At 42.5% G+C, this 205,798-nt stretch overlaps 4 protein-coding genes and 1 non-coding gene across 15 annotated transcripts; 3 read left to right on the top strand and 2 right to left on the bottom strand.

The window, feature by feature from the left end:
* Positions 1–1,332: 1,332 nt before the first annotated feature.
* Positions 1,333–1,552, top strand: LOC144990754 (small nucleolar RNA U3). The gene has a single exon (XR_013654709.1). It is a non-coding gene; the product is annotated as a small nucleolar RNA U3 (small nucleolar RNA).
* Positions 1,553–32,056: 30,504 nt separating this feature from the next.
* On the top strand, positions 32,057–168,212 carry LOC144989167 (uncharacterized). 2 transcript variants are annotated; one of them, XM_078941319.1, is made up of 4 exons: positions 32,057–32,411; positions 43,264–43,722; positions 52,062–52,556; positions 166,026–168,212. In XM_078941319.1, exons 1-4 carry the CDS (start codon positions 32,240–32,242, stop codon positions 166,352–166,354), a joined length of 1,455 nt encoding a protein of 484 aa, XP_078797445.1. In that variant the 5' UTR covers positions 32,057–32,239; the 3' UTR covers positions 166,355–168,212. The 2 variants fall into 2 exon arrangements, with proteins under 2 accessions (XP_078797445.1, XP_078797447.1); XM_078941321.1 differs by lacking the exon at positions 166,026–168,212 and adding an exon at positions 64,145–65,736.
* On the bottom strand, positions 72,411–187,232 carry LOC144989099 (uncharacterized). Of its 4 annotated transcripts, XM_078941081.1 has the most exons (7): positions 103,397–103,558; positions 103,050–103,298; positions 102,247–102,726; positions 99,154–99,309; positions 78,302–78,478; positions 73,583–73,756; positions 72,411–73,266 (listed from the first exon to the last, which is right to left on the bottom strand). In XM_078941081.1, the coding sequence occupies exons 2-5, from the start codon at positions 103,219–103,221 to the stop codon at positions 78,474–78,476; spliced, it is 813 nt and encodes a 270-aa protein (XP_078797207.1). In that variant the 5' UTR covers positions 103,222–103,298; positions 103,397–103,558; the 3' UTR covers positions 72,411–73,266; positions 73,583–73,756; positions 78,302–78,473. The 4 variants fall into 4 exon arrangements, with proteins under 4 accessions (XP_078797207.1, XP_078797202.1, XP_078797211.1 ...); XM_078941076.1 differs by having other exon boundaries at positions 73,583–78,478; XM_078941085.1 differs by lacking the exons at positions 102,247–102,726; positions 103,050–103,298; positions 103,397–103,558 and adding an exon at positions 186,641–187,232 and having other exon boundaries at positions 73,583–78,478.
* Positions 89,340–99,140, bottom strand: LOC144989393 (uncharacterized). Of its 2 annotated transcripts, XM_078941782.1 has the most exons (6): positions 98,380–99,140; positions 97,307–97,389; positions 92,478–92,554; positions 90,441–90,468; positions 90,205–90,324; positions 89,340–89,776 (listed from the first exon to the last, which is right to left on the bottom strand). In XM_078941782.1, the coding sequence occupies exons 3-6, from the start codon at positions 92,552–92,554 to the stop codon at positions 89,657–89,659; spliced, it is 345 nt and encodes a 114-aa protein (XP_078797908.1). In that variant the 5' UTR covers positions 97,307–97,389; positions 98,380–99,140; the 3' UTR covers positions 89,340–89,656. The 2 variants fall into 2 exon arrangements, with proteins under 2 accessions (XP_078797908.1, XP_078797904.1); XM_078941778.1 differs by having other exon boundaries at positions 97,307–99,140.
* On the top strand, positions 112,968–147,262 carry LOC144988969 (NLR family CARD domain-containing protein 3-like). 6 transcript variants are annotated; one of them, XM_078940470.1, is made up of 14 exons: positions 112,974–113,146; positions 122,134–122,274; positions 123,200–123,337; positions 123,420–123,551; positions 124,073–124,192; positions 125,118–125,231; positions 125,403–125,481; positions 125,643–125,841; positions 125,965–127,780; positions 127,876–128,049; positions 134,651–134,827; positions 143,711–143,887; positions 145,478–145,651; positions 145,968–147,262. In XM_078940470.1, the coding sequence occupies exons 3-14, from the start codon at positions 123,252–123,254 to the stop codon at positions 145,984–145,986; spliced, it is 3,267 nt and encodes a 1,088-aa protein (XP_078796596.1). In that variant the 5' UTR covers positions 112,974–113,146; positions 122,134–122,274; positions 123,200–123,251; the 3' UTR covers positions 145,987–147,262. The 6 variants fall into 6 exon arrangements, with proteins under 6 accessions (XP_078796605.1, XP_078796604.1, XP_078796596.1 ...); XM_078940473.1 differs by lacking the exon at positions 112,974–113,146 and adding an exon at positions 115,765–116,256; XM_078940463.1 differs by lacking the exon at positions 122,134–122,274.
* Positions 187,233–205,798: the final 18,566 nt, after the last annotated feature.

The following is a 205,798-nucleotide window of genomic DNA, read 5'->3' as shown; positions in this document are numbered from 1 at the left end:
CTTTCTGTTTCATCTTTGAGGATTTGGACTTTTGAAAGACTTTTAGCTGCAGTTTCATCCTTTGAACCAGATGGATCTGAATCTAGAGTCAAAGATTCTAAGGAAATCCTGGATTCACAGACATTTGATTGAATTTCTGTCTGGATCAGAAACCAACAGCAGACATTTCAAGCCGTCATCTGTTCCTAATCTTCATTCCCCGCCATCATTGAAAGCTTTTGGAATAGTCCCTAAAGCCAGCGATGGGGCCGCTTTGGAGCCTGAACTCATCACTCGGTGTCACGGTGGCAGAGAGATGACAGATCCCAAATCTGAGGCTGAAATGATCACGTCCTACCAGCTCCACTCTGGATTTGGGACCAGAAACCTTTGAAGATGTTGGAGCATTGTTGGAGAACAGACTGACAACATTGACCTTTGACCCCTCCCTGATGTGTTCCACATCCAGCTGCAGACACACCACTACAGCTCCCATTCCACTTCTGATCCAGCAGTTAGAACCAGAGCCTGCATTTGCAGCAGGTTCCAACCCACTGACCACTGATCCACACAGGGGGACGTCCTAAGGGGCGGAGTCAGCCACTGGAGAAATGGGGGTCACTCTGGGCCTCTCTGTGTTCAATCAGTTTGAATCTCATGAAGAACATTTCAAAACTCCACATTTGGATCAGGCGTCTTCATCAGAGCACAACTCATGTTTCCAGGACTGTGACTCACCAATAGATCCTCATTTCCTTTTTTCTTCTTTTTTTAACTTGTCCTGTCCAACAGCTGGGTAGGCATATGAGAGCTGAGGGCCTCTTGTGTTGGACATATTTTACTTTAACAAGAGGGGTTATTAATCTTCAGACAAACCAGAGGTATGTCTGAATAAACCCCTTTCCTGCAGATCACAGACTGCTAAGTTAACTGTTTGGTCTCTCAATTCCTGCTGCAGTCACTTCATGGAGAGTAAAGATGAACATAGGATGTGGCTCAGTGAAGGTTCCTGATACGTCTGATAAGGTTCCAGAAGGACCAATCCATCTGTGATCAGATAGATGAAGGCTTGAGGATGACTACTAATCTCTGAGACAGCTGAACCCAACAGAGAAGAAGATAGTTTGACACAACTGGACACAGATGTTGGGGAATACTTGGTGGAGTTGAAGCTATTTCAACATTTCATTGATAGATTACTTTAATGATTGAAAAGAATTAAAATGCTTTTTTATTCAGAAACAAGCTGCAGTCTGATTGGAGGAGGTGTGAGTCTGTGATCTGCAGGAGGAGACCAGGAGCAGGAGTTCCTGTCTGCAGACAGAAGAGTACAAACAACATCCAGAACTCACTAAGACTCTACTTTCAGGGATCATTTCTTTAGTCTGGAACTAGAGGATTGTGTTTCTACAGAGGTTGGTCTGGCTGTCCATGATGATGATGATGATGATGATGATGAAGATGTTTCCTTCAGAGCAGGAAGCTGGTGAGAGGATGAGAGTCTTCTTCACTGATGAAGACTGTTCAGTGTTTCTGGATGTGACACTGAAGGAGGAAACATTGTCTGAGTGGACTGTTGGTTTGTATTAAGATTAAATATTTTTTGTTTCTTTTCATGAAAGCAGAAAACAACCAAGTAGAAATGTGTGCTGCAGATGCCATGTCTGCCACTAGAGGGCAGCACAGCAGCTTCAGTCTTTGTCATTGTTGCTGCAGAGAAACTCCGCAGAGACTCACAGAGAGAGGATGGAGGCAGCAGATGAAGCTGCTGCAGACTGACAGCTGATGGAACTGAAGCACTTTCTACATTCTAGTTCCAAATGTTCTACAGAATCCATCAGAGATGGAAAGTCTTCCTCAGTACTCGAGTACTTTAGTTCAGCAGCTCCTCTTTTCCTCTAAGGTGAAGCTTCATGTGGACGACTTCTTCTTCTTCTCTCCTCTTTTCTGGAGCTTGGGCTCCATGCAGTCTGATCAGCTCTGATTTGGGCTTCAGTTGATGTTTGTGATCAGGAACTCTGGATTCTTCTTAGAAGGAGACGTTCTGCCTCTTTAGCAGAGAGCAGAACGTTGATCTGATCTGTTGGAAGCCACTCCATCCTGAAGCTGCACTGCTGAGTTCCTGTCCACCAGGGGGCAGTGTTACGGCTTTGCCTGCCTTATTATTCTGCTCATCTGTCAGGTTGGGACTTCCAACACACAAACATTTGACCTATTCACTTTAGAAAAAAGTTTGTTAAACACTTTGGTGACTTTCAGATTTATAAAAACATTTTTTATCTTTTATTTCTGTAATTATTGGTCTAAACTTTTCTCCCTGAAGGCTGAACTGCAGCTTTCCTCAGTCTTTCATTTTCTCCATTTTTCACTCCTTTTCTTGGCTTCCAGCTCACCAAGCATGACCTAGACGGCGCCCTCATGTGGACGGATGAACACATGACAGAGGGGAAGGACAGAGCTGCACAGCAGGGACGAGCAGAGACCTTTGGGTCACGTGGAGCAACAATAAAAACAGTAGAAACTCCAATAAAACCAGTAGAACCAGACTGGAAAAGCTCCAAAAGTTCAGAAAACCTCTTGAAAAATGCAAAACTATATGAACTCTGAACACTAATGACAAATAAATGGTAATTAAAAACCTTTCTGGATCAGAACCAACAGAAATAACAGGTTGATGCTGGTCAGACGTGCACACACAGGACCCTAGGGGGGTTTGAACACCTGCCCTTTCTGCCTCCTATTCAAAAGTGTCCTCTTTGTTTTGAATGAACATGAATACATTTCTGTTCAGCTGCGTCCACACTGACCGCCTCTCTTTCACCGTGCGGATAATTCTCTGCTCGCCGTCTGTCCACAAATGTGTTCCTGAGCTGGACGCCGCCTGTGGGCGGAGCTTCCAGCTAATGTTTTCAGCCTGATGGCCACATGGAGCGGTGTCTGTGTTTCTGTCATTTCCACTGCATGAAGACACGGATGATGCTGAGAGGTCAGGTTTCTGGATGATGAAGAGTTCTCCAGAATCATGGGGAATCACGTCTCCATGTCTGGATCCTTCAGATTCTCTCCGTTCAGTCATCTTCTCTCCTGATGAGTCTGAAAGACGGACGCTTCCGCCGTCTCTCCGTCTCTCTGACCGACTTTGAAGGCTTGCTGTCCCATGTTAACCCCAGAGGAAAACTACAAACCAGAATCAAATCAGGGACCTTTTTCTGATGGTCTCCATGGAAACCAGAAAGCTAAAGTTCAGGAGATGATCTGGCTGTCTTTCCATCAGCAGCAGCTCTCTGTCTGGCCGCCAGCTCTCCTCCTGGAGCCGCATAGCCAGATCAATGCTCCAGCTCCATGGGCCCTGCAGCAGACTGAAGGGTGAAGCCGCCTTTGGCCACCAGCAGGCAGGACGCTTCCTGAAACCCCGCTGCCCCCAAAGGGAACCAGCAGGTGAAGAGAATGAATGGAAGTTCAGGAGAACCATGGATCCATTCACTAGATCAGGGGTGGGGAACACGCGGCCAATAAGCGTGCGGCTCTTAGCATCTCATCATATTGTAGTGATCCAGCCGGACCGTCACTTTCATGGAGTAGGTAATACCAACTGCTAATTTAGAAGGCTTCGTTGGAGAGCTGTCCGTGCCCGGTACAACGCACGACCCCGGACAGTTTCAAGCAGAATAAACAGAAGGAGTGACAATGTTTCCAATTGAGCATCTAGTCCATTTATTCCAAGTACACATACAGCCCAAACAGCATGGAGTGTCACTTCAGCTTTCAGCCCTCTGACTCAAGGTTTCACCCTAAAGCTCCCCACTTCCCATGAGCCTTAGCGGCCAAAGGCGGGGCTAACCCCCAGGTCGCTACAATATTTTCTATATACTGTGCCTCATTTCATAATTTTTTCCCTCTTAAACCACAATCAAACCACCAGAGGGTATTACAAATAAATAATAATTATTGATAAAATAATAAAAAAATTTGGCGGTGTGTGTGTGTGTTTGATGCTGCTCCCAACACATACGTGTCCGCCAATCATTTGCGCGGGTTACGCCCACTGCCGGAACACATAGATATAGATTTGATGTGCGTGCAGACTGTTACCCTCATGGTTAAAATTGGGAAATTTAGAGTCTAAGATAAACACAGGACGTTTCTGGAAGAACGGGAAGATTCTTACTTTTTACTGAACGGAATGGAAAGTCACTGTGTTTATTATTATGAGCTTCTGGAAGCAGTAACATAGATCATGCCAGAAAAGAACAAAACGGATCCCGGAAAATATTAAAAACTCTTCCTGATCTGAAACTAAGTGTCTCCTTTATTAACAAGTTGAAGCTTTTCAAAGTGCACATTCAAAACAAAAATCATCCCACTTTCCTTCTTTGTGGAGCTCACAGCAGAAAGCTGCAATACAAACGAATAAAGCGCAGAACGTGACGCTGCTGCTGAACAAAAACGACCGCAGATCACTTTTCTCATGCATCCTTTAATGCAGAGACTGACTGACGAGATCCCCGCTGGTCACTGATGAGGCAGCGAGAGAACCAGAGATAAATGAGCAGAAATCTATGAGGTTCCATTTGTGCCAAAGATATCAAAATGTGTTTTTGCGTCCACTGTCTATGCTTTGGGCTCATTGTCTATGTCTATTGAACGAGTTCATTTTACATTGGTTCATGTCTATGTACTACTAAGCAATATCTTCTGCATGCCCATGATTCTTTGATTATTACTTTGTATTAACTTTGTGATGTATATGCTTGCTTTATCCTTAAACTTTATCTTTGTCATTGTCCTTATCCCATGTCGTCTAACTACGGCGTCAGGAAGATCCTTAGCAACTGTTGCTAGTGTCGTTTGCTATGTCGTCTCACCATGTCGTCAGGAAAATCCTTAGCAACCGTTGCTAGTGTCGTTTGCCAAGTCGTTTCACGTGTCGTCAGGAAGATCCTTAGCAACCGTTGCTAGTGTCGTATGCTACGTTCTCTCACCATGTCGTGTCCTTAGATCTTGTTGTATTTCAAATTTTGCAAAGGTCGTCAGAGAAGTCTTTTGTACGGTCGATAAATTGTTCCCGTATTATCACGGAACAAAACACTTAAAAAAAAAAAACTTTTATTGACAATCCTGCAAACGCGCACTCCCACAAAGGGGGGGGGGGGGTGCATGCGTACAACGGAGGGGGGTGCATCACGTTCCCGTTTAAAGTTATTTAGAGTATGGCTTTAATTTAATCTTGTGATGAAACTATTATTTCAAATTATTTTGAAAAATGACTGATCTTTATAAAATATGTTGTTACAAATCTGATGGATAAACGAGGATCAGACGGGCTAATAGGAGCCTTATACTGGTCCCGAGTGTGCCATCTCATGGTCACATAAATAGATTAAAAAGAAAAGCTCAAAAAACAGTCAGTTTTCGACTGTTATATTCATAATTAGTGACTCGACCCACTAAAATTTGAGAAGGTAACTCAAGATATTTTAAAGGCCTCCTTGCAAGGCCCCCGTAAATCGTTCAGCGGCAAAAAAATAAATATTGCCATGGACTAATGACTTGAGGGTTTATTTCTGAACAAATACATTAAATCAACACCAATTTGTTTGTAATTTTATTATTAATAAATCAGCCACGTTTTTCATGATCAGAACACAGCACATTCATAAATAGTCTTCGTAAAATGTTCATATTTATTATGTGTCATTTTCCGCGTTAAATAGAAGTAGTTCGCCTCCAGATCAGGTGGTGGCGGTAATGCGCCACTTTGTTTTCGTGTCAAGCGTTGTATGCATGCCCCCCACCCCCCACCCTTTCTGGCAATACGCGTTTGAGGGAATATCAAAATAAAGTTCATCTTAAAAACGTGTTGTCATGGTTAACCCTGACGTCTGCTTTGATAAACATTTCTTTTTCGTTCCGTGGTAGTACAGGAAAAAATTTACCGGTCTTTTTTTTTTTTTTTCTGACGACTTTGGCAAAATTTGAAAAACGAGAACATCTAAAGACAAAACACGGGGAAACGTCGTAGCTAACGACAGTAGCAAACACCGTAGCTAACGACAGTAGCTATCGACAGTAGCTAACGACAGTAGCTATCGACAGTAGCTAACGACAGTAGCAAACACCGTAGCTATCGACAGTAGCTATCGACAGTAGCTAACGACCGGAGCTAGACAGTAGCAACGGTTGCTAAGTCCTGACGACAAAGTGAGACGACCAAAGACATAGACAGTGGACACAAAAACAGATTTTTGGCACAAATGGAACCTCATAGAAATCTCTTTGAAAGACGGCCCTGTTATAATTTGGAGAACGGAGAATTCCCCGTGTGTAAAAGAGCTGCTCTCAATCTGCTGTCCACGTTCTCCTCAATATGTGTCCTCCAGTCCCTGTTTATTGAAACACGTGAAATCAAGGCATCAGTCCGTTCTGACTGACACTCACGTAAAGGAACTGATCAGAGAGGCTACCGGGAGTTAGCCCCGCCTTCAGCCCCTAAGACTCATGGGAAGGGGGGAAATCTCATTTGTAAAACCATAAGTCAGGGACCTGTTTGCAGAAGTGACTTGAATACCGTTAAGCTGTATATGTGTGTATTCAAGTTAATGGGCTCTTATTGTGTACGGGGGGAGGGAATAACGCAGCCAGTTTAATGGTAATTCAGATGATTACTAATCTAAAGTATGAACTTAACTGTTGCAATGTAATTACATTTAATATATTATTTGCTTTTGATGCAAAAAGTCAGTGATTCAATTTTATTTAAAAACATGTAAAGGCAAAAAATAGTAATGAAGTTAAAATTAATTTAAGTTGCACACAACTGAAATGTAATGTATTTAATGTGTTCATTGTGAATATGAATCACTCAGACACCAGAAGGATGCTCTGTCCAGATGTTTGTGTATTTGTTGGTGTAAGGGTCATTAAAAGAGGAATGTTGAGTTACAAAGAATTACCAGTTAAATGCTGTTGGATGAACGGTGAAAATATTCTGTTTTTAACATCATAAATCTGACTTCAGAGGAGTCAGTGCCTCACCAGCATCAACCTCACTGCACGTCACTGAGTAGTTTTGTGTGTTAGAGAGAGGCAGAGAAAAGAGTGAAATAGAGAGAGTGTGTGTGTGAGAGATGAGAGAGAGGTGCCTGTGTGTGTGGAGGGGGTGTCTGACCTCTAGAGTAGTCTCTGTGTTCACTCTGGCTAAGCTGCATTGATGTGTGTATTGAGGGTGGACATTTTCCCTGAAATAAACACAAGTACAGTACTAGTTGTTGTGTTGTAGGGAGAGGAGTGTGTTATGGAAAGTAATACGGGTTTAATTGCGTGTTTGTGTGTGTACGTTTTGGCAGGTCAGTGTGTGGTGTGGCTCTTTGACTCTCACATTTAAAAAATTCGGCTCTTGGTGTCAAACTTGTTCGCCACCCCTGCACTAGATTGATGTGTTTTCTACCCGCTGTCACTCAAACCGTCACGCTGCTGCCAGACCTTCACGCCGCCCACCACTCAAATGGCGCCGCAGGACCCCAGATAGCATCTGGACCAGTATTTGTGGTGAGGTCACAGCTTCCTCATTCCGGGTCTGACACTAAATGTTTCTGTTGAACAGAATGTTTTCTGATTTGTTTAGCCTTCTTTCCACTCTGGATCCTTCAGGTTCTCCATCTTTCTGGATCCAAATCCTTCCAGTCACAACAACTTCCTATTTAGAGGATCAGATGCAGAAGAGAATCCAACATAGAACCGGAGTCACACTGGATCCAGCTGTCAGGAAGGGAAAGAGCCAAAATGCAGAAACCCTTTTAACTGGACAGTTTGATGTCATTTCAGTGTTTTTTATTTTTATTTCCAGAGTTCAATAAAAATGGTCATTAAATGATTTCAGAATTATCTTATGGATTCAGCTCGAAGCCTCCAAAGTGCTGGGGGCCCCAAGTCCCCCTCCCCCCCTCAGTGGTGGATAATCATAACCAGCAGAGAGGAGAGGCGGAGCCTAAGTGCTGAATTTGCTGAAATCATTGATTTGATGTCATTCCTGTTTCAGCAAAGTCCTAAAGTCCATTTTTAGCAATTATTCATGACAGGAAATGAAACCACGTGGTAGAGCCTTTCCCCGGGGAGTCTGATTCCTGGATGGCCCCGCCCTCTGACCCCAGGCCTGTCCTGCCCCCTCCTAGTCATCCACCTCCTGTTGGAACAGTAACATCTGTCCACCACTAGATGGCCTCAGTGCTGATCTGTTCACTCAGCTGATGATAAAAGGAAATTCACCTGTTTCCTGTGACGTCATTTCCGGGTGAGCTATTCCCAGTGCTAGTGCTAGTCGTGTGTGACTGCTGTCCTCTTGTTTGGCATTAGCCTTACTACTATTGCTTATTCTAAGGGTTATCTGGGTTAATATTCACATCTAGTACCTTTTATTAGCGAATTCACCACTGTTAAACCGCTTGCTGTTCACTTTCTCTTATTGCTAAATAGACCACTTCTCTTTACCTAAACACCGCTAGCCTTAGCTTAGAACCTAGCATGGCCACCGCTCTTTCTGCCTCTCCTCCTTTCTCCTGCCCCATGTGCCATATGTTTAGTGATGATCCTGCCTCCTTTAGTGAAGATAGCGGTAGGTGTGTTAAGTGTAGTCTTGTGTTAGACTTGGAGGCCAGGCTGGAGCAGTTAGAAGCGCGGCTCCGCACAGTGGAAGCTAAGCCGGCTAGCCAGGTCGTTACTCGTAGCGCGGGCCGCGCTGCCAGGGCTAACCCAGTTAGCACCCCAGCGCCCTCCCAACAGCCGGGAGACAGTCAGGGGTTTGTACTGGTTGGGAGGAAACATAGTGCTAAACGCAAAGACTTAAGGCCCGTACACACCGGGACGAATATTCGCCAGGCGTTATTCGCCAGCGTTTTTCGCCACGTTTTTTGTGTTCACACCCAGGCGATTTTCGCTGACGATGAGTGGAGTGAACATGCAATTTCATTCCCTGACATTAGATGGCGCTTAATGTAAAACAGAAATACTCCTGTACACAAGGTGGCGCTGCGCAACTTTACGCTTCTTAAAGTCGCTTTTCACTCAGAAGAAGAGAGCAAGTATTTACACGCTTGTCAGAATCAAACAAAGAAAACATGAATATTTCAAGCACCAGTAGCTCCAACTGGTGCTTGGTTCGGGGATATTTTAGAATGTCCGTCATTATTGCTTCGCGGCAGTGTAGACGCTACTTGGCGTCTATCTTCTTCGCTGGTATGTGTGCTCAGCAAGGCAGTTTTGTGTTTGAGCGCCCCCAAGTTGTGTTTTACTGTAACTTCAGAAGCTCCAGACACGTGAGCAAAAGCGCCATTCTCATTGGTCGAGTAGATTTCGACGCGACGCGTCGAAAAAAAAAAACGAACCCGAGGCGTTTTTTTTTTTTGACGCTTTAACGCTTGGCGTTTTTTCGCCTCGGTGTGCACACTCTCGTTGGTGCCCTTTGTTTAGTCACGAGGCGTTAAACGTCGGCGAAAATCGCCGGCGAAATTCGTCCCGGTGTGAACAGGCCTTTAGAGCACCCGAGACTCCACGTTAGTAATAGGTTCTCCCCCCTCAGCGACACACCCGCTGAACACTCAACTCTGGTTATAGGCTCTTCTGAAGTTAGAAACGTGGAGCTCCCAGCGGCTACAGTCAGGTGTTATCCGGGGGCCAGAGTTGGTGACATCGAGGGGAACCTTAGGATGTTAGCTCAGAGTAAGTCCAGGTTCCGTCGAGTCGTGATTCACGCAGGCAGTAATGATCCCGACGGAGACAATCAGTGGTGGTTAAGGTAAACGTAGCTTCGGTGTGTAAACTGGCTAAGACGATGTCCGACACTGTAATTTTCTCTGGTCCCCTGCCGAACTTAGTCAATGATGAAATGTACAGCCGCTTTTCATCATTTAACCGCTGGCTTTCTAGATGGTGCCCAGAAAACGGCGTTGGTTTTGTGGATAACTGGAGTGCGTTTTGGGGGAAGCCCGGTCTCATGCGGAGAGACGGCGTCCATCCCACCCGGGACGGTGCCGCTCTTCTTTCTAGAAACATTTCTGCTAGCCTTAGTCTGTTAACCTGACAATCCAGAGACGAGACCCGGGCGCAGAGCAGCAGTGTAAAACGCTCCTCTGAGCCTCCCTTAGGGTTAGTGCCGGTGCAAAACCCATGCAGGGAAAGTCAAGCAGGTTCAAGCGTTAGCTTATGTGCTGAAAGACAAATGAAAGGAGCGCGTCATAGAAACCTTAAAGTGACAGACGGCAGTTCTCACAAGCAGAATTATGATGTAATTAAATGCGGTTTATTAAACATTCGATCCATTTCCTCCAAGTCCCTCTTAGTCAATGAGTTAATCATTGATAACAACCTTAGTCTTTTAGCCTTAACAGAAACTTGGCTCCATCAGGATGACTATGTTAGATTGAATGAAGCAACCCCCCCCACTTATGCTAACTATCAGAAATCCAGGATTTCAGGGAAAGGAGGTGGTTTGGCAGTAATATCACAGTCTAGCTTACTTCTCAGCCCTAAAGTTAAAAATGCTTATAATTCATTTGAAAACATCATATTGTCTATAAATCACCCAAACAGGAAAACTGGAAAACCTGTTTTACTCATAATTATTTATCGCCCCCCCGGCCCATATTCAGAATTTTTAACTGAGTTTTCCGACTTCCTATCGACTATTGTCTTAGATTCTGATCAAATTATAATATTAGGGGATTTTAATATTCATGTTGATGACCCCAGTGACTGCCTAGGAACGGCTTTTGCAGCTTTATTAGATGATGTTGGTTTCACCCAAAGTGTGAATGAACCCACTCACTGTCATAAGCACACCCTGGATCTTGTTCTAACCCATGGGATAGAGATCAGCCAGCTGAGTGTCCTTCCTCTTAACCCCATCATTTCTGATCACTTTCTGATTACCTTCCAGCTTACACTGGAACATCCTTCTGCCCCAGTGAATAAGAAACAGCTTAGAAGAACCTTAACTGACCGTTCTGTGTCTGAGTTTAAACACACAGTTCAGCCAGTACTTAGTGATATTCTGAGAAAATACTCTGAGTCCAGCTCCCATAGCATCAGTCCTAGTATAAATGACCACTTTGTTAATGATGCCTTACAAGCCCTCAGGAGTACACTCCATGTTGTTGCCCCCTTGAAACCTAAGTTCGTCAGACAAAACCGAGTAGCACCGTGGTTTAACGCTGAAACTCGTTCTCTTAAACAAGAAACCCGTAAGTTGGAAAGAGAATGGCGCCGTTCCGGTTCAGAGCAGTCTCTGGATATCTGGAAACGTAGCCTATTAAATTATAAAAAAGCTCTGCGTAGAGCTAGAAGCGAGTACTATTCAACCTTAATATCAGAGAATGGAAACAATCCAAGATTTCTTTTTAGCACTATTGCTAAATTAACTCGCAGTCAGAGCTCAGTAGAACCACATGTTCCTGTTTCTCTCAGCTCTGATGATTTTCTTACATTTTTCGATAGTAAAATCTCAAATATTAGACATAAGTTAAATCAAGTTATTCCTACAATCAGCCCAGAACAGGCTGAAGTGGTAGAAATGGAGGCATCCATAGAAACTTCTGTAACATTGGACTGCTTTACTGCTGTGGATCAAGCGGAAATAACATCAATTATTACGTCCTCCAAATCCTCAACGTGTCTGTTAGACCCAATTCCCACTAGACTTTTTAAAGAAACTTTTCCCCTAATCAATGATCCCATATTAACAATGATAAATGCCTCTCTGGAAACGGGTTACTTGCCACAGTCTTTTAAATATGCAGTTGTTAAACCTCTTCTGAAAAAGCCCAGTTTGGATCCTAGCATGTTGGCCAACTATAGACCGATATCAAACCTGCCCTTTATTTCTAAAATCCTAGAAAGAGTTGTAGTTAAGCAGCTTTACTGCCACCTACAGGACAACAGCCACTTTGAAGACTTTCAGTCGGGGTTTAGACCTCACCACAGTATGGAAACTGCACTAGTTAGAGTCTCTAATGACTTGTTATTGGCCTCAGAAAAGGGACTACTTTCTATTCTGGTCCTGTTGGACCTCAGTGCAGCCTTTGACACTATCGACCACGGTATTTTACTCCATAGACTAGAGCAGGACATAGGGATCAGAGGATCTGCTCTCCAGTGGTTTAAATCCTATCTGTCCCATAGGTATCAGTTCGTTAATGTAAATGGCCATTCCTCTCAGTGCACTCGAGTCAACTATGGAGTCCCACAGGGCTCAGTCTTGGGACCGATCCTGTTTACGCTTTATATGCTACCCCTAGGAAACATAATCAGGAAACACAGCATTAATTTTCATTGTTATGCCGATGATACGCAGTTGTATTTATCCATGAAGCCTGACCAGAATGACCAGATAGAGAAACTGAACGCTTGCATGAGTGACATCAAGACCTGGATGACAATTAATTACCTCCTCTTGAACCCAGAAAAAACTGAGGTCATTATACTTGGTCATAAAAACCTCAGAGATGCTCTGTCTGCTCAGATAGTCTCCCTGGATGGCATAAGTATAGCCCCCAATTCCACAGTTAGAAACCTTGGGGTTTTATTTGACCAGGATTTATCATTTAAGGCTCATATATCTCAGGCGTGTAGAACTGCCTTTTTCACCTGCGGAACATTGCTAAGATCAGAAATCTACTTTCTAAGAGTGATGCTGAAAAACTCATCCATGCATTTGTTACGTCGAGGCTGGATTACTGTAACTCCTTGTTAGCAGCGTGTCCTAAGAGTTCCTTAAGAAGTCTCCAGCTTGTTCAGAACGCAGCAGCTAGATTGTTAGCTGGAACTAGCAGAAGAGATCACATCACTCCTGTGTTAGTTTCGCTCCATTGGCTCCCAGTTGATTCCAGAATCAAGTTCAAGATCCTCCTGCTAACCTATAAGGCCTTACATGGAATGGCCCCGTCCTATATTAAGGACCTCATAGTCCCTTACCACCCAATGAGAACACTTCACTCACTAAATGCAGGACTGCTTGTGGTTCCTAGAATTAGTAAAAGTACGGTTGGAGGTAGAGCGTTTAGCCACCAAGCCCCTGTCTTATGGAATAAACTCCCAGCTCATGTAAGAGAGGCCGACTCAGTTTCCACATTTAAAGTTAGACTGAAAACATTCCTCTTTGGACAGGCTTATTGTCAGACTAGTTAGTATTGAGAGATTATTTAACTTAATGTTAAGTTGTTTAAATTAAACTTAACTATTTCTTTTAAAAGGCTGCTAGAAGTTGAAGCTGGGGTAACTATGGTGCACTGGGGTTCTGTCTTCTTTTCTTTTCTACTTCTACCCTTCCTCTCCTCCATTCCTGATCATAATTTATCATTTAGTTCTCCATGCCTCTGTTTGGTGCAGTGTGATTCATGTATTGTCCCTCTTTTCCTCTCCCCTCCTGGGGAGTGGGAGTGCTTCCAGACTCCAGTTGGCTCATCCGTGCTCCTGTTCCTGACCGTTTACCTCGCCTTTGCTCCCGCTCCTTCACCTGGCTGTGGTTCCTGCCTCCGGCTCATCTCTGGCTCGTCTCTGCTCTGTACCTGACCGAGTACCTCGTCTCTGCTCCTGGCTGTGGTTCCTGTCTCCAGCTCGACTCGCGCCTTTGACTGTCCCCACAACCACGACTGGATGAAGCTCGTCTGCTGGACTTTAAATGTGTAGTTGTAGATTTAGATAAGTTAATTCTTCTCTAAGAGTTCTGGTAAATCGCCTGTCCGTCCTGGGGGAGGATCCCTCCTTCATGTGGGCACCCCTGAGGTTTCTTCGTTTTTTCCGGAATCCGGTTTTTTGGGAGTTTTTCCTTACCGCGAAGGGGGGTCTAAGGGCAGGGATGCCAGTATAGCTTAGTCAGTTTGTTAGTTCATTTTAGTATTTTTCTATTGAACTCTTTGTATTCATGATCCTTTTGAGTTCATGTTTTACTTCGAAGCCCATCGAGACGACTGTTGTTGTGATTTTGGGCTATACAAATAAAATTGAAATTGAAATTGAAATACAGTGTTTTTATTCTTGAGGTTCACATTTTGTTTAGAGCCAACGACCGGAGAAAGGTAGTCTGTCATCTCTCGGTAGGTGGAGTGTCCCTGCCCCAGGTAGAGGAGTTTAAATACCTTGGGGTCTTGTTCACGAGTGAGGGAAAACCGGAGCGTGAGATTGACAGGCGGATCAGAGTGGCGTCCGTAGTTGCAGCGCCTTTCTGTCTGTGGCCCAGCATCCTGCACACCAGGCTGTGATGCAATACGTCAGGATGCTCTCTATGGTGGCTCTGTAGAAGGTCACCAGCAGCTTTTTGTCCAGGCGTTTCTTCCTAAGTATTATCAGGAACTGGAGACGCTGATGTGCCTTCCCCACTGCCGCAGTGGTGTTTGCAGCCCAGGAGAGGTCCTCAGTGATAAGCACACCCAGTTGCGGACAGAGCTGACCCTGTCTACGCTGACCCCATTTATGTTCAGCAGGGGCGTGTCCAATCAACCCTTCCTTAAGTCCAAGATGATTTATTCTGTCTTTGTGATGTCCAGGTGAAGGTTGTTTCCTAAACACCACTTTGCCAATCTGCTTACCTTATCCCTGTAGTGGGACTCATCCTACCCTGACATGAGCCCGACCACAGCAGTGTCATCAACAAATTTGATGATGGAGTTGCTCGGGTAGGTCGAGGTGTGGTCAGATGTGAGCACAGTACACATCCTTGTGGTAATCCGGTGCTGAGGGTTATTATAGAGGAGAGGTGGGGTACGGGTCTGACAGACTGTGGGCGTTCTGACAGAAACCCTTCAATCCATGTGCAGATGGGGGAAGGGAGGCCCAGGTGTGGCAGTTTCTCTGTCAGGATGTCTGGGATGATGTTGAAGGCTGAGCTGAAATACAAAAAAAGCAGTATCTGCTGCAGGCTGTGTGGAATGTTGTAAGAATTTGTCATCCTGGTTATAAATTTGTTGGATTTTTTAAAAACACATTAAGTCCCTGAAAGAACATCCACGTATCAAACTGACTCAGAGTTCCTGGAAGAAGTCACCATGTTGTGAGGAATCTCTGTTGTGTTTGTCTGCTGCTCTTTTCCTCACAGATCAAACACAACAGCTTCATGATGAGAACAGAAAACAACTTTAACACAAAGACTCACCAAAGAAGAAGAAAACAGTGGAAACTCCAACGTCTGTCTGCTGGAAAAACTCTGCTGACTGACAGAGAGCAGAACTCCTCCCTCTGTGTGAGGGTGTGTGACTGATTCATCTCTGCATTTACAGGAAATAACGTGACTGCAGATGCAGCAGTCAACAAGCTACTGGGTCCTAAAGAGAACCAGATTATATGATTCTAGTTCAGCTCTGAGAGCTGAACTCAACTCCCAAATTAAATCCGCAAGCGGCATTGGATGGCCCGCAGGCGCTACAGTTCCTCACCACCTGCCTCCACGCACCACCTGCTCTCGCGTCTAGCGTTGCGGCTGCATGAGGCCTTCTCAGGTTTGGTAACGGATATCAAAAGTCAGTGCAAATGGGAAAAAGGAAAATTCACACGAGTCTAAATGATATTCCAGTTAGTTAAGAGACTAGCTGTTCCTCCCCTTGGTGGGGAGGGTGATGGGACATCACTGCGAGTAATCAGCAGATGTCCTCTCAATACCCTACCCTCCAATTTTAACTGCACCCCCTTAGAACACACACCATTTACCCCTCAAAATATACACTCCAATACAAACACGCATATATGCGCACACACACATGTATTTTGCAAGGAAGGTGGGACCTCTTACCATCTGTCCCCTACCCCATCCCTGGTAGGGGGTATTGGGACCTTGGCAACGGAGGCCGTGTTCCCTGGGTGCTGGTTTCCTGGGCCCGGCAGCCCTCTCTCCATGCAGGGAGAGGGATCCCTGAGCATTCTGGCTAGACCAAGAGCCGGGGATCACATCACATCTCAGCCAGGGGGTGTCCGTGTGCCTGTGGTGTGGGTTCTGGTCCTTGCCCCTGAGCGCTGGGCCTTGCCAAATTTCCAACTGTGGGTGAGCCACATTGGCGATAGAGACTGGTCCTGGAGCTCCTTAAGAAGGTCTGGCAGGGTGATGAGTTGAGTGGACGCAGCTGGGATGAATCAGAGGCCAAGCAGAGAGGGGAGGGGGAGGAGAGCTGACAGAGGCACCATTACACCTCCAACAGTGAAAGTTTTCAATTATTTGATAACTGAGACAAAGATCATTGTCCTGGAATCTGCCTTTTCGTTTTTTTCTGTTGTAGTCACAGTTTTATGATTCTTGTATTTTTATTTTAATGCATTCTTGTTGTCAAGCTAATTTGTCTGTGCTTGAAGGGGAAAGCATCCACTGGAGGTCCTCTAGCAGGTTTTCACTCCCACATCACATAACACATGGGACATGATATCCAGCCACACTACCATCTTTTAGCCCAGCAGCAACTGGGCAAAGAAGGAGCAGCCGAGAGGGGAAGCTGTGTAGAGTGTTCTGTTCTCTCCCAGCCTAGACCATCAGCAGCTCACATTGGTCCTGCCTCTACAATAACCATCATTTCAAACTATTATCCTCAGGTTGACACAATAGGCCTGACAGCAAACAGAAATATTTTAATAATAATAGACAAAAGGTTCTTTGTCTTTCCTCCCGTCTTAACAGTCAGAACAGCCAACAACTAAAGAGGCACTCTGTCATAATGCATCATATCTCAGCAGCTGAAACAAGATGGTCATCAGCTCAGTCCTCTGTTTGCCTGTGTGCAGTGTTGAATTATTGATCTCTTTTATGGAATATCTGAGTGTGTGTTTCTGCACTAAATAATTTATCAAGGAAGGACCGCCTTTACTTTCTCAAGAATTCTGCTCTGTTCGTCATTTTTGAACATCAGGAAAAAGCAGTTTGAGAGTAAACATCATGTGCTGTGGAACAGTGGGTAAACTCTCGTCTTGTAGGGTTAATTTCTCTCCATATATCCACCATTCCAAATTCTTTCATGACTTTATTTATCTTTCTGCCTATGTTTTGGTGTCTGATCGACCAACTTTGGGATGTAATCTGATGTTGAAATCACAATTTCTGTGTACCTTGGAATTTAGTTTTGAATAAGGAAAGGAAAGGAAACAAACCAATCTAAGTCTGCATTCATGCCACTTCAGAACCAACAAAGCATGTTTCCAGGACGCTGACTTACCAATAGAACTTGGGATTTCCTTTGCAGAATCCTTCTCCGTGTGTTTTCCTTTGTTTTTCTCCCCAAAACCTAAAGCAGAGATTTTTGCTGAGCTGCAGAACAAACGTCTGACTGCTTTAACCGCCGTTGATGGTTTGTTGGGTTTCCCTCTATAGCTGCTATGGTCTTGCTATGGTTGCTAGGTAACGCTGTCTTTGATGATGATGACGTCAGAGTGGCCTCTAGAATGGACTTTTTTCTTGTGGAACCAGGAGCTGTAACCTTTAGGGCACTAGGACCCAGAAAGAGGTCCAGGCAGTGGCGGTGATGTGATGCTATTTTCATTAAACAAATCACAGAAACGTTCAAAAACTAAAACGCCTAAGGTATTTCTATGTAAAATAGTGTTGTGAAAATATGTTGTCAAAAATTAAATGTTGTCTCCTGTTTGGAGGTATTTCAGTTCATTATAAACTGACATAAATGAGTAACGTTCACTGCAAACTGTGCAGAAGGCATGTTCTTTCTAAAACTGGAAATAGCACCAACCTTTTTTATCACCTGAAGCTGAGTCTCCATTTGATAATTCAATCAAAATAACATTTCATTTCCTCATTAGAAAGCAACTTTATTGGAGTTTCATTTGTCATTGGTCTTTTTGAGCCAAAATCCTGAAGAAATCAAAACAAAAGGCTTTTCCAACAGAATCTGAACGTTAGCACGTGACCTAAGTTTGTTCACTTTGTGCTAAATGTTGATTTCTTTGACTGTTGTGTTAATAATCTCAACAGTTCTCTGTCGCCCTCTGGTGGTTCATCAGAGAAGCCAAACTTCCACAGAAAGTGAATCAATAAACATGAGCTAATTCTTGATGCAGGTTTGAAAACACAGATGGAAAACAGCATCAATCCAAATATTAGTCAATGTTTCCTTGAATGGAACAATTTCAGGATTTGTTGTCATAAAGTTGTGAGAAACTGTCTTGTAAAGTGTGTGGTGACGGTCCACTGTGGAAAATGACTGTTTGTGGAACATTGAGATGTGCTCAGTGATTTTGCTTTAGGACACTTTGGTTTCATTTCAAACGTTGGTTTCTCCTAAATCTACAAACTCTCTCCACAAACTGTCTCCTAACTCTCAGGGATTCCTGCTGCTGGCAAAACTCACGGCTCAAGGAACCACTTCATGAATCAGTCACGCTTTGGAATGAACTGTATTGAACAACATGTCATGGTCTGGAAGAAGCCCCAGTTCCAGCTGACACAAGTCTGCTTCTGATCCATCATAGGTGGTTCTTTCAGAGCTGTTCCTGTCTCCAACAGTCTAGAACAGTTTATCCTGCAGGAAGTTCCTGATGTTTACTTCTCTGCTGGATTTCCATTTACCAGTGTTTCCACAACTGATGATGTCATCAATCTGACCTTTCAAAACACTTTACTTCCTGGTTTGATTGACAGCAAATGTTCCTAAAGATCTGACCCCCTAAAAGCTCCAATAGCAGCTCAGCAGAAACTCTGATCTTTCTTGTTGTGGAGGGGCGGAGCCTGAAGAGGAAGCATCTTTCTGCAGGTGGTGCTGCAGCTTTGGGCATGTTTTCCAACTCTTTAGCTTCTGCTGTTCATGGAGTCGTGTCCCTCTGTTCTTGGAAAGGAGAAACCTGCAGAGAACTTTTCCCATTTCCACTCCCTCCTTTCAGCTGCTGCCCACTGTTCCCCTCTGAATCAGGAGGGAGGGGCTCTCATCTGTTCTGCCCACCCCCATCTAGAAAGACATCAGCACCACCTGAACATTCCAAAGCTCTTTTCCAACCCATTTCTACTGAGAAGGAACCAAACACATGAAGATTAGAACAGCTGGAACAGGATGAGGGGGAAGGCTAAAGATTCAAGTCTGTTTGTGAGTCAAAGACAGAATGAAGACAGAAATCAATAGAAAACACAGAGTTGATTCAAAAGAGCATTTATTAGATCCAAACAGGCTGCAGGAATTTTACAGCTTTCAGTTTGAAGATGCAGTTCTGCAAACAGCCAGCAGGTGTCTCCCTTCTCCCTCCTGCTTCAATGCAGTTGGTGTTGTTGCAGCAGCTGCATCAAAGTGATTCTCTGCATCCAGAGGCTGTCATTCCTCACTAAGATCCACTCTGTTCATTCATGTCCTCTGGAGAAAACAGGCTTTATGCTCAGAAAGTTTCTACTAGTTTAGACATTCTAGAAAATGAGGAGATTCTACTGGATTTAGATGAAACTTCTTTAAAACTGCAGCTAAAAATGCTGACAGAATGAAAAAGAACAGAGTTTTACCCACAAAACACCAAAGAAAAAGGAAGTTCAGTCAGAAAACTGTGGAAAAACATCAAAGCAAAACTCTGAGTCTTTCAAACTGCATGAGTCAATATTTGATCATCAACAGAACAGAGATGATAGAAAATGATTCAACTGAGAGACTTTTGTTCACTAACTGAGATCAGACGGGATTTCTGCTCCAAAACTGACTTCAAAGGACTTGAATCCAGACCAGTGAGTCATGTGACCACAGCGTTTGTCCGTGTCTCCACTATGAACATTCTGGTCACATGACCATGTTGGAGGTTTCTGAATGAAACTCTGTGTTTGTTTGTCAGTGAGAGTTTCTGGAGAACAGAAATCAAGTGTGAAACATCTGGAACCAGAATCTAGTGATCCAGAGTTCTGGTTCTGTCCCTGTTCCAGAGACAGAACCAGGATCCAACGGCTGACCCACACATAGATCTATGTCATCCAGAAATGTTCTGTCTGATCCATGATTCCCTCAATCCTTGATTGGTCCATCCCAAACTCACATCTGTCCATCAAATGGAGATCAAAGAAGAAAGTGATGATCTAGAAAAGAATCTGTTTGTCTGCAGGTCTGTTTTTCTCCAGATCCTGGAGCTGCTGAACATCTGAATCCAACCCATGTTTCAGATGAACACTCCAAGTTAGAATGAGAAGAGCAAGTGCAGTTCTCCATCAGTCCACCGGGGGAGCTGCAGCACAATAACTGTCCACTTGATGCTGAGAGAGACAGTGGAGCTGATCTCAGATCAGTTCCTGCTGCAGCTCTGACACTCATCTCCACTTCCTCTGATTCCTCCATCACTCTGCTCTTCACCTCCCAGGAGCCACAGCCACAGCATATCTCTGTAGACAAGCTACTGTTGCTGCTGAGGCTGCTTTTACAGGTGGAACATTCGATTGACCATCGGTCAAACCTGCAGAGAGAAAGTGTAGAGGCAGAGATGAAGGAGTGTCTCCTGATCCTGGTCTGTCAGTCAGTGATGCAGCACAGCAGCAGAAAGAGCAGCAGGAGCTTCAGTCCTGTTCAGAGCAGCAGCTTCCTGTCATCTTCACCTGTTGGAGCTTCTGCTGCTCTGATTGGCTGACTGTTGTCCTGAAGCCTGTCATCATTCTCCTCAGAGCTTCGCTGAGAAGCTGCAGCTTCACAGGAAACTCTGCATCTTTGCTCTCAGACTAACTTTAGGACCAAACATCTGGAAGCAGCTGGACTGACTCCAACCCTCTACTGACCTCAGAGTCTGCAGTTTGGAGTTTGGACTCTCCACCAGATCCTGGAGCTGCTGAACATCTGACGACTGAAGGCTGTTGTTCCACAGGTCCAGTTCTGTCAGGTGGGACGGGTTAGACTTCAGAGCTGAGACCAGAGCAGCACAGCTGGTCTTTGACAAACTGCAGAACCTCAACCTGAATCCAGAACAAAGAGTTGAGTTTAAAGACAAAGTTCATGTTTTTCATCCTTCACTTCTTCTAAAGAGTTCAGAGCTGAAGAAGATCAGAAAGTTTAGAAAAAGTCCAAAGATGTGAAGCAACAGCAGCAGATCAGAAGAGTCCAGCAGAAGCAGAGAAGAAGAACATTCAGGAACATTCAGGACAACATGCAGCTGCTTCAGGAAAGAAGTCCAGATGTGTGAAAGTCAAACATCAGCCTGTGGCTGCATCCAAACCAACTGATGTTTCTGGAGCAACAGCAGAAAAAGTCCACTTCCTCTTTCTGCTCAGCTCTTCTCCAAACAGCACTGAATCATGGGAGAATTTCAGCAGCAGGATGCTGGAAAGTCTTCCTCCCAGTTTTCAGGAGATGATCTTCCAGTCCTTCTCTGCTGCAGCCCTTCAAGCAGAGACTTTCAGCTCCAACAGATCAAAGCAGAGAGAAGAAGGAAGTGATGAGGAAGAGTCAGCAGCAAATGTTGGACATTGATCCCTGATCAAGCATGACTTCAGCTCTGAATGAAGAGTCAGAAGCTGCTGGGAGCTTTGATGGATGATGTGATGATGTTTGTGGATGAAAAGGTGAGGATGTTTGTGGAGGATGTGTCTGTCAGAGCAGCATCCAGCTGCAGCAGGACTCTGTCACTGTCTGCTCACAAACATCAGCTGCTGGACTCTCAGCTGCATCTGCTGAAACACAGCAACAGGACTCAGAGTGCATGTGAGCGTGCACGGCTGCTTCTTCTGCACACGCTTTAAAGGAGTCTGTTGGAGCAAAGACACAAAGAAGAGCTGATGGCTGCAAGCAGAACTTTGAGGAGCACAAATGTCAGCAGACAGCTTTGAAACAAGCAGCTGCAGGAAGAAAAGAAGAAGTTCTTTGAACCCTGAACGGTTAAAAACAATAAAAGCAAAGCAGCAGCTTTAATCCCCTATTTGTGGGGAGAGAAGGGCGTGCAGCCAAGACACAATCCTGAAGAAAAAGGAAACAAATAGTTTGCAGGAGCCTTAACTGTACATGACGGAGGAAGGCAGCTTAACAATCCTGTCACTGAGAGGAGGCAGATCTAGGTGAAAAAAAGTCACATCACTCTTGCAGACTACTGCCGCCACGCCACACATGTCCCAAAGCCTGGCCGATTGCTTGTTTACAGGGAACTTTGAACGAGTCTCCTCCTAAGTTCCCATTCCCTGTTTCAGATCGGAGAACTAAGTCTGGCTTACCTTACCTACCTGCTTCCACTTCCTGATGCCTTGATTTATGGTAACAACAAGAGTTCATGTCCGAACAGGGAGGAGGAGGGCTTTTAAAGCACAGCCACCAAATTAACATGTGTGTTGCCTGTAGCCTCATGATTAGTAGGTGTGTCCTACTTGCCACACAAACATTTGGCTATTTTCCTAACCTTGAATGAAGAGAAGCTTCAAATCCTTAAAAGTACATTTGTTTTGTGCTAAAATAGTCCATTTCTGAAATCTGTAGCATTATTATTTGTGTCCTTACAAGTCTACCTTTTAGTCTCTTCCTCAAGTTTTATTTAGGAACTACTTAGGACTTCATTTCATCTTTAGTACCATTTATTGCCGTTTAAGCAGTTAGAATAGCAAAAGTCATTTTAGTTTAAGGAAGTTAGCTGAGTTTTAGCAAATATTTCAACTTCTTGACATTTCTTCACTGTGTTAACATTCATCACCATCTTCGCAGCTTCAGCTGTCAACTCTCAAATATGCATTTAGCACTAAATAGAACGTTTAAAACAGAATTTTGTATTTGTTTTTATAGAAAAATCTGTTTACAAAACTTTTTTTTTAAACAAAGAAAATAAAAATAAAAAATTGTGTTACCAGTCGGGTCCAGACCAAATAAAGTCTGATCGTTATTCCAGTTAAGTTGATCCGCAGCTATCTCTGTTATTAGCATGGCTAATGTTGTTTGCATGAATGTATTTTATTTTTCTAGCTTGTTCTGTCCAACAACTGAGCAAACAGATTAGAGCTGAAGGTCTTTTGTGTTGGACAGGTTTTACTATCACAAAAAGAGGTTATAGAACTCCAGAAAAACAAGAGTGCAATTTTTTTATTATCTATTTCTTACATTTAGTCTGTGTGGGGAGGGAGAGGGGAAGAATATGAGAGGGGGGGTGGAAAAGGATAAAAGGGAGAGAGGGGGATACAAGGTTATTATTTTAATCTGCAACAATTATACCAGATCTGCTGAAAAGACAAATCTTACATCAAAGGTGAAAATCTGACACTAAGATGAGTGGAAAACATGTGTCCATCAATTTACTGTGGGTTAGGGGGAGGGATGAAGCAGACAGGGAGCAGTGTGCACGTGGGGGTGGAGATCCATGCATGCTGCCGACGTGAACCGTGTGTTCATAAGGGGAACCAGATCCTCCTCAGCCCGGCAGACGAATTTTCAAAGGAATTAAATCAATGCTGCTGCATTAGTATATAATAACATTGTAATTGTTGTAATGTAGGTCACAGATTCACCATTTTCTGCAAACAATGTAATTCTGAGTCAGTGCTTAAAACTTTGTTAATAATAAAGTATGATTTTCTAGTGGTAAACATCCTCAAAATGGTTTCTCCCATTTTCTATGGTATGTCCAATCAGGTCGAAAAATCTGGGTGTGACTGTTTGTGATTGGTCCATAGCCGTTGAACTTTCTGGAACCGGGTAGATTTCATTCCCTTTCACACGGGATTTCTGACCGAATGGACGGTTTTGTCAGACTTCTTTGAGAAAAGAAGCTTTAACCTCAAAGGATTGCCGTTTTTTCTGACGTTAGCTAGTCCGCCTATGGAAGAACATAAACTTGGGGGTATTTAGTAAAATGCTTGTGCTGTATAATTCTGTTGTGTAAATGAGTGTTGCATTTGTGTAATTTATTCCTGACTTAGCTTTGTGTTGTAGTTAGCTTTAACATCAAAGGATGGTCATTTTTTTTCTGATGCTAGCTACCAAACGCAGCTGTTTTAATCGTTGCATGAAGAGAAGCAGAAGGTGAACAGAAGGTGAGGCAGCAGCAGAAAGTGTGATTACTCAAGCAGACTCTGGTTTGTTCGTTTGTGGGATTATTTTGCCAGCTCTTCGTCCCTGACTTCCCGCCTCGTCTCACTGTGACCTGCAGACATTTCTTCAACAAGACTTCAACAGGATGGCGGCGGATGTAGATTATCGTCTGTGGGAACAGTTCACTAACTTCCATTCCTGTGCAGGTATTAAGTACCTGTCTGTTGCTGAGCACTTCAACTTTGACGACTTGGCACTGTGGGCCCGCGATGGGGTTGGTTGATGGTTCTGGTTGTTTTGATGCAGACAGCCTTTCTCAGTACGATAAGTACAACCATATCTATATAAGCAAATCTGGGGGGGGGGGGGGGGGGGGTGTCTTTCAAGTCCACCTGAGTGACGATGGAGGGATGGTCCTTCTGGCTTCCCCGCTGTGGAACTACTCTGCTCTGCAGCTGGTGGAGCCAGAGGTCCAGGCGCCTCCTCCTGCGTCGCCCCGGCCTGCCGTGCGGCGAGTCGCTCCTAAGGTGGTTGTGAGGGAGCACCCTGTGTCCTCTCCTCCAACCAACCCTTTTGAGTGGGCTTGCAAGGTAGGGAAGGCAAAGGTAAGCGTCAGCTTATTTCATACAAATGAAATGAATTTTCCTGTTTTAAACTTGTCCATGTGTTCAAGGTGAAGCCAGACCAGAAGTGGCGTGTGCAGAGCAGGTCTGTGGGACAAGGAAGGGACTAGAGTCTACATAGTTCTCAAGTGTCTACATAGTTCTCTTTTTTTCTTCTTATCCATAGAAAGCAGGTCTGTTTTAGGAAAAATAAAACTGCAGTGTGTTTGTTGTGTCCACATGATAACATTTCTGTGTTTTCTATTCCACAGGCTGCTCCTCTCCCGGTGTCGCCCGTGCGCTTCAGCCCTGCTATTCTGGATCTGATGGACAAATTCTACCCGTCAGATCTGGACTGTGCTGGAGTCAAAATGCTGCGGCTCATCCTGTTCCAGCTGTTCTAATCTTCATGTGTTTGGTTCCTTCTCAGTAGAAATGGGTTGGAAAAGAGCTTTGGAATGTTCAGGTGGTGCTGATGTCTTTCTAGATGGGGGTGGGCAGAACAGATGAGAGCCCCTCCCTCCTGATTCAGAGGGGAACAGTGGGCAGCAGCTGAAAGGAGGGAGTGGAAATGGGAAAAGTTCTCTGCAGGTTTCTCCTTTCCAAGAACAGAGGGACACGACTCCATGAACAGCAGAAGCTAAAGAGTTGGAAAACATGCCCAAAGCTGCAGCACCACCTGCAGAAAGATGCTTCCTCTTCAGGCTCCGCCCCTCCACAACAAGAAAGATCAGAGTTTCTGCTGAGCTGCTATTGGAGCTTTTAGGGGGTCAGATCTTTAGGAACATTTGCTGTCAATCAAACCAGGAAGTAAAGTGTTTTGAAAGATCAGGGGCCTCATTTCTAAACGTTGCGTACGCACAAAAGAAGGCGTACGCCACTCTCTACGCAATAGTTGAGATTTATAAAAAGCAAACTTGAGGGGAAAATGTGCGGTCCTTCACGCTCTGACCCAGGCGTACGCACAAAAACGGGTGAAATGAGAAACTGCGACACTGTCGGCAGATGGAAGAAACACATGAAAGTGAAAATGACAATCCTGCCTCTCAGAAATAACATGAAGACTTCACAAAGCAAGTCTGACAATTAACAGCCTACATGAACACCCGTTTGATCGATCAGCAGTGAAACAAACAAAAAAAATCAAACCAAAATTACAACAGAAATTCAAATGAACACATATTTGGAAAAAGAAAAGTGAAATATGTTCTGCAATATTGTCATGTTGTGCAATTCATCCTCATAAATACACTTTTTCTCCATTGGTTTGGCTCATTTCTTGAAACATAAATTACATTCTCAAAACAACATAAACCTCCAAACCACTCTGCAGTTGTTCACAACAGAATGGCATTTCTCATTAACTTCATCAGATTTCAAATGTCTCAGTACATCTTTCAATTAATTAAAGTACAGGTAGCCTTCATTTAGCACAGATTCCAAGTGAATAGATTTTGTTGATCTGAACTGATTGTTGATTCTCAGTCTAATGGTTGTTCTCTCCAAAATGAGTCAGCATCATTTCATTGTGTGAGTCATCACCCGCACAATAGTCTGTTCAATTGTCAAAATCAGTCAAGAACATAATACATGAATATGATAAATGAATCCACTGGAACATTTGATGCATTTATTACAGCAAATGACAGTCAGGTGAAACTAGGAGTTGACTAACGAAGGAAGAGTTTCAAACATCGCAGATGACCAACCAAGCAGTGTGTTGAGGAACCTGACAGGTGCTGTCCATGACTGGGAGTGCTGCCAAAAAATGTATGTAAAGAGCTTGACCATGCAGGACCAGTACAATGTCTGAACATGGAGGCACCTGGCCAGGTAAAGGAACAAGGGCAACTGCCTGCTCAAGGAGGAGGAGGAGGAGGAGGAGGAAGAGGAAGAGGAGGAGGAGGAAGAAGACGAGGAAGAGTAAGGGTGCGTGGCGGTGGAATAGGGGGTAGAGGCCGAGGAGCAGGAAGACACCATGCTGTCCTGGATGACATTCCAGCCACAATTATAGACCATGTCATCAACCATGGCCTCACAATGGAGGAAGCAGGTCGCAGAGTGCAGCATAATGTGCCTCGCTCTAGTCTACAGTCTCCTCCATCATCCAAATCTTTCGCAGAGAAAACAGGTATGTTGTCAGTCAATGATGGAACTATATGTTGTATTGACAGGACACTGGACATAGAGCAAGAAATATATTTATTTTCATATTAACCTATGCATTTAGTGTGACTGTGATAGGCCTAAGATGTTATGATACTAAAAATAACAGGAAAAACATTGGAGTAAATAAATAATGCAACTATACCATAATCTATGGAATAGTTTATTTTCTACAGTATTGATGATGACACAGTTTACAACCACCATGCCGCTAATCCAGTCTGTGCTTCGCTCTACAGGCGAGATCAATTCTCTGTGCACTAAATCTTGTAGTTCATCTTTCAGCGGTTTCATCATTGCTACAGGAACACGTCTTTTTGGTAACTGCACAGGTTTGATGGACTCATCTATTTCAACTTTATAAACTCCGTCCAGACATCCATCTCCAGTGAACACGTCTGCATATTCCGTCTTTATCTGTTCTAATGTCCACTGCTCCTGTGAGGGAGTCTGTGAGGTGACGATGCTGTCTGTTGCCATGATGTTCTCATATTGGACTTTGATTAGTTTCATGGCCTCACTCGCTCTTTTACCCAACAGCGGCACAGAGCAGTCTTTATTCACCACTTGGAACTCCAGCTGGTAAAGCTTCTGGTTCAGAGGGTTTCTCAGCTTCAGTTTGCATTTTCCAAGTGGTCTTAGCTTGCTTTTGTTGTACATGACTAGAAGTGTCTATGTGTCTTCCAGTCTGGTATAACTGGGATAACATTGCAAGTAGCACCACAATCTATTTGGAATTTTACAATGTCTTTGCCTAAGAGCATGCCAGCAAAAAGCTTAGTTTCTGTTTCCTTTTTACTGTCTGTTGCCTGCTCTGCCTCTGATCCTGTCACACATAGGATGTCTTCATATTCATCACTGTCGCATTCCGCCACATTATGCACTGATCTCTTTTTACAAATGTTTTGCTCGCATTTTACACTTAACTACAAATGGTTCTCTTTGCCACATGTTTTGCGTTTCTTGCCATAAGCTGGGCACTTCTCCTTATTTCTGTCATGTGATTTTCCACAGACTTGCAGTCTGTGACACGGTACTGTTTCTGATATCCTGCTCTTTGCACTGCATGCACCTCCTCCATCATTAGTCCAGAAATTGATTTGCTGTTCTCTCGCGACAGTTCAGTGGCTCTGCACAGCTGCACACATGTGTCCAGAGTCATGTTTTTCTCACGCAGCAGTCTTTCTCTCATTGTTAATTCCACACACGATACGATCTCTGATCAGAGAGTCTCTTAAAGTCCTGAAATTGCAGGATTTGGTCAGCAGCTTCAACTCCGTGACGTAGCTGTCGATTGACTCACCCCCACCTTAGTTCCTCCAAAAGAACTTGTAGGGTTCCACCGTCTCGTTAGTTCCTGGGCTGCAGTGATCGTCTTAATTCTGTCTGCAATCTTCCATGCATCCCGGGCCGATTCCCCCATCAGTTTCTCTAGGAGCTCTCTACCACTTTCACCGATAAAATAGCGTAAGAGCTTACCTTTCGTCTTTTCCTCGTCGGTGGGAACCGTTAAATTCACATAGAGGATGAATTCATCTCTCCAGGTCTTCCAAATCCGTGAAAGGTTACCGGACTCAAAACAGAGCGGCTGTGGAGGTTTCAGACCTTCCATGGCTTCATGTAATCAATGCCAGTCTCTGATTTTCCCGCCACTCCAGGCGCGCTGCAAAACTCCGTAGCTTATTTTTAAAAAAAAAATCTCCACCGCTGCCACCATGTTATATTCTGGTTTTCCTCCAAGAAACGTAACACAGAATGTTTCAATTCCCCCCAACAGGGCAGTACTTTTAATGAACTCAGGCAGGGTAAACTCTTACAGTGCAGCTCAGGTGCATGCTCTCATTCATTCAGACTGAGCAACGTCCGACTAGCAACCAAACACACAACAATACTTTCTATTGTTACAGTCAGGAGCTGTGACCATGGCGGCGGCCACCAGCAGAGGCCCCAGCAGAGGCCCCCGCGCAGGCCCTGAGGGAGCCCAGCAGCCTGTCCCCGTGCTGGAGGAGGGCCCCCGCGGCCCCCAGGTGGTAGACCCCCATGAAGCCGCAGGCGGCGAAGGACAGGTTGAGGAGAGTCATGACCTTCACCTGTAGACCCACGTCAGCAGGCTTCCATTCCCTCAGAGGATCAGCAAAGCCTGAAACTACAAACTTCTACTTCCTGACCCACTTTGGCCAGAGCGGGTCAGTCACGTGGTACGTTCATGCCGCGTGCGTCACTGTCGCCCCAAAAAACCCAAACACTAGCGTTCTTCTCCCACGGAGCTGCGGCTGTCTGCAGACATGCGCAGTGAGCCCGCAGACACAGCTGGGAGCTGCACGCGGCTCAGCACGACCACATTCCACGCTAGAGTTCCAGCTGGGATGGCGGACTGAGCGGACGTCTCTCGCTAAGCTCTCGCCTTTTGCCCCGATCTGCACGGTAAATGTTAGAATTTGAAAACTGAGAGAGAACGGTTTGACTGGAGAGCAGTTGCGCGTTAACTTTATCTTCGTTTTGGAAAACACATCTTGGTGAGTTCTCCTTTTTTCTGCTTAAATGGCGACGAAGAAAACAAGTCTGAAGCAAGCTCCAACTTTGCAGCCGTCGGCCATGATGAGCGAGCATGACTATTCCCAGATGGACGTCGCTTCTAGTGTGAAAAGGAAACCACCACCTACTCCCACAAAGTCCACGGGACCACCTTTGAAGGTGAAAACGGGACAGGAGTCTACTTCCAGATCTGAAGATGCTGTTTTGGCTGCAATTGAAAGGCTAACGTCCAAAATAGAAGATTTTGGAAGTCAGCTGCGTGAAAACACCGTAATGGTGGCAAACATCTCCCGGCTCGTTGAGATGAATGCGGCTGAAATAAAAGACTGCAAAACGAAGATCGCAACGTTGGAAAGAGAAATCCCAAGGAAAGTGAAAGAGAACCTAGAACTGAAGGAAAAAGTTGCAGATCTGGAAAGATACAAACGAAGATGGAACTTGAAAATTCATGGACTGAAAGAAAAAGATGAGGAGAACATCAGGGAACATGTGGTCGGAATCCTGTCCAAAATAGCACCACAGTGGACAGACGTGATGGACACGACGGTGGACATCACATTTGAGTCATTTTGTTTACATAATAGAGCAAATCTAAGTTAAGTATTTTATCCTTTATTTTTACATTTGACCTTTTTCTTAAAAGTATTTTTTCTAAGATGCGAAAGATTTTAATTAATATGGTTATATAATTTGTTATAACAATTTATATTGTTTTCCAGTGAAACATTTTCATGAAAATCATCATATAATGGTAAAATTCTCAGTTTCATATTTAGTAAAGTTAGGGGCACAGCTAACCCTTAATTTAAGACACCAGCTTCTTTTATCTTAAATTTTCTCTTTTTTTGTTGTGTACATCCTTCTGTGTTTTATTTTATGTCTTTAAGTTCTGTGTGGTCTTTCATTTCGCTAAATACTAGGGGTATTAGGGATTCTGTTAATAGAAAATCACTTTTTTTATTTTGCAAAAACCAAAAAGTTCAATGTTGTTGTTTACAGAAACTCACTCCAACGAGACTGATGAAAAGTTTTGGGCCAATCAGTGGGGAGATCAAATCCTTTTCTCTCATGGCACCAATCGGTCAGCAGGGGTCGCTATATTACTGAATAGTTTTTCTGGCAAGCTTTTAGTTACAAAAAGAGATTGTTCTGGTCACTGGTTGATTTGTGTTTTTATGAAAGATGATAAATTTGTTATTCTGGGAAATGTATATGGATATAACTTTGCAGTGCAAAACAAAATGATGTTTTCAGATTTTACAAACTCTGTTAAAGAGCTAAACCAAAGATATCCTAGCAGTAATTTAATCATTGGAGGTGATTTTAATATGGTAGAAGATGAATACCTTGACAGATTTCCCTCAGCATTTCAAAATCATCATTATAATCCAGTTCTTCTTCATTTATGTAGAGATTTAAATGCTTCTGATGTCTGGCGCCGTGATAATCCTGATGTTCCAGCGTTCACCTGGTTTAAACCGGACGGATCTGCTAAATCTAGGTTGGATTTTTGGTTAACAAATGAAAATCAACAGAATTTTACATCAATAGCCAATATTTCTGCTGCACCATTAACAGATCATTCTATGATTAAACTTATTATTCAACCTCGCAATAATCCTAAAAACAAAGGTTACTGGAAGTTCAACTCTAGTCTATTGGAGGATGAAGTTTATTCTCAGGTGATTATAAAGATCGGCGCATTTGGTCATTACTACATATTATGAATGACAATGGAAACATTATCTCATTTGAAACTTTTTCCAGTAAGTTTAAATTAAATGATAGAAAACAATATAACAGTGTGATCAAAGCCTCAGACTTTGATCCAAATGTCCTCCAGTTTGGTTCAAAATGTTCAAGTTCAGCTTCCCTCTCTGTTGTTTGATGGTCGACCGGTTAATTCAAAACTTCCAAACTCATTTATACGATCCTTATTTGTTAGAGAACTGTTTCCAACATCTGACAAAAATCATTCTATGTCACAGCATTACACAAGAGAGGAAATAAGCAAGTTGAGGTCTCAGTTCATTAAATATCCAATTTTCCCAAAATACAAAGAAATTCATTTTAAAATAATGAACGCAATCTATCCATGCAAAGAACTGTTACACAGACGTTTTGGTTTTCCAGAGAATAACTGTTCTTTTTGTGATACAAATATTGAAACAATTGATCATTTGTTTTTTGAATGTATGTATGTTTACAGTTTTTGGGAGGATTTCTTTTTTTGGTGCTCTTCAAAGTTTCCCTTCCCTATTTCTATTCACTTACAAAAGCACATTATATTATTTGGAGTAGTTTCTGGTGATAATCTATTTGATTTGACATTCAATACCTTGTTAATATCTGGTAAATTTTTCATTCACAAGTGCAGATTCTTAAAAAACAAACCGTTATTCAATACATTTTTTAAAGAAATCAGTTTATATTTTAAATCTCTGACATTGATGAAAAACAAAAATGCAATAAAACTGTGTATTTTCATTGAAGATCACAAGCTGTATCACAATCCCTAGTATTGTAAACTACAATTCTATATATTTTGTTTTAGTTATTTCTTTTCTTTTCTTTTTCTTTCTCTTCTTTGTGTGTAGTTATAATGTGTATGTTTAAAGTTCAAATAAAAATAATAAAAAAAAAAGATTATAAAGATCGGCGGAAAAAAAATTCTTGTGACGTCATATCCGCTTACCAAGCATTCTTGACAAATATTTTTGTTTTTTAGACTTTTTATTAAAATATATTTCGTGACTTAAAAATGTTGTAAATTATTTTCGTAAAAAAATTAATATTCGGATTATAAAAATGTAAAAAGCTTTTTCAGAATGAATTTATCAGCGTGACCCGGAAGTAAACAGCAGCGTGGCGCTAGCAGCTTGTAGCTAGCTTGTGTTCAGAGACCGGCGGCGGTTTTGTCCGGACGTTCGTGACGTTTTTGGACCGAAAGGAGGATACGAACTGTCAGCATCGAGTGAAAAAGCAGCGTAGAGAAGGTGTTTGTGGGAGTTGGAGCTGAAGATCGGAGCAGGAACCATGTCTTCCCTTCAGTCTCTGAGAGAGTTGATCAGCGAGCGACTAGCTGCTGCTGCTGAAGAAATCTGCAGACTCTGTGAAGGAACCATCGTCCAGTACGAGGAGGAGCTCTGTCGTCAGCGCAGACTGCTGGATGTCATCTGGAAACCACAGCTGCAGCTCCACCACATAGGTATGTCACCTTCATCAGAGAAGAACACAATTGAACAACACACGCACGCGACAATATGAAATGTGGCCAAAATGTGCAAGAAATTTAAGCAAATCAGAGTCATTTAGCATAAATCTTCTTTAACTTCAGGACAATATCAGAATAGTTTCAGTGGAATTATGCCGCAAAAACTACAGAGTAGTTGACAGCATGATAGCATCGGATACAGATAATTGTAGGCAGATATTGGACAGAACAACGTCCTGCTGATGATTCCCATAAGGAAAGAAATCCCTGATTAAATTGACAGATGACTTAAAGCTTAACCTGTTGTCGCTTTCTATGGAAGCGATTCTGTAGCTTAATTAAAAATAAAAGTCAAAACCAGAAATGCTTTTTCATTTTCAAAATGAAGCTGCATTTTTGACTCAAAATTTAAAAGAGAAAACAACCCACCAAAATGCTTTTTCATTTTCTACTTCAACATTGATTATTCTGTCACTGAACTAAAATGATAAAGAAAATGGTATTTGAGATCTCTCAGCGTCTGCCCTAAAGACCTCCGTCTGCAACATGTGGGCTTATTTTACCGTGTCTGAGACCAACGAGTCACTCGCTGTTTGCAAAACGTCTTTGACAGAAGTGTCACAAAGAGGGTCAAAGGTCAAGCTTTAACACCACAATCTCACAAGCTATTTGAAAATTCACCACCACCATGTGTGGAAAGAATATGAAGCTGCTGTCATTGCTGGTGCTTACCACAGTTTTAGGGGCCACCAAAAAAAAAAAAAATTACAAGATTTAAAGTTGTTGATTTACGAGAAAAAAAACTCATAAACTTAAGAAATGAAAGTGGAGGTGAACATACAGAGCAGCTAATCACGTCAGGTGACTAGGGGGTTTCTGGGTATGTGAATGAAAGAAAATAAAGCTGTGGTCCTCTACACCCAAATGTGTCTTTGAGCTCCTTATTTTACATTTGAAACTCTGCTTTACCAACACTGACGATAATTTGATTTTGAGTCGCCAAAAGGTTCTGAATTTCTTTGTTTTTCAAACCTATCTGGAAATAAAGCTTCACAAAAGGATCCACATATTTCCTCTTTAAGCTAGGCTCCAATAAACAGAAAACTTTGGGTTTTTTTCCTCGTTAATCTATGGCTTTGTTCTTGTAAATTTGACTCAGAAGTCGTGATTAAAAAAAAAGTCTATCAACTGCCCTAAAACTCCATTTGAAGCGTTAGCACTCATTCAAAGAAAGAAAAAAGGAAAGTTTCTGGGCATTTGAGAAGTATTTTAAAAATATCAGTTGACTATTGGTATCAGTATCGGTTGTAGAAAGTCATAATGTTGCATCACTACTACAGAGTGTATCAATGTTTAATGTAAATCTAATTTGAATAAAAGTTTTAGCTTGGTACATTATGTGGATAATCTTAAAAGGAACTTTTTACTCTATTGATTATCAAGAATTTATTACAGATTATGAATTAGCCAAACCTCCTTCCATGCAATATCTTCAACAAACATGTTCCAATAAGACACTCCTTCTCAATCATTTTTTGCCAGGCCCCCCCTACAAAAAAGAAAATGTCCCCCCGCCCCCCACACATAGCCATGCGGTGACAGTATATAAGGTTAGTATCTATAATAAGTTAAGTAAGTTTACTTAAACCTTTAACAATAAAAAATTAAAAAAATCAATATAAATCCACTTTCAACAAATATTAACTTTATTTAGCCACAGAAACCCTGTTCTAGTCTAAAACAGAAAAGAAGCTTAAAGTACCTGAAATAAAATAATCTGTCATTATTTAAACTGGAAACATTTTGATCAACTGAACCATTTGATGTAAATTGATCTGAAAAATTAACACAGCAGCACCAATATATTTAATGTTTTAGTCTGAAGAAACAGATAAAAAACATTGGGTTGATTTATTTTCTACATGATGATTGTTTATCAATGATGTCATTAAGTGCAGCTGTTTTCCTGCATTACTGCTGTCTTTATGTCAAATACTGACACCAACTAAACCACAGACAGACAAAGAATATGGAAAATAAAGACACGTCATCAAAATGTCTACATTAATTAATAAGAATAACATTATTAGCATGAGCTGAGGAATCTGAATGCACACGATGATCCTGGTGTTGCACAATCCAGGCAGCGCTTGCAGCTTGCCACGCCCCCCGTTCTACCTCGCAGCCTGAGCCCACTGCCCCTCCCCTTTTATTCTCACATGTGGGACAGGAGACGGGAGCAGCTGCAGGGACGGCAAATCACAGATTTCATTCTGTTACAAACTCTGTGACATAATGGATAATAGTAAACCAATAGAGGTGCAGATGTTTTTCCAAGCACTGAGCCTCTGTCACCCCCCCCCCCCCCCCCCCCCGTTAAATAGCCAGTATCAGCTGTGCCCAAAGCCACTACAACACTGCGCGCCCCCCCTTGGCATCGCATCGGGCGCGCCCCACTATTTGAGAAGCACTGAAATAAGACCTGCTCAGAGGTAGTGAGACAATGTTGATTTGAAAGAATGTCCTTATGGGTTTATTGTTTTTCCAGGGAGAACTGGACAGACATATTTCCCCCTCAGGAGTATTTATGGGAGAGAGCAGAAAAGGCTCCTCATCAGGAACTCTCTGCTGAAACTGAAACAGCTTTTACAGTCCCTGACAAAAGTCTTGTCGCTTATCCATTTTGTAGAAACAAAAGCGTATAACCTCACTTTTAATGAATCCGTTGGTTTTAGAAATGTCTCATATGAAAGCTAAAACCCTCCCAAATTATGTTCAATATACTAAAATGAAATTGCTTCACTGAAGAAAGATTGATCATTTAATGAACACAGAAAAGTCACATTTTGGCAAGACAAAAGTTTTGTCGCCTACAGAGAGTAATGTGAAAATTTAACAAATAATTTACTTCAAACACAAAAATATGTAGCATAACATCAGTGAATGAAGTAGTGCTACTGTGAGATCCATATTTAATATCTTGTATGACTTCCATGAGCTTGAAGGACAGCATCCATGCGGTTTGACAATGATTCCTACAATTTATGGATGAAGTCATCAGGAATAGCAAAGAAAGCAGTCTTCCATGCCTCCCAGAGTTCATCAAGGTTCTTTGGTTTGGTCTTCCATGCTTCCTCTTTCATTCTACCCCAGACATGCTCAATGATGTTCATGTCTGCTGACTGGGCTGGCCAGTCCTGGAGCACCTTGATCTTCTTGGCCGTGAGGCACTTTGATGTAGAGATGGAAGTATGCCATGGAGCCCCATCCTGCTGCAGAATTGGACCCCTTTTATGGTTGGGAATGGAAGAGGTAGCTAATACTTCTTGATATTTTAGGCTATTGATATTGCCTTCCACCCTGCAAATGTTTTGCACACCCCCATACTGGATGGAACCCCAGACCACCAAACGTAACTGTTTTCTGGGTGAATCTTGGGTCCATGCGGGCTCCAGTTGGTCTCCTGTGTTGTAATTCACCTGAAGACTCATCTGAGAAATCCACCTTCTGCCACTTTTCCAGCGTCCATCCTTTAGCAGGCTGTGGGCCTTGGCAAATGCCACATGTTTGTTCAATTGCCTTTTGTTTAGTGCTGGTTTCTGGGCACTGATTGGACCATGGAGGCCATTTGGAGACAGAGTTCTACAAACTGTTCTGGTTGACACAGGGACTTGAGGTGACCAGGCCTGGTGGAGCTCTGCTGCAGTGGAAAAGGGGCTGGCCTTGGATTTTCCAACCAACAAACGGTCCTCCCCAGCAGTTGTCTTGGGGGGTCTGCCGGACCTGGGCTTGTCAAAAACATCTCCAGTCTCTTCAAATATTTTTCCTATTTGTACTTGACGCTGAGACACATTGAAGGTGTCAGCCACCTCAGCAGTGGATCTGGTCTTCAGCCTCTTGATAATAAACGCTTTGGTCTCAGGATGAATCTTAGGCATGTTGTCAGAGGTCAAGTCGGGCCTCCTCATTCACAGACAGAGTGTATCATGTAAACCTTACAAAATGCTACTTTTTTCAAAGGTGATGCTAAACTTTCACTGGATTATGGTTGGTATTGATGTTCATGATCATCAATATTTCAATGTTAAATCTCACTTTGAGAATCTGTCTGATTGATTATATTTCAGACAAAACATGTTATTTCTGGTAGTTTATTATGGAATGAACAGACATGTAATCTAAATGAATACATCTGTACATCAAATAACAATATAGGACTTGAAATAACTCTCATTTATTTCAGAGCACAGTCCATGTTATTTGATGATGGGTAACAGTGATATGGGTTATATTAGTGCTTCATCCCATCTTTCCAGCTCGCTGGGCGTGTGTACCGTAAACTATGATGTAAACGCGCATGCTAAAAGTCAGTGACGGCTAGCGAGACCGCACTTCCACAGATGTCGGCTCACTTGACCGCGGTCTTACTCCCCGGGAGATAAACCAATCATTTACCTGTTTTACTTTGTGTACTAATTGTGCTATACAAATGAAATTGCCATGCCTTACTCTCACAAGTACAATTCACCAGAAAGTTACTAAAGTAAATGTAACGCATAACTACCCACCTCTGCATATATATTTATTTCAATTAGTCTCTTGTGGTCCTCCAGACTCCTCAGACATTTTTCTCCAATGATCACAGAGTTTATTGATGCTTGACAAAATCCAAAAGTTGTTCTTTTTAAGTTCAGCATATAGTGTGTGATTGGAGCTATAATAAACACATTAAACACATTCATCTTTGCTGATAATTTACTGTTTCTGCTAGTCCTGTGTTTAGACTCGTTCTCCTTCACCTGACCTTTTGAGCTGCCCAGGCTCTCTCTGCCTCTGCGCTGCACGTGGCGTGCGCCCTCGACTCACACACATGCAGTTTCAGCAGCACACAACCTCATTCTACAACAGAAGTTTCTGTCTTGTGAGGAAATACGACAAATTTACTGAGTTCTAATTATTGATTTCCATTGTATTTATTTCCACTACCAGCTGCGTGCGTTGACACAGCCTCCCGCCAGAGGATTTTGTGTTGGGGGGGGGGGGGGGGGGGGTTATTACTGTTTTCTTTCACTCCGTAACACCAAACATGAACACACACTATTAGGGTTCAATGGAATTCATTACGTTTTGTTTGGGAACTATTTTGTACTGCGCAAAGTTGCGTATGGTGTCAATTCAGCGCCTAAAGAATTGTGCATCTAAACAGTAAAACTGTGCATCAAAACACCAAATCTGAGAATCAAAATGCTATAATTTGCAACCAAAAGCTATAACCCAAAGCACAATCATATTTCTCAGTTCCCGATTTGTTTTCTTGACATTCTGAAATCCTGTTTTTGAGTTACAGTTTTATTTTGAAATCCTCTTTTTGAGTTGTGCTTTTATTTTTTTGCAGTCTTGATTCTAAAACCTTTCTACATGTTAAAACACCGGCACCTGTGTACGAAGCGTAGCTGCTCTGATGCTTGGTCTCATAGTGCCGACGGACATTTTACTCTTTCATCACGGCAACATCTTCAGTGTAAATCAAACAGACTCACTTTCCGTTGATTTCCTTAAAGAAATATTCATTTTCCCACCGTGTTTGAAATCTTCCAAACTCACTTGCTATCTTGCATTTCTTCTGTGCTGCCATTTCTGGTGACTCGTGGTAAATATTCTTCTTTGCTTAATTTTGTTTGGTGGAGAAACACCTTTCTGTGACCGACTCCATCTAGTGTTGAAACTGAGAAGTGCATGTGCGGGCCATATTCAATTATTTTTTCAAAATTTGCTGCTGGCCAATAAAAACAGACCCGCGGGCCGCAGTTTGGACACCCCTGCATTAAAGTCATGAAAAGAGCTGAAAACCCTGCTAGCATTGAGCTAGCTAGCATGCTAACACAGGAGAACAATGGTGATAGTTTGTCAAGCAACATCTTAATTTCTAACATCTTTTTTCACTAGCAGCTACTGGTGGAGCTCCTCATCTGACTGTGCTGGCGTCCTGCATAAAGTACACGTTTGATCATTTAGTATAGCAAAATATTTGAAAAACATGAGAGACTCACCCTTTGAAAGTGGTCTGTTGACGTAAGACTCGGTGTTGTTCGGTAGCCAATGAGCTTCTGGATGTCGGGGCTGTACCGCCTCTCCTCCCCTTGACTGACATGTCGCTGTTTTTTCACGTAGAAAGGTTTTAGAATCAAAACCGCAAAAAATGAAGGTGCAACTCAAAAAGACGATTTCAAAATAAACTGCAACTCAAAAACAGGATTTCAGAATAGCCAGAAAACAAATCGCCAACTGAGAAATATGATTGTACTTTGGGTTATAGCTTTTGGTGGCAAATTATAGCTTTTGGTTCTCAATTTATGCATTTATAGCCTTGGCTGAGGCCCTGCTGTGGAGGTGCCCACACTGGACTGTGCAGCTGACCCTGGTGCAGTGTGGTGTGGTTTAGACCTGGGGCCTGTTGCACAAAAGTAGGATAAGGGATTAAGCCAGGATATCTTGGTGATCCTGGCTCAATTGATCCCCAATCCGGTTGCACTAAAGCTGGATAGGGGGCAGGAGGATATGTTATGGTATAAATTACCATGGAGATTTATTCTGTGGAGCTAGCCTGCTCCAGACCAGGCTAAATTCCAGGATCTATTTCATCTCATCCCTAATGTCAGTCAGCAGTCGCCACAAATGGAAACCAATAGTTATTTCACTGCTCACTATACATTGTTATCACATATAACTAGACCCGCTGTCATTATTTAAACGTTTGTGATCATTAATGTCAATCATTTTGGATAAATAATGAGTTTTAGATGATGTTGCTATCATTAGATAATTTACAGTTTCCCATAGACTTTAAGGCTATATATAAAATGATAGAATATTAGGGCCACAGAGGGAAAAAAAGACAAGTCATAATATTGTAACCAGTTGTTTTAAAGGAGGACAGTTGTTAAAATGACAGATGTGGGGCATTTCGTGAAATTGTCCTTCAGTATGGTTTCATAAACGAAGACATGGTGATGTGCCAGAATATGAAGTATCACATTGTCATAACTATCAGAACTGTAAAAAGAATATGTTGCTTTTCTGCAGAAAGAACCAGCCTCATAAATTTATGACTTTATCCTTTTTCCTCAGTGGGCCCTAGAACCAGGGCTCCAGACTAACTTTTCTCACTAGGAGCACTGTGGCCCCTAACTGGAAATTTTAGGGGCACAACCAGAAAATTTAGGAGCGCATACCGTAAATCAACATGCTAACCAGGTCTACTCATTTCCACTGTATTACTAATTAATACTTTAATAATAGATGCAGAAATTACAATGTGCTGTTTCTAATTCAGTGTCACATTTTATTCTGCACTTTTGAAGATGCAACAACAAGTTAAACTGACATCACCATAGCTGTCATGACAAAAAAAATAAGTAAAGAAAACTGATTGAAATTCATGTTGGCGACACCAAATATGTGCAGCCAAGATGGACAATAAGTGTGTTTGAGATCACCCAGGTGGACGCAACGCTGCGCAGATCACCTGGTGAGACATATATTTTTGGTTTTGCTCCAACATCAACTGTCAATCATCACATTAAAAAAAAGGCTACATACATCACAAGACATTAAAATAATCAAAAAATATATAATAACACAGATCATACTAAGGGGGAGAGGAAGATTAAAACTAAATTGAATGTTAAGAACAACTCCAACTTCCTGTTCTCCTTCAGTCTTGCTGCAGGTTCGCCTCCCCCCCGGTCTCCCCGACGATCCAGGCGAGGTGCTGGTTCATCTCAAACACGTCTATCGTTGCATTTTCCCCACGTATTTTCAGTGTGTCTAAAACTAATGTTGTTGTTGCTCGCACGTGTTTAAAGTTCAAGCCCCGTTAGCTGTCACGCATGTAGGTGTGGGACATTTATTCTCCTCAGCTGACCCGACTCCCGCGGGAGCGGTGTGCTGCCGTATAATCAGCCGTGGATGAGAACAGTTTGGTTGGGGTTGATGCGCCGCCGTAACCGTAACCAAAACCTAAACCTTCCTCCGGTTCTGTGTGACCCAGAGAAAAGTTCAGCACGGACTGCATGTATTTAGAAAATTACGAGCGAATAAATACGTTCTTAAAAAGAAAGTAAGGAACTCCTTCATGTGGTCCGGGGAGGGGGCTGTCAGGTTTACTGCTGTCAAGCCCTGTCATTGTCACGCCCCCAAGAGTCATATACCCCACTGTGATTGGTTGGTCAGCTCAGCGCACGACAATGTAAAATTGTCATTCATACAAACTTTCATATTAAGCCGGGGGCTGCAAAATATCATCTTGGGGGGCCGCAAATAGCCCACGTGCCGCGAGTTTGAGACCCCCGCTGTAGACTCTGGCACTGGTACACTAGCCGCAGGTCGGAAGAACGAATCAATAGTTCGCTTACTCATAGCTCATACGCACATATCAGTTTGTCATGATATTTGTCTCCGTTTCCTTCCCACAGATGTTTACGCACGCTCGATTATCTCTAGGCCCCTCCCCCTCCACGCATTTTAGCCACAAACAGCGGCTTTCCCTATTCTTCACACACGCAGTGGGCGCCTCACAGACATGCATCACGCGAGTGTGTGCTCGCTTTTCATGAGTGTGTGTGGGTGTGTTTGCGTGCGTGTGTGCTCGCGTCTCAGATTATTTCATTGCTCATTGACGTGCCCCTTTCACGTTTAATGTGTAAAAAATACGTAGGGTGGGGGAGGCAAATTTACTGGTCGCACATGTGCGACTGGATGAAAAATTCAGTCGCACACTCTCAAATTTTGGTCGCAAAATGCGACCAGTTGGTCGCAGTCTGGAGCCCTGCCTAGAACTCTGTCATATAAACAAATACACATTCAATATGAATATAAAAACACAATGTGTAACATTATGTTCCTTTATTGAATAAGGACAAAACAAAGCAGGTAAACTACACTCAAAAAACGTTCACTTTGAATGAACATAAAAAAATTATGGAAATGATTTCCACATGATTAGATAGCATTACTTGAGCAAAAATGAATCATATTGGTCCTATATGTACTTAGGTTCAAACTAATAAATTTAAGTTGATTCAATCTAAATACTGCAGTTGGACCCAACTTTAAATTAATATTGTTGCTCACTCTCAAAAGATAAAAGTTGATCCAACTTAGTTGAATCACTTCAATTGGTCACAACTCATTAATTTAAGTTTATTCAACTTAAATTTGTATGACTACCCAACACAATTTATGTTGATATAACTTGATTTTTTGCTTTTTATTTTATATATACATCTGACATTGATAATGTTTTCGAAAGTTACAGCCTATAACTTTCACATCAAAGACATGAAATACGCAGCAAAGTCCCACATCACAAGACAGGAGTTCCAATACCACGATTTCTTCCTTAAGCATAGTAACTTTAATATTGTACCGCACAAGGGGGTTGGTCATCATCCTCTCCCACACTCTAACTCATGGTGCAGAAAAATAAATAAACATATCAGTTTAAATCACTAGTTAAAACAGAGTAAAACAGCTAGACAATAAAACCCATGGACAAAAACTCACACTTAGACCCCAATCTGCCTAGATAGACAAAGAAAATGGAATCCCACAATTCCTTGCGATTACTAATGTATCCAATTTAACGGTATCATGTTGGATCAACATGATTGAAATTAGTAACTTTTAAATGGATTATTTTTATGTATGATCGACATGATTCATTCACGTAAGATTTACAAACAAAACATTTTCTGGTTGAAATGACAAATTACATTTTCATAAAATTAATTGGCCGGTAATTTAATTTAAAAAGATTTTGAGTGTGCTTTATCACTGTGGCGGTGTTGCCTTTCTTCTTAATTATATCTTTTACCTCCTCGTATGCCTCCATGAGAATTTGAGCTTCCGACGGGGAAAGGTACGCGGCTCTAGTTGCCATGGTAAATCAGTTCATCTGTGATCTGTGGCGGGGTCTAGTTGAGTGAGCCGTGAGCGCGCACCTATCCAGGATTGGTTACACCTGGCTTGATGCATCCGTGTCTGCTCATCCTGGCTTGGTCTTTGTGCAACCAATTAAGCCAGGACGCACATGTTTCGGATTCATTGAGCTCAGCTCAGTCATTTATCCCGGATGTCTTAATTCTACTTTTGTGCAACAGGCCCCAGGCCTTAGAACAGTTACACACACACCAGACACACATACACACACACTGAAGGAGGAGGGTTTGGGGGAAGAGAAGGAGGGAGGTAAGAATGTGTGCCCTGTGTAGGCTACCGCACTTTGGTGGGACACAGCCTGGGTATATATATGTATATATAGGCAGGCAGGCAAAGGTGGAGCCTTCTGCCCACTTTCTTCATGGGTGTGAGGCTCATGGCTACCAGAAAGGTGACAAAGTGTCTGCAGTCTGTTTATTACTGGGCAATATAGAATATTCTGAAAAGCCTCACGCGCAGCTACAGAGTGGTCCACTGCAAAGGAATCAACACCCCCCCCCCCCAACACACGTGTGTGCGCTCCTTCCTCCTACACACGCAGCGCACGGACACACACACACACACACGCATAGTCATTCTACAACACCTATATAGTTAGTTCATTATGTAGATAGTTAGTAGTTACTGTTATCTGTTAATAAAAGATACTTTGTTTTAATTGTATTCATGTGTAAAGCGGCCACCAGGGGATTTTGTTTTCTTTTGAGGGGGGCCTGCGGTTAACCGTGACACCGCGCCCCCTGCTGGTTCATCACTGTGGTGATAAAAAATCCCACACCATCACAGCTCTATCCAAAAGCCCTGTAAACTAATAAAATTCTCCTTGTTGTGTTTGTGTTCCCTGCAGTTCTCCCCCAGCATTGGATGACTGAAGAGGAAGATCAATGCAACCAGCAGAGGAACTTCAGAGTGGAACAGGAGGAACCAGAACATCCACAGATTAAAGAGGAACAGGAGGAACCAGAACCTCCACAGATGAAAGAGGAACAGGAGGAACCAGAACCTCCACAGATTAAAGAGGAACCAGGGGAACTCTGCATCAGTCAGGATGAAGATCAGCTTGATCTGAAGCAGGAGACTGATACCTTGATGGAGATTCCTACTTATGAGGAAGATGAGAAAAGTGAAGCAGATCTAAACAATCAGCAGAGCTTTAATGTAACTGATAGTCAGGATGAAGAAGGAAACCAACATGAAGAATCAACATCAACTACAGCCGAAGAGACAGACCAACAGAACAGAGATCAGAGGAAGAGGAGGGACAGAAGTCATGTCCAAAGTGTGGACAGCTCTCACATGTCAGCAGGTCAGTGTGACTCTGATCTTCATCTCCACACTATCGGTATGTTCACTTCAACAACGGTTCTATCTTGAGCTTCAAGCTCTCCAAACATGCAGTCCATCAACAGCGTGTCCTGGAAGAGTCTCTTCTGTCCCTTCCAGTTGAAAAGACAGTAGACATTGTTGGTCAGTGCAGCCCACAACATTCTTCAAATCAGATGATCTTAGTTAGTCCCTCCAGCTAACGACAAACAGGAAACCTTAACAGATCAAAGAGAAAATTGTTAGCAGATAAAAAAGTCCAATCTGTTTTGTCGTCTGTGGTTCTAAGTTTGTAGTTCAGTTCTTTTCAGCAGATTTCTCTGTCAAACCCAAAATCCATCTAAACCTCTTTGATGTCTCCATGTCTCCAATTCCAGACATTCAGACAGATTCTATTTCCAAAACTACATTTCAAGCTAAAACCCAAAGACAGGGTCCTGCTCATGGATCTGCAGACAGAAAAGATTCAAACCTGAACACATCAGTGAAAAACTGCTTAGTGTCAGAATTGTTCTCCATCTTTTCTGGACTGATTCTTCCTCCAGTGCAGCTTCATCTTCAAATCAATTCAATTCAATTGTTTATTTCAAATCAAAACAAAAATTACATGAAATAAAATAAGTCAATACAAGACTGAAAATTTGATTTGAAAGGGGATTGTGCCAAAAACAGTGCAAACTGAGGATGATCAAGGTGCAGGTAGTGGGCTGGTGACTGACTAGACATCGAAGTGTAGTTTAAGGGGGGGAGAAGTTAAAGGGTGTTCAAGAGTCTGACTGCAGAGGGAAAGAAACTGTTCTTGTGTCTTGAGGTTCTGGTCCTGATGGTCCTTAGCCTCCTGCCTGAAGGGAGTAGTTCCAGTAGGTCATGTCCAGGGTGAGAAGGGGCGGCAGCTATCCGGCCTGCACGTCCCCGGGTTCTGGAGACATATAGTTCCTGGACAGATGGGAGGCTGCAGCCGATCACCTTCTCTGCTCAGCGCACAATACGCTGTAGCCTGTTAATGTCCCTGTTTGTGGTTCCAGCGTACCACACAGTGATAGAGGAGGTGAGGATGGACTCTTCTATGATGGTCATGTAGCACTGCACCATCATCTGGGCCGGCAGCCGGGCCTTCTTCAACTGCCGCAGGAAGTTCATTCTCTGCTGGGCCTTTTTGAGCAGGGAGCTGATGGATGGCTCCCACTTGAGGTCCTGCGTGATGGTGGTGCCGAGGAAACAGACAGAGTCCACTATGGTGATGGGAGAGTCTGTCAGAGTGAGAGGGGATGAGGAGGCTGTGACTTTCCTGAAGTCCCCTATCTTCTTGGTGTTCAGCTCCAGGTTGTTGATGCGGCACCACGACCCCAGCCGGTCCACCTCCCTCCTGTAGGCAGACTCATCATCATTAGAGATGAGCCCGATGAGGGTGGTGTCATCTGCAAACTTGATCAGTTTAACAGAGTCATGGCTGGAGGTGCAGCAGTTGGTATACAGGGAGAAGAGCAGAGGGGAAAGTACACAGCCCTGTGGAGTTCCTATGCTTGAGGTGAGGGAGGACCAGACGCTCGAATGACTTCATGAATACAGACGTGAGTGCCACAGGCCTGTAGTCATTGAGACCAGTTATGCAGGGCTTCTTGGGGACGGGGACGATGGTGGACAGTTTGAAGCAGGCCAGGACGTGGCAGGACTCCAGGGAGGTGTTGAAGATGTCTGTGCAGACCACTACCAGTTCACCTGCTCAGGGTAGCAGGGGAGATGCCATCCGGGCCAGGAGCCTTCCGTGAGTTTTGCTTCCAGAAAAAGCTTGAGCATCTCCTCTTCTGTCACTGAGAGGACAGTGGTGGGGGAGAGGTTGTCCGGGGGGGGGGGTCATATTGTCCTTAGTGATAGTGGTGGGGGAGGAATGTGGCTCCAAAGTTTCTGAGGAAACCTGTTCAGTGAGGGGGGTGGAGGAGGGTTGTGGGACTTCAAACCTGGCATAAAAGGTGTTAAGCCTCTCAGGCAGTTGTAGGTCGTCAGCAGCATGTTGGGCTCTGGGCTTGTAGTTGGTGATTTGCCTGAGCCCTCTCCAAACAGAGGTGACGTCGTTGACAGAGAATTGGTCTTCCAGGTGTTTATTGTACCGAGTTCTTGCCTGTTCCACCTCTTTAGAGAACTGGTACTTAGCAGCCTTATAGCTCTCTTTGTCTTTTGCTCTGTAGGCTGCTTCTTTCTCCTTCCTCAGTGTCTCAGTCTGGGTGTTGAAGGAAAGAGAATCGTCCGTTTTTGGGTTCTTTCCATCCATGCGTGTTCGATAGTCGAGAGTGGTAAAACAAACAAGGATTCAACCGGTTTAAAAATACACGGAGTTTATTTCCCTGACAATAGTTCTAAAGCACAGATTAAAACATTAATGCAGATATATCTGGATTCTCAAGTAAAGATCTACTGACGCACAAGTTACATGCAAATTACTCGTAGATTTTCCTAAGAACAATGGGAAACTTTAAAACCAGTCTTTTTAAGATGTGTTTGAATCTCCGCCTTCCGGAAAGATCATGGCCGCTGGTCCTCCGCCCCGGAACACTCTGATTCGTCAGCCGGTATCCCTCGTGCTTCCACCGGCCAATAGCTGAAGGTTGCAAAGTCCAGATCCGCTCCGCCTTTCCAGGGGTAGGGGCCATTCACCGGCGCACACAATCCATGATCAAAAGGAGTCCTCCTCTGGTCCAAAGTAAATCATACCAGCCAAACGAATACTCCATCGCCGGCACGAGATCAGAGGTCAGCTTCATCCTCCACGTGAGAACACGAACCTGAACACTTTCCCAAGGATAAGGTGTTCAACCCAGATAGTAGAAATGTAGTCCATGACATATTTATTGCGTCTCTGGAAACTCCTAGATTTGCACAAAGAAGTCCTAGTTGCTGCTGCAACTACAAAGCACAAGTGAAGGTCACTGGAGAATAAGTCCTGTTGAGTTCAAAATGAGTTCACTTCACACTAAAGATAAAGCTATAACATAATGAAGAATAAGATATTAAAACATACATTTTCTACAGTGTGAACCAGGGTTTATCATTGTTATAAGTAACCCTGGTTTTTGTTGGGATGATGCTGTCCTCACAAAACTGAATGTATGAAGTCACAGTGTCTGTCTAATCATCCAAACTGTCTGTGGCAGCTCTAAAAAGAAAAGAAGCACTTGATCTGTTGTCCGTTTGTATTTTTAGACTTGGAAAAGAAAATGATCATTTCTTCTCACAATGACTTTTTCCCCCCTATGGGGTCATAAGGGGTCCATTCACTCAGTGTTGTTACTACCCACCTATATAAATGCTGCCACTTATTTTCAATCAAACTTTATCATTATATACATTACTTGTGTAATGTACGACAGCAGCTACTTCCCGTTCCAAATAGCTGCTGTCGCCAAACTCCAATAGACCTCTATAGAAAAATAGGCAGCTGTTACTCAGTCATTCTAAATAGACAGAATTACCATTCTTGCTGTGAAACATTTTTCCTAATATCTTGTTGCTAATCTTAGTTTTTTTTTAATTGCTAGTTATTCAAGTTATAAACTGACCAATCAGATGCCTCAGTAAAAGGTGTGGTGCCCGCTGGCCCCACCTCTAATGTTTGATTGACAGCTTCTTCCGAGCAGCTTTCAGTGATGGGGGAGCGTGGACTTTGAACTAGCTTATCATGATTGGCAACTGGTTGTTCTAAAAATGTGACTCAGACCGCCTGACTAATCACTGTTGCCTGGCTCAAAATGGTGATTTGATCTGTTGTTGTTATTACCTGCGTTTAGACCAGGGGTCGGGAACCTATGGCTCGCGAGCCATATATGGCTCTTTTGATGGTCACATGTGGCTCGCAGACAAATCTTTAATTATACTTTTTTTTTTCATTAGACCAGTCCTTCTCGGGCGCGATGCGATGCCAGAGGCGCGCAGTAGTAGCGGTGCTTGGAGAAAAAAATCTGCGCCAGCATTATCACTATACTATTATCTATTATTTCACAGAGTTTGTACCACCCGGAAACCTATGAATTGCCGTGCCCAAAACTGCGCGCTCCCGTCTCTGAAAAAGAGCGCGCAGTTGCGGGGACGGGATGTGTGAGGAAGAAAGCTTTGGGTGGGGGTGGGGGGACCGGCAGCAGGTGAATCGCGCAGGGATTGTAAAAACGTAAAACCCGCTGCCCGTCACTCACTGCGGCGTGTGAGTGTGTGTTTGTCTCCGCGTCTGCATGTGAGCCGTCTTTGTCACAACTAAAGAACATTCATACTAATCTAAGATCACGTTTAAAGTCTCAACGCCTGCGTGAAGCAGAAACTCACCACCTATCAATCAACCAGACTAGACCATCAGCAAAACTACCACGAGAAATACTCACCATTTATTAGCAACAGCATAACAATGTTATTCAAAAGAATCCACAGACTTCTTGTACTTTAAAAGTGTTGAAATTTCATCAAATGCACACGTTCACTTGTATATTTAGTGATACACATATTGTCGCGGACTGAGTTTAACTTGGCTGTTGGGCCGCGTTAAAAGTTCTGGAGTTCATTGACCGCATCAAGCAGAGATCTGATTGGCTCCCAGTTCTGTCGCTCAGCCTGTTGTTAGGTAATTTGGACCAATGGGGTTCATCTATGGGCCGAATAAGGGAAATGGGAGGGCTGGAGCGGGAGCAGGGGAATATAAAGTTGGTAGAAGCGCTCTCGTCTCGTCTCGGCGGGAGAGATTCAGGAGTTGCTGAATTAATTGTTCGGCGTTTGTTGCAGTCTGCAGTAACCAGAATAAAGAACCTTAAAAGAGGTTAAGTCTCCGTGCCTCAGTGTGGGAAAGAGACGCTACATTAATGTATGGCTCTTTCGAAATTACATTTAAAAATATGTGGCGTTTATGGCTCTCTCGGCAAAAAAGGTTCCCGACCCCTGGTTTAGACGGACAAAAGTAATCGGTAAGAATGCCTGATCGGAAGAAAAACACGTCATGTAAACACGCCGTTCAGAATATTCTGCCCAGATCCGATTCGTTCGGATCAAAATTTCTTTCCGATGGAGATAGGTTGGTTATGCTGATTGTTGATCGATCGTGTTGCATGTAAACAGTTTATTTGGATCCTGTGTCACTACTGCTGTGGTTTACGTCATGCATAGACGGTGCGGTGCTCCAGCTTTGGAGCACATACAGGACCGACCGGCTGCTCTGCGGCACCAAACTGTGTCTCTGAGCAGAGCAGCCGGAGTGATAGCTCTGTGTTCGAGGACAGGCTGCTGTTATTCCCACGTATTTACGTGCAGCCAAGATGCAGATTGCAGGATTTACCGCATGGATTTTATGTTTTTTAAACAAGGCTAATGTTGTTAGCGCATGTTAGCCCACTCATAACCCTGACTTCTTCCGACTCTGTTCCACTACAAAAAAATTACTGAACACACGGATTAAAAATAAAATGATGATCTAACAGGTGCTTCATTATAACCATAACAATAATAAAGGACGTTTGGAAGATTGTTTACACCGGGACTCATTTCCTCTTCTGGTATTTTCAACACTTCTGCGCATGCCCAAATGATTTATTCTGACCAAAAGTGTGACCATGTGAACGTTTGTTCTTCTCAATAAAAGTCAGAGGAAAGAAACATCTTTTTAATTTTGAAATGTATTTGTAGTTCACTCAGTTGTAGCGTGCTGTGATTCACAGCAGCAGATTCAAGCAGCTGAAATCACTGATTTGAGATTGGAACTCTAGGACAGGGGTCGGCAACCCAAAATGTTGAAAGAGCCAAATTGGACAAAAAAAACAAAACCCAAATATCTCTAGAGCTGCAAAATATGAAAAGCCCTATTTAAGTCTTATAATGAAGGCAACACATGCAATATGTATCTATATTAGCTTTATTATCCTACTATTAAAATGACTAAGTTGCTACAAATACATAATGAGCATTAACGATTAAATGTTTATATGCCCTGCAGTGCATTCTGGGAGAACGACTCGTCACGTGACTGCTCTGTTGTGCAAGTTTAACTAAATTACAATATCAATAAATTATGTTTCATTGCTTTGATAAAATTAAAGAAATGTAATTAAGAAATCCGATTTTTGATGTCATTTTTATTTTGAGGATTCGAACAAAAAACAATAAAATGGAACGTGCAAGACGAGCCCCCTCTGGGAATTAAACAGAGTGCAATAAAACGCAACCTGCGTTTATAAAAGAGAAAAGAACAGCCTTTTGAAAAGGTAAAATATATAAAATCAAATGAATACAGCAAATGCCAAGCAAGTCAGTGTAAGGGTGTAAACGCAGCAGCATCGTCTTCTCTTCTTTTGCTGTACATTTCTGCAAAGACAGTCAGCTGCGCTCGAATGACAGAACAGCTTCAAGCATTTGCGGTGCCTGCAGATTTTCATTCGGCTGGTTTTGGTTGCTTGTCAAAGTCATGTGATCCACCAAAACGTGCAGCTTTTCCAGCCACTCAGCATTTTCCAGTTGCGGGTAGTCCAGGTCTTTGCTTTTCAGGAATGTTTTCACGTGTTCTAAACAGACGACAAAGTGACGCAAAACCTCACCCCTGGACAGCCACTGGACTGTGTTGTGTAGCAGGAGATCAGAATATTCGCTTTCAACTTCATCAAGCAATGCACAGAACTGACGGTGCTTCATTTACATCAGCCACCTGCCTAGCGGTCGGCTAAAAGTAAAAAAAAATAAGTAAAAAAAAAAGCCCTGCTGGTAGAAACGTGTATTGCAGGCTATGTCGCAAATCTTCGTTGACAGAAATGTTGAAATTTAATATTGTAGTGGCAGTCATGTGCATTTTAGGTCTGTTAGCAGCAGGGGATTGTGGGATGCGGTGTCCTGACCTAATTAGGGATCAGCAGGAGCGTTTCTGTTTGCCCATATTTTTTCTCATATGGCAGTTTTGTTGTTCCATCTTAGTTTATTCTTCCTGTTATGTTGTTTCTTTATGTTGCACCATAAGTGTGGGAGGGGGAGAGGTTGATGACACATGTGCAATGTTCAATGTGGTGCGTGTTCAAAATAAGTGGGCTCGTTATGCCGGAAAGAAGACTGTGCTTTCAGCTTCTCCTTCTGCCTCCTCCTCTCCTGAGACTGTTCCGAATCATGCGGTGTACGGGACACGGACAGTTCTCCAGTGCAGCCAGTTGATTGACAGTTCAACTAATTGACAGCTTGGTTCCCGTTTCTCCCGCTGCAAGTGACGTATCTGTTGGACGTTACAATATTTATTTTACTCATTTTCACAGCACTGGAAAACCGTAAAAATGTTTGTGTCTTGTTTTTCCTCCTAAAGAAACTGCATCTCCTGAGCCACGGGTTGCCGACCACTGCTCTAAATGAACACATGCAAATGGTAATTAATCAGTTGGGATTTTATTGTCAAACTTTACAGCAGAGGATTTTTACACACAGATGCAGACTTTTGGTTTGCCACATTCTATTTTACAATTTCTCGCATCAAATCTTCAAGCTCATCCATGTTGACACAGTTTTACCATCCACGCACCCACCAACACCACCACAGACAAGTTTCTGACCCCGATTGATGGGGCCCCAGACCTCGGTGCTGGAGGTGATTTCTAAATAAAATAAATACAATAACAGACATGTGAATGTAACTTTATTAGCAGAATATTCCGGAACAAAAAAATTTGAATGATTAACCCTGGCCTGAAAAATTAACTGCACATTTATTTTTTTGTAGACTGTTCCAGTCGGGTCATGCCGTTTTAAGAGCATTAACAGATCTATTCTGTGGCATACACTATCTTTGAGTAACGATGTCAACACAACAGAGCATTCCCCACACAGGAGAGCGTAAGCTAAGCATTAGCCATGCTGATCCTGTGGACATGCGCACTGTCACCTCCATCACCTGATAGCTGTTGAAGCTGAAGTGCAATGACGTTTCTGACCATGGAAGGCGGATCTTCCTTCGGGGTTCACCTCCCCGTATGGACTTATTGCCGTTCTCCATAACTGAGCTACACAAACTGAACGCGCGCTCACACACTGTCTTACTGCACGCGACACGCTCTGCCCCCCCCCCCCCCCCCTCCTACAGGCAAGCGATTGCAGAAACCAGTGAGAGTCTCGGCGGAATACCACGAGTAGCATTAATTCCACCTCAACGCAAAGTTGATACACTTGCGGGGAAAAAATAAACAAACCGAAAAACCAAAACGGTACGAACGTGAACCGAACCCAAAGTGCCGTACCGAAACGGTTCGGTCCAACTACGTGTACCGTTACACCCCTAGCATACAGTCACTATAACATATAAAATGGCCTCTACTTGTGTTTCTGCAGAACTCCCCCAGTGTTTGATGACTGAAGAGGAAGATCTCTGCATCCAGCAGAGGAACTTCAGAGTGGAACAGGAAGAACCGGAACGTCCACAGACCAAAGAGGAGCAGGAGGAACCAGAACCTCCACAGACCAAAGAGGAGCAGGAGGAACCAGAACCTCCACAGACCAAAGAGGACCAGGAGGAACCAGAATCTCCACAGATGAAAGAGGAACCAGGGGAACTCTGCATCAGTCAGGATGAAGATCAGCTTGATCTGAAGCTGGAGACTGATACCTTGATGGAGATTCCTACCTATGAGGAAGATGAGAACAGTGAAGCAGATCTAAACAATCAGCAGAGCTTTAATATAACTGATAGTCAGGATGAAGAAGGAAACCAACATGAAGAATCAACATCAACTACAGATGAAGAGACAGACCCACAGAACAGAGATCAGAGGAAGAGGAGGGACAGAAGTCATGTCCAAAGTGTGGCCAGCTCTCACATGTCAGCAGGTCAGTGTGACTCTGATGTTAGAGAAAATCCCAAGAAGACAAATGTTGGTAAGAAACACAAACAATCTCAAAAAGAAGAGAAACTTTCCTCTATCAGGTCTGGTAAAAACTCAACAATAATTACTAACCCGTCTGACTACATGGAAACTGGGTCTGATGAAAGATGTTATATCTGTAAAGAATGTGGTAAAAGCTTTTGTAACATATCTCTGTTCAGAATTCACACAAGAATCCATGCTAAAGATAAGCGATTTTCTTGTAAAGAATGTGAGAAAAGATTTAGTCGCAGATGTCATCTCAAAATACACATGAGAATTCACACAGGAGAAAAGCCTTTTTCTTGTAAAGAATGTAAAAAAAGTTTTAATCAAATATCTACTTTCAAACAACACATGAGAACTCACACAGGAGAAAAGCCTTTTTCTTGTAAAGAATGTAAAAAAAGTTTTAGTCGAATACATAGTCTCAAAACACACATGAGAACTCACACAGGAGAAAAGCCTTTTTCTTGTGAAGAATGTAAAAAACGTTTTAATTCCACATCTAATCTCAAAAGACACATGAGAACTCACACAGGAGAAAAGCCTTTTTCTTGTAAAGAATGTGATTCAAGTTTTAGTTGCAGATCTAGTCTTCAGACACACATGAGAACTCACAAGACTTTCTCTTTACAAACAATGTAATAAAGGAATTAGTGTAAACTCTAAATTCTAAACTTTTCTGATAAGAAGTCGACACCTCCACCTCTGCACCACAGTCAAAGACTTTATTTTGCAGGAGGGAAAAATCTGATGGCCTCCATACCATATTGATAAAGTAACTTCATTAGAGGAAGGCACAAGTGAGTATTTAATGTGTCGAAATGATTTTTTCTACAAATGTATTGCAATAATATGATACTCTTACTTTCTATTAGTTTTTTTAGGTTTTCATTTTCTCTTCATAAAAAAGCAAAAAATAATGGATCAATACATTTGAATATTTGTGTAATGATATCAAAGAGTTTTACTGCTGACAAAATATGTACAACCTTTTTATAAAATGAATTGTTTTAGATGTACCTACAAATAGAAATGAGTTGTTTGTTTTGAGTCATTAGAGCTAATTCTTGAATGTCTTCATTATGGTTGAAATGTTTTTTATACATCTTTAATTTTAGGCAAGGCAAGGCAAGTTTATTTGTATAGCACAATTCGTACACAAAGTAATTCAAGGAGCTCCACAAAACAGAAAAATGCATTCAAATCACAATACATCATAGAAATAATCAACATAAAATTTTCTTCAAAAGAAAAGATAAAATTAGAAAATTGATTTAAAAATAAAGGAAGGAAAGGAAAGAAAAGTGCAGATGGGACCTTTCAGTCATATACACGGCTAAAAAGAAATGTTTTAAGTCTAGATTTGAACATGAACACAGAAGAGGCCTGTCTTACGACTTCAGGGAGGCTGTTCCAGATTTTAGCTGCAGAATATTGAAACGCTGATTCCCCTTGTTTAGTTCTGACTCTGGGTATCAACAGGAGGCCGGTCCCTGAGGTCCTCAGAGTACGAGATGGTTCATATGGCACTAACATGTCAGAGATGTACTTTGGTGAGCGGCCATGGAGAGACTTGTACACAAGCAGAGCTGCTTTGAAGTCTATTCTTTGAGGTACAGGGAGCCAGTGCAGAGACCTAAGCACAGGACTAATGTGATCATACTTCCTGGTTCTGGTCACGACTCGAGCAGCAGCATTCTGGGTGCACTGAAGCTGTTTTACAGCTGGTTTGGAGAGGCCGGTGAGCAGGCCGTTACAGTAGTCTAACCTACTGGAGACAAATGCATGAATAAGTATCTCCAGGTCTGGCTTTGACACTATGTTTTTGATTTTGGCAATGTTTTTCAGATGGTAAAATGCCGCTGAAGTTACTGACTTGATATGGCTGTTAAAGTTCAGGTCAGAGTCCATGATTACCCCTAGATTTCTGACTTGATTTGAGGGTTTAAGAGACAGAGAATGAAGGTAGCTACTGACTCTTTCTCTTTGTTTCAGTGGGCCAAAAACAATAATTTCGGTCTTGTCTGAGTTTAGCTGGAGAAAGTTGTTCTGCATCCACGCACTGATCTGTTTGAGGCAGTGGTTGAGTGAATCCACTGGCCCATATTCACCTGTTGTCAGTGACACATAGATCTGAGTATCATCTGCATAGTTGTGATAAGAAATGTTATTACTGCGCATTAACTATCCTAGTGGCAGCATGTAGAGGTTGAACAGAAGGGGTCCCAGGATCGATCCCTGGGGCACACCACAAGTCAAGGCCATGTAGTCTGAGAAGCAACTCCCAATTTCAACAAAGTATTTCCTGTCTTCTAGATAAGACTTGAGCCAATTTAGGGCAGATCCAGAGATGCCAACCCAGTCTTGGAGTCTGTGCAAAAGGATCCCATGATCAACAGTATCAAAGGCAGCGCTCAGGTCTAGCAGGATTAAGACAGAGACTTTGCCATCATCAGTGTTCAGGCAGATGTAGTTGGTTACCTTGATAAGAGCAGTTTCTGTGCTATGATGGGGTCTAAAGCCTGACTGGCAAACATCAAATGAATTGTTTAATAAGTAGGGATGGGTATCGTTAAGGTTTTAACGATACTACTTCTCTTATCGATACTGCTTATCGATCCGGTACTCTTATCGATACTTTTGAGGACGAAAAAAATAAAATAAATAACAAATTAAGAACATAAAGTGTTTTATTTCCTCACTATGCAACAACATTGTCTTTTTAACAAAACATTTTACTTTTTACATGAGAATGTTCCAGACAGGATATTTATTTAATTATTTAATCTAATTGTTTTTATTATTTATGAGTGTTTCATTTGATCTTTTGTCCATTTTCCACAACCTTGAATAGACTTTTCTGTCTGTCAAACACCAGAGTTAAGTTAAGTTAAATGATGGAAACAAATTCACTTTGATGCAGACTCCTTTCTATTTTGCCAACTCCATTTATTTTTCTTTAAATCCAGTAAACCCAATAAATGATATTAATTTTACGGATGACAACTATCATTAGTTATTAATTATTATTAAGTATTAGGAAGCAGCTGATAGTTTTTCGCGGGTCTGGAATCATAAGCGGTGAGTCTAAGCCCCGCCTCTCTACCTGTTTGTTGTATGCTCCGCGTGCAACGCCCCCCAGCACCCCCCCTCCCGCTGCCCCAGCCTGTTCTGCACAAACAGCGCAACATACGGTCATCGTAGTAGCAAGGTGACAGCATGGTCGGCAAACTTAATAATTTTTTTTTTTTTTTTTTTTTTCAACTTGTCCTGTCCAACAGCTAGGCAGACAGATGAGAGCTGAGGGCCTCTTGGGTTGGACATATTTTACTTTAACAAGAGGGGTTATTAATCTTCAGACAAACCAAAGGTATGTCTGAATAAACCCCTTTTGTAATTGAGGCTAAACTTTATTAATTTCAAACATGTCTGAAAATCTTTGGTGTTGGACCGGACGGAAAAGGAAAGAGGGGAAGAAGAGAGAGGGACGTTAGAGAGAGGGGGGGTAGGGGGTGATAATAGGAGGGGAAGGGGGATAAGACCATGAAGCAGCATAAAGCAACAAGTTTACTGGTTGTTAATCATTATGGTAAGGTTCAAATGTAAAAAAAAAAAAAAAAAAAAGGGCGGAGCCTGTCCACACACACACTCAAATGTTATAAACACACCTGTTAGTTGCAAAAATGTCCACCTGTCGACATGTACACAAAACAGATAGTGTTCACACGCATACTTATGCCTTAAAACCAACTAGTGTGAAATATTTCAGTCATTCAGTCTGTTGAGCTAACACCTGTGCTCAGGTGAGTGTTTATGTTCTTCTAAAATGGATGGTGGAACGTGAAAAGAAGGAGGGAGAGTGCCCAGCCATCCCCACCCAAAGACCCCCACCGCACCAGCAGCGGCAGCCGGAATCCCCCCAACGCCACACGGGAACCGGCAGGGAACAACCGCCGCCCGGGCGACCAAGCCCGCCACCCAGGCCAGGGCCAGCAGGGCCGCCGCAAGGCCCCCAGAGCCAGAGAGCAGGGAGGCACGGAGGGAAAGAGGGCGCCGCCCCAGCCCAACCAGGAGAGCAGCCCCCCCGCCGCGCCGGGAGAACCCAACGCAGGGCCCCACCGGAGAAGGACGCCCACAGCCCCAGACGAGCACCCCACCACCACCCAGGAGTTCCGGGCATCCCCCCGCCCCAACCCCAGGTACGAGCCAGGACCCCCCAAGGGAGACCCACTCCGCACTCCAGGCAGCCATCCGCCCGGCCCACGGTTGGTCCAGGGAGGAGCGAGGCAGGGGCCCGCCGCCCCCGCCCAGAAGGGGGGAACCCCGGGGAAAAAAGAGGGCCCACAAGGGGTGTTGTAAATATGGCCCGACCAGGCTCGGCCACAGTTGGAAATTTGGCGGGGCCCAGCACTCAGGAGCAAGGACCAGAACCCACCCCCCAGGGACACGAACACCCCCGGCTCAGATGTAATGTGAACCCCCCCACCGAGCGGAGAGAGCACCGCCGGGCCCAGGAAGCCGGCACCCCGGGGACACAGCTAAAAAGCATGGTCGGCAAACTTAATAATTTTTACGCAGAAACGTTAGTTCTTAGTCTAGGGCGCTCACGTGTCCCCTACAAGATCACCACTGACTGTGTGCGCTGCCTTGTCTTGTGCGGCGCGCACGCACACAAGACAACAGCCCCGGCCCCCGTGCACACAAATAGACAGACAGAGCTCTCCGCTTCAACGAGAATACCAAAATTAATATCATCATTAATTAACGGAAAATTGACTGAATTGGTGATTTAAATATGGCAGATAACGCTTATATTTTGTGGGACACAAAAAAAAGAAAAGAAAAAGTAACTTCTCCAGTACTGATAGCAGAACCGTTCAGGTCAGATCTTTTTTTTTTTTTTTTTTTTTTTTTTTTTTTTTTTTAACTTGTCCTGTCCAACAGCTAGGCAAACAGATGAGAGCTGAGGGCCTCTTGTGTTGGACATATTTTATTCTAACAAGAGGGGTTATTCATCTTCAGACAAACCAAAGGTATGTCTGAATAAACCCCTTTTGTAATTGAGGCCAAACTTTATTAATTTCAATCATGTTTGAAAATCTTTGGTGTTGGACCGGACGGAAAAGGAAAGAGGGGAACAAGAGAGAGGGACGTTAGAGAGAGGGGGGGGGTAGGAGGGTGATAATAGGAGGGGAAGGGGGGTAAGACCATGAAGCAGCATAGAGCAGACAGGTTTACTGGTTGTTTATCGTTACGGTACGGTTCAAATGTAGTACAAAAAGGGCGGGGCCTGTTCACACACACTCAAATATTATCAACACACCTGCTAGCCGCAGAAATGTCCACATGTCAACATGCACACAAAACAGATAGTGTTCACGAACGCATACCTATGCCTTTAAACCAACTAGTGTGAAATCTTTCATTCATTCAATCATGCAAACTATTAGTGCAAAGGTGAGCTAACACCTGTGCTCAGGTGAGTGTTTATGTTCTTCTAAAATGGATGGTGGAATGTGAAAAGAAGGAGGAGGAGCGCCCAGCCACCCCCACACCCATACCCCCGCCGCAGCAGCAGCGGCAGCCGGAATTCCCCCAGCGCCACACGGGAACAGGCAGGGAACAACCGCCCCCCGGGCGACCAAGACCGCCACCCAGGCCAGGGCCAGCAGGACCGCCGCGAGGCCCCCAGAGCCAGAGAGCAGGGAGGCGCAGAGGGAAAGAGAGCGCCGCCCCAGCCCAGCCAGGAAAGCAGCCCCCTGCCGCGCCGGAAGAGCCCAACGCAGGGCCCCACCGGAGAGGGACGCCCACAGCCCCAGACGAGCACCCCACCACCACCCAGGAGTTCCGGGCATCCCCCCGCCCCGACCCCAGGTACGAGCCAGGACCCCCCAAGGGAGACCCGCCCCGCACTCCAGGCAGCCACCCACCCGGCCCACGGTTGGTCCAGGTAGGAGCAAGGCAGGGGCCCGCCGCCCCCGCCCAGGAGGGGGGAACCCCGGGGAAAAAAGGGCGGCCCATAAGGGATGTTATAAATATGGCCCGACCAGGCTCGGCCATGTTGGAAGTTTGGCGGGGCCCAGCGCCCAGGGGCAAGGACCAGGACCCACCCCCCAGGGACACGAACACCCCCGGCTCAGGTGTAATATGAACCCCCCCACCGCGCGGAGAGAGCACCGCCGGGCCCAGGGAGCCGGCACCCAAGGGACACGGCCGCCATCGCCAAGAGGCCCGCACCCCCCACCAGGGACGGGGTAGGGGACAGATGGACCCAGGTCCCACCTTCCTTGTAAAATGTGTGTGCGTGTATGGGTGTTTGAGAGGGTGTTTGTGTGCATGTGTGTGTGTTTATGTTTGAATGTATATATTGAAGGGGGAGGGGTGTGTGTACTAAGGGGGGTGCAGTTAAAATTGGCGAGTAGGGCACTAAGGGGACATCTCCTGATTACTCACAGTGATGTCCCCTCACCCTCCACACCAAGGGGCCCTAAATGTCTAAGGTGCGGTTAAAATTGGCGGGTAGGGTGCCAGGAGGACATCTGCTGCTTGCTTGCAGTGATGTCCAAGCACCCCCCCTACCAAGGACCCTACGTGTCTAAGGTGCAAATAAAACCGAAAGAGGGGGGGCCCACTCCATACGGCAACCATAGGAGGGGGGCCACTCCCAAGTAGCCCCCCCCCAAGGCGCATCGCAGGCTAAACCCCCCACCCCCTCACCCTAATATGAGGTTATATAAGGAAGGGGGTAAGTTGGGGACAGCTGGTAGACTGTCCCCCGGTGGTCAAACAGCCGTCCCCCAGCCCACCCCCAGCAAAGGGGCCAGGGCCACCCAGCCCAGGGGCCCACCCCCGGAGGCGCCGACACCCCAGGCCCGGCACCACCCACCCCACACAGAGAGAGAGGAGCCAGAAAGCGTCGCCCCCCCCCGGAGCAAGCCCAGGCCCCCACCCCCAGACGCCGGCCCTAGAAGAGCTCTGGTCAGGCCTCGACGGGACCGAGGAGGCCAACCGGCCGAGGCAACCACTGATTGCCTCAGCGGAGACCCCGACCCGCTAGCCCCCCCGACCCGTACTAATAATGGGCCCCCCCTCCCCCCCAGAACGCCCCCCCACAGGACAGGGCCGACAAGCCCCCCACCCCACCCCACCCCAGACCCCGCAGCCGAAGCGGGTGACACCCAGAGCGACCGGGGGCCCCGAGAGGGTTGTCCCGTCCCGTCCCAGAGCCAGGGAAGGGCCGATCCCAGCCCCAGGTGCAGATGGGCAGCCCATCCGGCGCCGCTGGGCCCCCCCCACCCGAGCAGGGCCCCCCGCCAACCCCCCCCAGCACAGGCAAAGGGACCACCCCCCCAAGCCAAGCCAGACCACCACCCCACCCCCCCACCACGCACCCCCACACCCAAGCCCAGAGGACCACGCAGCGCCCCAGCCCGCCCCACCCAGGCACCGGACCCGACCCCCCGACCAACGGAGCCCCCCACCGCCCCCGCCAGGCACCGGAAGCCCCGACCCCCACCCCAAACCACGGCAGAAGGGCAAGGAGCAGCGACGACCAAGCCCTCCACCCCCTAAGTCATGGAGTCAACCACAGGAGACCAGAGAGACTGAATTCTTTCAAAGTTACTTGAGCTTTGGGCTGACATTTTTTCCAAGCTGATATGATCAAACAGCAGATTTCTGTGTTGACTTATGTTTATATTTTTCTTGTTTTTCCAATTTATTAAAATAGTTTTTTTGGCAATACAAAGAGTTATGAAAATGATAGATGCTAATCCTTCTTCTATATCGATGGCACTCATGTCACCAAGCACACAAAGTGACGGTGAGGCAGTGATTGAAACCTTAAGCCAGACTGATAAATCGGCACATACCTGCTGCCAGAGAGCCCTGACAGGAGTGCAGAACCACAGTGCGTGCATGTAGCTGTCGGGTAGATTATTATCACAGTGCTCGCAAATGTCTGAGTTACTGAGACCCATCTTGAACATCCTCTGTCCAGTGTAGTAAATTCTGTGAAGAGTTTTGAGATGGATTAGCTGCAGATTTGAACTTTTTGTCAGTTTAAAGGTGTTTAGACAAAGTTCTGACCAGAAGCTTTCATCTGTGCTGATGCTCAAATCTGCATCCCATTTTTTTGTTGGAAGGGCAATATTGTTATCTAAATTGCATAAAAGTTTGTATATTTTGGAGAGAGTTCTATTCATTGAAAAATTAATCAGAGTGGTAACTACATCTGGTAGCTTTAAATCGTCGTCTTTAATTTTATACTTTTTAGTAATACTTGATTTAAGTTGCTGATATTCCAAGAAGTTATTTATTCCATGTTTGTCTTGAAGTTCCTGGGGGGTTATGAATCTTCTATCAATAATTACGTGCTCTAGTTGTTTTATGCCCCCTGCTTGCCAAGCTGGGAAGTGAATCATTTTTTTGTTAATAAGGATGTCCGGGTTGTTCCAGATGGGTGTCATTTTGCACGGTTGAATTGATGATTTTGATATTTTGAGAAATTCCCACCAGGCTGTTAAGGTGGCATTTATATTAATGCTTTTGAAACAATCCTGTTTTTTAACTATTTGGCTAATAAATGGTAGCTGTGACAGGTTGATCTTTCCACATAACACCTGTTCCAAGTCTAACCATGAGTTGGTTTCTGGATTATTTTTTAACCATTTTAAGATATATTGTAATCTATTTGCAAGAAAGTATTTGTGGAAATTAGGTAGTTCTAATCCTCCACAGCTTTTTGCAGATTTTAAAGTTTTTAGACTAATTCTTGCAGGTTTGTTGTTCCATAGAAAGCTTGATATGGATGAGTCTAATGTTTTGAACCATTTTAATGGCGGTTGTGTGGGAATCATTGAGAAGAGATAATTAACTTTGGGTAAGATTTTCATTTTAACCGTGGCTACCTTGCCCATAAGGGACAGAGGCAGGTTGGTCCAGCGTGTTAGATCGTCCTGTATGCTTTTCAGTATTGGGGTGTGGTTTAGCTGCACCAGTTCTGATAGTTTGGGGGAAAAGTAGATACCCAGATATTTGATATTTCCTGTTTTAACTGGAATTGTGAGTCTTTGTTCCATATTCCTGTTGAGTGGTAATAAAACAGACTTATTCCAATTAATGGAATAGTCTGATATGGAGGAGAATTCATTTATGATCATTGCTGTTTCATTTACAGAATGTAAATTCCTTAAAAACAGTAATATGTCATCCGCATAAAGACTAATTTTATGATGGCTGTGTTTGGTTTTTATTCCTATAATGCTCTCATTCTGTCTTATTGCTGCAGCTAAAGGCTCAATGAATATAGCAAAAAGAGAAGGAGAGAGTGGGCAGCCCTGTCTGGTTCCTCTTCCAAGAAAAAACCTGTTTGAAGTCTGTTTGTTAGTTCTAACTGATGCATTGGGGTTGTGATATAATATTTTGATCCAATTGATGAATGCTTCTCCAAAACCAAACTTATGGAGGGCAGCAATAAGGACAGGTTCAGGTCAGATCTTAACGAAACTGCGGTCTTGAAGAATGCGGCCCCGGGGCTGGTTCAATACCGGGGCACGGTACCCATCCCTATTAATAAGAGAAAGTCAGTGAGCTGTTGGTAGACAACTTTTTCAAGGACTTTTCCTAAAAATGGCAGATTAGAGATAGGTCTGTAATTATTCGGTACAGTGGGATCAAGACTGCCCTTCTTCAGGAGAGGTTTAATGACTGCAGTTTTTAAGGCCTCGGGAAATATTTCAGATTGAAGAGACACGTTAACTACTTGAGTAATTGGTGGCAACACACTGTTCAGGAGAGACTTTAGAAATCTAGTGGGTAACACATCAAGGCAGCATGTAGACAAGCTCAGACGGGTGATGGTCTCTTGTAGGCCTGCACAATATACCGCAAATTTATCGTTATCGCAATATCCAGCTCTGCAATATGCATATTGCAAAAGACAGCAAAAATCGCAATAAATCGTAAATACAACCTTAATACAACCTTATGGCAGGTTGAAGCATTTAACGAATAAAATAGATCTCTTTATGCATTTGACCAATCGCATTATGTTAGACTGTCACCTATCTCGACGAGGGTCATTTGGAGTATAATTTTTGAACTGTTGCAATGAAATGGGAATGATGTTTTGGTTTATTTTTTCATTTGTTTGTATACCGCAAATTATACCGTTATTGCAATATTAATCCCTAATATCGCATATCGCGAGTTTTCCTCATATCGTGCAGCCCTAGTCTCTTGGACAGTTTGGTCAGTGACAGGTACAAAGTGAGTCAGCTTAGAGTGAGTAGGTGGCCGTTGGATAGTTATAAGTGTTGTGGAGTTGATGGCCTTTTTAATGCCTTGAACCTTGTCATTAAAAAATACAGCAAACTTGAACACTTTTAATCTGATCATTGAACATTGAATAAACATTTAAACAAAAATAATGACTGCAGTATATACTTTGTTAGGTCAAGTAATAGGGGTGTAACAGTACACGTAGTTGTACCAGAACGTTTCGGTATGGCACTTTTGGTTCGGTTCACCTTTGTACCGTTTTGGTTTTTAAATTTTATACATTTTTTTGTTTTTGTTCCCCCCAATGTATTAACTTTGCGCCGAGACGGAACTAATGTTAACTGCGAGTTTTCGCCAAGACGCCATTAGGTGACGGACAGTTAGCATGTCAACTATAGCACTATGGCTAATGCAGACGCAATACCAGAACTTGAGGACCCACCCATCTCCTTACGCTCTCCTGTGTGGGAACACTTTTGATTTGTTGTATTCATCCATGAAGGGAAAATACTGTTGGATAAGTCGAACACCGTGTGCCGACATTGTTTCACGGAGATCGCGTATGCCGCGGTAAAACATCTAATCTGCTAATCCATTTAAAATGGCATCACCGGATTGTCTGTAATTAGTAATGACTGAACTGTTTGGCAAAGTCTTTCAGTTGCCGGTGGAAAATAAGTCTGCTATTTTGGAGGAGATAAAGGTAAAGATTACCAAATACAGAGCAACAGGATGTATCCCTCTTGAATTGGGAAGAACCAATGGGACCAGCTATAAGCACATTGCAAAATTGGCAAAGACGTATCTCTCCATTTCTGCAACCTCTGTCCTGAGTGAGAGAGTTTTTGTCTAATGTGGGGACATCGTTACCGCTAAAAGATCTCTCCTCGTTCCTGAAAATGTTTACAAACTAATCTGAAAACTGAATACTACACTGAAACTTAACTCAGCAAAATCAAAGATAGAAAAAGTGAGATGACACACAACGCAAGCGAAAACTTTTTTGGCGCTGGCAGTGGCTGTCATATAACGCTAAGTCGTGCTCAAAGTGGTCAGCAAAATCAAAGATAGGACAAAAGCAAGATTTGACACAATGCATGCAAAAACATGCATTTTGCAAACGCAAAAAAAAAAAAACTTTTGAAAGCAAAAAAAGTAAAGCACAATAAAAAATTATTAAAAAGCAAATATTTAATATTTTCTCTTGCAACTTAGAAAGTTTTGTGTGCAACGTGGTGGCAGAAATATCACTCCATATTTCTCAAGGTTTTTTCCATCTGTGACGACACGGTGAGATGAGAGGACATCAGTGTGCTTCTGGAAAACATACAGAAATAGTAACTTGGCACGAATCGACACTGAAGGAGTATTCTAAAGATCTTCAAACAGAGTTGTGTTTAAAGAGATATCCTGGTGAGTTGAAGATTGTTTTTCAGTTTTTTTAATAAGCTAACCACAAGTTGGACGAGTTAGCAAGCTAACGAGCTAGCATGCTAGCGCATGATGAAGTCAAGAGGAGAAAGGTTGCTTATATGTTTCTGTAATTACTTTAACTTGTTTCTGTATTTATTTTGAGGAAAATTTCAATTTGATAATTATAATTAATAATAATTATAATAATTATAATAATTTACTCCAATGCAATAACTTAGATAATCAGTGCAGTAAAGAACCAAATATATCATATGGCCTTCTCACTGCAAATAACAAGAACAGTGGAAATAAAAATGCACAATGTTGTATTTTAATGAATTTTACACTTTGTGTTGTGTAATTTATTATTGAGGCGAAATATGATCTTTCAGTCTATTGATATGATATGATCATTGGGTTTTACAGTGCTGGTAGTCCTGTTCATTTTCTCTCCTTTTTTATTTGCAACGTCTAAGATGGCTGACTCACAATCTTTATAAATATAGCAGAGTGTGTTAAAAATGCACTTGGGAGCAATGTTGTGTTGCTCTGAAATGCAGAATAATGTTGGATTTTAAGTTTTCTAACCAAAATAAAGTCTAAAGCTTACTGACATAAGTTCTGAAAAAAACACATGTGCTTTGACACAGGGGCTTTATCTCCAGTGTTTACGTTCTTTTTGTTCCAGTAACTATTCAAGAGTTGACACAATCCCAGTGGATTCTTATGTGGAGAAAGCAGCCTCACACTGAGATGCAGCGCTGCACAGTAGGGACGTGATTACGCAATCACCTTGAATCAGCTGATTCTGCAGCGCAGAAAAGAGGCTTTGTTACGGTATATCAGGATGACCCAAATGCAGGACCAGACTCCAACGCTGAGGGAAGATCCAAGACATTCTCAATGGATCGCCGATTTCCTGAGTCACCATGGAAACGAGAAAAAAAGAGAGAAGGCGCTGCACTTCAGTAAGACGGAGTCTGAGATTTTAATGACGGCGTATGAAGATTATAAGACCATAAAAAGTTCTGATGGATTCTGATTCTGATGGACCTCATAAAGATGACTCCTCCCACTTTGGTTTCTGTCAAATGTAGAAAAACTCAAAGAACCAAAATCAATCCAGTTTGGATCAATTCTGTCTTTCAGATCTTTGGAAAAACTGAAGGAATCTCTGCATCCCAGATTTCTTCGTGGGTTTTGGTTTCTGCAGGTTTTCAATCTCCTCTTTGATCTGATTGAATGTGTCCATCAAGGTCTTTGAAAGCATCCTTTTCTCCTCCTCCTCCTCCTTCTTGAGGGTCTCTTTGAGTGAGGAGATCTCCCCCAAAAGGGAGGACTGTTCTTGCTGCCGTTCACTGCTGCCGTTCTCCTTCCAGGTTCTTGTGGTTCTCCATCAGAGCTGGTCTCCATGGGACTGTTGCCTCCCTCTGTGGTGTCAGTCAGTCAGGAGGAGGGAGGGAGGGAGGGAGAGAGGGAGGGAGGGAGGGAGGAGTCTTTGTCCTTCTGGACATGTTCTTGGATTGGAAGCAGATCAGCTTGGAGTCCAGAGGATTCCTTCAGCTGTTGGGCTGAGAGTCTGGGAGCTTCAGCTGTCCTGCTTTTCTCTGCACTGACAGCAGCTTCCAGCTCTCTCTCTCTCTCTCTCTCTCTCTCTCTCTCTCTCTCTCTCTGTCTCTCTCTCTGTCTCTCTCTCTGTCTCTCTCTCTCTCTGCAGGAGTGTTGACTTGGTCTCAGCCACAGACTGCTGACATGTTAGCTGAGTCAGCTCTTCTTTCCAAGCTGATGTTTCCTGCAGAGATTCCTGCAGGAGTTCCTCCTGCTCCTTCTTTCCCAGAGTTCCTGCAACCAGACGGAGTCTTTGTGCTTTGGAGCTGCTTCTCTTGGATGAAGCGCTTGGTTAGCTTATTTGGAGAGAAATCTGCTTTGTTTCTTGTTGCTATGAGGTTGTTGAACAAATGTGGTCACTTTCACAGCTTCACTTCAAATGACTTCCAATAGACAGAAATGATACATTTTCAGTTTATTTAAATAAGTTTGTGAAACATTTTTGATGTTTTTTCTGTAATTCTAGGTCTGATGTCTTCATACATGATGGCTAAAAGAACAAAAACCAAACCAAATCAGTCAGGTCTGTAGTTTGAAGTTGGATTAGAAATGAGAAGGGCGACACCTTCTGGCTGTATCCAGAACTGCACCTTCTGCTCAGAAAAGTGTTGAAAAACCTCAATTGTGTCTGTAAAATGTCTGCAGCTTTTTTGTCTGCAGACATGAATAAAGTCTGGATTTGATCCTGAATGAATCTTCATATTTCTTTGTCCTTCAGTCTTTCTTTCAGTCTCAAACACACTGGTTCATTTGATCCTAATGAGAACATGTGTGAGGCTCCAACATGGCTGCCTTCACTGCAGCTTCCTCTTCACAGCATGTGTTTGTGGATCAACACACAAACAACAACAGCTGCAGGTGAGGAAGTGTTGCTGTTGTTGCCTTTGCCTGCTTCCAGCCTACAGGCACAGTTTTCTGCTCCATATGAGCTGGAAAAGAAAATGAATGACACCAATTTTAGGATCCCAACTCCTGACAAAGAGAAGAAATGTGGAGTTTGTCACGTCAACATGCTCCAGCCTTCTTTCTCCAGAGGGGAGTCCAACTGTCCTTCTAGTGATGCTCCGGTAGTCTCAGTCTCCATGTGTTCTCGTCCCTCAGAAGATCAGATTTCAGAGGATGGGCTTGGAGAGAAAAGTGGAGTTGTGCTACTGCTTGTTTGGGAAACTCTGAAATCTGAAGCCAACTAGAGAATTTCTGCTCATATCTGTCTCCACCTGCTGGTGGTGACATCATGGTTTGATGGAGGAGAAGTTGTTGCTGTTTTCTGATCCTCCTGGTCAGGCTGGAAACAGCCTGGAGATGTTGTTCATCCATCACAGGGTTTGGTCCAAAGCTCCAGTGCAGCCTCTCACCTCCTCCACCTTCCTCTTTGAGGGAGGCAGCAGAAGCTCCTCCTCTTCTTCAGCTGGATGATGCTGTCCTCCACCTGCAGCTGGACCTGGATGTTCTCTCAGACCATGTGGCCTCATGGATCAGAAGGTTGAGGGTTCAAGTCCCTTCATGGTTGAAGTCAGACAGAAGAAGAGTTTGGTTTGGATCCTTTCTTGTCTTTCTGTTCTCATTGAGTCTCTTCTAGTTCCAGGTCTGGTTCAAATAGTGGAATCATCCAAAAGGATGAAAACAGTCCTCCAAGCAGACGTCAGATTGAAAAGCTCATCAAAGAACACATCCAACTAGCCAATCAGCAAAGCACTGACAAGCTGGACTAGTGCTCTCCTTCAGTGAAGAACCTCCTCCTGCTGCTCCTCCATCTTTAGCTCCTCCTCCTCACCATCACTGTGACTGTTGACGTCTTCCAACTCCTCCAGAAAGCTGTTTTCTGATGAACATCTCCTCCCTGTTGCTGCTTTCAGTCCAAACTCACTCTGTTCATGTCAATTCACTCCAGAGAAAATCCTTTTTCTGGGAAGAATTTGCTCCAAGTTTTCCTCCAACTAAGAATCTGCAAACCCAGATGAGAACTCCCAGCAGGAAAAGAATTCATCTGCAGGAAACTAGAAAAAGGCCTTTTTGTGGGAGGAAACCATTCCAGATCTTTACAAACACCACAAATCCCAACTTTTCCTCCACTTAGCCTGAGTTTGGGTTCCAGGAAGCGGTGTGTGTTCAAGCTCCGCCCCCATCTCATGAAGCCCCTCCTCCAACATGAGGCCACTGGGGAATTCTGAATGAACCTTTACATTTCAACAGAAATTTCAAGCTAAAAACAGGAAAAAAAACTCTCTTCATGTTTGAAAACAATCAAACATTCAAACAGGAAGAGAAAACAAGGTTTGTCAGGAAATCAACAGATTTGATTGATTGTAAATCTTCTTCCTGTTGGAGTTTGATGAATGGAAGTAGAATGTGTAGAAAGTCAGTTGATGTTTTCCATTTCAGTAAATGAAGGTTTGATCTGCAGATTTCCTGATCCCTTTCTGACTGGGATCCAGACCTGATCTAGACGGGACTCATGAGGAAGCAAACAGCACAGAAACTGCTCTGAATGTTCCCTCTTCTTCACTTTCTGTCTGACTTCAACCATGAAGGGACTTGAACCCTCAACCTTCTGATCCATGAGGCCACATGGTCTGAGAGAACATCCAGGTCCAGCTGCAGGTGGAGGACAGCATCATCCAGCCGTCACAGACTGGGGGCGGAGCCTGGAGATGACTGCTGAAGGTCAGAGGGCGGAGCTTCATCAGGATGAAGGTGCTGCTTGGATTCTGCTTTGATGTCCGTCTGTTCTCAGTCCCTTCATGGCTTTGTTTGGAAGAAAGACTGACCTTTGACCCCTCCCTGATGTGTTCCACATCCAGCTGCAGACACACCACTACAGCTCCCATTCCACTTCTGATCCAGCAGTTAGAACCAGAGCCGGCATTTGCAGCAGGTTCCAACCCACTGACCACTGATCCACACAGGGGGACGTCCTAAGGGGCGGAGTCAGCCACTGGAGAAATGGGGGTCACTCTGGGCCTCTCTGTGTCTGGACCTTCAGAGGAGCCCCAGCGCTGGTCTTTGCTTGGATTTGGTTTAGACTTGTTCAGAGTCAAATGCATGTTTTAAGGGGAGGAGGATTATTTTGTTGTTGCTGTTTTTGTTCCTATTCTTACAATCCACTATATGTCCCGTGTTGAATTCTACTATTAAAATGTGGGAAACAAATGTTTATCAAATCCAAATCAATCCAAAAGCCTGGAGACTGGATGGCCGTGGTCCTCCCTTTGACCTGGACAGTGGTTGCCATGGCGACCTGCACACTCACCAAGCTGGAAGTTAGAAGAAGAAAAAGAGACCAAAATGATTGATAAAGCAGGTTTTCCAGGGAAATCCCACAAAGTGCTTTCCAAGCTAGAACTAAGAATACCCAGCATGCATTTGGAAAAACTCCTTAGCTTCTTGTGGAAAATGATGAGTCATTGTAAAAGCATTCTCTGAATGCTCAGAAAACTTCCTCTAAGGTTGTGGTTGTTTGGAGAAGTCCTCCTCTTCCCAGAATTCCTGAAAAAAGCCCTCATTTCTCCTGACCATCTTCAAAGCCACTTTCTGCTTTAGTTTAGTCCAAACTTGCTTTATGCTGACAACATTTCCAGCTTGAATCCATCTGAAGAATCCAAGGAAACAAACCAATCTAAGTCTGCATTCATGCCACTTCAGAACCAACAAAGCATGTTTCCAGGACGCTGACTTACCAATATATCTTGGGATTTCCTTTGCAGAATCCTTCTCCGTGTGTTTTCCTTTGTTTTTCTCCCCAAAACCTAAAGCAGAGATTTTTGCTGAGCTGCAGAACAAACGTCTGACTGCTTTAACCGCCGTTGATGGTTTGTTGGGTTTCCCTCTATAGCTGCTATGGTCTTGGTATGGTTTCTAGGTAACGCTGTCTTTGATGACGATAACGTCAGAGTGGCCTCTAGAATGGACTTTCTTCTTGTGGAAACAGGAGCTGTAACCTTTAGGGCACTAGGACCCAGAAAGAGGTCCAGGCAGTGGCGGTGATGTGATGCTATTTTCATTAAACAAATCACAGAAAAGTTCAAAAACTAAAACGTCTAAGGTATTTCTGTGTAAAATAGTGTTATCATTTGTCAGTCTTCTCCTGTGTGGAGGTATTTCAGTTCATTACAAACTGACATAAATGAGTAACGTTCACTGCAAACTGTGCAGAAGGCATGTTCTTTCTAAAACTGGAAATAGCACCAACCTTTTTTATCACCTGAAGCTGAGTCTCCATTTGATAATTCAATAAAAATAACATTTCATTTCCTCATTAGAAAGCAACTTTATTGGAGTTTCATTTGTCATTGGTCTTTTTGAGCCAAAATCCTGAAGAAATCAAAACAAAAGGCTTTTCCAACAGAATCAGAACGTTAGCACGTGACCTAAGTTTGTTCACTTTGTGCTAAATGTTGATTTCTTTGACTGTTGTGTTCATAATCTCAACAGTTCTCTGTCGCCCTCTGGTGGTTCATCAGAGAAGCCAAACTTCCACAGAAAGTCAATCAATAAACATGAGCTAATTCTTGATGCAGGTTTGAAAACACAGATGGAAAACAGCATCAATCCAAATATTAGTCAATGTTTCCTTGAATGGAACAATTTCAGGATTTGTTGTCATAAAGTTGTGAGAAACTGTCTTGTAAAGTGTGTGGTGACGGTCCACTGTGGAAAATGACTGTTTGTGGAACATTGAGATGTGCTCAGTGATTTTGCTTTAGGACACTTTGGTTTCATTTCAAACGTTGGTTTCTCCTAAATCTACAAACTCTCTACTAATTTCAGCGGCATGATGTCTCCTAATGTTCTTAATGATTTCATCTGAGAATACGGACAACTCCCAGACCAAAGCTGTTCCTGTCTCCAACAGTCTAGAACAATTTGTCCTGCAGGAAGTTCCTGATGTTTACTTCTCTGCTGGATTTCCACTTTCCAGTGTTTCCACAACTGATGATGTCATCAATCTGATCTTTCAAAACACTTTACTTCCTGGTTTCATTGACAGCAAATGTTCCTAAAGATCTGAGCTCACGTCTCTGTGACAAACATGATGCTGCTTCTGTCTGGATCCACCACTAAAAGGACTGTCCAGAGTCGGTCCTGATCCGGTTCCAGTCTTTCTGGCTCCAACTTCTCTTTGCTGTCAGGAAGCCTTCATGTTCTCTGCCTTCCTCACATTTCTGTCTTCTCTCTGGGCTTGAAGCCCAAAAGGAGCTGAAAGCTGCTGACTTCAGTCTGATCCCATGTTCTGGATCATCCGTGTTCCTGAAACACGCTGCTGGAGCCGTGATCAGAGGAACCGGAGAACTTCCCAGAACATGCACACACATGTGGAACTGTTCTGATCATCTGTGTGTGTTGACAGTGAAGGAGAGCTTTGTCTTTGAAAAACCTTTATTGACTCTGACAGAGTTTCAGCTTGAATCCATGTGGTTTTCATTCTTCCATTGAAGTGGTCTCCAGAAACTAAAGATCTGCTGAATCAATGCTCCTCTGAGAACTTTGGAGCTTTTCTCTGCATCTGTTCCACACTTGAATGTGCAGAAGATCAAAGCGCCGGACGCTCTGAGCTTCAGCGTTCCAGTCAGCAGCTGCTGAACCAAAGCCAGCAGCAGGTGAGGATCTGGGCCTCAAAGCAAACGGACAGAAAGATGAATGGAAGAAGGGATGGAGTCCCAGTGTTGAAGACATCAGCTGGAGAAGCTCTGAGGCTCTTTCAGCGCTGCTGCTTTCCAGCAAACCAAGGAAACTGCAGCATCTGTGATCTGAGAGGCTGTTGGTGAAGAAGAGCATCATCAGCATAGAACTGTGGGCCCTTTGGGTTCAGAAGAACAGCTTCATGATGTGGAAAGAATCTGTGTCCTTCAACAGCTCCAGAAGATCCCAAACATGGAAACTGGAAGCAGTTTGGATTCCGGTTTCTTCCTGAACTTTGAGGATCCAAATGCTGAAAATGGAAGCTGACAGATAATGCAGCAGACTTTACCAATGTGCTGAGAACACTAGAACATCCACAGAAGAAGAGAACACTGTTCTAGTGGAGCATCTACAACTACTGTCCATGAATCAGAGGAACTGCAGGAAGATGACTATTTCTTCTCCTTGCAGCTCTTGATGTGGAGGGGCGGAGCCTGAAGAGGAAGCATCTTTCTGCAGGTGGTGCTGCAGCTTTGGGCATGTTTTCCAACTCTTTAGCTTCTGCTGTTCATGGAGTCGTGTCCCTCTGTTCTTGGAAAGGAGAAACCTGCAGAGAACTTTTCCCATTTCCACTCCCTCCTTTCAGCTGCTGCCCACTGTTCCCCTCTGAATCAGGAGGGAGGGGCTCTCATCTGTTCTGCCCACCCCCATCTAGAAAGACATCAGCACCACCTGAACATTCCAAAGCTCTTTTCCAACCCATTTCTACTGAGAAGGAACCAAACACATGAAGATTAGAACAGCTGGAACAGGATGAGGGGGAAGGCTAAAGATTCAAGTCTGTTTGTGAGTCAAAGATAAATGAAGACAGAAATCAATAGAAAACACAGAGTTGATTCAAAAGAGCATTTATTAGATCCAAACAGGCTGCAGGAATTTGACAGACAGCTTTCAGTTTGAAGATGCAGTTCTGCAAACAGCCAGCAGGTGTCTCCCTTCTCCCTCCTGCTTCAATGCAGTTGGTGTTGTTGCAGCAGCTGCATCAAAGTGATTCTCTGCATCCAGAGGCTGTCATTCCTCACTAAGATCCACTCTGTTCATTCATGTCCTCTGGAGAAAACAGGCTTTATGCTCAGAAAGTTTCTACTAGTTTAGACATTCTAGAAAGTGAGGAGATTCTACTGGATTTAGATGAAACTTCTTTCAAACTGCAGCTAAAAATGCTGTCAGCATGAAAAAGAACAGAGTTTTACCCACAAAACACCAAAGAAAAAGGAAGTTCAGTCAGAAAACTGTGGAAAACATTAATCAAAGAAAAATTCTGAGTCTTTCAAACTCACATCTGTCTATCAAATGTAGATCAAAGAAAGTGATGATCTAGAAAAGAATCTGTTTGTCTGCAGGTCTGTTTTTCTCCAGATCCTGGAGCTGCTGAACATCTGAATCCAATCCATGTTTCAGATCAACACTCCAAGTTAGAATGAGAAGAGGAAGTGCAGTTCTCCATCAGTCCACCGGGGGAGCTGCAGCACAATAACTGTCCACTTGATGCTGAGAGAGACAGTGGAGCTGATCTCAGATCAGTTCCTGCTGCAGCTCTGACACTCATCTCCACTTCCTCTGATTCCTCCATCACTCTGCTCTCCACCTCCCAGGAACACCGTCCAGTCACAACATCTCTGCAGACCAGCTGCTGCTGCTGCTCCTCTCTGCTCCTCCAGGAGGAACATCACTGCCACCTCTTCCACCTGCAGAGAGAAAGTGTAGAGCCAGAGATGAAGGAGTGTCTCCTGATCCTGGTCTGTCAGTCAGTGATGCAGCACAGCAGCAGAAAGAGCAGCAGGAGCTTCAGTCCTGTTCAGAGCAGCAGCTTCCTGTCATCTTCACCTGTTGGAGCTTCTGCTGCTCTGATTGGCTGACTGTTGTCCTGAAGCCTGTCATCATTCTCCTCAGAGCTTCACTGAGAAGCTGCAGCTTCACAGGAAACTCTGCATCTTTGCTCTCAGACTAACTTTAGGACCAAACATCTGGAAGCAGCTGGACTGACTCCAACCCTCTACTGACCTCAGAGTCTGCAGTTTGGACTTTGGACTCTCCACCAGATCCTGGAGCTGCTCAACATCTGAAGACTGAAGGTTGTTGAAGCTCAGATGCAGTTCTGTCAGGTGGGACGGGTTGGACTTCAGAGCTGAGACCAGAGCATCACAGCTGGTCTTTGACAAACTGCAGTCCTTCAACCTGAATCCAGAAAAAGGGTTGAGTTTAAAGACAAAGTTCATGTTTTTCATCCTTCACTTCTTCTAAAGAGTTCAGAGCTGAAGAAGATCAGAAAGTTTAGAAAAAGTCCAAAGATGTGAAGCAACAGCAGCAGATCAGAAGAGTCCAGCAGAAGCAGAGAAGAAGAACATTCAGGAACATTCAGGACAACATGCAGCTGCTTCAGGAAAGGAGTCCAGATGTGTGAAAGTCAAACATCAGCCTGTGGCTGCATCCAAACCAACTGATGTTTCTGCAGCAACAGCAGAAAAAGTCCACTTCCTCTTTCTGCTCAGCTCTTCTCCAAACAGCACTGAATCATGGGAGAATTTCAGCAGCAGGATGCTGGAAAGTCTTCCTCCCAGTTTTCAGGAGATGATCTTCCAGTCCTTCTCTGCTGCAGCCCTTCAAGCAGAGACTTTCAGCTCCAACAGATCAAAGCAGAGAGAAGAAGGAAGTGATGAGGAAGAGTCAGCAGCAAATGTTGGACATTGATCCCTGATCAAGCATGACTTCAGCTCTGAATGAAGAGTCAGAAGCTGCTGGGAGCTTTGATGTGAGCAGAGAACAAGCAGCTGCAGGAAGAAAAGAAGAAGAAGTTCTGACATAGATTAGAAATGAAGTTCAAACAGACGAGGAATTGAAATGTCATTGATCATCAGGAATTATTCAGGACTACAGATTTACAATCCAATAGATTTAAAGCTTCCATTTCAAAAATGTCTGATTAAATTGTATTTCTTCATCTTGAATCCTAAATTGTAAAATGCATTTTTAAATGATCACATTGCAGAAAAACAGCTGAAAAAGTCTTTAGTTCTCCTCTGAAAGCATTTGCTGACATCTCTAAACTGTAGAGGGGCCTTGAAAAACATGAGGATCCACGGGGCCCAAAGTGTCTGAATGCGGCCCTGAAGAGGAGCTGCTGATGGTTCTGCTGGTAGTCTAAACCAGGGGTCACCAACATGGTGTCTGTGGGCACCAGGTGGCCCCCAAGGGCCACATAGGTGGCCCCCCAGGGCCCCCCAGGGCCACATCAGTGGCCTGCAGGCCTGTTCTAAAAATAGCTCCATTTAAAGTTTACTTTCATTGTGTTGCTGTTCTGTTTGAATCAAACTTGTATTTATATCAATTTCAAAATGACCATCTCTTCAAATATGGTCATTCTACAGTGTATCCATCATCTGAGTTTACAGTTATACAGTCATCTTCCTGGTTTCACATAAACTGATTGAGATTCTGTGTTCATTTCTAAGGAAGGAGGTTGGAGATGAAAAACATTCCGGTCTGTCAGCTTCCAACAGCTGCTTCCAGCTGTTCCTGAATCTTTAACAGAAGTTTGTGTCTGCATGGAGAAATGACAACAGCTGACTCAGAAACGGCTGGAAAACATCCTGAAACGCTGAAGAAGATCATAAAGAACTCCGGACTGAGGCGCTGAGCTGGACGCATAAATCACTGCAGCATCTGTGGTTCTGACTGAAGGAGGAACCATGGACTCCTGGTTTCTCTGAACTGAAGGAGGAACCATGGACTCCTGGTTTCTCTGAACTGAAGGAGGAACCATGGACTCCTGGTTTCTCTGAACTGAAGGAGGAACCATGGACTCCTGGTTTGTCTGAACTGAAGGAGGAACCATGGACTCCTGGTTTGTCTGAACTGAAGGAGGAACCATGGACTCCTGGTTTGTCTGAACTGAAGGAGGAACCATGGACTCCTGGTTTGTCTGAACTGAAGGAGGAACCATGGACTCCTGGTTTGTCTGAACTGAAGGAGGAACCATGGACTCCTGGTTTGTCTGAACTGAAGGAGGAACCATGGACTCCTGGTTTCTCTGAACTGAAGGAGGAACCATGGACTCCTGGTTTCTCTGAACTGAAGGAGGAACCATGGACTCCTGGTTTCTCTGAACTGAAGGAGGAACCATGGACTCCTGGTTTCTCTGAACTGAAGGAGGAACCATGGACTCCTGGTTTCTCTGAACTGAAGGAGGAACCATGGACTCCTGGTTTCTCTGAACTGAAGGAGGAACCATGGACTCCTGGTTTCAGACACAGAGACACAGAGAGACTCTCCTACTACGATTCAGTCAGTTTCTCTGAATAAATAAATCAAACTCTTTATGCTGATCAATCAAATGTTCTTTACATGTTCATAAATGTTTCTCAGAGCATCAGAAATGAAGGTTTTGGATGAGGAAGGATCAATGATGGACATTCTTCATTCAACCATCACTAAAGCTGAGCCAGACATCCCATAATGCATCATTCATCCCAGCGTTCTGTGCTAAAGTGATGGCTTTGAGCACGTGATGACTCCCACTGTGGAACCATCAGCGACATTTTCTCTGGATCTACAGAGACTTTCCCTCTGAGAGTCGCTGCTGAAAGACATTGTTTCAGCATCTGAGACAAAGTGGAAGAAAAGTGACGTCACAGACAGACTTGGACTAAAACTAACAAAAGATCCCAGACGCTGTCAGAGAAACATGGCAGAGTCATGGAAAAGAGGAATTCAAATGTGTTCAATCAAACATGATTTTAGTTAAAACGCTGCAGATTTAGTCCAAATTTAAATCTATGTACGTTGATTTTTATTGATCATGACATCATTGATAATCATGGTGCAACATAATGACAATGAGACATTTCTGTATGAGATGTAGAGATGAGAGGATCATCTGATAATGGAACCATTACTGAGATTAATAAAGGAGGAATATTAATGTCTGGTTGGTCTGATTGGTCAAATGCATAAAGGGATTTATTTGATTCGTTAAAAGCTTCAAGCTGCCATCAGATTGTTTTAACACATTTAAGGTTTACCATTTATTGTGATTTTCACCGTCTTTAGCGATCTGCGTATTGCAGAGCTGGATATTCAATAACGATACATTTGTGGTATTTTGTGCAGGAATAACATAAAGAGTTTGATTTCCTCATTATGCAACAATGTTTTTTAACTAAACATTTGACTTTAAACATTTATTCCAACTTGAAAAGTAAAATACATGAAGAAATAAGTTATTTAAAGGAAAATAAACATCAATGTTTTGACATATTTCTGTCATGATGTCAATATAAAACACATTAAATAAATGTTTGAGTTCATCAAATCATCCCAGAGAGTCTCTGCTTCAACAGTGAAAGCTGCGTCTGAATCTGACGCCGTGTTTCCATCGAAGCCCCTCCCCCTTTTCCTCTCTACCTGCTTTTCCTCTGTTCACCTGCTCATCTGTTTACCTGTTCACCTGTCCACCTGTCCACCTGTCCACCTGTTCACCCGTTTACCCGTTTACCCGTTCACCTGTTCATGTCCTCTGCAGCTGAGACCCCCCTCCCCCCCGCTCTCCTCAGAGTGTTTCACACACAGAGTGAAAAATACGGTCACCATAGCAACAGGTTGAGACGATAGTCGTGGTGCTCTAGTGCAGATTTCATTCATTTTACGTGCGCTGCGTACCGTCTAACAATAGCCCCCCCCCCACAAATATCCAGACAGACCTCTCCTCTTCAGTGAGAATAGAGACATTAAAATCATCATTAATTCATGGAAATTGACTGACTTGGTGAGTTAAATATGGCAGATTATAACGTTCATATCTGTGGGACACAAAAAGAGTGACTTCTCCAGAACCGATAGCAGAACCGTGGAGACAGAACTTAACCATACTGCGGTCTGGAAGAATGTGGACCCGGGGCTCGTTCAATACCAGGGATCGGTACCCATCCCTAGTTCCAGCTAGTTCTGCTGCTCCCAAAGTTCCTTTTCTCCTCCCAGAAAAAAGCTTCATAATATTAATAACATTAATAAAAGCATGTTTGGAAGATCATCTCATAGATTACTGAGCTGCTGCACAAATGTATATTCTGGTATTTTCCACACTACTGTGAAAGTGAGACCATGTGAACGTTTGTTCTAATGGGAAAAGGTTTTCTGATCCCATGAACACGGTTGGATTGGAATCCCACCATTGATCCATCCTGATATTTATCACATGCTGGATTCAACACAGTTGTGTGTTTAGTTGAATGGAAACGTCTAACATTCAGTCAGTGAACTTTCAATGACACTTCTATTTGGTTCATGTCCATCAGTTGTTTGCAGCTTTTCATTGTGTTCATGAAGTGTTGAACTCTGTTCTAAATGTCCGTTTGTTGTCTTTGGCTCTGAGTTGAACTTTTTAGCTTTCAGCATTTTTTAGTCTCCAGAAAACTTTTCTGAATCCAAAGTTCCAAAAATAAAGAGTCATTTTTTAGTGACAGTTTTTCATTTCTAGTGGTAAATGAATCTGCAGTCATTTCTGGTTTCAGTGACTGAATGATGCTCTGACCAAAGAACACTTTGTGTTATTTTGTTGTTCTAGTGACATTCAGAGGAAGTGTCTGTTCTAGATTCAATAGTTAAAGATCTGTTCTAACTATATTCTTCACGGCTGCAGACAGAAAATCTTCCAGTGAAACATCAGAAAGTTCTTCACCTGATCCGTTCTTCTCATCCTTCAGGGAGTTCAGCTTCTTTACTGACCTCAGAGTCTGCAGTCTGCAGTCTGGACTCTCCAGAAAACCACACAGATGAACAACTCCTGAATCCTGCAGGTTCTGGTTGTAGCTCAGGTCCAGTTCTGTCAGATTAGACGGGTTTTTCTTCAGAGCTGAGACCAGAACTTCACAGCTGATCTCTGACAATCTGCAGCTCCTCAACCTGCAATGAGACAGAAAAGTGTGTTCAGGAGCAGTGATGCAGCTGGAGGGCCAGGAACTTGGTCCATTCAGTCAGGTGGGACCCGCCCTGATGACAGACTGACAGATGTCATTTTCACTGTTTGCTCATTTCTTTTGGATTTGGACCCAAAAACATGATCAGGAATGAAAATGACATAGATTAGAAATGACTTGAAATGAAGTTCAAACAGACGAGGAATTGAAATGTCATTGATCATCAGGAATTATTCAGGACTACAGATTTACAATCCAATAGATTCAGTTTATTAAGGACACCTATTATAAAGCACTACCCTTTTTATGGAGGACTGTGTCACTGATTCTGGGAGGAGTTTAACATCAAACAGGATGGGGGGGTCAATCAGGACACAGGGAGGAGGAGACAGAGATGTGATCCCCTTGGCAGATGTTCCACATTTATTCTGTTACTGATTCATATTCCAAGTCAGTCTGTAAACAACTGAAGATCCTCTCATCACTACACAAACAGCACAAACTGACCTGCTGTCAATCAAATAAAGTCCATAAACAATAAAACTGAGTTTGTCATCATGAACATAAACTCCTATAATATGATCAATAGAATTCAATCAGCTTTAGTGCAGGAATATCTAGTGTCCTGGATTTTAGAAGTAATTCTAACATCATGATCACTACTTTTATTTAAACAGTGAATATGACGTCATTGATTTCACAAAGTGATAATCTAATTGATATGAGTGTTTAGTGATGATCATTTATGAATCACTGAGTTCAGATGATAAATACCTGGATGATTTATGTAAAAATACATTTAAATACTTATTTTTTAAAACAAAAATGTGAATAATTCCCCAACCTAAACTATAAAACCCTCCAATTCAGTGTAAATGTTTCAAATAAAAATGTCAGCAGTTCTCCTAAAACATAAATGTCTCCTTTTAGTCTCTATCTAAACTAAAGAAAACTCTGGTTTCCATCCAAATAACAAATCAATACCTCCATCAAAGTTTCCCACATATTACCACCTTTAGTTTCTAACAAAGTAAAGCACAGAAGTCCAAACCGTAGAACATGAAACCGTTTCAGAGCTTTTCTCACACAGTCCAGTTTAGTCCCTGTACCGGCACCTTAAAGCCAAGAAAAAGCCTTGCAGGCCTGTTGTTGCTCTTGGAAAACATGGAGTTTGTTGCAATCATCCAGTCAGATCCAGAGAGAACAGAAAGACCACGACTCTGCTAAGTTCCATGTGACCAGCGTGATGCACGTTACACCACAGCCTCCACTCCGACTCCTATCCAGAAAACTGCTATTCACCCACAGTTCCTCCACTCACCAATCCCAGCTCGTGTTCTGATCCAAATGTCTCTACAAACACTCTGGAGGGAAAAGTCTCCATGTGCTCTGTCTCCAACTTCCTGTCTGTCTCTCCTTTCTTCCTCACCTGTTCCCGCCCTCTATGGATCAGGAACCAATCACAATTGACTAGATAGAGGGATTTACAAATGAACCAATGAACAGAATCAGAGAAAAGAATTACTAATATATGGAGTCCCAAACTGTTCATTAATAATTCAATAAATAAATATGACCTTGAACAATCACACAATCAACCAATAAATCTCTCATAAATATATCAAAAGATCATGAAATTGTGAAAAACCTGCACATTGATTTTAAATTAGCCATTATATTATTCAATATATATTTAATTTTGATTTAAAAACCTGTTCATTATTTTAAAACAGCCTTTTTAAATATTCATTTTAATCATGTTGAATATTATTATTATTCTATTGTTTTTTCCCCTCACACACCATCACTCTGGCGGCCAGAGAGACCCGTTGCAGAAAGCAGAACCAGCCTGCTAGGGACTCCTGAACCTGATGAGAGGTTTGATCTTGATGGAGACAAGTTCTCTGGTTTTATTTGTCCCTAACGTATTAACGCAGGACAGCAAGCATTAACCTGACGCTACAGCGACTGTCATCCAGGGAGCTGAAGCTGGGATGATGTCATGAACTCAAACATGGAAACATTGTTACCATGTAGAACTACTCTAATTAAAGAAACCTGCTCTCTCAACTTTCTCCGTGTCTACCATGTAAATGACATGATCACAGACACCGTTCTATGTGGCTATTAGGCTAAAAACTTTAGCTGGTAGCTCCTCCCACACGCGGCCTGGTGCGTTCATGGAGCTCCAGTTCATAGAAGATTAGCAGAACTCCAACAGCCACCCATCCTAACTTACACCATGAGAACAAAACCTGAACTGACTTTAAAACCAGCAAATTATGCATACCTGCTCAAAGCCATTTCTACCCGCTAATTTAGAACAATATTGCCCAATTTCTGGCAACACTGTGGATGTGTTGAGGTGTATACTCCCCCTAGTGTTGAGAGGTGGCATTGCACCATCACGTTCACTGATGGATGTAGTCAGGATGCTGCTGCTCATGTCTGAGTAAAGGAGGAGCCAATCACAAAAGAGTCTCTGCCTTTTTTGATTGACAGACAGACTGATTCTGCTGAAAAGCTCTTCATGAAATAAATAAATCAGTCATTGTGAAAAACAGCAACATGAAATAAAAACAAAGATACTTTGGAAAGTATTGATTTAGAAATCTGAGATTCTGAAAAAAAATAGAATTATGATAATATTCAACATGATTAAAATGAATATATTAAAATGCTGTTTTAAAAAAATGAACAGGTTTTTAAAGCAAAATGAAATATATTGAATAATATAATGGCTAATTTAAAATCTGTGTGCAGATTTTCACCATTTCATGATCTTTTTACATATTTATGAGAGATTTATTGGTTGATTGTGTGATTGCATGAGGTCATATTTATTTATTTAATCATTAACAAAATAGGACTACATAGTTTCCATTGTTCTAACAGTTTTTTTGTTAGTGCAGGATTTAATACTATTTACATACAGAATCATTTCTTTCTGAAAAACGTCAAAAACTGTTTTTTTGTTCGCATTTTTACAGTTATAAATGAAATATTTAGCCATAATTATTATTGATTTAACAACATAAATGTTCTCTGCATTAACCCTTGATCTATCCTAGGCACTGTAACATTGGGAGTGGGGTCATCTAGACCAGGGGTGTCAAACATATGGCCCCCTGGTCTGATGGTTCAATCCGGCCCAGTCATGAAGAGTAAAAATTACAAGAATGTTTAAAAAACCAAGCACGTTTCTAGTCCATTCCTGTGGCGAGTTATGATTTTTTAAAGAAATGACTGAAATGCGCAATTCCGCCACTAGGGGGAGCAAAGGATAAGCAAAACAGGTGAAAATGCAAATCTTTGCAAGTGCCAAAAGTGAAACCTAACAGGTATTTGTCTGAATAAGATGTAGTTTGGTTCCCCGCAAGCCCCACTGCTGTTACATTGTTATAAAGATGATCAGTAGTGACACCCTAATGACCAAGATGTTGTCAAAAAGAAAAAAAGGGTTGAAGTGAAGTGCTGAGGTTTCCAGTTTTATTTGTTTAAAGGGGTTGAATGCAAAACCTGCGTGCTTGTTCTGTCATCAACAGGTGGCAGTGCTCAAAGAATAGAACATTTAGCTCCACTGTGAGACAATGAGGAAGGTTTCACCATTTTTCAGTGTGTGAATGTGTGTGTGAATGTGTGTGTGAATCTGTGTGTGTGTGTGTGAATGTGTGTGTGCATGGGTGAATGGGACTGTGACTGTAAAGCGCTTTGGGGCTTCAAAAGAAGGTAGAAAGCGCTATGTAAGTATACGCCATTTACCATTTACCATCACCATTTGCAGTTAAGAATAGAGAGGATTTACCAACTAAAAGCTGGCCTGAAAAAACAACCGTCTGCATTTACTGCAGCGTGACGTCAGTGATGGAGCAGTGACAGACACCTGATTGCAGACAAGTTGAAGCAAACATCCAAACCATTTTCAGATGCTGAACTTATTGAAAAATACTGAAGGCTGCAGAAGTCTTGTTCCCAAAAAGAAGTCTGTCAAGGATTATGATTACAGATCCAACATTTCTGAGGAGACTTGGGCGCCAAATGAAGGAATCCAGTCATTTATTGTATTTTTGGTCACTATTAATGAAAGCACAGATACAGATACAGAAATACAGAAATAATTATTTCTTCTACGTAAATGTGGTTTCTTTTTGTACGTTTAACAAACAAACCTTAAACAAAATAAAAATAAAACTCAACTTTTTTGAGCATGACTCTGAAAAAAAAAAAAAATAAATAAAAAAAATAATGTGCTGTTCAGTTTCCAGTAAGAGATATTTTATTCTCACCAGGAAATAATCCTGTGTTGATAGTTAAAGCTTTGTGTTCAGTTAGTGTGTTGTTCAAATGTCTGCACAAACATTCTCTTTGTCTACATCCTTTGAAAGAAGACTAAAGTCTGAACTGGATTGTCTTGATCTGCTTTCATTCCTCCATGTAAACTCCCTTTATCAGGAAATGTAGTCCTCCAGATTTCAGATCAATCCAACTTTTCTACCAACACCTTCAGCTTTGATGTAGACTTTGGAGGCTGACCTGGAGGCCGTCTATCAGCGTTTTGGTCCATTACCACATTCAAGTCACCTCCAATCAGCACATGTGTGCGTGGAAATGTGGCTAACCAGAACATTATTTCATCTTCTAGGGCAGGGGTCCCCAAACTGAGGCTCAGGGGCCCGCCCACCCATTTGACCCGGCCCCCTGAAAGATACCAGACAGACACCCCTTTTTTTGCATGATCACAGAGCCTGGCCACGTGATTGAGACTCATGGAAGCCTGGAAAACATGGGTGAAGTGGACCTGCCCAACGGAAAGAACAGGAAAACCTAAAGAGACTGCTCCATGAGTCATTTAAGAGATTCTGCTTTAACAACTGAAGTTGAGATTGTGATGGACAACAAAAGCTTTATTTCTGTCAACAACCCACAGAGAGTTATTTGGTGATTTTCTCAAATCTAAAATTCTGTTACTAGAGATTTCCTGACATTTTATGTAAAGAACCCAGACAGAGTTTCATTGTTTTGATTGATTTCATACAGAATGTCATTATATATTTGCTGATGGTTTCTTTCTTTAGAACAGCCATCTTGGTGCTAACAGCTGTAACATGGTTAGCCACAGCTTCCACCTTGTTGTTCAGACCAGCTATTTTGTCCTCTATAGTATCAACCACATATGAATTAGTTCTGTTATACGTCAAGCTGGGTGTAAATGTCATCTTTGGACGATGATGTGGCCTGCTTTGGAGCCTTTGTCTTTGTTACATGTGGCTTACTTGGAGTTAGCAGCAGAAACTCTTCCTCTGTGACGTGGGTCACCATTCCTTCAGTGTTCTTTGAATAGTCGTGGTCACTGCTAGCAGGCGCCCAAGCTTCAGCATAGTTGGAGCTCCACAGCCCAATATTCAGGCTTTTTCACCATGGCCATTGGAAAAATGTGAAAATAATCCAGATTCAACTTTGGAAAGCAAGGTAGGTCGCCATCTTGGAACACCCTCTGTCTCAAACTTCCTGTCTGTCTCTCCTTTCTTCCTCACCTGTTCCCGCCCTCTATGGATCAGGAACCAATCACAATTGACTAGATAGAGGGATTTACAAATGAACCAATGAACAGAATCAGAGAAAAGAATGAACTAAGAGAAAAGAATGAGCCCCCCCATGAGAGAGCTGCATCTTTCCTGTCAATGACATCATGACAAGAATCCAAACCATTATCATGTTTTAGGCTGTTTTTGTTCTGATTTCATATAGAAAAGAATCACCTGGAGGCAGAATCAGGAAGAAAGTGTTTTTCTGTCGGCCCCCCCTCCTCTAGTAAATCTGCCTTTGTTTTCTCAGCAGGTCTTCAGTTTAGTCTTAGTTTAGTTCAGTTTACGGTCAGATGACATTAAAGACGTCTTCGTTTATCAATGACTTTACTGTTATTTCATTTTCTTTCTACATTTCAGAAAAAAACTGCTGGTTCAGACTTCAGATGACTGACAGCCGTCTCCTCATGGGGGGGGGGGCATGGGGGCTTTTTAGCTGTGCTTTGACTCATTTGTGAAGATTGTTGAATTGTTGTCATGTTGTTGTTGTCATGTTGTCCTTGTCAGTGTCTCCATGGTCATTCTGGTTTATTTTTTGCTCATATCGTCCAGCCCCATCTGGTCTGTGAGATTGTTTTAGATTATTATTACCATTTCTTTATTTATTATTTTTTAAATATTTTTCAGATTGTTATTAATGGAGAGGCAAAATGAGTGCTGATAACACTAGAAACTACAGATCCCATGATGCAGTGCTTCAGCTGCCTTGCTGAACTGTTCAATTCAATTCAATGTTATTTGTATAGATCAAAATCACAACAACAGTCGTCTCGATGGGCTTTGAAGTGAAACATGAACTCAAAAGGATCATGAATACAAAGAGTCAATAGAAAAATACTAAAATGAACTAACAAACTGACTAAGCTAAACTGGCATCCCTGCCCTTAGACCCCCCTTCACAGTAACCTTTGAGCTGTGCAGCTTCCCTGGAACTCAGAGGAAAATGTGACGGAGGCGATGATCATCTTTAGCCGCTCTGGCAGAGCCATTCAGAATACTAAACTGGAGGGAAAACGGTAAATTCCCATTTCTATATGTTCTTAGCGTGATGACGTCATCTGCATCTCTGCTGTACGACTAGCGCCCCTTAGTGGTGGAAATCAGAACCACATTTCTCTCTGACAGATCAAAGAACTGGAGAACATTTGACATTTGTGGGGGCGGCCGTGGTGTAGCGGTAAGGCGGTCGACTCATGATCGTAAGATTGCAGGTTCGATTCCCGCCTTGCACGCCCATGTGTCGAAGTGTTCTTGGGCAAGACACTGAACCCCACCTTGCCTCTGGTGGGAGGTTGGCGCCAGTGTTCGGCAGCGGAGCCGCCACCAGTGTGTGAATGTGTGTGTGCGTGGGTGAATGGGACTGTGACTGTAAAGCGCCTTGGGCCTTCGTAAGAAGGTAGAAAGCGCTATATAAGTATACGCCATTTACCATTTACACAGTAATCCAACATGAACTCTGACCTCGTCAATCCAAATTAGCTGATGATGCTGCTAGTTATGGTGAAGCTAGCCCTCACCATGCTGAAGACTACAGTGGATTCTGAACACAGACAGCTGCTTCCATATGGAGGCCTGTATGGATCTGATTTCTATCAATATACAACTATTTCCTTTTATTTCTACAAGGCAGAGCCCACCATCAGCTTGGAGGACTGGCCCCTTCAGTGGGGGTCAAACATCAAGTACCTGGAGACAGCAGCACCATCAGTGCCTTGAGAGATGATTGTCCCTCTCTGGACATGTGGTTCAGAAACGGAGAGCTTCTCTCTCCTCTGAACAGATCAGGAGGCTTGTGTGTTTGAGGAAGTGGCTCAGTGCAAAGAGCCAGAAATCTGGGGGCAGCCGTCCATTTGTTCCTGCAGTTCAGCAGAAAAGCAGAAAGCTAGAGCAGAACATGAAAGTCTTCTTTCACTTCCATTCTGGATGCTCTACACAGACAATTGTTCTTTATGTGGATTTGGACTTCATCTTTGGAGAATCCTGAAACTCTTCTGTAGATCTCCTTGGATTTCCTTCACTGCTGGATTTAACACAGTTGTGTCTTTAGTTGGATGGAAACGTCTAACATTCAGTCAGTGAACTTTCAATGGCAATTCTTTTTGGTTCATGTCCATCAGTTGTTTGCAGCTTTTCATTGTGTTTATGAAGTGTTGAACTCTGTTCTAAATGTCCTTTGGTTGTCTTTGGCTCTGAGTTGAACTTTTTAGCTTTCAGCATTTTTTATGGAGTTAATTCAGTCTCAATAATCAGAAATGCACACAACCTGTTTTACAAATGCACACGCTCCGATTCACAAATGTCATTTTATGCAAACGTGAAAAATAAATTCGGAAATACACACCCTGTGTTTCACAAACACACACATTGTGTTTCACAAATGCACACTAAATGTTTTACAAATGCACAATAAGTGTTTCTCACAAATGTGCACACTGTTTTTCACAAAAACATTTTAGAAATTCACAATAAATATATCAGAAATGCACAGTAAGTGCTTCACAAACGTGATTTTTAGTTACACATGTGATGTGAACTCACAGATCATTCGAATTGCAGACTGTGCATTCAAAATCCCGTTCTCGTTTGTGAATCTCCCCGTGTGTGTGAGAGATTTTTCTACGGTGAATATTGAGACTCATCTGACGGAGCGGGTCAACTAATCTCACCATTGGCTAGTGAATCTGTCAATCAAACCCATCGGCAAAGCAGGCGGGTTCGCTTTTAGCCAATCGTATGGCCCCTTACACTTTCTCTACGCTTTCTGCGGGTGGCAAAAGCCCCGCCCATATTTGATTCTGTACCAGTCGGTAGTTAGCGTGTTAGCCTTAGCATGGCTTGTCGGTTTGTTGCCTTCGGTTGTCAAAAATTACTGGCTTGCGCAACTTTTCAGTGGACCTGGAAGCAAGGCAACAGTGGTCGAATGCAGTTGACATAGAATCCATCGAACTCTGTACTGGTCATGAGATTTAAAATGAATGTTTCACTCGGGATCGTTTGTACGTTATTCTCTTAGCTTTCATGCTAGCGTCATTTCAACACTCAGACACGGTTCCCTTCGGTCTTGATCATCTGAAGGTGGAGGAGAAAAATCTTCAACTTCCACAGTAGGTTTTGTGGAGAAACTGGCATCACTTTGCTCCGTACCACGCAGTGGGACTACATTACCTCAAGTTCATCTCACTGTCAATCACAGACGCCCAATACACCTCCCCTGCTCAGCCCGAAGTCACTTTGCTGGACCTTAATTTTATTTTTTTAATAACTCAAATGTCATTGATTTTATATTGTAACCCAGTAGCGGTTCTAGGCACGGGCCGTCCGGGCGGTGGCCTGGGGCGGAAAACTGAAGGGGGGCGGCACCAGCGGCTCAGCCCTTGTAAAATATTATATGCACCACTATTGGTTTACTTTTGTCACAGTTTGTGAGTTTGTAACAGCCTGAACCTGGCCGCGCCGCCGCCCTCGCCCCGCAGCTGCGCTCTCCTGTCTTTGAGAAGTAGACACAAATGTGTGTGAAGAAGGAGAAGGGAGGGGGCGCGGGGTGAGCACGGAGCGCCGCCGCGTTTGCGCATGCGCAAAACCTGGCTGGCTCATCTTTCAGGGGAGGCGACGGTCGCGGGCTTGATGAAAAAAATAAAAGTAAAAACTGCGACTGCGCCGTCATGTAGCGAATCAGCGCCCCTGGCTGTAGCTGCAAGCGCTCCTGCTGGGAATGTGTGAAGAAGGGGGGGGGGGGGGGGGGGCTGCGGGGAATCAGTTCAATTGTGGGACGCTTCCAAATTAAGTGGCTAGGTGGGGACAAGGGCGGGGGTTTGAATCTACTTTATAAAATCCTTTTAATAAGTCAGTCATAAGGTGACATTCTATAACCTACATTTTAATAAAGGTATAGAAAATATATTCTGCTTTTTGGGTTAATTTTGTGTGAAATGCCCAAATAAAAAAAATGGCAACACAAAACAATGCTGTCACTAAGGTGACAGTTGGTTCAGTCGACGGACTTGATGCCTTCTTCGTGACGTGAGGACATTTATGCCAAACAAACGCCAATAAACATCTAAAATATGGAGAAGAAAAGGTCAAAGCCATCTGGTGCCCAATTTAGAAAGAAAAGAAAAGAAGAAGAGGAGAAAAGAGATAAAGAAAAGGGTAAGTCCTCACAGCTTGATGCATGTTTTCTCTAAATTCTAATGCTACCTGCCCTACAACAACGTTGCCGATGAAAACTTTATTTTGGTCGATGACCAACACTGAAGTAGGCCCAAATGTTGCAAATAGCGTCATTTTTAATTTTTTTTAGATTTTATTCTTAAAAATTTGCTCTGCCTTAACTTGTAACAGTTATGATTCATGTGTCTGTCTGCTCTGCTGTAACACAAAGGTTGTGTTGTGTTTTGCTGTTGTATACTAGTTCATAATGTTAAAAAAGCTGTGATGGTTACACAGCATGCTGGTGCTGCCATAAGATGCTAATGGGGCAAATAATTTGAGATTGGTCATTAATTTAATAATCATTTGTGGCAGCCTAAACGTTTTCACAATGTTTTTTTGACATTTAACTGGGGATTTAGGGGTTAATTTTGAGCCTGCATATGAAGTTTATTTTTTATTTGTTTTACAAATGTGGGATTATATTTTTAGCCAATAGAATTTCCATAAATCTGTAGGTAGTTTTAAAAATGAATATTTACCATTTACTGCAACTCTATGGGGACAAAACATAATGTAACAGGTCATAACTAAAAATGTGCCAATCAAAGGATTGAAGACGGAAAACATGAGCTAATTTTTCTTCTCTGAAGTAGAGATCGATATAGAACATGACAATTTAAATTTCCAATTCATAAATGTTTTTAAAATATTTATTTTATATTATTTATTTAACATTGAGTTTGATTCAATATTTTCTTAGCTAACTGTATTTTTGCCATGCTTATGGTCTTTTATTTTTTGTGTTCTGATAGCTTTTATAATGCTGTTCAGAATTCTGACATCTTTTGTATCCACTTCTTAATTTCAATGACAATAAAACATTTCAGTTGACGAAGACAAAGTTCTGTTGTGACTATGGGGGGGGGGGGGGGGGGGGGGGGCTGGGGAGGGTCTCGCCCGGGGAGTAATTCAGGGTAGAACCGCCACTGTTGTAACCATATACATATACACCTCTTGGCCAGGTCACTCTTGCAAAAAAGATCCTCATCTCTCTGGGTTTTATAGCTGGTTAAATACTAAACAACAAAAGATGGTCATAGAACAACAAAGTGCAAACATTCACCCTTTATTGCAGAGTAAAATTCAGAGAAAACATGGACAGATTAAAACATCAAAATTTAAGCAGATGCGGGATCTCTACTGATTTGAATTTTATTTAAACTGGAACTAATTTTCATAACTTCCTTACATACAATGAAGTCCCTTGAACAATACAGCAGTATTGATTTGAACTCTGTCTTCCTCCCCTCAGTCTCTCTTCTTCTGTATGTAATTATGTCGCCTAAATTAAGTTCTAAACAAACGGGACAGTAAAGATATATGTCCACTCCCAAACGGTCTGAATTAAACAATGGATTGATGTCGTTTTACAGTTCCAACATTTGTGGACCCAAAAGAGGACTGTCCCATACCGGGACATTGATCCCAAGATGAGGTTCAGCCATGGATCCACTCTCCTCCCATTCAATCTCTGGAACCAGCATACCCTGACAAAAAAAAAAAAAAGATACCGTTTATGAACAGCACTGTTTTTTTTGTGTTTTAGATTTTGTAGGAACAGTGACCCACTAATAATAACTTATATTGTTTCTGGCAGGCAGACCTCATTTCTCCATAACTGTTTATAATTTGCAAATAAGTGAACCTTAACAAAGTAGTGACATTAGTACATCTGATGGCTCATAATGCCATGCATTGTGATGCATTTTGAACTTGCAGATGTGCTATTCTTCCTACAAACAAACAATTTAGGGAAATTGTTTGCACCACACAACAATAATCCTTTTCATTCATTTTCGATGAAAATTCCTTGTAGTCATTATGATTTCATGATACTCTTCTTGATAATTTCCACTTTAGTCAAACTGCACACAAATCAGTTGTCCAGTACAGTGAGATTAAATAAAGCATTTACCCGGGGATCAGAAACAGGGTTCTGGGTCAAGCCCAACTGCCACAGCTGATTTGGTGTCATGCTTTGCTCCGTCCTGATTGGATGGCTGTCCCACGCGTCACTAAAGACATCCAAACTGGCCTGAATGCGTGGTAGAAAAATGTAATGGCAGCAGAATACGTGATGTGACTGATATTGAGCAAGTCTTGGTCCTCAGGAGAGTGCAGGATGTTGTAATATAAACCAGTAACACTCACGAAGACATCACACCAGAGGAGCTCAATCCTGTATTTGGAAAAAAGCAAAAAGAAATATTATATTGTCAGATTTATTTTTAATACATCATTCACTTATGTATCAGGGCTCCAGACTAACTTTTTTCACTAGGAGCACTGTGGCCCCCAACTGAAAATTTCAGGGGCACAACCAGAAAATTTAGGGGCGCATATCGTAAATCAACATTCTAACCAAATCTACTAATTTCCACTGTATTACTAATAAATACTTTAATAATAGATGCAGAAATTACAATGTGCTGTTTCTAATTCAGTGTCATATTTTATTCTGCACTTTTGAAGATGCAACATGAAGGTAAACTGACAAAAGCATCGCTGTCATGACAGTACAACTAAGTAAAAATAGTAAAAAAAATACCATACATTTAGAATAAAAAAAAGTTTTTAGTAACAAGTGATTACCGTAGTAACCTTTCGTCATTTCACAGTTTCAAACAATACTTAAATGTATGTAAACATTAGGGGATGGAAATTCATCTTGGTGACACCAAATATGTGCAGCCAAGATGCACAATAAGCGTGTTTGAGATCACCCAGATGGACGCAACACTGCACAGATCACCTGGTGTGAGACGTATATTTTTGTTTTTGCTCCAACATCACCTGTCAATCAAAACAAAAATATCACGAGAAAGGGGAGAGAGCAAGACACCAATCAGAGCGAACGCAGCTGGAAATTTAGTATTGAACTGACTAAAAGCTGCCCTACAGACTACAAAACAATGCATTATGGGACATGCGTCCTGATGGGTTTTTTGTAGTTCACTGATCAATTAAAATAATTTAAAATACCAACTGATTAAAAAAGGCTACATCCATTACAAAACATTAAAATAATTATAAAAGATGGAATATCACAGATCATACTTAGGGGGAGAGGCATATTAAAACGAAATTGAATGTTAAGGACAACTCCTAATTCCTGGTCTCTTTCAGTCTCGCTGCAGCTTCGATTTCATGCGAGTTTGAGACCCCTGCTGTACACTCTGGCACTGGTACACTAGCTGCAGGTCGGAAGAACGAATCAATAGTTCACTTCCTCATAGCTCAGACGCACATATCAGGTTGTGATATTTGTCTCCGTTTCCTTCCCACGGATGTTTACGCGTGCTCGATTATCTCTAGGCCCCGCCCCTCCACACATTTTAGCCACTTGCAGTGACTTTCCCTATTCTTCTCACACGCATTGGCCGCCTCAGGCATCACTCAATGAAACGCGAGTGTGCGCTCGCGTGTGCTCCAGTCTCATGAGTATTCGCGCGAGTGTGTGTGTCTGCCTGCGTGCGTGTGCGCTCGCGTCTCATTGATGATTTCATCTCTCATTTCATCGATCATTGACGTGCTCCTTTCATGTTTAATGTATAAAAAATACGGAGGGTGGAGGAGGCAAATTTACTGGTAGCACATGTGCGACTGGATGTAAAATTCAGTTGCACACTCTCAAATTTTGGTCGCAAAATGCGACCAAATGGACGCAGTCTGGAGCCCTGTGTATATATTAAAGCTTCTAAAACTAGGTTCAACTCACCGTTGATTGTGTGTACACTTTTCCCACAATGAAGCCGTTTGTGTCAGTTGTACGTACTGTGAGCATTAACTCGGCTATGCCCACATTTTCTCCTCCGTGATCTCCTCTCACCCTGACAATAACATGAAAATCATGTCTCAAACACATAATTACAAATGCATCGCCAATACGGTACACATCAGTTTAAAATGTAATGTTCTTATGTATGATGCCAATAAGTAGAATTTCTAGGTTAAATAAATTGCAGGAGTGGGTTACATGTATCACTGGGGAAAAAAATGAGGTGAGAGAGACTGTTAAGGGGGGGGGGGGGGGGGGTAAAATGTTATTCATGAGGGGAAAGAGTTTTAGAGTTGCCTTTGTTTTCAGAGAGGAGTCTAAAAAAAGTAATTTTATTTTTGTACAAATAACCAAGTACTTATACTGCCTGATATGTGAATAAAATATTTCTTTATGAATAACATGAATACCTCAGAGGAAAGCCATAAACGTTCACAGCGTCACTGAAGAAGGCCAAGTGGGTGTCTGCACAGTTGTTGTCTGCCATCTTCAGGTACAGGATACATGGAATACAAGTACAAATACTTTCAACTGAGAGATATTTACAGGGGCAAAAATGCTAAATTACCAATTGACAGGTAAAACAGTAATACAACAGGATGATAAAATATGAAATAGAATAGAATAGAAGGGTATTTAATAATCCCTGAGGAAATTTTTTAAAAATGGCCATCTTAAAAAATCTAGCCACAGGGGTGGAATCTAGCCACAGGGGTTGCAAGCCAGTTGCCTCTGTGCCAGTCCCAAGCCCGGAAAAATAGAGAGGGTTGCGTCAGGAAGGGCATCCGGCGTAAAAATTGCCAAAATAACCATGCGAATCATCCACAACACTTTAGACATACCGGATCGGTCGAGGCCCGGGTTAACAACGACCGCCACCGATGCTGTTAACCTACAGGGTGTCGGTGGAAATTTGACTACTGTTGGTCGAAGAAAGAGGGGAGGCAGAAGGGTCCGTGGCCAGAGAGAGAAGGGAAAAGGCAGGAACATAGGTTTGAGAATAGGGACTCTTAACGTTGGCACAATGACAGGGAAAGGCAGAGAGCTGGCAGACATGATGGAGAGAAGGAAGGTAGATGTACTGTGTGTGCAGGAGACAAGGTGGAAGGGCAGCAAGGCACGTAGTATTGGAGGAGGATACAAACTGTTCTATCATGGTGTTGATAGGAAGAGAAACGGGGTAGGAGTGATTCTGAAGGGGGAGTTTGTAAACAGTGTTCTAGAGGTGAAAAGAGTCTCAGACAAGATGATGAGCCTAAAGTTAGAAATTGAAGGGGTGATGGTGAATGTAGTCAGTGGGTATGCGCCACAGGTTGGCTGTGAGTTAGAAGTGAAGGAGAGATTCTGGAGTGAGTTGGATGAGGTCATCGAGAGTATCCCCAGAGGAGAGAGAGTTGTTATTGGAGCAGACTTTAATGGGCATGTTGGTGAGGGCAACAGAGGTGATGAGGAGGTGATGGGCAGGTTTGGTGTGAAGGAAAGGAATCTGGAGGGACAGATGGTGGTGGACTTTGCGAAGAGGATGGAAATGGCTGTAGTCAACACTTACTTCCAGAAGAGAGAGGAACATAGAGTGACATACAGAAGTGGAGGTAGGAGTACTCAGGTGGACTACATCCTATGTAGACGAGGTCATTTGAGAGAGGTTAATGACTGCAAAGTGGTGGTAGGAGAGAGTGTAGCCAGACAGCACCGCATGGTGGTGTGTAAGATGACTCTGGAGGTCAGGAAGAAGAAGAGAGGGAAAACAGTGATGAAAGTCAGGTAAGGAAAAAATCCCTGAACTTTTCTTTGAGCGATATGGCGGGCACAGAGCGAAATTTTGGAGAAATACGTGGTCTTAGATGCATTCTGGTGCATTCTGGCAGCTAGTTATTCACTTCTTTATCAAGAAACTAAGACTAATTGGAGCATCATGATTTGTCATTCAAACCCCTAGTTTGACTCTCCATTAAGGACTTATTGGTCCCAAAAAAGAATTTGGAAAATTGCCCAAAATAACACAATCCTACAATCTACGCTTTTCCTCAAAGCTGCAAAACATACAATTGCTAAAATATAGTAACATCAAAGCCTCAAATGGCAAAAAGAACACCAGTAACTATGATATTCTATGAAAATACCTCAGTTATTTATACATTATTTCTGCTTTAGAAATGACTGATGTACAACATCCACTTGCACTGTTTTCTCAAACTATAATTACATCAAAATATGGGATCTGCTTTAAACTATAATTCTATAACATAATACATCAATTCTTTAACACCAATACTAAGTAATCTGGGAAATATCAAAACAAACATACAAACTAAACTAAACATTGTAAACATTATTTTTTAAGGGAGTGCGGGTCCAAACCATCAAATACTTGTAATTAATGTCAACTATACTGAACTAAATCATGGTAATTAGGAAATACAAATAAATTAGATAAAGAAATGTATTCAAAATAAAAACTGAAACTCAAAACTAAAATTGAAATTATTTCAAAATGTGGTTTTGAGATTATTTTACACAAAAAAGTATTTGACCTACACTACCTTAAAAATCTTTTTTTTCCAGCCAAGACCACTTCAATTTGTTTTTTATCGTCTTCTCACAACTGAGGTCGTGACCACGCTCAATAATGACGATGCCTGCCATTATTTTAACACAAATTTGATCGCAAACTCTTCAGATGTGTTTGTGAAAGCGTGGGTCCGCCAGTTTTGGTCTCTAGGGAAGCAAGTCACGCTGACCACGTGGTGCAGACAGAGCCAATCAGACCCGTCGACGCATCCGAAAGCAACTAAAACGTCCCGTCATTGGTCAATTAGGCCGGGAAGACGAGAGATGGCCACGACCATAGAGGAAGCGATCTGCGGAGAAATATAGAAACTAAAGCTAAAATTAGCTGATTTCAGACCATTTTTTAATCCGGAAAGCGATTTGTCCGTAGAGATCAGGTCTTTATTTCCCGGAAAGTACGTTCGGTTTGCTCAAAAACCCGGATTTCCGGGAATTCCCGGAAGACTTTCATCACTGGAAAACAGAAAAGAAGACCAAGTGGTGGAAGCTACAGAATGAAGAAACTTGTGAGGAATTTAGGCAGAAGTTGAGACAGGTCCTGGGTGGTCAGGATGAGCTTCCAGAGGACTGGGAAACTACAGCAGAGATTATCAGGGAAACAGGTAGGAAGGTGCTAGGTGTGTCATCTGGAAAGAGGAAAGACGGTAAAGAAACTTGGTGGTGGAATGAGGAAGTACAGGAATGCGTCCAGAGGAAGAGGTTGGCTAAAAGGAAGTGGGATGTAGAAAGGACTGAGGAAGGTAGACAGGAGTACAAGGAAGTGCAGCGTAGAGTGAAAAGAGAGGTGGCAAAGGCCAAACAGTAGGCTTACGATGAGCTATATGACAGGCTAGACACAAAGGAAGGAGAGAAGGACTTGTACAGGCTAGCCAGACAGAGAGACAGAGATGAGAAGGACGTGCAACAGATAAGGGTGATTAAGGACAGAGATGGAAAGGTGCTAACAACCCAGGAGAGTGTACAGAAAAGATGGAAGGAGTATTTTGAGGAGCTGATGAACGAGGAAAATGACAGGGAAAGAAGGGAGGAAGATGTGGTTGTTGTGGAGCAGGAAGTAGCAGAGATTGGAAAGGATGAGGTTAGGAAGGCTCTGAAAAGGATGAAGAGCGGAAAGGCCGTTGGTCCTGATGACGTACCTGTGGAGGTATGGAAGTGCTTAGGAGAGACAGCAGTGGAATTTCTAACGAGTTTGTTCAATAGGATTCTAGAGAGTGAGAAGATGCCTGAGGAATGGAGGAGAAGCTTTCTGGTCCCAATCTTTAAGAACAAGGGTGACACGCAGAACTGCAGCAACTATAGAGGAATAAAGTTGATGAGCCACACAATGAAGCTGTGGGAAAGAGTAGTGGAAGCCAGGCTTAGGAAGAAGGTGGAGATCTGTGAGCAGCAGTATGGTTTCATGCCCCGTAAGAGCACCACTGATGCCATTTTTGCTTTGAGAATGTTGATGGAAAAGTACAGAGAAGGTCAGAAGGAGCTGCATTGTGTGTTCGTAGATTTAGAGAAGGCGTATGACAGGGTGCCGAGGGAGGAGCTGTGGTACTGTATGAGGTCGTCTGGAGTGGCAGAGAAGTATGTCAGAGTAGTTCAGGACATGTATGAGAGAAGTATGACGGTGGTGAGATGTGCTGTAGGTCAGACAGAGGAGTTCAAGGTGGAGGTGGGACTACACCAAGGATCAGCTTTGAGTCCTTTTGTGTTTGCTATGCTGATGGACAGGCTGACAGACGATATAAGACTGGAATCTCCCTGGACAATGATGTTTGCGGATGACATTGTAATTTGCAGTGAGAGTAGAGAGCAGGTGGAGGAACAGCTAGAGAGGTGGAGGTTTGCTCTGGAAAGAAGAGGCATGAAGGTCAGTCGTAGTAAGACAGAATACATGTGTCTGAACGAGAGGGATCAAGGTAGAAGCGTTAGGTTACAGGGGGCTGAGGTGAAGAAGGTGCAGGAGTTTAAGTACTTGGGGTCAACAGTTCAGTGTGATGGGGATTGTGGAAAAGAGGTGAAGAGGCGAGTGCAGGCAGGTTGGAGCGGTTGGAGGAAAGTGTCAGGAGTGTTGTGTGACAGAAGAGTGTCAGCAAGACTCAAAGGAAAGGTGTACAAGACAGTGGTGAGACCAGCTCTGCTCTATGGGTTAGAGACGGTAGCAATGAGACAGAAACAAGAGGCTGAGATGGAGGTAGCGGAGATGAAGATGTTGAGGTTCTCCTTAGGAGTGACCAGGTTAGACAGGATAAGGAACGAGTACATCAGAGGGACGGCTCATGTTGCCTGTGTTAGGGACAAAGTCAGAGAAGCCAGACTGAGATGGTTTGGACATGTTCAGAGGAGGGATAGTGGATATATTGGTAGAAGGATGTTGGAGATGGAGCTGCCTGGCAGGAGGGCAAGAGGACGGCCAAAGAGGAGATACATGGATGTCTTAACAGAGGACATGAAGTTGGCTAATGTTAGGGTAGAAGATGTCCATGACAGAGTGAGGTGGAAAAGGATGATTCGCTGTGGCGACCCCTGATGGGAAAAGCCGAAAGAGAAAGAAGAGGCCATCTTAAAAAAAACACATAAACACACATGCATTACAAATAGAAATATCACAAAATAAAAAGATTGATTAAAAAAAAGGTAAATAATTGGAAAATCAGTGGGTAAAATTAAAAGAAATTACTTGTAAGATGCCCTGCCAGAGAGTTGTATTGCCTGATGGCACGAGGAACAAAAGATTGGCACTCTGTCACGCTTCAGTAATTCCTAGAGAATAAATAAAAACACAACAAACATGGATTAGATAATTTAGCTGTCTGATCTTAAATTACATAATTTTCAAATATATGAAAGGGGAATTTTTTTAAAACACTCTTGCTATGATTACTTAATTAGTAAAGAACACCTTTAAAAAAAATCAGAGACAAGACACTGATCACAGGAAGCCTGTGTGTAATACTTACAGTAACTTCTACTCTAATCACTGTTGACAGCTGATTTCTCCCATCCACCCTTTCTGTGACTACTTATCGACTACAAAACAGCCTAAAAACATAATGTTTGGGATTCTTGTCATTACGTCATTGAAGTAAAGATACGGGGATTTTAGTGGCTGTCACTCTGACACAATCTCACAGGGCTGGTCATCACAATGAATACGGGTTCTAACGTTAGAAACTTAATGAGGCTTCTTTCATTCAACAGTGGATTCACGTCTGTTATATTTAAAAAATGCCGTTTTCATGAATGTCATATGAATTAACTTTTTTGCACAGTCCACCCCATCTTAAAGTCTGGATTGAGAAAATGCTCTGTCTAACTTTAACCCGGATCGCGTTTACATAAAGGCAGCACACGGAACAACTAGCTAGTTAGCATAGCATAGCATCAGTGTTTAAACAAATCGCCGTCTCCAAATCAATACTTTTTATTAAACTTTCTTTGCTGCTGTAAATCCGGCATGCTTTTCCCCTTAGTTCTATCTGAATCATGTTAAGAACCTACAGATCATTGGCTATAGACGCTAGCTTGAACCGACACCGGCTTGAACTTCACTCAAAGGCAGACACAACTTGCACAGGCTAAGCAAAACAAAGCTAAGCTAATTTGTGGTGGGGGTACTCTGCAAACGACTCTGCTGCAGTGTTCATAAAGCATTCACACATGTCACTTGGCTAAGGAGACCGCTTCAACTTAGTATTCAATAACATTACAGGACGTACAACGAGGGAATGATCAAATAAATGCATTACTTACGGGCTGAGACTGATCCCGTTCAGAAGACCTCTCCGCCACGTTTGCCGCCCGCGTCCTTTCAACTGCTGTGCTGAACAGCTCCCTCCCTCGTCACTTTGAAAGTGAGGAGTGTAAGGGGCCATTCGATTGGTTAAAAGCGAACCCGCCTGCTTTGCCGATGAGTTTGATTGACAGATTCACTAGCCAATGGTGACATTAGTTGACCCGCTCCGTCAGATGAGTCTCAATATTCACCGTAGAAAATTCTCTCACACACACGGGGAGATTCACAAACGAGAACGGGATTTTGAATGCACAGTCTGCAGTTCGAATGATCTGTGAGTTCACATCACATGTGTACCTAAAAATCATGTTTGTGAAGCACTTACTGTGCATTTCTGATACATTTATTGTGAATTTCTAAAATGTTTTTTGTGAAACACAGTGTGCACATTTGTGAGAAACACTTATTGTGCATTTGTAAAACATTTAGTGTGCATTTGTGAAACACAATCTGTGTGTTTGTGAAACACAGGGTGTGTATTTCCGAATTTATTTTTCACGTTTGCATAAAATGACATTTGTGAATCGGAGCATGTGCATTTGTAAAACCGGTTGTGTGCATTTCTGATTATTGAGACTGAATTAACTCCATAGCCTGCGGGCTGCGGTGAACCAGGCAGAGTTGCGTGTGACCCATACGCGGACTCAGCTGACTGCCGTCTGTCCGTCCGCGCAATGGCGTGGACCTGAAGCTCAAAGGGCTTCTCTGTTTCTTTGATGAAGCTAACATACCTATGCGATGGAGCAGAAGCTGTGGTTTCCAGATGACATCCAGCAGTCTGCGCTGACGACAGAGCTCCTCCTCGTACTGGACGATGGTTCCTTCACTGAGTCTGCATACTTCTTCAGCAGCAGCAGCAGCAGCAGCTAGCCTGCTAGTCGGATTAGCTGAAGCAGAAGGAGCAGAGATGTTCAGAAACAGAGTGGGAGCCGGAGCCATGCTTCAATGAGGTGGTAAGATTACAAAAGGGGGTGTCACCAGGAAAACCATAGAGATATCCAGTTGAACCAGCAACAGGGCGAGAGATCATAATTGATATTACAGACATGGTGACCTCCATCAGAGGTTAGTTTTGTGTTGGTGTGCTTGGATGCATTTACTGGGTGGGCAGAGGCTTGGCCCACCAAGAAGAGAGACAGCAAATCAGTAATAGAATGTCTAAAATCAGTAATAAAATGTCTATTAACCATTACATTCAACGCCATGATTTTCCCATAAAAGACAGGTCCGACAGTGGAATCCACTTCAGAAACCAGGACCTGCAGAAGGTTGGAGCCCTGTTAGGCCTGAAACATTCACTTGAAACGGTAAAACACCCACAGTCACAAGGAAAGGTGGAGAGAATAAATCAAACATTCAGACGAAATTGGGCAAGATCTGTGCACAGACCAAATCAAATGGGATTGGCGTTCTAACATATACTCTGATGTCAATCAGATGCTCAGAGAGTGAGTTTGACCCACATGAGTAGCAGATAGTTTTGGACTTTTGGTCTCCGTTTTCTTTCTGTACTGGAGTTTTTATGGAGCCACGACACCTGCAATGCAGACTAGACAAAAACACACCATTCTAATGACGTATCTAGTATGTTTATATCTTCCCTTACTGAATAATAAAAAAGCCTTTTTGCCTTGAGGACAGAGAGAGAGGACAGCCACAGAGCCTAACAGGTCGTGTTTCTCCACCTCTCCCCTTTTGGAAAAGGTTGGAAAATTCATGCAGACTCTTGTGTGTCTTTTCATTTCCCAACTGCTCATTTCATTTTTGGACGTCCTGAACCATCTGAATCTCCAAAGGCCTGACGGGAGGCCAACAACAACCAGAAAAACAGAAATAAAAAGTATTTTGTTAAACAGTGAGGTGGAACTTTGTGGCTCTTGTTGGGTTTTGGTCTGGAAGAAACTGGATCAAATGGTTCTTTTAGTGTTAAAGGTTCCAGACTCTTGATCTCCACTGAAGCTATGAGTATGAAATGTCATTCCACAGACAAACCATCAACAAAATGATCCTGATGCTGCTGAGGTTCTTCTGGAAGTGAAGCAAATCTCAGCAGAACTGAAATCACTGACATTAAACAGCCTGAACATTCATGGAGCTGAACTGGACACAGAAAAACCTCCCTGTTGTGTTTCCACCCACCAATGAGGAGCAGTTTGATGAAGATGAAGCTGCACTGGAGGAAGAATCAGTCCAGAAAAGATGGAGAACAATTCTGACACTAAGCAGTTTTTCACTGATGTGTTCAGGTTTGAATCTTTTCTGTCTGCAGATCCATGAGCAGGACCCTGTCTTTGGGTTTTAGCTTGAAATGTAGTTTTGGAAATAGAATCTGTCTGAATGTCTGGAATTGGAGACATGGGCCGCATTTACACTGCAGGTCTTGATGCTCATATCCGATTTTCTGACAATATCCGATTTCTTTGACGACCCGCTTATATCATCTTTTAAAAGTGACCCGTATCTGATTTTTGCATTTACACTATACAATGCTGAAACTATCAAACGTAGACATTCTGAGGACTACGTAGCAGTATTTCCGCCCTCCGCGGACCTTTGTGATTGCGGTTGTCATGGAGGCAAGGCGGCGACGGAAGGAGGCGTTGGCTTGGGCGCTCCAGAGGGGATGCACGGGGGAGTAAAAAAAGGGGGGGGGGGGCGCTGCTCGGCCGTTTTATGTGCTCTCTCTGAGTTTTGAATGAGGAAGTGTTTGCAGACGTTGTGCTGTCCGAACAGTTTGATCCAAGTGTTGAACCTTTCCTGCGCGATGACTTCTCTTTTCCGACCGTGGTCAGAAACGCACGGGAGATTTCCTCGGGGTTCACTTTTCCGTTCTGAACCCTCAGCCTGCAGAGTGGGTTAAGTCAGAAAGACTGCAAAACTTTTGGGCGAGATACCTTATTTTTAATTTACGGTTCTTCGAGAGTCCCCCGCTCTGCGCTCACACCCCCCTCTCTCCTTACACAATCACGCAAGCACGCGTGCGCGCGCTCACATACACACATGGTCCCCATCATACACGCCCCCCAAAGAAATAAACAGCTTCTAGCCTGTTCCAGAGCAACGGTGTCCCGCTTGATTAGTTACCGTTTGCGTCCCGACCGGGACCGGACCGGACATAACAGCGGTTTCCAACTACGGTCTGAAGCCTGAGGCTGAAAGGCAACACGCTGACAGCAAAATCAGCACAAAAGCACCTTAATAAGTCATGTGATCTCAGTTGGTGGTGTCCTGAATTGACGTCACTGACGTATGACACGCATTTACTGGGGAATATCCGATTTGTCTGCTTACATGGCACACGCAAATACACGTATGTGATTTGTTTCCGATTTATTTCCACATATGAGAGAGGCCTGTATCCGATCTGAGAAAAACAGAATCCATGCGCTTTTGTCCTGCTTACACGTTCACCGATCATATCCGATCTTTGCCACGTGAGAGGAAAAAATCGGAATTGGGTCACACAGATGGATTTTGGGTTTGACAGAGAAATCTGCTGAAAAGAACTGAACTACAAACTTAGAACCACAGACGACAAAACAGATTGGACTTTTTTATCTGCTAACAATTTTCTCTTTGATCTGTTAAGGTTTCCTGTTTGTCGTTAGCTGGAGGGACTAACTAAGATCATCTGATTTGAAGAATGTTGTGGGCTGCACTGACCAACAATGTCTACTGTCTTTTCAACTGGAAGGGACAAAAGAGACTCTTCCAGGACACGCTGTTGATGGACTGCATGTTTGGAGAGCTTGAAGCTCAAGATAGAACCGTTGTTGAAGTGAACATACCGATAGTGTGGAGATGAAGATCAGAGTCACACTGACCTGCTGACATGTGAGAGCTGGCCACACTTTGGACATGACTTCTGTCCCTCCTCTTCCTCTGATCTCTGTTCTGTGGGTCTGTCTCTTCATCTGTATTTGATGTTGATTCTGTCTCTTCATCTGTAGTCGATGTTGATTCTTCATGTTGGTTTCCTTCTTCATCCTGACTATCAGTTACATTAAAGCTCTGCTGATTGTTTAGATCTGCTTCACTGTTCTCATCTTCCTCATAAGTAGGAATCTCCATCAAGGTATCAGTCTCCTGCTTCAGATCAAGCTGATCTTCATCCTGACTAATGCAGAGTTCCCCTGGTTCCTCTTTCATCTGTGGAGGTTCTGGTTCCTCTTTAAAGTGTGGAGGTTCTGGTTCCTCCTGTTCCTCTTGAATCTGTGGAGGTTCTGGTTCCTCCTGTTCCACTCTGAAGTTCCTCTGCTGGTTGCAGATATCTTCCTCTTCAGTCATCCAATGCTGGGGGAGGCCTGCAGGGACACAAACCCAACAAGGAGCCTTTTATACGTTTCCAGGACTTTTGTTGTTTTTTTAAGCATCAATAAACTCTGTGATCATTGGAGAAAATGTCTGAGGAGTCTGGAGGACCACAAGAGCCTCATTGAAACAAATATAAATGCAGAGGTGGTTAGTAACGCGTTACATTTACTTAACTTTTTAGTGACTTGTACTTGTGAGAGTAAGACAAGACAATTTTATTTGTATAGCAGAATTAGTACACAAGTGAAACAGAAAAAAAAAAAAAAGCATGAAGCTCAAAGGCTTCTCTGTTTCTCTGATGAAGGTGACATACCTATGTGGTGGAGCTGCAGCTGTGGTTTCCAGATAACATCCAGCAGTCTGCGCTGACGACAGAGCTCCTCCTCGTACTGGACGATGGTTCCTTCACAGAGTCTGCAGATTTCTTCAGCAGCAGCAGCTAGTCGCTCGCTGATCAACTCTCTCAGAGACTGAAGGGAAGACATGGTTCCTGCTCCGATCTTCAGCTCCAACTCCCACAAACACCGCCGTCCTCTTCACTGCAGCTCCGATCGATCATCTGCTAGTCTCACAATCACAGCAATCCACGTTGTCTTTCTGTTCAACACTTCTTCACTCATTTACGACACTTTGGAAAATGCTGAGAGTTCCCACACGAACCACGTATCGTCCTTTCTGTCCAAAAACCTCACAAACGTCCCAACAAAACACCACCGACCTCTCAACACAAGCTAACGCTGCTAGCCTGCTAACAAGCTAACGCTGCTAGCGCCTCGTGCTGTTCTTCTTCTTTGTTTGGCTAACAGCGTCATGTTGCTTTAGCGCCACCAGCTGGTCTGGAGTGTTGCCTGTCGCTCATATTATCATGTCAATGGCGGGGGACAAAACAACGATTTTTTTAACTTTACTGTACTGGCAAATAAAGGTATACACGATTTTTTTTAAATCAACGATAGTTCGGTGTGACTTGTTTATTTCGACAAAAATGTATTTTTCGACCAAAATGGAGAAGGGAGAACAGGACACGAACTTCCGGTTCCGGCTAATGATTCATTAGCCGGAATTTTGTCGTCTGCAGCAGGTTTTCTTGTGTATATTTAACCGAACGAAGAAGAGTTACATATTTTCTGGACAATTCCAGTTCTCATAAACTGAAATATGAAATGATATGAAAATGATGACATAAACCAGTGGTAGGAAACGTGACGTCATGTCCTTTCACGTTTTTGGAAAAAAATATTGAAACGACCCAGCCGGAACATCACAAGTGGGGAAGCAAAAGGCAAACTGCTAATAAAGCTGCTTCATTGGAGAGCTGCCCGTGGTCCACACACTGCACGACCTGGACAGTCTCAAGGAGAAATAATAGGAAGACAAACAAGTTTACTTTTCAGCATCAAAGCCTCTCTACTTTAATACACAAACAGCATGGACGTCACTTTAACTCACAACCCTCTCTCTCAAGGTTTACACCCAGGATTCCTCACTTCCCGTCAATCTTAGGGGCTGAAGGTGGGGCTAACCCCCAGGTAGTTACAATATTATCCACTTTTAGTCACAATTACAGTCAGCAGTCGGCCACGGGTGCTGTCAATGTTTTCATTTTATTTATTTATATGAAAAAGTTAAATTGAATGAAAAGCAGAAAATAAAAATAGAGGAACCGTTCATAAAATTATTAAATATTTCTGTTTCGATGTAAAACAGATGATATTATTTTTTTAAATTCCAAATGATGCAAATCCGATGACACAACCGGTCTTGGCACTCAGCATGAAGGGGCTGGATGGGTTTCGTAAACCACCAAATGGGCGTGGCTGTGTCTGCAGCTCACCACTCCCCAGGGGAGGGGTCAAAGGCAGAGATTTCACATAGCTAGTAGGTGCATAACAGCCAACGGCACCTTGGAACAGGAAAACCTGTTTCCCCCAAACCTCCTGACTTACAGGAAACCAGCAGACAAGGGTAGTTCTGCAGTGTCTGTAGAATTTCTGCCTCTACATGGATTATCACGGCTCAGAAGAACAGACATGATTAAACGTTGAATAAACGGAAAGTTTCTCTGACTCTGAAGTCCTAATAAAATACTGTAAGTTATGGTTATAATATCAGACAAGAGCTCTGGGTCCTCATTTATAAAACTTTGCGTAGAATTTGCGTCAGAAGTGGCGTACGGATGAAACATAAGACGTGCGTACGCACAGAAATATTTGGATTTATAAAACCGTGCGCACGCACATCCTACGCATCGTTCCCTTAATAAATCACAACCAATTCTAAATGCAGCGCAGCTTTTGCGGCTTCATGACACGCCCATATTTGCCCATAAATAGTCTGTGAAACGCCCACAAATGAACATTCATTGATTGCGAAACCATGGCAAACACAGAGAGGAAATCAAAAAAACGTAACTTCACTCAATGTGAAGTAGAAGTTATCGTTGGCAAGGTGGAAAAGAAAAGAAGAATGTTGTTTGGAGGGCACAGTGTGGGCATCACTAATGCCAAAATGGCACGTGAGTGGCAAACGGGGGCAGACGCCGTAATGCTGTAGCCTCACAACCTCGGACCGTGGGCCGAAATAAAAAAGAAATGGTCGGACATCAAAGTCGAGGCATAAAAAACGTCTAGCGCTCCATGGGGGGGGGGGGGGGGGGGGGGGGGGACACAAGAGCGCCAGATGCATGCACCGGATGACACGCGTGGTTCCTCCGAGTGAAAACCCGCAGAGGTCCAACAGGACGGCTCGAAGAAGTGGGAACCGGCTCATAAGCCACTCATCCTCGTTTGCCAGCAAGTCTTCTTGCTATTTAAAGATGCGTTCACTCCAAATTCTATGTTCTTCTAAAATGGATGTTGGAATGTGAAAAGAAGGAAGAGGAGCGCCCAGCCACCCCCACACCCAGACCCCCGCCGCAGCAGCAGCGGCAGCCGGAACCCCCCCAACGCCACACGGGAACGGGCAGGGAACAACCGCCCCCCGGGCGACCAAGACCGCCACCCAGGCCAGGGCCAGCAGGACCGCCGCAAGGCCCCCAGAGCCAGAGAGCAGGGAGGCGCGGAGGGAAAGAGAGCGCCGCCCCAGCCCAACCAGGAGAGCAGCCCCCCCGCCGCGCCGGGAGAGCCCAATGCAGGGCCCCACAGGAGAAGGACGCCCACAGCCCCAGACGAGCACCCCATCACCACCCAGGAGTTCCGGGCATCCCCCCGCCCCAACCCCAGGTACGAGCCAGGACCCCCCAAGGGAGACCCGCTCCGCACTCCAGGCAGCCACCCACCCGGCCCACGGTTGGTCCAGGGAGGAGCAAGGCAGGGGCCCGCCGCCCCCGCCCAGGAGGGGGGAACCCCGGGGAAAAAAGGGGGCCCACAAGGGGTGTTGTAAATATGGCCCGACCAGGCTCGGCCACAGTTGGAAATTTGGCGGGGCCCAGCGCTCAGGGGCAAGGACCAGGACCCATCCCCCAGGGACACGAACACCCCCGGCCCAGGTGTAATGTGAACCCCCCCACCGCGCGGAGAGAGCACCGCCGGGCCCAGGAAGCCGGCACCCAGGGGACACGGCAGCCGTCGCCAAGGGGCCCGCACCCCCCACCAGGGAAGGGGTAGGGGACAGATGGTCCTAGGTCCCACCTTCCTTGCAAAATGTGTGTGTGTGTATGTGTGTTTGAGAGGGTGTGTGTGTGCATGTGTGTGTGTTTATGTTGGAATGTATATATTGAAGGGGGAGGGGTGTGTGTACTAAGGGGGGTGCAGTTAAAATTGGCGGGTAGGGCACTAAGGGGACATCTCCTGATTACTCACAGTGATATCCCCTCACCCTCCCCACCAAGGGGCCCTAAATATCTAAGGTGCGGTTAAAATTGGCGGGTAGGGTGCCAGGAGGACATCTGCTGCTTGCTGGCAGTGATGTCCAAGCACCCCCCCTATCAAGGACCCTACATGTCTAAGGTGCAAATAAAACCGAAAGAGCCAAGTAGCCCCCCCCCCCCCCCCCCCCCCCCCAAGGCGAATCGCAGGCTAAACCCCCCACCCCCTCACCCTAATATGAGGTTATATGAGGAAGGGGGTAAGTTGGGGACAGCTGGTAGACTCTCCCCCGGTGGTCAAACAGCTGTCCCAAGAGTTGTCCCTTCCCGTCCCATAGCCAGGGAAGGGACGATCCCAGCCCCAGGTGCAGATGGGCAGCCCATCCAGCGCCGCTGGGCCTGCCCCCCCCCCCCCCCCCCCAGCAGGGCCCCCCGCCAACCCCCCCCAGCACAGGCAAAGGGACCACCCCCCAAGCCAAGCCAGACCATCACCCCACCCCCCCACCACGCACCCCCACACCCAAGCCCAGAGGACCATGCAGCGCCCCCGCCCGCCCCACCCAGGCACCGGGCCCCACCCCCCGACCAACGGAGCCCCCACCACCCCCCGCCAGGCACCGGTGGCCCCGACCCCCACCCCGAACCACGGCAGAAAGTCAAGGCCCCCCACCCCCTAAGTCATCGAGTTAGCTATGGGAGACCAGAGAGACCGAATTCTTTCAAAGTTACTTGAACTTTGGGCTGACATTTTTTCCAAGCTGATATGATCAAACACTCCGAATTCTTCCATTTGCCACATCTTCTAAGTGCACAAGATCAGCCATTGTGCGTCATTACGCATGTGATGGGGCATTCTATTTCCATCCATTTATTGCATCTGACAAGCTACAAATGTCGGTAATAATCGACGTGGAAATGGGAAATTGTTCAGCGCAAATGTAATTTCTTGTTGCTTTCTGAATGGTTGAGACATACGCCATACATTGTTTTATCAAAAATAAAACAAACTAAAGGCATATGCATGAATACCATAATTCCATAGCTTATGAAGAAATGTTTTACTATGAAAACAACTTTCCCCAGTGGACAATTAGTACGTATGTCCGTCCGTCCGCACGCCCGCACCTATTTCTACTCCGCCAGACGGAAACATTGAGGAGAATATCAGTTTTGTACATAATTTCGTTCTGTTAACTACATTATCTATGAGGATGAATTGCACAACATGCCAATATTACAGAACATGTTTCACTTTTCCTTTTGCAAATATGTGTTCATTTGAATTTCTGTTGTAATTTTCGTTTGATTTTTTTTGTTTGTTTCACTGCTGATCGATCAAACGGGTGTTCGTGTAGGCTGTTAATTGTAAGACTTACTTTGCAATGTGAAGCTCGTTGAGACAACTGAGTTGTGATATTGGAGTATATCAAGTGAATTGAACTGAAGCAGAGTGATGTTTCCTGTGAGTTTGGCTCAGGACTAGATGATGCTCTACATGACTGGAACAGGGAACGATGCCAGAGAAAGATGCTGTCCCAGGATGGGCTGACATTTACCAGACTGTTGGAATCAAAATCAAAACTTTATTTCTAAAGCACTTTTACAACACAAGCTACTCAAAGTGCTTTACAAACCAACAAAACATCATCACATTTAAAAACAAAAGGACAAGACACACAAAGACATTGTTTAACCCTTGTGCTATCCTAGGCACTTTAATGTTGGGAGTTTGGTCATCTAGACCCACTAGAACAGGGGTCACCAACCCTGTGCCTGCGGGCGCATGAGCACCCAATTTGTTTTTTTATTTGAAGCAAATATTCACCAAAAAACCACAGCATGTCTGTCAATGACAACAATATCAATTCTGAGATAAAAGTAGACAAAAAAAATATGAAAGCAAATATAACTTAAAAAATAATCCATAAAAAGAAGTGTCTATTACAAAAGTTTAAATAGATCAAATAAATTACACAATGTCTGGACATTCTTATGATTAATGTAATGTAAAGATTTAGAGAATAGGTTGTCAAGGTTGAGTAATCCATTAATGTGAGGTTTCACCTTTAAGAATTCACAAGTATGAATAAAATGTTTTGAAATTATAAGCAGTACATTAATCAGAAATTCCAAATTTTTGTCAATTAATTGTAATCGAATTTTAATTTTATTTCAATTTAAAGGGTTAATGCAGATATTTTTGGATTTGAGCTAATTATGAAAAGAAGACCAAAACTATTTTACATGAAAACATTCAAAGAAAAGATGTTTCACAATTTCTACATCATTTTCACAAAAGACACAAAGATTACTGTCCCATTTATAGCAAGAATGTAAAAAAAAATTTGAAGGGTAAATATCATTTAACGGGAATGCTCAGAAAATAGCATTGATCATAACCAGTAGTAAATCAATATAATGTGGCGATCTGGGGGTTAGCCCCGCCTTCAGCTTCTAAAACTCATGGGAAGTGGGAATCTTGGGTGTGTTAAATGCTCACCATAAGTGAGGGAGCTGTGAGCAGAATTGAAGGTAATGCTGTTTGGCTGGTGGTGGGTGTGTTCAAAACAGATGGACAAATATGATTATCCGCTAAATCAGTGGTCCCCAACCACCGGTACCGGTCCGCGGGAAATTTTGGCACCGGGACGCATAAAAAAATAAAAAATAATTTCCATTTTATTGTTTTTTTTTCTCAAAAAAAACGTTTTATTTTGAAAAGAGACCGGATTCTTTCTGTTACATCCGTCACACTTAACACACGTCAAAGTCGCGACACCAAACATCACGTGATACATGATGAGCAAAAACAAACTTCTTTAGAAAGTTGCTTTGACAAGGGGAAACAGTCCAATGATGGGACAGAAGAGGAACCTGCACCCGCTAAAAAAGGGAAATCTGCCTTTAATAGGCAGCGGTAAACGTGCCTTGCGTTGCACCTCAAATCCCCCCCCCCCCACCGGTCCGCGGTAAACGTGTCTTGCGTTGTACCGGTCCGCGGTGACAAAAAGGTTGGGGACAACTGCGCTAATTAATGTGGGTGTCCTTCTCAACAAACCGGGGTTGTGCTTTGCATGGGGCACAGGTAGCAGATTGGGAGATGTCCAATGTGGTTGCTACTAAGTAAGAGGATAGTAAATGAAGACTCTGGCGTAACGGTTCTTGCCTCGATAGTAGAGGATGGTGATTCAGTGCTAGCTATAAGTAATTAATGCACTTTAGTTCTGCTATCATGAAATATATGGCAGAGTATGGAACAGCCTGAAACTTGTGAATCGGCGCTTCTGCTGCCCGCAACCTAAAGTGTGTTTTGGATTTAGGCCTCCTCTGCAACTGAGTTTGACCCCCTCTGTAGTACGAGTCTAAAGTATTCATGCATGTGGGCATGCAAATGTGTGTGTGTGTGTGGGGGGGGGGGGGGGGGCAAGGAGGTTTTTAGCAAACAGGTCCTGTTGCGCCCTTAATACCACTTAATGCACATGAATTAGCCCTCAGTCTCAAAAAAGTTGGTGACCCCTTTGTCATGGTTTGAGTTTGTTTTGTCTTGGTTTTTGCTTTAGTTCTTGTTTTGTCTTGTTTGGTTCTGTTTCCTGTTTTGTTTTGAAAGGGTTCCTGTCTTGTCATGTCTTGAGTCTTACTTCCTTTGGTCCCCATCTGCCCTGATCGTGTTCACCTGTGTCTTGTCTTCCCTGTCTGTATATAAGTCTTGTCTCTGCCTTCCTCTTGTGCTGGTCCATTAACTTCTGGTCGTGTGTTTTACGTCATTCCTGTCTAGCGTCCTCGTTTCATGTCCCTCGCCACGCCACAGTGAGTTTTTTTTTTTTTTGTCATCCTGCTCTGCAGCGCCTTTTGTTTGTTGGTCATTAAACCCTTTAGTCCTGAACCCGTTGGCTCCCGTCTCTGCATTTGGGTCCTACCGGCTCTCGAGCCACCCGCACATGACACCCTTATCTAAAGTGATCAGGAATGTCAAACATCTGCATCAAACACCACTGGAGGTTGACTTTGACATCCCAGAGTCTTCATCAGCTGTAGGGATCCAAACCATCATGAGACAGAGGAAGTGTGGACTGCAGAGACGCTCCACCAGAACGTGACCCCTCTGAATGTGATGTCATCACTACCAGGAAAACTGACGTCCATCTGTTCATTATCCCCAGGTGATAAAAACATAAAATGGTTGCTATGGAGATAGAAATCAACAGAAAGCTGCCAATTTGAAGAAAAAAAAGTGGATTTTCCATCAATTTATCACTTGTGGTTCTTACCGACACGATCATCTTAATCAATGTGTTTTTCTGAGTCAGTTGATGATGCTGATCGTACTGGTCACATAGATCTCACACAGGCCTGTTGATTTAATGTCAGTTGATAAACTTTAGTTTCAGGAGACCCTCAGCCATAAATTCACAAATCTGACTAAATAAAATTGAATCCATTCAAAAAAAAAAAAAAAAAAAGTATGAATTATTAAAATGATTTAAAAAAAATGAAAATGTCTTCATCCAAAATTGAGGGTAAAAAGATCTGGTTTGGTTTCTGAGCCTCCGTATTCAGCAAAATCAAAGATAGCTGGAAAAAAGCAAGATTTGACGCATCCAAAAACACGTGGTTTGCAAACGCAAAAAAAGTTTTTGAAAGCAAAACAAAAAAAATAAGAAATTGAAAGCACAACAAAAACTATTTGAATAGCGAATATTTAATATTTTCATTTGCAACTTAGAAAGTTTTGTGTGCCACGTAGTGGCATGAACATCACTCCTTAGGGGAGAGTCAGACCCAAATAGTTCTATCACTAGAGGAGACATCACGTGATTCCTGGGAGGAGAGCACCGCCATCTTGGTGAGGTCAAGTCACTGCTGGAGTGAATGCATGTGAACACATTTTCTGCAAAATGCCAGTTCATTGTTTGGGTTTCAACAGCCAAAATCAGAGAAATTAGTCCACGAAGGAGGAAGGTATATCATTTCACAGGTAAGTACTATAATTATTTTCTTTTAATGCTGCAGGGGCTTCATTAATAGAACACATGTTGACATGTATGATGCTGCAGGGGCTTTATTAATAGAACACACGTTTTCATGCATGATGCTGCAGGGCTATTACCAACATGCTGGATGATGTACGGATAATTTGCTGTTGACATAAATGTCAACTTTATTGTGTTAAACCTATATGAAGTAGACTAGGACTACACTATTATAGTAATATAGATTTATACATTTTTGACTCAGTCATCATCAGTCAGACATCAGTCAGACGACATTAGACACACCTCTTTGTTTTGTAATCAAAGATGTGAAATATTTTATATGAATTTTAAATCAAAATGTCATTGGTTCGCATGTGTACATCAGACACACCTCTTTGTTTTGTTATCAAATATGTTGTATATTCTATTTATAACCTATGGAATTTCCATATAATAATTCATATAAAATATTGCAGATCTTTGAACAAAAATCAAAGAGGTTTGTCTGAAGTTGGGATGTCCGTACAACAATTTGGCATAGGGTTCATATCTTTGCTTCGCACGCTTTCGGAGCTATTGAAAAAATTGACCAACTTTCATAAGCAAACCTCTGCATTTTTGATATAATAATTCATTTAAAATATTTCACATCTTTGATTACAAAACACAGAGGTGTGTCTGATGTTAGGGTGTCAGCACCACAATTTGGCATATGTTTCATATCTTTGGGTCTCACAGTGTGGGAGCTATTGAAAAAAATGACTAACTCTTATGCGAACCTATGGAATGTCCATATATTAATTCATATAAAAAATATAACATCTTTGATTACAAAACATAGAGGTGTGTCTGATGTTGCGATGTCACTTCAACAATTCGGCATAGGTTTTACATTTTTGGGTCAGGCGGTTTGGGAGCTATTGAAGAAACGATTAAATTTAATATGTGAACAGCTGTAATATTAATACAAAAAGTAACGTAAGATTTGTATAATCTTTAAGTCTTAAACAAATTGATGTTTCTGATGTAGGTTTGTCAGAAGAACAATTTGGCATAGGTTTCATGTTTTTGGGTCATGTGGTTTGGAAGTTATTGAAAGAACTGAACAGAATTAATTTGCTAATTGCACGTTTTTTTTATAAAAATATAACATAATTTCTTTATAAAATGTGTGTATGTTGCGTAGTGGAGCCATATTTTTTTTATATATTTGCAATCATAACATCACATGATTAGGAAGCTATTAAAAAAACAAAATCTTTCCTTGAAACAGTTTTCTTATAAAATATTTAGCATCTATGATTGCACAACCTTTCCTATTAAAACGTTGCAAAAGAAATAGATTGTTAAAACACAAAATGAGTAAATGCTTTATAGTAATTTATTTATTTTTGCAAAGTTAAAATCTTCTCCATCTCATGCAATCGTTAATTTGTTGACGGTCCCTAAGAGACCTCAGTGGAGATCCGCGCTGAATGTCTGTTGAATATCAAACCTCATACCCATACATGCACACACATCCACACACACACACACACACACACACAGAGGGAGGAGTTCTGCTCTCGATCAGTCAGCTGAGTTTATCCAGCAGACACAGATGTTGGAGTTTCTCCATTTTCTTCTTCTTTGGTGAGTCTTTGTGTAAAAGTTGTGTTCTGTTCTCATCATGAAGCTGTTGTGTTGATCTGTGAGGAAAAGAGCAGAAGACAAACTCATCAGGGCTTCCTGGAAACATGGCGACTTCTCCTAGAATCTGCTGCCCGATTCCATGTTCTTTCAGGCTCCAGATGTGTTTTTAGAATGAGGGGGGGGGGGGGGGGGGCTGTTAGACACCATGATGGCGGCGTGGAGACGTGTTTCCCCGCAGAGCAGCAGCATATGAGGCAATTCCACAAAAATGGAACAATTGATATATATATGCCGCTCCTCCCTCCCTCCCTCGGGTCTTTACAGAGAGGACATTCCAGCGCGTTTCTCGCGGAGACGCGCGCGCGGGAGCGCGCTGTTAAATATGTTCCGTTGAATCGTGTCGTCATCTGATGAGAGCGCGCTAGAGATGGGAAGGAAAAAGAAAAAACAATCTAGGGCTCAAAACAGAAAATGCCAGAGATGTAGAAGGACTGAAGAAAAGTTCCTGTAATGGTTCCCGGTCTGCAGCTCACTGCTCCCCCAGGGGAGGGGTCAAATGTGGAGAACCTATTTCCCCATTGTCGGATAAATAGAGTCAACTTTTTTATGGTTGTGAGACAGCAGCTATGTTATAGCAGTGACGAAACAGGCTTGGAAAGATTCAGGCTAAAACTACCAGTAAAATAATCACAAAAGTGTTTTGCAGCTGGACTGAGCAGAATTTACAGAATCACTGATCCAGAAGTAAATAAAGAGGATTCTTTGTACTGAATTTGTTTTAAATCCTTTCTTGAACTAGATGTACCAAAACCCTGAAAAAGTTTTTATCCTTTGACTGAAACACTAAATGATGATCAAAGCTGCTCCTAGAAGGTAGAAGTGTGTGTGATGGTGATTAGATGGAGTTTTAGTTTCTTTCTATGTTAAAAGTTTGGATGATTATTGTTTTTTGAGGGACTGTTTAGTTTACAGCCTTTTGCTTAGTTTGGATTTTAGTTTAGTCTGTATTCTTTTAAAATCTTCCTAACACAAAGTTTCTGTCAAACAGCTGTGAGGATGGAGAGAAAGACAAGAAAAGAGAATCAGGACAGATGGAGGACAGAAACAGGCTGGTCTGATGGTGACGTTCAGGACAAAGACAGTTCAGACCAAGTCTGTCATTTTAAATAGTATTCTTCATTTTAGAAAATGTTTAGATGTTTAATTAATTTAAAACATGAAACAATTGTTGCCTCACCGTATGATTTAGTGGAGAAGAACACAGACTAGAGGTGAAGCAGACAGACATGAGGTTGGTGATGCATCTGATATCAAAGAGAGCAGAGATGACTTCAGGGAGGAATCATCAACTAATAAAGTCACAAAAACCTAGATGCTCATTCTGGTTTAAACTTGATGATGATGATGATGATGATAGAGAGAAAGAGAGACGATCAGCTGATGATGAAGAGGGAGAAGAACAGAGAGGAACAGAGGAGAAGGCTGGGACATTTCTTCCTTTCTTCTGCTACCAAGAGAAAAGTAACTTAGGAACTTCCTGGTTTTGTTCAGGAACCGCTGCACATGTTCAATATGGCTTCTGTAGGAACCAAAACCGTTCAGCCTGGAAATTCCGTTCGGGGTTCTGGGACTAAAGCTGACATCAAGTTATGTGATTGGTTGTACGTTGGTCCGATGTCAGATAGTGATTGGTCTGGACAAATTATGATACTACCATAGAATAAAACATTATGAAGTCTGTTGTAAAAACACACAGAGCTCTGACAAAATGTCTTGAACTCTTGATTTGACGTCCTCTGGATTTCCTTCAGGGACAGCAGACAGACGTAGATTCTTCTTCTGCATCGTTATTTTTGGTCTCCATCTTTCCAACCTTCTCCAACTCTTTACGTTGCTTTTTCAGGCTCTCAGTTAGTTTTTTTTTAAGTCCATGACCTCCTGAATGCAAAACTCAAGCAACTTCTTCAGATTGTTCATTTGGACAGTATTGTAATCCCAGCTTCATCAGTTTTGTCTGCTGGTTCATTCATTTGTCAGTAACTGCTGTGATGATGGTGGACTGAAGCTCAGACAAAGTCGGCTCAGCTGCAGAGCTGTTATCAGGATTGTTTAGCTTTTCTTCTCCTCTCACCTTCTTGGGGATGTTTAGGTGTATTTGGCATTGAAGAACATTCTTCATCATCTGTCATGTGACAGCCATAGGAATGGGTTTCTCTGATGTGTCGTTTCTCCTTAGAAGCATCCACTTCCATATTTTCCAAAGAGCTGCTGCGGTTGAGAGAGCCGCGGTTTTCTTTTATTTCTTCCTCATTGTTAGTTTAGATTTTAAAAAATTAATTTTGAAGAAATTAATATTTCACAACACATCCTGTGTTTTTGATTCAAGGCAAAGGGTCAAATTCCAAATTCCAAGTTTTGAGAGCTCACAGAAGTTTCTTACATGCGGTCGCCGTCGCCATCTTGGCCCCCCTCCTCTAGCGATATTAGATTAGATTTGCTTTATGGTCATTGTGAATTGTACTATGAGATTGAAGCATCGCCATCAGTGCAAGAACAGCAAGAAAGGAACATCGTAAGACAATAAGTCAAACAGACAAACAGTATGTACAAGTCTGCAAATGTAAACTGTAATGAAGAGAGCAAAATTGGGTACGAGAACTGTGTGTAAACATGTCAGAAGTGCAAAAGCTAGTATGGATGTTATCTGTCATTTGGGAATTGAGGATGGTTATTGCTTTTGGAAAGAAGCTGTTGTTGAGTCTGTTGGTTTTGCTTGTGGTGCCTCTGTAGCGCCTCCCAGAGGGCACCAGGTGGAACAGGCCTGAGCCGGGGTGTGAACTGTCCTTGATGATGTTATGAGCCCTAGTGATGCAGCGGGTGGAGTAGATGTCTGTCAGGGTCACTCATTGGTCACATCCATACACACACACACACACACACACACACACACACACACACACACACACACACACACACACACACACACACACACACACACACACACACACACACACACACACACATAGAGGGAGGAGTTCTCCTCTCACAGTCAGTCAGCTGAGTTTGTCCAGCAGACACAGATGTTGGAGTTTCCTTCATTTTCTTCTTTGGTGAGTCTTTGTGTTAAAGTTGTTTTCTGTTCTCATCATGAAGCTGTTGTGTTGATCTGTGAGGAAAAGAGCAGCAGACAAACACATCAGGGCTTCCTGGAAACATGATCTCTGAAAGTTTCCATGTATTCGTGCTGAGACGGTTCAGAGAAACTCTGATCCTTCTTCCAGAAACTCTGATCCACTCTGATCTGTGGCTGTTGAATCAGGTTCTTCATGTGTTTTTTTTAAATCCAGCACATGAGGCTTCAGGGGCGCAAAAAGTGAGAATGCAGCAAATGCGTCGCATGGGGCGTTGGCCAGACCGAAGTTGGGAAAGTTATTTAATAGTTCGTATTTTTTATTTTCACAGCTGTTTGTTAACATAGATTTGCATGAAATGATCGGTAACAGAAGCACATTGTAACCGATTGAGCACCGCAGCCGCTCCTCCCTCCCTCCCTCCCTCGGGTCTTTACAGAGAGGACATTCCAGCACGTCTCTCGCGGAGACGCGCGCGCGGGAGCGCACTGTTGATTACTGTCAGTTGAATCGTGTCGTCATCTGATGAGAGCGCTAAAGACGGGGAGGCCAGAGAAAAACAATTGAGGGCTCAAAACAGAAAATGCAAAATGTAGAAGGAATGAAGGAAAGTTCCTGTAATGGCTGAGAGACAGCAGGAAGGTTCTAGCAGTGATAGAAACAGAGGTGGAAACATTCAGGCTAAAGCAGTGGCGGTTCTACACTGACTTACTCCCTGGGCGAGTAACCCCACAGGCGCCCCCCCCTCCCCCCCGCACACCTACAAAATTTGACAACATCCTGTTGTGTTCCCTATCTTCTATTTAGCTATTTTACACAAAAAAATGCATGAATGTTCTAGACTCATATTACAGGGGGGTCAAACTCAGTCACACAGGGGCCTGAGTTAAAAACACGCTTAAGGTTTTGGGCCGAAGAAGATAAACATTTAATGAACACACTAAAGCTAAACTTTTAAACCTTTTAAACTGAACTTTTTGAACATAAATATGAATAAAAACAGGAACACAAGTTAAACCTTAAATAATATGTTGCTCCCCATAGAAATATATTCTGTCAAAATTATACAAATATGAACATGCTGCAGAACAAAACAAAGAAAGCCTGGAAATATTAATAAGAAATTATATCAAATAATTCCATTTTTTTTGCTCTTTTATCATTTTTTAGAGCATTTTTTTTAGAGCCGGACTCCTGCTTCATTTTTAACAATAATTTCTTAATGTGTGACGCCCTGTGTGTGTCTTTGTGAAACATATCAGAGGGATTAGATCTAAAAAAAAACTTATTGTGATTAATATGTTTAGGTCTTATAAAACATTAAAGACTAAATCTTAGAACTCATCAGTGGGATTACTCCAAAAATATTTGGCATTTCCCTAAATTTGTGCAACACCAACAGCAGAAATCCTCCAAAAAACCTCAATCCATAAAAAAATGGTCTGCTCTCATCCCCCCTCCCCCTCCCCTTCCCTCTGACACACCCGGCTCCGTCTCTATGACGGGAGGCGCAGCTGCTGCCCAGAGTTGATTGTCAAATAGAAAAAGACTCCCCTCACGCCTGTTAGTGTGATTCAGCCAGCCACCGGCGAGTTGCGCCCCCCTCTCGAGTTTTTTGACTTATGTTCCAAAGACTACAGCAAAGAGGTGTGGCCGCAAGCATCTTGCAGCAGAGGGCGGTGGTCACGTGCGTGTCGGGTCTGCCGTGTCAGAGCAAAGTATTGTGGGAAATAATCCCCATTGCCTGCTTTTGTCGAAATTGAGTTGAGCATGGGTGTTTGTTCTGCCCAATTCCTTTTCATGTGCCTGTTTTACGTTTTTTCACTCTGAGTTATTTCATCTTTTATTTTTTTATTTTTTTTTATTTATTTTTTTGCACCATAACTGTGAAGAGCAAAGAGGATGAAGACATTCTTAACAGTCTGATGTGTCAAAGTAAAAGTGTTAAGTGTCGGCAGCTGAAGCAATTTCAAATTAAAAGCTGCCAGCTTCCTCTTTGAATATCGTAGCACAATATGAGTAACGCATATGAGTAACGCACGCATCGGGCACGGCAAATGCCGCCCCCTATGAAGTGCCGCCCTGGGCGACTGCCCACATCGCCCATATCTAAAACCGCCACTGGGCTAAAGCTACCAGCAGTGGTGGTTCCACACTAACTTACTCACCGGGCAAGTAACCCTACCAAACCTCCACCCCCCCACCCACATACACCTCCCCTGCACACATACACACTTGACAACAGCCTTTTGTGTTCTCTATCTACTATTTGTCCATTTTACACAAAAAATGCATGAATGTTCTAGACTCGTATTCCAGGGGGGTCAAACTCAGTCACACGTAGACCTAAATTAAAAACACGCTTTAGGTTTTAGGCAGAACAAGATAAACATTTACTGAAAACACTAAAGCTAAACTTTTAGATATTTAAAACTGAACGTTTTGAACATAAATATGAATGAAAACAGGAACATTAATTCAATTTTACTCTCCATAAAATATATTCTGTCAAAATTGTACAAATATGAAGATGCTGCAGAACAAAAGTCTGGAAATATTAATAATTAGAAATAACAAAACATGTCTTTCTGTTTTCTTAGCTCTTTTGTCATTTAGAGCTGGACTCCTGCATCATTTTTAGAAATAACTTTGTTTCTGTTTTGTGTGTCTTTGTGAAACAGATCAGAGGATTTGATTATTTTAAAACCTGTCATTTTTAGGTCTATAATACATTTCAAACTAAATCATAGAACTCATCAGTTGGATTACTCTAAAAAATATTTGGCATTTTTCTATTTAGTGCAACACCAACCGTAGAAATCCTCTAAAAACCTCAATCCATTCATAAAATTCCTCTATAGTTTATCTATGATGTCATAAAGTGCAGCTGTTTTCCTGCATTTCCTGCTGCCTTTATGTCAAATACTGACACCAACTAAATAATAAAAACATCTACAATAGTTGGTAAATAATGACATTATTAACATGAACTGCCGAGTGATCCAACAGCAGTGATGATCCAGGTGTTGCATAATCGAGGCTGCTCTCCTCTCTGCTGCCCCCATTTCCCTTTTTTCTTCTCTCACATTTGCGTCTAATAGACAGGAGTGCAGCTGCAGGACGTTAATTCACAGGTTTTAGGCCGTTCCAAAGTTTGTGAAATAATAGATAAGAGAAAACCAAAAGTGCTGCGGGGGGGGGGGGGCTGCGCCCGGGCCTAAAACCACTGGCTACCAATAAAATGGTCACAAGTGTCTTCCAGCTGTACTGAGCAGGATTTACAGAATCAATAATCATGGAGAAAATAAAGGAGATTGTTTTTACTGATTTTATTTTAAATAATTTCTTGAACTCAGTGGCGGTTTTTTTATATGGGCGATGTGGGCGGTCGCCCAGGGCGGCACTTCATAGGGGGCGGCATTTGCCGGTACCCGATGCATTACAATGTACTACCATATTCAAAGAGGCGGCTTTGCGCTTTTAATTTGAAATTGCTTCAGCTGCCGACACTTAACACTTTAAATTTGACACATCAGACTCCTAAGAATGTCTTGATCCTGTTTCCTCTTCACACTTATAGTGCAAAAAAAATAAATAAATAAAAAAAAGATGAAATAACTCAGAGTGAAACAACGTAAAACAGGCACATGAAAAAGAATTAGGCAGAACAAACACCTGTGCTCAACCCAATTTCGACAAAAACAGGCAATGGGGATTATTTCCCACAATAACTTGATCCGACACAGCAGACCCGACACGCACGTGACCACTGCCCTCTGCTACAAAACGCTTGCGGCCACACCTCTTTGCGGTAGTCTTTGGAACATAAGTCAAAAAACTCGAGAGGGGAGCGCAACTCTCCGGTGGCTGGCTGAATCACACTAACAGGTGATTGGGAGTCTTTTTCTATCTGACAATCAACTCTGGGCCGCAGCTGCGCCTCCCCTCGTAGAGACGGAGCCGCGTGTGTCAGAGGGAATGGGAGGGGGAGGGGTTGTTACGGGGGGAGAAGGGAGGAAGCACCCAGGCGCAGAGAGCGAGAGGAGGCAGGAGGTTGCAGGGGAACGGGGGCTTTAATAAACAAAACTAAGGACGCAAAACCAAAACCACTGCAGAGGGCAGGCTAGAAACTCGAAACACTCGAAACGGGGAGAGCAGACTTACATACTAACTAACATACTATGGACCAGCCCAGGAGGAAGGGAATGACAAGACTTAAATACATACAGACAACCGAGACACAGGTGAACACAATCAGGAAGGATGGGGAACCAAAGTAAAACTCACAACAAAAAACTAAACAGGAAACCCTACAAAATAAGACAGGAAGTTAAACTCAAAACATGCCAGAACAAAAAGGAAACAAAGAATAAAGTTTGAAAAAAAAAAAAAAAAAAAAAAAAAAAAGGAAACAAAGAAACAGAAACCGTAACAGGGGTGGTGGGCGCAGACCATTTTTTTATGGATTGAGGTTTTTTGGAGGATTTCTGCTGTTGGTGTTGCACAAATTAAGGGAAATGCCAAATATTTTGATGAACTCTATGATTTAGTCTTTAATGTTTTATAAGACATAAAAATATTAATCACAGTAAGTTTTTTTTTAACCCTAATCCCTCTGATATGTTTCACAAAGACACACACAGGACGTCACGCATTAAGAAATTATTGCTAAAAATGAAGCAGGAGTCCAGCTCTAAAAAAAATGCTCTAAAAATGATAAAAGAGCAAAAAAAAAACGGAATTATTTGATTTGTAATTTCTTATTAATATTTCCAGGCTTTCTTTGTTTTGTCCTGCAGCATGTTCATATTAGTATAATTTTGACAGAATATATTTATATGGAGAGCAAAATATTACAAGTTATTTAAGGTTTAACTTGAGTTATTCTGGATTAATGTTCCTGTTTTTATTCATATTTATGTTGAAAAAGTTCAGTTTAAAAGGTTTAAAAGTTTAGCTTTAGTGTGTTCAGTAAATGTTTATCTTCTTCGGCCCAAAACCTTAAGCGAGTTTTTAACTTAGGCCCCTGTGTGACTGAGTTTGACCCCCCTGTAATACGAGTCTAGAAAATTACTGCAGTTTTTATGTAAAATGGCTAAATAGAAGATACGGAACACAACAGGATGTTGTCAAATTTTGTATGTGTGCGGGGGGGGGGGGGGGGGGGGGGTAACTCGCCCAGGGAGTGAGTTAGTGTAGAACCGCCACTGCTTGAACTAGATGTTCCAAAACACTGAAAAAGTTTTTTCTTTTGTCTGATGCAGCAATAAATGATGATAAAGCTGCTCCTAGAAGGTAGAAGTATGTGTGATGGTGGTTAGATGGTGTTTTTGTTTCTTTCTATGTTAAAAGTTTGGATGATTATTATTTTTGTGAGTGACTATTACGTTTACAGCCTTTTAATTTCAAGATCACTTTGGCTGAACGACATTTTGGATTTTAGTTGAACATTTAGTGATGTTTGACAACAATGAATAAAATATGCTTAAAAGTAAAAAGTGTTTCTATTTTTACAAATAGTTTAGACCTTTGTTTTCTTTGAAAATCTTCCTAATACAAAGTTTATGTCAAATAAACATGCATTAGCAAGATGTTAAATTAATTCAAACAGTTAATAATCCTTGCTTGGCCGTAGGATTTAATATGATATTTAATATTTATCATATTTGCCATATGATTTAGTGGAGAAGAACACAGACTAGAGGTGAACCAGACAGACATGAGGTTGATGATGCATCTGATATTAAAGAGAGCAGAGATGACTTCAAGAAGGAATAATTCAACTATTAAAGTCACAAAAACCTAGATGCTCATTCTGGTTTAAACTTCTGCTGAACATCTGTTCACTTATTTTAGGAAAACAAGAGCAGACATACATGACAAGTCAGTCCCAACAGAGAAGAACGAGGAGAGAGGTTCAGATGATGATGATGATGATGATGATGATGATGAAAGAGAGAAGATCAGCTGATGATGAAGAGGGAAAAGAACAGAGAGGTACAGAGGAGAAGGCTGGGGTATTGGATGTGGTCAAATGCAGCGACTCAACACTATGACTTGCTAGAAAGGTTTTCTGTTATTTAAATAATCAAGTCAATTCTGAATTTCATAAATGTTATGTTCCATCTTCTTGGTGCTTAGCATATGAAACAGCGGCCATTTTGATCCAAATCTTTAATCCCGTCACACTCCAACTCCGTAACATGTTTTAATGTTACGAGATTTTAATATTTGTGTTGTTAGAAATATACAGTTATTTCAATAATAACCATATAATTCAATCAAAAATGTCATACTGCTAGCTGAATAGATTTCAGTTCCATGTAAAAGTTTTGAATACGATGGAACCAGCAGCAGGGAGAAATACCTTCAGAGAGAGCGGGAAAGATGGAAGACGAATGTAGACTTCTGGTTTGATTGACAGACAGACTCATTCTGCTGGAAAGCTCTTTATGAAATCAATAAGTCTTTCTGAAAAACAGCTATGTGAAATGAAAACAAAGATATTTTGGAAAATATGGATTTTGGAACCCGAGCTTCTGAAAAGAAGACAGTATTATAATAATATTCACCATGATTAAAATGCTGTTTTAAAACAATGAACAGATTTTTAAAGCAAAATGAAATATATTTAGTAATAAAATGGCTAATTTAAAATTTGTGTGCAGGTTTTTCACAATTACGTGATATTTTTTATATATTTATAAGAGATTTATTGGTTGATTGTGTAAATATGAGGTCATATTTATTTATTTAATAATGAACAGTATAGCACTCCATACCACACAGCCTGATCAGTCAGAAAATCAGCTTTGTTGACAAAAAAACGAAATATTTTGGTACCAGAGAACAGAACTCAGAACCTCATCTGGTAACAACCAGGATGTCTGTCAGAGATGAAGAAGACATGTTTCCTCTGCAGGTGAAGGAGGAAGGTGTGTGTGAGCTGATGTGGATCCAGTGAATCCAGCAGCATGGATCAGTGGGAGGAGCCACAGGAGGGAGCCCCTCCCTCTAGAAGCAGAGATGGTAACCATGACAACCAAAGCAAAGCTCAGAGGTGAGATGAACATCCCCAACTGTCCATCATCTTCTCCATGTCAGAGCTCAGGACTCACACCAGCAACCTTCATTCTCCACAGGAACCAACCTGGACCTGGATCTGGACCTGAACCTGGATCTGGACCTGGATCCAGCTGTGGATCTTTCAGGAGTGACACTTCAAATGGTTTTCTTCCTCCTAACTTCAAGGACATCCATTCAGGAGTGGAACGGTGAGTGTTTGTCAGAGTTTTTGGAGGCTGCATTCTAGTTCAGATGATCAACAGTTTTCAGATGAAGGACTTGAGGTCTGGTTCCGTTCTGGATCTCTCTGATCAGACTCACTTGGAGCATCATGTGTGTGATGAGATCTTTTCAGTTGAGTCTTCTGAGAGTCTCTGAGAGACATCAGAGATGTTGGAGAAGAAAACATGTTGACTGCTGACTCTGACTGACAGCAGCTCCAGTCTAATGAGAAGAATCACTGCAGACTCCTAGGATTCAGATTTTCATGCTTTCCAAACATCACATTGTTCTAGTTGGACTTTCTCCATTTCTACATGGAGAATTGGAATCAGCTTTTCTAGAAAAAAGTCTGGATTGACTGACAGAAAATGCTGAAAGCTGGAAACTGTTGATCCAAACATGTCATGTTATTCCAGACTAAACAGCTCAGTCTGTGTTCATGTCAAAGTCCATCAGCTGTTCATGAAGAAGCAGATCCTCCAACACTCTGATGCTTTGGTGTTTGCAGAGGTCAACAGGTCACACAGAGAGTCCAGTTTGCAGCCTCCAGCTGTGGCTCCATGAAGAGTGACCGGTCCAAAGGTCCTCCTCCAGACTTCAGAACTGAACCAGGACCTTCAGACTCACAGTAAGAAGCAGTTTCTAGTGAACAGAGATCTGTTGATTAATCTTTTTTCAAAGACAGTGTTTAGATTTAAGGATTGAAGGAGTTTTTATTGCCATTGTCTGTGAACAAAACAATTTCACAGAATAGGAATTTGCTGCGGTGCCTATGTGCCACAAACAACATTTTCAAATAAAAATTAGCAAAGAAAAAAAAATTAACACAATGTTCAGAACAATGAATAGAAGTACAATAGTGCTAACAGTGCAAACTGTGGATGAAGAAGGTGCAGGTACTGGATTGGTACTTGGACATTTAAGTGAAATGTTTAAGGGGGGAGGAGTTAAAAAGTTTTCATGAGTCTGACTGCAGAAGGAAAGAAACTGTTCTCATGTCGTGAGGTTCTGGTCCGGATGGACCTTAGCCTCCTGCCTGAAGGGAGTGGTTCAAGTAATCCATGTCCAGGGTGAGAAGATGGGATTTGATTGTTGGAGAGAAACCCAAACAGTAGCTTCAGCTCCAAATCCCAAACAGCCATCATATTTTCTGATTTGAACAAATGTTTGATTTAAAAAAAGAAACAGTTTAGTCAAATATTTTATTAAAAGTCTTTCATGAAGTTAATGTTATAATTAACCACAGAAAATCTAAAATATAATGATGATAATGGTTGGTCTCCATTAAAATGATAACTTTTTCTTTGAATCTCATCCACAAACTGAAACATTCAATTCTTCATTTTCTTCTGGTCTAAATGAGAATCAATGATCCAGTTTTCTGTGACTCTGATTCATCTGTGAGTCAGAATGAATGTTGGAATCATTGCTGTTCTGAAAACAACAGCATTCATGATGCATTTATGATCTGAGATGATCCAAATCCAAAAGAACTCATCAAACACCATCATGACAGAAACTCACTTCTAACTAAACAAATGTTTTTCTATCAGGATCCATCAGAGACTCAGAACTGGATCTGGATCTGAACCCAGCTGTGTTTCCTTCAGGAGTGACCGGTCAATGGATCATCCTATCAACCTTACATCATCTTCTAGTACAGAGAAGTGAGCTGCATGTTGTAAACATTCTTTCTCACAGACATTTCTATCTTCATGTGTGCAGCAGTGAGTGTTGGAGCTTCTCCACAAACACAGAATAGATCTAGTAGATTCTCCTGAGTGTCTGCAGGACACCAGTGGGTCCAGTAGGATCTGATTGTTGCTGATTGTCCACAGACTGGACCAGCAGAGCTCAGAGACTCCCAGTGGTCCGTCTGTCCAGCAGCATCAAACACAGCTGGACTCCATCTTTCTGGTCTGTACATGAACAACAACTACTTTCCCATCATTCTGTCCACAGTCGTCTCCATGCTGCACTTTGGACACCAGTGGACTGTCAGTGTGTCCAACATGGAGCTGATGTTTGGCTCCATGACTTCACTCTGATTGGCTCATTCATCTGGAATTCTGTTGCAGCTGCTGGAGGACAACATTGTCACTTTTGTCAAGAAGGAGCTGAAGAAGATCCAGAAGCTTCTGAGTCACAGGGAGGAAGAGGAGGAGCTGGAGGCTGAAGATGAAGAGCAGAGGAGCAGCAGAGAGTCACTGATGAAGATCACAGTGAACTTCCTGAGGAGAATGAAGCAGGAGGAGCTGGCTGATGGACTGCAGAGCAGTAAGAGGATTTCTCTGAAGGTTTCAGATTTCCTGATGTCTGAACACATGGAACCACAGGGATTCAAACCCTCATCATTCAGGGCTGCAGAGACTTGATTTACTGTTTGTTGTCTTCATTCAGGATCTGCTGCTGTTTGTCGACATGAAGTCCAATCTGGTCTGAAGAAGAAGTTCCAGTGTGTGTTTGAGGGGATGGCTAAAGCAGGAAGCCCAACCCTTCTGAATGAGATCTACACAGAGCTCTTCATCACAGAGGGAGGAAGAGGAGAGCTGAATGAAGAACATGAGGTCAGACAGATTGAAGCAGCATCCAGGAAAGCAGACAGAGCAGAAACAAGCATCAGACAAGAAGAGCTCTTCCAACTCCCAGCTGGAAGACCAGAACCAATCAGAACCGTGATGACTAAGGGAGTGGCTGGCATCGGGAAAACAGTCTTAACACAGAAGTTCACTCTGGACTGGGCTGAAGGCAAAGCCCACCAGAATTTCCACTTCACATTTCCATTCACTTTCAGAGAGCTGAATGTGCTGAAAGAGGAGAAGTTCAGCTTGGTGGAACTTGTTCATCACTTCTTCCCTGAAACCAAACAAGCAGGAATCTGCAGCTTTGAAGACCTCCAGCTCCTCTTCATCTTTGATGGTCTGGATGAGAGTCGACTTCCTCTGGACTTCCACAAGACTCGGATCCTGAAGGACCCTAGAAAGTCCACCTCAGTGGCTGATCTGCTGACAAACCTCATCAGGGGGAACCTGCTTCCCTCTGCTCGCCTCTGGATAACCACACGACCTGCAGCAGCCAATCAGATCCCTGCTGAGTGTGTTGACATGGTGACAGAGGTCAGAGGGTTCAATGATCCACAGAAGGAGGAGTACTTCAGGAAGAGGTTCAGAGATGAAGAGCAGGCCAGCAGGATCATCTCCCACATCCAGAGTTCCAGAAGCCTCCACATCATGTGCCACATCCCAGTCTTCTGCTGGATCACTGCTACAGTTCTGGAGGATCTGCTGAAGAGCAGAGAGGGAGGAGAGCTGCCCAAGAGCCTGACTGAGATGTACATCCACTTCCTGGTGGTTCAGGCCAAAGTCCAGAAGGTCAAGTATGATGGAGGAGCTGAGACAGATCCTCACTGGAGTCCAGAGAGCAGGAAGATGATAGAGTCTCTGGGAAAACTGGCTTTTGAGCAGCTGCAGAAAGGAAACCTGATCTTCTATGAATCCGACCTGACAGAGTGTGGCATCGATATCAGAGCAGCCTCAGTGTACTCAGGAGTGTTCACACAGGTCTTTAGAGAGGAGAGAGGCCTGTACCAGGACAAGGTCTTCTGCTTCATCCATCTGAGTGTTCAGGAGTTTCTGGCTGCTCTTCATGTCCACCGGACCTTCATCACCTCTGAACTCAACCTCATGGAGGAAGAACAACAGAAAAAGTCTTGGTTATTTAAACTGGTTATGTTTATCACATCCTGGGGTACTCATTTTCAGGACTTCTACCAGAGTGCTGTGGAGAAGGCCTTACAGAGTCCAAACGGACACCTGGACTTGTTCCTCCGCTTCCTCCTGGGTCTTTCACTGCAAACCAATCAGAGTCTCCTACGAGGTCTGCTGACTCAGACAGGAAGTAGCTCACAGACCAATCGGGAAACAGTCCAGTTCATCAAGGAGAAGATCAGTGAGGATCTGTCTGCAGAGAGAAGCATCAACCTGTTCCACTGTCTGAATGAACTGAATGATGGTTCTCTAGTGGAGGAGATCCAACAGTTCCTGAGGTCAGGACGTCTCTCCACAGAGAAACTGTCTCCTGCTCAGTTGTCTGCTCTGGTCTTCATCTTACTGTCATCAGAAGAAGATCTGGAAGAGTTTGACCTGCAGAAATACTCTGGTTCAGAGGAGGCTCTTCTGAGGCTGCTGCCAGTGATCAAAGCCTCCAACAAAGCTCTGTAAGAACTCTCAGGAAAATCACCTTCAGTCAACAAATGAATCTGATGGAAACATGAAAGATTCAATAACTGCTGTCTGTCTTTGTTTTCTTCAGACTGAGAGACTGTAATCTGTCAGAGAGAAGCTGTGCAGCTCTGTCCTCAGTTCTCAGCTCTCAGTCCTCCGGACTCAGAGTTCTGGATCTGAGTGTCAACAACCTGCAGGATTCAGGAGTGAAGCTGCTGTCTGCTGGACTGGAGAGTCCAGACTGTAAACTGGAGACTCTCAGGTCAGGTTTCATTTGTTTGTTGTCAAATGTTTGTTCTCTACAAGAAGTTCTGTCTTTTGTTTCTCTGATTTAGGAGAAATTGTCAGATAGACGTCAGTGCAGAGGAAACAGCAGAGGACTGTTGGATAGAAGTAAAAAGAAAAAGAATATTCTGCTTGAGTTAAAAGTCCTGGTTTTCCTTATCTAATGGTTACAGATGTCGTCATGTTTTTTTTTGCACCAGACTAAACAGGAGAACCTAAGTTCATCCAGGTGTTGATATCTGGGAGAAGTTCATGTTCTGTGTTCTTTGAAAAAAAACATGAATCAATCCCAGAACTACAGATTTCAATGGACAAACAGCTGCAGCAGATTTCTGACCCACAGAGCAGCAGCTCCTTATGAAGAGATAAGAGGAGGTCAAACTGCAGCAGACTGAAAGGTCTTTACCACAGATCTGGTTTTGGTGATTATTCAGAACCGAGTTTGGATCAGAACCAGGTCATCTATTTCATATAGCCTTTAGGTTAGCTTCTGGTTCTCAGTCTTGGTGCTTAAACAGACACTAAATCTATGCTGTTTTAGAGTGAAGAGCCTCTGCTGGTAGTTTATGTTCAAGGCTGGGGGCGGAGCTACCTGGCAAAGGAATAGATCGGCTGACAAAGAAACTTGATGTGGCAGCACGAGTATAAGGAAAGATTAAAAGAAAATCTACAGGGAGCCTTGGCTCCCGCCCAAACATGAGGAAAAAGGGGGACTCCCCTGTTGACCGATGCAGGGTTGTATTATAATAATACCATACCTGAGGCAAACACACATGCCAATCCCTCTTCCTAGACACAGGCAGAGTACGCAGCAAGTTGTGCAGAGTCCCGTTAAAGCGTTCCACCTGGGCATTCCCCACTGGATGATACAGGATTGTGGGACTTTAGTATCCCGTAAAGACTACAGAGCTAAAAACATTAAGGTTTCCACATAAAATCACTTTAAAAACACACCAGCCTCTGCCTATAATGTTTAAAAGATCCTGCCGACAACGCCAGAATGTGGCAGCACCAGAAAACGGGTCAACAACGCCTCCTGGGGGCTGCTGAGCCCCAGGAAAAGATTAAAAACTAAAGCAAACACCCTTTTGTGAATCACTGCACACGTGAGGGAAACCACACAGCACACTGGGACCCCCCCACCACACACAGCAGTCCACCACCTCGGCCTCCCCCTCCTGAAAAAAAAAAAAAATTCATCAATAAAGCCACATAATTAAAAATAAAGATAAAAAGGTGATTAATGTTCAGGGGCGCTGGTAAGCTGCCCAACCACTGCTTATCAGCTGGGGGGAGCCGACCACAGTCCGGTGAGATGCCACAGCAACGAGGGGTCCCGGTGAGCTGAGCGTATCGCTCCAGCCGGTTCCGTTGTGGCGAGGGTGGGACCCGGACAGAAATCAAGGTTTTTGATTTGATTTTTGATTTGAAATGGTTTATTTCAAGCAATCAAATAGAAATAGAAATGCAATACAATCATCAGTTATACATTCATACAGTAACTAATCAAACTTAGTATAATTAGGCATATTAATAAATATTGCTTGAAAGGGAGTGGAAGGAAGCAAACTTATATAATCCCACCCCATTATACTATAACCATTTTATTACATGATTTATCATCATTATCCGGTTCCTAACTTTTATCAGACAGAATTAAAAGTCATTTAAAGATAGTTGTATAGCCGCTGTGAGCTGCCACGCGTCCGCCCTGTAACCCGGAACCGGAAGCTAGGTTAAAAACAATAAAGGCAAAGCAGCAGCTGTAATCCCCTGTTTGGGGGAGATGAGAAGGGCGTGCAGCCAAAACATGTTCCTGAAGAGAAAGGAAATAAATAGTTTGCAGGAGCCTTAACTGTACGTGCAGGAGGAAGGCCAGCTTAACATATCGGTCACTGAGAGGAGGGCGGATCTAGGTGAACAAAGTCACGTCACGCTTGCAGACTACTGCCGCCACGCCACAGGTGCGCCAAAGCCTGGGCAATTGCTCGTGTACAGGGAGCTGTGAACGAGTCTGCTCGTCAGCTCCCACTCCCTGTTCAGTTCAGAGAACTCCAAACCTGGCTTACCTGCCTGCCAACCCCCCGTTCCACTTCCTGGTGCCTTGATGCACGAGTTCATGTCCAAACGGGGAGGAGGAGGGCTTTTAAAGCACCGCCACCAAATTAACTCGAGGGTGTTGACTACCGCCTCATAATTAGTGGGCGTGTCCTACTTGCCACACCCGCGTGGATTTTATGTTCATCAAAGGCTAAATGTTGTTAGCGCTGGTTAGCCTCTCCTAGTCCTGGCTTCTTCCAGCTCCGTTCTTCAACAGAAAAAGCTCTGACCACACGGATTAAAACTAAAATGATGAGCGAACAGGCGCTTCATAATAACCGTAACATTAATAAAAGCCTGTTTAGAAGATCATCTGGTATATTACCGAGCTGCCAGATATCTATGTATGTCGCAGCTCAGTGGAACTCAGTTCCTCTTCCAATATTTTCAACACTACTGCGCATGTGGGAATGATTTATTCTGAAAAAAAATTGACCCATGTGAATGTTTATTGTAAATGTTGTAATGATCATTACTTTAAAAAATATGATGTTAGAATTAATTCTAAAATCCAGGACACTAGATATTCCTGCACTAAAGCAGATTGAATTCTATTTAGCATATGTGTGTGTGTGTGAGTTTATATCTGCTCACAGAGAGCTGGCTGACTGACGTGATCCCCGACTCAGCTGTTAGCATCCCCGGCTACGCACTCGTCAGAGTGGACAGAGAGGTGGAACTATGCGGAAAAACGAAGGGCGGTGGACTTTTTGTGCTGGTCAGCAACAAGTGGTGCCATCCCGGTCACATTACGGTCAAAAGTAAGATCTGCACTCGTGATGTGGAGCTCTTGGTGATCGGTATAAGACCATACTATCTTCCACGAGAGTTTTCCAACGTAGTCGCCATCGTTGTTTCGTCAGCGTGTGACGTCATCCAGGAAGTGGCTGCGAGGGCTCAGTCTGCACACCCAGAGTCGCTCATCATAATATCGGGGGACTTCAATCATGTTGATGTGAGCTCTCACTTAGGGGTTTTCACATAATATGTGAACTGTCCAACTAGACACAAAAACACTCTGGACCTGTGTTATGTGAATTTAAGATCTGCCTACACTGCAGTGGCTCTACCCCCCCTTGGTAGGTCTGATCATAACCTCATTCAGCTCAGACCATCATATAAGCCATCTGTGATGAGGCTGCCTAAAGCTACCAGATCCTTTAGGCAGTGGACTCCTGAGACAGCAGCCATGCTAAGGGACTGTTTTGAATCCACTGACTGGGACTTGCTGGTGGGAGACAGTGACAGTGACATCGATCAGGCTGTGGTGTGTGTCACTGATTACATCCACTTCTGTACAGATGTGGCAGTGCCTCTGAAAAAAGTACGCTGCTTTCCCAATAACAAGCCGTGGATTAAAAGCAGTATGAAGCACCTGTTAAACCTGAAGAAGCAGGCCTTTAAGACTGGTGATCGGCACAAAGCAAGGGTGGCTCAACATGATCTAAGAAGAGCCATAAGGCGCGCCAGGAGGGATTACAAATCTGGGCTTGAGATGAAGCTGCAGAATAAGAACACTAGGGAGGTATGGAGCGGCATGAGAACCATTACTGGCTTTAAGGAGAGGGGATGGACTGTGCCTGGTGATGTGGCCAAGGCGGATGAGTTCAACCATTTTTATAATAGGTTTGACTCAGTACACGCTCACCCATGCCCAACCATCAGTGACTCTTCCACCTCTGCTGCTGTGAGTGTGACCGGCTCCCCTTTTCCACCCAGTGACAGATCCTTGACTTCTGCTGCTTTGACTGGTTCCTCTACTCCACCAAGTGGCGGCTCCTACACCTCTGCGGCTGTGACCTGCTCTTCTCCTCCACCCAGCAGCGCCTGCTCCAGCTCCAGCCCTGATGCTGTAACACCTATAAGAATAGAGGAAGTGTGCATAGAGCTCAGGAGGCTCAATGGTTGGAAATCTGCTGGTCCTGATGGAATATCACCACGGTTGCTAAAGGACTGTGCGTCAGAGCTGGCGGTGCCTCTTCAAACCATCTTTAACAGGAGTCTTCAGACAGGATGTGTCCCTGGTTTGTGGAAGACCTCATGCCTTGTCCCAGTGCCCAAGGTGACAAGGCCTGCAGGGATGAAGGACTATAGACCAGTTGCCCTAACATCTGTCATAATGAAGACTTTTGAGAGGCTACTACTCCGGAGGCTCAAACCCCAGGTGGAGGGGGCGCTGGACCCCCTTCAGTTTGCCTATCAGGACAGTATGGGAGTGGAGGATGCAGTCCTTTATATGGTCCATAGGGTGCTCTCCTTTCTGGAAGGGACTGGCAGATATGTGAGGGTGATGTTTTTCGATTTCACAAGTGCCTTTGATACAGTCCAGCCTCAGCTGCTGAAGGGGAAGCTCGAGAGGATGGGAGTTGATCCAGGTTTTGCTCGCTGGATCCACAACTATCTGACTCTTAGGTCACAGTTTGTCCGACTAGGAGACTGTGTATCTGGGACATTGAGGAGCAACACCGGAGCACCACAGGGAACTGTACTATCGCCTTTTCTCTTCACACTCTACACTGCTGACTTTAATTATGCATCTGCAGCTTGTCATGTCCAGAAGTATTCGGACGACACTGCTATTGTGGCGTGTGTAAAGGGAGGGGATGAGAGTGAGTACAGGGAGCTCATCACCAGATTCACCTCCTGGAGCAGGGACAATGGTCTTGTGCTGAACATATCAAAGACCAAGGAGATGATCATTGACTTTAGTAGGAAGTCCTCCCACCAGCCAGTGATCATTGATGGAGGGGGAATCGAGGTGGTTGACTCCTACAAATACTTGGGTGTGCACCTTGACCACAAACTGGACTGGTCGGAGCAGGCTCATGCTCTGTATAAGAAAGGGCAGAGTAGACTGTTCTTTCTGAGAAAGCTGAGGTCCTTTGATGTATGTACTGACAATGTTGCTCCTCTTTTATCAGTCGGTTGTAGCGAGTGCTGTCTTCCATGGGGTTGTATGCTGGGGTGGCAGTATGACCACAAGGGATTGCACTCGATTGGACAAACTGATTAAGAGATGTGCATCTGTGATCGGGAGGAGGGTGGACTCTCTGGGATCTGTGCTGCAGAAGAGAATGAGGGCTTTGACTCAGAGCATCCTGGACAATCCCAGACATCCTTTGCACAATACGATGTCAGGTCAGAGGAGCACACGGAGTAATAGACTCCTTTCACTGTGCTGCAGGACAGAGCGCTTTAAGAACTCATTTGTCCCTACAGCTATCAGGCTGTTTAATGAACCTGCCTGATATGAACTGATATTATTTTGTGAACTGTCTTTTTACTGTTGTTTGTTGTGTGTGGTTGTGTGTTTTGCTACCGGACACCTGAATTTCTCCTTTGGGAGATTATAAAGTTTATATCTATCTATCTATCTATCTATCTATCTATCTATCTATCTATCTATCTATCTATCTATCTATCTATCTATCTATCTATCTATCTATCTATCTATCTATCTATCTATCTATCTATCTATCTATCTATCTATCTATCTATCTATCTATCTATCTATCTATCTATCTATCTATCTATCTATCTATCTATCTATCTATCTATCTATCTATCTATCTATCTATCTATCTATCTATCTATCTATCTATCTATCTATCTATCTATCTATCTATCTATCTATCTATCTATCTATCTATCTATCTATCTATCTATCTATCTATCTATCTATCTATCTATCTATCTATCTATCTATCTATCTATCTATCTATCTATCTATCTATCTATCTATCTATCTATCTATCTATCTATCTATCTATCTATCTATCTATCTATCTATCTATCTATCTATCTATCTATCTATCTATCTATCTATCTATCTATCTATCTATCTATCTATCTATCTATCTATCTATCTATCTATCTATCTATCTATCTATCTATCTATCTATCTATCTATCTATCTATCTATCTATCTATCTATCTATCTATCTATCTATCTATATTATAGGAGTTTATGTTCATAATGACAGACTCAGTTTTCTTATTTTATGGACTTTACTTGATTGACAGCAGGTCAGTTTGTGCTGTTTGTGTAGTGATGAGAGGATCTTTAGTTGTTTGCAGACTGACTTGGAATAAATATGGAACATCTGCCAAGTGGAGTCACATCTCTTTCTCCTCCTCCCTGTGTCCTGACCGACCCCCCCATCTTGTTTCCTGCTAAACTCCTCCCCCGAATCAGTGACACAGTCCTCCGTCCTCACAGTCCTTCATCCTCACAGTCCTCCTAACAAGAAGTTAGGGAGTAGGACAGGAATTTGGACACAGCCTGAGTGTCTTTATTTAGTTTTTTAAATCTGACATTTTTCAAATGGAAGCTTTAAATCTATTGAATTGTAACTATTTAGTGATGAACGATTCATGATGATCAATGACAGGGCAGGTCCCACCTGACTGAATGGACCAAGTTCCTGGACCTCCAGCTGCATCACTGCTCCTGAACACACTTTTCTGTCTGATTGCAGGTTGAGGAAATGCAGTTTGTCAGAGATCAGCTGTAAAGTTCTGGTCTCAGCTCTGAAGAAAAACCCGTCCAATCTGACAAAACTGGACCTGAGCAGGAACCAGAACCTGCAGGATTCAGGAGTTCTTCATCTGTGTGGTTTTCTGGAGAGTCCAAACTGCAGACTGCAGACTCTGAGGTCAGTAAAGAAGCTGAACTCCCTGAAGGATGAGAAGAACGGATCAGGAGAAGAACTTTCTGATGTTTCACTGGAAGATTTTCTGTCTACAGCCGTGTTTGAAACAAACTGATGATTGGTTCAGATTTTCTTCATCAATTGAATTGATTGTTCTGATGATTGATGGAAACTGATCTGTTTCAATCAGGATCTTGTAAATCAGGATCTCCAACCTATTTTAGAACACGGATCCATTTCATGTCAGAAAAATGTTCACAGATCGGCCTGTAGAAAGTTCAAGTTGGAGTCCAAATTAGTTTCAGCTTCCAGTTTTCAGAAAACAATTCAAGGATTCTACATCAAATCTATTTGAAGAGAATAGTTTGAGCAGATCTTTAAATATTGAATCTAGAACAGAGACTTCCTTTGAATGTCACTAGAACAACAAGAACACACAAAGTGTTCTTTGGTCAGAGCATCATTCAGTCACTGAAACCAGAAATGACTGCAGATTCATTTACCACTAGAAAGGAAAAACTGTCAATTAGTTATTAAAAACAATTAATTATATGTGTTTAATTTACAGCTAAACAAAAATGCTTTAGTCATGAAGAAAAAACTGTTCAAAGGGTTCAGACCAGAATAAATCCCAACAAATATGCCAAAAAAACATGTCAGAACCACAATCCAGCCAGTCTTCAAAGCACTGAACAGAACCAGCAGCTGCAGATGATATTTTGTTGGACTAAAATCAGGAGGGACTCTAGACTTTCTCAGTATGTCTGTGGTAGAGGTAAGATCTTAAGCCCGACTCAGAACCCGACCCGACCCGAATTTCTCTGACTGTTTTAATAAATATATTGAAATGTCTGCAAAGAAGCTCCTTAGGTGGGCGGTTATCAAACAGCTCTTTATTAATCCTGGATGTCAGAACGGTTACCTCATGAACCCAAAGACACAGCCAGCTTCTGCTTACTCAGAGGGAGAACGTTCACCGAACACACACACACACACACACACACACACACACACACAGGTAGACCCCGCCCCCTCTATCCTCCCAGCCCACCGTTGATTGACAGACACTGTGGTCCAGCAACTGGCAGAAAGAGGGGGGCGCCGGCCACCCGCAGCTCTGCACACGTGTCATGAATGTAAAGTCAGCATCTATTTTGTTTAGGAAACCCTGATATGGAGCAGCTAGAAGTCAAGGATAAACTCCAGACAGGGGATCTGAAAAGGCAAACACGCACCACAGCTGCAGTATTTCTCTGTGTAATGAAGCGAGTGCTTATCATCAAGATCTCTGTTTCTCTCTCTTTGTCTGGCCTCTTATTCTGTGTTCCAGCATTATTTCATTGTGCCAAAGCATTTATCATGATCATAAAAATATGTAGATTATTTTAACCTTAAGAAATCTGGCGTTTTTTCTGCCAAAAATACTATGGGATACATTAAAATTTCGGGTTTGCTTCGGGCTCGGGCCTGCAGATCAAGTTAATTGGTCGGGTTTGGGCCGGGTTGGGTTTTAATGCCCGGGGGCCTGGGTCGGGTCAGGCTGGGGTTTTTAGCCCCCATCTTACCTCTAGTCTGTGGGGGGGCCAGTCCTCCAAGCTGATGGTGGGCTCTGCCTTGTAGAGCTCCACACAGTTCTATATATCATGAATTTCAACTTAATAAAAAGGGAAACACAGACAGATAACTAAGTTAGCTACGATGCTCTAGCACTTCCTCTAGCTTTTTCAGCTTATCCACTTCAGCAAGGGTTGCCATGGAGACGTTGGTTGGATGTAGGACCATCTGTCAGTGGTTCTGTGTTTGTCAGTATTGATCATTTCCTGTTCCACTTGGTAGTCAGATCCTGTGTGAGGGACTCTTTCTTTTCTGATGGTCAATCTGTTTGTGTTCCAGCTCTGCTGCATAGCAGGACTATGTTGAACATGGAACACTAACTTCCTGCATTTGGCTAGTGTGCTGTCAGATTGTCAGATAAATGCATCTAGACATTAAAGAAAAACACAATTAGAAACAACAGACCACAACAAGAATCAAGTTTCTCATGCACAAGGGAGAAAAGCAAGAGTGACAGAAGACGTCCACCATGCTTCTCTTCTCAAAGGACTGCTTCACTTATGCACCTTTCTCACTTGTGCACCTTTCTCACCTATGCACCTTTCTCACCTGTGCACCTTTCTCACCTATGCACCTTTCTCACCTATGTACCTTTCTCACCTGTGCACCTTTCTCACCTATGCAACTTTCTCACCTGTGCACCTTTCTCACCTATGCACCTTTCTCACCTGTGCACCTTTCTCACCTGTGCACCTTTCTCACCTATGCACCTTTCTCACCTATGCACCTTTCTCACCTATGCACCTTTCTCACCTGTGCACCTTTCTCACCTATGCACCTTTCTCACCTGTGCACCTTTCTCACCGGTGCACCTTTCTCACCGGTGCACCTTTCTCACCGGTGCACCTTTCTCATCTGTGCACCTTTCTCACCGTTGCACCTTTCTCACCGGTGCACCTTTCTCACCTGTGCACCTTTCTCACCTATGCACCTTTCTCACCGGTGCACCTTTCTCACCGGTGCACCTTTCTCACCGGTGCACCTTTCTCACCTTTGCACCTTTCTCACCTGTGCACCTTTCTCACCTGTGCACCTTTCTCATCTGTGCACCTTTCTCACCTGTGCACCTTTTTCACCTATGCACCTTTCTCACCTGTGTACCTTTCTCACCTCTGCACCTTTCTCACCTGTGCACTTTTCTCACCTATGCACCTTTCTCACCTGTGCACCTTTCTCACCTATGCACCTTTCTCACCTATGCACCTTTCTCACCTGTGCACCTTTCTCACCTGTGCACCTTTCTCACCTGTGCACCTTTCTCACCTATGCACCTTTCTCACCTGTGCACCTTTCTCACCTGTGCACCTTTCTCACCTATGCACCTTTCATTAAAGACAAAGAGAAAAGTTCATTAGGGGGTGTCGTATAATGATCCATGTGGGTCTATTCTAAGTTCAAACAGTATTCCTTATCAGCTCAGGACAGTGTGTCTAAAACCCCCTCATCCTAGCTGGGATGAGAAACAGATAAAAAAACACACAACTGTTTTCTAAAAAGGTCAATCTGAGCTAACATTTAAACAATGATAATAATAAAACAATTTCCCTTCACACAAATGTTCTGCAGACAAACTGCCATGGTAGATACTATGAACCATGTACGGCGTTGACCTCAAACAGGAGCTGTCTCTCTGCTGTAGTCAGTCTGCTGACTTTATGTTCAATACTCTGCTGTCTGGGCACATGCAGAAAGTGCTCAGTGCTGCATTAGCAACATGCTGCACTGCTGTTTCCAGAACAGTTAAAACATTTGACCTCAGTTCCACTCTGAATCCTAATAATGTCCTGTAACCTCCAGGTTATTGTGATTACAGAGAGACGTCCAGTGATCCCCATTGAGCTGCATGGGTCTTTTTATCTTTGTCATCTTCCTATAGGTTGCTGATGTTTTTCACAGTAGTAGCTCTAGAGGGAAGTTGCTAGGCTGGGTCGTTGCTTGCAATGTGACCCTCATGGTCAACCACATTGATTGGTCTGCTAGCTGTTCTATCCATTTAGCTACAAAAGCTAGCTGGTTGTTGAAGCGGTCAGACGTCACACCTGCATCTCACAAGGTCATCTCACACCTGCAGGACTACAAATCCCTTTAGTTTGGTCCAGAGAGCCATCCAGCAAGGTCTGAAGAAGAAACTTGTCGTTCAGGAGTCCTTTCTGGACCTCCATTTCTGCCTCGTACTCCTGAACGACGCGGTTGTACGGAAAGCAGCGAGTGCCAAAAGTCAAAACTCAAAATCTGTGATTAACTACGTCAAAAAAAATTGAAACAGATTCAAACGTATTTTGAGTTTTTAACACAAAAAACTGACAGCCTTCAAAAAACAAATGATTTAACACAGAAACAGACCTGCAATAGCAGATAGAAACACAAAGAACATCAGCTGATCATCTGTGAGCACAGAGGCTCTGACTGGAGACAGAAGTGAGACGGTAAACGGCTCCAACGACCAATAACCTGTTAGTAGCCGGTTAAATGCTACTAAAGGGACAACAATGGAAGATGAAAGACTTGACAAGTTTCTGCAGCAGCCAAGATTACAATTAGGAATAATTATTGAACCATTTATGGTCATTTTCACTCATGACAAAGTTCTGATGTCACCATCTATCATCTGAGGGTTTCCCACAATCCTTTGCTTTGACACTGCATTGAAAGTCCTAAACAGAGGGTTAGGGGTCATAAGAGAGGGTAAAAACCTGACAGCACTGACCTTGTCAGTAAAAACTGTTAAAAACTGTTCACAGACTTTAAAGGATTCAAAAGGATCTTAGGCTTGCTGATGTTCTCAGACACACATTTGACAGAAACGTGGAACTTTTCACAGCAGCCTGATACTCAGTCAAGGAGTTATTCAAAATCTCAAATGACACGTGAAGACCGTCTTTTTTCCCCATTTATGCTCCACGCGACGGCAGGAGCGTCTGAGCGCACGAGTGTGTTCGTTGATCCAAGGCTCCGAGTTTACAGCGTTTAACCTTAAAGGAACAATAACGTCTGAAATGCCCACAAACATGGTTCAAATCCTGCAGGACCTCATCAACGTTTCCACACTGGACGTCCACGGAGGAAACCTCAGAAGCTGAGAAAGCCGCTGAGAACTGCAGCGCCGTCTGCGCAGGAGTCAGGCGGCAGCGCTAAAAGATCAAATTCAAAATGGAAAAGGAATGCTGAAATCTCCAAACACGCCAGGCTTCTCAGGAAGCATTAGCAGATTGAGAACACTTGGGTTAAAGCAGTGGTTCCCAAACTGGGGGGCGCGCCCCCTAGGGGGGGGCGCAGAGGTATTGCAGGGGGGCGCGTTTTTTTTTTCATACTTTATTGACAAACAACATAATGCAATAACAATGTGAATGTCTCAGGGGGAATTGAAATGTGTACATATTGCAGAAAAATATAAGAAATAAAACAACAACAACATAAGACAAAAAGAATTATTACTTCAAAAATCTTTGGGGTTGAATAAATTTTAAATCTTTCTAAAATTAAATGAGTTGGAATTGCTTTTTGGTTTTGCAGGTGTTTGATAATGGTACATTACTGATTGATTTCACTCAAAAACTGCTGGAATTTAGGTTTGGAGTTTGACCATTTGGCTTTATGGATATGGAATTTTGCCAATAATAAAAACAATTGTGTAATGAAGATACAATCTTTGTCTACTTTGACATCAAGGTAACCCAGAATAATGTCTTTATCTAAAAATGTAACAGTTTGTTTAGTTATATTTCCAATATAGCTTCCAACTTCAATCCAAAACAGATTTGTATGTCTGCAGTCCATAAACAGATGATAAATAGTTTCCTCCTGAGTTCCACAGAATGAACAAAACAGGTCCATGTCCACAACAAATCTACTTAAAGTTTTTTTGGTAGGATATATACAATGCAATATTTTGAAGGACACCTCTTTTATTTTGTTATTTAGACAGTATTTATTGCTAATAGTCCAAGCATAAGTCCATTTTATGTCCACAAATTTGGATTCCCAATAAAACCTCCCAGCAGGTAAGGTTGTGGTCTGTAAAAGATTTCTTATTTGTTTATTGGAAACTGAATTAACACAAATATCCACATTGTCCCCAAAAAATTTCTGGGTTCTTCATTGACTTGTGTTCTAAATCCCTTTAAACAGTTGAAGTAGACTGGTTGGAATGGCATCTAACACTATTACATATTCTCTGGGTGGAACAGGAATACAGAATTTTAAAAGAAATTCTTCATACGTCAGAAGATGTCCATGAGGACTGAAAAGTTGTCTGATTAAAACAATATCATTATCATACCATCTAGGGAAAAAAAGTGATTTATTCTTGTATTGTACATTACTGTTATTCCAAATAAAACAAGTTGTTGGAGAAAAATTATGTTTATAAAGGAGTTTCCAGGCCAGCAGGGCTTGTTTGTAAAAGTTTGAAAGTTTCATGGGTAATTTTTCAATTTTACAATTACATTTTAACAAGAATTTAATGCCTCCCATTGTGTCAAATATATATTTGGGAAATGCATTCCAGATATTGTCTTCCCCTTTCAATAAATTATTTAACCACTTTATTTCAAAGAGTTGTTTAAAGTTTCAAAGGTTAATACATCCATGCCCCCATTTTTTCTGGTGTTACACAAAACAAATTTTGCTTAATTAATGAAGTTTTTTCCTCCAAATAAAATCAAATAATGTTTGTTTAATAGGTTACAGATGTGTTTTGGCATTTCTAAAGACAGAGACACACAGACAGATCTAGAGATTCCTTCAGCTTTAGATAACAGAATTCTACCGTTCAGAGAAAGACTTCTCATTAACCACATGTTATAAGGCGCGGTGGAGTTTAGAAACAAAGGATTTGTATGTTTGTGTCAGTGTGGGGGGGCTCGAAAATATTCTAATTTTCAGAAAGGGGGGCCCTGCAGAAAAAGTTTGGGAACCACTGGGTTAAAGGCTGCAGGATCTACGTCAAACCACTCGGTCCACCGGTTAAAGTTAACAATAATGTTGGGGGAAGAATTAGGGAAAAAACAAGAGTTTAGGGTAATAGGTTAAGCTCAGGGTAAAGTTAGGGGGAAGAGTTAAGGTTAATTTTAAGGGTAATGTCAATGTACAAAAAAGGTTTAGGTAAATATGTATAGCTAAGGGTAAAAGTAAGGGGTAAAGTTAAGGATAATGCTAAGTTTATAAAAAGAATAGGTAAATATGCTGAGGCTAAGGGTAAAGTTAAGGAAGATTAAGTAAATGTTAACTTAAGGGTAAAGTTAAGGGCTTAGGTTAAGGTGAATTGATTTTTTTTCAATGAACATTCATAAAACTTCACAGTGATGATTTAATTTTGAAATTATTTTATTTTAGTAAGCACATTATATTAATAAATGTTTTGTTAATCTTCCAATTATTTTATTAGAAACTTTAGTTCCACACTGTTACCTGTTGCGCAGGGAAGGTAATTAGTGCGACACCTGCCTTCACCACGTGGTCACTGCCCCTCCCTGTTCAGGTGGAGTGAACAGTCTATTTTCTGCAGTCTCCTCAGTATTGTAAGTTAGCTGTTGAAAAACGGGTATTAGCTTCTTAAATATGTATAAATAACTGACATGAAACTGATGTAGAATCATTTACATTTATCTTAAACTATCTTTTTATGTTTTTTAGGAGCCACTTTTAATCAGACTTTTTTTTTCCTTTGCATGTAGGGAGCTGCACTTGTGCTGTCCACTAATGCCGTGTTCTTTTGTGCTGTTTTAAAGGCATTAAAGATGCAGTGACCAGAGTAGTCTCGTCATCCTTATTATGCATCGGCGACCAAACTGAATCCGTTACAAAGGGTAATGTTAAGGGAAAAAAGGAGGGGTGATTATAGATAGATAGATGGACAGCAGTGGCCATTTCTTTAAGACTGCAATGTCACAAAATAAATGGTCAAATATGTACTATTGTATTAACATTTTATTGTCTAAAAATGCGTTAAAACGTTCATCTCACAGACGAGTTCATTCAGAATCAGTTACATATAGCAGGTTGGCTGACTGGATCTTATATATTCCTGCAGCGTCACAGTGCATTTCCCTATAGACATCCATTGACTTCAATGGGGCTGCTTGGAACGTTTTTTTTTTCAGCGCTTTGAAACTAGACTGTCATTGGATTAACGCTGTGATTATGTCCCGCCCACGGACGCTCAGCGTCTCTGGGGTGAATGGGGAGTGGGCTGGCCCGGACTCCTAGCTTCTGCGTGATGATTGGAGGGTCTGTGTGTCGATTAGACTGCACCTCCTTTTGTCTGACAGTGACTCTGTACTATAAGGAATTTTTCATTCCATTGGTGGCCACACTAGTCTGCGCGCTGCTCTTCAAACTTTAACACGACTCAGACAGAGCAGATCCGGCTGATACCGATTCGGAAGACAACAGCAGCTACTAGCTACTTATTCCTGTTTTGTATTTGTATTTCACTTTTTTGTATTGGATCGTTGTGATCAGTAAAGTTCTAGAAAAAAACATAAATAAATAAAATACGGAGTAGTGTGCACAAGCCACCAGGGGGCGCTACTACTATGCAGTTTGGAGTTGCCGCCTGTCTTTCTGTTTCTGTTGATGTTTGAGGACTAGACAACAGTGACGTTGGATGGATTTACGCAGATCAATAAGCAAAAGATAGTCCTGCAGAATTTACTTTTAAATAAATGGACAATTTTATGAAAATGAGCTTCCCGTCTCTGACAGACCAGTAGCTGCCACTGATAGGCAGGCTGAGGGCTGAGAAATAAAATCCAGATTTTCCCCAAAAAGATCTTCTAAACAACAAATTGAACTGAATCAATGAAACAAAATTGATCTGTCGACCGGCCCTATATCCAGATATGATCACACAACAGGCCAGATGTGGCCCACCAGCCTTGAGCTTGACCCAAATGTCCTGAAAGATTTCTGGGTGATAAAAATGATTTTCACATCTTAGGATTCAAGATGAAGAAATACAATTCAATCTGACATTTTTGAAATGGAAGCTTTAAATCTAATGGATTGTAAATATTTAGTCCGAATAATTCCTGATGATCAATGACATTTCAATTCCTCGTCTGTTTGAACTTCATTTCAAGTCATTTCTAATCTATGTCATTTTCATTCCTGATCATGTTTTTGGGTCCAAATCCAAAAGAAATGAGCAAACAGTGAAAATGTCATCTGTCAGTCTGTCATCAGGGCGGGTCCCACCTGACTGAATGGACCAAGTTCCTGGACCTCCAGCTGCATCACTGCTCCTGAACACACTTTTCTGTCTGATTGCAGGTTGGAGGACTGCAGTTTATCAGAGATCAGCTGTGAAGTTCTGGTCTCAGCTCTGAAGAAAAACCCGTCTAATCTGATATTTATGGACCTGAGCTGGAACCAGAACCTGCAGGATTCAGGAGTTGTTCATCTGTGTGGTTTTCTGGAGAGTCCAGACTGCAGACTGCAGACTCTGAGGTCAGTAAAGAAGCTGAACTCCCTGAAGGATGAGAAGAACGGATCAGGTGAAGAACTTTCTGATGTTTCACTGGAAGATTTTCTGTCTACAGCCGTGTTTGAAACAAACTGATGATTGGTTCAGATTTTCTTCATCCATTGAATTGATTGTTCTGATGATTGATAGAAACTGATCTGTTTCAATCAGGATCTTGTAAATCAGGATCTCCAACCTATTTTAGAACACGGATCCATTTCATGTCAGAAAAATGTTCACAGATCGGCCTGTAGAAAGTTCAAGTTGGAGTCCAAATTAGTTTCAGCTTCCAGTTTTCAGAAAACCATTCAAAGGATTCTACATCAAATCTATTTGAAGAAAATAGTTTGAAAAGATCTTTAAATATTGAATCTAGAACAGACACTTCCTTTGAATGTCACTAGAACAACAAAAACACACAAAGTGTTCTTTGGTCAGAGCATCATTCAGTCACTGAAACCAGAAATGACTGCATATTCATTTACCACTAGAAATGAAACTGTTGTCTTCAGCATGGTGAGGGCTAGCTTCACAATAACTTGCAGCATCATCAGCTAGTTTGGATTGACGCGGTCAGAGTTCATGTTGGATTACTGTGTCAAATGTTCTCCAGTTCATTTGATCTGTCAGAGAGAAATGTGGTTCTGATTTTTGCCACTAAGGGGCGCTAGTCGTACAGCAGAGATGCAGATGACGTCATCACGCTGAGAACATATAGAAACAGGATTTTCCCTTTTGATCATCTTCTCCATCACATTTTCCTCTGAGTTCAAGGGAAGCTGCACAACTCAACAGTTCAGCAAGGCAGCTGAAGCACTGCATCATGGGATCTGTAGTTCCTAATGTTAAAGTTTAAATCTATTGGATTGTAAATCTGTAGTCATGAATAATTCCTGATGATCAATGACGTTTCAATTCCTCGTCTGTTTGAACTTCATTTCTAATCTATTGCAGAACTCCTCCTTCTTTTCTTCCTGCAGCTGCTTGTTCTCTGCTCACATCAAAGCTCCCAGCAGCTTCTGACTCTTCATTCAGAGCTGAAGTCATGCTTGATCAGGGATAAATGTCCAACATTTGCTGCTGACTCTTCCTCATCACTTCCTTCTTCTCTCTGCTTTGATCTGTTGGAGCTGAAAGTCTCTGCTTGAAGGGCTGCAGCAGAGAAGGACTGGAAGATCATCTCCTGAAAACTGGGATGAAGACTTTCCAGCATCCTGCTGCTGAAATTCTCCCATGATTCAGTGCTGTTTGGAGAAGAGCTGAGCAGAAAGAGGAAGTGGACTTTTTCTGCTGTTGCTGCAGAAACATCAGTTGGTTTGGATGCAGCCACAGGCTGATGTTTGACTTTCACACATCTGGACTTCTTTCCTGAAGCAGCTGCATGTTGTCCTGAATGTTCCTGAATGTTCTTCTTCTCTGCTTCTGCTGGACTCTTCTGATCTGCTGCTGTTGCTTCACATCTTTGGACTTTTTCTAAACTTTCTGATCTTCTTCAGCTCTGAACTCTTTAGAAGAAGTGAAGGATGAAAAACATGAACTTTGTCTTTAAACTCAACTCTTTGTTCTGGATTCAGGTTGGAGAACTGCAGGTTGTCAAAGACCAGCTGTGATGCTCTGGTCTCAGCTCTGAAGTCCAACCCGTCCCACCTGACAAAACTGGACCTGATGTTCAACAACCTTCAGTCTTCAGATGTTCAGCAGCTCCAGGATCTGGTGGAGAGTCCAAACTCCAAACTGCAGACTCTGAGGTCAGTAGAGGGTTGGAGTCAGTCCAGCTGCTTCCAGATGTTTGGTCCTGAAGTTAGTCTGAGAGCAAAGATGCAGAGTTTCCTGTGAAGCTGCAGCTTCTCAGTGAAGCTCTGAGGAGAATGATGACAGGCTTCAGGACAACAGTCAGCCAATCAGAGCAGCAGAAGCTCCAACAGGTGAAGATGACAGGAAGCTGCTGCTCTGAACAGGACTGAAGCTCCTGCTGCTCTTTCTGCTGCTGTGCTGCATCACTGACTGACAGACCAGGATCAGGAGACACTCCTTCATCTCTGGCTCTACACTTTCTCTCTGCAGGTGGAAGAGGAGACTCTGATGTTCCTCCTGGAGGAGCAGAGAGCAGCAGCAGCAGCAGCTGGTCTGCAGAGATGTTGTGACTGGACGGTGTTCCTGGGAGGTGGAGAGCAGAGTGATGGAGGAATCAGAGGAAGTGGAGATGAGTGTCAGAGCTGCAGCAGGAACTGATCTGAGATCAGCTCCACTGTCTCTCTCAGCATCAAGTGGACAGTTACTGTGCTGCAGCTCCCCCGGTGGACTGATGGAGAACTGCACTTCCTCTTCTCATTCTAACTTGGAGTGTTGATCTGAAACATGGGTTGGATTCAGATGTTCAGCAGCTCCAGGATCTGGAGAAAAACAGACCTGCAGACAAACAGATTCTTTTCTAGATCATCACTTTCTTCTTTGATCTCCATTTGATGGACAGATGTGAGTTTGGGATGGACCAATCAAGGATTGAGGGAATCATTGATCAGACAGAACATTTCTGGATGACATAGATCTATGTGTGGGTCAGGCGTTGGATCCTGGTTCTGTCTCTGGAACAGGGACAGAACCAGAACTCTGGATGACTAGATTCTGGTTCCAGATGTTTCACACTTGATTTCTGTTCTCCAGAAACTCTCATTGACAAACAAACACAGAGTTTCATTCAGAAACCTCCAACATGGTCATGTGACCAGAATGTTCATAGTGGAGACACGGACAAACGCTGTGGTCACATGACTCACTGGTTTGGATTCAAGTCCTTTGAAGTCAGTTTTTGGAGCAGAAATCCCGTCTGATCTCAGTTAGTGAACAAGAGTCTCTCAGTTGAATCATTTTTCTATCATCTCTGTTCTGTTGATGATCAAATATTGACTCATGCAGTTTGAAAGACTCAGAGTTTTGCTTTGATTGATGTTTTCCACAGTTTTCTGACTGAACTTCCTTTTTCTTTGGTGTTTTGTGGGTAAAACTCTGTTCTTTTTCATGATGACAGCATTTTTAGCTGCAGTTTTAAAGAAGTTTCATCTAAATCCAGTAGAATCTCCTCATTTTCTAGAATGTCTAAACTAGTAGAAACTTTCTGAGCATAAAGCCTGTTTTCTCCAGAGGACATGAATGAACAGAGTGGATCTTAGTGAGGAATGACAGCCTCTGGATGCAGAGAATCACTTTGATGCAGCTGCTGCAACAACACCAACTGCTTTGAAGCAGGAGGGAGAAGGGAGACACCTGCTGGCTGTTTGCAGAACTGCATCTTCAAACTGAAAGCTGTCTGTAAAATTCCTGCAGCCTGTTTGGATCTAATAAATGCTCTTTTGAATCAACTCTGTGTTTTTTCTATTGATTTCTATCTTTGACTCACAAACAGACTTGAATCTTTAGCCTCCCCCCTCATCCTGTGCCAGCTGTTCTAATCTTCATGTGTTTGGTTCCTTCTCAGTAGAAATGGGTTGGAAAAGAGCTTTGGAATGTTCAGGTGGTGCTGATGTCTTTCTAGATGGGGGTGGGCAGAACAGATGAGAGCCCCTCCCTCCTGATTCAGAGGGGAACAGTGGGCAGCAGCTGAAAGGAGGGAGTGGAAATGGGAAAAGTTCTCTGCAGGTTTCTCCTTTCCAAGAACAGAGGGACACGACTCCATGAACAACAGAAGCTAAAGAGTTGGAAAACATGCTCAAAGCTGCAGCACCACCTGCAGAAAGATGCTTCCTCTTCAGGCTCCGCCCCTCCACATCAAGAAAGATCAGAGTTTCTGCTGAGCTGCTATTGGAGCTTTTAGGGGGTCAGATCTTTAGGAACATTTGCTGTCAATCAAACCAGGAAGTAAAGTGTTTTGAAAGGTCAGATTGATGACATCATCAGTTGTGGAAACACTGGAAAATGGAAATCCAGCAGAGAAGTAAACATCAGGAACTTCCTGCAGGAGAAACTGTTCTAGACTGTTGGATACAGAAACAGCTTTGGTCTGGGAGTTGTCCGTATTCTCAGATGAAATCTTCTCCTCCAATATCTGCTGCTTCCATCACCTGAGAGACTTGTTCTTCCATCCAACATCAGCACCTCTGAAAGAACCGCCTACATGTGTGAGCTGGAGGCGGAGCTGAAATGGGAATTAAAAACTATGGACCAATGTTCTGTTTCTGGATCAAACTGACAGCTTTGATGGACCTGATTGGGATGCAGTTCTGATCAACCGGATGAAGATCCAGTTGATTAGAGTCAATCATATGTTTAGTTTTTGAATTTGAGGAAATCTTTGTTGCTGTTTTGTTGTTGTCTGATGATGTCACAGCTTTAGTCTGTGTGGGACTTTGGGAGGTTGTCTGTAAATCTTCTGTATATTTATGGAGATCCAGTTGACTGAGGTCATTTTTCTGACGTCTGACACTAAATCTTCTAACAGATCATCCTATACTTGGTCTGATTTGAATGTCCAGCTCACTGACTGTCCAGTTCTTTCAAACATTGATGTCTTTTTGTCTGGACTTACTGCAGGTGTCCTGGTTTGTCCCTGTCTCTCTGTCTCCCTCTGCTGGTCATCTCTGTCATTGCAGTCCTCCAGCCTTTTCCTGCTGGTGTTGGTTTTTTCTCCACAGGTGTCCAGGATGACTGGCGGGGACTCCTGCTTCACCTGCAGCCCATCTCCACCCTCTGACTGTGTTTCTGACTGCTGTCCCAGCTCATGGCCGCCAGTCTGTCAGCTAACGTCCAGCTCATGGCCGCCAGTCTGTCAGCTAACGTCCAGCTCATGGCCGCCAGTCTGTCAGCTAACGTCTGATGGGATGGAGCTGACATCTGCTAGAAGATTTCCTGTCAGACATCAGACGTCTAGCAGCTGATCAGGAAACTGAAAATGAGGACGTCAGCGGAGCAGAAAGAGGAGGAACACCGTCAACAATCATGTTGGCGCTCCAACAGGCATTTTCCTGACTCAGCAAAAACATCTGGTTGTTTTTCTTTGTTCTGTCCAGCAGCTGAACAAACGGAAGAAGGTTGGAGGTTCAGTGGACCAAGAGCTGGATCATCTAAAGCAGGGGTCGGGAACCTATGGCTCGCGAGCCATATATGGCTCTTTTGATGGTCACATGTGGCTCGCAGACAAATCCTTAATTATACTTTTTTTTTTCATTAGACCAGTCCTTCTCGGGCGCGATGCGATGCCAGAGGCGCGCAGTAGTAGCGGTGCTTGGAGAGAAAACTATCAGTTTACTGTTATCTATTATTTCACAGAGTTTGTACCACCCGGAAACCTGTGAATTGACGTGCCTAAAACTGCACGCTCCCGTCTCTGAGGAAGAGCGCGCAGTTTCGGGGACGGGATGTGTGAGGAAGAAAGCCGGGGGGGGAGGGGGGGGGGGGGGACCGGCAGCAGGTGAATCGCGCAGGGATTGTAAAAACGTAAAGCCGCTGCCCGTCACTCACTGCAGCGTGTGAGTGTGTGTTTGGCTCCTTGTCCACATCTACAGAACATTCAGACCTAAGATCCCGTTTAAAGTCTCAACGCCTGAACGAAGCAGAAACTCACCACGTATCAACCAGACTAGACAATCAGCAAAACCACCACGAGAAATACTCATCATTTATCAGCAACAGCATAACAATGTTATTAAAAAGAATCCACAGACTTATTGTACTTTAAAAATGTTGAAATTACATCAAATGCACACATTCACTTGTATATTTAGTTTTAAACATATTTTCGCGGACTGAGTTTAACTTTGCTGTTGGGCCGCGTTAAAAGTTCTGGAGTTCATGGAACGCATCGATCAAGCAGAGATCTGATTGGCTCTCAGTTCTGTCGCTCAGCTTGTTGTTAGGTAGTTTGGACCAATGGGGTTCAGCTATGGGCCGAATAAGGGAAATGGGAGGGCTGGAGCAGGACGGGGGAATATAAAGTTGGGAGAAGCGCTCTCGTCTCGGCGGGAGAGATTCAGGAGTTGCTGAATTAATTGAACGGCGTTTGTCGCGGTCTGCAGTAACCAGAATAAAGAACCTTAAATGAGGTTAAGTCTCAGTGCCTCAGTGTGGGAAAGAGACGCTACATTAATGTATGGCTCTTTGGAAATCACATTTAAAAATATGTGGCGTTTATGGCTCTCTTGGCCAAAAAGGTTCCCGACCCCTGATCTAAAGGAAAACGGGCTCCACACACAACATCTATGTGAGGATTATTCTGGAATTACTGGCTCCATTTGTCTGAATTATGGTTTACAGCTGATAAATTCACATGAATAATGAGGTCAGGAGAGAAAATCTCTATTTTCTTGCTGGTTTCTATTGAATAGAGTGATTCCAATCAGACTAGTGAAATATTCTGAATGTTTCTGAATATCCATTGATTCCTGACTTCTGATCAGTTCTTCTTTCTGTAACTATGATCTAAATGGACTTTAATGAAAGACCATGTGATGTTTCCATTGATGCTAAAGCTGACCAATCATCTTATTGATTACAACACCAGCGCTTTCTGTGTCTAAAATCAGTCCCAGAAGAGTTCAACCATGACTTCAATGGCTGAGCTAAGCTCCTCCCCCTTTGTGTGTCTTTGTGTGTGTGGTTCTTGTGTGTTCCCCTGACTGCAGCAGTGTGTCGTCAACAAGAAGCTGATTCCTAGAGAAAAGTGAGAGTTTCAGCTCTAAGGGGTCTGAAGTCCATCTGAGAAGATCACTAACTCATCAGTCCTGCTGTCCCTGAAGACCGGCTTCATGTTCAGAACCAGCTTCAGGTTCTGGGCTGGGATTGGATGTGTTGTGGTGGCAGGAAAGCAGGTTCAGACCCGGATCAAAGCAGAATGTAGAAAGTGTCAAAGTGTCAGTCAGACTCCCAGACAGAATGTTCCAGATCAGCATTTATTGGTTATTTCTTGATGTTCTTCATCTTTGGAGAAAAACAGAGCTAGAAAATCAAACAAAGTTCTGTCTATCTGCTAAAAACTTGGATTCCTTCAGTCTTTCCCGTATGGACAGATTTCTTTGACGTCTTTTCTTTTCATGTAAATTCAGTCAAACATGTTGATCCTTCATGATGTGGATGAGTTGATATGAAACAGTGTTTCCTGCAGCAGGAACATGTGAGAGGAAACCTGCTGTTCCTCAGCTGAGCTTCATCATTCCATCTCAGCAGCAGATGAGGAGGATGTGCTGCTGGAAAATCGGCCTCACAGACTCAGTTTGCAGCTTCTGCTTTCAGCTTTGACTTCTAGTTTCTGATGTGAAGCATCTCTGGAGAAACCAAATCCCTGTTTTCTCCCTGACAGCTGGGAGGAGTTTCTGGAAGCAGGAACGGCTTTGCATCTGGAAAACATCTGGCTTTCTCACCGCAGAAAAGACTAGAAATCTCCACACCACTCTAGAACCATCTAGAACAGTATTATGGGATGTTTGTCAGCTGAATCACTGGGATCCATCTTCGTGTTAACATCAAAGTGATCGTGTCAGATGAAATCTTTCCTGTTTGAAGGCGTTTCCTTCATGTCAAAATAGGATCCCAGATCTCCCATCAGGCCTTGCAGCTTCTGACTTTGTGATGAGTTCCTGCAGAAACTCTTGGAAATCTCCTGTTGATTCTCTCCCAGTTGACATCCATGGAGATTTTCACTGCTGTTGTTCAACTGTAGAGTTTGTCACAGACGCTCAAACTCATGAAGAGTTCAGCTGGAAGTTGAGAACGAGGCTTTGAAACCAGCAGCAGTTGGAGTCCATTCTGATGTTCCATTCAGGTTTCTGCTACAACAAGCCTTTATTTTGAAAGAGCCAGTGGGGCAGAAACAATAGAAGGAGGAGATTACCAACCCCCCCTGGAATGTTGCCCCCTGTTCAGTGGACTAGTGGGGGCAGGGACGGCTGAACCAATCACAGAAGACTGTTGCAGCTTTCCCTCCAAAAGTCAACCAATCAGATGTTGTTGTTTGGATTCTTTGTCTGGAATGGAGATTCCTACGTATGAGGAAGATGAGAACAGTGAAGCAGATCTAAACAATCAGCAGAGCTTTAATGTAACTGATAGTCAGGATGAAGAAGGAAACCAACATGAAGAATCAACATCAACTACAGATGAAGAGACAGAATCATCATCAACTACAGATGAAGAGACAGAATCAACATCAACTACAGATGGAGAGACAGAATCATCATCAACTACAGATGAAGAGACAGAATCATCATCAACTACAGATGAAGAGACAGAATCAACATCAACTACAGATGGAGAGACAGACCCACAGAACAGAGATCAGAGGAAGAGGAGAGACAGAAGTCTTGTCCAAAGTGTGGACAGCTCCCACATGTCAGAAAGTCAGTGTGACTCTGATGTTAGTGAAAAATCAAAGAAGGATGATTTGGTTAAAAAACACAAAGAGTCTCCAGCGCAGAAATTTTTTTCCTTTTTCAAGTCTGGTGAAAGCTCAAGAATCACTAACAAACCTTTTCATGTAGGATTTCATACAGGAGAGAAACAATTTTCATGTAAAGAACGCGGTGGAAGTTTTAGTCAACTATCTGATCTCCAAACACACATGAGAACTCATACAGGAGAAAAGCCTTTTTCTTGTAAAGAATGTGACAAAAGTTTTAAACATATATCTCATCTCAAAACACACATGATAATTCACAAGAGATAAACATTTTAAAACAATTTAATAAAGGATTCATTAAAAACTTTAAGCACAAGAAAACTTGGAGCAGAGAACTTGTGCAGTAAAAACATGGGGTTTACATGAGCAGAGGAAGAGATTTGGAAAAAGTACAAATTTTCTTCCATAAAGACAGAAACTAGTATTTTATTTGAAATTATGATTTTTAGAATTAAATATTTCAAGCCTTGTTTTTATGTTGCCAAATACGCATGGAATATACCGCTAATGTACCTTTTTTGAAAGCCCAAACTACTAAACATTCAATCCCATTCACCCCCACACACACCCATTCACACACTGATGGCAGCTGTGCTGTCTCACACTGGCACTAACCTATAACCACCAGGATCAATGTGGGGTTCAGTTTTATCCAATGACACTTTGACACATGGACGGGCAAAGTGGTAATTGAACCTGTGATCTTCTGATCAGAGGTCAACCACTCTACCTCTGCAGCACATCCAATCACTTTGGTTTTCATATTTCAGATAATTTAAATATTTTAATTTTTTAAAATATTTTAATTAATTTTTAGTTTGTTCATGTGTGTTACCATGACAACACAAGAAAAATTTTGTAAACGTCTTTAATTCTGACACTTTTTATGTAATAAGTGAACATTTGATTATTGATTTAAACAAAAAGTAGTAACGGCAGTTTATATTTTTTTAGACCAAGTTAAGTGAGGAAAAAAAATTCCTAAAAATGTATTCAGGAAGAGGCTGATAAAGAACCAGACGGGTGTTTGTGTCTGGTGTTCTTGTTATTCATGTTTTCTAGTAGACATTAGAACTGTTCCTCTGTTTTTTATTTTGGTTCTCATTGTTCTGTTCCAATCTTATCTATTAGGAATAAAGTGGGCGTGAACATCAGTCAGAAGTGTGGAGTCTTTCTCACAGTGTGGGTTTCTGCTGTTTGTTGATTAGTTGATGTTATTCATTTTTAGTGCCACATCTGCCACTTTAAATACAAAAGACTGCGTTCACTATAAAACACATTTTTTCAATAATCCATCCATCCATCTCCCTCCGCTTATCCGGGACCGGGTTGCGGGGGCAGCAGTCTAAGTAGAGATTCCCAGACTTCCCTAACCCTGACCACTTCCTCCAGCTCCTGGTTTTGTTTGTACTTGTTTTTGAGTTTCAGGTACAAAATAATTTATTTTTTTTCAAAACAGCAAGTGTTGCACATGGAACAATGGCTCAGAAATCCCTTCATGTAGGTTGGTAATGTGATCAGCAAAAGTATTTTCACATGTTATATACTTTATCTGCACAAATAAGTAGTAAAAAATGTGTTCAAAATTCTTAATGACTGATGAAAATACTGTAGAAGTGATTCAATTTATGGAAATAAAGAGTGGCGTGTAGATAAATGCATGTTTTCTACCACGTTAAATCATTGTTATAGATTACATAGATGTTGCAGAGCTGAAGCACCAGGTTTCAAACATGGATGAAGTGCAGGAAAAACTTCATGATGAAAAGGAGAAAAATTTGAAGGTAAAAAACGAGGTTTCAGAACTAAAACAGCAGCAGAAGGAACTCCAGAGGAAGGACAAGGAAGTGAAAGAGGTGAAAGCTGAATTCAACAGAATCTCTGCAGAAAAGTCCCAACTTGAAGATGAAAAGAAGCAGCTTCAGGATGAAGTTTCAGAACTGAAACAGCAGCAGACTGAAGTCCGTGAACTGGCTGTTCAATTCAACCATGTACTGAGTAAACTGGGACCTCTTTGAGAAGAAACAAAGGACTTCAGAGAGGAAAAAACCAGGCTGACAGATCTGCTGAAACCCCGTCAGACACTCCAGACTGAATACCATGAGATCACAGCAGAAACAGACGTTGTGCAGGAGGAAAACTTGGACCTTCAAAATAAAGTTGCTGATCTGCAGAACAAGGTTCATCATTTGGATGATCTGGAGGAAAATGTCTCCAAAGCAGAGAAGGAAATGCTCAAGGCAAAGGAGAAACAGGACCTTCTCAAGAAGGAACTCCGAGATCTGCAAGTTCAGAAAGAACAGATGAGGTTAAAGAAACAAGATGGTAGTGGAGGAAAAACAGGACTTTGTTGTAAAGGAGGAAAATCTGCCTCAGGAAGAAAACTGCTTCTTCAACAGAACATCCAAAACCTGGATGAACCCATTCTGATTCTGAAGCAGCAAAAAGAACCTGATGATCTGCAGGATCGACGTCAGGAAAAAAAGAGGCAGTACATGAAAACTGCCTGACCGAAAAAAAGGGAAAGATTCAACCTGGAAGACCTGATAATGAACTGAAAACCAACTTTTCAGATCTTATCCTGAACCAGAGTGAAAATCCAGAGTTTTTCTCCAACTCTAATCAGGAGAAAGACCAAAAAAGCAAAAAGGATTGAATGTTTAGAATGGGGACACAGGGAAGAAACAGAACTAGGGTTAAACTGGGGGAAAGCCTTTATTTTTAGTTTATAGTAGGACTCAAAAAAGAAAGAAAGAAATGCTAAAACAAAGAAACATAAATGGGATTAAAAGTAATGTCATAAAAAGGGAAAATATTTTCTTCCTTGTGCTATCCCGGGATATGATGTATAAAAGTGTGTGTTTGGTGGATGGGGAGGGGGTTTACATAGTGTACCCTCCCTCACTTAAGTGTCCTCCTCCCTAACAAGCAACATCACTTGTTAGGGAGAAGACCTGAGGGGAGGGACGCATTTTTAATATGCCCTCCTCCCCCCTACCAGACACATGCAGACATAACACACACCATCTCCTAGCATGAAACATGGGTTCATTCATTTGTTCAAATCTGGCATTTAAACGAAAAGGGGGACACACTAATAAGTGTGTTTGTGTGGGTTTTCTCTGAGGACTTCAGTTCCCCCCACCCAACCAAAAAACAACGTCTGTAGGAATATTATAAGTTAAAAATTGTGAATTAGTAGTGGGTAGGGTAATGGGGGGTGGGGGTGGGTGCGCGGCGATCTCTGGGTTGCTCGGGTCGCGTGCCTGGGCTGGCTTGCAGAGACGGGGCGCCGGTCGGGTGGTGGGCGGCTCATGGGTTCTGGGGGCCCTGGCTTCGTACTTGGCCCTTGTCTCGGTGTCCTGCGCCCGGTGGCCCCCATGGCTGCCGCCTGGTCTGTCCCTGTCTGCTTCATCCCCCCTCCTAACCCACAGTGGATTGATGGACAGATTTTTTTTTTCCGCTCATCTTTGTGGTAGATTTTCACCTTTGATTTAATATTTGTCTTTCCAGCAGATCTGGTATAAATGTTACAGCTTAAAATAATTACTTAATAACTCAGTGCTTGTATCCCCCACTTTTTCACCTTTCTTCCTTTTACTCTCTTCCCCCGCCCACACATTCTTTCCCTCTTCCTCCCCACACACACACACACTAAATGTAACAGATAAATAAAAAAATAATACAACAAAAAGGGGTTTCTACAAATCTACACTCTGGCTTCTAAAGTTCTATAAGCTCTTTTTGTGATAGTAAAACCTGTCCGACACAAACGGCTTTCAGCTCTAATCTGTTTGCTCAGCTGTTGGACAGAACAAGTGAGAGAGAAAAAAAATTGTGAATTGAAGAAACAAAACCATTGTTGCAATTCTCTCTTCTAGTTGTACAAACATAAAACAGGCTATAAAAAAATGTGAACTTATTTATTAATTCTTTAAAATCTGGCCAAACATGAAAAAAGGGCGACACACCATTTAGTGTGTTTGTGTGGGTTTTCTCTGAGGACTTCAGTTCCCCCCACCCAACCAAAAAAAAGTTCCTGTAAAAAAAATGGATAAGTTTATCTTTTATTTTTAATTAAATTCATTTTATTCAGAAAAAAATGAAGTGACATTAAAAAGTAGAAACAGAAAGAATTGCAACACACTATATGGATCCCCACCGTGAACCGCCACCTTAACGTGGTGGAAGGGTTTGAGCACTTGAGTGATCCTAGAAGCTGATCTGTCCAGGGCTAAAGCCGATGGCATGGTGTCCCACGACAGACCGGCTCTAGGTGACGAGTCAGACTAAGAGCGGTTCAGAATCCATAAACTGAGTCAAAAAAGAAAAAGGTCCAGTTACAACACAAAGCTTGCAGTCAGGTCACCTCTCTGAGAGGGAAGGAGCCTGAGCTTGTGTGAGATGTTAAAAGGTAGCAGCTAGATATATTTGGGCTCACTTCCACACAGATCCGGCCCTGAAATTCACTGTACATAGAGGACTGTGACCTCACCCAGAGAAAGGGAAATGAAGCCAATTCCGTTGCCATTTTTCCACAAAACGGGTCCCCGTTGGAGCCAGACAACCGGGATTGGTCGAGTTGGTCTGAGTGGCGTTTCTAGGGCAACTACTGTCGCCAATCAGAAGTAAGCTTGCTGGAAATCCAAACAGACGAAATGAAGACATGTTGCTGACTCTAAACAAAAATAATAACAACAAAAGCTAAACAAATTAAAATAATTCATTAAATAAAGATTTTTGGCAAAAATTGTTCTGACGGAATGCATTGTGGTCTATATTCGCCGATCAAGTGAACATCGATGCACACTGGTTCTTTGCAGAGTCTTCTGGGAAGTTTCTAGGGCACTGGATTTTGGACAGCACTACAAAATGGTGAACGCACTATATAGTGAGCAGGGAAGGAATTCAGACACAACCTACAGTTCCAAAATCAAGTACCATAGAAATTTCCCAGAAGTCTCTGCGAAACAGAAGTGTGCGTCGCTGCTCAGTAAATCAGTGAAAAACTCATTTAACTTACGTCGTATCCACCATAAAAAAAATGTAGTGAGCATAGTGTCCGAATTGCTTTTCAAATTCACAGCTATAGTGCCCTAAGAGAAAGGCTGAATATTTAGTACCGCACTATATAGTTTGTCAGTATTTAGGGGTTCGGGGGGGAATTCGGACACAGCCCCACTTTCTCTGTGGAGTTAGCAGTGATCGGATAAATGCTTTCCTTTTATATGCGCAACATGCACATCCATCTTTGCAAAAGTTTGGATGTTGTTTTTTAAGATGAAGATGAACTTTATTAATCCCTGTAGGTAAATTAAGTTGTAGTAGCAGAAAAGAACTAAGAAGAAAAAAGATTATCCTTCACCATCAGTTATTGAGAACTCAGCATGACTCAAACATAAACATTTCTCTGAAATCACAAATGTTCATTTGCTCTTTAAAAATCTACACAATACAACATTTCCAACATTCTTGCATGCACACTATCCACAAATGTTTATGTGATGTTTTTTCATGAATTCATTAGTAGATTTCCAAATCCCACTTTGTATTTGTATTAGTCTTTTTGTGGAGTTTAATCCAAATAATTGTTTTGCATAAATCCCCCAAAATGTCACTAATGCAATTGAAGTATGGTAGAACTGATGTTGAATAAAGAATGTCAATGCAGATATAACTCTCTTTTTCTGTAGTTGTATAGATTACACATATAGCCTCACATATCTTAAATATATTCATTATGTGGACGGAGTGCGTACAGGGATGTAAGTGAACCCAGACATGGAGACGTGATTAGCTATGCTTTTCGTTGAGCTTTTTAAAATTAAATCAATCTGATGGCTAAACATCCTCTGTCTTCCATGCATTGTAATGAGACAAATGTGAAGGTATCTGCTGTAAATCCAAGTATTGCTCAAATCTGTGTTTATGAATGTCTTATCATGTCAATTGTTTAGTGGAAACACTTTCTTCCAAAAGCCAAGGGAGCTTTTGTGAGATCTCCATCAAGATGGCTTGAAAACGGTGAACAAAATTCACATTACTTCTTTAATCTGGAGAGATACCATTCTAAAGGTAGTAGAATTCACATAATTAATATAGATGGAACTATTTCAGAAGACCATAAAGTCATTTCTAACTATTGTTGTGATTTTTACCAGAAACTTTATGGCTCTAAATTTAGTCAAGTTTCAACAGATGACCATCACTGAAAGTGAAAAGGAGCAATGTGAGAGCATGATTACACTTGAGGAAGTACAAAAGGCCATAGAACAACTTAAATCTATCAGATTAGAGATCAGCAGCTTCTTTGGAGGCAGAGGCAGCTGTGTGGGAAGTCTCTGCAGGTCCAGAATCTTCTGATGGATCAGCAGCTGCTGCAGGTTCCTCTGGGTGGAAACACATTTCTGCCAAACAGAACATCTGTTTGTCTTTGTTTGGATGGAAAACGGAGGAAAAAAACTTCTTTGGAGAGAAATCTGCTTTGTTTCTTGTTGCTATGAGGTTGTTGAACAAATGTGGTCACTTTCACAGCTTCACTTCAAATGACTTCCAATAGACAGAAATTATACATTTTCAGTTTATTAAAATAAGTTTATGAAACATTTTTGATGATGTTTTTTCTGTAATTCTAGGTCTGATGTCTTCATCCATGATGGCTAAAAGAACAAAAACCAAACCAAACCAGTCAGGTCTGTAGTTTGAACTTGGATTAGAAATGAGAAGGGCGACACCTTCTGGCTGTATCCAGAACTGCATCTTGTGGTCAGAAAAGTGTTGAAAAACCTCAATTGTGTCTGTAAAATGTCTGCAGCTTTTTTGTCTGCAGACATGAATAAAGTCTGGATTTGATCCTGAATGAATCTTCATATTTCTTTGTCCTTCAGTCTTTCTTTCAGTCTCAAACACACTGGTTCATTTGATCCTAATGAGAACATGTGTGAGGCTCCAACATGGCTGCCTTCCCTGCAGCTTCCTCTTCACAGCATGTGTTTGTGGATCAACACACAAACAACAACAGCTGCAGGTGAGGAAGTGTTGCTGTTGTTGCCTTTGCCTGCTTCCAGCCTACAGGCACAGTTTTCTGCTCCCTCAACCTTCTGATCCATGAGGCCACATGGTCTGAGAGAACATCCAGGTCCAGCTGCAGGTGGAGGACAGCATCATCCAGCCGTCACAGACTGGGGGCGGAGCCTGGAGATGACTGCTGAAGGTCAGAGGGCGGAGCTTCATCAGGATGAAGGTGCTGCTTGGATTCTGCTTTGATGTCCGTCTGTTCTCAGTCCCTTCATGGCTGCTGCTCAGAGCTGTTTCTGGATCTTTCTGGAGAATTCATGTCTGTAGTCTGTTTTGATCTACAGCCCCCCCCCCCCCCCCCCCCCCCCCGGCAATCTGACGTGCATTTTTGTGATAATTGTGGCAGAAAAAGCAGGAAATTGCAGATGTTTTTTCTAAAAAATATAATAAAAGTTAAGTTACATACAAACTGTATGTTCGTTGTGGTTTCAATCCGTGTAACAAGGACGACTCATTGTACGCTGAGGCGCTGTCCCTTTAAGCCGATGCATCATGGGAGATGTAGTGTGAATACTGCGAGAAAACGGCAGAAAGACTTGCGTCTCTGAGCTTCATTGTTTTGTTCTCTTGTTCCACAGTCTGATACCAGATTCTGTGGAAAGTTACACCGCTAAAGACGAGCTTTAGCTGGTGTTTTTGTTGGAACTGAGAGACTTTAGGAGCTGAATCAGAACAAGGAAGTGAAGACTTTAACCACTTCTGATTGGTCAGACTGATGACATGTGATTAAGCCTTCAAGAATGATTGGTGGAGGCAGTTAAAGGGGGCGGGACTTTTCAGAAAACAGCTGTGGCTACGGCTAAATCGCTGTACTGTCATTCTTATCAAAATGTATTTAATAGAATCAAATAAACAAAAAGAAAAAGTATTTTATGATCTTTCATATTTCTAACTACTGAGTGTTTTATCAGGACCTGTTTGGATGAACACAGAGCTGATTTCCTGGAGATGGTTAATGTTTTTAGATCAGTGAATGAGGGTAATTTTCCACGGCACACTTGACCATCTCCCAGGGCACACTGGTTGAAAAACACTGAGTCACGCTTTGGAATGAACTTTATTGAACAACATGTCATGGTCTGGAAGAAGCCCCAGTTCCAGCTGACAGAAGTCTGCTTCTGATCCATCAGATCTACCTAGCAACAGAAGCAAAGCTTCACGTGTTGCAGCAACAGTTTCCATGTTTGGGAGGATCTTCTGAAGAACAGCTCAGTTCCAGATCACATCATGATGTTTGATGTTTTCTTCATTCCAGGAAATCATCTGTGTCTCCTTTGATCTGTGCTGAGTCAGCACTTTGACTTCTTTTCAACTTTAGATCCATCATTTACAATCAAGGATTTATTGATAAATATGATTTATTGACAGAAATAAAGAGTAAATGTATTTCTCATCCAGCAGTGATTGTAAGTCTTTTTTTATTTAATTCTTCAAGGATGATCACCTCAGGCTGTCATTTTAGACACATTCTCAACTGTTTCTCTCCCTGAGCTAGTCAGAGTAGTTGATACAATGAAGTCATCCTCTTGCTCTCTCGACGTGCTGTCAACATCTCTACTCAAAGATGTCTTCCAGTCCATCGGTCCCTGTGTCCCGTCAATAATTAACTCGTCCTTGCTGTCTGGTCAAGTCCCTGAGCACTTTAAGAATGCTGTCGTCCTTTCTCTCCTTAAAAAGCCCAGACTTGACTCCTCCCTCTTGACCTATTTCTAATCTCCCATTCATGTCCAAAATTTCAGAAAAGATTGTTGTTAACCAACTGACAACTGCTCTGGACAGTCATGGCATTTTTGAGCAGTTTCAGTTTCTAGAGCTCTCTCCACTGAAACAGCCCTTCTCAGAGTCACTAATGACATCCTGATGCAGAGTGATGCAGGAAAATGCTCTGTGCTACTGCTACTGGACTTGACCACAGCCTTTGACACTGTTGACCATTATGTCCTCCTGGACAGACTTTTAAACCGCAGGAGGTTTTTTTGTGTGTTTTATCCCTTGACTCCCCTGTCGGGTCACTTGTACATTCTTCTTTTTCTCATCTTAAAAACATTACAAAACTGAGTCCAATTGTGTTGCGTTCCAAGTTGGAGATGCTCATCCACCTTTTTATTACATTTCGTCTTGACTATTGCAACTCCGTCTTCACATGTTCTAATCTTAATCTTCTACACGTCCACCCACGTGTAGAAGATTACACGTCCATCAAAAAAGTAACACAGCTGCATGATAAAAAAAAAAGAGTTTCTGCGTGTAGAAAAAAGAGCAAAGTAACAGCACGAGTTTCTGATCTTGTTTCCATTTTCCTTGTGACGCATATAACGTATCCAATTTTGCCAACTTAAATGAATTACTTCTATTGGTAACAAGAAATTGAGTTAAAATTATTCAACCTAATTTCTTACGTCTATAAAACTCAATAATTGTTTATACAACTCAAATTTACGTATTTATCTTACTAAATGCCATATTACTCCAATTCAATTAACATTTTTTTCCATCTTGATTAATTACATTTCTCGAACTCTCAAATGCCTAAGTTTGAGCCGGCAGATATACTCATTTTTATAACAATAAAAAAGACGGGGTGAATAATGCACGGAGTACAAAAATCGTTAAAGAATTAACCGTGACTGTCATTACAATGCCAAGCCGTAGGGGTGCTTTATAAACTAACCATCCTCTCCTTCACTCTCACTCATGGTGCAGAGACCCAAGCTCAGTACGGCAAAATAACTCGGCGAAGCATGGCAAAACACAGTAAAACAGCTAAACAACTAAACACATTTGGTCAAAAACCCACACCTAAACCCAAATCCGTCCAGACAGGCAAAGGGAATGATATCCCACAATCCTTTGCGGTGCCGCTCTAACAGCAGCACCAAAGTTACACCTTCTTAATTGAATTACTTTGAATGAAAGTAAAATAATTGTCTGAAAACTACGTGTAATTTTTAAACCGACTTACAAAACAATGATTTATTTTAACTGAAACATATAATAAAGTTAGATCAAAGTAAAAGAAAATATTTTCCAGCATCCATATCTCCCTCTCATGGTAGAAAAAGTATTATCTGAGCTTCTTCATCCACTAAATCATCTTCAAATGGACACGCCATGCTGCTTCAACTCTCTGTAAACAAACTAAGCTTCAACTAAACCTGCTCCCGACCAGGTTATGTTCAGAGCATGAGTTGCCATGGCAACTTGACCTACCCTGAAACATACCTCCATTTCTGGAACCGAAAACTGAGGTTATCAACTTCCTTAGCCTCAAACTTACCGTGAGAGCTAGCATAACCTGCTTTCTGGAATACCCCCCTGACATGACCTTCTAAAACGGCGGAGAGCAGAGAAAAGTAAATAATTTCAACGGTGATGGCTGATAAATGCTTTAATTCACGTCATTATTGTTTCATTGTTTTGCTAACACATATTTAGTGCATTCTGCATTTTCCGTTTATGTCAGTATAGAAAACTGCTGTTTATCTGTTATAGACAGTCAGGTAGTTTGACTTTTTCAATGTGTCTTAAAATCTTGCATTAGCATGAAATATGGAGAGTCAAAACTGCCAAATACAAATAGGAAATAAATGTTCTCATTTGTAAATGACAAACAAAATAAATGTACTAATTTTAAAATTATGAACATACAAAATAATAGAGAAGTGTATAAATGCTTATATTTCCTCTTATACTCAAATTATTGTTCACATTTATTATTTATAACTGGGTACATTTATTTCTTATTTGTATTTTGCAGTTTTGATTCTACATAATGATGATGTTTTGCACAGTTCCTTCTCAGCTGACAGTTTCTTCTGCTCTCAAAAAGTATTGGAGGTGGTGCAGTGTCCACAGCCCAAGATGTTCCTGACATCACTGAAGATGTGATTTCAGGTCATTTTAATAGCTTGTAAACTAATTTAAATCAGTGTCTGCATAACCCCTTTTTTCCAAAAGAGCAGCTGAAGTATGAGTATGTAGTTCAAAGTTGTTCATAATTAAATAAATATGACCTTATGCAAATATACAATCAAACAATAAATCTCTCATAATTATATAAAAAGATCGTGAAATTGTGAAAAACCTGCACACAGATTTTAAATGAGCCACTAAACTATAATTAGTATTCTGCTATAGTTATTATATTATTAGCTTTATCATTGATTATTGTGAAAAGATAATTCTTGTTTTTTAGCTGCAGAAGAAACTGCTGTCACCACATCTTCGACTGAAAGGGAAAACGTTGATGCTGCTGCTTGAAAGTTCAAATCTTGCCAATATGGAACTTAAATCAAACTTATTGTTTCATTATTACTTAATAGAAAGTCATACATTTGAGCACACACACACACACAAACAAAGGTGAAGGCACGTCTTTCCAACAATCTGCTTCCAGCATCACAGCAACTGTTATGTAGATTTGATTGGACTGTTTGACTTTTCACTGTTTGCTTTTGTTAAAGTTATGTATTTCATGTTCCAGAGGCTCCAAGAGAGGCGTGTATGGAAGAGAAGCAGACTGGATTCAAAATTCCACCTTCCTCAAATCCAATTGATCCATCTGAATGGCCAACCACACTCTCTGATCCAGTAAGAATGGATTTGGTGCAGAGAGGTCCTTTTCAGACTGAGAAAGACTCTGACTTTCCAAAATCACCCTCAAAATCCCTCTCATTGAGCTGTTATTCTTTATTTTGGATTGTTTTATCGTTATTTGATTTTCTATTAAGTTGCTGTTTTTAATAAGTTGGAGTTTTGTGAATGTCATTTGAGTGCCTAATGTTACATTAAATATATAAATATACATTTGTCATTCATATTTTTTTCTTTTCACTTTTAACATAGGTTTGGCACCACTTAATGTGCATTTAACATGCAGGCAATAAACTGTATTCAATTCTTCAGCAGCAACAATAAAACATTCACAAATGTATTACTAGAGAGATCTCATTTATATTACAACAACAGTTGCGTTTTGTTGGTGCTGCTGATCATTTAGAGGGCCCACAAATTAAATTTGGCTTAGGGCCCCCAGAAGACCAGGGCCGGCCCTGTCTGGTGCGCAAATTTAACGTGGGGGCGGTGGTGACAGCGGCTCAGTGCATGGGAAATAATCTGGTCCACCGTTCGGTTCCTATTATCCGTTCTATCAGTGTTTGTAACAGCCTGAAACCTTTGAATCCCCGTCCCTGCAGCTGCTCCTGTCTGTGTCACACACGGCTGCGTGAGTGAGAAAGAAAGGGGAGTGGTGGGGTGGGCTCTGTCTGCCAGGTGAATCGGGAACGCGGAGGAGAGCTGCCTGTTGCCCAACACCAGGATCACCACTGTCTTTAGATTCCTCAGCTCATGCTGATAAAGTCATTCTTTATGAACTATTGTAGACATTTTAATGACGTCTTTATTTTCCATCTAGAGATAGACAGAGATAGAGTGAACCTAAAAGGTGAAGAAAATGCATTCTGAACTGTGAAAAAGTATTCCCTTTATGTATAAAATAACTTGTTTTGTTTTTGGATTTTTTTTTTGTTCATAGCTGCATATTTTGTCACAGAGTGTAATTGTAAAATAATGCTTTTTAAATTGTGTGTTTTTAATGTTAAAGTTGTCCTCGTTGGTCACCCATAAGCCCTTTTTTTGGTCTACTTTTCTGAGAAAACAGTCGACTCTTTATAATCTACAAAATCGTGCGGTTGTTTTATGTGGCACAGATCAGCATCACTGCTCCCACTGAGAGCAATGTTCTTCAGGATTTGGCCCTCACCAAAAAAACTTTGGACACACTGTGGTAGAGCCCTGCGCGGGATTGTTTTTTTCATCCCACGCCCGGCGAATTTCTGACCTTTAACGCCCCCTCCCACAACTTATGTGTTACACTCCCGCCTGCTCCCGCAACATATATGTCCACTCCCACCCGCACCAGCAAAACTCTGAGAATTTAGTCCCGCACAATAATAGAGATGCAATGATTTTGTATCTTCTCCAGTCCCGCAAAGACAAAAAACATGTATTTGTATTGATAATATTTAAGAGAGATGGGGTTGTTTGTTATAGGGGCACAGACGCCAATCCCAATGCAGCCCTCTACCATGTGGCAACTAACCCTCAAATGTTTACTCGCCAAATAGGAGAAAATGCTCGCAACTGGCAAGTTTAAAATCAGACCCTTCAAAATAAAAGTCTGTCATGATAGACTCCTTCCTCTATCGAGAAAAGGTTTTACCACGATATATTTAATTATCATTTGATTGCCTAGCCCTATGTTCTGCTTTACCTGTTTTATAGGACAAAGCAATAGTAAACACCACACAAACAAAGTATGTCAGATCCCCGGCTTGTTCCTTAGGATCCCCTTTGGGGAGAGAGGATACCAGGCCCAGGAAGCTCATGCCCAATGGACACAACCTACACCTATTGGCAGCTGTAGTTTCCCCCCACAAGAGACTGAGTAGGGGACAGAAGATAAATGGTCGCCAACCTTCTTGTGTAATGTGTGTGTTTATAGTCTGCTGGTGTGTAGACCACATTGTTGGGTAATCTTTTAAAAACCTAAGAGTTATTTTGATCTGGTGTTATACCTAAGAATGTATTTTATTTTTTAATTTAATATTTAAATTGTGCTGTCATTATGAAGCATAAAAGACTCTCTTCTTGTGTTTCTGCAGTCCTCCCCCAGCATTGGATGACTGAAAAGGATGATCTGTGCAACCAGCAGAGGAACTTCAGAGTGGAACCGGAGAAACCAGAACCTACACAGTCTGAAGAGAAACAAGTGGAGCAACAACTTCCACATATTAAAGAGGAACCAGAACATCCACATTATAAAGAGGAGCAGGAAGAACCACAGATTAAAGAGGAACTGCAGAACCAACACAGATTAAGGAGGAACCAGAACCTCCACAGATTAAAGAACAGGAGGAACCAGAACCTCCACAGATTAAAGAGGAACCAGAGGAACTCTGCATCAGTCAGGATGAAGATCAGCTTGATCTGAAGCAGGAGACTGATACCTTGATGGAGATTCCTACTTATGAGGAAGATGAGAACAGTGAAGCAGATCTAAACAATCAGCAGAGCTTTAATGTAACTGATAGTCAGGATGAAGAAGGAAACCAACATGAAGAACCAACATCAACTACAGATGAAGAGACAGAATCAACATCAACTACAGATGAAGAGACAGAATCAACATCAACTACAGATGAAGAGACAGAATCAACATCAACTACAGATGGAGAGACAGACCAACAGAACAGAGATCAGAGGAAGAGAAGAGATAGAAGTCATGTCCAAAGTGTGGATAGCTCTCATATGTTAGAAAGTCAGTGTGACTCTGATGGTAGTAAAAAATTAAAATATGATGCTTTGGTTAAGAAAAAGAAAAAACCTCCAAAAGAGGAGAGATTTTCTTCTATAGAGTCTCATGAAAGTTCAAGAATAGCTAACAAACCTTTTCATGTAAGATTACATACAGGAGCAAAGCGATTTTCATGTAAACAATGCGATAAAAGTTTTAGTCAAATATCAAGTCTCAAAAGACACATGAGAATTCACACAGGAGAAAAGCCTTTTTCTTGTAAAGAATGTAAAAAAAGTTTTAAACAACTGTTTAATCTCAAAACACACATGAGAATTCACACAGGAGAAAAGCCTTTTTCTTGTAAAGAATGTAAAAAAGGTTTTTGTCAAAAAGTGAATCTTAAAAGACACATGAGATCTCATACAGGAGAGAAGCCTTTTTCATGTAAAGAATGTGATAAAAGTTTTAGTAAAAAAGCTAGTCTCATAAGACACAGGAAAATTCACACACAACAGAAAAGCATTTGTCAATTTTCTGTTACATCCGTCTATGTTACTCTTGCCAAGGCAGATATGCTCTTGAATAGATTCAATGTAGTTAGTTAATACTATACATAGATGATGAGTATGTTGTTTATGTGTGTTACCATGACAACACTAGAAAGATTTGTAAACATCTTGTATTCCAACACTTTTTTGTGATCAGTGACAATATGATTATTTTAAACAAAAAGTAGTAACTGCAGGTTATATTTTGTTAGACCAAATTTAGTGAAGAAAAGATTTTCCTAAAAACGTATGAAGGAAGAGGCTAAAGGACAAAGAACCAGACTGGTGTTTGTGTCTGGTGTTCTGGTGATTCATGTTTTCTAGTAGACATTAGAACTGTTCCTCTGTTATGTTTGGTTGTCAGTGTTCTGTTCCAATCTTATCTATGTAGACTAAAGTGGAGGTGAACATCAGTCAGATGTGTGGATTCTTTCCCACAGTGTGGGTTCCTGCTGTTTGTTGTACCCGGGTAAGTTTAAGTGTAAATTAGTTGATTTTTAGTGCCACATCTACACTCTAAATACGACGGACTGTATTTACTATGAAACACGTATTTTTTCAAAGATGTGAGCCTTTAGGGAGAATAAATCTTTTAAATATTGAAACTGAAGCATTTTTTTCAACCCATCCCAAAACGTGCAGTAATCTTGTTTGTCTGCGTGGAAAAATGTAGTACTTCAACAAAAACGGGGTCTTAAGTTGTGAGATGGTTATTTTTTATTTTCATATTCATTTTCTATGAGCTTTCTCAGGATCACGTGACTCTTGAGTTTTTGCCTGCAAAGAAAAGTGAAAAAACTAAAGATCTAACTAAAACTAAAGAACATTTTTCACCAACAATCAGCAAAGATTTTAATGCCGTTTCTAGTTTCTGTTTCTTCTTCAAAGATTTTTTCAATAAAAACTGGGGTAGATTTAAAGAAATTCACAGATTTTTTTCAGGTTAAGACAAAAAACACTTAACATTTTTATTGACAGTACAGACCAAAAGTTTGGACACACCTTCTCATTCAAAGAGTTTTCTTTATTTTCATGACTATGAAAATTGTAGATTCACACTGAAGGCATCAAAACTATGAATGAACACATGTGGAATTCTATCCATAACAAAAAAGTGTGAAACAACTGAGAATATGTCATATTGTAGGTTCTTCATAGTAGCCACCTTTTGCTTTGATTACTGCTTTGCAGACTTTTGGCATTCTCTGGATGAGCTTCAAAAATGTTGAGAAATGCAGAAATGTGTGCTGCAGATGCCATGTCTGCCACTAGAGGGCAGCACAGCAGCTTCAGTCTTTGTCATTGTTGCTGTGTGAGCCTGAAGGAGCTTCAAAGTGAACTAGCTGCAGCTTGGTTCAGACAAAGCTCCACATTCACACACAGATGTGATCCTGAAGAAGTCTGAACAGAACATTTCAGGAGAACTCTTCAGTCCAGAACATGAGCCTGCATTGTTCCTGAAACTGGGATCAGAGTTCTGCTCTCTGCTCCAACAGAACCACCTTCATGAGCTCCTGGTTTCTTCTGGATCCTCCAACATTCAGACGCTCTCTGACTGAGTTCATGTCTGCACAGAAACCTTCAGGATTCTCTTCTTCCACACGTCTTTCACTCTGAAACTCTCTTCTGAATGTGGATCATCTCAGTCAGACGTTCAGCAGCATCAGAGCCGTGCATGTGCTCCTCCTCATGAGTCCTGAAGCTGCACCGTCAGCTGCAGAGCTTCAGAGCTGCTTCCTTCTCAGACTTTCCACTTTCTTTGGCTCTCTGGCTCTGATGCTGCTGCTGCAGCTGCAGAAAAACCAGCAGCTGCAGAAAAACTCTGCAGAGACTCACAGAGAGAGGATGGAGGCAGCAGATGAAGCTGCTGCAGACTGACAGCTGATGGAACTGAAGCACTTTCTACATTCTAGTTCCAGATGTTCTACAGAATCCATCAGAGCTTGAAAGTCCTCAGTACTCGAGTACTTTAGTTCAGCAGCTCCTCTTTTCCTCTAAGGTGAAGCTTCATGTGGACGACTTCTTCTTCTTCTTTTCTCCTCTTTTCTGGAGCTTGGGCTCCATGCAGTCTGATCAGCTCTGATTTGGGCTTCAGTTGATGTTTGTGATCAGGAACTCTGGATTCTTCTTAGAAGGAGACGTTCTGCCTCTTTAGCAGAGAGCAGAACGTTGATCTGATCTGTTGGAAGCCACTCCATCCTGAAGCTGCACTGCTGAGTTCCTGTCCACCAGGGGGCAGTGTTACGGCTTTGCCTGCCTGATTATTCTGCTCATCTGTCAGGTTGGGACTTCCAACACACAAACATTTGACCTTTACACTTTATAAAAAAGTTTGTTAAACACTTTGGTGACTTTCAGATTTATAAAAACATTTTTTATCTTTTATTTCTGTAATTATTGGTCTAAACTTTTCTTCCTGAAGGCTGAACTGCAGCTTTCCTCAGGTCTTTCATTTTCTCCATTTTTCCCTCCTTTTCTTGGCTTCCAGCTCACCAGGCATGACCTAGACCAGTGGTCCCCAACCACCGGGCCGTGGACCGGTACTGGGCCGCGGGAAATTTTGGCACCGGGAAGCACAGAAAGAAAAAATAATTTCTATTTTATTGGGTTTTTTTAGAAAAAAAACGTTTTATTTTGAAAAGTGACCGGATTCTCTCTGTTGTATCCGTCACACTTAACGCACATCAAAGTTGCTACACCAAACATCACATGATACACCTCGATAAAATTAAACCCAAACAAACAAAATGAGCAAAAAACAAACTTCTTTAGAAAGTTGCTTTGACAAGAGGAAAAGGTCCAATGAAAGGACAGAAGAGGAACCTGCACCCGCTAAAAAAGGGAAATCTGCCTTTAACAGGCAGTATCAAGAAACCTATTTAAAATATGGATTTATCGCCACGGGCAATTCCCACGAACCAAACCCACTGTGCGTAATATGCGGTGATGGTAGAAACGATGTTGCTCATGGGATGTTCTGTTGTTGGTGTGACGTTACGAGGACACCGCTGATAAAGTAATAAAGTTGCACATGATTACACAGTGGATTTACATTCATTATTATTGTCTATGAAGACTCTCATTCATCCAGGTTGGTTCCATTGTAGTAGGTTTAGGGGATGTCATCTGGACTTGGTTTTTAAAGTTAGAAGACGTTTCGCCTCTTATCCAAGAGGCTTTGTCAATTCATTATTATTATAATGAATTATATATTATTATTGTTATTACTAAAGAGAAAATACCACCCCCGGTCTGCGGTAAACGTGCCTTGCGTTGTACCGGTCCGCGGTGACAAAAAGGTTGGAGACCACTGACCTAGACGGCGCCCTCATGTGGACGGATGAACACATGACAGAGGGGAAGAACAGAGCTGCACAGCAGGGACGAGCAGAGACCTTTGGGTCACGTGGAGTAACAATAAAAACAGTAGAAACTCCAAGAAAACCAGTAGAACCAGACTGGAAAAGCTCAAAAAGTGTAACCTCCCAAAGAGGAGAAACCCAAAAAAGAAAGGAAAAGCAAAGAGACAGGTGGAAGCCATCATGAGATTCCTTTAAACAGGAAGTTCTTTGTCATTTCATGCACTAGTTTCATTTAGCTCTAGTTGTTGAACATTCTAGAAACTCCTAAAAACCTTTTCTGTCCACTTTGAAACCATCTGGGGCTGACTTGGCCTTGCTCGCTGGGATACGGCCAACATCCAGAAATCTACCAACAGACATTTTTAGCTCTAGTTGTTGAACATTCTATGTTTGGAAGAGGCAGGCTCTTCTAAAAGAAACTAGCAGGAGCCCCAGCGCTGGTCTTTGCTTGGATTTGGTTTAGACTTGTTCAGAATCAAATGCATGTTTTAAGGGGAGGAGGATTATTTGGTTGTTGCTGTTTTTGTTCCTATTCTTACAATCCACTATATGTCCCGTGTTGAATTCTACTATTAAAATGTGGGAAACAAATGTTTCTCAAATCCAAATCCATCCAAAAGCCTGGAGACTGGATGGCCGTGGTCCTCCCTTTGACCTGGACAGTGGTTGCCATGGCGACCTGCACACTCACCAAGCTGGAACTTAGAAGAAGAAAAAGAGACCAAAATGATTGATAAAGCAGGTTTTCCAGGGAAATCCCACAAAGTGCTTTCCAAGCTAGAACTAAGAATACCCAGCATGCATTTGGAAAAACTCATTAGCTTCTAGTGGAAAATGATGAGTCATTGGAAAAGCATTCTCTGAATGCTCAGAAAACTTCCTCTAAGGTTGTGGTTGTTTGGAGAAGTCCTCCTCTTCAAAGAAGTTCTCCTGACCATCTTCGATAAACATGAGCTAATTCTTGATGCAGGTTTGAAAACACAGATGGAAAACAGCATCAATCCAAATATTAGTCAATGTTTCCTTGAATGGAACAATTTCAGGATTTGTTGTCATAAAGTTGTGAAAAACTGTCTTGTAAAGTGTGTGGTGACGGTCCACTGTGGAAAATGACTGTTTGTGGAACATTGAGATGTGCTCAGTGATTTTGCTTTAGGACACTTTGGTTTCATTTCAAACGTTGGTTTCTCCTAAATCTACAAACTCTCTCCACAAACTGTCTCCTAACTCTCAGGGATTCCTGCTGCTGGCAAAACTCACGGCTCAAGGAACCACTTCATGAATCAGTCACGCTTTGGAATGAACTTTATTGAACAACATGTCATGGTCTGGAAGAAGCCCCAGTTCCAGCTGACAGAAGTCTGCTTCTGATCCATCAGATCTACCTAGCAACAGAAGCAAAGCTTCACGTGTTGCAGCAACAGTTTCCATGTTTGGGAGGATCTTCTGAAGAACAGCTCAGTTCCAGATCACATCATGATGTTTGATGTTTTCTTCATTCCAGGAAATCATCTGTGTCTCCTTTGATCTGTGCTGAGTCAGCACTTTGACTTCTTTTCAACTTTAGATCCATCATTTACAATCAAGGATTTATTGATAAATATGATTTATTGACAGAAAATAAAGAGTAAATGTATTTATCATCCAGCAGTGATTATGGTGTAACTCTTTTATTTTGAAATTCTTCAAGGATGATCACCTCAGGCTGTCATTTTAGACACATTCTCAACTGTTTGTCTCCCTGAGCTAGTCAGATTAGTTGGTACAATGAAGTCATCCTCTTGCTCTCTCGACGTGCTGTCAACATCTCTACTCAAAGATGTCTTCCAGTCCATCGGTCCCTGTGTCCCGTCAATAATTAACTCGTCCTTGCTGTCTGGTCAAGTCCCTGAGCACTTTAAGAATGCTGTCGTCCTTCCTCTCCTTAAAAAGCCCAGACTTGACTCCTCCCTCTTGACCTATTTCTAATCTCCCATTCATGTCCAAAATTTCAGAAAAGGTTGTTGTTTACCAACTGACAACTGCTCTGGACAGTCATGGCATTTTTGAGCAGTTTCAGTTTCTAGAGCTCTCTCCACTGAAACAGCCCTTCTCAGAGTCACTAATGACATCCTGATGCAGAGTGATGCAGGAAAATGCTCTGTGCTACTGCTACTGGACTTGACCACAGCCTTTGACACAGTTGACCGTTATGTCCTCCTGGACAGACTTTTAAACCGCAGGAGGTTTTTTGTGTGTTTTATCCCTTGACTCCCCTGTCGGGTCACTTGTACATTCTTCTTCTTCTCATCTTAAAAACATTGCAAAACTGAGTCAATTGTGTTGCGTTCCGAGTTGGAGATGCTCATCCACCTTTTTATTACATTTCGTCTTGACTATTGCAACTCCGTCTTCACATGTTTAAGAAAAAAAATCACTAGAACGGCTCCAGGTTTTCCAGAACGCTGCTGCAAGGCTTTTAACTAAATCATCTAAGTTTTCACACGTCACCCCGTTATTAATCCAGCTACACTGACTCCCTGGACAGAGAGCAGCCCCCCCGCCGTTCCGGGAGGGCCCAACGCAGGGCCCCGCCCCAGAAGAGTGCCAAGAACCCCAGACGCGCACCTCATCACCAACCAGGAGTTCTGGGCATTTCCCCGCCCCAACCCCTTGTATAAGCCAAAACCCCCCACGGGAGACCCGCTCCGCGCTCCATGCAGCCACCCACCAGGCCCACGGTTGGTCCAGGAAGGAGCGAGGCAGAGGCCAGCCGCCCCCACCCAGGAGGAGGGCACACAGGAGAAGAGAGGGTCCACAGGAAGTGTTGTAAACATGGTCCGACCAGGCTCGCCCACAGTTGGAAACTTGGCGAGGCCGGGCACTCAGGGGCAAGGATCAGAACCCACACCACAGGGACACGGACACCCCCTGGCTCAGATGTGATGTGATCCCCGGTACTGTTACTTTAAACTTTTGCAAATATTGTGTGGTTTAACTATTTCACTTGTTGAAAATTAGGGATGGCCCGTTTGACACGGCGCTTCACCTTCATGAAACAGAGTGTTTCGGCACAATGTTTCAGGGTGTGTGTCAACTAGCACAGATCACGTGGTTGATGATGTATGACGCGCCAAATGCTTCGTTTGGTCGAACCACGGTTCAGATGTCACTTGTGTTTGAACAGTTGGGCGCGCTATTCAATAGAAATGCGAAATGAATCCTGAACGTTTCCTGACCAGTTCTATTGTTTCGCTTGTATTAGAATCAGCGTCAGTTCATTGCACTTTAACATGTTTCCTATTAAAAACTTTCTGTGGCTCAGGATCATTTCAACTCGGTTTTTCCTAATAAAACACCACATCATGAACGTTTTGTATCAAAAAGAAAAAAAAACACGAATGAATCTCTGATGTCAAGCTGTTTTTATGTGAATGGAGACAGCTCAGTGGAATAGTCAGTGGCATATACATCCAGAGGCTCTAGGGTTGAGTCTGGCACTATACATGTTCTTTTTGCGTGTATTTTTTTCTTCATCTGATATGTATTTTGCTGTGTCAAGCACTTCTCACAGAAAGCGTCACATGTTGTGTTGTTTTGATTTTTTTTTTAAATCATGAAGGAAAAAGATCTTTCCGTTTTGCAGCTTTTTCCTTTACGTGTTCAAGTAGTCGAGGAGAAAATGACCATAAGTCGAACCGGTAAAGATTAGAAGTTTATTCCCTGATACAATAGTTCTAAGACAGTAGCAAGAGAAAAACACAGAAGTACAGGTGAGAACAGGGCCCCCGCAGAGAAGAGAAAAAGCACCGGGGACTTCCTACGGAGAAGTCTTTAGAGCGGCTCTGAGTTCCTCCTCCTGTGGGCAGACGTAACCCTTTGCTGGTGGCTGTCCAATTCCTTATAGGGTAAACTGTTGCGTCGCCCGCATATGCCTCCAACAGTGGGCTTCCTGTTTTTAGAGAAGACCCAGTGACCTTTTTGTGACTCCGTCCAGCTGGTTCCAACCAGTTCGAGTCTGTAGCATTTCACACTTGTTGAGTGTGTGGGTGTCAGACACCGTGGCCTCTTGCTTGCTTCTGCTTTGCTTCTGGAAATGTCCTCACACCTGCATGATGTACATCTGAGTTCTGTCTGCAGACGAGGGGCCCTACTTCCTGTTCTGAACATGCTGCGCTGTGGCTTCCCGTCTCTCTGCACAGCACAGCCTGCATATGCCTTCTGCTCTAACACTTCTGTAGCAGCGGGGTGAAAAGTCCAGATAGCAATATGAGAATGTGTTAGGTCTACAACTAAGCCAACACTTAGTAACTATTTTTGAGCTTGAAGAAAGGACACATACTCACTTATCTCTTTTCTCGAGGAGAGCAGACAGGAACATACTCAAGCCATTCCACGTGTGCTCTGAGTTTTCAAGAGTCTGCCTCCTCACTTTTATTTAAAATCAGGGCGTTACCTTACATACAGCATACAAGGAGGTGGTTGTAAACATACACACATACACACACACACACACAGCCCCCAATGGTCATAAAACAGAGAGACATCCGTTCCCAGGAGATTGCTACTCCCCCCAGGGGATTAGGGTCTTTTTTGCAGATCAACGGTCATCAGTCAGCTCCTGTGGCTTCAGGGCAAGGATCAAAAGGTCAAAGGTGAATTCCCAGTTCAATGCAGAGAAAAAATTCTTCCCGCTTTCTCAGGGCTGTTTCTCGCAGACAAGTATACACTTTTTACAGTTAAAAAAGTTCAGAGTAAATATAGGATAACTTATGTATACATTTATTCTAACAGAATGCATGTATAATTAAACATTAATTTGTTAAATGTAGTAAAAGATTAGAAACAGAATGCATACATCTTTTTCTTCAGTCATCATTAACAAAAAATTTTTGTTTTACGTTTTTTTATCATCATTTCCACATTGAAGTGTTCCAAGGAGCTTAGTTGAAGCATGTCGATATACATCTAGTCCACCACCAGATGCCGCTGTTCTGTGTGGTTTCAAAGCCCTGAATGGGTAGTTCATTTTTCTGGCACAATTACATGAACCCCTATGAGGCTTTTATTCCCATCCCTATTGAAAATTGTTCCCACAAATATCAGAATATAAATGAAATTGAAATAAACATACCAATGGGGTCGCTGAAGTCATCCAAGCATTGAAATGTTTGTTGTTCAGCTCACCATGACTGCCAGACAAAACCCCCACCTGCACACCGTCACCTAGTTAAATACTTCTTCCCATCTACCTACCTGGTAGATTAGGATTCACATTTTCCTTATACTGCCCCCTGCAGCTATGGAGTTGATCCTACCTGGAACAATCCTCCAAATCAATGTTCAGAGGCAAAAATAAAGAAAATAGAAGACAAAAAGCCAGGATAGATTACACAGATTAAAATGTATTGATCATATATTTCTTTGCTGTAGATATTTGTGGCTTAGAGAAGATGAAAACCTAAAAAAGCTGTTCAGGAAAGTCAGGATAAGACAAGACAAGACTTTATTGATCCCTGGAGGGAAATTCAGTTGTTACAGCAGCCAAACAAGAAATATGGCAGTTAGAAAACCAAATAGTCAGTAAAAATTAAAATAGTATTAAAAGCGGAAGTAAAAGTACACGTCATAACTAAATAAGTAAATCCAGCAGCAGTTTCAACAGTTCTAAACTGTATCATTCTATAGTCTAACTGCTGTTGGGACAAAGGACCTCCTGTAGCGAATCATACATTAAAACAACCAAAGTTTTTTTTTTTAAATGTAGACAATTTCATTTCTACAGATCAATTCTCACTTGTGCCTCCCTCTAATGAAGTTACTGCATCAATATGGTATGGAGGCCATCAGCCTGTGGCTCTGTGTACATGAAATGAAAGCTCAGGTTGCTATGGAGTTCATTAGAACATTGAGGTTTCACCCCAGAAGTTTTGAGCATTAAAAACTTATTTTAAAATATTCAATTTTTCTGAGATGCAGAACTTTTCCCTCCTGTAAAATAAAGTCTTCTGCTGATTCTGATTCTGGTACAGAGGTTGAGAGGTCGACCTCTTATCAGAAAAGTTTAGAATTTAGAGTTTACACTAAATCCTTACATTGTCAAGAAAAGGTCTTACATGTTCTCATGTGTTTGTTGAGATGACATACACGACTAAAACTTTTTTTTACATTCTTTACAAGAAAAAGGCTTTTCTCCTGTGTGAGTTCTCATGTGTTTTTTTAGAGCAGATGAACAACTAAAACTTTTTTTACATTCTTTACAAGAAAAAGGCTTTTCTCCTGTGTGAGTTCTCATGTGTGTTTTGAGATTAGATATTTGACTAAAACATTTTTTACATTCTTTACAAGAAAAAGGTTTTTCTCCTGTGTGAGTTGTCATGTGTTTTTTTAGAGCAGATGAACAACTAAAACTTTTTTTACATTCTTTACAAGAAAAAGGCTTTTCTCCTGTGTGAGTTCTAATGTGTGTTTTGAGAGTAGATATGTGACTAAAACTTTGATCACATTCTTTACAAGAAAAAGGTTTTTCTCCTGTGTGAGTTCTCATGTGTGTTTGGAGAAAAGATATACGACTAAAACTTTTCTTACATTCTTTACACGAAAAAGGTTTTTCTCCTGTATGAATTCTCATGTGTCTTTGGAGATTAGATATTTGACTGAAACTTTTTTTACATTCTTTACAAGAAAAAGGCCTTTCTCCTGTGTGAGTTCTCATGTGTGTTTGGAGAGCAGATATTTGACTGAAACTTTTTTTACATTCTTTACAAGAAAAAGGCCTTTCTCCTGTGTGAGTTCTCATGTGTGTTTGGAGATGAGATATTTTACTGAAACTTTTTTTACATTCTTTACAAGAAAAAGGCCTTTCTCCTGTGTGAGTTCTCATGTGTGTTTGGAGAAAAGATATACGACTAAAACCTTTCTTACATTCTTTACACGAAAAAGGCCTTTCTCCTGTGTGAGTTCTCATGTGTTTTTTTAGATCAGATGAACAACTAAAACTTTTTTTACATTCTTTACAAGAAAAAGGCCTTTCTCCTGTGTGAGTTCTCATGTGTGATTTGAGAGTAGATCTGTGACTAAAGCTTTTATTACATTCCTCACAAGAAAATCTCTTATGTTCTGCATGGATTGTTGTGTGAATTCTGAACTGAGATATGTTACCAAAGCTTTGACCACATTCTTTACAGATATAACATCTTTCATCAGACCCATTTTCCATGTAGTCAGACGGGTTAGTAATTATTCTTAAGTTTTTACCAGACATGATTGGAGATTGTTTGTATTTCTTACCAAGATTAGTCTTTTTAGGATTTTTTCTAACATCTGTGTCACACTGACTTTCTGACATGTGAGAGCTGTCCACACTTTGGACATGTCTTCTGTGTCTTCTCTTCCTCGGATCTCTGTTCTGGTCTGTCTCTCCATCTGTAGTTGATGTTGATTCTGTCTCTTCATCTGTAGTTGATGTTGATTCTTCATGTTGGTTTCCTTCTTCATCCTGACTATCAGTTACATTAAAGCTCTGCTGAACGTTTAGATCTGCTTCACTGTTCTCATCTTCCTCATACGTAGGAATCTCCATCAAGGTATCAGTCTCCTGCTTCAGATCAAGCTGCTCTTCATCCTGACTGATGCAGAGTTCCCCTGGTTCCTCTTTAATCTGTGGAGGTTCTGGTTCTTCCTGTTCCACTCTGAAGTTCCTCTGCTGGATGCAGAGATCTTCCTCTTTAGTCATCCAACACTGGGGGAGAGCTGCAGAAACACAAGAACAGGTCCTTTTAAATACTATGATGACTTTATTTATTCTTAATTATCAATACAAATGATTGCAGAATCATTCAGTATATGCACATTAAAAAACTTTTAATCAAAAAAAAGTTTTTTGTTTTCTTTAGCACAACAGTATCAAACTGTGCTGAAAAAGGCCCCCTACACCTCCCCCATATGATGAGAGCTTTTTCAGCCAATAACTTGTAGTCTAAACCAGTTATAGAAAGAAAATAATATTTTATTTGTTTTTAGGGAAATTAACTTGCAGATAAATAATTCATAAATGGTACAAACAGGTCTTTAATGTCATTTAACTGTATACTCAAATTAAATCATACTGAAATAAATAGATTTATTAGAAAGGGGACAGAGGGACTGACAGAAAATGTACTTTTAACCTGATTCTGTCGCCAATTATTTTTATATGAAATTACAAAAAGGAAAAAAGTCTGAAAACAATTGGAATGTTTTAGATTCTTGCCATTATTGACAGTAAAGATCCAGGCATCTATAGTAAATGTTTGACACAGTCTCTGAGGCTTTGTTATGTTAGGAATGTGCTGCTAATAAAGTTACATTCACATGTCTGTTATTGTATTTATTTTATTTAGAAATCACCTCCAGGACCGAGGTCTTGGGTCCCATCAATGGGGGTCAGAAACTTGCCTATAGTGGTGTTGGTGGGTGTGTTTATGTGTGAGTGTTAGCCTAGAAGTGCTACTGGCAGCTCATATGGTAAAAATGTGTCAAAATGGACGAGCTTGAAGATTTAATGTGAGAACTTGTAAAATAGAATGTGGCAAACCAAAAGTCTGCATCTGTGTGTGAAAATCTTCTCCTGTAAAGTTTGGCAAATAAAAGTCACAACTGACAAATTACCATTTGCATGTGTTCATTATAGTTACAACCTCAAATCAGTGATTTCAACGGCTTGAATCTGCTGCTGTGAATCACAGCACACTACAACTGAGTGAACTACAAATACATTTCAAAAGAAAAAAATATATTTTTTTCCTGACTTTTAATGAGAAGTGATCTCTTTGAGGTGTAAATGGAGACACAGCAGAGAGACGGCTGCAAAGACACCGTTATCAACAAAGTGCAATATCCGAGGAAAGACCATTCAGTAAAAATCAATAATCTCTATAAAACAAATGAATTTCTACAGTTATATGGTAATGAAGAATCGTCAGCAAATTCATGCTACAATCAATACTTTGTGAAAAAAGTCAATATTTATTATATTTTATCAAATTTTAATAGAGAAATGACTCATAATAAAGATGCTCGATAGCTCTGAAGATACTGAAGCTATTTTCACCAAACTTTCTGTACTGACTAATCATGACCCTGTTGTCCTACTACAACAAAGATAACTGTATGTCAATTAATTACTTATTGTAATTATGGTTCATGATTGGTCCAAAATGCTTAATAGCTCTAAAAGATACTGAAGCCAACAATGTAATGTTCTGATATAATCTTTTTTGTCAATAACAACAACAAATCTAATCACCATTTTGAGCCAGACAACAGTGATTAGTCAGGTGGTCTGAGTCACGTTTTTAGAAGAACCAGTTGCCAATCATGATAATCTAGTTCAAAGTCTAAGCCCACATCACTGAAAGCTGCTCGGAAAAAGCTGTCAATCAAACGTTCGAGGTGGGGGCCAGCGGGCACCACGCCTTTCACTGAGGCATCTGATTGGTCAGTTTACAACTTGAATAACTAGCACTAAAGAAAAAATGTTATGAAAAAAACTAAGATTACCCACAAGATATTAAGAAAAGAATTTCACAGCAAGAATGGTAATTCTGTCCATTTAGAATGACTGAGTAACAGCTGCCTATTTATCTATAGAGGTCTATTGGAGTTTGGCGACAGCAGCTACTTCCTATTTGGAAGTGGGGGGGGGGCGACTCTAATGTCCAGTGATGATATAGTCTATGCTTTTTAGCATAGACTTTTGGAAAGCTCCTCGTAGTTTGACTACTAACAATAAACAGTGTTGGGGTAATGAATTACATAGTAACAAGTTACTTTAATTTAGTTACTTTTGTCAGTAATGGAGTAACGTAATGAATTACTACGGAGCCCGTGATCTGCCATGGGTTAAAAAAAAGGGGGTTCTGGCTGCCGCTGCTGCTGCGGTGGGGGTCTTGGTGTGGGGATGGCTGGACACTCTCCCTCCTTTTCACATTCCACCATCCATTTAGAAGAACATAAACACTCACCTGAGCACAGGTGTTAGCTCACCTTTGCACTAATAGTTTGCATGATTGAATGAATGAAATATTTCACACTAGTTGGTTTAAAGGCATGAGTATGCGTGTGAACACTATCTGTTTTGTGTGCATGTTTTCTGTACATGTTGACATGTGGACATCTAACACTAACACTAACAGGTGTGTTTATAACATCTGAATGTGTGTGTGGACAGGCCCCGCCCTTTGAGATTTGTTTTACACTTGAGCCTTACCGTAATGATAAACATCCAGTAAAGTTGTTGCTTTAGGCTGCTTCATGGTTCTACCCCCCCCTCCTATTATCACCCTCCTATCCCCCCCCCTCTCTCTAACGTCCCTCTCTCTTCTTCCCTCCTTTCCTTTTCCGTCCGGTCCAACACAGAAGATTTTCAAACATGATGGAATCTAATAAAGTTTGGCCTCAATTCCAAAAGGGGTTTATTCAGACATACCTCTGGTTTGTCTGAAGATTAATAACCCCTATTGTTAAAGTAAAATATGTCCAACACAAGAGGCCCTCAGCTCTCATCTGTTTGCCCAGCTGTTGGACAGGACAAGTAAAAAAAAAAAAAAAAAAAAAAAAAAAAAAAAAGGTTTTGGTTTCCACTAAATAATTAATTAATTCCAACAAAATAATAATCTGATATACAGTCAGGTCTGTAAATATTGGGACAGTAGCAATTCCAACATTTATGGTTCTATAAACCGCCACAATGAATTAGACCGTCAGCTTTAATTTGAGGGTATTTACTTCCAGATCAGGTGAGCGGTGTGTGAATTACAACAGTTTGCATATGTGCCTCCCACTTGTTAAGAAACCAAAAGTAATGTAAGTAAGTCTCAACTGTTCCATGGCCAGGTGTGTGTTATTCCCTCCTTATAACAATTACAACATTCTTAAGAAGAAGAAATGCACCGGGAGCTCAGCAACGGCAAACGACCTGGGAGATTACAGAAAAAAACTGAGGTGGACGAAGGAATAATTCTGTCCCTGTTGAAGAAAACTCCCTAAAAGGAGGGTTTACCACAAGATGTAAAACCTTAGTGAGCCTCAAAAACAGGAAGGCCAGACCAGAGTTTGCCAAACAACATCTAAAACAGTCTTCACAGTTCTGAAACAACATCCTATGGACAGATGAGACCAAGATAAAAAAATAAAATAAAAAAAACACCAAATCCCCCGGCGGCCGCATCGGAAATAAATAAAACTACAATGCATTATTCTTTATTAAAAAATAACAGTAACAACTAACAACAACCTATCTAGCTTGTGAACTAACTACTAACTATAGGTGATGTAGATTGACTGTGTGTGTGAGTACAGAGCGTCTTGTGTGTTATTGGTGCGTGTTGATTCTTCTGCTCTGTAGCTGCACGCAAGTGTCACCTGTACTCTTTGGTACAGACATCTTCTCAGAATATTATATATTTCCCAGTAATAAACAGACTGCAGACACTTTGTCACCTTTCCGGTAGCCATGAAGCCTGACACCCATGAATAACACGGGGCAGGAGGCTCCGCCTTTGTTTATACAGACATGTTAACTTTGCGCTGCACATAATAGTTGCAGACGTTTAACACCTCCTGACTAAACAAAGGGCACCAACGTGAGTGTGCACACCGACGCGAAAAAACGCCACGCGTCAAAGCGTCTCTTTTAAAAAAACGCCTTGGGTTCGTTTTTTTGGTTTGACGCGCTGCGTCAAAAACTATACAACCAATGAGAATGGCGCTTTTGCACACGTGTCTGGAGCTTCTGAAGTTACAGTAAAACACAACTTGGGGGCGCTCAAACACAACACTGCCTTTCTGAGCACACATACCAGCAAAGAAGATAGACGCCAAGTAGCGTCTACACTGCCGCAAAGAAATAATGACGGACATTCTAAAATATCCCCGAAAACGCTCATGATCCATTTTCAGCTCTTGTACCAGTCGATAAAACCATGTTCTTCTCTTCTCGTAACTATGGGATGTACCCAAAATCGGCGTCTTTTCCGGCGTCTTTCATCATTCAACAGAACAATAATTTCTTCATCATTGGAACTGTAGCTGGAGCTACTGGTGCTTGAAATATTCATGTTTTCTTTGTATGATTCTGACAAGCGCGTAAATACTGGCTCTCTTCTTCTGAGTGAAAAGCAACCACCTTGTGTACAGGAGTATTTCTGTTTTACATTAAGCGCCATCTAATGTCAGGGAATGAAATTGCATGTTGGCTCGGCTCATCGTCAGCGAAAATCGCCTGGGTGTGAACACAAAAGACGTGGGGAAAACGCCTGGCGAATAACGCCTGGCGAATATTAGTCCCGGTGTGTACGGGCCTTTAGAATGAGGATGTGTGCTTCTGAAAGCGGGCGCCTCTGTGTGTAAAGGGAGCCACGTGCAGCAGAGGCAGTGAGAGCGCGGAGACGAGAGAGAGTGACAGGCACGGTGGGAGAGGAGGAGAAGACAGTCTGGAAGAAAGAAGGAAAGTCTGAACACAGGACTAGCAGAAAAAGTAAATTATCAGCAAAGATGAATGTGTTTAATGTGTTTATTATAGTTCCAATCACGCACCATATTGAAAATGTAAAAAAATAAAAAGTGCGGTGATGCGGTTATCGTCACAGCCCTATACCAGAGTCATGGAAAGAGAAGAGTATAAGAAGGAAAGGAACTGCTCATGATCGCATGTCATCAGTGAAGCACGGTGGTGGTAATGTCATGGTGTGGGCATGTATGGCTGCTATTGGACCTGGTTCTCTTGTATTTATTGATGATGTGACTCCGGACAAAAGCAGTACGATGAATTCTGTTTCGGACAATATTATCTATGGTAGCTTTTGTGTAGCATAATTAAAAATAATAGACAAAACCAGAAATGCTTTTTCATTTTCAAAATGAAGCTGCATTTGTTTACTCGAAATTTTAAAAAAAAAGCAATCCACAAAACCGCTTTTTAATTTTCTTCTTCAACACTGCTTATTCTGTCACTTAATTAAAATGATAAAGAAAATAGTATTTGACATTTCATTTTCAAAAAGTTATCTGGTAAATGTGTAGCAATATTCAGTTACAGTAGATATATCTAATTTGACAATTAAAATGGATTAACAGAAATGCTTTATTTTGAAAATGTAACTGCATCATATGACTCATATATTAAAAAAAAAAATTCAAAATGCTTTTTCCTTTTCTACTTAAAAACCACTTATTCTGTGTCATAATTAAAATAAAAGTGCAAAGAGGGGATTGCCTTTTCATTTTCACATCCACCCTGCGACTAGTGTTGCATAACACAATTCCAGTTAGCATTTCCACGGGGAGGCGGGGCAATGACATCAGTGCCTGTTGATCCAACCAGCAAAAGCCAAAAGTTTAGCATGGTGAAATCTGTTAGCGTTGTTCAAGGGGCTGTAGCTGTCCTGGAACAGCAAAATCAGCGTAAAGTACAGGTAAGATCTTAAGCCCGAGTCAGAACCGGACTGCCTCAGCATTTCCTGAATAATATAATTCCTGTTTGACCCTAAAGTACAACACCCCATACTGGCCTTCATGACCAGCAAAAGAGATTCAAGGCTGGACGAAAATAGCTTGTTTGCTTAGTTCTGGAATGAAATGGAAATCCTTGAATCCATTTTCTTGACTGCAAGACACGTCAATGAACCGAAAACACCGGAGTCCAATCTTAATCATTTCATTAATTAGATGTAAAATGACTGACATGACCAAAAAAAACAGCTGTGCAGTCAAAAACATGCAGATCTGCTTTGTGCTTTTCCCACTCATGCACTCGCGTTTCATCCACAGATGAGCCCACATCTCGGCGCCTGTCATCTCACCGGCAACAGTTTCAAAACACAGGATCATTATTATTATTATTTTCAAATGAAGCTGTATTTGTTTACTCAAAATTAAAAAGAAAAAGCAATCCGCCAAACCACTTTTTCATCTTCTTCCTCAACACCGCGTATTCTGTCACTTAATTAAAATGATAAAGAAAATAGTATTTGACATTTGATTTTCAAAAAATTGTTTAGTAAATGTGAAGCGAATTTCGGTTAGATTTATCTAATTTGACAATTAAAGTGGATTAACAGAAATACTTTTTCATTTTAAAAATGTAACTGCATCATATGACTCACAAATAAAGTAAAAAAAACACTTTACGGCTGTTAGCATTGTTCATGGGACTGTAGCTGTCCTGTAACAGCAAAATCAACGGGAAGCTGCAGGAGACAATCTTCTAAATGTGCTTTTATTACTGTTATGATTATTATTAAGGGCCTGCTCACTCATGATTTTTTTAATCTGTATGGCCAGTGCTTTTTTCTTGGCTGCAAGGACCTGAAAAAAGGGTTAGCATTAGGCTAATACGTGTTAAAAACATTAGCCGTGGAAAGAGTGTTCCTACTGATTTTATGTTTTAAATAGGAGACTCTAGACTTGATGTCTGCTTCTTGTATTTCAGGGCTCCAGACTGCGACAAAATGGTTGCATTTGCGACCAAAATTTGAGAGTGTGCGACTAAATTTTACATTCAGTGTGCTACCAGTAAATTTGCCTCCCCCACCCTCCGTATATTTTAAACATTAAACGTGGAAGGGGCACGTCAATGATCAGTGAAATAATCAATGAGATGCGAGCGCACACGCTAACACACACTCATGAGACGCGAGCACACACTGGCGTTTCATTGAGTGATGCCTGTCTGTGAGGCGGCCAATGCGTGTGAGAAGTAGGCCTGGGCGATAAATCGATTAAATGAATTAATGTTTACCATGACTCCTGCTGCTTCATGATCATCTCTGTGCAGAAGACGGGCTTTCTTAATTTAATTAAAACCTTAGACCCCAGATATGAGCTGTATTGTTAATCCTTAAAATGGTGCTACTGTCAAGGTGAGTGTTTGTCTCCTCTTAGTCTACACTACAAAGTGGGACTGAAAACACAGCTGGGACCTCAAGTAAGGAAGTAACCTTTTTATTGTGGACAAGTGAAAACAAGTGTAGAATAAAAAATTAGACAAAAACAAGACAAAATTATTTAAACAAGTCCAAAAAGGGGGTGAGAAGAAGAAAAATCTTATACTTGACTTTGATTCCAAGAGTGTGTTTATTTATTTATTATTTATCCCAGAAATAGGGGTTACATTTGTCTTGCATTTGAATGGGGGGGGGAACATCGGAAATCGAATAAAAAAAAATAGGCCATATCGCCCAGCCCTAGTGAGAAGAATAGGGAAAGCCACTGTAAGTGGCTAAAATGCATGAAGGGGCCTTGAGATAATCGACCATGCGTAAACATCTGTGGGAAGGAAACGGAGACAAATATCATCATAACCTGATATGTGCGTCTGAGCTATGAGCAAGCAAACTATTGATTCGTTCTTCCGACCTGCGGCTGGTGTACCAGTGCCAGAGTGTACAGCAGGGGTCTCAAACTCGCGGCCCGCAGGCTATTTGCGACCTCCAAGATGATATTTTGCGGCCCCCGCCTTAATATGAAAGTTTAATGTTAGTGCATTCTGCCAGTTAGTATGAATGACACGTTTTCTTTGTCTTGCGCGTAGCTGACAAACCAACCATTTGGGATTTGGAGGGATTTGAATCTTTTCTGTCTGCAGATCCATGAGCAGGACCCTGTCTTTGGGTTTTAGATTGAAATGTCGTTTTGGAAATAGAATCTGTCTGAATGTCTGGAATTGGAGACATGGAGACATCAAAGAGGTTTAGATGGATTTTGGGTTTGACAGAGAAATCTGCTGAAAAGAACTGAACTACAAACTTAGAACCACAGACGACAAAACAGATTGGACTTTTTTATCTGCTAACAATTTTCTCTTTGATCTGTTAAGGTTTCCTGTTTGTCGTCAGCTGGAGGGACTAACTAAGATCATCTGATTTGAAGAATGTTGTGGGCTGCACTGACCAACAATGTCTTCTGTCTTTTCAACTGGAAGGGACAGAAGAGACTCTTCCAGGACACGCTGTTGATGGACTGCATGTTTGGAGAGCTTGAAGCTCACGATAGAACCGTTGTTGAAGTGAACATACCGATAGTGTGGAGATGAAGATCAGAGTCACACTGACCTGCTGACATGTGAGAGCTGTCCACACTTTGGACATCACTTCTGTCTCTTCTCTTCCTCTGATCTCTGTTCTGTGGGTCTGTCTCTTCATCTGTAGTTGATGTTGATTCTGTCTCTTCATCTGTAGTTGATGTTGGTTCTTCATGTTGGTTTCCTTCTTCATCCTGACTATCAGTTACATTAAAGCTCTGCTGATTGTTTAGATCTGCTTCACTGTTCTCATCTTCCTCATAAGTAAGAATCTCCATCAAGGTATCAGTCTCCTGCTTCAGATCAAGCTGATCTTCATCCTGACTGATGCAGAGTTCCCCTGGTTCCTCTTTAATCTGTGGAGGTTCTGGTTCCTCCTGTTCCTCTTTAATCTGTGAAGGTTCTGGTTCCTCCTGTTCCTCTTTAATCTGTGGAAGTTCTGGTTCCTCCTGTTCCTCTTGAATCTGTGGAGGTTCTGGTTCCTCCTGTTCTTGAATCTGTAGAGGTTCTGGTTCCTCCTGTTCCACCCTGAAGTTCCTCTGCTGGTTGCAGAGATCTTCCTCTTCAGTCATCCAATGCTGGGGGAGGCCTGCAGGAACACAAACACAACAAGGAGCCTTATATACGTTTCCAAGAGTTATGGGTTTCATCAAACATCAATAAACTCTGTGATCATTTGAGAAAATGTCTAAGGAGTCTGGAGGACCACAAGAGACTCATTGAAATAATACATATAGACGCCATTAAATAATTAAATAAATGTGACATTAATTCTTTAAAATTTGAAATAAATAGCAAATATATCATTAAAAGTGTCAATATTTAATTTAAATGTTAAATGATTTACACAGGTCACATTTAAAGTTTGTTGGAATAATGTATATAGGTTATCTCATATTTGCTTATTTTATGCATCACCTAGCTATATATGTATAAGTGATTTAATCATGTTTGCAGAAGTGTCTGTGTGTGTCCAAATCTGTTTCACAGGAAGGTGGAGGTGACACCCTTGGGAGAAAATGTTTATCTTTGCGTCTTTTCAGCATTCTCCTGAGAACCTGTGTTAGCTATGTCTAAAATGAATCGAAGGACGGTCTGTGTTAGTTTATCTGTGAGAAACGGCTTTGCAGGTCCAGGGATGATTTGAGAAGACTGTGGAAGGATGGACATGTTGTAATAAATGCTTTCTGATAGCGCTGCAGCTGTGTTTTTATCTGTTTCCCCTCCTTAGAGCTCAGCGCATGTGTAACTTAGGGACAACCCAAATCAACTTATTAAAAGAGGTGGCAGCAGAATTTGCGCCAGAGTGGAGAGAGATTGTTTACTGGGTAGATCTCTGTCTGCTCTCCTCGTAAAGGTACCTTTGTCCGTTGGTCTTTCTTTCCTTTTTGAATTGTTATGATGTTGCAGGTTGTTTGAACCCAACAAAGTTCTTCTATTATTCTGTATTAGGGGTGTCACGATTTCGACTTTAAATCGAAATCGATCGAAATTAAGTCACAGTCTCGAACTTCGAATAAAAAAATGGAATTGTCGATGCTGCCACGCCCCCATGCTGCATCTGGTTACTTGCCAAGCGGGAAAAAACATGTGTTGAAGTGCTGCGAGTCTAATTGTTAATAAAGTTTTTAAAAAAAGAAGTGCTGCAAGTCAACCTCCTTTAACAGCCACTCAAAAGATAGCATGGAGACCCATCGACAGAACTCGAATCCCCTCGTCTTTCACGGAAGTCGCTGGTATGGAGGTATTTTGGATTTCCATTGAGTTATGTTGACAACGTTGATTAAAAAATAATACTATATCAGTAAAATAGACATAACACTGTTTCTGGAATTTTCATAGCAAAATTTCATCAAGTATCAAAAGTTAAAAATATGTGCAAAATTATGTTACATTAGGAAAAATCATGAATCAACTTATCAAATTATCAAATGAAGTAATATCAATAAAAGTCAATCAATTTAACCATTTTCATTAATTTTTTTTATTTATTTATTTATTTATTTATTTATTTTTTACATATTTTTATGATAAAGTAATGCTGTGAAGTAAAATAAAAGGGTCCATAATCTGTCGATTGTCCAAGGTTGGCATTTCTTCTTCTGCTGAATAACAGCTGTTCTTCTGGGTTTCAACAGAGTTTATAGTTCTCTTCAATATTATGTCTGCAGACATTAGATTCAGGTCCATATCCTTCTTCAGCTGATATCAGCGGCGCCGAGTTGTGGTCAACTTGTCTGCAGGTCAGAACTCTCTGCTGAGTAATCAGGTCACTTCAGACTTTTGGAGAAAGTGATGAATCCAGGCGTCATATTTCTTTAAATTATTTGGCTCTTTGGTTTATTACTCCATGTTGTTTCAGACGACCGAAATGAGACACTTCGCAAGTTTGGACACAGTGCAAGTTTGGAGATTTCAGCATTCCTTCTGGTCAGATGGTCGTTCAGATAAACAGCTGATCCTTTCCGATTTTTACGTTGATTCATTAGAGCTAGCTTGTGTTTTTGATTCACAAACCTGATGAGGATCGCTGGTTTATCCGTCTCCTTTCTCCTGGGGAGCAGGTGGCAGGTCTCCATGGTGTTTAGATCCAGGGAAATCCCTTTAGATGTGAGAAATGAATGTATTTGCTGCTCCAGAGTCTCTCCACCGCTCTAAGTTTAAGAGGGACTGTCAGCGCTATTAGCATTAGCAGTGCTAGCTCCAGCTGCATTTAGCTTTGCCCGAGGTTTGATGGGTACTCCAGTGAGAAGGACATTATTCATCCTTACTTGTTGTTCCACATCGTCCAGTCTTTTCTCCAGAATGTCGACCCGGTTTTCTCTTTGCTTGTTTTTAACCTGAAATCTTTGAAATTCTTCCATTAGCTCTAAGAGCTGAGTTTTTACTGTTGGTGTTGCACAAAATTAGGAAAATGCCAAATATTTTTGAAGTAATCCCAGTGATGAGTTCTATGGTTACGTTTTTAATGTTTTATAAGAGCTAAAAGTGATCATATCTCAGGGCTCGACATAGCCGTTTGTCCGCTGGCCCGGTCATGTTTTTCGAGCAGTACGGACCACAAGATTTTATTTTTCACTTGTCTGCTCGGGCCACTAAAATATCTAACGGTTAATATATTTTTCACCTTTTTCAATAAAGTATATTTTGCGAAAACGTGTAGATTTACTTTGTCTTCATCGCTGTGACGGAGCGGCTCCGTCTCTCTGAGCGAACACCGTGAGCACACATACACACACACACATACACACACACACACTGGTTGGTGCGCGCGTCCACGTCATAATCAAACCTTTTCGCTGTGAAACCATAGTTTCTTACAATTCACCTTTCATTTTTACAGTTTAGACCTCGGGTGCACACTCATCAGTAGTTTTCGGCATACACATACATAGAAACGCTTACTCACGGCAGCCCAGCAGCAGCTCAGCACCAGCGGCGTCTTAGCCACGCCCCCTCCACTGACAGCCAAACCGAGGGATTTGTTTTTTTGTTTGTTTGTTTATATATTGTTGTTAATCTTATGAAACAGCTGTTCTTCATTTATCTTGTTTTTGTTTCTTGTTTTTTCTTTGTATAGTTTAAGGGGAATTATGTGTGGCTAAAGTAAATGTGATTAAGGACATTATTGACTTATAATGTTGAAGGAAATAGGAAATATTTCCTGAGAATAATTTTCTTTAATTTTTTCTGAGTAGAGTGCCTAATTAGGTGGGAGTGGCAAAAGAGGTATATAAGAAGGTGTCTCACTCTCATCGTAGCAGAGGGACTGAGTTTGAGAGAGAGAACTGGGCAAAGTGAGCCATTCAAATTCAAACACAATGGAAGGTGATTTGTTCTGAAATCAGATGAATTTCTGTTGTCTTTGCCTTCATCCCTGCTTTATTTTTTTTAGTTTAACATCCGCCATGATTGTTTTGGTCACGTGGTGCGCACGCTCCGCAACAGCGAACAGTGTTCACTCTGTCAGTAGTATGGACAGCAGGATATTTAATGAATGCATTGTAGATGAAACTGTATGCACTAAGCTTTAAGCTGAATGTCAAAGAATCAAAGGCAACTCCAAATACCTGAATCTCAGACTCAAATGCAGTATAATGTCAAAGTACTTCATTTTGTTTTTCTTTACAACACTGTAAGCAGTAAGTATTTCTAGTTAGCTGAATGATCTCAGCCATTTAATTTTATTTAATTTTTTCAATAATTTAATTTAATTAAGTAACTAAAGTAACTAAAAAGTAAATGTAACTTTGCAACAGTAACAAAAAGCAGAACCTCAAGGCAGTCAGAGCAGAAAAGGAAATAAAACTTCTTAACTATTGATTAGGAACAAATGTGAAATAGCAGTGATTAGAAGCAGCATGAAAACTTCTTAACTAGTGTTACCTACTACACTGCAGCGCTCTCTTCAAAAAATCTGAAACAGACTAGAGCAGATTATAGTTTGATATGCTCTATTTTCAGTCATTGAAAAGTATATAAATAAGTGCTAGATGTCACCAAATTGAACCATATTTTGAAAAAGTTCCAGGGGGGCATGTCCCCGGCCCCTCCTAAAGTTGCAAGCACCTGTGGTGCTTTCTGCGTACGCCTGCGGCATCCATCACTTGGGTGCCGCCTGTGGTGGCGTGTCGCGCTGTGCGCGGTGGCGGGCCAGTAACTTTCAGGCAGGGCCAGTTACTTTCAAAAACTACTGGCCCTGTGGGCCAGTGCAAATTTCTGGGCTATGTCAACCCCTGTATCTCCAGGCTTTGTTATGCAGCATGTTCATATTTGTATAGTTTTGACAATGTATTTTTATGGAGAGCAAAATATTATATGTTATTTAAGGTTTAACTTGATTTCTTCTGGATTGATATTCCTTTCTGTTTTTAATCATTTTCAGTTCAGTTTAAAAGTTTAGTTTTAGTGTTTTCAGTAAATGTTTCTTGTTCGGCCCAAAACTCAAAGCGTGTTTTGGATTTAGGCCGCCTGTGTGACGGAGTTTGACACCCATGTACTTTATGAAATTATGATTTTTTTTGTGTAAAATGGAAAAATAAAGATAGAAAACACAAAAGGAAGTCATCAAATTTCTATATGTGCGGGGAGAGAGGGGGTTACTCGCCCGGGTAGTAAGTTAATGTAGAACCACCACTGAGTGACAGACGGGTCCCCAAAAAGAAAAGCATGAATCGGAGGCCTGCAAAAACCAAAGAAGTCCCGCCTTTTTTATGTTTTGAGGAATGTATTGTAAAAACGCCAATACAAATTTAATAGTCTCTTTCAGGATATTTGGAGGAGGAGCCCCTGAAGGACCATTGTTTGTACCGTAAACTTCCTTGTAAGAGTGTCATGAAGTGGTTTAAAAAAAAAAAGTTCTCTCTGTATCCCAGCTTTACAAAAGGCCCCAACTACCTCCCCCCTACGAGAAGACAGTCCATAACCTGCTGAAGGGAAATAAATTAATTTTCTTAATCCTTTTAAGAATATGAAATTGCAAATTAAAGTTGTGAGTGGCGTTGTATTGCCCGCTCTACCTGCCCTCACCGCCCACCTCTATGCTCCACCAGCCCTCACTACATGCATCTATGCCCCATTGTCGTCCTCGCCGCCTGAGTCTAGACACCACCGCCACTCTTAGCACCCATCTTTGACCAAACCCCACTTCCTGAGCAGCCACTATGCCCATTTAACTCCTCCTTCTCAACTAACTCAGAAGCACTCATTGATTAAGATACTAACTATGCTGACTATGCTAGTTATGCTAATGTGGCTACAAGTGCTAGCATAGCTATCAGCATCATAAACTGACTCAGAAAAACTCTTTGAAAAATAAAGGAGTAATATGAGTGTGCCCCTTTTGCGAGCTCACCACACGTTCAGAATCTACAACTTAGTAGTTTACAACAGTAGCTTGCCATTGATGCCTGAAAAGTTACGAGACAATCAATAAAAATCCCAACGACAAGTTTTTGTAAGTATCTGATACTAAAGGTGCTGTTTTTAAAAATCAAAGATGGCGGCTTCTTCCTGAGGTCAAAGTTCGACAAAACTCCTGAGGTGTTTGAAGACTGAAATTATTGGAATGTGTGTGAAATTTAATGGAAATCAGTCTAAAAAAATTAATTTTCCTAAAAACCGTGAATTATTAAATCGTAGATTTTGGCACACAATGTCTGCCAAACTATAGGTTTTGTGCAAAATTGTTTCTTGTGGTTTTTACCATAAAAGAGAATAACAGTAGGGACCGCAATGCGTGTCACTGCGCATACCGTTCACGCATGTTCAGTCTGCCATTGAAAAACTTGGTTTCCGCATTGAAAAGTTTATGTAGTTAATATATGCATCGCGGTGCATTTTGGAATAGCGTCTACTTAGACTTTCATTCAGAAAAGTAAAGTGTATTTACTGGACATTTTTGTGATCCAACCGCAGCTTTTTTTCTGATTTTGGGTTGATCTCCCAGCTTCATGAAACTTACAAGGTGATTAAAATCTCCCAAAGCCCACCCTAAACATTGAGGAAACCCCCGGAATTTGATTTTACAGACTCAATTCTCTATAGAAACATCTAGAAGAATTATGTTAATAATCGACAATGAGCAATCATTTGCTAAAAGAGGCACATTATTATTTTTCTCACTTGTACAGTAAAACTGTACTACAAGAGCAAAGTTAAACTGATCACTGATTTTAGAGAGTTGTCAGAAAATATCTAGAAAAACACTTTTTTTATTAAGGGTTACCTGTTAATGTAGATAAAAATGTTTGCTATTTACAATTTTTGTGCTATTTAATTTAACCGTGTGAAAGTACAGGCAGAATGTAATGACATTTTTTAACAAAATCCCATGTTCTGATTCCACCATGGTTTTTAAAAAGTTATGTATCAAAGCAAAAATACACCCACAAAGTAATTATTTATGCAACAACACAATGCCATTATTCCCAGTTACTTCTATATATCTATATCTATATATATATATATATCTATCTATATATATATATATATATATATATATATATATATATATATATATATACACACCCAGGCTGTGTCCCACCAAGGTGGGGTAGCCTAGACAGGGCACACAATTTTAACTCCCTCCTTCTCTTCCCCAAACCCTCCTCCTTCAGTGTGTGTGTGTGTGTGTGTGTGACTGGTCTAGGCCTGGTCTAACTCTTGCATCACACCAGTTCTCTCTCGGATTTCATCATTTCTCACACAATCCATACGCGTCACACCACACATACTCCTCAAACATCTCATCTCCACTACATTTCAGCTTACTCTTTTCCGCCACTTTCAGACTCCATGTTTCAGCCCCATATAACGCTGCAGGCACCACCACACCCTCATACAATCTCCTTTTCGCATCCTTTCCCAGTGACCTACATTCAAACACTCTCTTCATTCCCCCCATATCTTTCGTACTTCGTTCATTCTAAACTCTACCTCTCCCCCTATTCCAACATCCACACAGACACACGACCCCAAATACCAAAAACACTCTACCTCTTCCAACAACTACCCATTTAATGCCACATTCAATCTACGTTCACCCTTTAGCCTTGTACACCTCATCACCTTACTCTTCTCCACATTCACTCTTAACTTCCTTCTGTCGCACACCCTTCCAAACTCCTCAACCAAACGTGCCAAGCTCTCTTCTGTGTCAGCCACTAGTGCAGTATCATCTGCAAACAGCAACTGATTCACACTCCATTCGCTGCCGTCAGTATTCACCATGCTCACACCGGTACCCAACACCCTTTCATTCACCTCTTTTACCACACCATCCATATACACGTTAAACAACCACGGAGACATCACGCATCCCTGACGCAGACCAACCCTCACAGGAAACCACTCACTCATGCTATTTCCCACTCTCACACACGCTCTACTGTTTCTATAAAAACTCTTCACACCTTCCAACAATCTACCATCAATACCATACATACTCAACACAATCCACAACGCCTCTCTATCAATCCTATCATACGCCTTCTCTAAATCCATGAATGCCCAAAACACCTCCCTCCCCTTAGCCAAAAACTTTTCACACACCTGTCTCACAACAGACACCTGATCCACACACCCTCTACCTCTCCTGAAACCACACTGCTCTTCACCAATCATACACTCAGTTCCCTCCACTACCCTATTAATCAGCACTCTCCCATACACTTTGCCTACAACACTCAACAGACTAATACCCCTAAAACTACCACATTCGTACTTATCACCCTTCCCCTTGTACAGGGGAACCACACATGCACTCATCCAATCAAGCGGCACCTGCCCGTTTGCAAAACACACATTCAACAATCTCACTAACCACTCGATCACGATCGCTCCACCACACTTCAGGCATTCCACAGCACACCCATCCACACCTGCCGCCTTTCCTACTTTCAACTTTCCCACAGCTTGCTCAACTTCCTCTCCCGTGATCAATGCTTCATTCAACTCTCCCAACATATTCAGTCTACTTTCCCTTCCATCCATCCCAATCACAGCATCCCGATTGTCCTCCGCATTCAACAGCTTCTCAAAATACTCCGCCCATCTTTTTCATACTGCATTTCCCTCATTCAGCATCCTTCCATCCTCTGTTTTCACTTTCTCCTCCCTCCCCGACACTCCCTTTCGCACCCTTTTCACCTCCTTCAAAAACATTTTCTTGTTCTCTCGAAAATTATCAGTCAACTGTCTGCCCCACCTTTCGTCCGCAGCCACTCTTGCCTCACGCACAGCTCTCTTAGCATCCCTTTTCTTCTCCTTATAACACTCATATGACTCCCTGTTCTTTCTCTGCAGCCATACTTCGTACGCACATCTCTTCTCAGCTACAGCCAACCTTACATCCTCACACCACCATTCACTTCCCTTTCTTACACCACCCCCAACACGTATCACACTTCCTCTGCACATCCAACCACTGCACTCTTGAACTGTTGCCATTCTTCCGCCACTCCAACAACCATTTGCTCCTTCACCATATTCCACTTGCCACCTAATTCCTTCTGATACGCACACATTTTCTCTGTGTTCTTCAAAACACTCACTCTGAGAACTTCTCTTGCATCCCCACTCTCTCGATGACCATGGCATACCCACACGCAACCTTCCTTCCACCAAATAGTGATCAGACATACCTCCACTATCTCCCCTCCTCACACTTACATCCAGCAATCTACTACATGCAACCTTTGAAACCACCACATAATCCATCAGTGCTTTGTCAATCACTCTTCCACCACTCTGCCTCACCCACGTATACTTATGGATCTCTTTCTTTCTGAACCATGTATTCCCAATCATCATCTCTCTTTCAGTGCACATTCCTATTAGTCTCTCACCATTATCATTCTTTCCAGGAACACCATGCCCGCCCACAACACCCTCAATTTTCTCATCACCCACTCTAGCATTCAGATCTCCCATCAGCACTACATTCACATTTGCTCCAAATCCTTGCAAGCACTCATCCAAGTCGTTCCAGAAGGTTGCTCTCTCCTCTTCATTCTTCTCACTGCCAGGACCATATGCACTCACGAACGCCCACAACTCCTTCAGAAATTTCACTTTCACCCACATCAGTCTCGGTGAAACCTCCTTCCATTCAACCACACATTGTCTCACCTCACAGCTCACTAGCAAAGCCACACCTTCTCTTGCTCTCCCGCTATCTACACCAGACATTCTCCCACTCACACTTCCAAACACACACTCACCCTTCCCTTTCATCTTTGTCTCACTCAGTGCTAACACGCTCATTCCCCTCCTTCCAAACATCCTTCCAATCAGATCTCTTTTGCTTCCATCCGTACTACACCCCCGCACATTCAAGGACCCAATCTTAAGGGTTTGGGGAGGTAACCTCCCCTTCCCAACTCTGCCCTGTCCGTATTTAGGAATCTAGTTACAAAAGGAGAGGATTCCCAGTCCTCTCGCTCCGTCCCTTTTAGTCGCCTTTTACGACACGCAGGGAATACGTTGGTAGTATTCTTTTTGACCCCTAACCACAGGGCATAATGCATAACAAAAATGATGTGGCTGTAAAATGAACAAGCATTTGGCTTTTATTTCTCAACAGAGGTATTTATTTCCAAGTCCAAAGGTTTGGCTCCAAAAGGGATTGGTATCGTTAAGGTTTTAACGGTACTACTACTCTTATCGATACTGCTTATCGATCCGGTATTTTAACGGTACTTTTATCGATACTTTTTGAGGACGAAAAATAAATAAATAAATAACAAATTAAGAACATGAAGTGTTTTATTTCCTCATTATGCAACAACAGTTTTTTTAACAAAACATTTTACTTTATACATGAAAATGTTCCAGACAGGATATTCATTTAATTATTTAATCTAATTATTTTTATTATTTTTGAGTGTGATGTTTCCTTTGATCTTTTGTCCAATTTCCACAACCTTGAATAGACTTTTCTGTCTGTCAAACACCAGAGTTAAGTTAAGATGAGTGAGATGATGGACACAAATTCACTTTGATGCAGACTCCTTTCTATTTATTTATTTTTCTTTAAATCCAGTAAACCCAATAAATTCTATTAATGTTATGGATAACAACTATCATTAGTCCATCCATCCATCCATCCATCCATCCATCCATCCATCCATCCATCCATCCATCTTCCTCCGCTTATCCGGGACCGGGTCGCGGGGGCAGCAGACTGAGCAGAGATGCCCAGACTTCCCTCACCCCAGCCACTTCCTCCAGCTCCTCTGGGGGGACCCCGAGACGTTCCCAGGCCAGCCGAGAGACGTAGTCTCTCCAGCGTGTCCTGGGTCTTCCCCGGGCCTCCGCCCAGTGGGACATGCCCGGAACACCTCTCCAGGGAGGCGTCCAGGAGGCATCCGGACTAGATGCCCGAGCCACCTCAACTGGCTCCTTTCGATGTGGAGGACAAGCGGTTCTGCTCCGAGCTCTCCGTGGGTGACCGAGCTTCTCACCCTATCTCTAAGGGAGCGCCCAGCCACCCTGCGGAGGAAGTTCATTTCAGCCGCTTGTATTCGGGACCTCGTTCTTTCGGTCATGACCCATAGCTCATGACCATAGGTGAGTACTGGAACGTAGATCGACCGGTAAATTGAGAGCTTTGCTTTTCGGCTCAGCTCTCTCTTCACCACGACGGACCGATAGAGCGCCCGCATAACTACGGACGCCGCTCCGATCCGCCTGTCAATCTCACGCTCCGATCTTCCCTCACTCGTGAACAAGACCCCAAGGTATTTAAACTCCTCCACCTGGGGCAAGGACACTCCAACCACCGAGAGATGGCAAACTACCTTTCTCCGGTCAAGGACCATGGCCTCAGATTTAGCGGTGCTGACCCTCATCCCAGCCGCTTCACACTCGGCCGCAAACCGCCCCAATGCACGCTGGAGGTCCCGGTTCGATGAAGCCAACAGGACAACATCATCTGCAAAAAACAGAGAGGAAATCCTGTGGTCCCCAAACCAGATCCCTTCCAGCCCCTGGCTGGGCCTACAAATTCTGTCCATAAAAACTATGAACAGAACCGGTGATAAAGGGCAGCCCTGCCGGAGTCCAACGTGGACCGGGAACAGGTCTGACTTACTGCCGGCTACGCGGACCAAGCTCCTACTCCGGTCATACAGAGACCGGACAGCCCTCAGTAAGGCTCCCCGGACCCCATACTCCCAGAGCACCCCCCACAGGATGCCACGGGGGACGCGGTCGAACGCCTTCTCCAAATCCACAAAACACATATGGACTGGATGAGCAATCTCCCACAAACCCTCCAGCACCCTAGATAGGGTGAAGAGCTGGTCCACTGTTCCACGACCAGGACGGAAACCGCACTGTTGTTCCTGAATCCGAGGTTCGACTATCGGACGGACTCTCCTCTCCAGTACCCTGGCATAGACTTTCCCAGGGAGGCTGAGGAGTGTAATTCCCCTATGGTTGGAACACACCCTCCGGTCCCCCTTCTTAAAGAGGGGAACCACCACCCCTGTCTGCCAGTCCAGTGGTACGGTTCCCAACCGCCACGCAATGCTGCAGAGCCGTGTCAGCCAAGACACTCCCACAGCATCCAGAGACTTGAGGTGCTCAGGGCGGACTTCATCCACCCCCGGGGCCTTGCCAACGAGGAGCTCATTGACTACCTCAGTGACTTCAGCCCGGGTAATGGACAGCCCCACCCCAAAGTCCTCATTCTCCGCTTCTTCAAAAGAAGGCATGTCAGTGGGATTGAGGAGATCCTCAACGTACTCCTTCCACCGCCAGACAATGTCCCCAGTCGAAGTCAACAGCTCCCCACCTGCACAGAAAACGGTGCCTGTGGAGAACTGCTTTCCCCTCCTGAGTCGTCGGATGGTTTGCCAGAATTTCTTCGAGGCCAACCGATAGTCCTTCTCCATGGCCTCACCGAACTCCTCCCAGGACCGAGTTTTCGCCTCCGCAACAGTCCGGGCCGCAGCTCGCTTGGACTGCCGGTACCTGTCAGCTGCCTGTGGAGTCCCGCAGGCCAGCCAGGCCTGGTAGGACTCCTTCTTCAGCTTGACGGCATCCCTTACTTCCGGTGTCCACCACCGGGTTCGGGGGTTACCGCCGCGACAGGCACCAGAGACCTTGCGACCACAGCTCCGAGCAGCAGCAGAGACAATGGAGGTGGAAAACATGGTCCACTCGGACTCAATGTCCCCAACCTCCCTCTGTACCTGTTTGAAGTTCTCCCGGATGTGGGAGTTAAAGATTTCCCTGACGGAGGGCTCAGCCAGACGTTCCCAGCAGACCCTCGCAGTACGTTTGGGTCTTCCAAGTCTTTCCAGGCCTCCTTCCCCGCCAGCGAATCCAACTCACCACCAGGTAGTGATCGGTGGACAGCTCCGCCCCTCTCTTCACCCGAGTGTCCAAGACACAGGGCCGAAGGTCGCCTGAAACAACTACAAAGTCGATCATTGACCTCCTGCCTAGGGTGTCCTGATGCCAGGTGTATTGATGGACACCCTTGTGCTCGAACATGGTGTTCGTTATGGACAAACTATGACAAGCACAGAAGTCCAATAACAAAACACCACTCGGGTTCAGATCAGGGGGGGCGTTCCTACCAATCACACCCTTCCAGGTGCCACTGTCATTGCCCACGTGGGCATTGAAGTCCCCCAGGAAGACAATGGAGTCCCCCGTTGGGGCACTTTCCAGTACCCCTTCGAGAGACACCAAGAAGGCCTGGTACTCCGAACTGCTGTTCGGCCCGTAAGCCGAAACCACAGTTAGAGACCTGTCCCCCACCCGGAGGCGGAGGGACATGACCCTCTCGTCCACCGGGGTGAACTCCAACACTTGGCGTCTGAGCTGGGGGCTCACGAGTAAGCCCACGCCAGCCCGCCGCCTCTCACCTTGGGCAACTCCAGAGTGGTAGAGAGTCCAACCCCTCTCTAAGGACTGAGTTTCAGAGCCCAGGCTATGTGTGGAGGTGAGCCCGACTATATCTAAACGGTATCTCTCAACCTCTCGCACCAGCTCAGGCTCCTTCCCTCCCAGAGAGGTGACATTCCATGTCCCAAAAGCCAGGTTCCATGATCGGGGTTTGGGCCGCCGAGGCACCTGCCCTCGACTGCCACCCAAACCACATTGCACCGACCCCTTTTAAGGTCTCCTACGGGTGGTGGGCCCATGGGAGAGTGGTCCCACGTCGCTCCTTCGGGCTGTGCCCGACCGGGGTCCGTGGGAAGAGCCCTGGCCCCCAGGCGCCCGCCTGCGAGCCCCGACCCTGGGCCTGGCTCCAGAGCGGGGCCCCGGTGAAGCCAATCCGGGCGACGTAATCGGTCCGTGTTGTTTGTTTTCATCAGGGGTTCAGAAACCCCTATCATTAGTCATTAATTATTATTAAGTATTAGGAAGCAGCTGATAGTTTGTCGCGGGTCTGGAATCATAAGAGGTGTCCCCTACGAGATCACCCATGACTGTGTGTGCGCTGCCTTGTCTTGTGTGTGTGTGTGTGTGTGTGTGCGCGCGCGGCGCGTGTTGTCGGAATAACAGCCCCGCCCCTCGTGCACACAAATAGACAGACAGAGCTCTCCTCTCCCCTTCAACGAGAATACCAAAATTATTATCATCATTAATTAACGGAAAATTGACTGACTTGGTGAGTTAAATATGGCAGATAAAGTTTATATTTTGTGGGACACAAACAAAAACGAAAAACGAAAAGTAACTTCTCCAGTCCCGATAGCAGAACCGTTCAGGTCAGATCTTAACGATACTGCGGTCTTGAAGAATGTGGCCCCGGGGCTGGTTCAATACCGGGGCACGGTACCCAACCCTAGTGTAATGATCCCACACTTTAGACAATTTCTGCCGTTTATTTATAGATCTATTCTCCGCCATCGCGCCAACTAAACTCAAAAGGTCCGTGTGACACAATCAAATCCCTGCGCCGCGCGTATAGTGCGCGTCATAGGAATTTAACGAGGCTTCGAGGCAGAGTTTTTGCCTCGAGGAATTTTTGTAATCGAGTAACTCGAGTAACTCGAGGAATCGTTTCAGCCCTACTTTTAATCTTAGTGACACTTTTCTGTGAGTGGCATGTTTTGTCTGGACTCAAGAATCAACAAGACTCTTTAAACTTCTCCCTGCCAGGTGTGGTAGTGGCTTCATCTTCTCAAAGATTTTAAGGTAATATTTAAAGAAGAAATCGCAAATATAAGAAAACTGTTGAAAGTTTTTCTTTCCTGATTTGAGCCATTTTTGAAGGAATGTTAGTCTTTTTTCAGATGGCTTCATCAGGGCTGCATGTAGATCTGTCAGAGGGAATCTTAGCAGCACTCAAGTCAGAGCAAACTGTCAGAGCTCCAAGGCAGATCTTCAATAAGCACATATGTCAACTAAGCCAACTGAAAAAGAAAGGGTTGACATCTTCAAACAAAGATGCCCTCAGGTGTTGAGATGTTTAATCCCAGAAAATGCACCACATATTACAGAGAAAAACTTGGACAGGAAGTGGAAGAGACTCCTTTGTGAAAAAGAAGATTTTGGGAAAAACAGCAATCTTGATGAATGGAATTTGAGACCATACATTCGTCCAAATGTTCTTGGCCAGCGGTCAACAGAAAGGAATAATTCTTTACATACTGTACCTAACCGGGAATATTTGATCCTTGATGATTCAATAAGCAGCTGAAAAAGGAGAGACAATCCCCCAACAAAACCAAACACGCAGACCGACACAGTGAAAATATCAAGGAGTTACGTTCAGAAAAAAAGCATCTTGAGACTGAAAATGAGTCCCTCACAGAAAAGCTAGAAGAAGAAAAAATGCTGTAAAAAGGTTATCATCGGAGTCTAGCAGATTAAAATCAATGATAGCACGCTTCCAATTTGAAGCAGAAGAAAAGGAGCAAAGTGAGGGACGACATGAACTGTCAGACAAGTTAAAAAGTATTTTGGAGGAAAATAAACAGCTGAGAGAGGTCTTATGTACTGAAGCTCAGTGAACGCACCAGGCAGAGACGCCTAATGGCCTCTGTCAACAAACCTGTTGTTGGGGGTGTGCTACGCCCCGCCCCGCCTCTTAGAAAGTGTGTTCTTTAAAGCCTGATACCGCGGTCGCGTGTGGGCGGAGCTACCAGCTAAAGTTATGGTCTGATCATTACATGGAGCCATGTGTGTATCAATGCATGGTGAACACGGAGAATGTGGAGAGATCAGGTTTATTGTTTTGGAGAGTTCTACTTAGTAATCATGTTTCCATGTTTGAGTTCATAAAATCATCCCAGAGAGTCTCTGCTTTAACTCCTGCAGTGAAAGCTGCGTCTGAATCTGACGCCGTGTTTCCATCTCTGACAGAGTTTGAAGCCAAAGCCCCTCCCACGACTCTCTAGCTGTTCACCTGTTTATATCCTCTGGAGCTGAGAGTTTTTCCCCCGCGTGAAATACGAGAGCACAAAATACGGTCATCAGAGGAGAAGCTAAAAAAAGTATTTTTCCGTCAGGAAAAAATGGATTCATGGATTTTCAGCTCTGTTGAACCATTACAATGTTATTTTTTCCTCCATAAATTCAAATGACTTTGACCTGCATCTTTACCAGCTGGTTCAGCGCCTCAGGCTGTGTGTCTGCGTGCGGACTCACGCACACACGGGAGGATCATTAAAGACTGTCACATTTTACAGCAAGAAGCGGAATCCCATCCCTCTGAGCCGTCACTCAAAAGTCATCAAGTCTACGCGTCAGTGAGCTGCTGCTGAATGGAGAGACATGAAAAAAGGTGGAAAGAGCAAACATGAAGAAGAGTTTTCTTCTCTTTCACCGTTTCAGAGCAAAGCTGCAGGCTGACCGTAAAACTCTCCATAAATCCAAATTGAAGGCAGAACCTCCTCCAAAACCATCAGAACCAGAAATGCCAAACATCACTCTATCAGAACCTCCCTGAGCCGAGGAGAACCCACTTTCCCTAAGAACATCTGGGAACGTGTGACCTTCAGTGAACAACATATTAGTGAAAATAGATTTAATAATTACACATTACACAAAAGAGGAATGCATGAAAAGATGAGGCTGGAGGGACATGAATCTCTGTAATAATATCAATACAAATACGTGGATTTTTCCTGCAGGACGGGAGACGATACAAAATCAATGCATCTCTGTTATTGTGCGGGAATAAATCCTCAGAGTTTTGCGGGTGCAGGCGGGATGAGGACAATAGTCCCGTCCAGGGCTCCACTTGTCACCCCTCCACTGTGGCGTCTAACAGAAGGAGATGGACACATCCTTGACCTGAACACCTACTACAAAAGTTTGGTCGATTTCCTTGGAGAGTACTCTGAGAATGAAGACTCTCTCTTCGTCTTCATGCAGGAGGAACGTCTGTTTCCAGACTACCTCATTGAAAAGGAGGAAGTTTTTCAATCTCTCAAGAAAAGTGATTATGATGAACTTTGTGGTCAGTTGCTCCAACCAGTACTGCTGGCCCTCAAAACTTATTTGGAAAAGTCTGTCAAGGAACATCTCCCTGGGGGGAATTTTGGGATGCAGGAGAGCATGTGAGAAGATGAACTAAAGCAGCTCCAAAACACAACAAGGATCCAGAAAGGATATTCAGTGTGTTAGACTATCTTGTTCACCATAGGCCTAATGCATCTGCTGTTACAAATGAAGCATATCTGATGTCCTCCTACAATAAAACATCAGAGTGGATGTCTCAGTTATCTCCTGAAAAGCTGGAACAACTACTAGGTGATGTAAGAAAAAGAAGACAGGAGCTGGAGGCTAAATCCAAAGTAAGGGAGGCCAACATCACAAAAAGCCATGAAGAGAAGCTACTAAAAGCAGTGGAGGCTTTGGCAGAAAGCAGGAGAAAACATTTGAAAAGAAGAACAACTTGACTGAAATAATCATTGATGCAGGTCTTTGGCAATCAGAGAAAGATGATAGTAACATGGAGAAGTGTGACGGTGATGCTGAGAGATTCAGAGCTCTAACAAATCAGCTTCATTTCCAGCAGGAAGTGCTGCAGCAGGACCCCAGGGGAAGGAAGGATGTTTTCATTGTTTCCAGAATAGACAGTACAGGGAAAGCTAGAAATAAGCCATGGACTGAACTTAAAGATAACTTAATGTTTCTCATCCAATCTGCTGTGGCTGCAGGTTCTTCTCAGTGTCTCCAAGTGTGCCCAAGAAAAGAGGACCGTCCCATCCTTACCAGGTAAAAGAGTACGCCACTCATCTGCAGATGGTCAAGTCTACATTGGAGAAGTTATTTCCCAAGTTCCTGGACTTCCATCCTGGTTTAATGTAATTTATGAAGGAGATGAAGCTGTGTAGAGCTACAAACTGATGGAAGGAGGTCTGGAGATCATCATTAAAAGTTCATGACTGTTGCTGGGTTATTGAGTATTGTGGATGTTTGGATGATGGCTAATGAAACTAAAAAGAAAAGGTTTATTCACTTGAAATGTGTGTGTTTTACTCTCTTAAATTGCCTTAGAGAAGGAAAAAGAATGACTTAAATGTTGAATAAATGTACCAATAAATGAATTACCCTAATTATATTAATTAATCAGTTAAAAAATGTTACAAACTTGCTGAAGCACCCTAAGAATGTCCTGTGAAAATTGGAGTGTTTGGAACAAAAATAGGGAAGATGTGATATCTAGAAGAAAATAACATTTTTGCTCATTTTAATGTTTTGTTCCTGTAATTACCAAGTTTTCCCATTGTTTTCTATTCACAAAACAACAGAAATCATTAAGACTTTGAATGTTAATAACTTGTTTAATTTTAAGTCTATTGAGCTAATTTTATTTGTTATTTTGTTCAGAATTGTTCTATCATGTGTGGTCACATTTTTTCTGACTGGGCCTTAAAATCTTTTGTCTTGTGGTCCCAACTGTGTTAGGAAAAGGTCAAAACCCTGATATCCACTAAAGAAACCTGAGAGAATCAGCTGCTGAAAAAGACTCAATAAAACCCAAATCTGAAGGAGAAATCAGTGAGAGATGAACTAAGAGCTTCTCTGTTTCTCTGATGAAGGTGACATACCTATGTGGTGGAGCTGCAGCTGTGGTTTCCAGATGACATCCAGCAGTCTGCGCTGACGACAGAGCTCCTCCTCGTACTGGACGATGGTTCCTTCACAGAGTCTGCAGATTTCTTCAGCAGCAGCAGCTAGTCGCTCGCTGATCAACTCTCTCAGAGACTGAAGGGAAGACATGGTTCTTCCTGCTCCGATCTTCAGCTCCAACTCCCACAAACACCGCCGTCCTCTTCACTGCAGCTCCGTTCGATCATCTGCTAGTCTCACAATCACAGCAATCCACGTTGTCTTTCCGTTCAACACTTCTTCACTCATTTACGACACTTTGGAAAATGCTGACAGTTCCCACACGAAGCACGTATCGTCCTTTCTGTCCAAAAACCTCACAAACGTCCCAACAAAACACCACCGACCTCTCAACACAAGCTAACGCTGCTAGCCTGCTAACAAGCTAACGCTGCTAGCGCCTCGTGCAGTTCTTCTTCTTGTTTGGCTAACAGCGTCATGGTGCTTTAGCGCCACCAGCTGGTCTGGAATGTTGTCTGTCGCTCACATAATGATTTTTTTTTTTTTTTAACAAACTTTATTGTACATTTTTCAATTTACAGACATTCACAGTCACTTACTTGCTCAGTAAACAATTGTTAATATCAAACACACATATAAGACT

The sequence above is a fragment of the Oryzias latipes genome, chromosome 2 (genome assembly GCF_053564925.1).
Source record: "Oryzias latipes strain Hd-rR chromosome 2, Olatipes_Hd-rR_3.1".
Classification (NCBI taxonomy): Eukaryota; Metazoa; Chordata; class Actinopteri; order Beloniformes; family Adrianichthyidae; genus Oryzias; species Oryzias latipes.
Note: the sequence above shows the minus strand (reverse complement) of the source record. Positions and strands in the feature narration are given on the sequence as shown.

Bases quoted from the DNA above. Each gene is read 5' to 3' on its own strand.
- LOC144989393 (XM_078941778.1), bottom strand. From the start codon at position 92,554: ATGGCAGACAACAACTGTGCAGACACCCACTTGGCCTTCTTCAGTGAC. The intron at 90,469-92,477 runs GTATTCATGTTA...TTCCAAATACAG, and splicing joins GTTTATGGCTTTCCTCTGAG to GATTGAGCTCCTCTGGTGTG. The intron at 90,325-90,440 runs GTGAGTGTTACT...CCACGCATTCAG, and splicing joins TCCTCTGGTGTGATGTCTTC to GCCAGTTTGGATGTCTTTAG.
- LOC144988969 (XM_078940463.1), top strand. From the start codon at position 123,252: ATGGATCAGTGGGAGGAGCCACAGGAGGGAGCCCCTCCCTCTAGAAGC. The intron at 124,193-125,117 runs GTAAGAAGCAGT...TTTTTCTATCAG, and splicing joins CCAGGACCTTCAGACTCACA to GATCCATCAGAGACTCAGAA. The intron at 128,050-134,650 runs GTCAGGTTTCAT...GTCTGATTGCAG, and splicing joins TGTAAACTGGAGACTCTCAG to GTTGAGGAAATGCAGTTTGT.
- LOC144989167 (XM_078941319.1), top strand. From the start codon at position 32,240: ATGTCTTCCCTTCAGTCTCTGAGAGAGTTGATCAGCGAGCGACTAGCT. The intron at 32,412-43,263 runs GTATGTCACCTT...TGTTCCCTGCAG, and splicing joins GCTGCAGCTCCACCACATAG to TTCTCCCCCAGCATTGGATG. The intron at 43,723-52,061 runs GTCAGTGTGACT...GTGTTTCTGCAG, and splicing joins CAGCTCTCACATGTCAGCAG to AACTCCCCCAGTGTTTGATG.
- LOC144989099 (XM_078941072.1), bottom strand. From the start codon at position 187,181: ATGACTGAAGAGGAAGATCTCTGCAACCAGCAGAGGAACTTCAGGGTG. The intron at 178,302-186,640 runs GTCAGTGTGACT...GTGTTTCTGCAG, and splicing joins CAGCTCTCACATGTCAGCAG to CTCTCCCCCAGTGTTGGATG.